This window comes from Bufo bufo, chromosome 9 (assembly GCF_905171765.1).
Source record: "Bufo bufo chromosome 9, aBufBuf1.1, whole genome shotgun sequence".
Taxonomy (NCBI): domain Eukaryota; kingdom Metazoa; phylum Chordata; class Amphibia; order Anura; family Bufonidae; genus Bufo; species Bufo bufo.
The window spans coordinates 199,312,656-199,601,013 of NC_053397.1; the positions used below are offsets into that span (position 1 = coordinate 199,312,656).

A 288,358-nucleotide genomic window follows, 5' to 3' on the forward strand; every position below is an offset into this window, starting at 1 on the left:
TGCCAGCCTTTCATCACGTTCGTCCATTTACTCAGCGGACCCTCCATGATAGACGCCATCTTGGGATCGCGGAAATAACAACAGACGTCTGGGCGTGCGTCCTGCGTCATCAGGACGAGGGGAGGGATCGGATGCCGGGTGGGCGTGATATCTCGAGGGGCGTGGTTACTGACGTCACCGAATGGTTCATCACTCCTGTTGCTAGGAGAAGCTTGGATGGCGACGCTGCTAAAGAAATGGCCGCAAAGGAATCGTCTATTCCACACACGTGTCATATTATATCAGTGTGTGGCAGACACGGGAGCCGCACAGGACTTCTAGGGCCGCAGCGTTTATAGATTTTAGGGGCCACAATAAAACTATATTGGAAAGGTGTAATTCTCAAATCTATATAAAACATTGCATGTAATTAAATATTTAGCAGAGCCACTGAGTTATTCAATAAAATGTATCTGTACAGCGCCACCTGCTGTGTGTTCTTTTCTCATTTCTTTGTCCTGCTCACTGAGATGGCCGCACATGCTCAGTTTCATTCTTCAACTGCCTCCTGAGCTGTGATCGGGAGAGCTGAGATACGCCTCCTGAGCTGTGATAGGCAAAACATGGACACACACCCTGAGCTGTGATAGGGAGAGCATGGACACGCCCCCTGAGCTGCAGCAGAAAGGACACTCCCATAAATCTAGCAGAGCAATGAATGGGGAGATCTCTGGATCCATGGGAGGTACAGGGCTGGTTCTGGCTTTGTTAGAAGGAGATGATCCTGTACTATATGACGTCGTCAGATTTTTATTTTTTACATTAGTCAAGGGATAAACCTTTAAATTAATGTACTGCAGGAGCATCAGGTCCCTATGCATCTGGCCATCCTCGTCAGGACACTGATACAGTTTCACAGGCTCGGACTGAGGTTCAGGGGAATCCCCCGGTGGGCCCCTGAGTGAAGTGGGCCCCTTGTCTCCCACTTCATACATACATACATGTACAGCACCTCAACCAGTCTATGTTCATATAAAAAAAACTTGTTAGATTATTTATTATATTTGAATGTATCTGTATGGTGGGCCCCTAAAATAAATTTTACCGGTGGGCCCTAGGTACCCCAGTCCGACACTGTGGCACAGATAGCAGTATTCGTCCTGCACTGGGGTTTTTGGTTCTGCAGGGGCTGTATTTTGTTCTACACTAGGGTATTGCGGTATTAAACGGGTTATCCAACCCCTATAATTCCCCCCACAATGCCCGGGCTCCTCATACAGGTGATACGCACCCTGCTTCCCAGCACCCGCGTCGTTCCTGATGCCCTCACGGCTGCCGCTGCATCTTCCCATTGTGTGGATCAAATCATGCCAGAGGCTTGTCCCTGTCGCGGCCTGCTATTGGCTAGCAACAAACTCTCTCGCCCCCCCACCCGGGTGTTCTGATCCGTGTGGCGGGATAAGTATAACCTCCATGAGGTGCCCGGGAATTGTGGAGGGGGGGGGGGTATTATACGGGTTGGATAACCCCTTTAAGTTCTCAGTCCGCTCTCCTGATACCCTTACAGGGTGCCTCCTTGCATCGGCAGATTTTCTTGCAAAAACTTTTGAAAATCAGTTCCATTCGTGTGAGCGAGGCTTGCAGAACTCCACGTGCTCGTCGCCCAAACAGCCTCATTCAGATGAATGGAACTGATTTTCAGTGGCAGAAATTTCTGCAACAAAATCTGATGCGTGTGAAGCACCTTAAGGACACCTGCATGCGTTGTGGATTACACACGTTTTTTTCCATGCAGATTCTCATGCAGAAAAACCGCAGCGTATACAGTACCAGCAAAGGGTATGAGATTAGACAAATTTCATGTACATTTTGCTTTTTCCTTCTGTGCAGAAATTGACCTGCTGTGTGGATTTTGAAATCCACAACATGGGTGAGATCTGCAGCAAATCCACATCAAATCCGCTAAGTAACACATGCGGTAGAAACACACAGAAATCTGGGAGATATTCTGTTTGTAATCCTGCACGTGTGTCATGCGGGTAGCCTAAGGCTGAGTTCACACGGGCGAGTATTCCGCGCGGGTGAAATGCGGGAGGTGAACGCATTGCACCCGCACTGAATCTGGACCCATTCATTTCTATGGGGCTGTGCACATGAGCTGTGATTTTCACGCATCACTTATGCGTTGCGTGAAAATCGCAGCATGCTCTATATTCTGCGTTTTCCACGCAACGCAGGCCCCATAGAAGTGAATGGGGCTGTGTGAAAATCGCAAGCATCCGCAAGCAAGTGTGGATGCGGTGCGATTTTCGCGCACGGTTGCTAGGAGACGATAGGGATGGAGACCCGATCATTATTATTTTCCCTTATAACATGGTTATAAGGAAAGATAATAGCATTCTGAATACAGAATACATAGTACAATAGCGCTGGAGGGGTTAAAAAATAAATAAATAATAATTTAACTCACCTTAATCCACTTGCTCGCGCAGCGCGGCATCTCTTCTTCTGTCTTCATCTTAGCTGTGTGCAGGAAAAGGACCTGTGGTGATGTCACTCCGGTCATCACATGATCCATCACCATGGTAAAAGATCATGTGATGGACCATGTGATGACCGGAGTGACATCACCACAGGTCCTTTTCCTGCACACAGCTAAGATGAAGACAGAAGAAGAGATGCCGGGCTGCGCAAGCAAGTGGATTAAGGTGAGTTAAATTATTTTATTTTTATTTTTAACCCCTCCAGCGCTATTTTACTATGCATTCTGTATTCAGAATGCTATTATTTTCCCTTATAACCATGTTATAAGGGAAAATAATACAATCTACAGAACACCGATCCCAAGCCCGAACTTCTGTGAAGAAGTTCGGGTTTGGGTACCAAACATGCACGATTTTTCTCACGCGAGTGCAAAACGCATTACAATGTTTTGCACTCGCGCGGAAAAATCGCGCGTGTTCCCGCAACGCACCCACACATTTTCCCGCAACGCCCATGTGAAAGAGGCCTAAGGATACATGCACAGCCGTGTAGTTTATGAGGATTTTCATGCGTGATAGATAGTGATAGAAACCTGAGAAATTCAAGATATCTGTATCTGTGTGGCAAACCCTGCAGAGATTAGAAGATGAGGAAAGAGAACGTCTACATCGGAGGGACTGACACAGAATGTAAGAAGTATGTGGTGCTGTATTCTCCTGTATGTTTGGTAGTGCGAAAAGGCAGTATGCTGAAGGTAGGACTGGCTTGGCACTGTTGCCTGTATATCACGTTCTCAGCTACCTGTTCCATATCTTAAAGGGGTTTTCTGGGGGTTTGTCATTGATGATATATCCTCAGGTTAGGTTATCAATATCAGGCTTCTTGCACACGACCGTATGTATTTTGCAGTCCAATAAAAAACGGATCCGCAAAAAATACGGATGGCATCCGTGTGCATTCCATATTTTGCAGAACGGAACAGCTGGCCCTCAGAACAGTACTATGCTTGTCCGTAATGCGAACAATAATAGGACATGTTCTATTATTTTGCGGAACGGAAATACGGACATACGGAAACGGAATGCACACAGAGTAACTTCAGTTTTTTTTGCGGACCCATTAAAGTGAATGGTTCCGCATACGGTCTGCAAAAAAAACCAAAACGGATACGGAAAGAAAATACGTTTGTGTGCAAGAGGCCTCAGATCGTGGGGGGTCTGACTCCCGACACCCCCACCAATCAGCTCAGGTGATCTCTGCAGCCTCTTTGCAGCTTGTACATTGTATAGCAGCTGTGCCTAGGCCATGTAACAGATATACAGTGACGTCACTGGCTTAGGTTACATGCACACGACCATGCTGTTTTTTTGCGGTCTGCAAACAGCGGATCCGCATAAAACGTAAGCCGCCCGTGTGCCTTCCGCAATTTGCGGAACGGAACGGGCGGCCCATTGTAGACATGCCTATTCTTGTCTGCAAAACGGACAAGAATAGGACATGCTATTTTTTTTTTTTGCGGGGCCTCAGAACGGAGCAACGGATGCGGACAGCACACAGAGCGCTGTCCGCATCTTTTGCGGCCCCATTGAAGTGAATGGGTCCGCACCCGAGCCGCAAAAACGGCGGCTCGGATGCGGACCAAAACAACGGTCGTGTGCATGAGGCCTTAGAAAGAGGCCCAAGCGTTCACTGAGAGCCACAGCCTCTTCATACAGCTGATCAATCGTGGTCCTGGCAGTCCAGCCCCAACCAAACTGATATTGATGACCTATCTTGAAAGAGATCAATCAATATCAAATTCTGGGATAACCCCTTTAATTTCAGAAAATTGGAGGAGGAGGACAGAATGTGGCAGCTGGCACTGTGCATCGCAGAGGGGCAACTTCTGGGGCAGTATTTTGTGCAGTACCATGGTGTTGCTGCCCCCACTTTCTGTCAATATTGACCCGCCTGCAACATGGGGCCACTTTAACCTTTTTTTTTAAAGCCATCCCAGGCCATAATCGCTTAGGGCAGTGGTCGGCAAAGTGCGGCTCGCGAGCCACAAGTGGCTCTTTAGATCCTTGAATGCGGCTCTTTGGTGCGGGCTGGCGGGTTGTTGGCTCAAGCTGCTTGCAAAATGTCCGTCATGCGCCTCCTGCCCCGTCTGTCTGCTCCTTCCACTTTATGAATGAAGGGTGCAGGAGGCGCATGACGGAGGGTGAGATGTCACGCTGCGCACAGCAGCAGAAGGGCGGGCAGCGGCGGACTTTCGGCAGAACACCGGCCATGTGAGGAGTGGTGAAGAGGCCGCTGCTCAGGAGGAGCGAAATATCTTGCAGCAGAAAGGTAGGAGCTGCCCCCGGTGTGTGCACAGTGACGGGCACTGCACCGGCCCCGCCGCAAGTGTCCCTGCCTCCTCCCTTCCCCCCACTAATACATTACTTTACTTACTGGAGGGCACTTATGGGGAATATCTGTGGATGCCGCACTTATGGGGGATATCTGTGGAGGGTACTTATAGGGGATATCTGTGGAGGGCACTTATGGGGGATATCTGTGGAGGGCACATATATAGCATCTTATGCTATATATGTGTCATCCACAGATATCCCCCATAAGTGCCCTCCACAGATATCCCCCATAAGTGCCCTCCACAGATATCCCCCATAAGTGCCCTCCACAGATATCCCCCATAAGTGCCCTCCACAGATATCCCCCATAAGTGCGTCATCCACAGATATCCCCCATAAGTGCCCTCCACAGATATCCCCCATAAGTGCGTCATCCACATATATCCCCCATAAGTGCGTCATCCACATTACATCCACATCTGCAGACAAGTTTAATAAAAGTAAAAAATGATAAAGATAAAATGAAATAATAATCAAGATCCAAATAAAAGAAAGTATGCAGCGTACTCAAGTTAGGTGTAGAAATGTTCCTGGGTGTTGTAGTGCAATAGACACTAACCTGAGACGGCTGACTCTCTGCAAGGGCAGGTGATGATGAGAAATGTTCGTGACGCCAGTGCCAATTAAACGGTGGCACGCCGTTTGCTGATAGCAGGAATAACTGAGGAACCACGTGATGTTAAAACAGAATTCAAACTTTAGTAGTCATCATATAGGGACATTGACGGAAGCGCAGTTCCTTTGAAGACAGTTGATTTTCAATACAGTTGATGCAGGCAATATACACTGCTCAAAAAAATAAAGGGAACACTTAAACAACACAATGTAACTCCAAGTCAATCACACTTCTGTGAAATCAAACTGTCCACTTAGGAAGCAACACTGAGTGACAATCAATATCACATGCTGTTGTGCAAATGGGATAGACAACAGGTGGAAATTATAGGCAATTAGCAAGACACCCCCAATAAAGGAGTGGTTCTGCAGGTGGTCACCACAGACCACTTCTCAGTTCCTATGCTTTCTGGCTGATGTTTTGGTCACTTTTGAATGCTGGCGGTGCTTTCACTCTAGTGGTAGCATGAGACGGAGTCTACAACCCACACAAGTGGCTCAGGTAGTGCAGCTTATCCAGGATGGCACATCAATGCGAGCTGTGGCAAGAAGGTTTGCTGTGTCTGTCAGCGTAGTGTCCAGAGCATGGAGGCGCTACCAGGAGACAGGCCAGTACATCAGGAGACGTGGAGGAGGCCGTAGGAGGGCAACAACCCAGCAGCAGGACCGCTACCTCCGCCTTTGTGCAAGGAGGAACAGGAGGAGCACTGCCAGAGCCCTGCAAAATGACCTCCAGCAGGCCACAAATGAGCATGTGTCTGCTCAAACTGTCAGAAACAGACTCCATGAGGGTGATATGAGGGCCCGACGTCCACAGGTGGGGGTTGTGCTTGCAGCCCAACACCGTGCAGGACGTTTGGCATTTGCCAGAGAACACCAAGATTGGCAAATTCGCCACTGGCGCCCTGTGCTCTTCACAGATGAAAGCAGGTTTACACTGAGCACATGTGACAGACGTGACAGAGTCTGGAGACGCCGTGGAGAACGTTCTGCTGCCTGCAACATCCTCCAGCATGACCGGTTTGGCATTGGGTCAGTAATGGTGTGGGGTGGCATTTCTTTGGAGGGCCGCACAGCCCTCCATGTGCTCGCCAGAGGTAGCCTGACTGCCATTAGGTACCGAGATGAGATCCTCAGACCCCTTGTGAGACCATATGCTGTTGCGGTTGGCCCTGGGTTCCTCCTAATGCAAGACAATGCTAGACCTCATGTGGCTGGAGTGTGTCAGCAGTTCCTGCAAGACGAAGGCATTGATGCTATGGACTGGCCCGCCCGTTCCCCAGACCTGAATCCAATTGAGCACATCTGGGACATCATGTCTCGCTCTATCCACCAACGTCACATTGCACCACAGACTGTCCAGGAGTTGGCAGATGCTTTAGTCCAGGTCTGGGAGGAGATCCCTCAGGAGACCGTCCGCCACCTCATCAGGAGCATGCACAGGCGTTGTAGGGAGGTCATACAGGCACGTGGAGGCCACACACACTACTGAGCCTCATTTTGACTTGTTTTAAGGACATTACATTAAAGTTGGATCAGCCTGTAGTGTGTTTTTCCACTTTAATTTTGAGTGTGACTCCAAATCCAGACCTCCATGGGTTGAAAAATTTGATTTCCATCTTTTTATTTCTGTATGATTTTGTTGTCAGCACATTCAACTATGTAAAGAACAAAGTATTTTAGAAGAATATTTAATTAACTCAGATCTAGGATGTGTTATTTTTGTGTTCCCTTTATTTTTTTGAGCAGTGTATATATATATAGCAAGGTGACTTCAGAGTGTTAAACACAGGACTTGCAGTACAGGCAGCTTGCACTCTATTCCTGACTGATCCTGGAACATAGAAACTCTTCTCCAAGGCCCGATGCCCTAGCTCTGGCGTATATCCTTGGTTTTATAATTATCAAGTACCTCCTCTGTTGTCTTTAGTACCTCTTGCTTTTCTGGACTTGCCTCTGTCTCTCCCAGCACTGACTCTAGAAACTTCTGAACTTCCAGGCTGTTTAACAGTGGTCTTCCTGCTTCTGCATATATGAGCTCAGGAGGGGAACCTTCTCCTTGGATCTGGAACCCGGTTACAGGGACTGCAATACCCTCTCCTGGTCCGCAGGCTTCAGGCCTGGACTTGACTCTGACATTGTCTAATCTCCAACTCTAAACTCTAGACTCCCACTTTAGACTGACTTTCCTTTCCCTGACTGGGCCTTATATAAACTAGGGCTCCCTAGCTCCCTCAAGTGACTAAGAGCTGGAATGACACCCCTAGCAGGCCTGTACATGCAAGTTTCACAGTAACAGGGAAATACATAGCATTACATTTTATAAAGATGACTTATACCAACTTCCCCATAAATAAGGGGACACGACAGCACAACAAGTGACCCTTTTGTAGTGACGGGACTTACAGTCCCCGTACACTACAAGTACATATAAAAGTATGTAAAAACACACTCTGGGCTCATGCCCACGAATGTAAGGGCGCCGTGCCTGTGCTGCGGACCGCAAATAGCGGTCCGCAATGCACGGACACAGACCATGGGGCAGCTGCATGAGGATCGCGGACCCATTCACTTGAATGGGGTTCACGATCCGCATCTGACTGCCAGCACCGCAAAAAAGTAGCGCATGCTGAAGTGAATGGGTCCATGATGCGGGTTGCACACGTCCGTGTGCAGCCCGCATCATGGACCCATTCACTTCAATGGGTCCAGGATCCGGGATATGAGTGCTACAGTGTGCCTCCGTGGTGCTTCTGGCTGTGCCTCCGCACCGCAAAAAAGTAGTGCATGCGCTACTTTTTTGCGGTGCGGAGGCACAGCAAGAAGCACCACGGAAGCACTCTGTAGCACTCATATCCCGGATCCTGGACCCATTGAGGTGAATGGGTCCTTAATGCGGGCTGCACACGGCCAGTGCCCGTGTATTGCGGACCTGCCGTATGCGGCCTGCAATATGGCAACGGCGGGCACATGGTCGTGTGCATGAGCCCTAATAGTCCTCACTGGTACTGTTGACGCAATATTTAGGTTTTAAAAATGTGGCTCTCGAAAGAAGTCTCAATCGTGGTTTTGGCGATATTTGGCTCAGTTGACAAAAAAGTTTGCCCACCACTGGTTTAGGGGTTAAACGGCTGAGCTTGGAGATTCTGCTGGAAAGCGTTAATAGAACTAAGGGTACTTTCACACTTGAGGCAGAGGATTCCGTCGCCGGAACTGCCTGCCGGGTCCGTCAAAACGCATGCAAACTGATGGCATTTGTCAGACGGATCAGGATCCTGATCCGTCTGACAAATGCAGAGTGTGAAAGTGCCCTTATGTAGATTTACTATCAGGAATGCTGGGAAATATGGGTGTAGCCAGAAATTCCTGGACAGTCCAAAAAAAAAGATGTGTCCATGAATTCTTTTTTTAGGGTGGCAGTACTTCAGCAGGTCGCTTTGATTGTAAATCTCAACATTTTAGAGCTTGCAGTAAATGTATTACTTATTTATAGTTCATTATAGTTCTCAAATTTGCCTGTAAAAATTGATTGCTATTGCAGCTAAAAAGGATGAAAGATGTAATAATAACTTACACTATTACAAAACATAATAAAAGATGTAAGAGGCATCCTGCATCTTCAGGCATGTGGTCTGCTGTGATTGGCTGCCAGGGGCCCCACCCGGCCAATAGGAATGAGCCATCTGTTTGAGAAATAGTTTGAGGAGTAGAATCTATTTCCAGGAGGGTCACCTGGGTCCTGCACATCACCTGCCGGCAGCAGCCCTGGTACCTCTCTGCAAGTAAGTGCTGTCCTTATAGATTGTATGTTATCTATAATTGTATAACTGACTATATATATATATATATATATATATATATATATGGTACCTATCTGCAGGTAAATGCTGCTGTACATATATATATATATATATATACCAAATGTAAATGTATCCTCTGTACCTTTCTGCAGGTAAGTTCTGTCCTTATCAATAAATATTATCAATGTAGATTATATATGCTCTATAACTGTGTATATATATATACACACACCAGTATATACTACATGTAAACTTATCCTCTCTACCTTCTGGTACCTATCTGCAGGTAAATGCTGCTGTACATATATATATATATATATATATATATATATATGTTGTTTTTTTTAACTAAATGTAAACTTATCCTCTCTACCTTCTGCTGGTAAATGCTGTATTTATCACCAAATATTATGTATAACTGTATATATATATATATATATATATATATATATATACACATATATATACTTAGATTGTGAGCCCCATTGGGGACAGCGTGATGCTAATGTATGTAAAGCAATACAGAATAAGTCGGCGCTATATAAATGAGTAAAATCAATAAATATATTAAATATATTTAATATATTTGTATATATATATATATATATATATTGTGACACAGTGAGGGGTTGTGTCTGGCAAGACAGGTATTTTCCTCCCAGCATGTGCGGCTGGGTTGGTTTCCAGCTAGGTAAGGTCAAATACCGGACAGGAGTTTAAGTGCCGGTCTGGATTTTGGCAGCACCTGGCTGTCCTTAAATAGGCAGCTGGGCTCAGCAGAGATGTCTCTGTTTTTGGGATCTGAGGCTTTGTGCCGTGCTGAAGGGCTGAGAGCCGCATGCTGGGGAAACATGCCCCCTAAAGCCTGCTGTGGACTACCGGAGGCAGAACTGTGACTTGTGTTATATGAACTTTCCATTGTGTGTGAATTAACACCAAGACTGCAAAGTGACGTGCTGCTTTGTGCAACTGCCTCAAGTGTGAATAAACACTGACGTTTTGAGTTAAGAACTTGTATTTTGCCTCTGTACTGCGCCCGCTTACCCTATCTACCAGAGCGAAACCCCACAATATATATTTATACTACATGTAAATTTATCCTCTGCTCCATCTCTCATGTATTGTTGGTCAGTTTTCTTTTATGTCTTGCACCACCTAATACAATGGTGCATTGTGATATGCCACAAATGGGATACCACGTATACACCCCGACAACTGCACAGCGAGGCATAATGTATGTAGACTAGAATCATATCCAGTAAAAAAGAAGAAATGCAGATGTAATCTGAGACTGAACCTACAGGGAGCCAGGTGTAGTCGAGCTGAAGACTGTAGCACATCATGTGCTGCCTCCCAAAGGATGATAGGAAAGCCTAGTATTATCAGTGCAAAAAATACTTCACGTGACTGATTTCAAATACTGTGCATCTTTTTTGAGAAGATTTTGGGTGGTCAAAGAGGGTTCCCTCTCTATACATATACATACATCATCCTTCTCAAGTGTCTCTTCTTTTTGCTATACTGTTTTATCTGGTTCCTAACTCTATAGTGAGGTTTGGTGTCATAAAGATTGTATAGTTTGCTGATTTTTCATGTTACCATGAAAGGCTGGGACTACACGTTGACTAAATTTGCCCGACAAGTGACTACGTACTGCACCGTGGCTTGCAGTGGGCCACATTACATTCACATTAATATACCATATGCAATGTATGTACATACGACCAGGCTCGGACTGGCCCTCTGGGGAGGCGGCGGATTCCTCGGTAGGCCCCTAGTGTCCTGCGCCCGGAGATGAGACTGAGGAGTAATTATTTATCTTGTTTTTCAGGAGAGATAATTATTGTAGCCACTAGGTGGCAGTATCGCACAGTGATGCAGCCTCCTACTGGTGTAAATTGTACAGGAGGCCCCACAGTATCTTCTAAACTTCCCGGGCTGCTGGCAGTGAAGGAGGAGAGAACATGTCTGGCCATCCTCCTGCCCTCCCTGCTGTCACAGAACTGTGGTTGCTGGAGAGATGGACTCCTCTGTGGTGCTGGGCTGATTTCTCAGGTGTGTGACAGTAGTGAGCTGTAGGAGACTGTAAGGGGGGAAATAGGGGATTTGTTTATAGTAGACTGAGATCTGTGTATGTGTGCTGCTCTCTGCAGAGTTCAAAATGGCATTGGGGGGACTCTGCCCTAGGTCCCGTCAATGCCTCTGCTTTAGGTGTACCCCTATTAGTGCCACAGCTCCACTCTAAATGCACCGCTAATATTGCCTCTCCTCCAGTTACCCCTGCTCCAGGATCCTCACTATTACTCTGCCTCAGGTGACCCTAATGCCTCTGCTTCAGTTATGACCCTCCGTTTGTGCCCTTTGCTTCTCTAGCACCTTTGCTTGGGCTTTGTTAAAGGTTGTGACCTGCAAAGGGGGTTGGACTTATGACTGAAAAATTCTGCACAGTGCGTCACATTCTCCAGTATTGACACGTATGGTTTACATGGCGGCAGTGATGATATTCCGTATTTACAGGCATCACTGCTGCCATGTAAAGAGATACTGGGGGTGGAGTGGTGGAGGATTTAAAGGGGTTGTCCAGGTTTTCAAGTTATTCTCTCCACACCATAGGGCATAACTATATGATTAGTGGGGTCGGATTCTGCAACCCCCACTGATCCCAGTAACGGGTCCTGTTTCCCCTTTTTGATGGTGTGACAGGCCACACATACGCCCTGCTGCTCCATTTATTCTCTTTGGGACCACTGGAAATATCCAGCGCTGTACTGGGAATGCACACAGACGTCATCCATATTTGTTGTGGATCCATGTTTTTCGGACCGCAAAATACATACGGTTGTGTGCATGAGCCCTTACAGTGAAAGTCAGTATATGGAACAACCCCATGCCTCCCAAGTGTCCCTCTTTTTGGCCCATGTCCCTCTGGCCCTCTTTGATCCTTAAATGTCCCTCTTTTTGACCTGGGGAATTAATGTATAAATGTGTAGTAATAAATTTACTAAATTTCTCCTTATTAAAGTGTCTGCATGGTTTCTACCTGTATATTAGACCAGAACTTCATTATTTGGTCCAATTTGGACCCTAAAATATCTATAATCTGATTTATGTGCTAATATTTAGATATTGAAGTGCAAAAAAAATATTAAATAATTGTATCAGGGTCTCCACATGCTATAAAATAAATAAATAAAGGGACTAGCCAATCCCTAGCTGCTGCAGTCAATAATTATGCTTTGGGTGGAGTTAGAGGGTTGGCCTAGTACGAAAAAAACTGCTGTGATACTCGCCACACAAATTGACCCTCTTTGAGATTTTCAAAAGTTGGGAGGTATGCAACCCCTTGAGGCCTCTTGCACACGAACGTAAGGGCTCCGTGCCCGTGCTACAGACCGCATACGGCGGTTCCACGGATCACCAGCCGTGTGCATTCCGCATCACGGATGCGTACCCATTCACTTGAATGGGTCAGCAAATCCGGAGATGCGGTGCGGAATGGAACGGAACCCCACGGATGCACTACGGAGTGCTTCTGTGGTGTTCCATTCTGTGCTTCCGTTCTGCAAAAAGATAGAACTTTTTGCGGAACGGATGGATCGCAGACCCCATTCAAGTGCAATTTGCGGTCCGCAGCATGAGAACGGAGCCCTTACGTTTGTGTGCAAGAGGCCTGAATGAAATGGCATTATGCTGATACAGTTAAATGTGGCCCAGTTGGAGCATTTGAGTTCATGCTCTGAAGGGTCATCCCTCAGTATCTTCAGGAAACCAATACTGCCAGAGACAGAGAAAAAAAATCTTGTTCCACTTTGACACAAGGGGCCAGATTTATCATTAGCTCGTCAGAATAATGGAGTGAAAAAGTCGCGAATTTTTGCGCAATCACTAAAACTGCGCAAAAATTTGCGACTTTTTCTGCTCTGCACTATGCTCGCCAGTTTTCTGAAAGTGGCCGTGTTTTCTTATGTAAATGAAACTCTAGACAGATTTACTATTGCGACTATTTAAAAAGTCGAAAAAAAATGCGCAATTTCACTCCAGTGAGGACCATGCTTATCTTATGAGACTTTTTAATAGAACATGCGACTTTTTCGTAAAGACGTGCGACTTTTGTAAAGCTGCTTACTGACGGATAAACTGCTACCGTCAAACCACATTTATTACAGTCTTAGGCCCCTTTCACACGGGCGAGTATTCCGCGCGGATGCGTGAGTTGAATGCATTGCACCCACACTGAATCCTGACCCATTCATTTCTATGGGGCTGTTCACATGAGCGGTGATTTTCACTTGTGCGATGCGTGAAAATCGCAGCATGCTCCTCTTTGTGCGTTTTTCACGTAACGCAGGCCCCATAGAAATGAATGGGGTTGCGTAAAAATCGCAAGCATCCGCAAGCAAGTGCGGATGCGGTGCGATTTTCACGCACGGTTGCTAGGAGACGATCGGGATGGAGACCCGATCATTATTATTTTCCCTTATAACATGATTATAAGGGAAAATAATAGCATTCTGAATACAGAATGCATAGTAAAATAGCGCTGGAGGGGTTAAAAAAAAATAAAAATAATTTAACTCACCTTAGTCCACTTGATCGCGCAGCCGGCATCTCTTCTGTCTTCTTTGCTGAACAGGACCTGTGGTGAGCATTCATTGCAAGAACAGGACCTGTGGTGACGTCACTCCGGTCATCACATGGTCCATCACATGATCTTTTACCATGGTGATGGATCATGTGATGGATCATGTGATGACCGGAGTGACGTCACCACAGGTCCTGTTCCTGTAATGAATGCTCACCACAGGTCCTGTTCAGCAAAGAAGACAGAAGAGATGCCGGCTGCGCGATCAAGTGGACTAAGGTGAGTTAAATTTAATTTTTATTTTTTTTAACCCCTCCAGCGCTATTTTACTATGCATTCTGTATTCAGAATGCTATTATTTTCCCTTATAACCATGTTATAAGGGAAAATAATACAATCTACAGAACACCGATCCCAAGCCTGAACTTCTGTGAAGAAGTTCGGGTTTGGGTACCAAACATGCACGATTCTTCTCACGCGAGTGCAAAACGCATTACAATGTTTTGCACTCGCATGGAAAAATCGCGCGTGTTCCCACAACGCACCCGCACATTTTCCCGCAACGCCCGTGTGAAAGAGGCCTTAAAGGGCTGATCATAAATCTGACTTAGCTAAAACTGACTTTAGCCATATGTGAAAGTGGAGTGAGCTGTCAGAGGAATGATAAATCTGGCCCAAGATCTTTTTTTTTTTGGAAAACCAAGTAAGGACCCAAGAGGCAACACCAGCTTTTGAAGGACCAGAAATGTTTATCCTGCAGCTACAGAAACGGCCACATGGTGGCACTGTTATTTTACTGATCTTTACCTAAGGCCTCATGCACACGATCGTTGTTGTGTTCCGTTCCGCAAAATGGGGTTCCGTTGTTCCGTGATCCGTTTCCGTTTTTGTTTCCGTGTGTCTTCCTTTATTTTTAGAGGACCACCAGACATAAAGGAAAGTAAAAAAAAAGTCTAAGACAGGTTTGCCATGCAAATGATAGGAAAAAAACGGGCGCGGACGACAATCTTGTGTGCCGCCGCGTTTTTTAGCGGGCCCATTGACTTGAATGGGTCCGCGAACCGTTTTCCGCGAAAATAATAGGACAGGTTATATTTTTTTGACGGACTGGAACCACGGGTCATGGATCACGGACGGCAAACGGTGCATCAGCCGAGTTTTCAACTGACCCATTGAAAATCAATGGGTCCGCAGAAAATCACGAAAAACGGCGCAACGGACACGGAATAAAACAACGGTCGTGTGCATGAGGCCTAAATCACATGTGATTTTACTTGTCAGTCCTACAGGAACCAGTAACATAAGTAATCATTGCTAATTTTGGAATCTTAGCGGCCAGCATTTAAAGGAATACTCCTATCTCAGACAGAGGTGGCCTGGGTTACAAAAACAGCCAATCGGGTTGTGCTACCCTTTTTCCATAACTCCCATACGAGTGAGGGCGTTATATAGCCATTTGAGGACGATCCGAGCTATTCATTACGGAGACCCCACCACCCTACGGTCTATCCGACTACGGTCCCCGTTGTTGAATATCTCTGACACCCTTCAAAAAAACTCTATACACATCAGATATTGTTTTTTACTCCTTTATTTTTTTCTAATATTTTTTCTAATATATGCAAAATAAAATTATAAATTATTTATTATCATTCCACTATAGGAATCTGATTTATACCAATACGTCAGATGAATCCCTCCAAATGAGGTGTGCACAACCACTCTATATTTTATTTTCATCTGGGTGTGTCTATACCGGTTGGGGCACCCACTCCATGTGCAATAGTTAGGTGAGCCATCACAAACAACCAATATTTGTCAATATCTGTAAGTGTTGTGTGTTTCTTTTATAGTCAAGCGGAATTCCACATCTCTACATTATGAAGTGGTGCATGCTCCTAGCGGCTTGTGTCCTGGCAGCATCTGCAGAACCCATTATATATTTCCGAGAGCAATTTGAAGATGGTGGTGAGATGTCCTGTTTATTCTTCTCTGCTACTGACTCAAACCTTAAAGGGATGATCCAGGATTAGGAAAACATGACTGTTTTCTTTAGCAAACAGCGCCACATCTGTCCATGGGTTGTGTGTGGTATTACAGATTCGCTCCATTTAGGTGAATGGATCTGAGCTGCAATGCAGCCTGTGGACAGGTGCAGCGCTGTTTCCTAAAAAAAAGCGGCCATGTTTTTCTAATCTTGGATGATCCTTTTAAATCTAGAAATTATTCCAAAATACATGTAGTGGTTGTCTTATGACATTGCATTTGGCAGTAGATCTGTTCATGAGCAGTGTTCCTCACTTCAGTCCTCAGGGCCCACCTGGTCATGTTTTCAGGACTTCCTTCCTTAGTATTGAGCAGGTGATACAGTCCTGATCAAAAGTTTAAGACCACTTGAAAAATGGCAAACAATCCTATTTAGCATGGCTGGATCTTAACAAGGTTCCAAGTAGAGCTTCAACATGCAACAAGAAGAAATGGGAGTGAGACAAAACATTTTTTGAGCATTCAATTGAATGAAAACAACGAATAAACTGAAACAGGCCGTTTTTCAGCTGATCAAAAGTTTAGGACCACACCTCCAAAAAACAACTAAACTCCCCCAAAACAGAAATCCGACTTCCAAACATGAACTCAGTAATGAGTAGCTCCGCCGTTATTGTTTATCACTTCAAAAATTCGTTTCGGCATGCTTGATGCAAGCGTTTCCATGAGGTGAGTGGGAGCATTTCTCCAAGGGGTGAAGACGGCCGCACGAAGGCCATCTACTGTCTGGAACTGTTGTCCATTTTTGTAAACTTCCCTTGCCATCCATCCCCAAAGGTTCTCAATTGGATTTAGATCAGGGGAACACGCAGGATGGGCCAAAAGAGTGATGTTATTCTCCTGGAAGAAGTCCCTTGTCCTGCGGGCATTGTGTACTGTAGCGTTGTCCTGTTGAAAAACCCAGTCGTTACCACACAGACGAGGGCCCTCGGTCATGAGGAATGCTCTCTGCAACATCTGGACATAGCCAGCGGCCGTTTGACGCCCCTGCACTTCCTGAAGCTCCATTGTTCCACTGAAGGAAAAAGCGCCCCAGACCATTATGGCGCCCCCTCCACTGTGGCGCGTAGAAAACATCTCAGGTGGGATCTGCTTGTCATGCCAGTAACGTTGGAAACCATCAGGACCATCAAGGTTACACTTTTTTTCATCAGAGAATAAAACTTTCTTCCCCCTTTGAATGTCCCATGTTTGGTGCTCTCTTGCAAAGTCCAAACGAGCAGTTCTGTGGCGTTCAAGGAGACGAGGTCTTTGAAGATGTTTTTTGTTTTTGAAGCCCTTCAGTCTCAGATGCCGTCTGATGGTTATGGGGCTGCAGTCAGCACCAGTAAGGGCCTTCATTTGGGTGCGAGGATCGTCCAGTGTCTTGACGGACAGCAAATTTTTTTGGGTCTTCCACTTGACTTTTTCGTTCCATAAACCTCAAGATCATTTAAGAAATTCCAAATGCCTGTCTTACTGCGTCCCACCTCAGCAGCGATGGCGCGCTGTGAGAGACCCTGCTTATGCACTTCAACAACCCGACCACGTTCAAAAAGAGAGAGTTTTTTGCCTTTGCCATCACAACGTGTGACTACCTGACAGAAAATGACAATGAATCCACATCTTTGCAAGGATTTGGCCTTTTAAAGGCTTGTGGTCCTAAAATTTGGATCAGCTGAAAAACATCCTGTTTCAGTTTAATCGTTATTTTCATTAAATTGAATGCTCAAAAAACGTTTTGTCTCACTCCCATTTCTTCTTGTTGCATGTTGAAGCTCTACTTGGAACCTTGTTAGATCCAGCCATGCTAAATAGGATTTTTTGCCATTTTTCAAGTGGTCTTAAACTTTTGATCAGGACTGTATAATTAATGTCCATGCATCAGGACCTACAGGTATATTCTCAAATCATGACGGGTAGGTGCAGGGTGCACCACCAATGAGGCCAGGTGAGGCGATCGCCTCAGGAAGCACCAAGAGGGGGCAGCGGAGGGGCCATGGGCAATGAGCGCTTTCATTGTGGTAAAGGGGTTAGGTTAAGAAATTGGCATGGGGGAGGGCGTTTAAGTTTTTGCCTCAGGCAGCAGAAAGGCTAGGTGCACCCCTGAGGACTGCTCTTAAGGCCCCCTTGGACATCACTGCTGTACCCCTGAGGGTGCAGTTATGACTGACTGTACTCCCAAAAGTTAGCAAAAATGTATTGAAATGCTGGCCTTATTTGTGTGACTCATTTTTTTTTTTTAGGCTACATGCACACGACTGTATGTGTTTTGCGGCCCGCAAATTGCGGATCCGCAAAATAAACGGATGACATCCGTTTTTTTTTTTTTGCGGATCCATTATAACAATGCCTAAAACGGACAAGAATAGGACATGTTCTATTTTTTTGGCGGGGCTACGGAACGGACATACTGATGAGGATAGCACATGGGGTGCTGTCCGCATTCTTTGTGGACCCATTGAAATGAATAGGTCCGCATCCTATCCGCAAAAAAAACGTAATGGAAACAAACAACGTTCGTGTGCATGTAGCCTTAACCATGAAGTGTATTCACGTATGTGGTATCATTCTATACTTTGTCTTTAGATGAATGGCAGAAAAGATGGGTTGAATCCAAGAACAAATCTGACTATGGAAAATGGCAGCTGACAGCCGGAAAATTCTTTGGTGATCCAGAAAAAGATAAAGGTACAGAAGCTAAACGATGCCTTCATGTGTTCCCAAAAAAGAACCTTTATCACAATAGGTTCAGCTTTCGCCTGGAGATGGGACAACTCATTTCCCCTCACATGTCATACCTGGGATCCATCTTCTTCCTGTATAGTTAGAACAGTTCATGATGCTAAGGCACCGTGCACAGGACATGTGGGTCATGGATCCTGAATATAGCACCTCAATGCCTGTATTTTTTCCTGCAGACCCGTGTCCCCCAGACCCACATCATCTAAGCAACCAGTATCTTACTTTTCACTGACTAGGGGCAAAAACCCAGCAGGGAAATTAGTAGGACATGTGCTGCGCATGCGCCATTTGCTGAGTCTGTTGCGCATGCGTAGGATTACAGGGTCAGGCAATAGCGCAATGAGGATGCCTGACCCTGTCAGTCAAAGGAAAGGGGGCATGTCAAAGACAGGAAAGCAGAGGCGCTGAGGTGCACCAAGAGGCTGGGGCCAGTCCCTCGCTGCACTGAAGCCCAAATTACCATATTGATTAAAACTAATATAACTCAAGAATGGTGCAAAGGATTTGCAGGGGGTTTTCAAGCTTTTAATACAAATGACCCTTCCTCTGGATAGGTCATCTGTATCTAATCGGTGGGGGTCTGACACCCCGGGGCCGCCGCCGATCAACTGTTTGAGAAATCTGTGGGATATGTGAAACATAGATCTTGACTACGTCTCCTATACACATCTATGGGACATATGTGACATGGATCCCAAATATGGTGCTTATAGAAATCTGTGCACCCATACTGTACCTCTGTCTGCCTTTAGATGGAGGCACACCAAGATTATTTTTCTCATAGATCCTGCGTTATTGGTGGATGGTTTAGGAAAGCTGTGACGTATAAACAGACCGTCAGCCCCTGAAATTTGACAGATATGCCATCATTTTTGTTTGCATACATTACACAACCTAATTCTTGCCTCTGTTACTTTAGGTATACAGACCACTCAAGACTGGAAGTATTACGCACTGTCTGCACGGTTTGAGCCAATCAGCAATGAGAACCAGACGTTAGTAATACAATTCACTGTTAAACATGAGCAAGCGATTGACTGTGGAGGAGGCTATGTGAAGTTATATCCGGCAGACATAAACCAAGAGCAGATACATTCAGATTCCGTTTATTGCATCATGTTTGGTAAGCCTTTTACAGAATAGATTACAGAAAATATCAACGTTAAAGAAGCACTCCGCCCCAAATGCCTTTATAGTGTAAGCATAGGCTATTATTGAAGAATAATGTAGATGCTCTTGTGTATACCTCAAATAAAAAATGTGGGTGATTGAGTCAGCACAACCTGTATGTAGGTGCACATCACTATAGCGAAATACATATACAAACGCAAAATACAAATGTGGTAGCACTCTGCAACCAGCATTCTGCCCTGCCTCCATGCTGGATGAGGCATTGGTGTACATTTTGGCCAAAGCGTAATAAGCCACTCACCACGTCACGGTCGCCTCTATGGAGTGGTCCCTAACACTAGTTCCTACCTGTTTATGGGCCATGACAGCCACACAAAGTCCAGGGAATGCAGGTCAGCGTGCACGCCAAGCACAAGTGTGCTTGGCGTGCATGCTGACCTGCATTTCCTGGACTTTGTGTGGCTGTCATGGCCCATAAACAGGTAGGATCTTGTGTATACCTGCTTTAAGTGATGTGCCATTTGTGGGTTTCCTAACATCTTGATTCCTTCATCCCCTCAAATATGGTTTCCCTAATGCGGAGACAAAAGAGGCACAATCTCATCGCAGCAAGTGATAGATCAGCGACACACACGTCTAGCCCCTAACCCACACTACACAGACTCAATGTTTTCCTATGTGATGCAGCTTCAGTCTCTCTCCCCTGCCTCCTGCTTGTGATAGGTTTCTCCCTGTCAGCTCCTACATACAGGAGGCAGGGGAGAGCAGTGTGAAGATTATTTACTATTTTATTTATTTATTATTATTTATTATTTATGTATCATCATCTATAGCCAAAATAGCGTAGTACCATGAAAAAACTATGTGATGTTAAATACTTTTGTGCTAAAAAAGACAAACGTATTATAGCAGTGATAACTTTATGGGCTTTTGGTTAGCCAATAAAGGTATCACTGCTGTAATACATCACATAGATTTAGGTATCACATAGGAATACACTGGAGATTCTGCACACAGCACACACACATAGTACAGTCAGTTAAGGCTGTATTACACAGCCCGATGTGGCAGACAATTGTCTGGAGGAAAGCATTCCCTCCCGGCAATCGCTTGCTTACTAGCAGAGGAGACCGCTGCTACTACATGCAGCCATCTACTCCGCAGCATGTGTAGGAGCGATCGCTATGCCATCGCTCGTCCCCATGCTGTACAGTGGTTTGCCGGCTGCAGATCGTTATGAGACACAACAATTTGCTGCCTGCAAACGATCATTTTTTAACATGTCAAAAGATTTGGATTACTCATTCATCGGGCAATTAGTGGCAGTATTACACTGCCAGACGATCGCTAACGAGCGTTCATGTGAGCACTCGCTAGCGATTATCTGCTGAAAAATCAGGTAGTGTAATACAGGCCTTAGTGTGAGTCAGGGATGTTTTATAACTGCAGCTAAGCACTGCACTACATCACTGCTCTCCTGGACTCTTAAAGGGGTTGTCTCACTTCAGCAAATGGCATTTATCATGTAGAGAAAGTTAATACAAGACACTTACTAATGTATTGTGATTGTCCATATTGCTTCCTTTGCTGGCTGGATTCATTTTTCCATCACATTATACACGGCTCGTTTCCATGGTTACAGACCACCCTGCAATCCATCATTGGTGGTTGTGCTTGCACACTATAGAAAAAAGCACAGGCCTCTCTGGTGGCCGTGACCATGGGAGCGCACACAGGCTGTTGTTTTTTGCTTGCGGATGCAATGCGATTTTCACACAGCCCCATTCACTTCAACGTGAGAAGACGCAGAATATAGAACATGCTGCGATGAAAGCATTGCACCCGCACTGAATCCTGACCCGTTCATTTCAATGGGGCTGTGTACATGAGCATCACTTGTGCGTTGCGTGAAAAACATCGCTCATGTACACAGCGCCATTGAAATGAATGGGTCAGGATTCAGTGCGGGTGCAATGCGTTCACGTCACACATTGCACCCGCGCGGAAAACTCGCCCCCCGTGTGAAAGGGGCCTTACAGATGCAGCCGAGCTAAACTTGATGGTTAACGTGTAGCTGATCTCTTGGCTATGACTATCTCCAGGAGTCCCATTGAGATGATTAGAGCAGTGCTGCTCATCTTTGACCTTTGCTCCGTCCAAAGGCAGCACACAGGTGGTCAGTGAGGTCCTAGTGGTCGGATTCCCACCAATCTGACAATTATCCTCTGTCCAACGGATTGGGGACAACCCAATAGGTTGTCCCCTCTTAGGTGTAGCCTACTTGAGGGGCAGAGTCTAATGCACCATACAATCTATGCATCCAGTACTGAACTTAATGCACTTATGTCAAAAGTGCCATATATCTGGGATTTACCTGTTTAAAGGGCCCTTTACACAGGCTGACAATTAAATAGGTCATCGCTAACCGGTGTTACTAGTAACGCTGGTTAGCGATGATCTGGCGGTGTAAATGTGCCACAGATTTCCCAATGAACGAGCAAAACGCCTGTTCATCGGGTAAGGCCTCTTTCACACGGGCATTGCGGGAAAAGGTGCGGGTGCATTGCGGGAACATGCACGATTTTTCAGCGCGAGTGCAAAACATTGAAATGCGTTTTGCACGCGCGTGATTAAAATCGGCATGTTTGGTACCCAAACCCGAACTTCTTCACAGAAGTTTGGGCTTGGGATCGGTGTTCTGTAGATTGTATTATTTTCCCTTTTAACATGGTTTTAAGGGAAAATAATAGCATTCTGAATACAGAATGCATAGTACAATAGCACTGGAGGGGTTAAAAATAAATTAAAATAATTTAACTCACCTTAATCCACTTGATCGTGCAGCCCGGCTTCTCTTCTGTCTTCTTCTTTGCTGTGTGCAGGAACAGGACCTGTGGTGACGTCACTCCGCTCATCACATGGTCCGTCACATGATCTTTTACCACGGTGATGGATCATGTGATGACCGGAGTGATGTCACCACAGGTCCTGTTCCTGCACACAGCAAAGAAGAAGACAGAAGAGATGCCGGCTGCGCGATCAAGTGGATTAAGGTGAGTTAAATTTATATATATTTTTTTAACCCCTCCATCCCTATTGTACTATGCATTCTGAATTAAGAATGCTATTATTTTCCCTTATAACTATGTTTGTTATAAGGGAAAATAATAATGATCGGGTCTCCATCCCGATCGTCTCCTAGCAACCGTGCGTGAAAATCGCACCGCATCCGCACTTGCTTGCGGATGCTTGCGATTTTCACGCAACCCCATTCACTTTTATGGGGCATGCGTTGCGGGAAAAACGCAGAATATAGAGCATGCTGCGATTTTCACGCAACGCACAAGTGATGCGTGAAAATCACCGCTCATGTGCACAGCCCCATAGAAATGAATGGGTCGGTATTCAGTGCGGGTGCAATGCGTTCACCTCACGCATCGCATCCGCGCGGAATACTCGCCCGTGTGAAAGGGGCCTAATTGTATCTTTTGTGCAGCATTGTTTCCCAGTGGCGGATCATGACCTCTAAAGAGACCTCTTTAGATAATGTTATGCTACCCACATGATACAGTACTTCTTTCATTACAGTAATACTTGTCATTAGACAATAAAAAAATCCGGATATCATGTCAATATCTGAACATTGTTCACTTACAGTTAGTGTAAGTGGATGCTTATACTGCTGCATATTGGAAATGCTCAGTCAATGTTTCACAATGCAGGAATTCGACGTTCCGTATGTCTGAAAGAAATGTCCAAAGGAAAAAGCAGAGCAGTCACTGGCAATGTTGTAATTGGGGGTCCATGAACCAAGAAGGGCAGCATGGGGGTCAGCGCTGGTGCCCTGCAGCGCTGCTGTCCTAGGTTCATATCACACCAAGGACAACATCTGCATGGAGTTTGTATGTTCTCCCCGTGTTTGCGCGGGTTTTCTCCAGGTTCTCCGGTTTTCTCCCGCGCTCCCTAGACATACTGATAGGGAACTTAGATTATGAGCTCTACCGGAAACAGAAAACAATGATAATCTCTGTGAAGCGCTGTGGAATATGTCAGAGCTATAGAAGTGAGTAAAATTAATAAATACGAACCCAGCAATCAGCAGAACCAAGGAGCTTCTATGTACTGTGACTTTTCGCCTTTCATCAGCTTTCACTCTTGGCGTTTCCGTAGGAGAAACAGACGAGCATTGCAGTCCATTTAGATTTCTCCTGCAATGCCGTCAGTCTCACTCACAGTGAGATATGTATCGGTGTTTCCTGTTTGTGACTCTTCATTTAGATGTATTGGGGCTTTTTCAAACTTTTTATAGTAGTACAGGGACACACTGGGAATTTAAAGTGGTTCTGGAAAAAAAAAAAAAAGTGGCCACATGTTGTAGGTGGGTCCAAACGGACAGAAGGCAGGGCCAACACAGTGTAGCACACAATACCGCCTTAGCAAAACTAAATACCACAGTGCAGCACAATATACGGCTCCAGCAGCACCAAACAGGGGCGCAACTACCATGCGACTGCTATGGGGCCCAGGGCAGGAGGGGGCCCAGTCTTAGTTGGGATTATCTCCTCTTCTACTGGAGGTTAAAACTTGGTCAAGACTCTACCCTCTAAAGGAACAACTTTTAGCAGATGAGGCAGCGGAAAAGAATGGCCCAAGGGTAATTGAAAAGGGTTTAGGCATAAACCCTTCTGTCCTGTATAGGGGGCCCGGTTTGATCCCTGCTATGTGGCCCTATTTTTTCTATTTACTCCACTGGCACCAAATATCACAGTGAAGCACAATATACGGCTCTAGCAGCGCAAAATATCACAGTGAAGCACAATATACGGCTCTAGCAGCGCAAAATACTGGACTGCAGCCCAATATTCTGCCCCGGAGACTGTCCGTCTGTGGGGGCCATCAATAGCTGCCACTGTTCTGTCCTGCTCCTTCTCCAACTGTCTCTGGTTAAAATATGGAGCGGGGCAGAAGGGGCTTAGGAGGTGGGATGCGGTGCGCAGCATCAAGCCCACCCCTACCTTCAGCATGCTGCCTGAACTTCCCCTATTAATGACCGCTATATTGTCACCCCAGAAGTATGCTCCTCAAGTTGCCAAGTGTCTCTGCGCCATTTCTACATTGCCTCATATAGTGGCCTATGGCCCACATGGGTGAACAGCAGGGCAGGGAGCTATGGGCTCCCATGCTCCGCCAGCGGCAGTGAGGAGGGCCTGTTGAGTGGCCCCCAAGGCATCGACCCACCGAGAAGTTTCCGCAAAGGGTCTATGGCCAGTCCGCTCCCGTCGTATTGTATTCACCATGATGACTGCATAGATTTTCTAACAGGCTATTTAAAGGGGTTGTCCCACCACAATTGTATCTAACTCAGAATTTGCTCTGCCTAACAGAAGAAAGGCACTGACCTATTCATGGCTGCTGTGTTACACCGCCGAGTGTCCTGTGGACCAGAAGTGTGACGTCATGTGCACTGCCGCAGTTATTCACTGGCCTCAGCAGTCACATGCCTTTTGGGGGAGACGTCACTGCTGAGGCCGTGATGATGGAATGGGCGTTACAGTTCCACAGGGACAGAACTCTCAGCCCTGGAACGACGGTGAATAGATAAATGCAGATTCAGGACTATCACTACAATTGCGGTGGGGGTTGGATAACTCCTTTAATCATAATTTTTTTTGTGTTTTGAAAAAAAAAACAATAATCCTTCACTCATTTTTTTTTTTAGGGCCTGATATATGTGGGACGATCCATGAGAAAGTCCATGTTATACTGAGTTATAAGGAGAAATATCATTTGATAACCAAGAACATAACATGTAAGGTAATGTGACTGACACCTAGTCGGGGAATTTATCAAAGGGTGTATGTCAGAAATCCATACAAAAATCTTCAAATTTTGGACAAGTGGCATTTTGAGTTTTTTTTTTCCAATTTTACACTGCTCTTAAAGCGGACCTTTCAACTCTCCTGACATGTCTGTTTTATGGAATCATTGTATTCCACATGAAATGACTATTCTGGAGCATTTATTCTTCTGACTCTGTTTTGCCGTATTTTCTCTATTCTTGCTAGAAGTTTATGGATAAAGGTACAAATGGGAGATACCAGTTTGGGAGGGGGGGGGGGGTGTCCCTGCACAGTCCGGCATTGTCCACTCAGTGCTGCCAGTGACAGACTGTGCAGGGACACCCCCATAACTGGTACCGCCTGTCTGTACCTTTATCCATTAACTTCTAGCAGGAATAAGAGAAGAATGGCACAATATACAATCATAAGAATAGAGGCTCCAGAATTGTTATTACACGGGGGATGCAGAACGTGGCCTCCTGTGGTACGACAGTCTTACCATACTCATACACCAGCTCATAGCTGGTTTAGATTTGATTTTCTGACATACAGGACTGCCAGAAGAGTCCCCAAATTTATGAAGGGGCCCGCACCTCTTAAAAGCGTTGCCGCAGATTACTCCACCGCACTTCTTAAGACAGGCGCAGGCATGAAACACCAGTAGATTCCTGTAGAAACTGGTGACTCAAAGGGCTTTTCAGAGGCTTTCATACCGATGACCTATCCTCTGCACAGGTCATCAGTATCTGATTGGCATCGGTCCGACCGTCGACGAGCAGCTGTTTGAGAAGGCTCCGGGCGGCGATCGCAGTAGCACAGCTCACCAATCACAGCGCCCTACATTGTATAGTGGCTGTGCGTGGTATTGCACCTTAGCCCCATTCACTTCAATGGGCTTAACTGTGCCTAGGCCACGTGACCGATGAACGTGACGTCACGTGGCCTAAGCTAAGCTGAGAGAAGGCCGTTGTGTTACTGTGAGCGTCGGGGCCTTCTCGGACAGCTGATCAGATACTAATGACCTATCCAAAGGATAGGTCATCAGTACAAGGGCTCTTTCACAGGAGCAGATCCCATGCGGGTAATCCGCTGTGTGAAGGAGAGCCAAGCCCCGCACCGGACAGCAGAGACAAGGAGCATAACATGATTGATAATGCTCTCTGCCTCTCTGTGACCTTTTTACTACAAAATCACGGTGACAACTTTATCTCACTGTGATGTTGTAGTTAAAAGATCACAGAGAGGCGGAGAGCATTATCAATCATGTTATGCTCCTTGTCTCTGCTGTCCGGAGTGGGGCTTGGCTCTCTTTCATGCAGCGGATTACCCGCACTCTGCATTGCCCTACCCTAAAGGGAAGCCTGACAGGCCTGAATAAATTAAGGTGGCTGCCTGATTTAGAAAACCCCACATAGTTACCCAGTTACGGCAATTTTTGGTAACAAAAGGGGGTACCCCTATAAAAGGACCTCTTACAGAGCCAGAGTGCGGGTCCACTGCAAGAGCGTCCTTTCCGCTGGAGGACCTGCTGCATCCATTGGAATGCCTATGTCCCTACTGCAATGAAAGAGAATTGAGCTCTGAATGATAACCGCTCATCACATGCGAACGTTAGGGGAAAAAAGGGGTTGTCTGAAAAATTCCCTAATAATTCTTATTGCTTGTGTTGTGTCTATGGGAGGGGTGTCGGAGGAAAGATTTAGGAGGCAATTCTCATCGCCAAAGCGGTATAAGGGAATCTTAGAACATCTTGGTGAGAATTTATTCTTGTATCTTTACAGCACGATGAGCTCACACACTTGTACACCCTGATTATCCGACCTAACAACACATACGCAGTGAAGATTGACAACGAAGTGGTGGCAAACGGGACCCTGGAGGAAGACTGGGACTTCTTACTACCTCGCAAAATCAAAGATGAAAACGCCACAAAGCCAGCAGACTGGGACGAGAGACTTAAAATTGAAGACCCCAATGAGCCAAAGCCAGACGTAAGAAAAGAGAGGAAACTTCTAAAGCCCACTGTTAGCTGAAGTAACTTATTTCAGTGCCATAAGGTTAACATGGGATGTGGTGACGGCAATACGAGCGTCATTTCACCGGGGCCGCATTATATACATGATGAGCAAAGAATAAAACAGAAATGTCTTTTTTTTTTTTTGCTATTTTAATATATATTAATTTATCTATCACGCTTTTTCCTATCCATTTAACGTATACAAAAAACGTATACGTTAAACAGATGTCTCAGGCTGATGCCATACAGTTGCATCCTTTCACCATAGAGTTCCATTATAAAAAAAATGTATATTTTTTTTACCATTGTGCAGGATACAAGAACGGGGTGTGCTGCGTTTTTTTTGTATCCTTTTTTTCCAACGTATATGTCAAACGGAGGCATAAAACATGATATGAACCAAAAATTAAAGGCATCAGAAAATCCTGTTAAAGGGATTGGCCCCGACATTATGCCCTTTTTTTATTTTTTATTTTGACAAACAATGGTTCGTAATTTTCTCACAAAATGGCCTCATGCACACGGCTGTTGTTTTGGTCGGCATTCGAGCCGCAGTATTGGCGGCTCGGATGCGGACCCATTTACTTCAATGGGGCCGCAAAAGATGCGGACAGCACACGGAGTGTGCTCCGTTCCGTGGTCCGCAAAAAAAAATATAACATGACCTGTTCTTGTCCGCGCATTGCAGACAAGAATAGGCAGTTATATTGAAGGCTGTTAGATGCCACGTTAGATGTAACTTAATAGGAAATGATTAATCATTCTAGTGCAATTCACTTGCGGTGCATTTTTTGGGGCCCATAGCATTTTTTTCCCCAAAATGCAGCTTGCTCTGGATATGGCTTTTTTTTCCAAATATTTTCCCATAAACTTCCCTGTAGGGAAAAAATGAATGCCAAAAATGTGTGACCAAAAAAACCCACCAAAAAAGTTTGTAATAAATGCATCAGTTTCATGGCTTGGTGTGAAGGAAGCATAAGGGTGGTCATACTCCACCCTTGTTCAGATGACACCATCTCTCCCGACTCCCCCATACACACACATTCAGTTTGGCCACTCATGTCTTGTCAGTGTAACTCCTGGAAGAACAAAAAGGTTGAGGAACAAAAATCTTTTTGCCTTATCCTTCTCTGTAGGTTTGGCCAACAATGCACTTAAATATTACTTTATTATAAATATATTCTTAAATACCTTTTATTAGTTATAATGGATCATTTTGCCTGGGGAGCAATCATCAGGAGAAATAAAATGGCCGCCATCCTATTAGTACAAAAAAAAACATGTCCTAATCACATAGGAGGGGAAGTTACTCCACAACACTGAGCTAAAGAGCTGCATCATCCTCCTCTCTGCTCTGCTTGTTAGGGATTATGATCCTGAATACAGATGATAAGATCTTCAGCTGAATCTCTGTAGGAATGGAGTTCAAGAGAAGGCAAGAAGTACAGAGAGGAGGGTGGAGGTGTCGTAATGAGCAGCAGCACTTGTATGTAGTCTCCATTACCACAGTCTGTCCTCTCTGTACTTCTTGTCTCCTCATGAACTCCATTCCCACAGAGATTCATCTGAAGATCTTATCGTCTGTATTCAGGGTCATAATCCCTGACAAGTAGGAGAGGAGGGTGAGGCAGCTCTTTAGCACAGTATTGTGAAGTAACTTGTCCTCCTGTGTGATTAGGACAGGTTTTGTGTGTTCTAATAGGACGGTGGCCATTTTATTTCTCCTAATGATTGCTCCCTATACAAAATGAGCCATTATAACTAATGAAAAGTATTTGGGAATATATTTATAATAAAGTAATATTTAAGTATTTTCATTTTCGGAATTCCCGGAGAACCCCTCTAAGCCCAGGGTGACACAGGGCAGTCATTTTTTTTTTATTTTTATAATAGTAGACAATCTAAACTTAAGTAGTGTAAGTCCTCCAGTTGGAGCCTCAGACCCCTTATTGATGCTCTAAAGCCAGGCACATAAGTAGAAATCATTTGTTCTCCTGCGGCAAATGCATGCAGTCCTCTCCATAAAAGAGAATGACATAAACTTCACATATCTCCCATAGATTCAGCTGGTCCAGCGCTCTCCATAGACTCTGACTAGTCTCCTCTTTCTTCTACCTGGTGCTTTGGCGCAGCAACAATAGGCACAGGACCCTTTTTCTGCTGATTGTGGGGGTTTCAGGAAACAAACCTCTACAGATCAGACATTCACGGCATATGTTAAAACTATTCCATTAATGTTTTTGCGGATGGAATTTCCCTTTAATGCCTGGCGAAGACACGGGGGTGTGTACTGTATCTACATTTTTGGTTTATTGGATTTGTTTTCTCTAAACACAGATGGTGTACGGTATCACATATCATAAATTACGTTGGCTGTAGTTGATTCACATTTGTATGACTCCCAGAAGAAAAATAAATCAGACAAAGCAAATATTCCTGTGCATATTTTATAGGACTGGGATGAGAGAGAGTTAATTCCAGAACCAGAGTCAAAGCAGCCTCGTGACTGGGACTCCAGTATGGACGGGCAGTGGGAACCTCCGATGATTCCAAATCCAAATTACAAGGTAAGGGTATGATAAATTCAACTCATAACATGATTAACACATTAGATAATGTGATGATCAATATGAGGATTTGCTAGAATGTCTCAGTCTAGGCAACTGTTTCCCAACCGCGAAACATGGGCGTCCCCTGAACACAGCAACAAGGCCTGTTAGGCTTCATGCACACAACCGTGTCTGTATTACGGTCCGATCCACAAAATATGGATACCTTCCGTGTGCACTCCACTTTTTTCTCACTCCCATCACGAGAAATGACTATCCTCGTTCACAATGCAGACAAGAATAGGACATGTTTTATAATTTGCAGACTGGACATATGGATGCAGAGAGCACACGAATCACATCCATGTGCTGTCCGTTTTTTTGCGGACCCATAGACATTAATGGGTCTGTGTTCTATCCGCCAAAAAAAATCAGCTAGCACACAGATGGAAAATACAGTCATGTGTATGAGGCCCCACTTTTACAATAGAGAAGGTAAATAGATTTCGGCCTGCAGATTTGTCCCTATGACAATGGCTGACCTGTTACATGTGCGCTGGGAAGCTGAAGGTATCTGTGTTGGTCCCATGTCTATATGTGCCCGCATTGCTGAGAAAAATGAAGTTTTAATATATGCAAATGAGCCTCTAGGAGCAACAGGGGCGTTACTATTACACCTAGAGGCTCTGCTCTCTCTGCAACTGCCACACCTTCTCCACTTTGATTGACAGGGCAATGCATTATGATGTTTTTACTGCCTGTCCCTGTCAATTAAAGTGGAGAAGGTGCAGCAGTTGCAGAGAGAGCTGAGCCTCTAGGTGTAATGGCAACACCCCTAGAGGCCCATTTCCATACATTAAAACATAATTTTTCTCAGCAATGCGGGCACATATGAACATGGGACCAACACAGACGCCTTCAGCTGCCAAGTGCACATGTAACAGGTCAGCCAGTTTCATAAGTACAAAACTGCTGACAGATGCCCTTTACAGATGCTCTGTAAAGCAGTAAATGTACCTGAGCCAAATTATAGCATTTGACAATAACTAGTATTAGCTTCATCTGTCCGTATATATCAAGCTTGAGACATGAATGTCATTATGAAGTGCAAATAATGTTCAGGGGTTCCCTCTGTGGGTTTATATATATCATCCGCACACATTTCTTTCCAGTCCTGATTGTTCTCTGCAATGTATCACTGCAGGGAAAATGAGGCTGGTTAGATCACAGAGGATTGTCTAGACTGGATAGAATTTGGCGCACGTGTTACTTGAGAACAGGACTAGTCATGTACAGGTTTTCAGCCTCAGAATATCAAAAAGAAGGTATTATCTATTAGTCAGCGGTTCATGCCAGTTTTTAGTGCAAACTTACCAAAAAGTTGCAAATAATGACCTGCAACATAACAGCACTAACATTTGCAATGTGGCAAGAAAAGTGGATGTGGTCTCCGAGAAGATGTAGCTTTAGTATAATTTATTAAAGGAGTTTTCCGAGATTCTGATATTGCTGGCCTATCCTCAGGATTGGCGGGGGTCTGCCTCCCTGCACTCCCACCAATCAGCTGTTTTAAAAGGTTGTTGAGCTCACCGTAGCTCCATGGCCTTTTCCTAGGCCGGCGACGTCACGTGGCCTAGACACAGTTCAGTCTCATTTAAATGAATGGCGCTGGGCTGCAATAGCACAGCCGCTAGACGATGGATGGCGCTGTGCTTGGTAAGCTGAGAGGAGGCCTCCTCAAACAGCAGATTGGCGGGGGGGCCAGGTGTCTGACCCCCACCGATCTGATATTGATGGCCTATCTTGAGGATAGGTCATCAATATCAGAATCGCAGAAAAACCCTTTAAGCGGAAAACCGTAAAATGGGACAAATTTGGTAGAAATCTGTGTCTGCTCATAGCACACATAGATTTGATTTTCTGTTAGTTCAAAATGCAGGTTTGTAGGTTTTTACTACTTTCCGTTTGGTCAAAATGACTCCAACCATCTTCTGTCTTAGGGCTCCTGCACCTGAGCATATTTTGCGTCTGTGTCCGATCCACATACTGGATTGGGTTCATGGGTTCACAAAAAGAGCGGACAGCGCACGGATGTCACCCATGTGCTGTCTGCATCCATATGTCAGTTCCTGAAATGATAGAACATGTCCTATTCTCGTCTGTATTGTGGTCAAGCATAGTCCTCTCTAGTGATAGGAGGGAGAAAATGCGGATTGCACACAGAAGGTATCTGTATTTTGCGGATCCGTGACTTGCGGACTTCAATGTGGACATTATTTTGTGCATGAGACCGTAGACTACTGTAAGATGCGACGGTCATAGTAAATGTGGGGCAAAAAAAAAATTCTGGAAGCTTTCATTTTACAATGAATAAAACTGGAAACCCGCTGCTATATTCATGTCACTTTTGATTTCGTTCAACAGGGAATTTGGAAACCAAAAATAATAGACAATCCGAACTATCAGGGCGAGTGGGTCCAGCCTGATATTGATAATCCTGATTATGTACCAGACGACACTTTATATAGATATGACGAGCTTGGGGTTATTGGACTGGATCTCTGGCAGGTGGGTCATTTATATTACATTGAGCTCATCATAATATGGCTGCATTGTTATCATTGATAATCCATCCATAAAATAAACGCGTTGAAAAAAAACACATGTGGCTTGACCACTGTGTTACCCGGTGTAATTATCTATGTAGGTGGTGATAGTGGTTTCATCTGGATTAGGCATGAGACAGATGCGGCCAATCACTTACTTCAGCTGTAGACCGCTGATTGGCTGCAGCAGTCACCCGTTGTATTGGGGCGCGTCTCCATGGCTGTTTGCAAACAGACAGCAGCAGGGGAATCGGATCAGCGCCACAGAGAACGGCACTTGAAAAAACTGTGAATGTATCATAAATAAATAAAAAAAATAATGGCTGCACACACATATAAGCAGTAAAGCTGAGAAATGGGGATCATTCTAAATTCAAGTGATAGGGACCCGTCTGCGGAAGCCACCTTGACGCCTGGTGGATGGGCCCGACACAAGTTTGATCAAAATGTGCGCTAAGAGCTTCCATTGATCCAAATTGTAGGTATAGTACCACTTGAATTTAGAATGATCCCCATTTCTCAGCTTTACTGCTTATATGTGTGTGCAGCCATTATTTATTATGTTTGCCTTATGGATGTGCACCCATGACTATGATTATGAATAAGAATATGCCAGTCTAAATTTTCTTGTGAATGTATCATGTCATGATGACCAGCCTCCCCAGCTTGGCGGGTGACGCTAGGGAGGCTGGTCACCGTCACGCCCTGCTATTGGCAGCGGTGGCCGTGCAGGGATCCGAATGGACGCGGGACTGGCTAAGTATCGTCTAGGCCTAGGCATTGGTGGGAGGTGGTATTTCTACTATTGGACAACCCCTTTAAGCAATAGTAGGGGTCCTCCGAGAGTTTTAATCGTCTCGGACAACCCCTTTAAGGTTCTATAGTGGGTGATAACTCTATGGGGGCTGACCTTACTTTCATGGTGCCTTTAATATTGATGTCGACTTTGGGAGGTTGTCGGGGAGAGGGTGGCCCTGCCCATAATTTCTCAAGCCACGGTGAATGTTTGGTGCAGCAGGATAAATTATAAAGAGGTATGTATTGAAATCAAGGATTATAGGAGAAACAAGTAATACAGAAAACGCTTATTGTTTTATTTCATTGTGTTTTAGGTGAAATCTGGCACAATTTTCGATAACTTCTTGATTACCAATGATGAAGAGTTAGCTGAGACAATTGGAAATGAAACATGGGGGGAAACCAGGGTAAGAAGCTAAAGGCTGCACCTAAACTGTCCCATAAATTAGAACCAATCCGATGTTACATGGGGTCTTTCTCGTATACTGAGTGATAGCATTTGTGTCATCACTATGTGATCGGTAGTAGTCCTAAAACACTGGGACTCCAAAATGGGCAACTCACACCTCGGCCATAGCCTTCACTATCAGCGCATGCACAGTGCATCTGCCTTTTCTTACCCAGCAGTGCAGACGACTACTGCTCATGTGCCAATGATATCCTCCTCCTCCTGGAAAATGTAATGCTTTGCCTTGTACGGGTGGAAGAAGATGTCATCAGCGCATGCACAGTAGTCATCTGCGTTTCTGGAGATGCAGAGGCAGATTCACCGTGCATGCACCGATACTGTAGACTACAGCGCAGGTGTGACATTACCTTGCCAGATGGGTTACCTGGTCCTGGCAATCAAGGAGACTGGGGGGAGACTCTAAGTGCAGAGTGGTAGGAGCGCTGGTGCTCGGAGGGGCTCAGTACACTGAAGACTTTATTTACTTATAAAAAAAAGTTTTTTTTCTCAGGAATGGCAACATAAATGAGGTATCAGTTTCTCGGCAGAATCAACCCTATTGGGCATTATGTCTAATTTAATAGGATTGATCCTGTTGATAGATGATTTTAATGAGTTGTCTGCTTTGATCAGAAAGCAGATGCATTTTCACAAAGCCCCCGCAGAAACTCTGATTGCATGATGAAACTCTGGTGGGACCCCAAGCGGTCAGCTATAATTTAAGAAATCCAGGAGTTTTACATACAGGGGAAGTAAATCATTATACAGTTTCCATTGCAGGGATTGGGCTGACGGCGTGATGCAAAAATGTGCTGTGTGTCCTCCAGAGTATTGGTTTTAAAATCCAGCTCTCACTAGGGTGACTGGCCTTACACCCTACAGGGAAATTTACTGATGCCCGAGCCCTCCTCACAGCTGCTGACCGGGTACATAAAGATCTGATGCTCCCAGCATTAATTATGGCTTCGGAGCTTCAGGTACTGGCCAGCAGCTGCAGGTGCTCTCCTGAACTCAACTGTATCATCGTCCTCAGAATGGTGATAGGGCAGTATTTTGTGCTGCACTGTGGTATTTGGTTCTGCTGGAGCGATATTTTGTGCTGCAGAACTGTATTGCTGGACCTGCCTACTTGTGGCTTGTGTTGCCCCACCTCCTGTCAATTTGGACAGTCCTACAACATGTGGCCACTTTTAGGATTTTTTTTCCAGGGCCACTTTAGAAGGGGTTCTCCAGGAATTAAGAAAATTAAAATACTTCAGTAATACTTTATTATAAATACATTCCCAAATACCTTTCTTTAGATATAATGCCTTGTTTTGTATAGGGAGCAATCATTAGGAGAAATAAAATGGCCGCTGTCCTATTAGCACACACAAAACCTGTCCTAATCACACTGGAGGACGAGTTACTTCACAACACTGAGCTAAAGAGGAGACAGCTGAAGTACTGAGAGGACGGACAGGACAGACTGTGGTAATGTGGGGCTGTGGTGATAAAGACTGCATACAAGTGCTGCTGCTCATCAGCCAAATCCCCACCTCCTCTGTACTTCATGTCTCCTCATGAACTCCATTCCTACAGAGATTCAGCTGAAGATCTTATCAGCTGTATTCCCGATCATAATCCCTGACAAGCAGAGAGGAGGATGAGGCAGTTCTTTAGCTCAGTGCTGTGAAGTAACTTGTCCTGCTGTGTGATTAGGACAGGTTTTGTGTGTACTAATAGGACGGCGGCCATTTTTTTTTCTCTTGATGATTTCTCCCTAGACAAAATGAGCCATTATAACTCATGAAAGGTATTTGGGAATATATTTATAATGAAGTAATATTTAAGTATTTTCATTTTCTTAATTCCTGGAGAACCCCTTTAAGTTCCCAGTCCGCTCCTGGCTCTCGTGTATCATTAACAGGCTTAGGTCTTCCTTCAAGATTTCCTTAGTATTGCTTATGTAACAAGTTATTTTAAAATATGTATTGTAAACCAGAAAACCCCTTTAAAAACTCAGAACTGACTATCCATTTCCTGTTGCAACTTATTCTGGTGTGCTGTACAGAGATTGTCATCACCCCATGTACCCAGTGGGGTTAAATTCCATATCTGATTCACAAAAACAACAAGCAAATTAACCGGTGAGCATTTTTGGGGTGTGGTAGGAAACCCACGGAGAACATACAAACTCCAATCTATTCTCCTACTCACCATAACATCTGACATTTTTTTGTGATCTGATTTATCTTAGGAACCAGAGTTGAAAATTAAGACGATACAAGACGAGGAAAGGGATGCAAAAGATGAAAAGAAGCAAAGATGGAAAAAGTTAGAGGAAGACTTTACAAGACTGGATGAGCTGGAGAGGCAAGAAAAAGAAAGGAAGTCAAAGCTACGGAAAACATTACGAAAGCAATACGGATTAGACTCCTCAACTCCGGAACAGACACAGTTACCTCAACCTCCACCTCCACCACCTAAAGACGAGCTGTGAACAGAGCTGTATCCCAGCCACGGCCAACTTGTCTATAATCATCTGTGAGGGCAAACATGGATCTTGTGACACCATAGGAAACTGTTCCATCTGAGCAACCAGAGAATGTTTGGGACATAATTAGTGAATTACATGGCTATATAGTTAGATCAGAGCACAACATTTCTATGCTTAGTTCTCCCTCTGAGTACTATCGTGCAACTTTATCAGCAAATATGGTGAATGAAGCCATATACCCGTCACTGCGCCATATTTCAATCGACATTCATTACAGATATGTCCACCCAGGGGCAGACTGGCCATAGACCCACAGAAATCTTTTCCAGTAGACTGATGCCCAGGGGGACATCCGAGCCCTCCTCATGGCCGTCACACGGGGTAAATAGCGATCTGAGGCTCTCAACCTAGGAGCATTAGGTACTTATGCACCTGACCAGTGTCCCCAGATGCCCTCTTGAATTCAACTGCATCTCCATCCTCAGGATGGTGATACAGTTGAATACTGTGGTGAGGGCGGTAGTATATTGTGATGCACTGTGATATTTGATTCTGCTGAGGCAGCATTGTCTGCTGCCCTGTGGTATTTGGTTCTGCAGGGGCGGTATCTTGTGCTGCACTATGGTATTGCTGCCCCCCCTACTTCTGTTATCCCTGCCTACTTGGGTTGGCCTCCAGAGGATAGGTCATAAGTATATAAGTCTAGAAAAACCTATTTAACGCAGTTTGAAGCAGAGATAATAGAACTCTGGTCGTGCAAATTACATTTTAATGTATCCCCCCTATAGTGGTTAACATAGGATAATTCAGTTTGAGAATTTATATGCATACATTTTTTGTATTTTTACTCTGTAGATTTGTCAGTCAGAAACATTTTGTAATTGACATAGGTAAAAAGGATCGAAAGCCGAACTTCCTGACTCAATCCGAACTACCTACCCTCTCTCCTGACCAGCTCCATTCATTGAATGTCCCTCTCACGTCCATAGAATTCCAAAAGCTAATAGCAACCCTCCCATCAGGCAAATCCCCAGGCCCGGACTGCTTGTCTAATGAGTACTATAAACATTTCCTTCCCGTATTGTCCCCCTATATCCTCGATATTTTTAACCGCGCCCTTGAAGGAACCCCATTCCCGCCCGAGATGCTTACAGCCCTTATAGTTACTCTACCAAAACCTGGGAAACCCCCAGATGTTCCTCAAAATTTTAGGCCAATTTCGCTACTGAATTCGGACATCAAAATTTTCGCCAAGTTAATAGCCAATAGATTGTCAGCTATACTTCCTTCCTTGATCAAGGATGACCAAACAGGGTTTGTTAAGGGCCATATATCATCAGACAACACTAGAAGGTTGATCAACTTGTTCGACCATGCTGAGCAAAACAGCCTCCCTATGTTGGCAGTGACCCTGGATGCTGAGAAGGCGTTCGACCGTCTACACTGGTCGTTCGCATTCTCAGTCCTTAGTAGGATGGGCTTTCAAGGTAGCATATTGAACGCCTTTTACAGCTTATATACCTCCCCCACGGCTAAGGTATGGGTTAACGGGGTACTATCTGCTCCTTTCCAGATTACCAATGGTTCGCGCCAAGGGTGCCCTTTGTCACCCCTCCTGTTCATCCTGGCTCTGGAACCTTTGGCTCAACACATTAGTAAAGCTCCCCTCATTCAAGGTGTAAATATTGGTGGGAGGGATCATAGAATATCGCTATATGCTGACGATATTATCCTCACCCTATCAAGTCCCCTTCAGTCATTAAGCTCGGCTTTTGACATAATAACACATTTTGGCACACTTCCATATTATAAAATTAATAATTCCAAGCCCTATTACTTAATATCCCTCAGGATGATGTTGGGGTGTTAAAGTCCCGATTTCCCCTAGACTGGCAGGAATTGGAACTTCCATACTTGGGAATTAAGCTGACGTACTCTTGCTCTCACCTGTATAAACGGAACTATGAACCCCTCCTCGAAACTATGTCGTCCGATTTCTCTCATTATTCCATGAAGGAGATATCATGGGTTGGTAGGGTGGCAGCGTTTCAGATGATGACATTGCCTAAATTGATTTATATATTTAGAGCTCTCCCTATTCCAGTCCCTGATATATTTTTTCGAAAGGCGCAGACAATACTGTCCAAATACGTTTGGAAATCGTCTAAACCCAGGATTGCCCAAAAACAGCTTTTCTTACGGAAGAGAGCAGGAGGGTTGGGACTACCTTGCATTAGTGATTACCATAGAGCCATTAGTCTGTCACTTGCTAGGGAATGGTGGGACAAAGATTGTAATAAAGCTTGGCACCAAATTGAATCCCACTCAATTAAGGAGGGCTCCTTAAGGGACTTGTTGATTGGCATATTATGGAGCTGGAAGGTTCCTGATGTTTCCCTGCGGACCGTGAAGCATGTAGGGAAGCTCTGGTTACAGTTTCACAACGCATACGCAGACTCTACTGACGCCCTATTCTCCCACTTAGACACTCGCTCTCTGGAATGGATTTTGAGGGACATCAGTCTTCGAAGTTGACGTGATCAGGGGATCGAGAGGGTCTCTCAACTCATTTGTTCTGAGGGAGTCCTCCCGTTCACCACCGCCCAACAGATGTTCCAGCTTTCAGCTAGTGAAATATTCAACTATCTCAGGGTTAAACACCTACTGGCATCTATCATTACTAGGCCCCCTTATACACATGCAGGGATCCTTCAACTTTACTGCTCCCGGAGCTTGTTGAAAAAGGGGGCGACAGGGCGTATATACGAGTACATGGGTGATAAATCTAAATTTGCCAAATCCAAACCAATCCAGAAGTGGGAACGGGAGCTGGGCAGTACATTTTCTGAGGTTGAGTGGTCCTCCGCAATAGGGTTTTTAGCCTCTAATTTTAAATGTGTCACACATTATGAGGCTGGTGTTAAGACGCTTTTAAACTGGTACTTTACGCCCAAAAAGCTACACATCATCTACCCTACATCTTCTCTCCTGTGTTGGAGGGGCTGTGGAAACATAGGCTCTTTGCTCCATGTTTTGTGGGCATGCCCAGTTGTCACTAGTTTCTGGAGGCAGGTGTTTGCATTGCTGCGTGAACTATCTGGTCATGACATCCACCCATCTCCAGAAATTGCTCTTTTATTTCTAGGCATTGAGCGCTTACACACGTCATATAGACCCATAGCTGGACACGTCTTACTTGGCGCTAAACTAGTTATAACCCGCCACTGGAAAAAAGCGACTCCTCCAGATTTTTCGGAGGTGGTAGCTGAGCTAAATAACACATGTCGTTATGAGAGGATGATTCCGCCCTCAATGCTCTCCCCTGTGAAATATAGATGTACCTGGAACCCCTGGATGGTTCACCCGAAGTTCTCCCAGTAAACGATCCTCAAAATTCTGGCCCCTTATGAGAGGTAGTGGTCGGATATATCCTTTTGAGACCCCTTCCTATAGGTCCCTCCTGTAGCTAAGCCTCCTGATTAGACAGACCCGTGTTCAATACTTGTTGCCTATGGTTTTTGTGTTCAATTGAAGATTCTTAATACCTAATAAATGCTAAAATTTTTTACTCTGACCATACCTGGTGATGCCGTGAGTACCTTGGGCAGTGTACGGATTAATGAAGATAGTAAATCCGACGCGCATTTGGCCAAATTGTATGGATAATACGTTGCCAATGTTACCAGTTTTGGTCCTGATTTGCGATGTACTCATGTCACTGTTAAGCCATGTCTTCCATAGTAATGGAAATTTTTGTTAATGGAATAATACCTGTCTTCGGTGGCTGCGTCCACCTCAAATTGTTTATGTATTGTCATGCTCTGCTGATCTTTAAACGAAAAATTTTCAATAAAAATGTTGAACTCTAAAAAGGATTGAAAGCCCTAAACTGTAATTATCTGCATTTGCTATTCTTTGGTCCGGGTGCGTTTAGTGAAACTCGCACCATTTTGCAAGCGATTGCGATCAGTTTTTTCCACGCGGGTGCAATGCGTTTTGATGTGTTTTTCACGCGCGTGATAAAAAAACCGAAGGTTTACAAACAACATCTCTTAGCAACCATCAGTGAAAAACGCATTGCATCCGCACCAGCATGCGGATGCAATGCGTTTTTCACGCAGCCCCATTCACTTCTATGGGGCCAGGGCTGCGTGAAGAACGCTGAATATAAAACATGCAGCAATTTTCACGCAACGCAGAAGTGATGCGTGAAAAACAACGCTCATGCACACAGACCCATTGAAATGAATGGGTCAGGATTCAGTGCAGGTGCAATGCGTTCACGTCATGCATTGAACCCGCACGGAAAACTCGCTCGTGTGAAAGGGGCCTTATTGTACCTGATCAGTCCTTTCAGCCTAGAGAAGGCCAGACCGTGCGATCCTTCATTGCGATAACTGGCAGAAGTCCAGAATGTTGTCTGGCCCTATGATCGCTATCTTATTTCATATATGTGTGATATCAGTAGCTCGTTTAGCTCTCATCAGATCAACCTGTTCTATATGCCCTATTACAGCTTATAAGATAAGATGCCTTTATTGTCACTGTACAATACAATGTAATACAATGTACAATACAATGAAATGTTGTTTGGAGCAATCCTAGATGCCATGGACAGAGGAACAAGACCTGACATTTAAACTAAAGCATTACACTGGAAAAAAACAAAACATTGCACTAGAAAGCATTAATATTCACAGTTTACAGCATATATATATATATATAGCAAGAGCAAAGTAGGAAGTGCTTATGAGTATATATACAAATCACTGAAGAAAATGCACCAAAAGGATATGTCACTGACTAAACTAGCTGGTCATGCATGCAGATATTAAAAGCTGAGACTTTCGCCAATATGTTCCTGTCAGGAAGATATCGGAGCCCATCATTGCACCACGTCACGGTCACTCAGCATGACAAAGGGTCCTACCACTACGCTAACTGTGGTGTGAACACGGTCTGAAGGTGATGTGATCCAGCTCACAGCCCAGCCTGCACACAAATGCCTAGCAGGACAGCCAGTGCAATGTGAACAAAGCAAGGCTGTGAGCCCCACCCATATCAGACCATGTGATGAAGGATTCCAGGTGCAAAGGAATGTTCAATTGCCAGATGAAGGCACATTCAAGACATATAGAACAAAATCACTGTAGAATTGCAGTGGCCAATATGGCGGAACTGCTCAGACCCCAAACACTGTAGCGTGTTTCTCATTGGGCGAGCAGTCCCATCGCATGTGAACCACAGAAATATCGTGGCAGATATGGAGGAGCTGCTCAAACCCCAAACACTGTAGCGTGTTTCTCATTGGGGGAGCAGTCCCACCGCATGTGGACCGCAGCAAACGACCATCCCGAGCAATTAATGCGTACAAAGGAGGACGCCAGCGCGGTCCACATGCACCACAAAAGCATCCTGCACAGGCAGAGCATTGTGCGGATGAAAATACAATTATATAAATCACTGAAGAAAATGCACCAAAACCAAAAGGATATGTCACTGACTAAACTAGCTGGTCATGCATGCAGATATTAAAAGCTGAGACTTTCGCCAATATGTTCCTGTCAGGAAGATATCGGAGCCCATCATTGCACCACGTCACGGTCACTCAGCATGGCAAAGGGTCCTACCACTACTTCTTCAGTGATTTATATAATTGTATTTTCATCCGCACAATGCTCTGCCTGTGCAGGATGCTTTTGTGGTGCATGTGGACCGCGCTGGCGTCCTCCTTTGTACGCATTAATTGCTCGGGATGGTCGTTTGCTGCGGTCCACATGCGGTGGGACTGCTCCCCCAATGAGAAACACGCTACAGTGTTTGGGGTTTGAGCAGCTCCTCCATATCTGCCACGATATTTCTGTGGTTCACATGCGATGGGACTGCTCGCCCAATGAGAAACACGCTACAGTGTTTGGGGTCTGAGCAGTTCCGCCATATTGGCCACTGCAATTCTACAGTGATTTTGAGTATATATACACCCTGATCAGACACCACTGCAGACAAGAGATCATCATGGGGTCATGAATGCAGCAGTCACTTTCAGTCTGTGGTAGTTTCTATCCTAGGAAGGGGCAATAGTCTCTGAGCATTTAGGAGACTGATTGCTTTGGGGTAAAAGCTGTTCTTCAGCCTAGTGGTGCGGGCATGTAGGGCTCTAAGACGCCTACCAAAGGGTAGGGGAATGAAAAGGCTGTGGCCGGGGTGAGTTGGATCCCCGCAGATAATCTTTGCCCTGTTGCTGTAGCGAGCAGTGAAGATGTCCTCCAGTGATGGTAGCTGAGGACCAGCGATTCTGCCAGCCATTCTGATGATGCGCTTGAGGGTCTTCTTGTCTTTAGAAGAGCAGCTGGAGGACCCCACTGTAATGCAGTATGTGATAACAGATTCTATGGTGCATCTGTAAAAATTGACTAGCAGCTGTTTTGGGAGTTGTGCTTTCTTCAGACTCCTCAGAAAATAAAGCCTCTGAAGGCCTTTTTTGGTAATTTCTGTTGAGTTTTTTTTTATCCATGACAGGTCCTGACTAATATGAACTCCCAAGAATCTGAAACTTTGAACTATCTCCACGTTTCCACCATTAATGCTAATGGGATGGTGTCTATTTTGTTTCTTCTTCCTAAAATCCAGAATCAGCTCCTTTGTTTTCTTGGTATTGAGTAGGAGGTCGTTGTTCTTACTCCATCTCTCCAGGTTCTCAACCTCTTTCCTATAGGCTGTTTCATCATTGTTGGAGATCAGGCCTATCACCGTTGTGTCATCTGCAAATTTTATAATGGTGTTGGTATTGTGAATAGGTTTACAGTCATTTGTGAAGAGGGAGTAAAGGAGAGGGCTCAACACACAGCCTTGCGGTACCCCAGTGTTTAGTGTTAAGGATGAAGAGAAGGGCTTGCCCAGGCGTACGACTTGTGGTCTTTTTGTAAGAAAATACAGTATCCAGTTGCACAGGTGTGAGCTGAGACCCAAGTTGTTCAGTTTCGTTGCCAACTTGTTGGCCGAGCTGTAATCAATGAACAGCATCCGCACATAGCTGTCTCTCTGCTCCAGTGTGACAGCGCAGTGTGAAGGGTAAGTGACACAGCATCCTCAGCCGACCTATGTGCTCTGTAAGCAAACTGGTATTGGTCCATGGAGGTCCATGTGCCTGAGGGCAAGTTGTTCAAAGCACTTCATAGCAATAGGAGTGAGAGCCACCGGGCGATAATCACTTAAGGTCTTCACCCCTGCAATTGGGACAATTGTGGAGGACTTCAGGCAAGTGGGGGCAATGGCCTGCTCTAGTGAGCTGTTAAACATACTAGTAAACACTGTTTTCAGCTGTTTAGCACAGTTTTTTAGGACTTTTCCAGGAACTTCATCAGGGCCAGCTGCTTTGTGGGGAATAATGTGTTTTAAGGCGGGGGTCCCACACTCTGAACCCCCTGTCCTCGTGCAAGAGTCGAGAGCCGCTAACAAGCAGCAGAACTGACTCCGGCCATTCATCTGTAAAACCAATCAATGTCAGGCCTCATGTAGGTGACCCGCGTCCGTATTGCGGCCTGCTATTAATTAGCATACCAGTAAAAACTGGTAAAGGTCCTCTTTAAGGAAGAGAACCATCTTGCTAGCGTCATCTTGTAGAAGTGGCTTTCTATGAGTCAAAATCCAAATTTTTAACAAGCCTTGGGATTTGACAAGAGAATATAGGATTCTGAGTCATAGGGAACCACTTCCACAAGGTGGCGCTGGCAAGATGCTTCTCTTCCTGGGGATATACCTCTCTGCATATTTGTTTCTCATGGAGCATTGCCAATAAGTCTCCACACAGGGCATGTCTCTTTGGCCTCTTGCACTCGACCGTATGGCTTTTTCAGTATTTTGCGGTCCGCAAAAAACGGATCTGCAAAAAATACGGATGACGTCCGTGTGCATTCCGTTTTTTGAGGAACTGAACAGCTGGCCCCTGATAGAACAGTACTATCCTTGTCCGTTATGCGGACAATAATAGGACATGTTCTATCTTTGAAAGGAACTTAAAAATGGAAATACGGAAACGAAAGGCATACGGAGTACCTTCCGTTTTTTTTGGAGATCAATTGAAATGAATGGTTCCGTATACGGAACGCAAAAAACGGAACGGAAACGGAAAAAAAAAATGTTCGTGTGCAAGAGGCCTTAAGGAGATCCAGCAGCCTGCCTAAGGCTACTTTCACACTAGCGTCATAGGGTCTCAATACCGGAAAAAAACGCTTCCGTTTGTCAAAGGGGACCAAACGTAGCTGAACAGAACTGAATGCTCTAAAATGCATTCCGTTCCGTTTTCATACCGGAAAGCAAACCGCAGCATGTTGTAGTTTGCTTTCCGTCCTGGGATGCGGAGCAAGACGGATCCATCATGACCCACAATGCCAAGTCAATGGGGGACGGATCAGTTTTCTCGGACACAATAGAAAATGGATCCGTCCTCCATTGACTTTCCATTGGATCCGTCCTCCATTGTTTTTGCTGAAACCTGCCGGATCCAGCGACATCGCTAGTGTGAAAGTAGCCTAAGCTGTGTGTTGGCTCACAATTACTTATGAAACATAGTGACCAAAATACTGCTGTGTGAAAGTCGTTTTTTCTACGACCACTGGATTTCAGGATGCTCGTAACCATGGATACAAGCAGTGTATAATGCGATAGAAACATGAATCCAGCCAGCAAAGGAGGCAATATGGACAATGACAATACATTTATTAAGTGCCTTGTATGAACTTTCTCTACATCAGGGATGCTCAACCTGCAGCCCTCCAGCTGTTGTAAAACTACAACTCCCAGCATGCCCTCCTGTAGGCTGTCCGGGCATGCTGGGAGTTGTAGTTTTGCAACAGCTGGAGGGCCGCAGGTTGGGCATCCCTGCTCTACATTATAAATGCTGAAGTGAGTCAACCCCTTTAAGTTAAAGGAAACCTGAAGGGGTCCCTTTAAGGCCGTGCTCAGATATGGCAGATTTGCATTGGGTTACAGCACAATACATGCGAAAGGAGATTTCGAGTCCATTCCATTGTATTCAGCACATGCTGTTGATTTTCAGCTCCATGGCATGCTGGTTAGGGTTCATGCACACGGCCACGTTTTTTTAGCGGATTGGATGTGGACCCATTCCACTGCCCTGCAAAAAAATAGAACATGGCCTATTCTTGTCTGTTGTGTGGATAAGCATAGGACATTTCTATAGGAGTAAAAAAAAAAAAATATGGCGGCATGCAGTCAACCGGTATTATTATTTAGCCGATCTGCGATTCGCAGACCGCAAAACACAGCCGTGTGCAGGAGCCCTTATGTGGCAGAAGTGCCCTGCAGTTTTGGTCAAATCTGTGGCCATATAAGCATGTACTAAATGCAGATTTTGCTGAGGATGTACAATAAAATCCAAAGAGAAAAAAATTCCATACATAACTTCCCGAGCGATCCATTTCTACAACTAAACCTACGTACGAACTGTCACAGTGTTTGGTTTTCTCGTAACAACAAATCTTGCATGGCTGGGGTCCCCACGCTGGTGGTCTTCGACGCAGTCCACATTTGCGCTGTGGTTCCCGCCATAATTTAAAACCGTACTGCGGAACCATTGCATAGCGGACACCAGCGGTGACATAATGCAGACATCCCAACCTGCAAAAACTCATTTCAGGGAGGTGCACTTCTCATTTCAGGGAGGTTTTCTTTTTTTTTCTTTCACAAACTTTTTATTACATTTTCCAGACATATGCAGTATCTGCACACTGTGCTCTATGGTGTGGAGGACCGGGCTCATTACCGTGCCCCAAATTATCATATTTATGTATATGATTAAAGGGATTCTGTCACCACCTACAGGGAGTGCAGAATTATTAGGCAAGTTGTATTTTTGAGGATTAATTTTATTATTGAACAACAACCATGTTCTCAATGAACCCAAAAAACTCATTAATATCAAAGCTGAATATTTTTGGAAGTAGTTTGTAGTTTGTTTTTAGTTTTAGCTATTTTAGGGGGATATCTGTGTGTGCAGGTGACTATTACTGTGCATAATTATTAGGCAACTTAACAAAAAACAAATATATACCCATTTCAATTATTTATTTTTACCAGTGAAACCAATATAACATCTCAACATTCACAAATATACATTTCTGACATTCAAAAACAAAACAAAAACAAATCAGTGACCAATATAGCCACCTTTCTTTGCAAGGACACTCAAAAGCCTGCCATCCATGGATTCTGTCAGTGTTTTGATCTGTTCACCATCAACATTGCGTGCAGCAGCAACCACAGCCTCCCAGACACTGTTCAGAGAGGTGTACTGTTTTCCCTCCTTGTAAATCTCACATTTGATGATGGACCACAGGTTCTCAATGGGGTTCAGATCAGGTGAACAAGGAGGCCATGTCATTAGATTTTCTTCTTTTATACCCTTTCTTGCCAGCCACGCTGTGGAGTACTTGGACGCGTGTGATGGAGCATTGTCCTGCATGAAAATCATGTTTTTCTTGAAGGATGCAGACTTCTTCCTGTACCACTGCTTGAAGAAGGTGTCTTCCAGAAACTGGCAGTAGGACTGGGAGTTGAGCTTGACTCCATCCTCAACCCGAAAAGGCCCCACAAGCTCATCTTTGATGATACCAGCCCAAACCAGTACTCCACCTCCACCTTGCTGGCGTCTGAGTCGGACTGGAGCTCTCTGCCCTTTACCAATCCAGCCACAGGCCCATCCATCTGGCCCATCAAGACTCACTCTCATTTCATCAGTCCATAAAACCTTAGAAAAATCAGTCTTGAGATATTTCTTGGCCCAGTCTTGACGTTTCAGCTTGTGTGTCTTGTTCAGTGGTGGTCGTCTTTCAGCCTTTCTTACCTTGGCCATGTCTCTGAGTATTGCACACCTTGTGCTTTTGGGCACTCCAGTGATGTTGCAGCTCTGAAATATGGCCAAACTGGTGGCAAGTGGCATCTTGGCAGCTGCACGCTTGACTTTTCTCAGTTCATGGGCAGTTATTTTGCGCCTTGGTTTTTCCACACGCTTCTTGCGACCCTGTTGACTATTTTGAATGAAACGCTTGATTGTTCGATGATCACGCTTCAGAAGCTTTGCAATTTTAAGAGTGCTGCATCCCTCTGCAAGATATCTCACTATTTTTGACTTTTCTGAGCCTGTCAAGTCCTTCTTTTGACCCATTTTGCCAAAGGAAAGGAAGTTGCCTAATAATTATGCACACCTAATATAGGGTGTTGATGTCATTAGACCACACCCCTTCTCATTACAGAGATGCACATCACCTAATATGCCTAATTGGTAGTAGGCTTTCGAGCCTATACAGCTTGGAGTAAGACAACATGCATAAAGAGGATGATGTGGTCAAAATACTCATTTGCCTAATAATTCTGCACACAGTGTATAAGCCCTGTGAGCTAAACATCTGCTCATGTCCAAGGCAGCATTCTGATTTCTAAGGTGGCCTTATAAAAGCTATTTGTGGCTTTATTCTGCGGAAAAACTGGTTTTACTAACCTGTCAATCATTGAATTAAGGTGCCCAAGCAGGGGAGGTCTGAATGCATGGTGCCCGGCCGCTCGTGCCCAGCGCCGCCTTCTACTCCTCAGTGCCGCCTCTCCCTCCCTCCCCCTTTGAGATCCCGCGCGTGCGCACAGGCTCAGCCTGATGCGCCGTTGCGGACTGCTGGCATCGGCTTCTTCTTGCACTGTGCGCACGTGCCAAGAAGGGGACACTGCTACAGGTTGCCGGAAAGGTTTACTGCGAGTAAACTAGAGATGGGAAGTTCGGATCTTTCACATGAATCGGTTCATTCGCTGAGCTGACAAGAAGCAAGTGAACCGAAGCTTAGGTTGCGCAATGCACATGCGCGGAAGCTTCCATTCACTTACTGACTCCCTGAGTCGGCTCTTGGTCTGAGTCAGGAAGTTTATTCTTTAAAACCCTGTATGTAATTATCTACCCCACTGTAGGAAAAAACAAGCATCATGGGGGGGGGGGTGAATTTAACACTGGGGTAAATAATATAATTAAAATGGAGGGTTAAATGTGTAAATGTATTTAAAAAAAATACATCTCTCTTAATAGTTCTATAGCTACTGAATGAGACAGAAGAAGGGATGCCTTTAACATATACATCTCCTTGAGAAGCCAATTTGACCCTAAAGGGTTAATTCAACCCAGGGCTGGGACAAGGCCATTTGGTGCCCAGGGCGAAGATGGCAAACTGCGCCCCCCCCCCCCCCCCGTTTTTAAGAAAGAATCAATGTTGTTTCAAAACAAGAATATACTTAAAGCAATAGAACAAAGGACTGTGGGACTTTGAAAGTATTCATTTTAAAACACGTGTGTAAACACGAATATGAACTTTGCCCCACGATAGCTCTTTTGTAGAACCCCCATAAAAACTTACAGTTACTTGACTTGGCCCTTGGGGATCTCGGACGCCACTTCAACACTTGGCCGGGGGCTCGGCGGAGCTGATGTTGTGCTTTATCCTAATGAGAAAGATTTCATAATAAGGATTTGGAGAAGGGGCAGAGGAATAGCAGAGCAGGGAGAGGCTGGTGCTGCTACTAGGGGGTCATACCATGGGGGAGTAATAAAGCCCACCATAATGCCCCCCCCAGTAGTAATAATTCTCCTTATAATATGCAAAACATACCCCTTTGTAATGCCCCCAGTTGAGCTAATGTTCCCATAATGTGCCAACATAAAATACCCCTTCTCAGTGCCCCCGTAGATGACCCCCATAGTGCTCCCCCCTTCCCCATAGTACCCACCATAATGTGTCCCAGTATAAAATGCCCCTATACAGAGCCCCCCATATAAAATATCTTCTTTTTAGCCTCAGTAGATGCCCCTAAATAATCTGCAGTAAGATGTGCCCCCATAGATGCCCCCATATCATGTGCCAGTAGCCAGAGCCCCCCCCCATATCATGTGCCAGTAGCCAGAGTGCCCCCATATCATGTGCCAGTAGCCAGAGTGCCCCCATATCATGTGCCAGTAGCCAGAGCCCCCCCCCATATCATGTGCCAGTAGCCAGAGTGCCCCCATATCATGTGCCAGTAGCCAGAGTGCCCCCATATCATGTGCCAGTAGCCAGAGTGCCCCCATATCATGTGCCAGTAGCCAGAGCCCCCCCCCCATATCATGTGCCAGTAGCCAGAGTGCCCCCATATCATGTGCCAGTAGCCAGAGCCCCCCCCCATATCATGTGCCAGTAGCCAGAGTGCCCCCATATCATGTGCCAGTAGCCAGAGTGCCCCCATATCATGTGCCAGTAGCCCCCCATATCATGTGCCAGTAGCCCCCCTTATTGCCAATAGCCCCCTTATGGGCCAGTAGCCCCCCTTATGTGCCAATAGCCCCCCTTATGTGCCAGTAGCCCCCTTATGGGCCAGTAGCCCCCCTTATCATGTGCCAGTAGCCCCCCTTATGTGCCAGTAGCCCCCCTTATCATGTGCCAGTAGCCCCCCTTATCATGTGCCAGTAGCCCCCCTTATCATGTGCCAGCCCAGTAGTCCCCCCTTATCATGTGCCAGCCCAGTAGCCCCCCTTATGTGCCAGCCCAGCCCAGCCCAGTAGTCCCCCCTTATCATGTGCCAGCCCAGTAGCCCCCCTTATCATGTGCCAGCCCAGCCCAGTAGTCCCCCCTTATCATGTGCCAGCCCAGTATTCCCCCCTTATGTGCCAGCCCAGCCCAGTATTGTACCTATATAAATAAAAAAAATAATAAAAAAAACTTATACTTACCTCCAGCAATGTGATGCGATGCAGGCCGCCTCTTCCGTCTGTGTCCCTCGCTATACGGCAGTCAGGCGACGCGATGACGTCATCGCGCCGCCTGCACCGGCCTCTGATAGGCTGCCAGCACTAGGCCGGCAGCCTATCAGAGGAACAGGAGGGGACACACCTCTCCCTCCTCTGCCGCAGCGCAGGCATCTGTATTGCCGTCCTGAGGACGGCAATACAGATGACTATGGAGATGAGCGCTTCCGCAATGGAAGCGCTCATCTCCTGCTCTGCCCTGCCGCCGGCCGCGGCCGCCCCCACTTGTCACCAGGGCCGCGGCCTTGCGGCACTCAGGCTTGCCGGCCCACCGGGAAATTTCCCGGTATCCCGGCAGGCCAGTCCGGCCCTGCTGCGCCCCCCTCCTTGTAGCGCCCAGGGCACCCGCTCCTTCGGCCCCTGCCTTGTACCGGCCCTGAACCTGTAATCTAAACTCTGTCCTGTCGCTTCTCTTCTCTCTCTGCTCTGCTATCAGTAAACCTTTCCGGGATATATTGTTTCACATGTGGGTGTCAGGGAGCCGCTATATAATAGCGGGAGACTTCCTGAACCTCCGGGAGACTTGAGATCCCTGCATAATGAGAGTCTTTTGGGGCGTCTGCCATTTTGATGGGAAAAGTAGTTCTATACTTGTCTCCAGGTCAAAAACGATGGAAGGTGCTTTATTTTTACGCCTCAGTTCATCTACACCAATGTTCCCCAACCTGTCATTCTGTCGATGTTGCAAAACTACCACTCCCATCATGCCCTGGCAGCCTGCAGCTATCAGGGTGAGATGGGAGTTTCAGTTTTGCAACAGCTGGTGAGCCGCAAGGTGGAGATCACTGGTCTAAACCAATGGGCTGCTATCTTTGGGTGGCCTTTCATGTAACATTCATGATCTACTATGCCCCAAACTTCTGATGAATTTATGTTTTAGTTTTTTTTATTAAATGGACAAAATTTCAATTTAAAAATTTGTAATAAAAGTCACCCTTGGCTCAACCACTTTAACCCGACTTCTATATCAGTACAGTGTAACTGGTTCTTCACGGCACATTCTGACCACCATATTTCTCGATGTATTACCGCAGATACTGGCATAAATACACTGATACCCGTATTTTTGCCCTATAAGACGCACCTAGGTTTTAGAGGAGGAAAATAATAAAAATAAATATTTTTCATCAGACCTCAATCAGATACCCAAAGTTAATAAGACCCCCAATCAGATCTCAGATCAGACCCTCCAATGTTAATAAGACCCCCAATGTTAATAGATCCCCCAATTAGACCCCCAGATCAGAACCCCAATGTGCGTGATGAGTACGGTGAGTACAGAGCCCTCACTGGGAGAGTTGCATTCACTGCTCCCCGATCCTCCTGTACTAATGAACGCTTCCATAATGGAAGCCCTCATTAGTATTCACCCCATAAGACGCAGTGACATTCCCCCACACACTTTGGGGGGGAAAAAAAGTGCATCTTATAGGGAAAGATTGGTTAAATCTTCTGCTTCACATCTATTGCAAATTTGCGTGTTGGCTGCATGAAAATGTACTTTTTTTTTACATCGGAAAAAGGATTTCAGCGCTGGGACCCCTGTAGCAGTCGTGTGTCTGTCTTTTTGGAAAGTACACCAATGGCTGTGAGCCGGGACAGGTTTAAGTTATAATTTATGTCAGCATCTCGTGAAAATTATTGGAAATTTGCTGAGCTATGGAGGCCACCGCCACTCAGCTCCATCCATCCCGTACCCACTTTTCAGAAAAGTGGTGAGTGATGTGTAAAAGTGCAAAAAGTTGCTAATTTTCGTGCAAAAATTGGCTTTTTACACTAAAAAACAGGAGTAGCGGCTAATATATCTCCCCCTTAGTCTCTCCAGTTGACACTACAACTCCCATGATTCCCTAACAAGCCCAGAGTAAGAGCCAAAAACGGCAAAACATTTTGGTGAGACTATATGGACTATTTGACATTTTTTTAAATACTGTTTTGATGGTCAAAATTCAATATTTTTTGCTAAGCACAGCGTGGATTTCCTATTAAAAAGTGGCTTGGGAAGGAATTCTGCATGGATTTTGGTGTGAATATTTGGTGACTTATCCAGTGTGTTACCATCGTCACCAAGGCATCCATTGTTTTGACGAGAAAAATAGCGTTGCGAGCGACACTAACATTTCCCTCCAAATAGGACAGAATCCGCCACAGAGGCTCCGAACAGAGATGTAGGCAGGTGTGAAGTAATAAACCGCCATAGATGGAGTCAGTATGACCTCTCGATCTTCTAAGGCTGGGGCTATGCAGTGATTTTGGGTGTGACATAGCCAAGCGCTCAGACATTCAACTGAAGGGGATTGGAACCTGACGTGCAAGTTGCCAGCCCTGCCCATAATTACTATGGGGAAAGATTCATCAAAGCTGCCTCAAAGGAAAACTGACTTTGTTACCCATAGCAACCAATCAGATTCCACCTTTCATTTCCCAAAGATGCTCTGAAAAATGAAAGGTGGAATCTGATTGGTTGCTATGGGCAGCTAAGCCAGATTTCCATTGCACCAGGTTTCGTGTTTTTTTTTATTATAAAAAACTTTATTGGATTTTTCAATAAAATTTACAAACACTGAGGACTCATATAATCCTTATTCAAATGACAATTATAAAAGAAAATATAACAGAAAACAACACAATTTGCACCAGTTTTGATAACCCTTCCCCTGTTTACGTAGCCTGCCCCCTACTACAACGGCTCGGACAACTACGCGAAATCAAGTTCACCTCAGGTTTCCCTCTCCCGCCCATCCTCACACATTCCCATGGCCCCGCCCACATTTCCAGTCCGAGTCCCAGTTTGCCTCTCCCACACTCCAACTTGACTTTGCCTGTGGCCCCTCCCTTCCCTCCCGCTAAGCCCAACCCTTTTGCCGTGATTGACAGCTCGCCCCGCCCGTCGCTTGCTCCGTCTCTGGGTTGATCGCATGATGGGCGGATCGGGCCGGAAGCAGCATGGCGGCCTCACTGCCCAGGACACAGGTAAACCTCGGAGTGGGGGGGCTGGGTATGAGTTATGTGCGGGGTGACCCACTGACCCCGCACCGAGCCGGTGGCTGAGTGACCTCGGAGTGTTGTCAGTCCGCTTGTGTCAGGGACTTCTTCACACTCCCCTGGATATGGATGTTATTACACACTTTAGCAGTAGATTATGTGTCTGTTGGCTGTATATATGGTATTTTTGTGTGTGCACATGCTGGGAGTTGTAGTTTTTGCATTAATAGGTAATAAGTTACTAATATGTGATATTGGATAGTGATGCTCTTGGGGCTTGTTCGCACACGGTACGGTTTGCCCCAGATTCGCCATTTTTACGCAGCAGATCAGCAGCGTCGTACGGTAAACTGGGCATTTGAAATCGGCATCGGGTCAATTTATTCTCTGGATCTCCGGATTTTTCTCTTTGCGACGCAGAGCGGCATAAACCGCACGTAATTCTTCTGGATTTTTCCGTTGTATTTTTGCATCCCCTTAAAGTAAAATTCTGTAGGGTATTATGGAAAATCCCTTTAATGGTAAAACACATCCGTCAGTAACCGATTTTTCTGGATTCCCTATCGCAGAAGGTTTCGCTAATTGATGCGGTAAGTTCGGGGTCGCTGCTTAGTAACGGGAGATGTGGCGGTTTTGCTCTACGGAGAATAATATACGATATACATCCAGAACGAATTAATTTACCCTGATTTAGTTTAGTTTTTTTTAAATTAAAATAATCTGTCAAGTTAACGTTAAAGGGGTTTTACTGATGACCGATCTTCTGAAATAAAAAAAGTAAAAAATAAAATCCTGGAAAACCCTTTTTGTTTTTTTCATTTTTACTCTGGAGAGAATGGCGCTGGTCGGTGTGCCTGCTTCAGAGAAAGGCCTCTTGCACGCGTTCCGTATACGGACCATACACGGAATCATTCATTTCAATGGATCCGCAAAAAAACCCCTGAAGGTACTCCGTATGCCTTCCGTTGCCGTTTTTCCGTTCAAAGATAGAACACATCCTACTGTCTGCATAACGGACAGGGCCAGCTGTTCCGTTCTGCAAAAAAACGGAATGCACGCGGACGTCGTCCGTATTTTTTGCGGACCGCAAAATACTGAAAAAGCCACACTGTCGTGTGCAAGAGGCCATATACAGGTGATGTCCGTTTTTCCACTGTCGTGTGCATGTAGCCTTAAGGGTATGCTCACATAGCGTAAATGAGGTGGATTCTTCAAAGAGGAATTGCATATGGAAAATCCGTCCGTACGTACGTTTACAGTTGCAGCAAAGTGGATGAGACTTAAAAACTTTCCTAAGCCGCTCGTAACCTGACGTACGGTGAAGATTTTAAATCCGCAGCTCGTCAATTTAATGTTTGTGGATATCAGCCCCACATTTCTCTCTTGGCAATGCAGAGGGTGAAATCTGCAGCAAGTCTCCACTTCAGTCCACACGGTTTGATGTGGACTTTACCGATACGGTTTTCTGCCGTGCCCTTATAGTCCTCGTGACTGGTACTGGCGCTGTATTCTGCCATATGTCCCGTACGCACAGCGCTCTTCTCCCCTAGAAGTAACCATTGAGGCCACTCAGAATCAAGGTCTATCGCCTATCCCATTCACACAACGGTGTCCTTTTTGTGGACCGCAAACCGTGGATCTGCAAAACACGGACACCGGGCGCGTGCAACCTGCATCGCAGAGCAGACCCATTCTCTTCAACGGGGTCCTGCAAGATGTCGCCAAAGATAGGACATGCTCCAGTTTTTGCTGCTCGGCCGCACGGACCTGGAAGCACACGGAAGGGAAGTCGATATTGGGTGCACGTGGCCGATGCCAGTGTTTTGTCAGTTTGTGTGAACGAGGCCTTGGTAAAAAAAAAAACAATTCTGATCATTGCAGGCCCCACCACCGGAACCCCCACTCATCCCGAGAATGTGAGTCCTTTTGCTTCGCCGCAGTGAGTTGAATGCTGCGGCGGTCGAGCACGCGCCCTGCTCGCCCATTTAAATCTATGGGACTGACCAGGATAGCTGTGTGCCACGTTTTGCATTATGGCTGCTCCATAAATCCATTATAGTCAGTAGATATTAAAGTGGGTGCCTGAAGGAAGCTGAGTGCGGAGGGTGGCTCGATGGGTTCTTCCAGTGGTTGGACCCTCTCTGATTGACCATTGATGTCATATCCTCGCCATATGGTGTCGGTCCCTGGACAATCCCTCTATAAACCTATCACCTGTGTATTGATATGCAGTGTGTACACAACACGCACCCGGCTTGTGTAACGACACGACTTGAGTCACGGCAGGTTTTGTTTGAGGCGTCAGGTGACGGTATGTTGTTCCCATTCTTTATTGATACCCTATACAGTACAGGGCCGCGTTATCCGCCTGCGCTGTGTCTCCTACTTGCTGGCTAATAGCGGTGTGTGATATGTTATTGAATGTTGGGTGTGTACGCGTGGGTGGTGAGTGGTGATTTGCGGTGTGTGGACGCTTTAGCTGTTGAGACACTTATCATCATTGTGCAGGGTTGTATTAATACAGGGAGTTAAAGGGGTTGTCTCATGGTGACAAACCACTGTCCCATCTGCCTCACTAGGGCACAGGGACATCGTAGACGGGGCGCAAAGGGCTCCTGTTCTAGCGGATTTAAAATGTTCTGGTCAGAGGTCGCCGTGTAGTACTACATTTCCCCTGCAGAGGCCACTGTGGGGGATATGCCTGGCTGGCTGTCAGGGCTGGACCCGATGATCGATGTCTGGCACGTACTAAGGGCTCATGTAGACGGCCGTATGCTGTCCGCAAAAATGCGGATCCGTTTTTTTTGTGGACAGTTCAGCATGTCCACAAAAAAAACAAAACTGATTGTATTCTGTGTTTTTGCAGACCCTAGACTTCAATGGGGCCACGTCCTGATTTTCACTAAGGGCTGTTTCACACGAGCGAGTCCATTGCGGGAATCGCGCTCCGTGTGCGAGTGCGATCCTCCGCTCTGGACTTGCAGGAGCGCACGGCATTGTCATGATTTATAATGCTGTGTGTCTCTGCATGGTCTATTTTTTTGCTGAACAGCCATGCGGACACAAAATGCACATGGAGTGATTTCCGTTTTTTTGTGGCCCCATTGAAGTAAAATGGTTCTGCATATGGTCCGCAAAATTAAATAAATGGAACGGTCGCGGAAAGAAAAAAAAATAATGTGAAAATCGGTTCCATACGTGTGAATGGGATTGTTTTTGCAGCATGTGCGCAGGATATGCCTCAGTCAGATAGGTGCGGCTCTCGCCTTTTGAGACTTGCTCCTATCTCCAGAAGTGAAGAAAAACGCACCACGCCTGCCTCCATTCATTGCTATAGGACTTCCGCAGATGGCTGGACGGTCACACTGTTTCCGAGAGTCCCATAGCGGTGAAAGGAGAGCGCATTCTCTATGGGACTGCCGGAAATAGCCGCGCTGGTGCTCAGATTTTCGGAACTCCCATAGCAGTAAATAAAGGGTGGCCACGTTTGAGGTGTGCGCTTTCCTTCACTTTGGGTGCCTCATTCTGGAGATAGGTGCGGGTTTCACCTCTGGGACCCGCACCTATCTGACATCAGTGTGACAGAGATGAGACAACCCCTTTAAGACCCATTTCCGGGCTTTTTCATATTGATGGCCTATCCTCGGGATAGGTCGTCAATATCAGATCAGCGGGGTCCCGACACCCCCTCCAATCAGCTGTACGGGGAGACGGCGCGCACTAAGCAGCGAGCAGAAGGGGAGAAGCGAGATGGCACGTGCGCACTGCGTGCGCCTTCGCTTCATACAGCTGATCGGCGGGGGTGTCGGGTGTCGGACCCTTTCCGATCTGATGATGATGACCAATCCTGAGGATAGGTCATCAATATGAAAAAGCCCGGAGAACCCCTTTAATGGACTGTTGATGCCGCCTGGGTTGTAAACCTTCCAATCTTTACAATGTTTGGTCACAAAACAGATGATGTTTGCAAAGGGACTTGTTCTGCAGAATACAGCGGTACATGACGAATCGTCTATTGCTCAAATCGCGTCTATCCGGCTTCTGCTTTCTAATCCAGAAATGTCTGAAAGGATACAATAGCTGGGATGCATGTGCCCGGCTGACTGGTATCCACTGCCAGCCAGTATTATTCCGTGTGCACAATACCAGTGCCATTGTTTGTCGGACTGCGTGGTTCCCAGAGAATTCCCTGACATACTGAGTCATTGAGGAGGAGGAGGATTTTTATGTTGTCTCTGGTAAAAATCTATGGGAGAGGCGGGGATTAGCGCTTGGTGCCAGCGCTCGGCTAATTTCGGCGGCCCCATAGAAATGAAGGGAGTGCGGTTGCGCATGCGCAGTGCGCTCTCCTCCACTTTCAGGGCTCCGTTCTCGATATAGGTGCGGGTCCCAGCGGTGGGACCCACACCTATAAGACAATGGGGGCATATCCTAGCGACATGCCCCCATTGTCTGAGATGAGAAAACCCCTTTAAAGGGCATCTGTCAGCAGCTTTTTCTTTATGATCAATGCCTCAAAGTCTTCTGCAAAGAGTCCAGTGATGTAAATCTGTGTAGATTAAAGGGATGCGTTTGGGGGCAGATAATTTTGTTAACAAACAGGTACTAATGGGTTAAACATAATGAACGTGCTTTACTCCCCTCCACTGCCGATCCGGCGCTGCTCCAGTCCCCACTGCTCTTCACTTCCTGTGCCGGATTGACATGCCGGAAATGTCAGGAAAGGCCCCCTCAGCCAGTTTGTGGCCCCAGGCTGCTCTTTGCTGGCATTTCCAGCACATGGAGCCAGCGCAGGAGGTGAGTAAAGCATCTAAGTTATTTTTAACCCTTTCCGTGTCTTTCATTCTGAGGATCGGTGGAGGTTCCCAAGGACAGACCGCTACCAACCATTAAGTGATGGCCTATTCTAGCTCCGTCACTTTATAGGAAAACCATTGCCGACCAGTTGGATTGTTGCAGAAAAATCTGTCCCGTTCATCTGAATGTAAACCTGCCACGTGTGAATGTGCCCTAAAGGTTCATAGTGGTAGGTCATGGCTGCCGGACGCCACCTGTCTCTGCGGAGACCGATCTGTCTGGAGCCTGGCATTATAGGGACCATTAATCCGATAGCAGTCTATAGAGACAGGGCGCCTGCAGCCTGGCATCGCCTTCTGCCCGATGTTTGAGTTTGCAGCGTTGCTTTAAATAAATATTTGCTAGAAATCGGATGAAGAATGGCTCGGCCCCGTCCTGCACGTCTCTCTGAGTCCAGGGATTCATTGGAGTATTCCCTGCCCACACGCCTGTAGGTTGGCATGTCTAGGGTTACACTCTGGATCAGCAGCTATTGCCGATTCAGCTGATGATGTTCCAGAGAGCGGACGGACGAGAATTTCCAGCTTTTATCTAGTGCACAGGACTGCAAACGCTGGTAGCCCATGACCTGATTCAGACGCTGCCTGCACCCACAGGACACATGGACCCATTAAAGAAAATGGTGCAATTCACACTGCAGGGTTTTTAAAAAAATTTTTTTGGACAATTCCTGTAATATTGAATATACATATTATATAGTTATTTAAAAATACCTTGAAGGGGTTATCCAAGTTCTCAAACAGCCCCCCATGTGCCGGGCCCCTCACAGGTATTATACTTACCCTGCTCCCTGCGCTGCTCCTGGTCCCCGCACCGCTACCGCTGCTTCTCCCTGTACACGGATGAAAACATCCGGTGGGGGGGGGGGGGACCTCCCTAGTGTCACCCGTGATGCTAGGGAGGCTCGTCCCCGTCTGCCATTGGTGTCCCCCCCCCCCTTTGATATCAGATGTTTTCATCCATGTAAAGGTAGAAGCAGTGCGGAGACCAGGAGCAGCGCCGAGTATATTACCTGTGAGGTGCCCGGCATATTTTTATACTGGTGACCTATCCTCTGGATTGGTCATCACTATCCGATCGGTAGGCGTCTAACACCTGGGGCCCCCGCCAATCAGCTGTTTGAGAAGGCACCAGCACTTGAAGTAGCGCAGCGGGCGTCTCTCAGCTCACCGAGCACAGCGCTGCACATTGTATAGTGGCTGTGCTTGGTATTGCAGCTCAGCCTCATTTACTTCTATGAGGCTAAGATGCTCCTAGGCCGTGAAACCGACAAACGTGACATCACCTGACCTAGACTAAGCTGAGAGAAGGCAGAAGCCCTACTGCTCGGTGGGGGCCCCGGGTGTCGGATCCCCAACAGTCACTAACTTATAGTCTCCTCACCCATCCCTTTAAGGTCGGTGTCTGCTTCATGATGACTTTGGATTCACAGGTAATGCCCTCGCAGCCATTGACTGGCCGCACTGGTCTCAGTGATTGGCGGGATGGCCATCTCCTGTTTGTTGAGAGGCACCAGGAAGCAGAGAGCAGCGGGGCCCCAGTGATCTCACAAAAATCCATTAAATGTAATTCGCCATAGAGTGTCCGAGGGGCGTCTGCCGCGCCTGTGATTATTAGGTATTACATTCTTTCTACATCTCTGCCTGTTCTGTGCTCGCCTGCAGCCTCCAAGATATTGGATCACCCTGACGCTGCGGTGGGGCCGGCTTTAGAAGTCCCACAGACTTGTTCTTCAGATGCATGGAATAGTTATGCAGATGATCTCACATTCCATTCATGGTCACACCAGCAGCAGTCCGGCAAGGGCATTACTACAAGTTTAAAGGGAACCTTTCATTTTAGCACACTTCTCTCATGTTGTAGTGATCTGCTAAGAAGCCACCAGAAATGAGGGGCCAGAACTCCTTAGGCACAGACGGATCCACACCTATAATGCAAATGCTTGTATCCGTTCAGAACGGATCCGTTTGCATTATTCTTTAAAAAAAAAAAGTCCAAAGTCAAAACGGATCCGTCCTGACTTACATTGAAAGTCAATGGGGACGGATACGTTTTCAACTGCACCATATTGTATCAGTGAAAACGGATTTGTCCCCATTGACTTACATTGTAAGTCAGGACGGATCCGTAGGCTCCGCATCGCCAGGCGGACACCAAAACGCTGCAAGCAGTGTTTTGGTGTCCGCCTCCAGAGCGGAATGGAGGCGGAACTGAGCCAAACCGATGCATTCTGAACGGATCCTTTACCATTCAGAATGCATTGGGGCTGAACTGATCTGTTTTGAACCGTTTGTGAGAGCCCTGAAACGGATCTCCCAAACGGAATTCGAAACGCCAGTGTGAAAGTGGCCTTCGTTTTTTTGTTTGGCTTCTGAGAGACGAGAGAGCAGTGTCCAGATTCATAGCAAGTCTATAAACTTTCTGTTAATCTATTGTGTACAACGCTTACTCAGGGAGATCCAACTCTCAGTTTCGTAGTCTTTGCGCCAGAGCTACTTGGCAACAGCTGATCGGTGGGGGTGCTGCCAGTTGGACCCGTACCGATTGGATATTGATGCCGAATCCTAAGGCTAGCTGATCAATTTTTACATCTGGCCTATCCTCCAGATAGGCCATCATTTTCAGATCGGAGATGGTCTGACTCCACCACATATAAGCTGTTCCCAAGTAGCTCCGGAACAAAAACTACCAACCTCCGTCTACTGCGTAGTAGGTTGGTTAATGCAGAGCTGCTCCCATTGACATGAATGGGAGCCGCATTGCAGCAGCCAGATCCGTCCACTGCACAGTGAAGGGAGCTGTGGAGTTCTTGCACCCGTTTCCAATATCAGAAACAGCTGATCAGTGGGATGTTCAGTGCCCCCACCGATCAGGGTCTGTCCAGAGGATAGGCCATCAGTATAAAAAGTCTTGGAAACCTTTTTAAAGGAGTCCTTGGCTTTTCCTATATGGATGACTTGGCCTCAGGATAAGGCTTCATTCACACGTCCGCAATTCTGTTCCGCATATATCAGGGATGCTCAACCCGCGGCCCTCCAACTGTTGTAAAACTACAACTCCCACCATGCCCTTCGGTAGGCTGTCCGGGAATTATGGGAGTTATAGTTTTGCAGCAGCTGTGGAGGGCCGCAGGTTGAGCATGCCTGAGCTATATAAAGAGGACACAGCACTTTTATGAGCGACGTGTTCTCTTCTTTGTTTAGGAGGAGCTGCAATGTGTACGGCGAGCAGGTAAACAGAGAAGAGGACACGTTGCTTATACAAGTGCTACGTTCTCTTCAAACAGCTCATCGGCGAGGGTGTCGGGAGTCAGGCTCCCACCAATCTTATGTTGATGACCTATCCTGAGGAGATGTCATCAGTTTAAAAAAAAACGGACAGCCCCTTTAAGTTGGCCATAAACATCGGATGTATGTTCACTGAATCACTGATATCACGTGGACTAGCTGACCATCTAATATACATGGGGGTCTCCCCAGCCCCCCCCCCCCCAATCCCCCATGGCAAATGTCTGTGAAGATAGGTATCGGGTTATTAGAATTTTTAAAGACTCAATCCACAGGATATGCATTAACCTCTAAGATGTGACCCTCTTAATGTACTCGTTTGGACTCAGTAGTTAAAGGGGTTGTCCGAGACTTAAAGGGGTTGTCTGGGTTCAGAGCTGAACCCGGGCATACCCTTATCTTCACCCAGGCAGCCCCCCTGAGACTAGCATCGTAGCCTCTCATGCTCCGATGCGCTCCCTTGCCCTGTGCTAAATCGCGCAGGGCAAGGGCTCTTTTGTCTATCATAAACACACTGCCGGGCGGAAGCTTCCGCTCGGCAGTGTGTTCGGTGACGTCACCGGCTCTGATGGGTGGGCTTTAGCGCTGCCCTAGCAGTTTTACTGGCTAGGGCAGCGCTAAATCCCACCCACCAGTGCCGGTGACATCACCGGATCTCCAAAAAATGTCTTTGCCGCGATTTAGCGCTGGGCAAAGTCGAGCATCGGAGCATGAACTGCTCCTATGCTCAAGTCAGGGGGGCTGAATGGGTGAAAATGGAGGAATGTCTGAGTTAAGCTCTGAAGCCGGACAACCCCTTTAAATACTGATGACCCATCTTCTGGATAGGTCATGAGTATCTGATCGTGGGGGTCTGACACCCAGGACCCCTGCAGATCGGCAGTTTGAGAAGGCAGTGGTGCTCGCAGTAGTGCCGCCGCCTTCTCTAGTTTTTCCTAGGCCAATGACAACACGTTCAACAGTCACATGACCTAGGCGCAGCTCGGCTCCATAGAAGTGAATGGGAATGAGCTGTGATACCAAAGACAGCCACTATACAGTGTGCGGCGCTGTGCTTGGTGAGCTCTGAGAAGGCCGCAGCGCTACGGAGAGCATCGGTGTCTTCTTAAACAGCAGATCGGGGGGGGGGTCGGGGTCCCGGGTCAGACTCAGACCCCCACCAATCAGATACCGATGACCTTTCCGGATGATAGGACATCATTTAAATCTCGAAAAACCCTTTTAAAGTCAGTTGTACTCTAAAAAGATTGCATGTAGCCAAGGCCTAAACCAGCTCTGTTGCATTGCTGGGTCCTCTTGGCGAGTGACTAGTTCCTCTGTGCATTATAATCCCAGACAATAGAAGCTTTGTGGTGGTTACTTCTGATCTGTCATCAGCTTCTCTGTTCTGTCCATGTGCTCCTATTCACTGACTTTATTTCCTAACACTCCTTCACTCTGGGTACAAAAATGAAATACGATTTGAGATTGTGAATTTACACCTTTCCTTTGCTGCCTTTTGAAAACTGTCAACAAGCTGCTGTTTATGGATCTGTTATTCTCAGGGCTTGTTCACACAGTCCAATTTATTTTCTTTAGAAAAGGTTTACTGCCCTTGGCATCATTATGCGTGGAGTCTGCCTCCCATCATGTGGCCAGCGGTTTAAAGCATGGAAGAGCTCTGGAGTGTCGGCAGTGCCCCTACAGGAAAGGTAAGTATTTTAGTTCACTGGCGCTGCGGCTGGGCACTGATGGCTAGGAGGGGGCGTGGGGGCAGCTGATGGCATGGGGAGAAGCTAATGGCACTGGGAGGGGGAGCAACTGGTGACATGGGGAAGCTGGTGGCCCTGGGGGGAGCTGGTTGCATTGGAGGGGGGGGGGACTGGTTGCATTGGAGGGGGGGGGACTGGTTGCATTGGAGGGGGGGACTGGTTGCATTGGGGGGGGACTGGTTGCATTGGAGGGGGGAACTGGTTGCATTGGAGGGGGGAACTGGTTGCATTGGAGGGGGGGAAACTGGTTGCATTGGAGGGGGGGAAACTGGTTGCATTGGAGGGGGGAAACTGGTTGCATTGGATGGGGGGGAAACTGGTTGCATTGGATGGGGGGGAAACTGGTTGCATTGGATGGGGGGGAAACTGGTTGCATTGGATGGGGGGGGAAACTGGTTGCATTGGATGGGGGGAACTGGTTGCATTGGATGGGGGGAACTGGTTGCATTGGATGGGGGGGGAAACTGGTTGCATTGGATGGGGGGGAACTGGTTGCATTGGATGGGGGGAACTGGTTGCATTGGATGGGGGGAACTGGTTGCATTGGATGGGGGGGAACTGGTTGCATTGGATGGGGGGGAACTGGTTGCATTGGATGGGGGGGAACTGGTTGCATTGGAGGGGGGGGAACTGGTTGCATTGGATGGGGGGGAACTGGTTGCATTGGATGGGGGGGAACTGGTTGCATTGGATGGGGGGGAACTGGTTGCATTGGATGGGGGGGAACTGGTTGCATTGGATGGGGGGGAACTGGTTGCATTGGAGGGGGGGAACTGGTTGCATTGGAGGTGATGGCACTGGGGGAGGAACTGACGGCATTGGGGAGCTGATGAGTTTTTATAGAAAACGTTCTTTTAATTAGCTTTTTCTTATTAGAGTACTCGATTAATCCTTGGATTAATCGGTCGAATACTTGATTACTAAAATAATCGCTAGCTGCAGCCCCAGTCCTGTGTAAGGATAGATGCGGTTGGCTGCCGTGGCGCGTGTCCCTTTGTGGTTTAGCACCATTCAGTGGGGATTACCCCCAAGCCTGTCTGTGGCATTCAAATTGAAAAACTGCTGTCAAAACCATGGCGGTTTCTGCCTCGAATACGCGGCAAGACTTGGTGCTGGTTGGTTTGTCCGTCTATGAGGGGCACCCCTTTTCGTGTGTTGTTATAGCATGTTGGTGTCATAGAGAGGGGGGCCCCTCTCAATTACCCAGGGCCCTGTTAAAAAGGGGTTCTCAAGACTTCCGGTTCCGGCGCTAGTATGTGAGGACGCTGGAGACTGCTGCTCCGTACCGCCGCCAAATACATCTGCTAACATCGGCCAGTTTGGAGCTGTGAGAGGGCTGCTTCTGGCGGAGTGGAGCCCTGAAGGGTGTATGGAGCGTTACCTGCTAAGAAGTGGGCAGAAAACTTCTACTCAGACGCCAGCCGACGCTGATAGTGCAAGCGGAACTTTTCTAAAGATGGCGCCGCTTCCTCCCCCCTCGCCGAAACCGGCGTCTCCTGAGGAACAAGATCCCCAGATGGCTGACACTCAGCTAGATTTGTTTGAAAGCGCTGGTAAGACGATTGATGTGAAAACTCTGGCCATTGAAGTGGCGAAACAGCTAGCCCCCGATATTATAGCATCTCTATCTACTACCCTGCAAGCTGCACTGAACAAGCTTAAGGAGGAGGTGGACTTACAAGACCATAGGGTATCCGAGGTGGAACAACGGGTGGCCTGCATGGAGGAGGAGGCATCAGATACCGCACAGAGGATGTGTGATTTACATTTACTGGCGGAGAAATTATATGACCGCGTTGAGGACCTTGAAAACAGGTCCAGACGCAGCAATTTGCGTTTGGTTGGGGTGCCTGAATCGGTACCGGTGATAGAGCTCCGCCGAGTTTTTGAATTGGAATTGCCTCAGGCCTTGGGGCTTCAAGGTGGAAGAAGAAAAGTGGAAAGGGCTCACAGAGTAGGTCCATGGAAGGACCAAGGCTCATCGGCTAACACCAGGGCAGACCAAAGGCCAAGGCAGGCGATTTGCAAATACTTAGACTACTCTGACAAAGAGGACATTCTGCGGGCTTACCGAGCAAGAAGGGAGCCATTAATATTGAGAGGGTCAAAGGTGCTACTTTTTGCCGATTACTCTGCAGAAGTGGCGCGTAAACGGAGGGCTTTCGGGCCTGTTTGCTCTAGCCTCTACAAAAACGGAACCAGATTTCAACTAGCATATCCTGCTATTCTACGCATACAGTTGTCGGATGGTGGCGCTAAACAGTTCACGGATCCAGTGGAAGCGGAAGAATTTATGCGGAACCAAGTGAACCGTGGTCCGGGAGCTGCTGATATTGAGGAGGACCGTCGAGTTACTTCCATACGACAGGGAGATAATGGCTGGCACCGGGTTCATCAAATCTCCTCGTCTCTTCCTCAGAGGATGAATAAGATTTCAAAATCTTCGGGAGCAAAGTTTGCACGGCAGACGGGTGGACTGTGATGTCAATGTCAGGTTATGTTCTGAATACTAGATATTACCTTCATGGCTTTGGGGGAGGGGGAAGGGAGTTTATTTCATGTTAGCTATGACTGAAGTATTCACAGTGACTTTTACAATGCCCGTAGACTCTGATATGTGCCTGCTAAAAGGCGGTGGTGGTGAGCGTCTAATACTAGAAAAAAGGGAGTTCTACAACAAATTGTGTTTTATATATGGTTCTTCTTAGTTTACTTATATTGCTTAACCATAGTTCCTATGTGGTTAATTTTGTTTTCTTTATGTTATAGGGCAGTCTATGTGCAATCAATGTATGATGATGAATGGAGTGCTGTCGGGCTGGGAGGCAGTGCTTCTTTGAATAATATTCAAGACATAACAGCAAGGTGGGGAGGGGTTCTCTGCCGTCAGGTGGGTCTTACGTAACTATTCCATTTATGAGAATTATCTCATGGAACGTAAAGGGGTTGAAATCTCCTAATAAGCGTATGAAAATTCTGAGACACTTGCGCAGATTAAAGGCTGATATTGCCTTGTTGCAGGAGACCCACCTGGCGGCGGCGGACTTCCATAGGATGAAGAAGTTATGGGTTGGGGAGGTATATGGCTCTGCGGCGGTGGACAGAAAAGCAGGGGTTTTAGTCTTGATAAGCCGTCACTTGTCACATACTGTGCACTCAGTAACCGCGGATGATGCAGGCAGGGTGTTACGTTTGCACATTTCTGGCCTGTTTGGGGACATTAGCCTTTACAACATTTATGCACCCAATATGGGCCAGAAAGCCTTCCTTGATTCCTTGTGTACCAGACTGTTGCAAGATACACATGATGTAAAAGTACTAGGGGGTGATTTTAATGCCGTAATGAATCAGCACGAGGACAGGAGGACTACTAGTGAGAGTTGTCGTTATAATCCTCTGGGGGACTTTGCCGAGTCGTTGTCTCTCAGAGATATGTGGAGGGTCTCCAATCCCCAAGGTCGGGAGTTTACTCACTATTCTCATGTGCACAAGAGTTGGTCGAGAATTGATTATTTCTTTGTATCGGCAGCTATTGTGCATAGAGTAACCGACATTGCTATAGGGGATATGGTAATATCGGATCATTCACCTCTCCTAATGGATATCAGGGAAGTGTACAAGGGGGGAGGGGAATATATATGGAGATTTCCTAATTACTTGGTGAAGGATGCCGAATTTGTAAAATTACTGAAAGGATGGTGGATGGAATTTGTTGATGACAATGGGCAGCATGTGAATGATCCGGTATTATTTTGGGAAACGGCCAAAGCTGTATTGAGGGGAAGGTTGATGGCGTATGTGTCCTCCGTTAGGAAAATAGCCAGGAGTCAGTATGAGAAGGCAAGTACATGTTTAAGAGAAGCCTATAGCAACTTTCTCTTGGCCCAGACCCAGAATACTAAAGAACGCTGGATCTCGGCTAAGAGAGACTTTGATGAATGGGCAGAGAAAATAGAGATTTCAAAGAGGTCTTATATGGAGGCCAGGTTGCATAGATTTGGCAATAAGTCAGGGAAGCTGTTAGCTTCTTTAGCTAAAGGTAGACGTCCTCTGAATCATATCCAGGTAGTGAGGAAAGGGGATGGGACCAGGGAGCACAGACCACAACAGATCAATAAAATGTTTGAACGGTATATGGCAGCATTTTATCAAAATACCGGGGATAGGGTGGAAGAGGGGAAAGTTTTCTTGGAGCATATGTCCTTGCCAACTCTGACAGTGGAACAGTTGGAGGTTTTGAATGCCCCTTTGACAGCAGTTGAGGTTCAAGCAACTATAAAGTCATTTCCTTCCGGTAAAGCCCCAGGCCCAGACGGGTATACGGCAGACTTTTATAAAGCATTAGATGCTCAGGTAGTGCCTTATTTGACGACACTGTATTCTTCTATAGTGGAGGGGACTCCGTTGTCAGAACATATGAACACAGCGTATATAACGTTACTCCATAAAGCTGGGAAAGATCCGGAGGATTTGGCATCTTATAGGCCAATATCCCTGATCAACCATGACATCAAGATCATTTCAAAATTGCTTGCCAATAGGTTGGCATCGGTTCTTCCCTCTTTGATCTCTCCCGCACAGGTAGGGTTTATTAAAGGTAGGGCGGCTGTCACTAATTTGAGAAAAGTATTGTTGGCCCTCTCTGTGACTGGCAGGGCGGAATATCGGGGGCGAGACCCAGCCATCCTCACTCTAGATACGGAAAAGGCTTTCGATAGCATCAATTGGAGATGGCTGGGTCTAGCTTTGGATTCAGCGGGTATTACGGGATTATTCCGCACTCTATTAGATGGGTTATATCTAGGTCCAAAGGCAAGGGTTTGTACAGGGGGATGTATATCTGACTCTTTTCGGTTAGAAAGGGGAACTAGGCAGGGATGCCCCTTGTCTCCTCTCCTGTTTGACTTGGCTATAGAGCCTTTGTCCAGATGGCTTGATTCAGGAGAATTCTTTGAGGGTTTAGAGGTGGGCAAGAAACAACTGCGTACGGCGTTGTTTGCTGATGATATCTTGCTTTTCCTATCTGACCCTCAAAGGGATATTGGGAGGATTATGGATGCACTAGAGGAGTTCGGTCTTCTTTCAGGGTTAAAGATTAATAAATCAAAAAGCGAGATACTATTTCTAAAGAGTGGAGGGCAGAGGGTGTCAGGTGATGAAATGGGGGGTATACCTATTGCGAGATCTTACATAACTTACTTAGGGATTAAAGTGGGGATTACTCCCGAGTCTTTATATAGACTTAACTATGACCCATTAGTTACTAAAATAATTCAAGAATTGCATAGGTGGCATGATCTGCCGCTGTCATTGTTGGGGCGTAATCATCTTATTAAGATGATGTCAGTTTCTAAACTGCTTTATCCCATGCAGACGATTCCTATTTTGTTAAAACATAAAGATGTCTCCAAACTGGTCAAAGCATTCATCAAAAAATTTTTATGGCATGGCAAGAGACCTAGGATATTAATGCGTTCCTTGACGAAGGGAATTGAGCAAGGAGGGATAGCATTTCCTGATATTAGAAACTACAATCTGGCGTGTATGGCTAGGCATATTTGTGACTGGATTAATGATTCTAGTTTTTACTCAGCTTTAACGTTGGAAAAGGAATTCTGTGCTCCCTGGTCTCCGGTGGCGTTGCTGCATTCGAGGTTGCAGGTGATTCCTGTTTGGATCAAACAGTCTTTATTGGTTAAGGACACAATAGCTGCATGGAGGATTCTTAGGAAAAAGTACTGGTTGTCGTACAGGGTCTCCAAGCATCTTCCATTGTGGAACAATCCTGAATTCCCACAGGGTAACAGAAACAAGCTGTTCGAGGAGTGGAGGAGGAAGGGGATTTTAGGCGTGAAACAGTTATTACATGATTCGGACCCTAGGTGGCTCACAGGAGAGGAAGTGATTGAAAAGTTTTCGTTGTCGTCATTTCAGACTATTCAGTGGGCTCAAGTGAAGGAGGCAGTGGTGAACCAATTAGTGTTGGTGCAGAAGGAAATACGAAAGAACACTCTGGATAAGATCTTGGACCTGGGGGGAGGGAGGGTCTCGATTTCTACGATATACGCAGATATGCGGAAGGAAGAAGGTATTAGGGATGGGAGTAAATGTTTTGGAAAATGGGCGGAGCAATTGGATGATGACGACATTGAAACAAAGATAGTGAAAGGGTGGGAAGTAGTAAGGAGACATATAATTAATGAGTCATGGAGGGACACCCAGGTTAGACTAATGCACAGAGCTATTTATGGGTTTAATATCCCCCCTCATCCAGCTAAACCAGACAGGATTACAAGTTGCCCGAAATGTGGGATAGGGTTCCCTGATCTATTCCATGGGATATGGACGTGCCCAAAGAGTAAAAGGTTATGGGAGGAAGTGGGAAACTTGGTTAAAGGGATTTGGGGAAGAGAGCTTCCATTATCAGCCACTTTGTACCTGTTTCACTATGAGGAGGGAGAGGTAGGGCAAGGTGGGATTCCCCGCTTGTTCCATACGATATGTATGGTAGCGAAGCGTAGCCTCCTGCGACAATGGCTTCAAGATGATACCCCAAGTTTACAGGTTATAATTGAACAGCTAAAGCATGTCTTTCATATAGAAAGGTTAAATTCTCTTGCAGAAAAGGAAAAACAAGCAAAAGGGTTGTTTCAAAAATGGAAACCGTTTATTGAGTATTGTATGTCAAATACGGAGATACAGTTGATTATGAAACCATTTACACTCACGGAATGGTACATAATGGGACAATTGAAAGGGACACTTGGTCGTCTGATACTTAGTCTAGCCAACTCTTCTTGATTTAATGCAAGTGTATTGATTGTTTATACTTCCTTACATTGATTGTAAACTATGGCTGCTTTGTACTGCGGAAAATATACTGCTCTATATTTATGATTGTACTGTCTGGGGCACATGAAGTGCCTTACTTTGTTTTGTTGTTTGTATTTTAAAAAAGAAAATAATAAAGATTTATTAAAAAAAAAAAAAAAGGGGTTCTCGGGGGACCCTCTTCTTGGTGTTAGGGGTCTCAGCAATCATCATGTATGGATAGGGGATGATACGTGTAGTTAGTGGGACGGGTCTGACTTGGGTTTTATGAATTTTTCCTCTTCTTGTATTTGTCAGATATAATTAGTTCTCATGTTCCCTTTAGTTTTCTTGGCTGGAAGAACAAGGTCTTCAAAGATGAAACATAAATTCCATCTTTTTTTTTCTCCTAGACTTTAATTTTGAAACAATTAAATGTTTCCCTGTTGAGTTTAAGAGCTGGAGTCCATTTTTATGATGCTGCCGATGGTGGAGGTCCTGGGGTACGGCCACACGCTCAGGTTTCCTGATGCAGTTTTTAAAGGGAACCTGTCACCTGGATTTTGGGTATAGAGCTGAGGACATGGGTTGCTAGATGGCCGCTAGCACATCCACAATACCCAGTCCCCATAGCTCTGTGTGCTTTTATTGTGTAAAAAAACAACTATTTGATACATATGCAAATTAACCTGAGAGGAGTCCTGTATGTGAGATGAGTCAGGGACAGAACTCATCTCAGGTTAATTTGCATATGTATCAAATAGTTTTTTTTTTTACACAATAAAAGCACACCGAGCTATGGGGACTGGGTATTGCGGATGTGCTAGTGGCCATCTAGCAACCCATGTCCTCAGCTCTATACACAAAATACAGGTGACAGGTTCCCTTTAAAGCCAAAATCAGGAGAGGATCATAAAAGGGGAGAAAGTATTGAGGACGGATGCCACTTCTCTTGGCAGTCGGACCCCCGCTGATCTGACATTGATGACCTATCCTGAGGATAGGCCATCAATAAAAATAACTTGGATGTGGGAGTTACAGAAAGTAGTCGAGCACTCCCTTTAAGAGATTGCTCATGATGTTTAAAGGGGTTTTCCAGAAACTAAATATTGATGATCTATCCTCGAGCGAGGTCGTCGCTGTTTGATATGTGGGGGTCGGGCTACCAGCAGCCCCTCAGATCATACACTACCAAGCACAGCGCGTACGTTGTATAGTGGCTGTGCTCGGTATTGCAGCTCAATCCCATTCACAAGTACACAAGTGAAATTGGAAAGTGCAGGTCTCTTCTGGGATTTTACAATTCTGTGCGTGAACTATTTTATAGGAACTTTCCCAGCTGTATTTCTGAATGTCAGGGGGTTCTTCATGTATTGGATTATTATATTAGTCCCTTGTACAGGCCGCCAGAACGTGACCATAAAAATAAGACTATTGTTCTGTTGTTCCACTATAAACAGGAACTTTTGTGTGAACTACTTGTCATGTGACTTAAAGGGGATATCCATGATTTCATTATTGTTTCGCAAAGTCATAATTATGTTTATTATGTAAAACCAGGACAATGCCTAATGGGGTACAGGTATGTGTGTATATATATATATATATATATCTCCTTACAGAGTGGCTGGACCTGCCGTGGTGATCATACTTACCTGGTCCCCGCTGATGGGCTCCAGATCCATCGCTCCCCTGCTGCTCCTGTCTCTCGGCATTTAAATACTGTTGATGGGGAGCACGTGCGGCAGCCAATCACTGGGTGCAACTTTGAACTGTCACCCATGCGGCAGTCATTACAGAGGTCATGTGCCACACGGATGTCAAGTCACCACTGCAGCCAGTGGTTAAGCTACAGAAGTCACGTGCCCCCCCATCAACAGGAGATAGATGACGGGAGCCGCGGAGCCATCATTGGAGCAATGAAGCCAGAACCCACAGACGGGACCAGGTAAGTACGATCACTACCACAGGTCCGGCCCCTCTGTGAGGTATGAAAAAAAACTACATGGTCATATAGTACATGACAACCTCTTTCCATCAAAGCTAGAACCAGCCCTGCACCATTCATGGATCCAGATATCTCCATATTCTTTGCTCCAATTGCCCTGCTAGATTTATTTATTTTTGGCAGCTCGGGGGGTGGGGTGTCCTTTCTCCGGGAATGATGTTATAATATATGCAAATGAGCCTCTAGGAGCAACGGGGGCGTTACTGTTACACCTAGAGGCTCTGCTCTCTCTGCAACTGCTGCACCCTCCGCACTTTGACGGACAAGGCTGGGTGTGGTGATGTTCACACTGCCTGGTCCCACCACTATTTTGGGATGTCCCTCAGAATGACCAGATATTGTAGGATTCTCTGGGATGGACACAGTTAAACTGCACTGTCCGTGTTGTTGGCCGGGGAAATTGCACGATCTATGCCTCCCCAAAGCCTACTTCTAGATAGTGTCTGTAGTCATAACAGTCAATGTAAGTTTATCCAGAGCTAGCACCAAGCTGTAGAGAACCTGAGGAGCTAGATAAGCCGGTGGGGTGGTTCTTATCTGCTGCACTCAAGATGCTCGGTGTATGTTGGTGGGAATGTCTGGATGAGGCGGTTGTGTGACTCGACGTCCAGATTCTGTAATGCAGACCTACAACCTCTCACTGACTTGTTGTCTGTGTCCGATATTTCTTAAATTACGCCCACATTTCGGGTGTGTCTTCCCAGAACATTGGCAGCTATGAAAACTGAAAGTAGATTCACATCTGCGTGTGTGAAGTTAGAATTCACTCCTTCTGAAGTACAGAAACAAGTCCGAGCTTCCCCCGGGGAATGTTGCGAAAACGATCCCGAGAAATGTTTTATAGCTGCGTTTCTCTGGTGATTATGTAGTTTACAGAGCCACAGGCACAGCCTTTGTTTCCGTATGGAGGTTTTCCGAGCTGAGAAAATGATAGAAAAGTCCCTAAATCTATCTGACTGCTCACCAGATGATGCCACCGTATCGCAGAATTATTATTTTCATGATCTTGTACGACTCTGTGATGCGCCTTTGTTTTGATGCTACCAGGGGTTTGCTGTGTAAAGGACTTCAGTTCCCACGATTTGATGTCCCCTCTTGCAGGTATTGCCTCATGCCTACATGCTCCTCTATTACAAGATGTAAGATAATCTTTACAAGCAATACAGGTCTGATAGAGCTCTGCTGTTTCCCTGCTCACTGGATGGTGCCGTATCTGCTGCCCAGCATGAGAAACACAATCCCTCCAGACATCTTGTACTACAGAGAGAAAGTGTATGGAGTGTCACACACAAGGCAGGAGATAGACACAAGGCGCATGGTAATGTGACTGCAATCAAGATTGCCTTACAGAGGCCTTTCAGCAGACTTGTCTTACTGCCTGCCTGCAGCCACCACTAGAGGGAGCTTACCTTATACTGGTATACATTGAACCTGAAAAAATATACGTGACTTTTTGAAAATGTGAAGAGAAGATTTTTATTTTGTATGTGTTGTTCCCCCCCCAAAAAACCTCCAGCACTCTAGCTGTTCTCAAACTTACAACTCCCACAATCCTTCCTTCACTTTTCTGGGAGTTACAAGGACAGCAAAGTATGTGTGCATGCTGGGAGTTGTAGTTTCACAGCAGCTGGAGTGACAAAGGTTGCTGATCCCTGGACTAGCGGGATATTTTAAAAAAAATACTAGGCAGAATAAAAGAAGCATTACTCGCCTCAATGATTCCCCACTGCTACAACATTTACTGGATTCCTGCTTTTAGATCTGGGCTTGAGATGGAGGAGATGACTGCTCAGCCAACATACCAGCCTGCCCTTTTTGTAAAAAAAGATATTCGCTCACCTTTTAAAGGGGTCGTCTCACTTCAGCAAATGGCATTTATCATGTAGAGAAAGTTAATACAAGGCACTTACTAATGTATTGTGATTGTCCATATTGCCTCCTTTCCTGGCTTGATTCATTTTTCCATCACATTATACACTGCTTGTTTCCATGGTTACGGCCATCCTGCAATCCAGCAGCGGTGGTCGTTCTTGCACACTATAGCAAAAAGTAGTGGCCTCTCTGGTGGCCGGGACTGTGTAGGCACGTGTGCGCAGCAGCAGCATCCAATCCCAACCACCTCATCTGCGCTGCAGCGGTGGTTGTAACTCCTGGAAACGAGCAATGTATAGTGTGATGGAAAAATGAATCCAGCCAGCAAAGGAGGCAATATGGACAATCGCAATACATTAGTAAGAGCCTTTTAGCAACTTTCTCTACATGATAAATGCCATTTGCTGAAGTGAGACGACCCCTTTAAGTCAAATGAACACAGAATTTACTGTACATTAGGCTACTGTACGCTGTCCGTACTGTACTGCAGTCTTTATAGGACTATGTTCACATGTTGTCAGAGTTTTTGACAGGACATACAGTGCTGCAAAGAAGCGGAAGAAAGCGGGGGTGGGGGTAACTTATCATGCCATTTGCGCCAAAACTGTGGTGGAAAAAAGTCATAAATTATGTTGCATGGCATTTTTGCACAAAAATTTGTGACTTTTTGTGACATCTGCTTCTTTCTCGCCAACCAAAAGTGGACCTGGTTAACTGCAGTATGTTACAGGACCGTGTAAAAACCGAAGTAACATTTCTAGACAAATATTTTATATTTAAAGTTGCGTCCATTTTATCCTACAAATTACACAGACTCCAGAAAAACTGACTTCCTAAATTCCCGGGTAGTGTTTGCTGTTGGAGCACGGCCCGCGCTTCCCTCCTGTCCTGAGTCAGCAGACCCCTCTCTATCTTTTCCTCCATCTTTCCTTCCCAGGTTTCCTGGTGGCAGTGTTTTCCTCCGGCTTTTTGCAGGAAATCTGCCTGCAGATAACGTCTCCCTCCGGCCTCCTCGTTCCTGTTGCCGCAGGCTGCTCTGCTGTTTGTTACAGATGTAAATCATGTGCTCCAAGTTTAACGAAAAGTGTCCTTCTTGAAATCCCTGGTACTCGTCTGCCCTCCGAGCATCCAGGAAACGCGTATACCAGGCGCCAGCTGGCGACTCCAACCAGCAGTCTCTTAAAGGGGGTGGCTTTTTGTTTTAGTATTCTGGCCAAACCTAATCATTAGAAAATGTATTAATTAAAAAATAAGTTCTCTAAAACTGTTCAACGAGGTACTGAAAGGCCAAGCACACCCAGACAAGGAAAATGTCTCGTATATCAAATTCCCCAAACCGGGGAAAGACCCTTTATTACCGGGATCTTATAGGCCTATTTAGATTATTATCAAAAATTTTAGCTGAACGTTTGGCGAAAATTTTTAACATCCCTGATAGCCCCAGAACAAGTAGGGTTTGTCCAGGGACGTTCGGCTGTGACGAACATTAGAACGTTTTTGACAGTCCTGGATAGAGTACAGCATCAACCGAGAAAAGGCGAGACCCCAGCCATGCTCACGTTAGTCGCAGAGAAAGCCTTTGATAATGCCGGGTGGGCATGGCTGGGGGCTGTCCTGGATAAAATGGGGTTTACAGGATCATTTAGAGCAGTGGTGCCCAACCATTTTTCATCTGAGGTCCGCACTAGACATAGTATAAATTTTGCGGGACAGAACCAGGTAGCTTTGCCAGAAAGAAATGCAAACACTGTGATGGGGCAAATATCTGGGCATTTTTTCTGTGAAGGGGCACATATGGGCATTTTTACTGTAAAGGGAGTGAATGTGAGCATTACTACTGTGAAGATGACACATCTCTGGACATAGCAAGACTAAGGCTCCATTCACACATCCGCAATGTGTTTTGCGGAGACACGGATCCGCAAAACACGGAAAGCGGCAATGTGCGTTCCGCATTTTGCGGACCGCACATTGCCAACACTAATAGAATATGCCTGTTCTTGTCCACAATTGCGGACAAGAATAGGACATGTTCTATTTTTTTGCGGAAACGGAAGCACGGATGCGGAAGTGCGGATCCGCAAATGTGGATGCGGACAGCACATTCTGTCCCCATAGAGAATGAATGGGTCCGCACCCTTTTCCGCAAAATTGCGGAAAGGAATGCGGACCCATTTTGCGGACGTGTGAATGGAGCCTAAGGAGTGGAATGCAGGAAACTCTAGAAATGCCTTGTGGTGCAATATTTAGTCCTCTCTCCCTCATTAATATTGCTAAGCGTGTCCTGAGGAGCAACCCAGGCGACCCACATGGGCACCAGACATAGTGATCACATATTAAGAAATAGGCTCAGGTCCAATCACTTCCACCATTACCACACCTCGCCAGTCACATCCTTCATAGACCTCTTGCCCCATCTGACTCACCTTCTCCTTCGACGTGCTCTGATGCCTGGCTGAGAGTCCAGAGGGGGTCTGTACGGGCGGGTGGGTTCATTTTTTGCCCCCTCTGTGTGTGTGTGTGTGTGTATATATGTATATATGTATATATATATATATATATATATATTTATACACATTTTTCCCCCTCTGTATATATATATCCATTTTGCCTATATATATATATATATATATATATATATGAGTCTACATTTCACCTAGGTTCCTGTCCTATACGTTCTAAAAAGCAGCCAGGGAATTTACAGCAAGGAAAACTAGGTTTTCTCTTTGCAAGGGTTTTGTTAAAAAAAAAACCTGGTTAGAAGGGCCTGGCTGCTCGGAGCAGGGAGAGTTGGGTGGGCCCCTGCTCCAATTAGCCACTCCAGGTATTCAGGGTAACTGTGGCTAATCACCTTGGAACCTGAATGTGCTATAAAAGGGCAAACAGCTCACTAGCTGATCTCTCTGCTCCTGGGAAGAACCTGCTGGGTGAGTGAAAAAAAACAACAGTGTGTTTTGTTGATGGAGCTGGGCACAAGGCTCAGTTTCATGTAGTTAGGGACTACTGCCTGTCTAGAAGTAGTGGCCAGACGGCCAGGTATTTCATTTGTTTTGAACTGTTTTGTTTAATTCTTTTTTCTGCAAAAGTCATTAAAACTGGCTGAGGCCAGTTGCACCATACTTGCTTGGACTGGACTGTGTTTTATGTGCCTATAGCGCCCGTTTATATAATATATATATATATTCCATTTGTCCCCTGTGTATATATTTCATTTTTTGCGTTTTGCCCCTATATATTTAATGATTTTGCCCCCGGGGCCAGGCACCTATGAAGGATTTGCTGCCAGTGCCGTGCCACTGTGCTTCACTGCTAGGTGCCCCCTGTGAGTATAAAGCCGGCAGTGTGTGCACATTTACACATTAAAAAAAACAAAGAAAAACAAAAACTTACCTACTGTGCTCCGCTCCCGCCGTCTTGTTCTCGCACAATACCATCATCCAGCGTGCACCGCAGGCCCGCGTCATCCTACGAGACCCGGCACTGAGGTCACAGGTCTGGATCATCAAAGCAAGAATAGGCCAGCGCCGGATGGGTGAGGGTGGGGGGATCCACTTACCTTCCCTGTTTGCGAGTGAAGAACTGTAGTAGGAGTCTTGTTAGAGATCTATCTCAGGATTGGTTGCCTAACGACTGACTCTTTTCTCAACAGCAAGAATAGCCACCACTAGAGGGAGCTTACCTTATACTGGTATACATTGAACCTGAAAAAATATACGTGACTTTTTGAAAATGTGAAGAGAAGATTTTTATTTTGTATGTGTTGTTCCCCCCCCCCCCCCCCCCCCCCCCAAAAAAACCTCCAGCACTCTAGCTGTTCTCAAACTTACAACTCCCACAATCCTTCCTTCACTTTTCTGGGAGTTACAAGGACAGCAAAGTATGTGTGCATGCTGGGAGTTGTAGTTTCACAGCAGCTGGAGTGACAAAGGTTGCTGATCCCTGGACTAGCGGGATATTTTTTAAAAAAATACTAGGCAGAATAAAAGAAGCATTACTGTAGTAGGAGTCTTGTTAGAGATCTATCTCAGGATTGGTTGCCTAACGACTGACTCTTTTCTCAACAGCAAGAATAGGCCATCTATAGCTTCCCTTTATCAGATATTGAGAGACAGAGGGAGGACTAGAGACCCCAAAGGGATATTCAAAAATTGGGAAAAGTTATTGAGGATAGAGGAGGTCACAACACTTGCTCGTAAAGGACCAGACAACAAACGAGCAATGGAGGGAAACCCACGTTAAAATATTGCAATATTGGATCTCCCTAAGACACCAGGGAAACCAGAGAGATTTACAGCATGTCCCAAATGCAGACTTGCATCACGGATTATGGAGCTGCCCGAAACTCGAGGGATTCTGACCGCAAGTGGGACAAATATTGCATAAGATTAGTGGGTATCAAAAGAGATATCACCCCGTCTCTGGTTATTCTGCATATAGACAGAGATCAGGATGGGGACGCGGGTGCAAGGATCCTTCCTCCAGTGGGTCACAAGTTGCTGATGGTCGCAAAGAGATGTCTCCTGACACTCTGGCTTAAATCTGATGTTCCAACCAAGGATATGGTAATCGATCAACTCAGACATATCTTTCACCTAGAATGGCTTGAATCACTCAAACATAAAGAAATATTGGGTAAAACGCTGTACCGCACTTGGAAGCAGTTTATGATAGAATACATACCGCCACAGTCGGAATACTCGAGGGTGATAAGACATTTTAAACTAGCGGCTTAGTACCTGCTGGAGGATCTGAAGGATATCTTGGGGAGATTAAAAGTTTGTAGTTCATAATGTAGTGGGCTTGCATGACAAATCAAAAAATACCATTCAGAATAAACTGGAAGGGCTACTTATAAGAGATCGTGACGCAAGGAGAGGTAGAGCTGAAAATAAGTTTTAGGATGTAAGTGGCGGGAGGGTAGGTTGTTTTTCGGGGAATTCCTTTATTTGATGTACTCAAAAGTTTACATTTCTTTTTTGAATGATAGAAGGACAATATCAATATGTAAAAAGAGCGTTTATTTGAAAATGAAAAAAAAAGACAATAAAGAAATGTTTAAAAAAATAAATAAATGAGTTCTCAGCCGATGCTCGGCAGTGCAGATGACGAGCCGGTTATCTGTCCTCTCACCACCTCCGCACCTTATGTCAGCAGGATGTAAACCGTGAGATTGCCAGTAGTCGTTTGGGTGCGGTGCAGCGCTGTAGAGGCTGAGCATAGTCCGAAGTCAGGAGTGGATTGGGATTGTGTGTCTCAAGACATAAGAGCTCAGAGCCCAGGCCATGCCACCCATGAACGGGATGTAATTATGCAGTGATTTGTGGTGGTCAGTACTTTGAAGGTGCAAGCACATGTGGCCTGATGTTGCACAGTACGGCATAGGGTTTTCTAAAAAGTGCACCTTTTTGTGGTGGTTTGTTTTTTTCTGTCGAGGTTTTCTCTATTTTGATGGAAAAGCCATAAATACAAGGTAACTTCTTGTTTTTCATGGAAACTATTTTAAGAACTTCATTAGACTATTCTTTAAAGGGGTTAAGCACCTTCGGGGTGGGGGGGGGGGAGGTCTGGCTTTCGGCTTCCCAGCTTTCCACTGATGTCTTCTGGCTCCTTTTAGTCCCCCACGGCTGTGCTCAGATTCTCGCTTGTATATGTCCTATTTTAGGGGGGGAGGGGGGGTGTCACGTGGCCGCTGCAGACTGGTAGACAAAACCCGTCGGAAGCGGCGGCGTGGTACCTACCAGTAATATAATGATTTTTGTTATTTTATGACATTTCCACGCAATGACCCCCATTATTATTCTAGATTACAATTATGATAGAGTTTACAGTTGTGGATGGCACAGCCAATGTTAGTTCAAGATGGATATTTTTGGTTTAATTTTCTACTTTTAATTCTCTTCCAGATCCCGAGTAACAATGCTGTGTACGAGAAATACTTCCTCCAGGTTAGTTCCTTATAATTTTATTTTATATATATATATTTTTTAATTTATAAAATCATGATGAATTGTCTTTTAATGTGGGAAATGAAAATTCCCAGTCTCATTACCTACATTTTAAGGGGTACATTGATGAAATCTGTGGATCTAAAAGGACAGTTAGTATTTGGCGCTCCTGGTAAATCGCCATGGTTGGGTGACCAGAAGGCAGCTCTGCTGTCAGTCAGGGGTACATGGGTGCAGAGTAGAGGAGCATTTTAACCTAACCAGAAGTGGCACAGAAGGTGCTGTTCACATGGTCTTAAGGGGGTATTGCGGTTTGTATAAGATATCCCCAATCCACTGAATGGGGGACAGTAGTTAGATAGGAGGAGATCCATCTGCTGCGTTAATACTGGGGACACGGGTCCTCCATGCTCATGATCGGCCGGGTTCCCAGCAGACAGGAGCCCCTCTGATCTAACAGGTATCCCCTATCCAATATATAGTCATACATTTTTTTGAAACCGGAATATCCCTGTAGGGCTCATACACACAAACGTGTGCCTGCCGTGCATTGGGGACTGCAAATTTAATGCCTGGGCACTGCCTATGTGGCCGGCGCTGATGGATGCAGACCTATTCAACTTGAATGTGTATGCGATCTGTCCTCACTGTAAAAAAAAAAAATAGAGCATGTTCTATTTTTTATTTTTTTTTTTGTGGTGCGGAGGCACGGATGGAAATGCCATGGAAGCACTTTGTAGTGGTTACATGGCCTTCTGCTCCGTATCTTCCAGATTGCGGACCCATTCAAGTGAACGGGTCCGCATCCATTATACGGTGCGCATGCGTCCGGACGTGTGCCAGCCGTGCCCGTATTGTGGTCTGCAAACAATATACAGGCACGGCCAGCAAACTGACATTTATGGCAAATGCACTGCTCTGGTGGGAACGGGGACCAAGTGCCTCTGTTTTTAAGGTTGGTGCGATCCCAGCATTCAGACTCTCTTTGTCCAGAGTTTTGTGGAATGTTAAGTGCATATCCTTGATAGGTTGGAGCAATTCAGAAAGGGAGACATTCCCTCGTTGTCTCCTTCCAGCCCGTCATTTGGCCACATATAGAATACAGGCCATCAGAAACGTAGCATCTCCACTCCTATCAGGTGGCCCATACTTGGGAATGCCGTGGCCATTCTGACAACAGTTATATGTTTGGCATGTACATAAGCCACAATGCCTTCGTATATGTAGGTTAGCCGGAATAAACTCATCTCTGTATCCCTCGAGGTCATTTGTCTTCGTCAGCTGTTAGGTCTTTACCTGGTATTTGAGAAATGATGCAGATACGTTTTTTTGGCGATGATGTAAATGGGACGCTCCTTGTGATAGACGATCAGTTATCTGAATAACCTAAATGCATTGAACCACTGTTGCATCCATCTGAGGATGGGCGTTGTGGTGATAAAGGAGTAGTTTAACCTCTTTCTCTCTGCATCTATTCAGGTGGAATCCAAAAACTCTGGGAAAGTCTTGGCTGGAGATGCGGCTCTTTTCCTGAAGAAGTCGGGGCTACCAGATTTGGTACTGGGCAAGGCAAGTAAAGCTCAATAGCTTGCTGTATGAAAATCCACGAAAGTTGTAACCTAGGGTTCGCCCAGTAGTGTTCTAGTGTAGGTGGGCAGTGTAGTATAAAAACCCGTCTTCTTTCACTACCATGAATTGCTCTGAATGTCCCAGAATCTTAAAGGGAATGTGTCTCCACATACCTCTCAATTAAACCAGCCGTCGTGGGAGATGTGCACTTGTCAGCTGATTTAAATGCTGTTGGTCCCATCTCAATCGGTGGCCTCATTGTGGAGAAATCAGTGTTTTATAATATGCAAATAAGCCCCTTGGTGCAACGAGGGCAGTGCCATTGCACCTAGAGGCCCCGCTCACTTCTAGTCCATACCCCAATGCTTTGACCAGCGTTCTTTCAGTGAAGACGTAATTATGCCAGGCTCCAAAGTCTGACGCCTGCACTTTCAACTATGTGATAGGCGCACTACAGTACAGAAGATCGTCAGATCATGGGTTCTGTACTGCGCATGCGCCGGTGATCTTCTGTACTGTACTGTGCTGTGCCTGCACCAATCTCAAAGCCGCATTCTCAGAGCCGAGACTTCTGGGCTTGGCAAGATTACGTCTCTTTACTGCTTGGCCCTGTCAGTCAACGTGGTGGGGGTGCGGACTAAAAACGAGTGAGCGGAGCCCCTAGATGCAATTGCAACACCCATGTTGCACCAAGGGGCTAATTTGCATATTATAAAATAGCGATTCAGCTAACAAGCGCGCATGTCCCATGTCAGCTGATTTGATTGAGAGGTATGTGGTAACCTACCATGTTAAGCCATGTCAGTGCAGCACAATACTGTATGACCTCAAGGACAGCACGTCAACCCATTCAGCACAGTTCAAAGACTGTGTTTCATACGTTAAAGGGGTTTTCCAGACTTTTAATATTGATGACCTATCCTCCGGATAGGTCATCCATATCAGATCGGCAGGGGTTCAACACCCCTGCCGATCAGCTGTAAGAGATGATGGCGCTCGCAGTGTGCACGTGCCATCTCCCTCCTCTCTTCCTGCTTACCGCTGCTGTCTAGGGCAAAGCAGCGAGCAGGAAGAGAGATGGGTGATGGCACATGTACACTGCGAGCGCCGTCTCCTCATACAGCTGATCGGCAGGAGAGCCGGGTGTCGGACCCCCGCTGATCTGATATTGATGACCTATCCTGAGGATAGGTCATCAATATTAAAAGCCCAGACAACCCCTTTAATGGGATGACCTGCCGCACCAGGTATGGCCAAGCTGTTTGGATAGTGGCTTGACCAGTTAATTGTGCTGATAAGTGGGGATCCCAGTGAAGCTCTATTTAAAGGGGTTGTCCCAAGACATACACCCGTGTCCCCTATCCACATAATATGGAGTATGTGTCTCATTGGTGGGCATTCTAATGCTGGGACCCCCACCAATCATGAGAACAGTGGTCCTGTATCCAGTAACTCATATTACTCTGACCGCTGCAGTAAAGCGGTCTTACTTATTTGCCGTCTGTGTAGTCCATTTACCCACGGCAATATGTAGTTTGCATGCACTTAACATTTTTCTGAAATTTTATGGAAACTGTTATTGTACCATTAGTGGTGATGAATCATATTTCATGCTGACATAGAAGGAAATGTATGTGCTTCTTTGCTGTATCCGTGTCTTCCTGAGAGTCATTTCTCCTAGTGCTGACATCATGCGCTTTCTCTCTGCACAGATTTGGGATTTGGCAGACACAGAAGGCAAAGGATATTTAAACAAGCAGGTAACGCAGTTAAATTTTATATATTTCCGATGCCTTGTGATCAACCAGGAGGACACGCAGTGCATGGTCTAGGATATGCGAGAATATCCCGCGCTCTCTCTCTCTAAGCGTAAATTCGTATGCGGTAGATTGTGTAGCATGTGTTTGAATTTCTGCAACAAATCTGCCAGGTGTGAACTTGCGTTAACCAATGCATCTATTTTGTTAGGCCACCTGCACACGTTGCAGAATCCGCAAGGATTCCCGTGCAGAAAAACTGCATTGTAGTACAGTACAGGCAAAGCATATGAGAGTGAACAAATCTAATGTACGCTTTGTCCACATCCGTATGTCCGTTCCGAAGCCCCGCAAAAAAGATAGAACATGTCCTATTCTTGTCCGTTTTGCGGGCAAGGATAGGCATTGTTACAATGGATCCGCGAAAAAATAAAATAGGATGCCATAAAGACGTCATTTGTTTTTTTGGCGGATCCGCAATTTGCGGACCACAAAACATATCTGGTCATGTGCATGTAACCTTAGATAGCAAACAGCTATTTATTCCAACCCCCATAAACATGCACACTCAACTCACTCCTTTCAGGGTGAATGAGTTCTCAGTAGATGGCTTATCTCCCTTGAGAACAAAGGATCGGGCATGTTGAAATCCAGCAGCATGATCCTTTGCTGACTGGTACAATATTGGCAAGTGCGTTCTAGCAAAGTGCATATAAAAGCAAGTCTAGGACCTTTATCCCAGTAATGATTTGGGCACCCGTCTGATGCTTTCTGGGAAGACTAGAATACCCGTACTGGTGCGGACATCCCTTCTTTCTTGCGGTCACTTATGTTTCAGGCCAGCAGACAGGAATTCCTGTGTCGACATACGTGGTGCGTTCAGCTCAGCCGGATCGAGATGAATTCCTCTTTGCAGCGTCTTTTGTTTGACTGCGCTCATGACACATACATGCCGAAGTCTCCATGCGATAAATATTTGAATTGCATTGTCTTGTCTATAATACTATTTTGCTTTATTTTCCCCAGGAATTTTTTGCCGCGTTGCAGCTGGTGGCTTGTGCTCAGAATGGAATGGAGGTGTCACTCGGCAGCCTCAAGAAGGTGGTGCCCCCGCCGAGATTTGTAAGAATCTGAAATGTATAGTGCTTATTGCAGATCCCTACAAAAAGGACAAGTTATAATGATGATTACATAAATCCTTCCAGTCATACATTGCAGAGGCTGATCTGTGTCATATCGTAGCACACGTAGGGGCAGTTTACACGGCGTATGCATCAGTCTTATCTGTAGACCTCGATTCACCTTGCGGAGGCCAAAAGAGCCTCCTTTCTGGCCAAAAGACCTGTCAGCGCTGTTCTTGGCCATCTCCGACGGTCCCATAGAAATAAATGGAGGTTCCAATCATTTCAGGGGGCCTCTGTTCTAGTGATTTGACGGAGGTCCCAGCTGTAGTGTCCCCACCAATCTAATAGTTATCCCCCATCCTGTAGATGGGGAATAACTTGAAATTACTGGTATATCCCTTTAAATTTCCTCTGCAGTGGCAGCTGTAATGTGCAAAGCCGTCATTTGAATGAATGATAGTCCATGGAGACACTTTCAGACCCCCTAAATGGGGCTCTAGGGGGTTATATGTAGGAAATATTTAGGGGGGAATTGCACATTTATAACCATATGCATGAATTTGCCATGGCGGCAAATGGAGTTCCCATGGCTCTTTAATAAATAGTACTGTGATTTCTACCAGATGAGGTTTTTTTTCTGTGTGGCGCGGCTTTTTTCTACTAGAAGCAATGCCCTGTAAGGCTGCTCTCTGCCCAAATTCAGCCAGTGGAGATAAAATATGTAAAAAATGTACAACGTGAAACATGTATTTAACCTGGGTGCCTATGAGCGACATATGCTACTACGTTCCTATTTACTGGTATATAGTGGAAAATCATTTCAGCGTATACCCAGTATAGCAATGTTTTTGCTGTTTTGTTACGAATTTGGGGAAAACAGCTTTGTATTACCTCATTATGGGCCTGTAGATTTCTGTGGGTGCCTTACGACTGACCCATGCATCAGATATTTCAAAAACACATGAACAACGTTTAAAGGGAGTTTACCACAAATCACTTTTAGGCTTCCTTCACATGAAGGGATTCTTGTGACAGTTTTTTTTTTAAAGGATTTCTTGAGTCTTGGTTTTTTTTTCCCAGCAAAACACGGACACCGGCCATTTGCGTTCCGCATTTTGCGGACCACACATGGCCGGCACTATGATAGAAACGCCTATCCTTGTCCGTGGCTGCGGACAAGAATAGGACATTCTCTATCTTTTTGCCAGGCCGCGGAAATGAACGGGTCCACAAAATTGCGGAACAGATGCGGACACGTTCATGCGGACATGTGAATGGACCCTTATACTGGGCTTCATAATTTCCTTTTTTTACTTCCTGTTAATGTCTGAAGAAAGACCCGGTGCATTCGATGGAAAAGTCCGATCTAGGAGGGCGCCATGTCCTAGTTTCCTGGTAGATTAGTCATCAGTCTTCATTAAAGTCTGTGAGAGTGGCAGACAGACAGGCATGCATGCTCACTCAGCTATTTCTATATTTCCCATAGGTGGGTCTATATAGTGACTGCACATGCTCAGCTAATTCTCCTCCAAGAAGATGGCTTGCCATCTTGTTTTTGAGAACAGTTCATGTAATATGTAGATCCGTGGGGAAAGGTTGAATCCCAGTGCTTCCCTCGCTGATGACTTGTATATTGCTGCTGTGTTAGTTACAGTCTACTACTCACTGATCTTTATGTTCTTGTTCAGCATGATATGGCAAGCCCCCCCCTGCTAGCTGCTCCGGTTCCTGTGGATTCGCCGTGGCCTGTCAAGGTGAGCCCTTTTGGCACGACCACGTATAACATCATCATGTTCTGCACATTGTCACATGGCTCACATTGTACCTAGACGCTCTATACTTTGTATGCACCTTGTAGGTAATCATTCTCTTTTATTGTGCTGTTTATTTACTGAAATGCTCTCATAAAGCCATAAACGCGGCTGTCTCTGTCCTGGTGTCTCATCCTGTGTATTTGTACCGGCTGTAGAAACTAGATTTCAGTATTTCACTGCAGGAAGAATATCTGGTTGGCTGCAGCGTCCCCTGGGGATCATGGGGGGGGTCACCTGGCTGGCTTTCCTTTTAAAAGAGGATGTCCTTCATGAAACAACCTTTAGTCTTCTGTATCTGTAAATGAAACTAAACTTGAAAGGGTTTTCCGAGATTTATTTACTGATTACCTATCCTCTCGATAGGTAATCAGTATCTTATCGTTTTGGGTCTGACACCCGGGACCCCCGCTGATCAGCTGTTTGAGGAGGCACGGTGTGAGTGAGCACCGTGGCTTTCTCTCGGCTCACCAAGCACAGCGCAGTGCATTGTATAGCGTTTGTGCTCGGTATCACAGCTCGGACCCATTCACTTCAGTGGGGCTGAGCTGCTCTTAGGTCATGTGTCACATGAACGTGTTATCACTCGGCCTTGGAAAAGCAGAGAGAAGGCCGTGGTGGTCACAGGAGCGCCGCTGCCTTCTAAAACAGCTGATCGGCGGGGGTCCCGGGTGTCAGACCCCCACTGATCAAAAAAACAAAAAAAAAACTTTTTTCTTTATAAAGGCAATTGCATCATTGGAATGTGATTTTCCCGCTCGTAGGCCTCATGCACACAACCGTGTGTTTTTTGTGGTGTACAAAACGCAGATGCCGACCGTGTAGGATTGTTTCGGGTATCGAATTTTCGATACACAATCGATACTTTTGCCTGGTATCGACCTCGATACCAGGATTTGCCTTTTTTCGAAACTAGGCTTCGCTATTGCGCAGGGAGAGTGTGATGTCCTATTTACCTTAATAGAGCTCTGTCGGGGTGAATAGGACAAGGGATTAAAAGATCCCAGGTTCTGGCCCCTAAGGGGGAAAATAGTTATTAAGTAAAAAAAAATAAAAATCTAAATATTACGTATAAATCACCCCCTTTCCCAATTTTACATATAAAATATATAAACAATAAATAAACCTATCACATATCGCCACATCTGAAAAGTCCAAACTATTAAAATATGAAAAAAAAAGTCCTATGCGGTGAGCGCCATAACAGAAAAAAAATGAAAATAAAATGCGCAATTCGCCATTTTTTTTTGGGCACCGTGTCCCCCCAAAAAATAGGATCGGACTGTTCTATTATGGGCCGGACATCCCATAAAATGCGGAATGCACCCAGCTTTTTTTTGGTGTTTTTTATTTTTTCTGCGTGGTATCGAATGGTATCGAGTATCGCAATATTTTTTTATGGTATCGGAACCGAATCAAAATTTTGGTATCGAAAAAACCCTACGACCGTGTGCATGTCACCATTTTTTTTTCTTCCTTCTGTAGAAATGTCCTGTCCTTGTCTACAAAACAGAGAAGTATAGGACATGCTCAATTAATTTTTTTTTTTAAGGGACTGCAGCAGGGACATATGGATCCGAACAGCACATGGCCTAGGCTAGGCTGCAAGAAGGCCGCAGCACTACTGCGAGTGCCGCCCGCTTCTCAAACAGCTGATCAGTGGGGGTCTCTGGTGTTAGACCTAAGACCCCCACCGATCAGATACTGATGACCTATCCAGTAGTAAAGTCTCAGAAAACAGTGTTGTGCCGTACAAAGCAATGTGAATGATGATGAGGCCTCAGCGCAGCTCCTTCACAGTCGATCTAATACTGATGACGAAACATGGACGTTTTGTCATAAGTGCCCTCGCCACACGGTGTCGCTGTCACGGCCTGCAGAAATATTAATTAATAATATTGTGCTTTACATTGCAGCCAGAAGAAAAAGCCAAATATGATGCAATATTCGACAGTCTGAGCCCTGTGAATGGATTCCTGTCTGGGGACAAAGTGAAACCTGTGCTGCTCAACTCCAAGCTACCTGTGGAAGTCCTGGGTCGGGTGAGTGTGTTTTTTTTCTCTTCTTCTTTATTGTGGTGCTATGTTTTAGCAATTTTTGTGTAATGTTCTTGTGTGTTTTTTTTTCTTTTTTTTTCTTCCAGGTCTGGGAGTTGAGTGATATCGATCATGATGGATTACTGGATCGGGATGAGTTTGCTGTTGTGAGTAATGGAGTCTTCATTTGTCCATATAGCCCCTTAATAGTGATGTGCATGACAAAACTAAAATGCAACACCCTCCCCTTCTCACAGGATATATTTCCATGGCGGGGAAGAGAATAGAAAAAGGCAACTGTACTGAAAAAGAACAATCTTTTGCTCATAAAATACTATAAGCTTTATATAGTGATATTTTTTTCTTGGCTCTACAGTTGCCCTTTCAGAACAGATAATAGAACATGCCTCATGTTTAAAGGGAATGTGCACCTTTTGGGGGGGATTTTGGCAACCCCCTTCTTGGGTAGACCTGCGAAGGGTAGCATACTTACCTGCTTCCTGGGATTGGCCTCTCTCCTTGGCCTCGGCTGCTCTGCTTCACACTCAGGATATAAACTTCTACCTTGACACTGTTGCACCAAATTGCTGGCTGCAGTGGTGACCTACCTTCCTTGCATCACGTGATCATTTGTCATGACTCTAGAGGAGCAGGTCACCGTTGTGGCCAGCGATTGACTGCTGCAGCATCAGAATGGAAGTTGACATCTTGGGAGCGCAGCGGAGCAGCAGAGGCTGGGGAGAGAAGGAGCCTGTAGCCTGGGAAGTAAGCAGGTCTGCTCAAGGTTTTCCAAACCCCTCCTGAAAGTTGCGCAACCCTTTTAATATGAAATTCTTGTAACTTTTGGGCTTGGATTCTCCACTTATCAAAAAGACTTGTAATCTCTTGCTGAGATTTTAAATTATTAGCACCTCTGAAGGGGAAACTTATCTGATAAATTATAAGGATGCAGTCTACTAATATCCATGCTCATGTGACTGACACCATCCTTAAGATGGCCATACAAATTAGAATAATGTCGGCCGAACACGTCCATTGTAACGCAACTGGCTAACCATCACTACATTAGAGCAGTAGGGTAGTTGGATTTAAACATGCCCAGACCGCTATTCTCAAGGGAGATACGTTCCTTCCAGAGGTGCATGACTGCTGCTTATTCCCATCTCTGTATTGAAAACACTTCCGCCATCAGCCAAGCGGAGCATGCATGCATATTGGGGGTTGTCTGAAAGGGTAGCTGTCTGCCAAATGATCATTTGTCCAATGGCTAGCTGGTCTTATTCAGTTAGCCCATGGATGCACTACACAGGACACATCACGGTCTCCAATAGTGTTGAGTGAACTTGTGTTTTAAGTTCGGCGTCTAAAGTTCGGGTTCGGGTTATCGAAGAATTGCATTATGGATTCCGCTACCACGGACAATAACGGAATTTAGAATCCATAACGCGATTCTTCGATAACCCGAACTTTAGACGCCGAACTTAAAACACAGGTTTGCTCAGCACTAGTCTCCAACTCTGGATGTTCAGCTTTTGTGCAATGATTGCTCCCTGCATGCCCTGACAGACCCAGGTTATACCATGGTGCAATGATTTAATGGTCTCCTGTACTTGTATAGGAGAGTTATTTGAGCAGCTCATATATATTAGAAAATAGTATTTCTCGCTTGTATCATTGGGGGACACAGGACCGTGGGTATAGCTGCTTGCTGCCACTAGGAGGCGACACTAGGCTGAAAATTGATAACTCCTCCCCTGCAGGCTATACCCCCTCCAGCCTGGAGAGAGCATATCAGTTTTTAGCTTAGTGTCGTAGGAGGCAGACCTCCCTGGTTTTGCTTCCCGCCAGCAAGAGGGCCACCTACTCTCCAGCCCTTCTCTGCCAGGACCCCTGACGCCTGGTGCCAGCGGTCGTGGGGTGGCCCTGCTGGTACAAGACTAAGGGCGAAGACCACAGATGAAGACAGGCGAGTATTACTGTACCTCCCTGTCCCCCTCACACCATGGCCATTTCTTATGGAGGCTGCGAGTCCTCCACCAGTCGCCGCATATCACCTCATAAATCAGGTAATGAAGGGGTTAATCCTGAACCCGGCGGCGGCATTTTAGATTCTTCCTCCCACACCCCCCTCCGATCTACCATATCAGGCAGGGGACATTCAGAAACTGGCGCCGCTGCGTTCCATTCCGTGCCCCCCTTTTCTCAGACCGACCGGGCGGGCGGGCGGGCTCCCCGGTCGGCCAAGCACCGCGCCTTTTTAGGCAGGTATAATCTTGGGCGCCTGCTAGTGCCGTTCGGGGTACCTCCGTTTCCTGGTGGTGGAGCGCAGATCCCAGACGGCCGGGCACCACAAAATCTAGGCCCTGGCTTCATTCGGGCCTTCCGATTTCTTCGATTTCTTCGATCCAGGTACCGCTGTGTTCGGCTGGCGTTGAGTCCCGCATGAAACTTTAGTTCCCGGCTCACCTCAGGTATGGAGGGGCGGGTCCATATTCTGGCGCGAATTCTCCCCGGGAGCTAGCTGGCTCCGCCCCGGTCCTTGGACATTAACCCTTCCTACCCAGCCACATCTTTGAATCCGGTGACCAGATTACCCTTACCCTGGGTCTCTATCTGCAGGCACATTGTGCCTTAATATTGCAGTATGCAGCCTTTCCTGCCCCTTGTCCATTTGAGGTTAGGTTCTCACCCGAATAAATAAAAAATTTAAAAATGATTATTCATTTTTTCTTTCTTTTTAAATAATAAAGTGCGCCCATACAGGTCCTGCCCTCCTCACAGACCGAGCTCTCTATGCCCAGGACCTGTACCCAATCCCGGACAGTGGAGAATTTTTCACAGTTCCCAACCCACCCTCCGGGGCCAGTGATAATGCTCCAACTGTGCAAAATCCAGTGGAGTACATCTGAAGGATTCCCAATCCACCTTACGGGCAGTTTGGTTGATAGTGCTCCACTCGGGCAAAGCCAGTGGAGTACATATGAAGGGTTCCCAATCCGCCCTCCGGGGCTGTTTGGTTGATAATGCTCCACCTGCAAAAATTCTGTGGAGTATATCTGAAGGTTTCCCAATCCGCCCTCTGAGTCCGTTTGATTGATAGGGCTCCACCTGCGCAAAGCCGGTGCAGGACAACAGAAATTTTCAAGACCTCTGGAAATTCCCATTCCACCCTCCTGGGTCGTTTGGTTGATAAATCTCCGTCTGTGCAATCCAGTAAGTGGACCTTTAGGAGTTCCATTCCACCCCCGGGGTAGTTTGGTTGTTTTATCAATACCGGCGCGGCCTGCAACAGCCATGGGCTAGAGGCTGAGAGGTGGACCTGCGCACGAGCGGGCCAGAGCAGGTCATATTTCCTCCTGGCTCACCTTCTCACTCCCACCCTTCCTCCCTAGGATCACCTAAACCCCCAGACTCTGACATGAATCCTGTTCAATCTTCCAAGATTACAGTACTGGTGTATACATTACCTCCTTCCATAGGCGGTATTTGCACTACTACTGGTTACAGTACTTACCTTTATTTCCTTCCTTAGGTGGACTGACCGCACTAGCACTGGTCTCAGTGCCAGCCATAGGCGTCCCCAGCTCCGTAGGTGGCGGAATTGCAGTTCCACTGGGCACAGTACTGTCTGTATTATGGCATTCTCACTGCCGTTGCAGTGTTTATGTATACATTGTCTCCTTACTTGGGTGAAGTAATGGACACTTCCCGTCGGGTACTGAACTCGTTCCTGCGGTATGCGTTACCCCCTTCGATAGGTGAGGTACTTTCACTACCTCGGGTTACAGTACTTGCTGAATACGTTACTCCCTGTCGTAGGTTGAGTGATTGCTCTGCCACTGAGTGCAGTGCTTACCGTAGTCATCTCCCCCCCCCCCCCCCCTCCATAGGTGGGGTAATTATACTTCTGCGGATTGTGTTTCTGACTATCGTGCTACCCCCTTCCTTAACCAGAGGATCGCACTACCACTGGATGCTATTCCATCAGTCATTTGCCAACACATGCTTTCTATGGCATTACCCTCTACAAATGTTCCTTTACGGGGGAATCACTAGCATTTTTTGCGTGCTATAATTTAACTAACTATGCCACGACACTAGATGCCTGGCTTCCTTCAAAGTGGTCCGTGACAACAGTCGGTACCGCTTGTACCTGGTACTCTCCATCTAGTGGCAAATGGATACGGCCACGGGATTCTATGGCTACTTCCAGATTGTATCCTTCTGTTCTTCCAGCACGGGTTGGGGGCACGAAAATGTCGACCTTTGTGCTCTCAGGGGGGTTACCCAGCAACACTTATGGGTCCTAGAGACCCGCCATCCCCATGGGCATCCACCGTTCAGGTCAGTCACATTATCCAGAATGCTGTGATTCCGATCCAGCAAGCAGAGTATTCCACTGACTCTGGATTCTAGTTCACCACTCTTCCTTATCTAGGTGAGGGTGTTATGCTAGCACTCTGCAGTGACCACTACGAGGGGCCTTTCCTTCCCATGGAAAGTCTTCACGCTAGAGGTAGATGATCGTAATCGCTGTAGTGGGGCAGCCCCTTCAGGTAGGGGTTCTACCCTACCACTGCTTCGGCGGTTGCTCTTGTTCAGCGCCCTTTTCATTTTACGCTGGTGGAGCATGTGGTAGCTCCTACTGCACAAAGGGTGTTTGCGTCACCATTATATGCTAGGTTTCCTGCTGCACAGCTTTTTCGTCAGGTGACGGATTCGTCTGACACTGGAATCGGTAACCTCTACGGTGGGGCCTCCTCCTCTGCTGGAGTATGGCGTTAGCATTACTCTTGTGGCTTCCCTTGGGTTGCCTCATCTTCAGCCAGAGTATTGCATTACCCATAGATTCTGTAGAGCGTCAGTCTCCGAGGCAATGGACTTTAGCTCTGGCCTCTTTCTGGTTTACACCACCTATGAGTGCCTGTTGCTCTGGCAACTGTTGTCCTTCTGTCGTCAGCTCAGGCGTGGCGATGGAGTGATTGCCATTGCTGATCAGCACCTACCTTCGAGTGCGTTCTACTGGGTAGCTTAGTCCCTGTGGTACTAGTCAACCACTAGGTTGCCGTTATAAGCGGGACTTGGATTTTTAATGGTTGATGCCGTGACACCATCGGTGCTACCTCTCTTCTGATATGAATAATGTCTACGTCACCTCAAGCCAACGATGGTCATTCTTTCACTACTCATTCCAGTGGTGGACTGAGAGTCTCCCACGACGGCTAGAGCGTGTGTCTGTCACGCCCTTTCACCGCTGGTAAGGGTTTCGTCCCTGGTAGGGAACACACTTTTCCTTCCCTGTCCCTCCCCGAGTTGGATAACTGTTCGCCTTCTCCTCTGTCTAGCTGACCAGTAGCCATGGGTCGTACGACTCTGGAAGCCCATCTCCATTTTTCTCCACGCCCCAGGGTTCCTCGGGTACGGCGGAGGTGTTGGATGTCGTATTCGCACTCCACCCGGCAAGAGTATTTCTCTCATCTTTGTTCCACTCATCCGCCCTTCCAGGTAGGGTTGTCACATGGTGAACTTAGGATTACGGACGGGGCTTCCCATCACCGATGATGCTCTCATTGGCTTTACCTTTCTCCGAGGTATTGGTTCTTTGGCCTGCATTGGGACACTCCTGGCTCAGGCGCTTTTTTCTCGGTGGTTTTTCAAGCATCTTCTCTCGCTAGAAATCTCACCACAAGCCCCTACAGCTTTAAGGGCACTGGTCTACCAATATTCCGCTTCCTAGGGAGCGTTCTCTTGGCCAGAGGAAGATCCGGCGGACCTGGATTTTAGTTCTACTCCCACAGTTGCGGCCAGGAGCCAGCGTTTTGGTGGCATTTTTCAGAGTTAATATGCATTTTTTTTTCTTTTTTTTTCTTTTAGCAGGGACATAAGGCAGTGCTCCGCCCAGTATCCTCTTTCTTTGCAGGAGGTAGTCACTCTTCCACGTCCTCACAGACATGGATTTCTCTTCTTTCTCCCTCGCATTCTACAGACCGAGCTCTCTTTCAGCCATGTGATTTTGCCTCCGAGGTTTGCGTGTCCGTGACTAGCGCTTCCGCTGTACGGACTTTTACCAATTTTTTCCTGGAGGTCCTTGTTAAAGCTGACGGCCTCCAAGGGCTGTTTTCCAGGTATATCCGCTTAACAGCTGCTCGGGCGTTCAGCTCCCGGGGTAAGGCATCGCTCGCTGAGTCTTGGCCCACCCGACCTGCGTTTCTCGGGTTCATCTCCGTCATGCAGCAGCTTTCCAGTTGTAGAAGGCGGAGTCTTGGTCTTCCGGGCACTCGTTCACCAAGTTTTGGCAGGTGTCTTTCTACGGGCGGCTGCTGCTCCAGGCAGCAAGGTCTTGCAGGCGGCAGTGGGTTACGCGTCCTCTAGGTCGTTTTTTCCTCTATGGGCGTGTGGTTTGTTTCCCTCCCCGTGGACTGCTTTAGGACGCCCCACGGTCCTGTGTCCCCCCATGATACAAGCGAGAAAACGAGATTTTTGTGAAACTCACCTGTAAAATCTCTTTCTCGCTTAGTTCATTGGGGGACACAGCTCCCACCCAGTAATTTCTGTTTGCCGTAAATGCTGGCGTTGTGGAGCTGGTATGCCCTCAGTTCTGGTTCGATCCGACTGGCATTGGTCAGTTTTTGGTTGTTTACCGTATGGTTTTTTTCTCCTACTCCTATTGCTTGGGCACAAACTGATGTGCTCTCTCCAGGCTGGAGGGGGTATAGCCGACAGGGGAGGAGTTATCACTTTTCAGCCTAGTGTCGCCTCCTAGTGGCAGCAAGCAGCTATACCCACGGTCCTGTGTCCCCCAATGAACTAAGCGAGAAAGAGATTTTACAGGTGAGTTTCACAAAAATCTCGCTGTTTCCCCATTCCATTAATCAAATAGTTGAGAAATAACTGGTATACCATTTTTTCCCCAATCAACACACATTGTTCACTTTTCTCAACTCTATTCTGCTGCATTAAGAGTTCTTCATACAGTACTGTGATAAGTAGTCGATCGTGACTTTGACATAACACGTTTTACTTTCCAGGCTATGTTCCTGGTGTATTCTGCATTAGAAAAAGAACCTGTCCCCATGGTATTACCTCCTGCACTAGTGCCACCATCCAAAAGGAAAACCTCAGGAGCTCCATCATCATTGCCAATCATCCCACCTCTGCCTATGCCTCCTTCTAAAGAGCCACGACACTCATTGCCACCTGTAGGAATTCTGCCCACAAAAGCACCCGCCACACAGGTAAGACTGAAATGGCACATAAATGTTTGTAGCAATTAAAGAATATTTAGTTAAATGGGCTTTGGCAAGTATTAAAGTTACCCTCTATCCACAGGATAGGGGATATCTAACGGGTCAAACTGCTGGGGCCCCCAACGATTTGAGAATGAGGGGGTCCCGTGTCTCGTCCTGATGGAGCCGCAGGTCAATCATGTATTCGTCTATTTCCGGCAGAGTGGCAAAGCGCATGTTTAGCGTGCTGCTCCATCATGATGAGGACATGGGACCCCTGTTGTCGGGATCTGTGTGGGTCCCAGCAGTCAGACCCCCCCCCCAGTGATGATCAGTTTGTTATCCTCTATACTGTGGACAGGAGATAACTTTCATACTTGCCATAACCCCTTTAACTGTAAAGGTTCACTTTTTAATTTGCTTTTGTAGATGTGAATGTTTAAGGGGTCCTACTCAGATGTCCATGTAACCAGATGCGTATACTAAGCCCATTCCTCTCTCCCCCATTTTGTCCTCTAGTGGGTTGTATCACATGTCGAGAAAGCAAAATATGATGAGATCTTCGTAAAACTTGATAAGGATCAAGATGGCTTGCTGTCAGGGCTGGAAGTCAAAGAGATCTTCCTGAAAACAGGATTACCTCCAGCGCTGCTTGCCCATATCTGGTAAATACGGTTAACAATTGCCATATATCTGGTTGTATGATCACACCCAACAGACACAGGTAAAGAGCTTTCCTTTAATGAACCGTGTCCATTCACTGACAACAAGCAAAATCACAAAACAAAGTTGTTGTTTTTTTTTTGTTTGTTTGTTTTTGAAAGAACACCCTTATTTAAAGGGGTTATCACATGATTAATGTAAAAAAATAAAAAACCAGAGATCGCATAGTACATGGCAATCTCTTTCTAACAAAGCTAGAACCAGCCCTGTACCTCACATGGATCCAGAGATCTCCACATTCATTGCTCTGCTAGATTTATATCAAGCTGACAGCTCAAGGGGAGTGTCTTTCCTGCTGCAGCTCAGGGGGCGTGTCTCAGCTCTCCCTATCACAGCTCAGGGGGAGTGTCTCATGGGGCGTGTCTTTCCTGCTGCAGCTCAGGAGGCGTGTCCATGCTCTCCCGATCACAGCTCAGGAGGCAATTGAAGGATGAAACTGAGCATGTGCAGCCATCTCAGTGAGCAGGACAAAGAAATAAGGAAAACAAACAGCAGGTGGCGCTATACAGATACATGTTATTGAATAACTCACAATTTTTAATTACTTGCAATTACAAAAGTATTCAGATCCAGGTCCTGGTTTGAAAACTGTTGAATATTTCTTGTGGGACAATGCCTTTAACTCTCCTTTCAATTAGTCCCAAATGTATAACCCCTTTCAGCAAAACATCTTAACTGTATGTCAAGATTTTGAGTGACTTCACCCACCGTTAAAATGCAGGAAAGACACAGGAGCTGCGCTCGCCCCACCTGCAGCAAGTCCCAGCTGTTACATACCGCTGACACCCTCCTTCAATTACTTGGATAGGAGCGAACGCCAGTTTGGGCTGTTTAACTCCTTAGATACTGTGGTCCATAGTGACCACAGCCACCAAGAAGTTTAACCAAGGTATTTTACAGTGTTACCTTATTGGTGCAGGATGCTGATGAGTTGTCTTTGCAGCCTCTGGCCTAAAAAAAAAAAGGATATTTCAATTTTCCAATTAAAAAAAGGGAAAGCTAAAAATGTATACATCTATTTTTTAATACGTGTATAATCAATTGAGTACAGATCTATAGCACATAAGGCACGCACGGCGCATGTTTCCAGGGGACCACTAGTAACATGAGCTTATATGAAGAATGAGGCGTAGAGCTGTGATATATTATATGGCAGACTTGTTTTATTGACTGCATTACATCTGAGAGGCGTAGGTTTTGTAAAACTTGTTTTAATGGTGCCTTTGCAGGTCCCTGTGTGACACAAAGGACTGTGGGAAACTATCCAAAGAACAATTTGCTCTGTCTTTTCATCTCATCAATCAAAAGCTTTTAAAGGGCACTGATCCCCCCCAGTCCCTCACTCCAGAAATGTTACCTCCATCCGAAAGATCATCCACACCCATGGTAGGTTGTCCTGGAATGAGCCTATACGATTGCAGTCACAGCTGTGATGTAGTTACTACAACTCCCAGGATTTCTGCTACTCGTTGTATTGTTTCAACTTATTTTTCATCCCTTAACGGGGGTTTATCTGTAATATTCATTTTTAAACCAGTGCCCACAGCCTGCCCACTGAAATAGAAGATTTATACTTACCTGCTGCACGCTGCTCCGGTCTTCACCCCAGCCTCCACTGTCTCCATCTTCCGATCTCCGCACTGTTTACATCCCGCAGTGCATGGGCATGGGCACGATCAGCGCTTCAGTGGTGACATGCAGCTTGTGGCCACATTACTGCTAAAGCCAGGCATTGGCTGGAAAGGTGCATAGGAGGGCAGATTGCGGACACTGGCATAAAAATCTGTATTATCAGGAAAACTCCTTTAAATGGGTTGTTACTTCAGCAAGTGGCATTCATCATGTAGAGAAAAATAATACAAGGCACTTACTAATTATTGTGATTGTCCATATTGCCTCCTATGCTGGCTTTATTAATTTTGCCATCACATTATACACTGCTTGTTTCCATGGTTACGACCACCCTGCAATCCAGCAGTGGTGGTCGTGATTGCACACTATAGGAAAAAGCACTGGCCTCTTTGGTGGCCACGACTGTGGGAGCTCACATAGGCGAGTGCCTTTTCCTATAGTGTAAAAGCATGGCCACCACTGCTGGATTGCAGGGTGGTCCTAACTATGGAAACGAGCAGTGTATGATGTGAACATAGGATAGAAGGTGTAGCAGCACTAAAGGGTATACTGGCCTTAATGTGGTGGTGCACGCGGTGTTGAACGCCAGTCCGTAGCGTCCCTCCAAGCAGGCAGCCAAAAATAGTAAAACCGCAGCACTCTCTTGTCTCATTAATTTCTTTATTCCATCAAATCCATGCGACGTTTCGACCTGGACCGTCTTTTTCAAGCAACTGACAATACAACATTCCCAGGCTTAAATACCCTCCTTCTAGGAGGAGCTAACACACATGTCAAAAAAAATTATAATAAATCAAGAACACTCTTAAAACAGTGAGGCAAGGCATCTTTCCAAGATTTGCAAATACATAAATCAGCACTTACTTTGGTACACCTGGTGGAGTACTGGTGGGGGTATATAATAGGAATATGTATATCATATACTCGGCGGCATGTCTGTGTCGCCTTCGTTCCTATGCGATTGCGCAGGCGTGCAGAGGCAGGACGCGCGCCAAAACACTTTGAAGTCTCCTGGTTCCCAGTGCGCCTGCGCGTCCGAACGGGGCTCGCGATGCTGCAGTGTATAATGTGATGGGAAAAATGAATCCAGCCAGCAAAGGAGGGAATATGGACAATCACAGTACATTAGTAAGTGACTTGTATTAACTTCCTCTGTGTAATTAATGCTGTTTGCTGAAGTGACACAACCCCTTGTCTGTCTACATTAATTTGTCTGTCTACATTGATTGGTAAGGGTGGATTACATGTATATATTCTGTGTGTCTGATAGAAACCAGTGTATATGTATGAAGTTTTTTTTTATTCTTTCTGTTTGTATACTTCACATTGTAATAGAGGCCTGGTCCTTATCCGATGTGGAATGTACCTTGTTCCTATATCCCGGGACCAGTATGTGTAAGTGAATGGGATGCGTGAAGTAACAAACTCGCTGAACTTTTTGTGTATTAAAGGGGTTCTCCGGGAATTAAGAAAATGAAAATACTTAAATATTACTTTGTTGTAAATACATTCCCAAATACCTTTCATTAGTTATAATGGCTTGTTTTGTCTGGGGAGCAATCATCAGGGGAAATAAAATGGCCGCCATCCTATTGGTACACACAAAACCTGTCCTAATCACACAGCAGGACAAGTTACTTTACAACACAGCTGTCTCATCCTCCTCTCTACTCTACTTGTCAGGGAGTATGGTCCTGAATACAAATGATAAGATTAATCTCTGTAGGAATAGAGTTCATGAGGAGACATGAAGTACAGAAAGGACGGACAGGACAGACTGTGGTAATGTGGAGCTGTGGTAATGGAGACTGCATACAAGAGCTGCTGCTCATCAGGCACCCCCCACCTCTTCTCTGTACTTTATGTCTCCTCATGAACTTCATTCCTACAGAGATTCAGCTGAAGATCATATTAAACTGTATGCAGGATCATAATCCCTGGCCAGCAGAGAGGAGGATGAGGCAGCTCTTTAGCTCGGTTCTGTGTGATTAGGACAGGTTTTGTGTGGACTAATAGTACGGCGGACATTTTATTTCACCTAATGATTGCTCCCTAGACAAAATGAGCCATTATAGCTAATGAAAGGTATTTGGCAATATATTTATAATAAAGTAATATTTAAGTATTTTCATTTTCTTAATACCCGGAGAACCCCTTTAAGTATTAACAGGAATTGGCGTGTCTATAACTCTGATATTGGCCGCTTTCAGATGAGCGTATATATACATAGTCCGGATTTTATGTCCCGGAATCCGCTGCTAATGTTAATTAATAGAGCTATTCACATGGGCCTATACGGTAATTTCTGTCAGAATTAGAAATCCGCAGCATGTCCGAGTTTTGTGCAGATTTGTTTCCAAATACGCACATTACAGTCTGTGCAGTGCATAAATAGTGAAGGAAGGAATACGCATGTAAATCCTGATGAAATCCTGAAGCAATATTGATGACTATACTGATGGTATATTTTTATCATCAGAAATCCTGAGCCAGAATACTGACGGATCTCAGTATGCTCGTGTGAAAGCGGCCATTGTGTTCGTCAGTTTGCTTAAAAATATACCAACCTTATCCCAGATAACTCTGTTGTTCAATATAGATCCAATATATTGTTCATCACCATCCGTGACATTGAATATAGCATTCCTGGACACACACATGCACAGGTAAGGCTACTTTCACACTGGCGTTTTGAATTCCATTTCTGAGATCCGGTTTCAGGGATCTCACAAACGGTTCAAAACAGATCAGTTCAGTCCCAATGCATTCTGAATGGATAATTCAGAATGCATCAGTTTGGCTCCGTACCGCCTCCATTCCGCTCTGGAGGCGGACACCAAAACGCCTGGCGATGCGGAGCCAAACGGATCCGTCCTGACAATATGGTGCAATTGAAAACTGATCCGTCCCCATTGACTTTCACTGTAAGTCAGGACGGATCCGTTTTGACTTTGTTCTTCATAATGCAAACGGATACCAGACGGATCCACACCTAACGCAGGTGTGAAAGTAGCCTAAATAAGAGGCAGGGCTCTGATACACTCTCAAAACAAGGGATTTGGTTGCACACTCTTTTTGGATGGATTCTTATATATGGGTGCCTGTTCTTGGTGGGTTGACATCTTTTTCACTGACCGCATCAGAGAACTAAAAGAGAGAGCCATCACTTCAATATAAAGGTACTTTCTCGCCCAGTTTCCTTGGGGGACACAGAAGACCTTGGGTATAGCTCATCTCCCTAGGAGGCGTGACACTAAGTGAAGACTGTTAAGCCCCTCCTCCACAGCTATACCCTCAGCCTGGAGAGAGAGACTGCCAGTTTTTTGCTTAGTGTCCAAGGAGGCAAGACACTCCCTGCTCTGCAGGGCTGGTTTCTCCTTGTTTCAATTTTAGATTTTTACTTTTTTCTTTTTGTTCCAGATCATCAGGGATAACAGAGTCGCACTAGACCTCTCTGTTCTCCCGGGGTTGAGCTGCGCCAGTGCCGGTCACCCGCACTGCTGCCTCCCCCACAGAAGGCAAGGTGGATCAGGGCAGCCCAGCTCCCCTACATCCCGCCAGCGCAAGGGTCGCCCGCACGCCAAGTCCCTCTCCCAGCGTCCTGCCACTACGGTGCCAGTAGCTGAAGGGGCGACCCTGCTGGAATGGACCGAGGGTGAAGACGGCTGTGGTAAGAGAGAGGCTTCTCCAGCCCTACGTCCCACACCCCCCCACCCTGGTCTCCTGCGTGCCTGACCCCCATACTGGGCCTCTAGTCCCCTGCTGGATCTATGCTGGCCCCTGGGGTGCCGCAGAGCGGCAATCTCCTTCTGCTCCCTGCCTGGCCCCCATAGACATGCAGCCAGTGGCTGTCCCCACAGCCAGCTACAGAAGCGGCGACATAGTTTATTTCTCTGGGTCCCCCCCCCCATCTCCTACCGGAGTGTTGCTCAAAGCCTGAGGCTCCTGACGGCTGTAGAGTAAGGCCTCACCTCCGGCCGACATTGGTATCCTGGTGCGGCCGGGCGCCGCAAAAATCTTAGCCCAGGCTTCGCGGCCTGCTAGGCCGCCATTCCGGGTCCCTGACTCTTCCGGCCGCGGGGTGGGCTCCCGCGGCCGGCAAGCCGCCATTCGAGCCCCTGACTCTTCCGGCCGGCGGGGTGGGCTCCCGCGGCCGGCAAGCCGCCATTCGAGCCCCTGACTCTTCCGGCCGGCGGGGTGGGCTCCCGCGGCCGGCTTTGGGCTTGACTTCTATGCAGCAGGCCCCGGCCGACCGTTGGTGCCGGTCGGTGGGGCTCCGCAAATTTTGGCCCAGGCTTCGCGGCCTGCTGGGCCGCAATTCCGACCGGCCCGCGGGGTGGGCACCCGCGGCCGGTTTTGATGCGTCACTCCCCTCAGGTCCCGGCGGTACATACCGGGCGCCGCAAATTTAGACCCCGGCTTCACGGCCTACTAGGCCGCAAAATTCCGGCCTCTGGTGGAGGGGGCGGGAACTTCTCCAGGCGCGAATTCTTCCCGCCGGGAGGTTCCTCCGCCCCCAGGGGATCGCAGTGCCGCCCTCCAGGCCGGATCCATGTTAACCCTTTGGGTACAGGCCGGCTCCCAATGGGCCTGTATGGCTGGCCCCACTTTTCCTGACTATCTGTGCCCCTATAGGTGGCCCCCCTTTAGCCTCAGAGAAGCTGTGTTTTTAATAAAAAAAAAAAAAAAAAAAAAAAAAAAAGAGAAATAATAATAACAGATTTCTATTGGACTGCGCAGGACGCTGCAGCCTCATCAGTAGTGCTGCATGTCTGCATGCCCTCTTTCCACAGGTGGCATAGTGTTGCGCTCCCAACCTGCGTCGGTGCTAGGGCATTTCCCCTTTTAGGTGGTTTTCCTGCCCTCTTCCAGGATATGGCGCTGGCCAAGTGCATGCGGCCCTTCCGTAGGCAGCATTCATCATCTCTCCAGTTATGGTGCCTGCCATGTGCATCCCCCCCCCTCCTAGGCGGGATACTGCACTCTCCCTGGCTGCCGGCTGGCCATGTGCATGACCCCCTTTTAGGCGGAATACTGCACCTTCACCGGATACGGTGCTGGCCATGTGCATGACCCCCTTCCATAGGCGGAACGCTGCACTCTCACTGGATTCACTGCCGGCCATGTGCGTGACCCCCTTCCATGGGCGGAACGCAGCGTTCTCACTGGATTCGCTGTCGGCCATGTGCGTGACCCCCTTCTCTAGGCGGAACGCTGCACTCTCACTGGTTTCACTGCCGGCCATGTGCGTGACCCCCTTCCATGGGCGGAACGCAGCGCTCTCACTGGATTCGCTCTCGGCCATGTGCGTGACCCCCTTCTTAGGCGGAACGCTACACTCTCACTGGATCTGTTGCCGATCATGTGCATGACCCCCCTTTTTAGGCGGAATACTGCACTCTCACCGGATACGGTACTGGCTATGTGCACGACCCCCTTCCATAGGCGGAACGCTGCACTCTCTCTGATGTGCTATGATGTACTTATGTACTATGTTGCTATGCTGCACTCTCACTGGTTTCGCTGCCGGCCATAGGCAGCATACATACATACATCCCTCCGTCTGTGGTTGTTTTCTCGCAGGTACGTTGCTGGCCATGTGCATGTACCCCATACATGGCGGGGTGCTTGCACTCTCGCTGGATCCGCTGTCGGCCATATGCATGACCCCTCTTCCGTGGGCTGTGTACGCACTCTCGCTGGATTCGCTGCCTGCCATGGGCATGCCTTCCTTCCTCAGGTGACATACACACATTCTCACTGACTGTGTTTGTCTCTCACCAGTACGATGCTGGCCATGTGTATGACTCCCATACATGGCGGGGTGCTCGCACTCTCCCTGGATGAGATGCTGGCCATGTGCATTACCCCCCTTTTTTTCTGGGCGGCATGCTACACTCTCACCGGATACCTTGCTGGCCATGAGCATTGCCCTCTAACATGGGTGGAACGCTTGCACTCCCATTGGATACGGTGCTGGCCTTGGGCGTGGCCACCCCTCATTCCATGGGCAGAATTTGGCACGCTCATGAGATTCACAGCTGTCCTTGATGGCTGTGCTGGACTTGTACATATCCCCCTTCATTGGCAGAGTAGTTGCACTCTCGCTGAGTTCAGTGTTGGGTGTATTATTGCACACTCACTGAATGCTAGGATAACCCTGTGCATGTTCCCCTTTCACTAGGTGGACCTCCTGCGTTCCTGCTGGATTATAGGGTATGTCCTGCTTCTCTGAAGTAGGTACGGCTTTAAGCATCACTCCCCTTTGGGACCGGCCTTTGCACTCTTGCCGACTGCAGTTTGCCTGATACAATTCCCCCCTTTCGGGGCGGACTGCTTGCGTTCCATCGCATGCTATACTAGGCTTGTGCATAACTCCCTTTCAGGTTGCACTTTGCAATTCCGTACATGCTGTGGCACTCTGTGGCGAGCCCCCTTTTTCGCTGAATTAACCTTTTTGCAGTGAGCGGACGTTCTTGTGCGTTGTTTGGGCCGTGTATGCCTTCTCCTCCTGTAGGTGGGTTGGCCTTCTCACTGCTTACGGGCTGCTCGTACGTATGCCTCATCTACTTCCTGCGGCATACTTTTGTTTTCTTGGGAAACGATGCTTGCCGCAAACCTTGCACTCGTCTCTAAGGAGTTCATTCTGTCCACCTGACCCGGACGGGCTCTACTTGCTCTCTGCTGCACGGAGCTGTGTGGTACTCATTCATTTAGTTGGCCCTTCATCCCAGGGAGTGTTCATGGGTCCTAGATGCGTGCCCATTCGTCCTTCCGCGGTATTGCTTCCCTGCGCTAGTGGTCACATGGTCGAGAGTGCGGTTGTCTGGAGCGCCCCTCGGATTCTTCGTTGGCTCTGGCAGGACTGCGGTTCCCTTGCCTGCTGCAATTTCCTCCTCTTCGGATGTAGTGTGGTATGAGTCCTTCCTCTTGGCGCCTCTACGCTTCAGTCTGATCTGCTACCAGGTGCGGGCCGCTTTCTCGGGAAGGTCACCCAAATTCTCTTGGGTGCTCGATTACCCAGGTCCGGAGGACCTCCGCCTTGGGTTCTTCAGGGTATTCGCCTTTTGCGAGGCGGTGAACCGGGCATCTCACAGTGTAGCAGGGTTCTGCTTTTGAGCTGTCCTATGGCTTCCCTGTTGCCACTCCTCCGTTCGGTTGGAGGGTGTTACGCCGGCCTCTGTCTCGACTACCTTATCTCGCCGGCTCTGTTTGGCTCCCGCTCGGTACAGATCACTCCGATGTGGCTTCTGTCCCGCCAGACTTCAGAGGTTGTTCCTTCACTGTCCTCCCCTCTGGGGAGAGCATGGTTGTTCATGTGGATGGTTCCGGTGTTCCTTTTGGCCTCGTACTGTCTCCCTTGTTCACACTGACTGTATTAGCTGTGCCTATTTACCGAGTCTACCGCGTTCTGTCTTCCCGCTGAGTGCAGATTGCGTGGTCCATTCTAAGACAATGGTCCTGCTGTAGACTTACCTTCTCGGTAACTTGGGGAGGACTACCTTTCGGTCCAGATTGTCCTTTGATCTCCTACACCGGGACTGTAGAACATGGCTACATCAGCATGAACTTTAGCCTGTCTTGTCCTGGCATCTGGCGGATGCTGGGCGGACCCTTTGGTTCCTTTCCGTCTGTCCTTCTGCTCCCCCACTTGGGTGGATACGGGACAACGTTGCTCGGGGGCCGACGGGACCAGTTTTGTCGACTTCTGCCCGTGTTACTGGTCTGCGCCTGATCACATTTGGTTTTTAGCCCGCTTGCCAGGCGACTCCAGCGGGTTCGCTACTGTCCGCTCCTGGCTGTATTTCGGCCAGGATCTGTCGTAAGACTTATGATTTTTTTATCTGGGGTTCTGTGGGAAGCTGTGCATTCCCCACTCTGACTTTTTCTCTCCCCATGGTTCTGTCTTTTTTCCAGTCCGGCCTGGACCTGGGACTGGGATTCCTTTACTTGAGGTATCAAGTGTCAGCGCCGTTCTTCCTCTTCCAGCGTTCCCCGGCCCTCTGGGCCTGTCAAGACCTTCTTACTCGAAATGGCTCTTTGGTTCCTCTGTACTGTCCTTCGGTACCGCCCTGGGAACTACATACTGAGTTCTCGGCGCTCCAATCTTGTCCTTTGGAGCCGTTACAGAAGTTCTCTCTACCCCGCCTGTCCTGTACGGTTGTGTTTCCGTATCAGTCGTGTCTCTGACGGGTGCCTGAATGGCCCCTTTTTGTTCTGAGCCTTCTGTCTTTTCCCAGGACAGGGCTGTTCTACATCCCGTTCCTTCCTTCTGAAGGTGGTGTTTGCCTTTCGCTTCAACACTTCACCGATTTGGACGTTGTTTGGGCCTTGCAGTTTTTACTTGGAGATCTCCGACTCTTGTCGACGTTCGGTCTCTTGGGTTTCCTGGAGGTCCGCGCTTAGAGTTGACGGACTCCAGGGTGGTTTTCCTCCGCTTTATCAGATTGGCTATTGCTGAGGTTACCGCACCGTGGGCAGGATTCTGCCTTTGCTGTCACCGTTCATTTCACCAGAGCGGTCGGTGCCTCCTGGGCCGGAGGCATTGGGCTTCGGCCATGCATTTGAGCAAGGCGGCCACAGGTCTTCCTTGCACGCTTTACAGAGTTCTACAGGGTGCATACTCTGGCTTCGGCGTATGCTGCCTTGGTCCGCCTGGGTCTGCAGGCGGCGGTTCCTTGATGCCTTCGGGTGCTTCGCCTTGGAGCTGTGGTCCCTCCCCTTTTGGACTGCTTTTGAACGTCCCAAGGTCTTCTGTGTCCCCCAAGGAAACTGGGCGAGAAAACGAGATTTTTGTATAACTTACCAGTAAAATCTCTTTCTCGCTCTTTCCTTGGGGGACACAGCACCCACCCATTCGTTGTTTTTCTCTACACGGTTTCCGAGTTTGTGTTACCCGTTGGGTAGTTGGCTTGTTGGTTCCTTGTTGGACTTTGCCTTTTCTCACTGCTTGGACACGCAACTGGCAGTCTCTCTCTCCAGGCTGAGGGTATAGCTGTGGAGGAGGGGCTTAACAGTCTTCACTTAGTGTCACGCCTCCTAGGGAGATGAGCTATACCCAAGGTCTTCTGTGTCCCCCAAGGAAAGAGCGAGAAAGAGATTTTACTGGTAAGTTATACAAAAATCTCGTTTTTACACTGTCGACGCTGGGGGCTGGAGCGGTTTGTTAGGCCTCTTTCACACTTGCGTTGTTGGGATCCGGCATGCACTTCCGTTGCCGGAGGTGCCCGCCGGATCCGGAAAAACGCAAGTGTACTGAAAGCATTTGAAGACGGAACCGTCTTCCAAATGCGTTCAGTGTTACTATGGCCCCCAGGACGCTATTAAAGTCCTGGCTGCCATAGTAGGAGCGGGGAGCGGTATACTTACAGTCCGTGCGGCTCCCGGGGCGCTCCAGAATGACGTCAGAGCGCCCCATGCGCATGGATGACGTGATCCATGCGATCATGTGATCCATGCGCTTGGGGCGCCCTGACGTCACTCTGGAGCGCCCGGGGAGCCGCACGGACGGTAAGTATACCGCTCCCCCGCTCCCCACTGCACTTTACCATGGCTGCCAGGACTTTAGTGTCCCGGCAGCCATGGTAACCATTCAGAAAAAGCTAAACGTCGGCTCCGGCAATGCGCCGAAACGACGTTTAGCTTAAGGCCGGATCCGGATCAATGCCTTCCAATGGGCATTAATTCCGGATCCGGCCTTGCGGCAAGTGTTCCGGATTTTTGGCCGGAGCAAAAAGCGCAGCATGCTGCGGTATTTTCTCCGGCCAAAAAACGTTCCGTTCCGGAACTGAAGACATCCTGATGCATCCTGAACGGATTTCTCTCCATTCAGAATGCATTAGGATAATCCTGATCAGGATTCTTCCGGCATAGAGCCCCGACGACAGAACTCTATGCCGGAAGAAAAGAACGCAAGTGTGAAAGAGCCCTAACACAGCACGCTGGTGAGTCCTCATATTGACGGGCTCCCGGCTCATATTCCCCCCCTTCCCACCATTGAATTACTTCTTTTTTTTAATATGACGGCAGGAAGGGCCGGGATCTGGGAGCTCCCTGGCTTCAATATGAGTTTCCTTCCATGTATATCTGCAGTGGCAGTTTGTGGTCGGGATAAGCTAAAGGGATGGGGCAGTCTTATTAGACCTCTAATGCAGATCTGTCAGTGGAGGTAGGTTTTTGCTGAGACATGGCAGCACAAACCCCAGCCCCGTGACTGTAGTACGGACACTGAGACAAAATGGAAGTCTCTAAATAAACTTTTTATCCACTTAACATGAAGCAATAATAGAAGTAATCTTGATTACATCCATGGACTGAATACACACCCCGAATGTGTCGTGCTTCAGCCTCGTTCACATCTTTGTCAAGCAAATCCGGATTTCGCTGAATGTAGCATTGCCAGATTCTTGAATTCACCGCCGGATCCCCATTGACTATCATGAGGCCCGGGGGTGATCCAGCACAAATGTCAGGTTTTAGCTGGATAAAAACCATCGCTCACAATGTTTTTTTGTCCATCCAACAGCCAGTATTTGTGCGTTATCAGGCAGCCGGATCTGTCTGACGGAGATGTGAACGAGGCCTTGCATAGGTGAACGCGAGTCTCTTTTAACAAGCAGTGCTCATGTGTCAGTTGTGCATGTTCAGGATATAAACCATTAATGTTCTCATTCACAGACAGCAAGCAGAGATCTTGAAAGTAGTGAGGAATCGAAACACAACATATATTCAAAAGCTCCATAACTAGCTTTACACTACGACAACTCAACCCCATAGTGGGTAACCGCTCAGTTCTAGTTGCATTTTGTTAGATTTCCATAGCTCTAAAATTGTTGGGCCGGGATAAGAGAATGGATGTGGTTTCCGTAGATTTGGTTTGCTTGATACATAGGCCTTAAAGGGACCCTGTTGTCTTTGTTACCCCTGCCTTCTCTGAGGACAGCATAAAGTAGTGACAGACGCGCCAAATCCGTGTCAATCTGCTGTAGTTTGGGAGAATGTACATCTTATTCCTTGCAGCGATCTTCCAGTACATACTATGCAGGCTCCTCCTGCCACTGATTGAAAAATTTCTCTCTATTAGGGCACATTCACACGACCGTAATGTTTTGCGGATCCGCAAAACACTGATACCAGCCCGTGTGTGTTCCGCAATTTGCGGAAGGCACATGGCCGCAACTATAATGGAAAATGCCTATTCTTGTCCACAAAACATTACGGTCGTGGGAATGCTCCTTAGGGGTCCATTCACACGTCCGCGGAATGGGTACGGACCCATTTATTTTCAATGGGGCCACAAAAGATGCAGACAGCACACGGTTCCGGTCCGCGGCCCTGCAAAAAAAAAAAAAATAGAGCATGTCCTATTCTTGTCCGCAGCCACGGACAAGAATAGGCATTTCTAATATAGTGCCGGCCATGTGTGGTCTGCAAAATGCGGAACGCACATGGCCAGTGTCCGTGTTTTTCGGATCCGCAATTTGCGGACCGCAAAACAGTTGCGGACGTGTGAATTAGGGCTGAAACGATTACTCGATTGAATCAAGTAATTCGACACTAAAAAAAATCCTTCGCAAATTTTTTGCATCGAGGATTCGTTTGTGTCATGTAACCACGGAGCGGGAGTGAAGCGTTTGCTATTACTCACTGCTCCGTGGTCACCTGCCGGCCCGCGCTGCACTTTCCTTCTGACACATCGTCAGGTCATAGTGCATGTAAGCGAAGAGAAGAGGAAGGAGCGAGCTGTGGAGCGGCGCCCCTACAGGAGAGGTAAGTATTTTATTTCACTGGTGCTGGGGAGATGGTAGCACTGTGTGGCAAGCTGGTGGCACTGGGGGGGCAAGTTGGTGGTGGGCAGCTGGTGGCACTGAGGGGGCGGCTGGTGGCACTGAGGGGGCGGCTGGTGGCACTGAGGGGGCGGCTGATGGCACTGAGGGGGCGGCTGATGGCACTGGGGGGGGGCGGCTGATGGCACTGGGGGGGGCGGCTGATGGCACTGGGGGGGCGGCGGCTGATGGCACTGGGGGGGGCGGCGGCTGATGGCACTGGGGGGGCGGCGGCTGGTGGCACTGGGGGGGGGGGGGCGGCGGCTAGTGGCACTGGGGGGTTGGCTGGTGGCACTGAGGGGGAACCTGATGGCACGGGAGGGGGCTGATGAGTTTTTATAAAGAAAAACGTTCTTTTAATTTGTTTTTTATCAGATTACTAGATTAATCGTTTGATTAATCGATAGAATACTCTATTGCAAAAATAGTCGATATCTGCAACCTTAGTGTAAATGGACCCTAATAGAGAGGAATTTTTCAATTAGTGTCAGGAGAAGTCTGCATAGGACATGCTCTATCTTTTTGCGAACTGAAGCACGGCCCCATTGAAATGAATGGGTCTGCACCTGTTCCGCAAAATTGCGGAACGGACGCGGACTCATTCATAAGGCCCGTCCGAATGAGCCCTTAGTGTGTGTATAGGGAGAAATCTGTCAGTCAGTGGCTGGAGGGTCGGGGGAGGGGACTATGCATATCATGAATACATTGAACTTCTCACTGGCCGCACTGCAAGGATTAGCATGCAAGTACTCAAAAACGACAGCACATTAAGTTAACAAACTGTATCCCCTATCCGCAGTATCTGATCAGTGAGGGTCTTTCTGCTGAGCCCCATTCCCGCGAAAGAATGGAAGAGCAGGTGGAGCATGTGCACTGCTGCTCCATTCACTCTCTATGGGACTGCCGGAGATAGAGTGCTTGCCTATTTCTCGCCGTCCCATAGAGAGTGAATGGAGCGGCGGCTCCGTCGACTATTGGGACCCCCCACCGTGAATAGGGGATACGTTTATTTTGTGAAGGACAGACCACTGACACCAGCGTCGGAGAGAGCAGCATGATGGAGACGACATGTTCCCTTTAACCAGCTTTACCCCATTAGCTGCAGATGAGGAGTGTAAGTTACTAACCCAATGGCGGTGCACAGGCTGGGACGGGGCCGTTCTCTGCCTGCACTAATCCACTATCCTGGTTTGCTTTCTTTTGCTCTATTCTAGCTTGCTGGACTGTTTTATTTCCATCTGCCTCCACCTGCTTTCAGCCTTGCTCTAATATTCCTAACTCTCGCCTTTCCTGGCTGTGCAAGGTTAGACTCTTTACTACAATCTCCTCTTTCATTTCTGGTTATTACCTGTACGCCTGGGTGGCAGCAGTTGGTTTATTCTAAGTGTTCTTGTTACCTGTGCACAATGGAAGCTGCCATTTTATGGGCTGAATTATTGTTCATTCCCATGCCGTTTGTCATTTAGGAGCTTGTGACATCACTGAACGGCTATTTAATGGCGGCTATTACTGTGTTAAGGTCACAACTCTAGTAACTATTGGGCTGCTGCATGTGAAAATCTCCCAGCCAGGATTTCTGCTGTTTTCTGTTCCTATTATTTCATCTTTAGTGCTTTTTACTAAGAATTTATTTTTGCTACAATAAAGGTGAATCGGTCATTTCCCCTGTGCTTCTCTGTGGGCAGCATACGATAGAGGGTGAGATGCCGAGCTTGGAGATATATTTATAGTTTTCTCTGATTTTCCCTCCCCCGCACATAGAGGAAGCCTGTGAGTCCTGCTTCCCTCCCCTGCACATAGAGGAAGCCTGTGAGTCCTGCTTCCCTCCCCCGCACATGGAGCAAGCCTGTGAGTCCTGCTTTACCCCACCCACACATAGAGGAAGCCTGTGAGTCCTGCTTCCCTCCCCCGCACATAGAGGAAGCCTGTGAGTCCTGCTTCCCTCCCCTGCACATAGAGGAAGCCTGTGAGTCCTGCTTCCCTCCCCTGCACATAGAGGAAGCCTGTGAGTCCTGCTTCCCTCCCCTGCACATAGAGGAAGCCTGTGAGTCCTGCTTCCCTCCCCCGCACATAGAGGAAGCCTGTGAGTCCTGCTTCCCTCCCCCCGCACATGGAGCAAGCCTGTGAGTCCTGCTTTACCCCACCCACACATAGAGGAAGCCTGTGAGTCCTGCTTCCCTCCCCCGCACATAGAGGAAGCCTGTGAGTCCTGCTTCCCTCCCCCGCACATAGAGGAAGCCTGTGAGTCCTGCTTCCCTCCCCCCGCACATGGAGCAAGCCTGTGAGTCCTGCTTTACCCCACCCACACATAGAGGAAGCCTGTGAGTCCTGCTTTACCCCACCCACACATAGAGGAAGCCTGCGAGTCCTGCTTTATCCCACCCACACATGGAGGAAACCTGTGAGTCCTGCTTTACCCCACCCACACATAGAGGAAGCCTGTGAGTCCTGCTTTACCCCACCCACACATGGAGGAAGCCTGTGAGTCCTGCTTTACCCCACCCACACATGGAGGAAGCCTGTGAGTCCTGCTTTAGCCCACCCACACATGGAGGAAGCCTGTGAGTCCTGCTTTAGCCCACCCACACATGGAGGAAGCCTGTGAGTCCTGCTTTAGCCCACCCACACATGGAGGAAGCCTGTGAGTCCTGCTTTAGCCCACCCACACATGGAGGAAGCCTGTGAGTCCTGCTTTAGCCCACCCACACATGGAGGAAGCCTGTGAGTCCTGCTTTAGCCCACCCACACATAGAGGAAGCCTGTGAGTCCTGCTTCCCTCGCTCGCACATAGAGGAAGCCTGTGAGTCCTGCTTTACCCCACCCACACGTGGAGGAAGCCTGTGAGTCCTGCTTCCCTCGCTCGCACATGGAGGAAGCCTGTGAGTCCTGCTTTACCCCACCCACACATAGAGAGGAGACTGTGAGTACTGCGTCTCCTGCTCACACATAGAGGAAGCCTGTGAGTCCTGTGTCTCCTGCTCACACATGGAGGAAGCCTGTGAGTCCTGTTTCCCCTACTCACACATACAGAAAGTCTGAGAGTCTCACTTCTCAAATTCCCCCACACATAGAGAGAGCCTGTGAGTCGTGCTTTTCTTTTACGGCCTCATGCGCATGACCGTGTCGACATTTTGGTCTGCAAAGCATGGATCTGACAAATACGGATACTTTCCTGTGCCCTCCTCATTTTTCTCACTTCAATCAATAGAAATGATGATCCTGTTCTGCAGTGCCACAGAAATTTGCAGAACAGCCACACGGTTCCACAAAAAGTACAAATGTGTTCATGACCCCATAGAAATGATTGGGTCACTCTGCTATACACAAAAAAGTGCAGATAGCGCACGGATGAAAAATACGGTATGTGCCGACGCATGAGGCCTGAAGGTTTATGTATAGCATCAGCATCTTCCCCTCTATACAGTGCTGCCCTCAGACAGGCCGGAATAGCAGGTCCCCCATTGCTGTATGCCCATGCAGGTAAGTTATACTTCCTCAGTACGGTCAGCTTGCTTTGCCTATATGAAGTTGGCCATCATTATAATGTAGTAGTATAGTATTAATATGGGCTGGCTTTTGTATTTGAAGTTTGGAGATTTTTTGCTGTAAATGTGGTTTTATCTTTTTACACTTTTTTTTTAAAATAATTTGAAATACGTAGCTTTAACATGGTGGTCAATGCCGGGGCCAATTTACTAGTGTGGCGTTCTGCCAAGAAGACTGCCCTATTTTTTTTGCAGATCATAAATGGAATTGATTTTAAATGGTGAATCTTGCAATTTATAGGTCCCCTCGGCCCCCAGTCCTGTTTCTGATTTCTCAGCCATTAAGGAGCTGGACACGCTGAGTAATGAGATTGTGGATTTACAGAGGTAAGCGCAAATACACTATTTTTGTTTTACTATAAGGTCCGCTGTATTATTAGTCAGGCACAAAGATGGGAACAATTTCTGTACTAATCAGTGAATAGCCTGTCCGATATATAAGAGGAGGGGTTAAAATGAAAAATTTAGAAAGTTATACTGAATCCCTGTAACATGCGGCCTACAGATCAGACTGCATTTACGATGTGACGAGTTCCCCTTTTAAGAAGGCTATTAAAGGGGCTGTCCATTGCAGGATATTGTTTATAGCTGAACCCGGACATATCCCCTTCTTCCCCCACTTAGCCTCTCTGACATGAACATTTCATGCTCTGATGCTCTCCCTTGGCCTCGCACACTGCTAGGTGGAGGCTACAGTCCGCCCATCAGTCCCGGTGCTGTCACCGGGCTCATTGCTAGGCAGAAGCCTCCGCCTAGCTTACCCATGGAGAGGCCGGTACGTCGCCAGATCTCCAGAAAAAGCCCTTGCCCTGTGCGATATAATGCAGTGTAAACGTGATCATGCCTGGCCTTGGCAGAGCCTCTAGGTGTAACGGCAACGCCCCCGTTGCTCCTAGAGCCTCATTTGCATATATTAAAACATCATTTTTCTCAGCAATGTGGGCGCATATGAACATGGGACCAACACAGATACCTTCACCTGCAACAGGTCGGCCAGTGTCATAGGTACAAAACTGCTGACAGATGCTTTTTAATAAGCAAAATTCTGTAGATAAACTAAATGAATAATGCAGACACATGCATCTGAAAGAAGGCGTTGACTGCATGGAAAATACAAAAACCCAGAGGGTTCACTGCCTAAAAAAAAGGAGAGATAATTCCTTGCATACAAAATCCGCCTTTCATTTCTTTAGTTCGTTACTTATTCCGGGTTTGCTGTAGGTAGATGGTTTGTCTTCTTCTATTGTATTGGTTCCCATAGAGCCCACCATATTACTTTAAGGCATTCCTTTATTTTGGACGGTTGCTCTTTGGCATGGAAGCTGTTAGGGAATCGTTCTGTGCCTGGCGACAGTCTGAAAGGCTGGACTCCCTGGTTACTGGGTCTCGAAGGGACTACTCGTCCTCTCTCTAACAAACACACAGTGAGGCCTCTAGAAAGTGCAAGCTTTCTCATTTGTCGCTTTCTTTTTTTTTATCACCGCTCACAAGGTACATCGTGTCCCGATTCAGCCTGCACCCGCCTGCCCTTCGTCCTGCGGCCTGCCAAAGGGATATTTTTGTTGCAAAAAAGAGTTTTTTCAGAATGCCCTGCGTACCTGCAGTTCTTATTAATGGGCTGTCCAGCCAGCTTCATGACAGTGGTCGTAACTGTTCTTTTTGATTCCTAGAAATCGTCACCAGCACAAATCGCCCATAATAAATGGGTCAGGATTCAGTCCGGATACTATGCGTTCACTACACTCATTGCACGCAGACGAAAAACTCGCTCATGTGAAAGAGGCCTAAAAGTACTTTTTCTCCAGAATGCAGCAACTAGTGTTGAGCGAATCGAGCTTCGGATCCATCGATTCATTTCATGTAAAACAGTTTGAATGCTTTACGGAGATTCGTCTCTATACAGCATTCAAATGTATGAGCTCCGACGAGGGAATTTCGTTATCACCAAAGGTGGATAGTTTTGGATTTTGATTTTTAAACTTGTATCCGAAGCCGACTTCAGATCCAAGTTTTACATTGATTTTTAAGTTTTAAAATTGACGGCCGAAGTTATTCTTCGGTGCTAACGGATTTCACCTCGTCGGAGGCCATACAATTTAATGCTGTATGGAGACAGACTTCGTACAGCATTCAAACGAAGTTTCGAACAAATCGACTTCAACTTCGGATCTTGGATCAGAAACTCGATTCGCTCAACACTAGAAGCAACGGATCGCTAAGTGAAAGGTATCATTACATTCAGCTGAGCTAGTCCTGCCAGGCATTGTGTCTGGCTCATCAGTGAATTTCCTGCTGACAGACTCCCTTTAATATAGTGCACGCTTCCATTTTTATTCTGCCTGCATTCTGATTGTGGTGTAGCCGACACAGACTGACAAAAAACAGCTTTGTATCTGCAAACCGCTTCAGATTTCTTGGATAAAAATGGGCAAGGTCAGGTAGTAAATGACGCTTTGTGTGCGCCCTGTGGAGCTTATGTAAGTCTGACTATTGCTATGGGCTCTGCTGCTGTTTATATTGTAAGTCTCTTGGGTGTGAGCTAACAACCGGTGTGGATCTGTGATGGTGTATTCACTCTCGCCCTCGATGTCCTCCAAGGAACCCAGAAGATGGACTCATAACGCCCACACCTCTGCGTGCCCAGGACTCATTAACCCGTTCATCTTTGATTAATCCACGTCATTTTTGTTTTTTAGTTTTTTCTTGCATATTTCTAGCTTTATTTTTCCTCCTCCAAGTCTCTGAAGGATTATGTGTCTTGGAAGCAGCCGCAGGTGTACCTTTCGTTTTCTGCTCGCAACCAGCGCTACTTTCATCTCATCTTCATCCTTTTATTGTTTAATTATGTTTCTGACTCAGACGGGCACTGACCAATTATAATGCTGCGTGCGCTTAGCGATTGTTTAAAGGCACCCTGCCCTTATCCTGCAGATAACCAAGGGTGAGTGTGTAAAGCATAGTGGATATGCACTGGCTTTTAAAGGGTTGGTTTACGATTTGCCTATGTTAAGCGAGCCTCAGATGCAAAATTACAGCATGGCCGATTATGTCTGGGATGAGAAGGTGGAAGGTCACAGCTTTGTTGAAGTTGAATAGATGTTGGCGCCATTGTATTGTTTTCATCTTGCTATTTCTCAGCCCCCAGCACTTCATAGATCTCCATAAATCTAATCGATTTCAGTAGAGAACGGAATGCACTTATGGGGCAACACTCCTGTGCCCTTCTGCATACCATGTGTTAGAATAATGGTGTCCTCTTATGGAGTGGTGGAGCTATTGAGTCCCCCAGGCTAAGTGTGACTACATCCTCTGCACCCCTATTGTTAAAGGCTATGTACACCTTTGTGGTCATTTTTTTTTTTTTTATGATTGCATTTTGCTTATTTTGGGCTTAAAATCATTTTTTCAATTGGTCTTCATTGAAAATATTCAGCAGCTTTGTCATCAAGGGTTAACTTCTGCCTAGCTGTGAGAATCGTGCTTTTACTTTGTGCCGGTCATCTAATAACCCTTATCTTTAAATTGCTAATAGCTAAATACACTTTCGCGTTCTTATCAGTAAGATGAGAATTGAGCTATAATGAGTGTTTCTAAGGTCAGAGATCAGGAGCCATCAGCTGAGCTGCCTGACGGAACACTGTGAAAACACAGAGCTTGCTAATAGAGAATCTGAAGGGTGTACAGAGAAAGGGGCTCAACATTTTTAATAAAGACCAACTGCAAAAAAAATATTTTCAGCTCAAAATGAGTACAATGCAGTAATAAAATAAATGCCCCCAATGGTGTCCAGCCCCTTTAAAGGAATTGTTCCTGAATGACAACTTCTCCAGAGCATAAGTGCAAAGAGCTATCTCCCAAGGCTATGTTCACTTCTCAAATCTCAAGGCTTGTTGGAATGTCAGATTTTGACTCGTAGGAGGCCACTTCCAAGAGGTGGCGCTGGCACTCAGTTGTTTCTAGCAGTTTCATAGAGCTTGAATAGAGCAGCAGTGCACGTGTTTGACCGCAGGTCCATTCAAACGGAAGACATGGGACCCCAGTTTTCGTGATTTGTGGGGATCCCAGTGGTCGGACCCCACCACTCAGAGTTTTCACTGGGACAACATCCTAGTTGGACTACTCGGTCTTGAAGCCGGCTGCCAGACCACCACCAGTTTGACACTCATGGCATATATGTGTTCAGTTGTAAGGAAACGCTTATTGCTATAAAGTCAGGAAGTTTTACGCAGCTTATCCTGTTCATAAACTCTGTTGGGGCTTGCGCCACTTTTGATGGTAAGATGTTAGCGGTATTCTTATGTCAATATTACCGAAATGTTGGTGGACACATTATTTAATGGGGTCTGACACAGTTTGTATCCGTTGTATGACTAATCCAGCGCAGAGTCATGGCTGCCGTTTGTGAAGGGACGCCATGACATTGAAGGGGTTATCTGGGAAATGCTAGTGATGACCTATCCTCAGGATAAGGGCTCATTCAGATGGCCGTATGCTGTCTGCAAAAATGCGGATCCGTTTTTTGGGCGGATTAGATGCTGTCCCATTCACTTCTATGGGGCCCTTTTCTTTAAAAAAAAAAGGAAACATGTCCTATACTTGTCAGTGAAAATCAGGACATGGCCCTATTGAAGTCTATGGATCAGCCAAAATTCAATCCGTTTTTTTGCGGACATGCTGAACTGTCCGCAAAAAAACAGATCTGCATTTTTGTGGACAGTATACGGCCGTCTGAATGAGCCCTAAGTAATCATTATCGCATCGGTGGGGGTTAGAGTCCCGTCACCCGTGCCGATCAGCTGTTTCAGGGAGCCGTGACACTCGCTGGAGCTCCCGGCAGCTTTCCAAGCACAGCGCCGTACATTGTATGGTGGCTGTTCTTGGTATTGCAGCTCAGTCCCATTGGCTTGTATGGGGCTGAGCTACAACAAGGCCATGTGACCGATGTACGGGGGATCTGGGAGTCGGTCCCCCGACGATATGATATTGATTACCTATCCAGCCACAAATTTAAGTCTGCTGCAACTCCGCCCCAGAATATATGTCACTTGCGGCTTGTGCTACAGATTCACCACTGATTTCACTCCGTAACATAAAGATCCGCAGTGATATTCTGCAGCATCCCTATTTTTCCTCTACATGTAGATAGGGTTTTCCAAACCCCATCTGCATGTTATTATACAGGATGAGTTTATATGGATTTTTTCAGGTTTTTAATTCTGGCACGGGGATCAAATTAATTCTATGGAGTGCTGGATGTTCTGTTCAGAGGCAGACACGGGCACGTGGCAGCGCTTCACCGTCTGTTCACGAACATGCCCTATCAAACTGTGACAGACATTTTCCTAATCGGTTATTGCCTGTACAAAAACCTGGAATGCAGTACCGGAACCTAAAATTTGGATCGTGCTGTTCTGTTAATTGGCATTGTATCTAACTTCACTGGTAAAGGGGGCGTAAAAGTGAGCATTGGATCGGGTGGAGGGTGCATTCACACTGCGTATGGCTTATGAGCTGGGAAAGCTTATACCAGTACATTGCACGTATACCACAACTGTATTTTATAGGTCCTTCTTCACCACTGTCCTTTTGGCCTTCGCTAGGTTTGTATACATTTGCCTTTTTTTGCTTTTATAGTATAGCATCGTCGTCTATGCTGTGGCTCTTCTGTACAGAGGCATCCAGTAAAAAGTATATCTGCTTTTTAAAAAAAAGTTTTTTAACCTGAAAGCTTTCCCGACATTCCTTTGATGTGCACTGTACTTGTGTATTGAGAATGCATCCTGAAGCCTCTACGGCGCCTCCATGTGTACACATTACATGTAGCCTGACCCTAAGTTGTGGTCGTTCCTTTCTCTCTGCGCCCTCTTCTAGGTTATCAAGAAGAGGGGCAGATGGAAGAGATCGAGATCAGGACGTAGGTCACCCTGCTGGACTCGTCTTGCACCTGCGCAGTCAGTACCCTGCACTGTGCATGTACAGTGGACCTGATGACGCCGGTGCACACAGAGGAGTACTTTGTATAAAGAAATGGATCCAGCTTCCAATAAAAGCAATGGCTTTTATTCTTCCAAGCAGTAAAATCCAAATATAACACAGTGCATAAAACGTCCTGCGCGTTTTGGATCATGGATTTGAGACCCTTACTCATGAAGGCAGAGGAGTACTGACTGCGCAAGCGCTCCACAAGTCCAGCGGGACGCCCACTGATGAAGAGAGCTGAAGGAGGTGGAGGGAAGACGTCAAGTGAAAGAGCAGGGTTTATACAGATGGGAGTTCCTGGGGCTGCCCCTTGGGCTCTTTTTAACTAATTTGCATATGACTGAAATTAGATTTTTCTAAGGTTTTGAAAAAGAATAGAGGGACCAGAAGGCGTGGTTTTTGATATTGTGTGTCACCCGCAGGGCACAGAAGCTGCGTGAAAATATGGGGACAGACTCCCATTAAGCAACATTATATTTACGTATTGTCGCTGTCCTACTTTGTGTATCACTTTTATTTTTATTTTTTTTCGACACCCCCTATTCCTTAGTTTGGAGTCCGGATAATTCTGTCCTCGATTACCTGAATCCGGGTGACTACCGGGAGCCTTCACTTAAAGGGAAGAGGTACTCTTCCCTCCGATACTGTCTAATCGCCCTGGACAGCATCAGCGTGTTTAGAATTTTTTTGGGGGGGGGGAGTTTTTTTGGGGGTTGATCTGTATTAGTCACACAACGATTTACTTGTGCTTTTATGCTTTAGTGAAGTCTATGTGAAAACACCGGTAAAGAAAAACCTTCCTGGGCATGGGTGGATTGAAAAACGCAGCGTTGTAATTTCATGTAATTGCGGCTCAATATGTAACATCTGGTCCCAGCATTTTTTATTTTAATCTCCCCCTTTGTTTTTGTTTTTTTAATCAAAACTGGAGATTTTCTATGACGATCTTGATATACCCTGCCCCACCGGGGGATGCTCTTAGTTTACAGCTGGGTGCATGCATTGTCATTAAATAAGCGCATCCTCCGTCCATGTGGATAGAAAGTAGGTGTAAATGACGATAGATCTGTGGGGGCCCAATGACCATGTCCAAACCAGAAAGCAAAGGCAAGGGTGGCGTAGAAGCGGCACTTGGGCAAACATTTTTGCACAAGTGGCAATTGAAAAGTCGTTAGCCTAGTGTAAGCGCTGGAAGGTAGCACATCCGTTATTTCTTTTGCCTAATACTGTGACTTGCCAAAAGGCCCCCCTGATGGGCTTGCACGTTCCTCTAAAGCGGGGTTATTAAAAGCACCCAACCTGTTAATCAGGGACGTTGTCAGCAGCTCTTTTGTCAGTATTGTCAATGAATACTTGTCAAGCGTTACCCAAATTTGCAGAGACATTTAATTGCTGCGACGGACGCGGCCGGCAGTGTGTACAGGGTCTCAGCGGGTCAATTAAGCTGCTACGGTGTGAAATAAATCACCTCCGCGAGTCAATAGCTGTCAGCAAATGTGATCTTTTCATATTCCGTAATGCACGGTTCCCGATGGATGGAGACGCATCCTCCTGGCACCGTGCAGCTGGTGACGCTATGATCCTTTTTGGCATCTGTAATTTTGCTTGCCGCTGGACGGCGGAGGGTTAAACGCTCGGCGTGCCCGTCTGTTGCTTCCCCCTCCCTCCTGAACCCTCAGCATTTCGCCTTTTGCTGCTTTCTCCTTAGCAACAGTGAGCTCATCCCAGACTATTTCATTCATTCCTCTCCTCCTATAGCTTTTCCCATTCTCCCCGGGCGCTCCTCCACAATGAGGCGTTGGTTTTAGTGCTCCCTAGGCCTGAACCGTTCCAGTGCGGAGCTCCCCCATAAACATGTACCTGAAGTGGGACTCCGGTTTAGGGGGCTGGATTAGCATGCCCGCTGTCTTGAGATATTCCTGTATGGTTTGCTGGTCTTCTAGGGAGAAGACGAACGTGGAGCAGGAACTGAAGGAGAAGGAAGACACGGTGAAGAGGAGGACTAGTGAGGTTCAGGTAAGTGAGGCCATGATTGATGTATGAGATCCAGCAGTGCCCAGCGCCGCCACGCCATCATTAGCTTGGCATGGCAGTACATAGGAATGAATGGGCATACGTACAGAACCATAGGAATGAATGGGTATACGTACAGAACCATAGGAATGAATGGGCATACGTACAGAACCATAGGAATGAATGGGCATACGTACAGAACCATAGGAATGAATGGGTATACGTACAGAACCATAGGAATGAATGGGCATACGTACAGAACCATAGGAATGAATGGGCATACGTCCAGAACCATAGGAATGAATGGGCATACGTCCAGAACCATAGGAATGAATGGGCATACGTCCAGAACCATAGGAATGAATGGGCATACGTCCAGAACCATAGGAATGAATGGGCATACGTACAGAACCATAGGAATGCCTTCATAGTCAACATATACAACTTGCGGCATACCTATCGGTTTCCGAACTGCAAGTCCCAGCATGACCTGGGTTGTAGCATGGGAAATATTTGTATCCTCAAGTAACCCGGGAAATATCGATGAACTTTCCTTGTATATTTTCCAGCTCCTTCACCCCAGAGCTGCTTGGCTTGTACTTATCCACAGACTGCTCCATATTAATTAGGAATAGACTGGTCCCCCCAGGAATTGTAGAAGAGTCTACCGCCCGCTGAGTAAACCTGGTCACATGACTCTGCTTCATGACCCCAACGTCAAGTGTTGGTGTTCTATTCAGATGTAGCAGGGTTGAGTTTGTCATTAACAATCTTGTTTAATAATACAGTGCAATAGGTTTACCTATGTAAAAATATGAGCTGTTTAACAAACTCAGCTCTGCTACATCTTTAAGCTTTGATTGCTTGATCAGGCGGTGGCAGTCAGATAGGCCAGTGCATGCATCGTTAGGCTCATGGGTATATATTTCTATGCAATTTTGACTTTCTCATTTTTTTGGTAGCAAAATGACACCCCCCTCCCTCTAAAAAATCCTCAAAAAACACTTTGACCATTGTTGTTTTTTTTTTATAACCGGCCCTGTATGGCCTTCAGTACTGCTTAACCTTCATCTGACCTATATGTGAAATCTAATACACAGAGCCCATCACTAAGTAACTGCAGTCTCCTTAGAGTATAGCAGTGCCTTATCAGCCATTATTCTCTGCCCCGACCAATTGTAAGTAGAATCGAAATGTAGCAGAGCCGTGTTTGCCATTCGGCACCACTTTATTTTACAATAGATTTGCATAGGACTGCAGGCCATGTATGTTTTCAGGGCGTTTTCATAGATAATGCAGCCCCAGAGAGGCTTTTACAGTGCAGACTTTTTACATAGGACTGCAGGATATAAAGGTGCACTGTGAATAGTTAGGCTTAGGGATCCGTTATATTTTCCCATGACATTAGAACAGCCTTGGTGCAACTAATCTTGGCTTGGCTGCATTTTCTTCAAGTGCAGGACATGCATGGAATATTTATCTTGATTTTAGAAATGGTGTATGTCAGTACTGGGCAGAATAGGAGCACCACAGGGGGGCGCCATGCTGGAGAAAAAGGGGAGCAGGCGGGATCAGCCATGTTAGTTTGCTTCTTTATAGGTTTGGTGACTATAGACAGGTCTCCACAAGCTTCATAATGTCTGAACTTGGTTGTCATTTTCTGCCCCAGTTGCAATGAGAAGGGCAACTCAAGAACACAGACTTCTGTGTGAATAGGGGTATAGCCAGGATATGGGTGGTGGGTGGTAGGGGTGATGTGCTGAATGCCATAGAAGGACACCAAGGAGCCTCTCTGCCTTAGGCACGGTCCTTACATACAGCGCTAGGGCAGCAAACTGAATTTGCCTCAGGTTAAAGGGCTATACCCTCATTATTTTGAGGGAGAGGACCTTTTATAAATGTTTTCCATAGAAAGTCCATAGATCTCAATATAAGTTATTTCAGCAGTTAAATGAGCATTCACTAACCGATATTAAAGAAGCACTCCCACAAATGTTTTTATTCTCTGACCTGTTAGAAAGCTACATGATGTAAACTGCAGCGAAGGTAATTTTCTTACCAGTGACTATATTTGTAAGTTATAACCTCTCTTCTGATCCTCAGCTGTGTCATGTGACTTTCCAAATAACACAGCATCTTATGTATGGACAGGAAGCCAGTTTCTCTGTGTTCCTATGGGAGCCTCAATGTCGGTCTCATAGGTATGAATAGAGAAGTAACTGACTTCCTGTCCTGTGTCATCAGAGTGCTGGTCACATGACACAGCTGAGCTGCAGAAGAGAGGTTATAACTCACAAATACAGTCACTGGTAGGAAGATTACTGCTCTACATATTACATCATGCACCTTTCTAACAGGTCAGAGAATAAAAAGTTTTGTGGGAGTGCTACTAAAAGGGTGTAGCCGTCTTTACTTAGAGGCCTTCTGCTCTGCCCTTTTGGAAGGGAACGTTCCATGACATTCGTAGGTCCTAATAGGGGTTATCCTCATGCAGTAACACTATGCTCTTGGTCTGGTGATCTGGGATAGGATCTTAGCACCTCTAGTCCCTGCCATTCCCTACTCCAGCTGAACGGAGACTGGGCTGCGGTTACAGGGGTTTTCTCATATCATAAAGTGATAGCATATCACTAACATATCCCATCACTTTCTGATTGGATAGTGTCCAACCTCTAGGACCCCCATCAATCCTGAGAGTGAAGGGGCCCCAGGTTTACTCCTGCACCGTGAGTGGCTGGGAGCTACATGGTGAAGAGAACGCGCTTCCTTCATGGATGGGTGTGGGTCCCTGCAACTGGGATTGGGTTATTTTATCACTCTAATGTGGACAGTCCACTGCCTCAAATCATGTTTCATTAAAGGTTATGGACACCCTTGATGTGATTTTTGCATATGTTAGCAGTCACCTTGAATAAAATGCTTGCTCTAAGTCTCAGACTGCAATATTCATTCCTTCATTTTCAGACCTCCAGTTTACAACCTGCTCCTAGTTTCAGTCTTTCCTCCCAGTAGCACATGCTGGATCTGTGTGCCGCGGATGCTGCCGTCTTCCCCCTGGAGTCTTTGTGTCTGCTTTTCTTCCTGTCTGCAGCCTTTATGAGCTGCTCTTCTTACATTCTCTATTCCTCTAGACCAGGGATGGCTAACCTGATGCTCTCCAGCTGTTGCAAAACTACAACTCCCAGCACGCCCAGACAGCCTACAGCAGAGCATGGTGGGAATTGTAGTTTCACAACAGCTGGAGAGCCGCAGGTTGGCCAGGCCTGCTCTAGACCATGTGCATCTCTTCCCCCTCCCTGCTGCTCTTTCAAACCCTGAGAGAAGGAAGGGGGAGAGCAGAGAGAGCCATCAGAAACAGCATCAGCTCTCTGATAGATTTACGTCCGGTTCAGCAGCAGCACCACCGGCTAGGTGAAGGACACTCTCTGCAGAAACAAAATGATAGGAAATTATTAAAGGAGACTGTTTAAAAAAGTCACTTAAAGGGAACCTGTCATCAGCTTTATGCTGACCTCACTGAGGGCAGTATAAAGTAGTGACAGAAATGCTGATGTCAGCGATGTGTCACTCATCAGCTAAAAGTAGGTGGTTGCCAAGAACCGGCATCATAATCATTGCAGCCCAGGCCTTGAAAGAGAGTCCAGTCTACCCGAGAAGAGTCCTGGTTATTCCTAATCTCCTGCTCTCTCCCCCATCTGCTGATGATTGGCAGTTCTCTCCTAGAGAGAAAGGGAGAAAACTCTGTAATAGACGGTCAGTCATCAGCAGGAGAGCAGGAAGTCATGAATAACCAGGACTCTTCTCAGGTGGCCGTGACTCTTTTCCAGGCCCAGTCTGCAATGCTTGTGATGTTGGTTCTCGGCAACCACTTACTTTTAAATGACAGACCGCTGAAATCAACTCACCTGTGTCTGCTTTATTCTGCTGTTAGTCTGGGCAGCATAAAGGTGATGACAGGTTCCCTTTAAAAGTTTTTTTCTGAGAATTTTCTACTGATGGCTTAACCTCTGGATAGGTCATCGGTATCTGATCGGTGGGGATCCGACACCTGGGACGGGGGGATCAGCTGTTTGAGAAGGCACTGTCATTCGAAATAGTGCCGCGGCCTTCTCCCTGCTCACCAAGCACAGCGTCCATTTGATAGTGGCTGTGCTTGGTATCGTAGCTCAGCCCTATTCACTTCAATGAGGATGAGCATGCAGCTCATCCTCATTGAAGTTAATAGGGCTGAGCTACGATGAACATGTCCTGAAATGGCTTAGACTAAACGGAGAGAAGGCTGCAATGCTGGTGCCTTCTCAAACAGCTGATCGGCGGGGGTCCTGGATGCCAGACCCCCACTGATCAGAGATACTGATGACCTATCCAGAGGACAGGTCATCAGTAGTAAAGTAAAATAAAAAAATTATTTAGGAAGCAAATAAACAATAAAAAGATTTGGCGCAATGGTGTCCATAGCCTTTAGGGCTAGTGGTTGTAGTTTTGCCAGAAACCTATATACCCCAGAAACCACTCAAAGGGGTTTTCCAGAACTTAGATATTCATGACCCATCTTCAGGATAGGTCATCAATATCAGATCGATGGAGTTTGACTCCCGGCTTCTCTACCAATCAGCTCTTTTGGGCATGTGCCCGCGCCACAAACTATACAGTGGACGGAGCTGAAAACGGAATGCACTGTCCACTCTGTAGTGACCATGTCGGCGTGCTGCAGATCGTATTCTGGCACCTGAAACTATACAGTAGATGGAGCCTTCCTTCCACCTTATAGTTTCCAGCACCAGTGGCGGACCCCCACTGATCTTATATTGATGACCTATCCTGAGGATAGGTAGTGGGATGCCCCTTTTAATAGCATTTGTTTAGTAGATAATGGGTTGTCTTACTTGCAAAAGGCATTTATCATGTAGGCAAAGTTAATACAAGGCACTGTAGACCGTAGATCATAATTAGCAGGCGAACTTTCAGGTATCACTGGGATCATGCTTTGATTATTCCAATTAAAGGGGTTTTCCCACTTCCACAGATAGCATTTATCATGAAGAGAAAGTTATTACCAAGCACTTACTAATGTATTGTGATTGTCCATATTGCCTCCTTTGCCGGCTTGATTCATTTTTCCATCACATTATACACTGCTTGTTTCCATGGTTACGGCCACCGCTGCAGCGCAGATATGAGGTGGTCGGGGTGGGAGCTGCTGCGCAGGCGTGCCTATGGACGCTCTCACAGTTCCTGCTGCTACAGAGGCTGGAGCTTTTTCCTGCGGTGTGCAAACACGTCCACCACTGCTGGATTGCAGGGTGGTCGTAATCCCTGGAAACGAGCAGTGTGTAATGTCATGGAAACATGAATCAAACCGGCAAAGGAGGCAATATCACAATACATTAGTAAGTGCCTTGTATTAACTTCCTCTACATGATAAATGGCATTTGCTGTAAACTCCGAACACTGGTATTATGTGTAGTCTACACTCTAAAGAAAATTATTTTATTTGTAGGCTTATTATAATTTAAAATTTTTCATTAATGTCATCTTCTGAAAGTTCACAGTTTCCTTATTATCTTCATTTTGCAGTCATTGTACTTAATTGGCCTTAATATATTTAATGTTAAATAATGGAAAGGTTATGCAGGGGAAGTACAATGTTAATTAAATCCTCGCGGGTCACAAAGCTGATTAAAGCTTAATCTGGAACCTTTGTGAGAAGGTTATGAATTTTTCATCAGGACAAAATGGGTAGACTACATTGTATAGTGTACGGTTTATTCAGGCTTTTTCATATTGGTCTGTCTATGGAAATCTCAATAAAACCCTGGATGCTGGGGAGAAGGATATTACAAATTAGTGTCCAGAGGGAGCCCAAAATAAGGGTGAGACTGACGCATTGTCCAGTCTCTGACAGCAGAACGATGCTTCTAGTGATGGGTATGGCAGGTCTGCATCACTTGTAGTCCAATGTCTACACAGCAGAATTCCCGAGAGACCCCTGGGCTCTGGGAAATGCCCACCTTATTGTCTCTTGCTCACTATTTGAGGCTTGATTCTTTAGGACCTGCAGGATGAGGTGTTGCGAGAGAACGCTAACTTGCAGAATCTTCAAGCTCAGAAGCTGGAGATAGAAGAGGTCCTGGCCGGGCTCGATGAACAAAAAGCAACACTGGAGAGTCAACTACAGGAGCTGCGGCTGCAGTGTGCAGAGGAGACCAAGCTGGTATGTTCCTTGTGAAGTCATATGATGTCTTTATTAATAAGAGTTTTCCAAGACTTCCTCTGGATAGGTCATTAATATCTGATCGGTGGGGGTCTGACACCCAGGACCTCCACTGATGAGCTGTTTAAGAAGGCAACTGCGCTTGCAGTAGCTCTGCGACCTTCTCTCAGCTTAGTCCAGGCCATGTGATGTCACATTAAAGGGGTTCTCCGGGAATTAAGAAAATGAAAATACTTAAATATTACTTCATTATAAATATATTCCCAAATATCTTACATTAGTTGTAATGGCTTGTTTTGTCTGGGGAGCAATGATTAGGAAAAACAAAATGGCTGCTGTCCTATTAGTACACACCAAACCTGTCCTAATCAGACAGGAGGACAAGTTACTTCACAACACTGAGCTAAAGGGCTGCCTCATCATCCTCTCTGCTCTACTAGTCAGGGATTATGATCCTGAATACAGTTTCATATGGTCATCAGCTGAATCTCTGTAGGAAAGGAGTTCATGAGCAGATGTGGCTGATGAGCAGCAGCACTTGTATGCAGTCTCCATTACCACAGCCCCACATCACCACAGTCTGTCCTGTCCGTCCTCTCTGTACTTCATGTCTCCTCGTGAACTCCATTCCTACAGAGATTCAGCTGAAGATATTCTCATCTGTATTCAGGATCATAATCATAAGTAGAGCAGAGAGGAGGATGAGGCAGCCCTTTAGCTCAGCGTTGTGAAGTAACTTGTCCTCCTGTCTGATTAGGACAGGTTCTGTGTGTACTAATAGGACAGCAGCCATTTTGTTTTTCCTAATCATTGCTCCCCAGACAAAACAAGCCATTACAACTAATGTAAGATATTTGGGAATATATTTATAATGAAGTAATATTTAAGTATTTTCATTTTCTTAATTCCCGGAGAACCCCTTTAATGTGACATCACATGGCCTGGACTAAGCTGAGAGAAGGCCGCAGTGCTACTGCAAGCGCAGTTGCCTTCTTAAACAGCTCATCAGTGGAGGTCCTGGGTGTCAGACCCCCACCGATCAGATATTAATGACCTATCCAGAGGAAGTGTGTACTGATAGGACAGCGGCCATTTTGTTTCTCTTAATGATTGCTCCCTAGAAAAAATGAGCCATTATAACTAATGAAAGGTATTTGGGAATATATCTATAATAAAGTAATATTTATGTATTTTTGTTTTCTTAATTTCCGGAGAACCCCTTTAACCACCTCCGGACCGCCTAACGCAGTATCGCGTTCCGGAGGTGGCAGCCCTGCGCAGAGTCACGCATATATGCGTCATCTCGCGAGACGCGAGATTTCCTGTGAACGCGCGCACACAGGCGTGCGCGCTCACAGGAACGGAAGGTAAGAGAGTTGATCTCCAGCCTGCCAGCGGCGATCGTTCGCTGGCAGGCTGGAGATGTGTTTTTTTTAACCCCTAACAGGTATATTAGACGCTGTTTTGATAACAGCGTCTAATATACCTGCTACCTGGTCCTCTGATGGTCCCCTTTGTTTGGATCGACCACCAGAGGACACAGGCAGCTCAGTAAAGTAGCACCAAGCACCACTACACTACACTACCCCCCCCCCCCCGTCACTTATTAACCCCTTATTAGCCCCTGATCACCCCATATAGACTCCCTGATCACCCCCCTGTCATTGATTACCCCCCTGTCATTGATTACCCCCCCTGTCATTGATTACCCCCCTGTCATTGATCAACCCCCTGTAAAGCTCCATTCAGACGTCCGCATGATTTTTACGGATCCACTGATAGATGGATCGGATCCGCAAAACGCATCCGGACGTCTGAATAAAGCCTTACAGGGGCATGATCAATGACTGAGGTTATCACCCCATATAGACTCCCTGATCACCCCCCTGTCATTGATTACCCCCCTGTAAAGCTCCATTCAGATGTCCGCATGATTTTTACGGATCCACTGATAGATGGATCGGATCCGCAAAACGCATCCGGACGTCTGAATAAAGCCTTACAGGGGCATGATCAATGACTGAGGTTATCACCCCATATAGACTCCCTGATCACCCCCTGTCATTGATCACCCTCCCTGTCATTGATTACCCCCCTGTAAAGCTCCATTCAGATGTCCGCATGATTTTTACGGATGCACTGATAGATGGATCGGATCCGCAAAACGCATCCGGACGTCTGAATGAAGCCTTACAGGGGCATGATCAATGACTGTGGTTATCACCCCCATATAGACTCCCTGATCACCCCCCTGTCATTGATCACCCCCCCTGTCATTGATTACCCCCCTGTAAAGCTCCATTCAGATGTCCGCATGATTTTTACGGATGCACTGATAGATGGATCGGATCCGCAAAACGCATACGGACGTCTGAATGAAGCCTTACACGGGCATGATCAATGACTGTGGTTATCACCCCATATAGACTCCCTGATCACCCCCCTGTCATTGATTACCCCCCTGTAAAGCTCCATTCAGATGTCCGCATGATTTTTACGGATGCACTGATAGATGGATCGGATCCGCAAAACGCATCCGGACGTCTGAATGAAGCCTTACAGGGGCATGATCAATGACTGTGGTTATCACCTCCCATATAGACTCCCTGATCACCCCCCTGTCATTGATTTACCCCCATGTAAAGCTCCATTCAGATGTCCGCATGATTTTTACGGATCCACTGATAGATGGATCGGATCCGCAAAACGCATCCGGACGTCTGAATAAAAGCCTACAGGGGCATGATCAATGACTGTGGTTATCACCCCCCATATAGACTCCCTGATCACCCCCTGTCATTGATCACCCCCCCTGTCATTGATTACCCCCCTGTAAAGCTCCATTCAGATGTCCGCATGATTTTTACGGATGCACTGATAGATGGATCGATCTGCAAAACGCATCCGGACGTCTGAATGAAGCCTTACAGGGGCATGATCAATGACTGTGGTGATCACCCCATATAGACTCCCTGGATTCACCCCCCTGTCATTGATTACCCCCTGTAAATCTCATTCAGATGTCCGCATGATTTTTACGGATGCACTGATAGATGGATCGGATCCGCAAAACGCATACGGACGTCTGAATGAAGCCTTACACGGGCGTGATCAATGACTGTGGTTATCACCCCATATAGACTCCCTGATCACCCCCCTGTCATTGATCCACCCCCCTGTCATTGATCACCCTCTGTAAGGCTCCATTCAGACATTTTTTTGGCCCAAGTTAGCGGAATTATTATTTTTTTTTCTTACAAAGTCTCATATTCCACTAACTTGTGTCAAAAAATAAAATCTCACATAAACTCACCATACCCCTCACGGAATCCAAGTGCGTAAAATTTTTTAGACATTTATATTCCAGACTTCTTCTCACGCTTTAGGGCCCCTAGAATGCCAGGGCAGTATAAATACCCCACATGTGACCCCATTTCGGAAAGAAGACACCCCCAGGTATTCCGTGAGGGGCATATTGAGTCCTTGAAAGATTGAAATTTTTGTCCCAAGTTAGCGGAACGGGAGACTTTGTGAGAAAAAAATTAAAAATATCAATTTCCGCTAACTTGTGCCCAAAAATTTTTTTTCTATGAACTCGCCATGCCCCTCATTGAATACCTTGGGGTGTCTTCTTTCCAAAATGGGGTCACATGTGGGGTATTTATACTGCCCTGGCATTCTAGGGGCCCCAAAGCGTGAGAAGAAGTCTGGTATCCAAATGTCTAAAAATGCCCTCCTAAAAGGAATTTGGGCACCTTTACGCATCTAGGCTGCAAAAAAGTGTCACACATCTGGTATCGCCGTACTCAGGAGAAGTTGGGGAATGTGTTTTGGGGTGTCATTTTACATATACCCATGCTGGGTGAGATAAATATCTTGGTCAAATGACAACTTTGTATAAGAAAATGGGAAAAGTTGTCTTTTGCCAAGATATTTCTCTCACCCAGCATGGGTATATGTAAAATGACACCCCAAAACACATTCCCCGACTTCTCCTGAATACGGCGATACCACATGTGTGACACTTTTTTGCAGCCTAGGTGGGCAAAGGGGCCCATATTCCAAAGAGCACCTTTAGGATTTCACAGGTCATTTACCTACTTACCACACATTAGGGCCCCTGGAAAATGCCAGGGCAGTATAACTACCCCACAAGTGACCCCATTTTGGAAAGAAGACACCCCAAGGTATTCCGTGAGGGGCATGGCGAGTTCCTAGAATTTTTTATTTTTTGTCACAAGTTAGTGGAAAATGCTTATTATTATTATTTTTTTTTTTTCATACAAAGTCTCATATTCCACTAACTTGTGACAAAAAATAAAAACTTCCATGAACTCACTATGCCCATCAGCGAATACCTTGGGGTCTCTTCTTTCCAAAATGGGGTCACTTGTGGGGTAGTTATACTGCCCTGGCATTCTAGGGGCCCAAATGTGTGGTAAGGAGTTTGAAATCAAATTCTGTAAAAAATGACCTGTGAAATCCGAAAGGTGCTCTTTGGAATATGGGCCCCTTTGCCCACCTAGGCTGCAAAAAAGTGTCACACATCTGGTATCTCCTCCGTACTCAGGAGAAGTTGGGGAATGTGTTTTGGGGTGTCATTTTACATATACCCATGCTGGGTGAGAGAAATATCTTGGCAAAAGACAACTTTTCCCATTTTTTTATACAAAGTTGGCATTTGACCAAGATATTTATCTCACCCAGCATGGGTATATGTAAAAAGACACCCCAAAACACATTCCTCAACTTCTCCTGAATACAGAGATACCAGATGTGTGACACTTTTTGCAGCCTAGGTGGGCAAAGGGGCCCATATTCCAAAGAGCACCTTTCGGATTTCACAGGTCATTTTTTACAGAATTTGATTTCAAACTCCTTACCACACATTTGGGCCCCTAGAATGCCAGGGCAGTATAACTACCCCACAAGTGACCCAATTTAGAAAGAAGAGACCCCAAGGTATTCGCTGATGGGCATAGTGAGTTCATGGAAGTTTTTATTTTTTGTCACAAGTTAGTGGAATATGAGACTTTGTATGAAAAAAATAAAAAATAAAAAAATCATCATTTTCCACTAACTTGTGACAAAAAATAAAAAATTCTAGGAACTTGCCATGCCCCTCACGGAATACTTTGGGGTGTCTTCTTTCCAAAATGGGGTCACTTGTGGGGTAGTTATACTGCCCTGGCATTCTAGGGGCCCAAATGTGTGGTAAGGAGTTTGAAATCAAATTCTGTAAAAAATGACCTGTGAAATCCGAATGGTACTCTTTGGAATATGGGCCCCTTTGCCCACCTAGGCTGCAAAAAAGTGTCACACATCTGGTATCTCCGTACTCAGGAGAAGTTGGGGAATGTGTTTTGGGGTGTCATTTTACATATACCCATGCTGGGTGAGAGAAATATCTTGGCAAAAGACAACTTTTCCCATTTTTTTTATACAAAGTTGGCATTTGACCAAGATATTTATCTCACCCAGCATGGGTATATGTAAAAAGACACCCTAAAACACATTCCTCAACTTCTCCTGAATACAGAGATACCAGATGTGTGACACTTTTTTGCAGCCTAGGTGGGCAAAGGGGCCCATATTCCAAAGAGCACCTTTCGGATTTCACTCGTCATTTTTTACAGAATTTGATTTCAAACTCCTTACCACACATTTGGGCCCCTAGAATGCCAGGGCAGTATAACTACCCCACAAGTGACCCCATTTTGGAAAGAAGAGACCCCAAGGTATTCGCTGATGAGCATAGTGAGTTCATAGAACTTTTTATTTTTTGTCACAAGTTAGTGGAATATGAGACTTTGTAAGAAAAAAATAAATAAATCAGCATTTTCCACTAACTTGTGACAAAAAATAAAAAGTTCTATGAACTCACTATGCCCATCAGCAAATACCTTAGGGTGTGTACTTTCCGAAATGGGGTCATTTGTGGGGTGTTTGTACTGTCTGGGCATTGTAGAACCTCAGGAAACATGACAGGTGCTCAGAAAGTCAGAGCTGCTTCAAAAAGCGGAAATTCACATTTTTGTACCATAGTTTGTAAACGCTATAACTTTTACCCAAACCATTTTTTTTTTTTACCCAAACATTTTTTTTTATCAAAGACATGTAGAACAATAAATTTAGAGCAAAATTTATATATGGATGTAGTTTTTTTTGCAAAATTTTACAACTGAAAGTGAAAAATGACATTTTTTTGCAAAAAAAATCGTTAAATTTCGAATAATAACAAAAAAAGTAAAATGTCAGCAGCAATAAAATACCACCAAATGAAAGCTCTATTAGTGAGAAGAAAAGGAGGTAAAATTAATTTGGGTGGTAAGTTGCATGACCGAGCAATAAACGGTGAAAGTAGTGTAGGTCAGAAGTGTAAAAAGTGGCCTGGTCTTTCAGGGTGTTTAAGCACTGGGGGCTGAAGTGGTTAATCAGTTACATTACCTAGGCGCAGCTCAGCCTCATTGAAGTGAATGTTGTGGCCTATGCAGAGGATAAATCAACAGTTTAAAAATCTCAGAAAAACCTTTTAATCTGTAATTTTGTTTGGTGCCAGGTGGATCTGTCCCAGCACTAGTTTCTGTAGTACTTCTCCCTATAGACAGGACCGTAGATCATAATTAACAGGCAAACTTTCAGGTATCACTGGGATCATGCTTTGATTATTCCATTATTAAAAGTATTGTCTCACTTCAGCAGATAGCATTTATCATGTAGAGAAAGTTATTACAAGGCTCTTACTAATGTATTGTGATTGTCCATATTGCCTCCTTTGCTGGCTGGAATAATTTTTCAATCACATTATACATTGCTCGTTTCCATGGTTATGACCATCCTGCAATCCATCAGTGGTGGTCGTGCTTGCACGCTATAGGAAAAAACACTAGCTTATGTGGGCTCCTACGGTCCTGGCCACCAGAGGCTGACACTTTTTCCTTTAGTGTGCAAGCTCGACCACCGCTGCTGGATTTCAGGGTGGTCTTAACCATAGTAACGAGCAGTGTATAATGAGATGGAAAAATGAATCCAGCCAGCAAAGGAGGCAATATGGACGATCACAATACATTAGTAAGTGTATTGTATTGACTTTGTCTACATAAAAAAATGTCTTGCTGAAGTGAGAACTTTATATATATATATATATATATATATATATATATATATATATAATTTATTTATTTTTTTAAATCTTCTTCTCACAGATAATATATTCTTCTTTTAGGCTGGTAGCACATGCAAGCTCTGTTTCTCCCAATCATGAGTAAGATCGCCTACAATGGAATAAAGCCATTTTGATTATTCTCTGAATCAGCATGTGTTGGATATCTGGGTTATCCTCAAAGCTACAATGCTAAGCATGCGGAGCCCCCTGCTACTGCTGTCCTTTTGTAGATACATCGCTAAAGCTACATGAAGAAGAAAAATCTGCCACTTGCACTGACATCTTTATGATTATAAGTTTGACATACATAACATTAGTGGCCGATATGGGACAACGTTTTAGAGAGGTGTTACCAATCCCATAACAGCCGTTCATAGATGAGATCAGCCAACCCGTCGTATGCAGTTGAAGCCTTCTAGTACAAGCCATCTCAGCATTTGAATCACTTTATTTAGGAAGGGTATGATTTAGACTAGGACCGAGGTATCCCAAGGCTGGGGGTCGCTCTTTTCAGGGCGAGTGCTCCGACACATAGCCACTAGACTCTTCCCTGACCTGAGACTAGGGTCCGAAAGAGAGACAATACAGTGTCGTAAATAAGCCGCCTGTTGTTATATTGACCCCCGCCTCAAACAAGAAAAGGAGACCTAGTGACCCAATTCATATTAAGTGACTTATTTTAATCATTGCCTTACCAATTTTAAGTGAATCTTAATAAATGTTATATTTTATTATGACACATTTTTTTGGGGGATTATGGAAACAGCCGAGCGGTCTGTGCTACGCCGTTTCTTTAACTCCCATTCACGTCTATTGGAACTACCTTTTTCAAAGGGGGTTGTCTCATCTGAGACACCAGGATATGCCACCTATGTCAGATAGGGACCTCTACCGATCTCCAGAGTGGGCCCCAGAAAGTGAAGGAGAGTGCACCGTACATGCGCGGACTGCTGTCCATTCATTTTCTCTGGGAGATCTGAAAAATAGCCGACCGAGCGCGCTCGACTATTTTCGGAAGACCCATAGAAGTGAATGGAGAGTGCATCGTGCAAACGCGTCCACCACTCCATTCACTTCTAACGATTATGCCACCAATGTCTCGGGTGAGACAACCCCTTTAACCTCTGAATAACAATCTTGTGCTGAATTTGTGTCAACGTGGATCCTCTAAAATCCAGATTTTGATTTATAACTCAACTGTGCTTTCCCATCGTCTCCACAAATTAATCCCTCGCCTATCCATCTATCCAGATCTCTTTATTGCAAACGGAGGTATCCAGCCAGGAGACGCAGATTTCCAGCTATGAAGAGGAAGTGAGCAAGGCCAAGGAGGAACTGAACAGACTGCAGGAGGAGACTGCACAGCTGGAGGAGAAGCTGGAGCAAGGGAAGGAACGTCTCACACCCCTGGAGCACCAGCTGCTCGAATGCAAGGACGAGCTACGCTTAGTAAGAGCGTTCGCAGCAGTCACGCTGTGGGAAATGGGGTCACGTCTGCAGAATTTTTGCTGCCTTGGAATTTGGACATCCTATTTTAATCTCCAATAATTTAATAATTTGATATTAGTCTAGTTTTTATGTCATATCCGTATTAATGAGCACAAGCTCTGTTCTCCTCTGCATGGCCGATGCTGCTACATTAGGGATTTTATCCAGTAGATCAGGAATCAGCAACCTTCGGCACTCCAGCTGCTGTGAAACTACAACTCCCAGCATGCACACTTTCTTGGCTGTTCTTGTAACTGTGATCCCTGCAGTAGATCATTGGCTAGTGAGACTGCGTATACAGTATGGTTGTTAGTGGGGCCTATTTGTGGTTTATCTTTTTATTGAAAATGATATTTTTATAAATTTTTACATATGTTGGCCATAGGATACCGTTGTTTTTTTTTGTTTTGTTTTTAAGCATAATGCACGGTATACATTTTGGGCAGAATGCCTGTGTTTGGAATAGCAGGTATGGCAGATGTTTCTTTGGGAAGGTTCACAGGAAGAATGACGGGGGAAATAGGTGGAGTTTTGTAGGAGATAGGGGGGTTGGTGTTTTGGAGAACATCAAACTGGCTGAGTTGGGTGGGAGTTTGGCTATTCTTTTGCTTTTTTTAACCCGTCATAAAATGTTCCCTGTATAAAATATATAGTTGTGCAATGAAACATTGAGGATATCCGTTCATGATGCGCTTTACCTTTAGCTATGAGAATCGCCAGTTTCTTATGTATTTCTTTAGAACAGTCTCTTTGTCTCATTCCAAGGCCAAACTTCAAGATGTGAAGCCTACTGAGAACCATGTAAATGATCAGTTTCAGATCAACTGGCGTCACCACTTAGACCTGCCAGTGGTCAATGGCACAGGAGATCATTCCAGTCTGAGTAACAGCAGCAGCGAGCCAGCAAATCTTCATGAAACGACAGAGTACGAAAGCTTAGCCCAGCCGGAAAATCATAGCCAAAGTTCCCCGGTTCGTGTATGATGTGCATTGCGTAATATGTGATTTCTTATGGTTATCTGTGTAATGCTGTCCCCATATAGTCCTTCTGTGTGCTGAAAATGAATCTTCACCATCTACATTGGCGTTATAGGTGAGAAGCAGTCCAGAAATCGCCCATACCTCAGGGAGTGAGGGGGAAGAAAAAGACGAGGCTCCCAGTGTGCCAGCCCCAGCCGAACAGGTATTGACTTGTTCTATAGACCATAAGTTGGCCTTTAATGGTTATAAAGCAGTGCTCTCTAGCGTGTAGCTCTCAAGCTGTTTTAAAACTACAACTCCCAGCATGCCCTGACAGGTTCAGGTGTTATGCTGGAATTTGTAGTTTTGCAAAAGCAGGACACATACAGCTTGTAGACTAGCATTACTAATAAATAAAAAAAAAAAGGTGTTGGCATCAGCAAATTTCAGCGACAGCTACACGACGACATGTCGCGCGACAAATTTTAGAATTGTAGTCTATGGTGTCGCACTGCAACATGCGACATGACAGTTGCAAAAAATCCATCCAAGATGGATCTTTCTGCAACTGTCGCAGTGTGACACCATAGACTATCATTATAAAAATTTATTGTGCGACATTGGTGTAACATCAATGTTGAGCGACACATGTAGCAGTGTAGTTGTGCCCTATGTGTCGCGTGACACATGTAGCAGTGTAGTTGTGCCCTATGTGTCGCGTGACACATGTAGCAGTGTAGTTGTGCCCTATGTGTCGTGCAACTTATTGTCGAACTGTAGCCCTAGCCTAAGACCCCCGGAATTTAAAGGGGATGTGTCACTCCAGTAAATGGCATTTATTATGTAGAGAAAGTTAATGCAAGGCACTTACTAATGTGTTGTGATTGTCCATATTGCCTTCTTTGTTGGCGGGATTCATGTTTCTGGTTGTGGCCACCACTGCAGCGCGAGGTGTCCGGGAGATAGGGCTGCCGCCCATATGCGCGTTCCCACCGTCCCAGCCACCAGAGCGGCCAGTACTTTTTTTCTTATAGTGTGCAAGCATGACCACTGAATTTTTAATGCTGTTTTTAATCCTCACAACATGTAGCGTACCCAAGGGAGAGAAACGTAAATTATTCAACTGTGTTGTCTTTATTTTAGGAAGTTACTTTCCATGTGGATCCCTTTGAAGTGCAGCAAAGTGCACCTGCCGCACAGCCTGCCCCGGAAGCAGGGCTGGACTTCTTCCAAAGTGACCCTTTTGTTGGAAGTGAGTTGTTTTTCCTCATTCTGAGGCTTATATTCTGTTAGCATCTAAATTTAGATTTTTAAACTTGCAAATGTGTTAAGAGAATATGTACAATGGGACGAGACCACAACGTGATGACCACCCACAGTATTTACTGGCTTCTTAGATGTTGTTTACGAAGATCTCTGGATAATGCCATAAAGGGTTCAAAAAACAAGGAAAATGTTTCCACGCTCGTTGTTGCAGACGGTTTGTAAGCATGGTGACATCACTGAAGAAGAGAATTACCACTAAAATAAAAGGTTACATTCCTGAGATCACCCCAGACCTCCCCACACCATCAGCTGTTGGGGGGCAGTTGGCATTGTAAGATCATGATGAGATCTTTGCTCGATCCCCCATCCTAATAGATCGATTCAGCTTTCCTGTCTATCACTAGCTGATGAACTAGCTTACATCTGTCGTGATCCTTATTTACTAATGAGGGATCTCTCCGTATTTCTCTGCAGGTGATCCCTTTAAAGATGATCCATTTGGTAAAACAGGTGAGTTGTGTTTGTGTTGTACATTATGATTACGTTGGTCACAGGAACTATAGATACAGATATAAAGCGCACCCCACAGATGTGAGCAGGATGTAAATGTTCCATTCAAAGACTCCCTGATGTTGCTATGCACGACTGACCTAGAATGTAAAATCTGTTTGACTTCTTAAGAAGTAAGCTGCAAATCCCTGCGCTCTTACGTCACGCTTAGGCCCTGCTTTCGTCATGTGTATATGTTAGAAATATTCCCCAATGTATGCCCCTGTATACACACAGAGTAACTTGCATCCTCCATTGACTTCCATTGTGAATTTAAAAAAGTAAACCGTGTCTTATACATTTATTACTGTATTCCTCTGCGTAGGAAGGCCTAGCAGATTATGTTTTCCTATTCAGTGAAACAATACATGGCAGAGATCTCTCTTTTGGCATATGCTGGGTGGATGGAGCTCTATGAATATGTTCACAACGTGCTCTAGGATTATTCCCAGTCATATATGCCGCAGTGTAGTAAAAATGAGAGTTGACCACTGCTTTAGGTGTTTTTATGTTACTGATTGCATCATAGAGAATGTCTTTCAGTCCACAGATAATGATCTTTTATCGCTTTATTTGCAGATCCATTTGGAGGAGATCCTTTCAAAGACTCTGATCCTTTTGCCTCTGACGTGTTCTTTAAACAGTCTCCAGCAGATCCGTTCTCGTCGTCAAAAGCCGATCCGTTTTCTTCTACAAGTGCAGACTCTTTACCATCTGCAAAAGCTGAAAAATCAGATCCATTCTCCTCCTCCAAAGCCGATCCCTTTTCCGAGGATCCATTTACATCTTTCAAAGCAGATCCTTTTTCTGCCCCGTTATCAGACAGCAGCTTGCCCTCGGTACGTGCTTCGAAATACCTCTCTGCTTTCATACTGCGCTTTGCAGTGTCCACTTCATTGTCCATTAGGTATATGCCAGGAAAGCATCTGGTGAAAATGTATCCATAGGCCACTATTTACCAGGGGTTGTCTGGCTTTAGAGCCGACAACCCCTTTGGTATGGGCCTGTGTCCCTAAACAAAAAAAAAAAAAAGAGACTCACCGTTCCTGCCGCTGCTCCATTCCCAGCCACTTCTATTATCCGCATGACAAGGAAGCGACTGGGTCCCGCCACCGCTGCCGCCAATCACAGAGGGTTGAACAGTGCATCAGTGCTGTGACTTCTGTGTTCACAGGTCTCGACCAAAGGGGTTGTTATCTCCAAGGCCTTTTTTATAGGTCCAGTTTAGTATATTACAATAGCTTTCCATGCAACACAGCACAGGAATAATGCACAGTCTATAGCTCAGACTTCTGGGATGATTGTAATGGTATAAGGCATTGTGCAAACTGCGGCTCTCCAGCGGTTGTAAAACTACAAATCCCATCATGCCCTGCTGTAGGCTGATTGCTGTAGGCAGACTGGGCATGATGGGATTTGTAGTTTTACAACAGCTGGAGAGCCGCAGTTTGCCCATCCCTGGTATAAGGCATTGTGCAAACTGTACTTTGCGTTTTCTCACAACTACTCTAGTGCAGAGACAGCATTATAGTTTAGGGAATTGAGAACTCCTCTTTTGCCTCTATTCCAGTTACTACTATGTGATTTCTTGGTTGTGGTAGCAGAAATAGAAGAGTCTAGCAAAATCAATGCAACACATCCTCCAATGGAAAGAGCGGGGTGGTAAATTATCCATGCTTGTGTCAGAAAGTTACTTGACTTCTCTTTGCAGTACGTAGTACAAAAAGCACCTTGTAAAGCGGACATTGACAGTGCTAAAACCATTGTAGAAAATCCCACGTCCACGCTGATGTCGTATGACTGTGGAGGGCCAATCACTACAGTGACCTTTCATCCACGGTGACATCACATGGGTGGGATTTGCCACTGTGGACATCAAGTTGTTACCTTCACCTGTAGATAGTGAAGTCTAGGGAGCAGAGGTTCCATCTGTTGGCAGCAATGAGTTTAGTCCCATAGACATAATGGTGATTATTCCTCTTCCAGTTTCTTAATTAAATGTTACGGTTATACATGTGACTAGCCTTACAGGGCATCTGTCTGCAGATTTGTACCTATGAAACTGGCAGCTGAAGGCATCCATGTTAATGATAGGCTGGTCCTGCATTGCTGAGAAAAAAAGGGCCTCTAGGAGGCCGTTACACCTAGAGGCTCTGCTCTCTTTGCAACTGCTGCGCCCCCTGCATTTTGATTGACAGGGCCAGGTAGTGTAACTGTGATCACACCTAGCCCTGACTTCTCTTAAAGTCATTGAAAGTGCAGAGGGCACAGCAGTTGCATAAAGAGCTGAGCCTCTAGGTGTAACGGCAACGCCCCCGTTGCTCTTAGAGACTCATTTGCATGTATTAAAACTTTGTTTGTCTCAGCAATGCGGGCACATATGAACACGGGACCAACACAGATGTCTTCAGCTGCCAAGCGCACATGTAACAGGTCAGACAGTGTCATAGGTACAAATCTGCTGACAGATGCCCTTTACGCTGCCCAAAGACTGTAAATGGCTGACGGCCAAATAACGTTTCCTTTTGACCCATATACACATGCATGCAATACCATATATGTTATCAATAAGGCAAGGGAGTAATGTGCTGCCAGGCACCTGTGATCTCCCATGACAACAAAAAGGTTGGTCATGGTGAAATTCAACAGCCTTGATTCTTCTTTCCCCCAACATTTGCTTTTAGGGTACTTCCACACTTGCGTTTTTCTTTTCCGGCACTGAGTTCCGTCCTAGGGGCTCTATACCGGAAAAGAACTGATTAGTTTTATCCCCATGCATTCTGAATGGAGAGTAATCTGTTCAGGATGCATCAGGATGTCTCCAGTTCAGTCTTTGACGTTTTAGGACGAAGAAAATACGGCAGCAAAAATGTGAAAAAGAAAATTGAGACTGATCCGTTTGTCCGTACGACAGATGGATCTGTTCTTGCAATGCATTTGTGAGACTGATCTGGATCCATCTACAAATGCTGTCTGTTTGCATGCAGATTGCCTGATCCGGCAGGCAGTTCCGACTACGGAACTGCTTGCCAGATCACTCTGCCGCAAGTGTGAAAGTACCCTTAGGGAAGAGCCACGACGCAAGTGTATGCAACAAATTAAAGGCTGGTCCTGGCAAAGTCGAGGTGTTCAGCCGACTTTTAACCAATGTGTATGGCCTCACTTAGCTCTGGGATACAGTCGCACTAGAGGTCATTATCATTCATGTTGTTTAGGGACTGGTCTTTCTTCTTTCCTGTAATATTGGTCCATACAGCTTGCAGTTTCTTTCTGCTAACATGTATTGTTTTGTTGTAGAATAAAGATTTGAAGGCCAGTGACCCCTTCGCTCCTGGTGGTGGTACTTTTGTCCCAGCAACCAGTGAAACTGGTAAGCAATTATAGAAGACAGTGTATTAGTGGTTACTCTTTCCCTGCATTCAGTCTACACCAGAACTAGAGAAATCCCAGTAGCCAGGTTGTCAACAACCCTAGAAATATTTTGCATCTAAGGCCTATTTCAGACAAGCGTGTCCTGTGCAGAAATCACGCTCCATGTAAGAGCATGATTTCCCGTTATGGGTAGTGCTCGTTTCGCAGGAGCACACAGCATTATAATGATTTATAATGCTGTGTGCCTCTGCATGACCTTACTTCTACAGAATTATAATTCTCTTCTATCAGTATAATTCTACAGATTTAGGGTCCAGAATTAGGGTCCACTATTGCGGACAAGAATAGGACATGTTCTATTTTTTTCAGGATCGGAATTGCGGACCCGGAAGTGCGGGTCCGCAATTCCGGATCGGGGCCGCACGTCGTGCAGCTCCATAGAAATGAATGGGTCCGCGATTCCATTCTGCAAAATGCGGAATGGAATTGCGGATGTGTGAATGGAGCCTAATAATTCGATTATATCAGTATAACTAGATTTTTGTACTTGCCGTAAAATCTGTTTCTCTTCCGTTCATTGGGGGACACAGGCTTGACCATGGGAACTCCCGATAGAAGAAAAGAAAAAAGGAAAGAAAAAAACAGCAGACCTGCAACGCAGGGAGGTCTGCCTCCTACAGACACTAAACTCAAACTGATCTAGCTTAGTCCCTGTAGGAAGGGTATAGCTGAAGGGAGGAGCTCAGACCTTTGTGCTTAGTGTCGCCTCCTAGTGGCAACAGCTATACCCATGGTCAATCCTGTGTCCCCCAATGATACGGATGAGAAAATTCTTTAGACGTAAGGTCATGCAGAGACGCACAGCATTATAAATCAGTATAATGCTGTGCGCTCCTGCAAAACAAGTACTGTCCATAGCGGGGGAATCATGTTCGCACACGGAGAGCGATTTCTGCACAGGACACCGTCAGCCGAAACTAGCCTAATATAGTAGTTTGTTTTTTACTGTTCAAGGTCTTGTTGCCTGTATGCTAAATAAAAATTTTACTGGCCCCTGGTGTGGTCCTGATTTCTAAGACCAATTAATACAGCTAGAATCAAACAAGACCAATGTCCAATTTTTTAACTAACCATATTGCTTAATGTGACTTAGTATTTGCAATATATAATAGTAGTAGTAGTTTATGTGATATTTAGTATTATACAAATTATGTATTAACAGGACATGATGACCCTTTTGCTTCAGTCTTTGGAAACGAGTCATTTGGTAGCGGTTTCGCTGACTTCAGTGCCCTTTCAAAGGTATTCTGATACCAAATGTGTTTTTGATGTGTAGTTACTTTGGTTTGTTTTTTGATCCGGTTTTACCTTATTAAGACAACCTCTGTCTATTTTCTAAATCGCCATCATGGGGGGTCCCTAGCTTTGCATCCCCTTCTTTGAGCCAGAATGGAGAACTGTTGTGTAAGAGCAGCTCTTTATTCTTGTATTACAGCAGCCATTGTCTGATACGGCAAAGGTGTGTCCAGAAGTTTTTTTGAGACAACCTATATTTTCCTAAATTGATCGACTTGTACAATCATTGACAAAAAAAACATAATGCACCCAAATAGAAATGTCATTGCCATGGCAGGACTTCCAATTGATATTTTTCACCAGATAGGTCAGCAATCAAGCATTTATTAGATCAGCCAGCTTCGGCAACCTAGGAGTGTGCAGAATTTACAGGCTCAACTGCAACGTCTGTGAGCAAATGTGCTGCAGGATACCATATGGAACCTGTGTGCCTCCATGTCCAACCGTATGTCATCTTGTATCTACGCAAGACTCCTTGAGTCTCCTTTCAATTGTACAGTTTTGCCCAATAAACGTATCCTTATGCCCTGATATTGTAATCACTTACATATATCATCATTACATTCACACAGAAAGTTTCATGCCATTCCAGTTACTCCTCCTTGGTGCCGTTACATGGTGCATCATTTTTTCGTCACTGAGTGTGTTTTGTTTTTACCTTTCAGCCTCCAAACAATAACTGTTTTCTCATCCTCCTCTTTTCCCATTATACCTGCACATTTATTTAGGTCATGGAGGAGAGGAGGGTGAAATGCAGATCCCATGTCTGTGAAATTGCAAATTGCTCTTCTCTTGTGTTGTTAGCTCATTTTATTTTATTTTTGTAACACATCAGAACAGCAGCGCGGACTCATTTGAAGGCACACTGCCCCTAAACGAAAAAGAGACACTAAGCATCATTAACACATTTGAAGCAGAGTCTTCTCAGACAGACACTCCACCTGCATTACCTCCGAAAACTGGAACTCCCACCCGACCATGTCCGCCCCCGCCAGGTTGGTATCCAAACCAAATTGTATGATCTAGGTCAGGGATCTGTAACTTCCGGGACTCCAGCTGCTGTGAAACTACCACTCCCAGCATGCACACTTTCTTGGCTGCTCTTGTAACTCCCATAAAATTGAAAGGATTTTGGGAGTTGTAGTTTCAAAACAGCTGGAGGTTGCTGATCCCTGGTCTAGGTATTCTGTAAGTTTGCAAAGGACCATAGTAAACTGACACCTCAAATCTGCTTTGGAGTCCCCGACATCCCCTACGTACATTCACTCTTCTGCTTGATTGTGTCATATCTCTCAGGGAAATAATTCCATAGTTAAAGGGAAATGTTGTCATGTGGGGCCTGAAGATAACTTTCAGTGGGGCTTCATAAGCTGGAACCCCTAATTATTTTCCGAATGAAGGCGCCATAGCAGTTTTCGCATTGGCCACTGAGCCTCATAATAGGCTGTCACATCCCAGCAGTAATCTGATTATTATCGCAGGCTGCATTACAGTGCCACCTCTGTGTAGATAGCACAGGATCCCACATTCAAAGTAAGTGATGGTCACATCTTATCTACCCCCCCTCCTTGCACAGTGGCCTGAGCCTTCAGGGAGTTCTCTCCAGCATGCTGGTTCCTATGCCCATTAGGCTGTTGTAAAATGCATCTCTAAATCTCAGCAGCTCATGCAATAGTAGCCAACCCCATCATGTACAGAAAATAGAACTGAAAAACAAAAACTACAATCAGAAACCAAAAACAGGTTAGAAAACAAACAATTCTCATGTGAAGGTAATGAAGAAATAGTTTGTCATTGTCCTCTTCTGTGTAGACCAATAAAAATACAAAGCAAACACATCCGTATGTTTGAAGCCACAGCGATTGCCCCATCCAGAGCTTCCTCAGGCGTATACCCTATGCAGTGCCGCCTGCAGCACCCGTGGTAGTTACGTAGATCTCCATCCAAAGTGGTTAAATATTTCCTGCAGGGAATCTTCTATATAATCAAAAGGGTTGATTACATGGCGCAGACAGATGCACTTTACTACTCTATTGGGAGTGTTTTCACATATAAAAATTCTGCAATGTTGCTGCCAGCGAGGGGGTGCGACATGTTTTATGAATTGCAAATCTCCAAAAATTTACAGTACTGATAGGAATGTCCTATACTGCTATTTCCATTTAGGCCAGAGGCCCTACTCTAAGCCAGAGGACTTGTTCAAGCAAGGAGACCCATTCCAGGCATTCAATCTCAGCTTCCCCAGTGAAGTGGAGTCTGACAACTTCATAGCCTTCAAAGGGACAGGCGAGGCCGAGAGTCGTAGTAGCTTTAACACTGTAAGTACAAACTGAGCCCAGAAGCGGTCAAGACTGTAATCCTTCATCTCAAAGCGACTGTGTGTATATCCAGGGAGTGGGTGCAAGCATTGCGTGGTTCCTCTGTATTATATGAAACGTTCTGTATTTTATTGTTACTTACCTCTTGTATTGTTCTTTTACCAATTTGAAGTAAAAAAAATAATAATATTCCAATCCTGTCTTTTTTGTTGTTGATTCTTTTGCTTTTTAAATTATTTTGCTTGCTAGCACGCGCAGTTTGAGCTTGCATTGTGCAGCCAAGACGTCAGGATCTCTGCAAGGTGCTAGCTTTCAGCTTTGTGAGCAGTTAACTGAGCGGTGTACAGTACAGCAATGGAGAAAACAAGGCAGGAACAGTAGAACCCCTGGGGACGGTCTATGATTAATGGTCTGTTAATTCACTCCCCTGAATTATTTCTTTATCTCCCTTCAAACACCAGGATTTTTATATTGATGACCTATCCTCAAAATAGGCAATCAATATCTGATCGACATGGGTCTGGCACCCCACCCATAAGGTGGATTTACATGGCCCCAGTATCGAACAGATTATCAGGAACAAATGTTCCTCAGAACACTCATTCCCGACAGTCCGACCGTGTAAAGGTGCTGCCGATCACCCGATGAGCGAGCAAATCCTGTCGTTCGTGCAGGCACATCAATTATCGTTTGTGGGCAGCAGATTGTGCGGTCTAAACAGCGTTCTGCTGCCCAGAAACAATGCAGCTGTATGGGGACGAGCGATCGCAATAGCCATTCCTCATACTGTGAAGGAGATCGCTGCATGTAAATGCAGCACTCTCCTTCACTGAATGAACAGCTGACTGCTAGGAAGGAACGCTTCCTTTCCGACAATTGTCTGTACCTTGCATCGTGTAGACCTCCCTTTAGAGCATGCATGCTCAACCTGCGGCCCTCCAGCTGTTGTAAAACTACAACTCCCACAATGCCCTGCTATAGGCTGATAGCTGTAGGCTGTTCAGGCATGCTGGGAGTTGTAGTTTTGCAACAGCTGGAGGGCTGCAGGTTGAGCATGCATGCTTCAGAGGCTGGAAATATGCGCCAGAACTACAGAGCTCTGTCCACTGTGTAGTGGACATAACTGGTGACTGTAGCGCTGCTCCCATTCCCAAAATTTTGTGTTGATTACATTTATAATGTGTCCTTGTAGTAGAGGGAGGAAGTACTGTATCTGTTACAAAGCACCAAATCCCCTGATTGCTTTCACACAGCCGTACGTTTGCAATAAATGCCAATCTCTCCGTTTTCTGCCACCTCTAGGGTGGGTTTAGGAGCTTACTGTTCTTAGTAAAGGGGCTATCCCACAAATCATTTTCATACAAAGTTCTGACCTGCTGGTTATAGCTGTGTGTAAGTAATCTGCAGTGCTTCCAACTTTTTTTTAAAAAAAATAAAATTTTTATCATTTTTTGGTACCACGTGGTGCAGCTTATCTTTACATTTTGGACTCGGAGGCAAAATGATGTTGAAAGCTGCACTTTTAATTTACAGATGATTTCACAGAAATTATTAAAAAATCACCAGTAAATAGAACTTTTTGAGTCCGCCTTTCCTGTCTATTTCTTAACCCTTCCATTCTACCATTCAGTCTCTAGAAGAGCAGGGTGACTCCATAGAGCAGGGATGCCCAACCTACGGCCCTCCAGCTGTTGCAAAACTACAACTCCCAACATGCCCTTATATCTGTAGGCTGTCCGGGCATGCTGGGAGTTGTAGTTTTGCAACAGCTGGAGGACCGCAGGTTGAGCATCAGTGCCATAGAGCAACCATGCTAGCTCCTGCAAGCACAGTCCTCCCGCTTTCCCAGATTGCTGCACTGCGGATCCTTCAACAGTTGTGCATCACAGAGCAGCGGTATTATGAGTCAGAGTTACCATTCAGGAGTCCAGGAAAGGTAATTCCGCCCCCGGCGCAGCTGTAACGCTACCATAATGTGTTGCGCTCGCTCAAAAATTGCTAGTAAATGACCAAGTATGTTATAATAGAACATTCATTATGTTGGTTAAATTTGTTGCTGCACAGTCGAGACTCATTTATAGTTGTCAGAGACGCACAGGATTTTGCATGGTTGCCGAGGCAACCAGACCACCCGCTTTCCTAACTTACACATTTCTGGTGGCCTCTCTCATAACTGGATAGTCGCTTCATTTTTATTTAGAACCACATAGGTTTGAAAGTATTTTAGTAATCAGATTGCCATGATATAAGATGTAAATGCTTGTATTCCTCATGAAATAATTCACCATTGTGCCGTTCCTCTGTTATCCCACCTAGAAATGTGGTGTTACCAGTTGGGGGTGCATCCCTATACAACCTGTCACTATCCAATCAGTGCAACTTCTACTAGGACTGTGTTGGGACACGCTACAAAGGGAATGGTAGCACCCCATTTTTAATTGACTTGCAAAGAGAATATTCTCCAGAATTTTAAGGGGAATTCACACATTTACTAAGATAGACGTGTCAGGAGAGGTGACAGGTCTTCTTTTAAATCAATGCAAGTAACCAACCACTGCCCTAATACTCGTCTGTACATTCTGTGGCAGTAGCCTCCAAGGGCTAAATCTATGCTTGGGACCCTCACTACAAAGTTTCTAGTATACCAGCAATTGGACCCCCACTGATCTCAAGACACAGGAGGGTCCTGTACCCTTATCCTTACGGAGTGGTAATACCGATCTCCTAATATTGGCCTGTGCGACTGCAGGCTCTGCGCCTTCTGTGGTTACACCCATGTCAATTGGCGTAGCAGTTCATCACGTCTCTATCCCACCTACATGTGGTCCATTGCCTCTCTAGTTGTGATGGTTTCCTATGCAACCCCTTTTCCACTGTCGGCGACTTGTACGTTTAGTTCCTTATATTGTGGCGTTAAGGAATGGTGAAAAATATATAGCACAAGTCATAACTTCTTACGACAGATCAGATATAGATTGCTCTGATAAGGCGGCCTCCAGAATATGAAGAGGATGCATGAAGCTGTAGACCGTTCATACCCACAATGTATATTTGATTATGCAGAACTTTTTTAAAGGAGTTTTCCGGGAGTATAGTATTGATGACCTACCCTTAGGATAGGTTATCAGTTTCTGCTCTGTGGGGGCGTGACTCCCGGTAACCCGCTGATCAGCTGTGGTGAGTACTGCAACCTCCTCACAGCATACCAAGCAAACGGCCATGCATTGTATAGCTGCTGGTATTGCAGCCCAGGCCCATTCAATTGAGTGGTACTGAGCTGCGATTAGGCCACGTGAACGATGAAAATGACATCATTGGCCTAGGAAGAGTCCACGCTACTCACCGTAGAGCCACAACCTCTGATGAGCATAGATGGCGGGAGTCAGACCCCCAATGAGGATAGCCCATCGATATTAAAGGGGTAATCCCATCTCAGACAATGGGGGCATATCGCTAGAGGTGGGACCCCGCACCTACATCGAGAACAGATCCCTGAAAGTTGTAGAGGGTGCACTGCGCATGCGCAGCCGCCCTCCATTCATTTCTATGCGGCTTCCGAAAATAGCCAAGCGCTATTTCCTTCGGGCGCATGGAAATTAATGGGAGCAGCGTGCTTCCATTCACTTCTGTGGGGAGAGAGCTTGGCGGTGGCCAGACCCCGGAAAACCCGGGGTCCTCCAGCCACCACTTTCCCCGCTCCGTTCTGGGTGTAGGCGCGAGTCCCAGAGGTGGGACCCGCACCTATCCGACAATGGAGGCATATGCTAGCGATATGCCCGAGATGGGAATACCCTTTTAAACTCCTGGAAAACCCCTTTAAGGATAACTTCATAGCAAAACCTTGGAGTTTTACCACGACTTCAAAGTTTCCCTGGGGGTAAAATATATTGCAAGTAACTTTGCGAGGTCGCTGGCAACTTTCTCTCCCATTGGAAAAGCCTGACAGATGACGGAGCCCTTATAGTCAGTTCTCAAGCTTAGCCAATTGGACGTCCCTTACATTGCATCGGCCAATTGGGAAGAATAGTGCAGAATGCAGACACCACAGAGGGATCCCAACGGACGGGCACCATTAGTGTCCTTTTGCGTGGTCTGGCATTGTGTCATGATTTGTGTTTTAAAGGGAGCCTCTATGTTGCCCTACTGTATATTTTCCAGACATTGTGATTTACATATAATGTTCAAGCCGACAGCCTGCCATTTACATCAAGTAATAATCTTACGTCGTGATTCTTATGTCTGTCTTTATGTGAATGCAATGTCTTCCTTCACTTCTTCACCAATGTCTGTCCTGTGATTGCAACCCTGTTGTGCACCCGCACCCACTAGATTGCCCGAGTGAGCGCGGCGAACCCATATGTACATCCGCTTTTGTCTGCTCTGTGAATAAATCCTCAGTTCTTCACAATTTTTTTTTTTGTGCTAAGACTCGCCACTTAGCCAGTGAATGTCTCTCTTGAAATCTGCAGTACCAGTCTGAAGACGATATGATCGAATGGGCGAAGAGGGAGAGCGAGCGAGAGGAGGAGGAGAGACTACAGAGGCTAAAGCAACAGGAACAGGAGGACCTAGAGCTTGCAATAGCTCTCAGCAAGTCCGAGATCTCCGAAGCATGAAACATCCGGGCCATCGGGTGTGATAGTAATAAAACTGTGTAGTTTCTAGAAATATTTATATAGTTTGCGACCTCTACCTATGAAGTATTTAAACGTCTCTACAATCCTTGCTTGGCTAGAGAAGTCTCTGGCGTTGAAAAGGTAACGTCATCTGCTTGTGTGTTAAACATGGCTGAGGAGTGATACTGTGTATTTCTGTATGCTGTTGTCCGACCTGTGCTCCATAAAGGAGCTCTCCGCTCAGAAATAATACCCTGTGATGCTTAGTACATAGCCCGAGGGGGTGGAGCAGGACACTAGGATTTAAGGAGTCCCTGTATCATGCACCACCGTCTCGGGCCCTGCCCCAGGTGGGTCGCAGTGTATCGGTTTTGCCTGGAATGCTCCTGCAATAAAACTGTGCAGTGTTACTAGTTGCACCACGCTACAAACAGCTCCGTACAGCATGTGATATATCCCAGAAATTGGGGGGTTTCTCCAAATAAAGCCTTTTGACGGTAATTGTAAATCCTTGATTTTCTCCTTTTTCATATTGTTAAAAATGATAGTTTGCTTATTTTGGCAAAGCTGGCTGACAACCCATATGATTGCCATGACGGAATGGGTCACCAGACTCCCAAATTGCAGATCTACTAGGTTTTGCCATGATTGCTCCTTGGGAGTCTGGAAAACGGTGATAACCCAAGTAGGGGCTGTAATGACTTCCATATTTGTTGCCATCAAGCAATACTGAATAGAATTTGCATATGGAAAAGGACAGGTCAAGGATTTGCATACAATGTTAGGGTGCATTGACGGCACCATATGTATTTTGCATTCCACAAATGCGGATGCGCAAAAAATACAGAGGACGCCTGTGTTGCATCTGTTTTGTTTGCAGACCCATTGTAACGATGCCTATTCTTGTCTGCAAAATGGACAAAAATAGGACATGTTCTGTTTTACTTGTGGGGCTGCCCCGTGGAAATTAATGTAGTGCCCCATAACTTGTAAAAATCGCAGGTATCTTTTGCCACCACTAGAGGGAACCATTCTGCATGCATCTGTATACATCCCCTGTTAATGACCTGAATTGCAGCTGCATACAGATTTTCCCATTTGTGGCAACAGACAACCACGATGTGTGTGGAGGAACAGTACTGTGTATGAATATGGTTCACCATAGCCATATCAAGTATTTTAGAAAAACTCGCTATCATTTATGCAGCCATAATAGACTGGTAGATTCTCTTAAAGGGGTTGTCTGTGCTTGGTATTGCAGCTCAGGCCCACTCACCTGAATGGGACTGAGCTGCGTTCAGGCCATGTGACCAATGAACTTGACGTCACTGGCCTAGGAAGAGGCCATAGCGCTCACCAGAGGCTGCCGGGAGTCGGACCCATAACCAAGCAGACAGTGATGATCTATCCTGAGGATAGGCCATCAATATCAAAATCCCGGACAATCCCTTTTAACTCACTAGGTATACCTTTTGGATGACCAGCTAAAATAATACGTGTCTTGGGGTTAAGTTAAAGGCGTTTTCTGAGACTTTAATACTGGGTAGGTCATCAGTATCTGATCGGTGGGGGGCTGACACCAGGGACAGGTTCACTGGTCACGGGGCCAAGGCGCAACTCAGCCCCATTAAAGTGAATGGGCTGAGCTTCGATACCAAGCACGGCCACGAACTATGTACATGGCTGTGCCTGGTGAGCAGGGAGAAGGCTGGGGCGCTCGCAGAAGCACTGGTGCCTTTTCAAACAACTGATCATGGGGGTCCCACGTGTTGGACCCACACCGATCGAATACTGATGACCTATCCAGTATTAAAGTCTCGAAAAACCCCTTTAAAGCGTACTTTGCACCTATAGATTACAGAGTTTAACCACAGTGCCTAATGGTGTTCAGAAAGGTCAACTGGCAGATGTTCTACCCCTATTTTTTGCCTTGTGTAACAGTTTTGCAGCACTTTGATGGCGTTGGTTGTTTTTAATGCTGATGTTTATCTTTATTCTGCACTATTGTGATATAAAAACTAAACATAAATTAAAGGGGTTGTGCACCGGTGGGGAATAATGGAAACACCCCCCTTTGCAGGTCCCCCCTCCCCCCCCAAAAAAGTTACACGACCCCTTTTTAATTTATTTGTTTAGTTACTTCATCAATTGCGAACAGGTGCTTTAATGTGCAAAATACTTTAATTACTGATGGCAGTGTACAGCCGGAGCAATGTGGGAAGTAGACCTGCCTTCGTCAGTTTAGTGCCAATTTCCACCTCACAGTACCTATGGGGCATCGTGTATTGCTTCATTACGTGTATGCTTTTTAACTCTAATCTCGAACCTGTGACCTTCCAGCTGTCATAGCAAGGCTTTCCTTCTCCGAGGGCAAAGAATCAGTTAGCTTCTCTAGTCCTGTAGCTAGGTTCCCTGGCCAAAGCAAAGTGACTTGTCATTGGCCTCCATAGCACCCAGCAACAAGGACACAGGCGCCCACTACAGCCAGGTAGCTATACACCCATTGGGGAAAATATGAAGATAATTGTATTCCACCTTTCCAAGTACAGACCCTCCAATCCACAACAGCATAGTCAACAAGCCATTTCAGCGTATAGACTGCCATCAATGTTAGAGGATTGTTATTGAAGCAGTTTACTGTCCATCTAGCTACCATAACACCAGATGCGGAGGTACAGTTTAAAGGGTCACTGGGCTTTCTTAAGACTTTTAATCATAGTCATAGCGACATATCAAAGGTTTTGATTGTTGGGTGTCTGAGTGCTGAGACCCCAACGATCTCTATAACAAGGATAGAGGAGCACTTGCATAGCGCAGTCTCTCTCTTCGCAGCAGGAGAAGGAAGCATAATGGGCCCGTAGACCTTCTATAGAGTCCATCTCGCTTCAGTCTCCTGCAAGGCGCGCTATGTGAGTGCTTTCTTGTTCTATCGATCGGTGTGGGTGTCAGCGCTCAGACCCCACCGATCAAAACCTTTACCATTTCTAAACTATAAGTTTGACGAAAGCTCAACAAGTTTTAATCCCCCCTATACTTTCTAGTGCATCTTTTGTAAAATTAAAATCAGCTTGGATACTAACTTAATAGACCAGTGGTTTCCAACCTTTGCCTTTCCAGCCATTGCAAAACTACAACTCCCAGCATGCCTTGACTTGCTGACTATTTTTAAACCACTCCCCCCATGTCCAGCCCCAAAACTTTTTAGCAGGTGTCATCCAATACCCAGGGAATGGTGCACATGCAGAACTGAATGGGAGCGTGTGTCACAATATCATGTCACAACTTGTGTCAAATATTTTGGCCATTAGTAATGCTCGTTGGATACTTACTGATCCTTTATAATATGCAAACGTGGCATTCGGAGGCAAGAATAGTGAACATGTCTTACACTATAAACAGCTGCTCTGTACTTAGTATGTCTGGATTTAGCCATGAATAGCAGAAACCAAAAAACTGCAGTAAATTTTTGGTAATCTGGTGCCGTGAAATGAACAGAAAGCTCATTCATGCACTTTTCAGACCCAAAATCGGCCATTCCCATATGCCATAGTTCATTTTCCCCAGCACTCTTCTCCTCCACATTTTTGCAGTACTTTTTGGAAATTTTAGATTTTTTTTAAGTGTTTTTTCCCCCCCCTTTAATGTGGATGTCCCAGAATGAAAAACAAATCGCCTATCCATAGGGTAGGTGATAAGTGTTTGATCAGTGGGGGTTTGATGGATTGGACCCACCACCAATGACGAAAAAAGGGGGTCTTATGTCTCCCCTTTGAGTTTTAGCGGTGGTCGAGCATCGAGATGACCCAGTGCTCACCTACCTTTGGTCGTCTCAAAGAGTTTAAAACGAGTGACATTGTGCATGCTTGACCACCACTCCATTCAAACGGGGGGACGCGGGATCACTGTCCTCATGATCAGTGGGGGTCCCAGCAATTGGACCCCCCGACCGATCAGAGTCTTACCACTTATCTTATGGATTGGATAGCACTTTAAGGGGTTGTTGAACGTGCAAAAAACATTGACAGTCCTCCAGAAACAGCACTGCACCTGTCCATGGCTTATTTCCACTATTGCCATTGAGCCACAGTCACTTGAAAGCTGCAATACCCCACCCAACCTGTGGATTAGAGTGGCGCAGTTTCTGTTAGAGAACAGCTATGTTTTTCTAATTTCATAAACCCCTTTGTCAATCGGGTCCAGCGACTGGGACTACCTTTATAAAAGCCTGTTGTTGGGCCACCCGTCTGTTTTGTACAATGCTGTAGTAAAGGTGTTCATGTGGGTGAGTGTTCCCAAATACAAGGTACATATTCTCAATGTGTAAAACCTGTATTGTACAAAATGTAATGACAAAAAGTAGTTGTTTTTTTTGTAATATATATATATATATACACACACACACACACACACTCACACACACTAACTATATATATATCACACACAATATACACATACACACAGTGTGTATACAGTAATATATATACACACATTGGTGTGTGTGTATATGTGTATATATATATATATATATATATATATATATATAATATATTACACACCCATTACGTGTCATTATACAATGAAGCATGTTCATATTCATGTGTGGATGAGAACCCCTCCCCCATGCTATTTTACACGTACACTAATGTTTTACAGAAATATAGAATCTATTTGTTATAATGAATACTATGTGGACCAATATTATTATTATTGTTATTAAATATGTATATATAATTCATATATTATATGCTCATCCTACTGACGTACAGCTGTCCCCTGCTGGAATTCTAACCATAACCACTATGGGGGGAAAAAAATAGCAAAGTGTCTGCTCCCTGTGTCTTGCAAGGATTTAATCACATTGCACGAGTCCTGGGATAGACACATGCTTTTCTTTTAAATGACTCCTTTTGTGTTTTTTTTTTTATATATATATATTTTATTGCAGCTCGATGTTGTAATTATGGATATAAAATGTAAGTACTTAATAAAGTGTAAATTCCTCGAGGCTGTTTGATTATTGTGCTAAATAGAAGCAGGAAAACAGTCCCGGAACACATTTTACCCCCACGCAGCAAACATAGAAGTAAAATGAGACAAGTAACTGTAGTTGGTGGAGGAAGGATCACACTATGGGGTGTTCTTCAGGGGTCGGCCTAGGCCCCTTAGTTCCAGTGAAGTGAAATCTTAAGGGTCCATTCACACGTCAGCAAAATGGGTCTGCATCTGTTATACAATTTGGGGAACAGGTGCGGACCCATTCATTTACAATGTGGCCGGAATGTGCTGTCCGCATCTACATTTGTGGATCTGCACTTCCGTTCTGCAAAAAAATAGAACATGTCCTATTCTTGTCCACTATTGCGGACAAGAAAAGGCATTTTCTATGAGAGTGCCGGCTTTGTGCAGTCCGCAAAATGCTGAACGCACATTGCCGTTGTCCGTGTTTTGCGGATCCGCAAAACACATACGAACGTGTGAATGGACCCTAATTCTTCAGCTGACCAAGACATGTTGGACAATTGTAAAGTTATAATTTTGTGAGAACAGTTTGGGGAAGGCCCTTTTCTGTTGCACCAGTGCACAAAGGCATGGTTGGGTAGTTTCATGTAGAATAACTTTGCACAGAGCCCTGACCTCAACCCCATCCGATACCTTTGGGATGAACTGTAATGGAGATTGCGAGCCATGCCCTCTCATCCAACATCAGTGTCCCCTCTTCAGGGTGAAAGGCTAAACACATACTGGCTCATTTATCTCAAAATGTCTGATTTTATACAGAGGGACATACAGATTTTTTATTTTTCCAGATTCATGTGGACTCCATGGGAAAGAATAATCCCACACATGCTGTGTTATGGAGGTATGTATTCTCTTTGTGTCGATCCAGCTGGCCTTTCTTAAAAAAAAAAATATTGAGCCATTCTGTCACAAAGGGTTAACTGTTTCTCTAACTGTGAGACTGGTACTTTCACTTTGTGCCGATCATCTAACAAGCCTTATATCTAAACTACTAAGAGGTCATAAAAACACTTATTTAAGCTACACTCTTATCAGTAACATAAGTACTGAGCTATAATGAGTGTTTATAATGTCAGAGAGCAGAGATAAGGAGTCCGTCAGCTCCTGGTCTGATGGAAAAGAGAGAAAATCCAGAGGCTGCTACGAAAAAAGGGTTCCATAATATTAAAAAAGTCCTCACAAACAGGAGAACATCCCTCGGCGCAAGGAACCAGCCAGAGGATCCAGGTTGATGCAAGTTATTGATTATTTATTGAGTCAAGGGGCGGGGGGGGGGGGGTGATATTAGAATAATATCAATATAGAAAATGCTGTGGAGAGTCACATGATCACTGCCGAGATCATGTGACGTCTGGTTGTCTGAGTGCACATACTCATCCAGACGGATAAAATGTACCGTTGGATATGAGGACCTAGGAGGAGGAGTGCTGCGATCATGTGACCGCTAAGGCGGTCACGTGAGGGGCACGTTGCTAGGTATTCAGACACCGATGCCCGAGGCAATATCTCGGGTTGATCATAGAGAAATGTCAGAGGATGCTGTGGTTCTGGTTGTGACATGTGGTCCCTTAGATGGGAGAAACATGGATGGTCGTTATTAGTAAAAATGAATGAATGGCAATGAATAAAACAATGATTGGTCCTTACGATTTAGCCCAAGTGAAAGGGAGGGGAAGAAGGATCACAAATATGTGACTGGATAGTTACATAATTTGATGTGGTAAAAGTTATTACTAAGTAGGAAGGAGGGTGACAATCAAGGGATTAGTATAATATAAGACTGGAAAAAATGCTGCTGGTAGTAAAAATATGATGTATAAACCATGAATATGACAAAAAAATCTAGATATAAATATATATGTATACAAACACAGATGCATACACATACCCACATATACACATGAACTTTGTCCGCTGCACAAATTACTATATCGGTGTTATTTTTTAGCCGTTGGACCGCTGACTTCTCTCGGTTGGTGAGATTGTGGTTGGAGACCGGTTTTTGGTGAATGGTCCGGAAGTCCTCCATTACAAGATTATAGAATGTGTCAACAAAATTGCCCTTGTGATGGATGGGGTAAAAGCTGGAGGAGGTCTCAAATTTGTGGTCACATAATGGGGTGTTTCAGAAATTACCGAAATAGGGAGGATGGACTCTTTGGTGGAGTTTTCCAGAATGCTAAAATGTCTTTTAAGGGTAAGTTTCTTAATGAAATGATGTAAGTCCAAAAAAAAGGTTGAACCTATTTGTACCAGAGGTGAGGCAGAAGGAGAGGCCTTTAGATAATGCAGAGATTTCTTCCGAACTGAGTGTGTGTGTAGAAAGATTTCTTGGTTGGGAGATCTGCTCTGTATTAGGTTTTGCGTTTTATCGAACGTTATCACCCTATGGTGCGCCTCTTTCTTCTGTTTACTAACAGACGACGCCTGTACTACTAATCTCTTTTTCCGGTCAATCCAGATACTAAGGCAGCACATAAGGGGAACAACTGACCATCCGAAACTATTGATTACGTCAAAATCGGCTCGAACAGCGAGAATGCCTCATCACACAATGCGTACAAGCGCAGAACCTGCCTAATTCCGATACTCCATCAAAACCGGACACTGTAGGTATTGATGAGAAAACACTATCTTCACTATTTCACGAACTAGAGAAACATATGAACAGTGAAATACAGCACCAATTAGATGGCAAGATTCTTGAGATATACCAAACGAAAGGTTTGGTCCCTAGGGGCCTTCGTCTACGTCTCAAACACACCTTTGGAGACCACAGTGATTTTTGAAGGGACTGGGATGATTACCTCTTAGATTGTGCCAGGGGCCTCATGACTAGACCACCAAAAAGAAATCCCTGGCATCTGACCTAGGCCCCAAAATCACCGACTGTCATAATATTATCCTCGGCCACAAAGACCACCCCTCTTACTTAAAATTTGATCGCATCATCACCTCTCGAGTGATTGCACTCGGAAAAAGACACCCTCAACAAGAAAGCAGGGAAATTAGCCAGAGACAGGTCTGATTTCAGTACTGACAATATCAAGTTTTGGATGAAAAATCCTTCACCATATGAAAACAATATTGCCACGGACATAGCTTCAGGGTCCCCATCCCCTGTGTCCATTATGACACAACACCACAAGAATACACATCACAACCAGCGACCCAGAACCACTAGAGAAAAGAAGACCGTTACATTCAGTTTTTACGGCCTCCCAAACCCCTCACACATCTTACCACTCCGGATCATAGCTGCCAACCACTTACCACCATTACACCCATCATCCACCAGTCTCCTGCCACACCCAAGGCCATTTTTCATACCCAATCAGCTACCATCTAGTTTCCCAGTTCCTCCACCCACTGTTCTCCCAAGACTAAAAGTGCAAACTCATCTGGGACATCCACCCTTGAATTGTTCATCCCAGATGTTCTCTCGCACTGCGCTCCCCTCAACCTTCCACCCAGTGGCGTTGCTAGGGCTGGTGTCACCTGGTGCGCTAGTAAATTTTTGTTCCCCCCCCCCCCCCCCCTCCCCCAAAGCAATATTTTTTTAGTCATATATGGGGGTGCTACTGCCATAGAGGGGCATTTGTTAGCTCAGCAGACCCCCCCCCCCAGATCGCGAGGGGGGGGGGGCTGGGTGATAGCAGTCGGATCGCTTACCGGGCAGTGGCGGATCCAGAGCCTGGTCTCGGGAAGGGCACTTCCAGATTATTTTCTGTCCGCCGCCACAAAACAATGGTGGAACAGACTACACAGTGTAGAGCAATTCGGCGAGAGAAAAAGGAGAAGGGAGAGGCGCTCATAGGGTGGTGGGTAGCAGTTATGTGGTTGAAGTGTGCTCACCTTTTGGTGTTGTGCGGGTTGGAGCACAACGTCCGTGAAGGCAGGTACACGTGGAGAAAAAAGGGGGTGGTTTTGGATGGTCAGTGCTGCCATTACCCGTTCGGTCCCTTAGGGTGCAGTTGCCAAGGACTCCTAGGGACTGTGAAGGAAGAAGTTGCTGGTTTGTGTGGGGTATTTGTTTGGCGCACAAAAGACGACCTCAGTCAGCGGACTTTTGATGAAATAGCTGTTTTTATTGTTCAGTAGACAACGCGTTTCAGAGTTTATAACTCCTTTATCAAGTCTTATGGGGCGTCAGCAAAAAGACTGGCCAGATGGCTGGAGCGTCTGGTTTAGCTGGGAGCGCCGCAGTGTAGAGGTATACTGTATATTGTGTGGCACAGTGTATGCTATATGTGTATAACATAAACATATTTCACATGAAAACTTACAACTACTTGGCTTGGCCCAATTACTAGTATAAAATACCCCTATATAGTGCCCCCAGTAAATGCCCCCATAGTGCTCCTCTCCCCCCTTCCTCCTAGTGCCCCCCATAATGTACCAGTATAAAATGCCCCATATATAGTGCCTCAGTAGATGTCCTCAGTGTCCCCTATAATTTGCAAGTATAAAATACCCCTTCTTAGTGCCCCCCGTAGATGACCCCATAGTACTCCTCTCCCCCCTTCCCCATAGTACCCACCATAATGTGTCCCAGTATAAAATGCTACTGTACAGAGCCCCCCATATAAAATACCCCTTCTTTGTGGCCTCAGTAGATGCCCCTATAGTGCCCACCAATAATGTGCCAGAAAAAAGTGCCCCAATAATGTGCCAGTAATAAGTGTCCCCAATAATGTGCCAGAAATAAGTGTCCCCATAGATGCCCCCCAATCATGTGCCAGTAACAAGAGCCCCCCCCCCCAATCATGTGCCAGTAACAAGAGCCCCCCCCCCAATCATGTGCCAGTAACAAGAGCCCCCCCAATCATGTGCCAGTAACAAGAGCCCCCCAAATCATGTGCCAGTAACAAGAGCACCCCCAATCATGTGCCAGTAAAAAGAGCTCCCCCAATCATTTGCCAGTAACAAGAGCCCCCCCAATCATGTGCCAGTAACAAAATCCCCTTCAATCATGTGCCTGTAACAAGAGCCCCCCCATCATGTGCCTGTAACAAGAGCCCCCCATCATGTGCCTGTAACAAGAGCCCCCCCATCATGTGCCTGTAACAAGAGCCCCCCCATCATGTGCCAGTAACAAGAGCCCCCCCCATCATGTGCCTGTAACAAGAGCCCCCCCATCATGTGCCAGTAACAAGATCCCCCCCCATCATGTGCCAGTAACAAGATCCCCCCCCCCCCATTATGTACCAGTAACAAGAGCCCCCCTCATGTGCCAGTACAACTTTAAAGTATTGTACATATAAAAAAAAAGCCTATGTGGAATTGGACTCACTCATTACCCTTCATGATGGTTCTCCCCCACCCATTGTATCCGATCATCTTCCCAATATGGACAATGATATGGTTCCTTTAGACCTATCTAACTCTACCCTGTGTCCAAACCAGGGCCCAACATCTTTTTTTATCCTTACCCCCTCTGCTCAACCCCATCGCAGCATATCCCATACTCAAAAGCCCCAATACAGTCACAATCACCAATTATTTTCACCCGCTAAGTACTAGACTGGGCAAAAGAAAAAATGCAGGGGGGGATGCAGAGGGGGCCATAGCAAAATGCAAAACCTAATACACAGCAGATCTCCTAACCAAGAAATCAAAATTTTCAATCTTTCTACATACACACTCAGTTCAAAAGAAATATCTGTATTATCTAAAGGCCTCTCCTTCTGCCTCACCTCTGGTACAAATGGGTTCGAACTTTTTTTGGTCTTACCCTTAAGACATTTTAGCATTCTGGAAAACTCCACCAAAGAGCCCACCCTCCCTATTTCGGTAGCTGCCTCTACTTCTGAAACACCCCATTATGTGGCCACAAATTTGAGACCTACCTCCAGCTTTTACCCCATCCATCACAAGGGCAAGTCTATAATATTGTAATGGAGGACTTTCGGACCATTCACCAAAAACCGGTCTCCAACCACAATAATCTCGCCAACCGAGAGAAGTCAACGGTCCAACGGCTAAACAATAACACTGATATAGTCATTCGTGCAGCGGACAAAGGAGGTGGAATAGTCATCCAGAATAGAGGAGAATACATCAGAGAGGCACTTCGCATTCTATTCTACACCGGGTACTATTTACACAAAACTCAGCAACAGAGCATTATTTAGCCTTCAAATCTCTTATCAGTTCACCATCCCACATACTCAGCAAAAAAGAACAGGAGTACATTCTAGTCATAGACCCTGTTGCAGCCACCTTTTACCGTCTACCCAAAATTCACAAGAAAAGCACTAAAACACCAGGCCGCCCCATCATTTCGGGGAGATCATCTCTCACATGCAATCTATCCCATTATGTTGATGTTCTCTTACAAAAATACGTTGTAGACTTACCCTCCTATCTTAGAGACTCCTCTGCCCTTATTAAGGCCCTACAAGATAACAGATGGAGAGACTCCTACCATTGGTTAACCTTGGATGTCACGGCCTTATATTCCAATATTCAGCACGATCTAAGCATCCAATGTACGGATGTAGTAGAGTTAACACACATGCTTTATAAGACGTGTTATCTAAACTAAATGCGTTAAGCAAATACTTTCAATTGCTTTTCAATGAGTTAAGAAATTTGAGTTAAGAGTTTGTGTGTTAACCCTGCTACATCTGTATCAAACTATTTCTGGACAATGACCTGCTACTACCAGAAGAACAGAGAACATTCATTGTAGATTGCATCAGATACATCACCTCAATTGACAACTTCATTTACCACCTGAATGCTACCACTTGGGGTATCACTTTATCGGGGACACATGACCCTACAAAAATTCTGGACTTGGAATTAAGCACCAGTACAGATAAAATAGTGACCCGCACTTTCTTTAAGAAAGTTGACTGTAATAGTTATTTAGACTACTACAGTTCCCACCTTAAAAAGTGGAAGACAAACATCCCTTTTAGTCAATTCAGACGGTTGAGACGTCATTTCTCTAGAGATGAGGATTTCACCATTCAGAGTGAAGCCATTCGCAAAAGATTCCTCCAAAAAGGATACCCGCCCAAAATATACGGGGCCAACAGCGGACGAACAGGGGATTCATTAATGAGGCGACTCGGTTATACTAGGCGGAGACTTGTATTTTCCCTGGGAGTGGTTATCTTCTCCCTGGCTGTGAGCACATCCAATCAGAGCGTCCTGCTCTTAGCCATGGAGAATCGCGAGAACTTGAGCGTGTAGACATCCTTGAGCTCATTCTCCCTGGCTAAGAGCGGGGCGCTCTGATTGGATGCGCTCACAGCCAGGGAGAAGATAACCACTCCCAGGGAAAATACAAGTCTCCGCCTAGTATAACCGAGTCGCCTTATTATAACATAAGGCGCCAAAATATACGGGGCAAACAGCGGACAAACGGGGGGTTCTTTAGAAAAAGTGCCATGGCATCAGTGGGGGCCGCCCTATATGTAGGATAATAATTAGATTAGAGCTAGCCTGGTGAAAGGTCCTCTTTAAATAAGGCTTTTGAAATTAATCTGTAAACTGTGGTCTCTATTCCTGAACATTGTGTCATTATCTCTCATTTTTGCTTATCCATTATATTTACTTATTTTAATATGGTTATTTATCATTTTTTAATCATTTTATTAATCATTTATATTTATATTACATTATATATATTTTATATTACCATCTGCAATTTTCCCAGCCTTGCCCATTATTAAGTTCATGTGTATATGTAGGTATGTGTATGCATCTGTGTTTGTATACATATGTATATACTGTATATTTATATCTATATTTTTTGTCATATTCATGGTTTATACATCATTTTTTTACTACCAGCAGCATTTTTTCCAGTCTTATATTATACTAATCCCTTGATTGTCACCCTCCTTCCTACTTAGTAATAACTTATATCACATCAAATTATGTAACTATCCAATCACATATTTGTGATCCTTCTTCCCCTCCCTTTCACTTGGGCTAAATCGTAAGGACCAATCATTGTTTTATTCATTGCCATTCATTCATTTTTACTAATAACGACCATCCATGTTTCTCCCATCTAAGGGACCACATGTCACAACCAGAACCACAGCGTCCTCTGACATTTCTCTATGATCAACCCGAGATACTGCCTCAGGCATCGGTGTCTGAATACCTAGCAACGTGCCCCTCACGTGACCGCCTTAGCGGTCACATGATCGCAGCACTCCGCTCCCTGGCATCTCCTCCTCCTAGGTCCTCATATCTGACGGTACATTTTATCCGTCTGGATGAGTATGTGCACTCAGACAACCAGACGTCACATGATCTTCTCTGCAGTCACATGATCTCGGCAGTGATCATGTGACTCTCCACAGCATTTTCTATATTGATATTATTCTAATATGCTTTAATAATTTCTGTGGTTAACCACTTGTACCACCAATGTCTATTTGGATTTTATCTACCCGCATGTCTGTTTTATCATGGGGGAATGTCCTTGGGGGAATGTCCTTTACCCCCCTGGACCCCCCTTGACCTTTGACCCCTTCTTTTTGGCAGTTTTTTTTTCATGTGTTACTATGTGTATATATATATATATCTGTTTCAATTACCAATAGGTTATATGCAGTTTTTACCTGATGAAAGGGAGATAACTCCCCGAAACGCGTTGTTTTATTCTGCACAATAAATCATCAATAACCTGGATCCTCTGTCTGGTTCCTTGCGCCGAGGGATGTTCTCCTGTTTGTGAGCACTTCCGAATCTTCTTGGAGAATCAGGCATCCCTGTTAAGAAGAACGACATCCGTGGCAGCGTGGCTGCATACCACCTTTCCTGGGATCCACCCTACACTATTGAGACAAGCTTCTTCTAGAGTTGTGCATAAGGTTTGCAAAACCCCTCAATGTGGGCCTCCCATTTTGGAGCACAATACTTACCTTTATAGAACGTTATCGCCCTATGGCGCGCCTCTTTCTTCTGTTTACTAACAGGCGACGCCTGTACTACTAATCTCTTTTAAAAAGACCAATTGAAAAAATGACTTTTAGCTCAAAATGAGTACAATGCAATCATTTAAAAAAATTTCCCCCAAAGGTGTAGATAGCCTTTAAGGGCAATGCTTCTTGGGAAAATAATAGCTCTGCTTCCAGAAGGAAAAATTGTCACTAGTGCCACCTATAGGTAACTTCCATGTAAATCAGTGATAATTACCTATAGGTGGCATGTAGAAATCCAACACTTCTTTCCTCTACCGTATCTTGCTGAGGGACAGTCGAGATGGCCCCCATACACATTAGATGGCCAGCAACTCCGGCCAAAATTGGCAGGTTCAGACCACAGCCATTTAATATGCGCTTGCGTTTACAGTCAAACTCTTCCTGTCCGATATGATAGGGAATACATTTTAATAAACTGCACTGGACTTACAGCCATGATCTGGTTTTGGTTTAGCGTACCTTAAAATGGTTGTCTCCTGATGGACACCCTTTTCCATAGACCTTATTACAGTGTTTGTACATCACAGAGGGGGTCCCTACTCCCTAGCTCAGGACCCTCCACCATGAACCAGAGTTGTGAGCAAACAGTGGTAGATATTTGGATGGCCACATGTAATACTTCATTTCCCCCTGTAGTGGCCGCTGCAGACTATAAGAGAAGCTGATGGAAACACCCTGCAACAAAGCCGGTGTTGGTGTCTTTTTCTTAATCTTTTCTGTTTGATGTAAAGTACATGACAATAAAAAAAAAAAAGCTAGAACCAGCCCTGTACATCACATGGGTTCAGAGATCTCCACATTCACTGCTGCAATTGCTCTGCTAGATTATCTTCAGCCTGGCAACTCAGTGGGTGTGTCCTTTCTGCTGCAGCTCTCTCCCTGTAACTGCCACAACTTCTAACAGAACATATGGCTGGTGGCAGTTGAAGATTTAAAGTGTAACTGTCATATTTTTATTTTTTATTTGCTAGTTTATTAGAGCTAGGCATGTATTCCTGAGTTAGGCTACTTTCACACTTGCGTTCGGGGTTCCGCTTGTGAGCTCCGTTTGAAGGCTCTCACAAGCGGCCCCGAACGGATCCATACGGCCCCAATGCATTCTGAGTGGATGCGGATCTGCTCAGAATGCATCAGTTTGGCACCGTTTGACCTCCGTTCCGCTCAGCAGGCGGACACCCGAACGCAGCTTGCAGCGTTTTCGTGTCCGCCTGGCCGTGCGGAGCCAAACGGATCCGTCCAGACTTACAATGCAAGTCAATGGGGACGGATCCGTTTGACGTTGACACAATATGGTGCAATTGCAAACGGATCCGTCCCCCATTGACTTTCAATGTAAAGTCAGGAGTCCCCTATTAATATACCATCAGAGTTTTCTCCAATCCAATGGTATATTTTAACTTGAAGCGTCCCCATCACCATGGGAACGCCTCTATGTTAGAATATACCATTGGATTTGAGTTAGATCGTGAAACTCAGATCCAACAGTATATTCTAACAAAGAGGCGTTCCCATGGTGATGGGGACCTTTAAGTTAGAATATACTAAAAGAACTGTGTACATGACTGCCCCCTGCTGGGGGTCAGACCCCCTCCCCCCCCTGTATTTAACTCATTGGTGGTCAGTGCGGCCCCCCTCCCTCCCTCCCTCCCCTGTATTTAACTCATTGGTGGCCAGTGCGGCCCCCCCCTCCCTCCCCTGTTTTTAACTCATTGGTGGGCAGTGCGGCCGGCCCCCCCTCCCGCCCCCTGTTTTTAATTCATTGGTGGCCAGTGCGGCCGGCCCCCCTTTCCCCTCTAATTAAAATGACCGACCCCCCATCATTGGTGGCAGCGGAGAGTTCCGATCGGAGTCCCAGTTTAATCGCTGGGACTCTGATCGGTAACCATGGCAACCAGGACGCTACTGCATTTCTGGCTGCCATGGTTACTTAGCAATTTTAGAAGCATTATACTTACCTGCGATGTCTGTGACCGGCCCGGCGCTCCTCCTACTGGTAAGTGAAAGGTCTGTGCGGCGCATTGCCTATAGCACAGACCTTTCACTTACCAGTGGGAGGAGCACCCAGCCGGTCACAGACATCGCAGGTAAGTATAATGCTTCTAAAATTGCTAAGTAACCATGGCAGCCAGGAATGCAGTAGCGTCCTGGTTGCCATGGTTACCGATCGGAGTCCCAGCGATTAAACTGGGACTCCGATCGGAACTCTCCGCTGCCACCAATGATGGGGGGTCGGTCATTTTAATTAGAGGGGAAAGGGGGGCCGGCCGCACTGGCCACCAATGAGTTAAAAACGGGGGGGGGGGACCGGCCGCACTGGCCACCAATGAGTTAAAAACAGGGGAGGGAGGGGGGCCCGCACTGGCCACCAATGAGTTAAAAACAGGGGGGGAGGGGGGCCAGCCGCACTGGCCACCAATGAGTTAAAAACAGGGGAGGGAGGGGGGCCCGCACTGGCCACCAATGAGTTAAAAACAGGGGGGGAGGGGGGGCCAGCCGCACTGGCCACCAATGAGTTAAAAACAGGGGGGAGGGAGGGGGGGCCGGCCGCACTGGCCACCAATGAGTTAAAAACAGGGGGGGGAGGGGGGGCCGGCTGCACTGGCCACCAATGAGTTAAAAACAGGAGAGGGAGGGGGGCCCGCACTGGCCACCAATGAGTTAAAAACAGGGGGGGGAGGGGGGGCCAGTCGCACTGGCCACCAATGAGTTAAAAACGGGGGAGGGAGGGCCGGCCGCACTGGCCACCAATGAGTTAAAAACAGGGGAGGGAGGGGGGGCCGGCCGCACTGGCCACCAATGAGTTAAAAACAGGGGGGGGGGAGGGGGGGCCGGCCGCACTGGCCACCAATGAGTTAAATATAAGGGGGGGGGGTGTCTGCCCCCTGCTGCCTGGCAGCACCTGCCAGGCAGCAGGGGGCAGTCATGTACACAGTTCTTTTAGTATATTCTAACTTGAAGCGTCCACATCACCATGGGAACGCCTCTGTGTTAGAATATACTGTCGGATCTGAGTTTTCACGAAGTGAAAAATCAGATCTGGTTATGCAGTTGGATCCGTTCTGAACGGATGCAAGCGTTTGCATTATAGGAGCGGATCCGTCTGTACAGACACCAGACGGATCCGCTCCTAACGCAAGTGTGAAAGTAGCCTAAGTCTGTCAATTGTCAAAAGATCTGTAATTACCTTATAATAACAGCTTTCATTAATGTCCTCTGTCCCTTTCCACTGGTCTCTTAAAAGACAGTTGGCTATGGCTTGTCTGTCTCTGGCTAAGAAGACAGGAAGACGGAGGGGCGGTCCTCCACACTGCATGCCTGCATTAGGCTTCAGAGTGAGGAGGCGTGTCTCTCAGTAATCCAATCTGATTGGCTGGCAGGGAGCTGCTGGCTACAGCATGTGTGTATGGGGAGTGAGGGAAAGCAGTTTTGGCCTCAGAGAACTGGCAGAGGAGCCATCTTGAGAAGGTCCTCATCAGGGGCGTTGCTAGATTAAAACATTCGGGGCCTGGGCCCCTGATGTTTTGTCCCAGGCCCCGAATGTCCTGCCTGCCTGCTAGATACAACTGTATTGCCATCCACAAGACGGCAATACAATTGAATCTAATGCAGTGGAAGAGCTGAAGGACCTGTGGTGACATCACAGGTCATGTGACCAGTAAAACAGTCAGTGGTTGAAAAGGACCTGCGATGATGTCACCATCATGTGACCAGTGCAGGAGAGGCCGGCAGTGAAGAGGGGAAGAAGCTGAGGTGATGTCTGCTACATCAGGAGAGGTAAGTGAAGGGAGAGGCAGAGCAATGCTGGGAGTTGTAGTATTTAACTGGGACTGTATGTTAGGGCTGAAGGGAGGGATGTTATTTACATGGAACTGTGTGTTGGAGGTGGCTGGGGAGGAGTCGTGTTATTTACATGGGATTGTATGTTGATAGTGGCTCTAGGAGGGAGTGGTGTTATTTACATAGGACTGTATGTTGGAGGGGGCTGGGGCAGGGTGTTGTTATTTACATGGGACTGTATGTTGAAGGCGGCTGTGGTAGGGGATTATGTTATTTACATGGGACTGTATGTTGGAGAGAGCTGGTGCAGGGGGGTGTTATTTACATGGGACTGTATGTTGGAGGTGGCTGGGGAGGAGTCGTGTTATTTACATGGGATTGTATGTTGATAGTGGCTGTAGGAGGGAGTGGTGTTATTTACATAGGACTGTATGTTGGAGGGGGCTGGGGCAGGGTGTTGTTATTTACATGGGACTGTATGTTGAAGGCAGCTGTGGTAGGGGATTATGTTATTTACATGGGACTGTATGTTGGAGAGAGCTGGTGCAGGGGGGTGTTATTTACATGGGACTGTATGTTGGAGGCGGCTGTGGGAGGGAGTGATGTTATTTACATGGGACTGTATGTCGGAGGGGGCTGGGAGTGGCAGTGATGTTATTTACCTGGGACTGTATGTTGATGGCGGCTGTGGGAGGGAGTGATGTTATCTACATGGGACTGAATGTTCAGGGGGTGATGTTATTTACATGGGACTGAATGTTCAGGGGGTGATGTTTACATGGGAATGCATGTTGGAGGCGTCTGGGGAGGGGGTGATCTTTACTTGGGACTGTATGTTGAAGGCGGCTGGGGAGGAGGTGATGTTATTTACTTGGGACTGTATATTGGAGGGGACTGGAGAGATGGTGTGATGTTATTTACATGGGACTGTATGGCGGAGCGAGGGAAATAGTGTTATTTACATGGGACTGTATGTTGGAGGGGGTGAAGAGAGGTGAGTGATGTTATTTACATAGGACTGTATTTTGGAGGGGCAGGAGAGATGGTGTGATGTTATTTACAAGGGACTGTATGGTAGAGGCGGGAATATAACAACAGGGAGCACTGCAATCCAGGGGACATTATAAGCGTTCTTATTACTACTGGGGGCTCTATAGGAGGGATATGCCTTATTTCTACTAAGAGCACTATGGGGGGCCTTATTACTACTGAGGGGTCTGTAGAGAGCTTTATTACCATTGGGGGAACAAAAGGGGCCCTTTTTCTACTGGGGGCTCTGTAAGGGTATTATAAATACTGGAGGGCTCTTCTACTAATGAGGGCACTCTTGGGGAGCATTATTACGGTTGGGGGCACTGTAGGGGGCAGTATTACTATGGGGGCACTCATTTTCCTCCAGGATATTATCTGGGGGTATTGGGGGGCGCAGCGAGCAGCAGGATAACACTGTGGGGACTCCAGGTTGGGGGATGATGATAGAAATGTGAAGAAGCTAAGATGTCTGTGTGTCACACTCTGCAGAGACGAGGCGGCTTAGAGAAGTTGTACGGACCAAATGGAGAAGATGATGACAGAGAAGATCTACATCCGAGGAGACGTCACCTGGAGCCACTGGATGTGAGAGGTATGTGCTGCTGTAAATGCGGTGTGTGAGGGGAGGGGGGACGACTTAGAGAACTGGGCCATATTCATTGGGGCTTGGGCCCTGTATCTTTTCAGACCCTAGCAACGCCCCTGGTCCTAATATTGTAAATGTTTAAACAACCGTAACTAAGGGAAAAACTGAAGGAAAACAGTGGTAAGTGAAGAAACTAAAGATTGCTTTGTGCATAATGCTGCTGCAGCAGTAACATGTGCTAAAATTCATTTTTTTGATGAAAACATGACGGTTACACTTTAAACTGAGCATGTTCGACCAGCTCAGTGAGATGGACTGAAAATAAGGAAAATAATAAACAGCAGGTGGCGCTATACATATTTTATTGACTAGTTTAGTGGCTATACTAAATTTTTAATTATATGCAATTATAAAAGTATTCAGATCCAGGTGCCGGTTTGAAAAATGTAGAATATGTTTCATGACACAACCCCTTTAATTCTCAGTTGATGTGAAGAGGTTAAATGTGAGAGGTCTTGCAAAATGTACTATGTTATACTGAAAAGAACTATTAATCTCTCAAGGAGATCTACTACGCATTTCGACCTTGTACTAAAATTTCCAAGGGCTTTTGACACATAGCACTAGAGTTTTGGGTTGGGTTCATAATTGTGCAATCAGTGATGACATGGAATTTTCTGGGTCATTGGAAGGAACGCTCTATACCTTCTGAGTGGAGATACTGGATAATCAAAAGTGATGGGACCCGCCCCTATCCATATGCAATAAGTGTCACAGATGGGAATAGCCCTCTTACATCTAAAATATCAGTAATGCGCCATTTTAATAAATATGGCACACGTCACCTGTGGGGCCTTCATATGCCAGGATCGAAATTTTTGATAAATCAGCCGTTTTACTCTTCTGAAGAGCGGTCCGAGCAACGCACAAAAAACAAGGCTCTCTTTTGATCTTCTTCTTAGCTTTACCCTGTGCTATTTGTCCTGCATATTCTGGAAATTCAAATATTTGGTTTAAATTTACATTATTTTTTTTTACTCTTTTTCCAACAGAACCTGTCATCTCTCAATTGCTTTTGCAAACACAACCTGAATTTTCCTAACATCCACCTGTTTTTCAGGCCACATTGTGATGGTTTTATGTCCTGCACCCTACGTTCCAGGATGTTGATGCGCTAACAATGTCCTTTACTCTTCTGAAACCTTACAGCTGCTGAGAAACTACAACCTCCAGCAGATTGATGCCCCGGCTGCTGCTGGTTGCGGGAAGGGGGTGGTAGTTGCAAAAAAATAAATAAAAAATTACTGCAGATTGTAACAAAAGAAGGTGAAAATTGGTGCAGATTGCAACAAAAGAAAATGAAAACTGCTGCAGATTGCAACAAAAAAAAAAAAGCGCTGCAGATTGCAAAAAAAAATGAAAACTGCTGCAGATTGCAACAAAATAAAATGAAAAGCGCTGCAGATTGCAACAAAATAAAATGAAAAAGACTGCAGATTGCAGTCGAGTTATCTTCCTGACACAATGCCAACGCCTATAAACTAGGACACTGCAGCTCATAAAGCCATGTAACCTTCAAAAACATAGGACGTAAGGATTGCTTGTAACCAGAAAGGGCCTCATCCTTTTATTTGTTCCCACACTCATTATAGAAATGGCTCCATACATTATTTTCTAAGCTCTCTCCTGTCTTTGAACTGAGCGCTATTAGAGGGGATGTGATGAAAGCACTGCTACTACCTGCTCCTGGAAAAATGAATGTCAATTTTATATCTCTTTCTCAATGAAAGTGGTGCTCTGCGTCACCGGCAGTGATTGTACATGGTTCCATAAGTCTACACAAGGAGACCATGCTGTCATTGTGATTGTTGCTCGTGGAAATCCAATTATGGGAAATAATCCCTTAATGTATACCTTGCTTTAAATCAGTGCTCTGCAACCGGTGGCTTTCGGAACTCTAAAGCGATCGTTGGGCCGACAGCTATCTCTCCCGACTCCCTCGCAGTTTCCCCATACTCAGCTGAACATGTATGTGTATTCTATGGGGAGAGTGGAGAAAACCATTGCCAGGCACTTGAGCCGGCGGCTTATCTCCCGGGAGAACAAAAGGATCGGAGGAAAATATTAATTTCGCCTGATCCTTGTCTCCCCTGACATCGTCTGCCGGGGTAGAGTTGAGAGCTCCCAACACACATTAGTATGTCAGCCAAACCCAACGTTCTCAGCAGGTTTGGCCAACAAAAGACTAATGTGTATGGCTTAATCGTTGGCTGTCCAAGCATACTGTTAGGGTCCATTCACACGTCTGCAATTTCATTCCGCATTTTGCGGAACGGGATTGCGGACCCATTCATTTCTATGCGGACCCATTCATTTCTATGGGGCAGCACGATGTGCTGCCCGGATCTGCAATTCCGTTCCTAAAAAAAAATAGAACATGTCTTATTCCTGTCCGCAATTGCGGACAAGAATAGGTATATTCTAAGTGCCGGCAATGTGCGGTCCGCAAAATGCGGAACGCACATTGCCGCTGTCCGTGTTTTGCAGATGTGTGAAGGGACTCTTAGTTGTAGTTTTTCAATAGCTAGAGAGCTGCAGGTCCACTTTGGGCATTCTCACAACCATTCTTAGGGTGCATACACACGTTGCGTATCTTCCGCACAAATTTTTTCGAGGAAAATCCACAACATAAGGGCTCATGCACACGAACGTATTTTCTTTCCGTGTCTGTCCCGTTTTTTTGGCGGACCGTATACAGAACCATTCTTTTTCAATGGGTCCGCAAAAAGAAATGGAAGTGTGCATTTCGTTTCCGTATGTCTGTTCCGCCAAAAAATAGAACATGTCCTATTATTATGGAAGTGAATGAGGCTGAGCTGCAATACCAAGCACATCCACTATACGATGGACAGCGCTGTGCTTGCTTTGCTGCTGGGATCTATCTGCGCTCACCAGAGCTGGGGTGAGAGCGGCGGCTCCCTGAAACAGTTGATCGGCAGGGTGTCGGGACTCGGACCCCCGCCGAAGCGATCATGAGGACCTATCCTGAGGATTGGTCATCATCCATTTCTGGATAACCCCTTTAAGGAGTCTCCCATTGCAGAGAACTCCAGTGATCAGCTATAATCTTTATGGTAATCTGGCACACTGCAGGAGAAATGAAGGATTACAGAGTCTTGTTTGCACCATTTATTGAAACAGCTGGCCACCCCCTATCCCTTTAAGAGTCCAGTGCATGCATGGGATAGGCATAAGGCCATCCTTCATATAAGATAGGGCCAGGGGCTATCCATAGTATTCAGTATATTGGGCAGACTAGATGGGCCAAATGGTTCTTATCTGCCGACACATTCTATGTTTCTATGAGAAGCCATGGTTGATGGATCTGATGCTTGCCCTTCTTTTCCTTGTTTTGCCTCCTGGGACTTTGAGTTTAGAAGAGCAAACTGCTGACTTTGTGAAAAATACTGTAATGTTAGTTTGGAATAGACAGTCTAGTTTATGCCTGCAGCTAAAATCTATTTTCTCTTTTTTCTATGGCCAAATGTAGTTAAATTCACATTTTCATTCCGAGATAGAGGTTGTTACAAGACCTTATCCTTGATTGCAAGCAGCGAGAGCCGTCCTGATTCTTACATGTCATTTCTAGACCCAACATTTTATGCTGATTGATGCCTTGCTCTATATTCATAGCAGTCAGAGATTTTCTTTCTTATCATAATCATATACATAAGTGATACAATTCTGTCTGCCTCCATCCACCACTAGGGGGAGCTCACTGTTTCAAAATTGAATGAAATAAAATGCAATAAAAAAGCAGCCAGTACCTGGTAGGTTTCTAAGCTCCCTCTAGTGGCGGCTGCAGGAAGCTAGAATTGTTTAATATACCCCTTTAAAGATATGTTATTAGGGCAAGGGTCAGCAATCGTCGGCACTCCAGCTGTGGTGAAGCTATGACTCCCAGCATGCACACTTGCTTGGCTGTCCCAAAGAAGTGAATGGAGCATGCTGGGCCTGGGAGTAGTAGTTTTGCAACAGCTAGAGTGCCAGAGGTTGCTGATCCCTGTGTTAGGATATGAATCAGCACAAATAGCTGGATGTATTGAGATCTCAAAAATGGTGCTCAAAGATCCATATTAAGTATGTGTCCATGGAAATAGCCTTTGATCAGGAATGCTGAACCTGCAGCCCTCCAGCTGTTGCAAAACTACAACTCCCATCATGGTCTGCTGTAGGCTGGAGGTCCTCAGTTGGGCATCCCTGCCTTAGATCATTAAAATGTAAAACAAGTATAATTTGCACTATTGATGGATAAAATGCAGAATATTTTAATTTATGAACAATATGTCTGGAAAATATATTATAGTAATTGTTAAAGGGGTTGTCTCACTTCAGTAAGTTGCATTTATCATGTAAAGAAAGTTAATATAAACCACTTACTAATGTATTGGTATTATCCATTTTGTTTCCTTTGCTGGCTGGATTCATTTTTCCATCACAATATATACTGCTAGTTTCCATGGTTACAGACCACCCTGCAATCCATCAGTGGTGGTCGTGCTTGCACACTATAGGAAAAAGCATCAGCCTCTCTGGTGGCCGGCACAATGGGAGCGGACATAGGCTGGTGCCTTTTCCTAAATTGTGCAAGCACGACCACCACCGATGGATTGCAGGGTGTTCTGTAACCATGGAAACGAGCAGTGTATAATGTGATGGAAAAATGAATCCAGCCAACAAAGGAAGCAATATGGATAATAACAATACATTAGTAAGTGCCTGGTATTATTAACTTTCTCTACATGATAAATGCCACTTACTGAAGTGAGACAACCCCTTTAATGTAACTGTTGCGACTGCCACATTTTACATGATGTTCCTTGAAGTCTTTGCATAGATCTGTTAATAGTCTAAACTGTTTTTGGACCATGGAACAAAATCAGAATGAGCTGCAAACCTAAGTCCAGAGAGAACACACAGGGGCAGATTTATTATTAGCTCAGGTCAGAATAATGGAGTGAAAAAGTCCCAAAAAAGTCCCAAACGCTAAAACTGCGCACAAATTTGCGACTTTTTTCTGCTCTGCACTATGCTCGCCAGTTTTCTGAAAGTGGGCGTGTTTTCTTATGTAAATGAATCTCTAGACAGATTTACTATTGGGACTATTTAAAAAAGTCGCAAAAAAGTCGCAAAAAAGTCCCAATTTCACTCCAGTGAGGACCATGCTTATCTTATGAGACTTTTTAATAGAACATGCGACTTTTTCATAAAAACGTGCAACTTTTTCGTAAAGATGTGCGACTTTTGTAAAGCTGCTTACTGACGGATAAACTGCTACCGTCAAACCACATTTATTACAGTCTTAAAGGGCCGATCATAAATCTGACTTGGCTAAAACTGACTTTAGCCATATGTGAAAGTGGAGTGAGCTGTCAGAGCAGTGATAAATCTGGCCCATAGAGTCTAGAGGGTCCACAGTGCACTGCTATTAGTGAGGATTTTACCCCTGCACAGTGTGGAGATCTGGAGTGTGAGAGAAGCAGACACAATAGATAGAGCCATGCTGTAATGTGAATGATGACTGTGCACGTTCATTAAGAAGGGGAGATATCATTTCCTTCACTCTACCTTTACAAGTCCTGACAGCAGGGGGCTTGCAGCTTTTTTTTATTTATTTATTTCTAAATTACAATAATTATATTTTCCATTGCATCGTTACTTTGGACAGGACACACCTAAGGATCCTTTACTGCAAAACCCAAAAGGTAAATGCGAGATTTGATGCAGGAATATTACTGCATTACTGCTGTGCCCAAAGACTATGTACACCTTTGGTATTATTGCAATGTACTCATTTTGAGCTAAAAATATATATTTTAATTGGTCTTTATTAAAAATATGGCGTCCTTTTTTCTGTACAAGCTGAGATGCTCTTGTAGCACCCTTTGGATTTTCTGTCTTTTCCGTCAGACCAGGAGCAGACGGACTCCTTATCTCTGCTCTCTAACCTCCGAAACACTCATTATAGTTCAGTTCTTATCTGACTGATAAGAATGTGGGTTACATAAGTGTTTATGACCTCTCAGTAGTTTAGAGATAAGGTTTTTTTAGTTAAAAGGCGCAAAGTGAAAGTACCAGTCACCAGTGGCGTACTAAGGGGGGGGGGGGGGGGGGGGCATGGGGGCGGTCCGCCCCGGGTGCCGGCTCTCAGATGCCAGAAGCAATGAGTGCTGGTGCGCTGGGAGCTGCGGTCCTGTCCCTCACCACTCTGCTCTCCGCGCTCCTCCCCTCCTTAAGGATGGCGGCACACAGAATGGTGAAGCAGGAAGACTTCTCTCTGCTCCACCATTCAGCCTGCAGACACAGATCACTCTGCCGTCCTGTGTGGGCAAAGCCTTCACCCGAAACTCGTCATAAGCTCCGCCCACACAGTGCTGCAGAGTGATCTGTGCCTGCAGGGGAGAGAGGTATGTGAGCTTCAGGAACGGGACAAGGTGAGTAGTTAGTGTTTTTTTTTTAATACAGAGGGCGGGGTCACAGAGGACTTTATTACTATGGAGGGGTCACAGAGGACTTTATTACGATGGAGGGGTCACAGAGGACTTTATTACGATGGAGGGGTCACAGAGGACTTTATTACTATGGAGGGGGCACAGACAGAGGACTTTATTACTATGGAGGGGGCACTGAGGACTTTATTACTATGGAGGGGTCACAGTAGTTATTATTACTGTGAAGGGGGCACAATGGGGATTTCTACTATGGAGGGGGCACAGAGGTAATTACTAGCACAGTGGGCATTACTACTATTAAGGGGGCACAATGTGCATTATTACTGCGAAGGGACACAATGGGCATTATTACTATGAAGTGGGCACAGTGGGCATTATTACTATAAAGGGGGCAGAATGGGGGATTATTACTATGAAGGGGGCACAATGGGGATTATTACTGTGAATGGGGCACAAAGAGGGCATTACAACTGTGAAAGGGGCACCGAGAGGGCATAACTACTGTGAGAGGGCACAATGTGAGCATAACTACTATGAGAGGGCACAATGTGGGCATAACTACTGTGAGGGGGCACACATCTGTAAAAAACTACTGTGAAGGAGGGGGTACAATTTTTTTTTAAGTATTGGGGTGGGGGTCACACAGCTAGAAAAACTGTTAACCCTTTGTGACAGAACCTTAATATTTTTAATAAAGGCTAATTGAAAAAAAGATTTTTTGCCAAAAATGAGTAAATGCAATCATAAAAAAATTGCCTCCGAAGGTGTACACAGCCTCTAACTATACCCTTGACCTTCAGTCAGACAGCTGTAATGCAGGTCCATGTGCAGCTCCAGCTTATAATCAATGTGGGATCTGACTGAGGGGAGGGGATGTTTCCAATTAAAATGTATACATTTGTGTTAATTTGTTTCAAACAAACTTTTCATCAAGTTGGGTTTAAAGGGATTCTCTGGAGTCTGATTCAAGGGAATAGAACTGAGCTGTAATACCAGGCACAGCCACCACTAAAAGAAGCTGTGCCTGGTAATCAATGAAGAGGTCAGTCAGTAAATCGTAAACTAGATATACAGGCTGATAGGGTTAATCCTCCTGACAAAATCGATACTTGCCTTGTGAAAATCAGTTGAGGTGTTCCTGAGAAAAATGACTTTTATTCTTAATGTAAATGAGGACTTCAGTAAACCAAGGGGCGGGGCCTAGACCAACAGTGCACCACAGCTCCTCTGCTTTCCAGTTCTGGCCCCGCCCCTCTGTGCACTGAATCCCTTATAATGAAAAGTGTTTTTTCTCAGGAATGGCACAACCAATTTTCACAAGACAGGTATTGTTTTAATCAGCTGGATCAACCCTACCAGGAAGTAGGCTTGGTTTAAAAGGATGTATCCTGATGACGGGTGTTCCTTAAAGGAAATTTGTCACCAAAAATTTTATCTGTCAGTTAAAATCAGATAGTAAGAAATCTCCTTTTTTTCTAATCTGTTTTTACTTTCTCATTGTAGATTTTTTTTTATTTGATTTCCTGAACATTATTATGGGGCGGCCATCTTGCCTGAGCTGTTCTTAACAGCACTTACAAAGCATTAAAAAATTGCTTTATGGCAGTCTCATGAGCCATAGACATCATGGTCAGGAGGGGACACTTTGGACTTCTAGGCATGCTCTGTGACAAGAGATGATTGTACAAGGACAGAATAGAAAAGCTCTGACAATCACCTATTGTGAATGGAGGATCCTGTCTTATCTATACACATAGGTGATATCATTACAGGCAGGATTAGAATGACAGATAAGCAGATAACTGCAGTAAAGTCATCTGTACAGACCAAGAAGTGGCGCCTATTATTAGACATAGTGGCCAGTGCGAAAACTGCAGGGTTTTTGGTTTTAGTTTGAATATAAAAAGTGACATGGAAAATTAAAAATAATCAAATTTAAAAAAAAAATATGTTAAACATAAAAAAGTGATTTAAACAGCAGGTCATTTTCTGATGACACATTCCCTTTAAGATCATGTGAAATATTTTTTTCAGTCAGCTATGGCCAACAATATGTTATACAGTATCTCAGACTATGATATCTAGGGGGTGATCATATCTTACAAGGTAGATGACACCAGCACTGGTCATACAGGGGGAGATGCTGCTCTGCAAATCTCAGAGCGTTCTTCCCTTTACATCAGTTTACAGATGAGGTCGGCTTCATTCAGCTTGGGACAAACAGGAAATTGGTGTCACACTCTCCTCTGTAATTGTGTAAAGGGTCGGAGAATCACATGAACAGATCACATTCGCCGGCAGAATGTCATGAATAATGACATGCAAAAGACTTCTAGGATTCTGCTGATGTCACCCATTTTATAGTTCCCTAAAATTAACTTTTTTTGTGCAGAATTTTTTAAATCAAAATTCAAAAAAAATAAAACATTCCCCAATGTACACAACTTCTGTGTTGGATAAAGTGGAACAGGTGCTTCATAAATGTGTTGCTAAGTCACAACCAGGAATTACACCAGACAACCAACATAACTACATTGATAAAGCTCTCTATACAGTCCTCTGTTTGTGACCTCCCTCAGTGTATCATAAAACTGTTTGCCTAAAGCCACCACTAGGGGGAGCTCAGTGCATTGGAATGTATACAGTTACAATTGACTGCAATGAAACATGTACAAATCTCTTTGCACTGAGCTCCCCTTAGTGGCGGCTGCGTGAAAATGTGTTTTCATGTTGAGAATGGACAAAGCAGTTCTCTATCGCAGTGTTTCCCAACCAATGTGCCTCCAGCTGTTGCAAAACTACAACTCCCAGCATGCCCGGACAGCCTTTGGCTGTGCAGGCATGCTGGGAGTTGTAGTTTTGCAATAGCTGGAGGCACACTGGTTGGGAAACACTGCTCTATCGGAATGCCCCAGGCCCCACAGCAGTCATATGGTTTGCCTCCATGTAAGGTACACTACTGCCAAACAGCATATGGATCCATTGAAAGGATATACACCAGGCATGCTCAACCTGCGGCCCTCCAGCTGTTGTAAAACTACAACTCCCACCATGCCCTGCTGTAGGCTGATAGCTGTAGGTTGTTCGGGCATGCTGGGAGTTGTAGTTTTGCAACAGCTGGAGGGCCGCAGGTCGAGCATGCCTGTTATACACCAATACACTGCATGCTCGCCTCTCTAACCCCAGCCAAAGGGAAACAGTTTTCAGGTGAGTGCTTCTTCCCCTTCATTTCCGTCTCCCACGGATCAAAAGTTCTGACGCATCACAAAATCAATAAAATCTAGTCTATTCTGACATTTCCCCTAAAACAATATATAAATCTGCTCAGCTCCTCCTGCACTATAACTGGGCAGGTTCCCTTTAACCTCCCCTACAAAGAGAAGACGCCATTGATCTCTTAAGACTAACAGATGACTGTAGAGGTATCTTCATCCCCATAATCAGCTAATTAATGGAAACCACATCTAAAGCTTGTATCACACCAGGCGATTGTCGGGCCAATCATCACTAACAAGCGTTGGTATGGCTTGTTAGCGATGATCTGGCAGTGTAATACTGCCGTCAATTACCCAATGAACGAGCATCATGCAATCCAGATCTTTTGACAGGTTTAAAAATTATCGTTTGCTGGCGGCAGATTGTGATGTCTAATCATGATCTGCTGTCGGAAAACACCCGGAAAATATGGGGATGAACGACGGTATAATAATCGCTCCTCCCTATACTGAGGAGGAGATCGCCGCATGTAATAGCAGCGGTCTCCTCCGCTAGTGAGCAGACGATTACCGGTAAGGAATGCTTCCTTCCCGAAAATCGCCGGCAGAATCTGGCTGTCTAATACAGCCCATAACAAAAGATGTTTGTCCAGATCGTACAATCCCTTTAAACCCATTTATATCGTTAGGATTCCCTTGTTCCCACTTGGCAGTACAGGAGTAGAAATGGTTAAACCAAAAGAAATCTGGAAGGAAAATCCAACCGCAATAAAACCACAGAATCGCGCTGTAAATGCAAAGATTACAAGAAGCGAAGAAATAAAGCAGATATGTGAAAATCAATTAGAGGGAGAGCCTGGGGTGAGGATCGGTAATGAAGTTCTTCCCACTTCAGCCTATCCCTACATTACGTCCTGCGGCAGACATTCCAGCCGCGGTGAATGGAAGGAGAAATGACTCTGAATTATCACGCAGGCCTGATAAGAGACGAAGATCAATACCATAGAAGCAAATACAATTTTATGGATCTCATCTGTGAACTTCCGCATACAAGGTTACAGATTAGAAAGACCGGAATGGTCACGTACCCAGTATATACAGGGTGCTGGGGTATTTGGGCTGCAATACTGTACCGGCAACGAAATTCTGTGCAAAACATTGTGTGAATGAACATTAATTAAAAAATTACTTTATGTGGGACTTAGATGGCATATTGCTAGGATAGGTCATCAGATAAATTTAGGTCCCACCTCTGAGACCCACTTCTATCTCCAGAACTGGGCCCAGAAAGTGAAAGCGCTCTCCATTCATTTCTAGGGGTGTTACGAAAATAGCTGAGCCAGCGCGCTCAGCTATTTTCAGCAGTCCCATGGAAATGAATGGAGGGCGGCTGCTCTCTGCCACTTCGGGGGTCCCGTTATGGAGATAGATGCCACCAATGTCTCAGATAAGGCAACACCTTTACGTTGACCAAAAATGTTTTTCTATATTCCTGAAGTCCAGAGAAGGTGGTCCAACTATAAACCCTCCATAAATGCCTACATACTGTATATATATCAAGCACTGATCCCCTGGCAGCACACAAAGGGTTACGTTTGGATCCCACCTTGTTGGACAGAAGACAGAATTAATGCATAATAACCAATGGGTTACAATAAAGACATATGACCCAACTCTTGTTGGGATCATGGTTGGGATCGTTTACCTTTAAGGAGTATACAAGTGCAGCTCCATCCACTTTGGAGGCTGATGTCATCATTGCATCTGTTATGGTGACATCATTACAGAAACTCCCACCTCTGTTTCCAGCATAAGTCCTGGACATTGTCTCTCTAGTTCACCAAGACAATGTTTTCTTGCCAAACTCAGCCAAACTGTGAACCCCAGCTTATAAAGCTATACTTATGCTGGCTGTTTATGCCACTGCTGCGTTTTTGGCCTTACTATTGCTCCTTTGTCTTAGATGTCCTACCAAGCCTCTGAGGGAAACCAACAAGGAGATCTTGCCTTGCTCTTCCACCACTGTCACTAGGCTGAATGGCATATTCTCTATGTGTCCATGCAAAGCATTCGCTTTGAACTCTGAGGGCAATTTTTTTTTCCGGCTTCAAGGTTCATTTACCAGAAACAATGTAAGAGGTGGCATTCAGAGGAAAACAGATATGAGCCAATCTTCTGGTTCCTCATCGGTGGCCCCTGTTCAGGTGTCAGAAGGGAAGATTATTTCAGATAGTTCATTCTCAGATTCTGTTGATTATTATCTTATAAACGTATATGTAAATTAGACCCCGAGATCACCTCGGCCTTGGGACCTCCACCCAAAGTTACTGTACATTACTGTAGGCAAGCAGACTACTAGATCTTTCTTTCCGTCAGAGTATTCGTTCACGTTACAATATTCTTTGGGCTGTAAGACAGATGCCTGTGGCTAGAATGCTGAGAATCTGGCTCAGCTCTCCCATGATCTTCAAGAAGGTGTTCCAAAGGACTCTAAGGCTGGGTTCAGACCTGAGCGTATTTGATATGCGCGTTTAATGCGCGTTTTTGTCGCGCTTTATTATGCGCGTTTTTTGCAATAGTAAACGCGCGTTTGACGCGCGTTTGTGTGATTGACTGCAGTGTCCTATGGCCACAAACGCGCGTCAAAACGCCCCAAAGAAGCTCAAGAACTTGTTTGAGCGTAATGCTCAAGTGAGAACCAGGGCCATAGGGAAGCATTGGTTTTCATGTGTTGAGCGTTTTACAGCGCGTTTGAACGCGCTGTAAAACGCTCAAGTGTGAACCCAGCCTAATTTAGACTATTTACCCACTCTCAATTTAGCTCTGGGATGTGCCTATAGACATTGTTTGGTGTTCTTCAAAAAAATAAAATCTTAGTAGCTTCAAATTCTGAGAAATGTATATTAAGCAGTGGTCTGGACAAGTGCCGGTCAAAAATATTATTCTTGTGTACCAGAATTTGATTAGCTTTGAGTCAATAAATAAAAACGGGTACATCATTTTTAATTCAAGAAAGACCTTTTTTGGAATTTTCATTACAGGAGGTCATCAAAGACAAGGAAGAACTTCAAGACTGAGAAGCAAAGGAGATCTAAGTCAAGAGCAGACCTTTAGGCTCCATTCACACGTCCGCAAAATGGGTCCGCATCCTTTCTGCAATTTTGCGGAAAGTGTGCGGACCCATTCATTCTCTATGGGGACGGAATGGATGCGGACAGCACACAGTGTGCTGTCTGCAGCCGCAATTGCGGAGCGCGCCCCCGATTTTGGGTCCGCAGCTCCGCAAAAAGATAGAGCATGTCCTATTCTTGTCCGCAGCTTGCGGACAAGAATAGGCATTTCAATGGGGGTGACGGGCTGGTGTGTTGCGGACCCGCAATTTGCGGGTCCGCAACACATCACGGACGTGTGAATAGAGCCTTAGTCAGTCCTCATCTTTCAAAAAGAAGCCCTTCTAGTCAGGCTAAAAATGAAGTCTTGTGATGCCGTGTCCTCCCCTTTGTAAATGAGTAGAAGGTTAAAGAGGACCTTTCACCGATCCTGACATTGTGAACTAAGTATCATGACATATACAGCGGCGCCCAGGGATCTCACTGCACTTACTATTATCCCTGGGCGCCGCTCCGTTCTCCCGTTATGTCCTACGGTATGTTCGGTGACTTGGTTATAGTAGGCGGAGTCTGCCCTTGTTCTGCTGAGCGTCTCCTTCTCCTAGGCTGTAGCGCTGGCCAATCGCATCGCAGAGCTCACAGCCTGGGAGAAAAAAACCTCCGAGGCTGTGAGCTCTGCGCTGCGATTGGCCAGCGCTACAGCCTAGGAGAAGGAGACGCTCAGCAGAACAAGGGCAGACTCCGCCTACTATAACCAAGTCACCGAACATACCGTAGGACATAACGGGAGAACGGAGCAGCGCCCAGGGATAATAGTAAGTGCAGTGAGATCCCCGGGTGCCGCTCTATATGTCATGATACTTAGTTCACAATGTCAGGATCGGTGAAAGACCAATGCATTATTCTTTGAAGTTCAAAACACATCCACCGCACTGAGACTCTATTTTATCTTTTACTGTAAATATGTATTCTGTGTTATGCATGCAAAATTCAGTTTATTGGCATCTGCCATAAACCCAAGAGGTGACGACGGTCACTGTAGACCAGCGGTGGGGAACCATTTTGCTGCCAAGGGCCATTTGGATATTTGTAACATCATTCGGGGGCCATACAAAATTCTCAATAAAAATTTTTTACTGCTGTATTTGGTCAAACATATAATTGACTTAGGGATAAGTTACAGAAATTGCACTTCAATTAAAATAATCTAGAGGGCTGTATTTTTGCAGCACAAAATAGCGCCTGCACTATATATATACAGTATATTACATACAATACAGGCGCCATATTGACCACACATAGCAGTCTAATTTTTAAGTTCAGAATGTTACTTATTTGACATTAATGGCAGGAAGCTAAACCCAGGGGGTCCAGAGAGGGGTTCACCCAGCTTTCACTCTCCCTGCCTCTTTCTTCGCAACTGTCCCTGCCTTTGTCCCTTTCTCAGCAAAATATCTGCCCCCACCTCCATCAGCCTGAAATCAGCCTCCTATCAGACCCCCCAGGCCTACATCAGCCTCAGATCAGACTCCCATCAGACCTCTAAGCCTCAGATTAGACCCCAATCAGACCCTTCCTAGCTTCAGATCAGACTCCCATCAGACCCCCAGCCTCAGACCAGACCCGGATCAGACGCCCAGCCTCAGATCAGCCCCCATCAGACCCCCCAGGGTCAGATCAGCCCCTATAAGACCCCCCAGCCTCAGATCAGACCTTCATAATACCCTCCCTAGCCTCAGATCAGCCCCCATCAGACCCTCCCCAGCCTCAGATCAGCCCCCATCAGCCCCCCTAGTCTCAGATCAGACCCCTATCAAACCCCAGCCTCAGATCAGACACCCCCAGCCTCAGATCAGACCCTCCCAAGCCTCAGATCAGACCCCCATCAGACCCTCCCCACCCTCCTTTAGCCTCAGATCAGCCCCAATCAGACATCAGATCAGATACTGTATTTAAGATAAACAAATAAACTTACCTCTCCAGCTCCGTACGGCGCTGCCTCTTGGCAGATTCACTTACCCTCCCTGTTCTTCTTCCTGCCGCACTATATTGTCACCTCACACCGCACAGCGTCAGGTCATAGTGCACGTCTACGTGCACTGCGTCCTGGCGCTGGATGTGTCAGGACACAGTGTGGGGCTGAAAGAAGACCAGGGAAGGTGAGGACAGCCAGTGCAGTGCTGTTCTCACCTTCCTGTGCCTCCCGTATGCTAATGACCGCTTCCATAATGGAAGGGGTCATAAGCATTTTCACATTATGTTCTGGCAGGGGGCCGGGGGCCACATGAAATGATACCGTGGGCCGCATACGGCCCTCGGGCCGGAGGTTCCCCACCCCTGCTGTAGACGGTCAGACCAACTGGAGGTTGTTATATAATAGCGAGGAAATCTGTGGAGGAAAAAGTTACCTTAATCTCTTGGGTTTACATAAGAATAGTCATTGTGCAGCAAGCCCTGGAGGAGCTTGTGCAGAGGATGGGAGTGGTAGTGGCCCTGATGAAGTGTTGTGTCACAGTGTACTCCCTCGGGACGTTGCTCCCTGGGGATCGGTGCAGTGGAAACATAGTGTTGAAAAATGAGTCCGGAAGTAAATGTAGAACAGTCTTTTTTACTAAGTGCAAAGTGTAACTTCAGGTACATTCAATAGCAGCAATTTCCAAGTGCAATCTTCTAGCACCAGTAAGGATTATGGAGGCAGGTTGGATGGCTGCAATTTAGGACTTGTATGGTACTGGCTAGAGATGAGCTAATCGAATCCCACGAAGTGGAATTCGATCCGAATTTCAGGAATGATTCGATTCGCCTAGAAGCCGAATTTCCTCGTGCTTCGTGTTAGCAAATCAATTAATCCTGAAATTCAAACTTACCGCCTCCATTACCAGCCTCCATCTTGCTTGAAGATCTCTGCCAAAATCCCGTGCGGCGTGCGATTACGTCACCACGCCGGCCAGCGTGATGACGTAATATCGTGCCGCACGTGATTTCGGCCAAGATCTTCAAGCAAGATCGCGGCGGCCATCCCGTCATGCGCAAATGGAAGCGGTAAGTTTGATGTAATGGTTTTTTTTATGTTAATTTCACACTGTTTGTACACTCAGATGCCGCGATCATGTATGAACGCGGCATCTGAAGGGTACAATGACGGGGGCGGTGCTACTATCGCAGCTCCCTGTCATTGCACCCGCTGCTTCGTGGCGAAGTAATTTGTCACAAAGCACATTTTTTGTGACATTCGGCGAATCAACCGAATCGAATTTTCAAGAAATTCGCTCATCTCTAGTACTGGCCTAGTAATAGTCTGGGTGACACAGCAGTGTCTTTTAATGCTGGTCTGAACTGGTCACTTTTCAGGAGCAGGAGCTCTGCAGTGTGCTTCTTCTCTCTCAGGTTACACAGGAACTCTGCAGTGTGCTTCTTCTCTCTCAGGTTCCACAGGAGCTCTGCAGTGTGCTTCTTCTCTCTCAGGTTCCACAGGAGCTCTGCAGTGTGCTTCTTCTCTCTCAGGTTCCACAGGAGCTCTGCAGTGTGCTTCTTCTCTCTCAGGTTCCACAGGAGCTCTGCAGTGTGCTTCTTCTCTCTCAGGTTCCACAGGAGCTCTGCAGTGTGCTTCTTCTCTCTCAGGTTACACAGGAGCTCTGCAGTGTGATTCTTCTCTCTCAGGTTACACAGGAGCTCTGCAGTGTGCTTCTTCTCTCTCAGGTTACACAGGAGCTCTGCAGTGTGCTTCTTCTCTCTCAGGTTACACAGGAGCTCTGCAGTGTGCTTCTTCTCTCTCAGGTTACACAGGAGCTCTGCAGTGTGCTTCTTCTCTCTCAGGTTACACAGGAGCTCTGCAGTGTGCTTCTTCTCTCTCAGGTTACACAGGAGCTCTGCAGTGTGCTTCTTCTCTCTCAGGTTACACAGGAGCTCTGCAGTGTGCTTCTTCTCTCTCAGGTTTCACAGGAGCTCCCACTCCTACCAAGAGGGGAGGAACAGGGTGGTTAGCTCTATTCTTCTCCAACCGTAACATCCGCTCCTTACTGGAAGTAACAGCCAAAAACATATAATATACATAACAATATAATACACACCTATTTACAATAATTGCAGATGCCCCCAGGTCTGGGGTACTGCAACTGGAGTTGTAAAGTTTAACAATCCGGCAAAAATATATGACACATCTTTCTGTGCAATATATTCATATATGAGGACCTGGTTCAAAGTAGCAACGATACATTGTAACACATAATAACCAATCAGTAATAAGCATTATTTGTCAGGAAGAGGCTTGTACAAAATGCACATTTAGGCCCCTTTCACACGGCCGAGTTTTCTGTGCGGGTGCAATGCGTGAGGTGAACGCATTGCACCGAATCCGGACCCATTCATTTCGATGGGGCTGTGTACATGAGCGGTGATTTTCACGCATCCCTTGTGCGTTGCGTGAAAATCGCAGCATGTTCTATATTCTGCGTTTTTCACGCAACGCAGGCCCCATAGAAGTGAATGGGGCTGCGTGAAAATCGCATTGCATCCGCAAGCAAGCGCGGATGCAATTCGATTTTCACGGATGGTTGCTAAGGAGACGATAATAAATAGGGATGAGGTCCATTCACTTTATTATTTTCCATTATAACATGGTTATAAGGGAAAATAATAGCATTCTTTAATACAGAATGCTTAGTAAAATGTCCCTTAAGGGTTAAAAAAATAATAAAAAAATTACCGTACTCACCTCATCCACTTGATCACGCAGCCGTTATCCTTCTATCTTCATTCAGCAGGACCTGCGCTGACGTCACCATGCTCACCACGTGGTCAGCGCGATGACGTCAGCGCAGGTCCTGCAAGAAGAAGAAAGAAGACGATAACGGCTACGCGATCAAGTGGCTGAGGTGAGTCATTTTTTAAATTATTTTTTAACCCTCAAGGGACATTTTACTAAGCATTCTGTATTAAAGAATGCTATTATTCTCCCGTATTACCATGTTATAATGGAAAATAATAAAATCTACAGAACACCGATCCCAAACCCGAACTTCAGTGAAGAATGCATTAAAACGCTGAACAAACGCAAAACTGAACAACGCAATCGCAGACAAAACTGACTGAAATTGCGTGCGCACTCGCGCTGGTTTCCCGCAACGCATCCGGACATAATCCGTGACTCCCGTGTGCAAGGGGCCTTAGGGTTAACCCAGCGGGCCCTTTATACAGGTTCTTTTAGCATATTGTGATAAAGTTCATTATTTTCTGTAATGTACTGATAAACATTAGACTTTCATATATTTTAGATTCATTACACACAACTGAAGTAGTTCAAGCCTTTTCTTGTTTTAATATTGATGATTTTGGCATACAGCTCATTAAAAAAAAAAAAAATTCCTATCTCAAAAAATTAGCATATCATGAAAAGGTTCTCTAAACGAGCTATTAACCTAATCATCTGAATCAACTAATTAACTCTAAACACCTGCAAAAGATTCCTGAGGCTTTTAAAAACTCCCAGCCTGGTTCATTACTCAAAACCGCAATCATGGGTAAGACTGCCGACCTGACTGCTGTCCGGAAGGCCATCATTGACACCCTCAAGCAAGAGGGTAAGACACAGAAAGAAATTTCTGAACGAATAGGCTGTTCCCAGAGTGCTGTATCAAGGCACCTCAGTGGGAAGTCTGTGGGAAGGAAAAAGTGTGGCAGAAAACGCTGCACAACGAGAAGAGGTGACCGGACCCTGAGGAAGATTGTGGAGAAGGACCGATTCCAGACCTTAGGGGACCTGCGGAAGCAGTGGACTGAGTCTGGAGTAGAAACATCCAGAGCCACCGTGTACAGGCGTGTGCAGGAAATGGGCTACAGGTGCCGCATTCCCCAGGTCAAGCCACTTTTGAACCTGACCTGGGCTACAGAGAAGCAGCACTGGACTGTTGCTCAGTGGTCCAAAGTACTTTTTTCGGATGAAAGCAAATTTTGCATGTCATTCGGAAATCAAGGTGCCAGAGTCTGGAGGAAGACTGGGGAGAGGGAAATGCCAAAATGCCTGAAGTCCAGTGTCAAGTACCCACAGTCAGTGATGGTCTGGGGTGCCATGTCAGCTGCTGGTGTTGGTCCACTGTGTTTTATCAAGGGCAGGGTCAATGCAGCTAGCTATCAGGAGATTTTGGAGCACTTCATGCTTCCATCTGCTGAAAAGCTTTATGGAGATGAAGATTTAATTTTTCAGCACGACCTCAGCACCCATTGAGTTAACCCTTTGTGAGCGCCACCACCTTATCATGACTGATGCAATCTGCATAACCTAAGTGAAATGAAAAAAAATTCTCGTGTTATTTTATTATAGTCTTCAAATCCATTTTATTATTTATCAAGGACATCGACCCTGGACAATGAAGGCAAAAATGATAAATTAGTTTGTGCAGATAAGAAACAAGGAAATTGGACTGGGGCGGCTTTCACGGAGTCAGTGTTTCATTAGTGGTTTCCGTCAGTCACTGGGATCCCAGGTGCGGGTCAGAAATCTTTCCATTATACCTTATCTCTGTGCAGCCTTCATTCCTGGTTTTGACCCACAATCAGTGACCAAACACTGAGGTCGCTTTGCGGTCTACACAACACGGATGCAGCTTGTGTGCATTCCGCAATTTGCTGAACGGAACGCGCCACCCATAATAGAAATGCCTTTTCTTGTCCGCAAAACGGACAAAAATAGGACATGTTCTATTTATTTATTTTTTTGTGGCCCCACGGAACGGAGCAACGGATGTGGACAGCACACGGAGTGCTGTCCGCATCCTTTGCGGCCTAATTAATGTAAATGTGTCCGCATCTGAGTCGCGAGAAATGCAGCTCAGATACGGAACCAAACAGCGTTCGTGTGCATGAGCCCTGACTGTGTGAAAGCGGTCTTAGGCCTCATGCACACGACCGTATGTATTTTGTGGTCCACAAAAAACGGAGCCGCAAAAAATACGGATGACGTCCGTGTGCATTCCGTATTTTGCGGAACAAAGCAGCTGGCCCCTGATAGAACAGTCCTATCCTTGTCCGTAATGCGGACAATAATAGGACGTGTTCTATTTTTTTGTGGAATGGAAATGCGGAAACGGAATGCACACTGAGTACCTTTTGGTTTTTTTTTGCAGACCCATTGAAATGAATGGTTCTGTATGCGGTCTGCAAAAAAAAATAAACGTAACAGACACGGAAAGAAAATACGTTCGAGTGCATGAGCCCTTAGTCCCTGAATATAAGGGATACTTAGCAATTGCATTTAAGGACTGCTTCATCTGTTATCACTGAGGACTAACTCCCCGTTTGACTCCACGGCCACCATTCAGGGTCCTGTTAGGCTACTTTCACATTTGCGTTAGCAGGGTCCGGCAGGCTGTTCCCCTGCTGGATCCCTACTAAAGCTAGGCCACGTGTGCCGCCCATGCTGCAGTTTTTGTCCGGCCGCCTCTCGACATGTTTGCCATTATAGTGTCGGAGCAGACTTCCGTCAGCACACGTGGGCTAGCGTTCGTATGGATCCGGCAGGCTGTTCCCCTGCCGGACCCTGCTAATGTGAAGGTTTTAAGGACTGTCAGCTGTTCCTCAGTCTGGCACTGAGCCTGTCTATACCACCGCTGTAGCTTCTGCGCTACCCCAGCTATCACCTGCTGGACGGTGACTCATTCTATACAGCTAATGTTTAATATGGGCGGCCAAGGCCGGCTTACCCGCTAATACAGGCAGTGAATGTGTCTCTATCCAGGGCAAAGTGGATTGTGAGCTGTTACTCCACCCAAATCCCTTCCCTAAGGTATGTGTCTCCAATACACCAACACAACAGCAAGGCATTACGTAGGGTGATAAAACAAGCCCTTTATTTTAAAGGTATGAGGCTAGTGCCTTTAGAACTAGAAAGCTCAGCACGCCTTGGTAATTAAAGGGTTACATGGCCAATAATGTCAGCTATGTATTAGAAAAATGGAAGTAGTGTCCCCCAACCCCCCAAGTAGGTACCGTGATTGTGTAACTTCAAGAAAAAAAAATTCTGTTTGTCCTCAAAAAGACATGCGACTACCGGGGGACACCCACATAGGAAACCGCAACATGTTCAGGATTCTTGATGCAAGTTTTAAAGACAAAAGGCAGAGTCGTATCTGTCCTTAAAGGAGTTGTCCGAGGCTGGAAATGCCCCCCCCCCCCCCCCATACGCGATGCTAGGGAGGCTCCCCCCCCCGAAACCACCTGCCATTGGCTGCTCCCCCCGACACCGCACGGGGAGAAGCACCAGCAGGGGACCTGGAGCGACGCCGGGGATAACCCCTTTCAGCCTCGGATAACCCCTTTAATACTTTCTCTTCTTTTATGATCCATTCCTGATTTTCGCTTCAAAAGCTGCAGCAAAAAAACTGAAAGTGTGGCTTTGTCCTAATTAGTTAATAGGCCAGTCTCGTTCCCCTCAAGTTGAACAGGGGCTGTGCACACTGGGTCACTCTCAACTGGAATAACGCTATTATAGTGCACATAACATTGCCATACAGTTCACAGGTAATACTGATATACTCAAATACTGGAAAATGTACCAGCGTGGTGCAATATATATATATATAATTCCACCATACAGTGCTCAAATAATACCGCTACACAATGAACAGATGCAAGTGGTTTACAGTGCCTAAATTATATCAAAATACAGTGAACACAATGATGGGCCAAATGGTTCTTATCTGCCGACACATTCTATGTTTCTATACTGATGTATGTGAAGGCCTAGCAGTGCCATATAGTGCCCAAATAATACCACTATATAGTAGATATAACAGGTTTATACAGTTACTGCTGTACAATGAACAGATATAAGTGCCATATAGTGCCCAAATAATACCACTAAACACTAAAAATAGAACAATGTCATACAGTGCTCATTCAATACCACTACAATGAACAGATAGCTGTGATCTTTAGCGCCCAAACAATACCAATGTGCAGTGAAAATATAACAGCATCATACTGTGCTCGAATAATACTGTTATATAATAAACAGATAGCAGCGCCATACAGCGCCCAAATAACACAGCTATGCAAAGAAGACATAGCACTGCCCCACTGCACAATATTACTGTCATGTGATATCACATTTGGTTGACATTGAGGTTTTTTTAGGCTGCACAAGTAATACTTTATCATCTTCTTTGCAGAATGTTCCAGTATTACAAAAGATGTTATATACCGTATACACCTGACTATAAAATAAAAACCACAACTGAATAATTTCCAAACGGGACCTTTTGCTGCTGCAAATACAGTATTTTTTGCATTAAGATCACAGAGAAAACAGGCGCTAGAGGCTTGATTCGCCGAAATGCACGTAAAATAATAATCAGTGCACACGGATAAGGGAAGTTCTCCATCTCCCCCCATTTATCTGGTCAGTGAGTACAGATTACAGCCGCTTAATGGCTTTCCATTAAAATATTCCCTCAGGTTTGTAATTAGCTTTGCACACAAGCCTGTGTCATGTGTCACAAATTAGGATCCTCTCTCGCTTCCTCTTCATGTATGAGTCGGACGTTGCAGTATATCTATAGTCACTACGGGGTCAGATGCTTTCCAGCAATAGCAATAGTTCTGAAGCCTCCGCGCGTCCACGTGAAAAGAAAGAAAAGCGGGCAGGTTTTCAGAGTTAGGCCTCATTTACATGGCCGTGGCCCATATGGCAGCCCCCAAACAGCGGGTCCGCAATATACGGGCACCGGCCATGTGCTCACCGCATCACGGATGCACTTGAATGGGCCCCCAATCCAGAACGGAGGCACGGAACCCCACAGAAGCAGTACGGAGCACTTCCGTGGCGGTTTTCTCCGTGCCTCTGCACTGCAAAAAAAATAAATAGAACTTGTTCTATTTTTTTTGCGGTGCAGGTGGATCACGGACCCATTCAAGTTGAATGTCTCTGGATCTGTCGCTGCGGCCGTACAGATAGTGCCCGTGCATTGGGGACCGCAAATCGCAGCCCCCAATGCCCAGAACGGCCATGTGCAAGAGGCCTTAAAGTATCGTCGCACATGGCAGATTTAAAGGGATATCCCTGCACATGCAGGGGTGGTTTCAAGTAAATGGGGCTGAGCTGCAATACCAAGCATAACCACTATCCAATGTACGGCGATGTGCTTGCTAAACTGTGAAGAGGTCACAGCCCTCACCGAAACGCTGCAGCCTCTTCGAACAGCTGATCGCCATAGGTGCTGGAAGATGGACCTCCGCCTATCTGATATTGATGACCCATCCTGAGGATAGACCATCAATATCATGTTTCTAATTATCCCCTTTAATAACAGTAGTAGTATGATCATTACGTGTTACCGCAATTTAGTAGCATTGCCTATAAATGAATTAAAGGGGTATTCCGGTTAGATTAAGTTATCCTCTATCCACAGGATAGAGGATAACTATTAGATCGGTGAGGGTCCTACCGCTGGGATTACCGCCGATCACGAGAACGGGGCCCCTGTACCCTCTGCAGACCCCCTGAAATGAATGGAGCGACCGGTTGCACAGCACATGGCTGCTCCATCCATTTCTATGGGCGCTCCACAGATAGCCGAGCGCTGCATCCATAGAAATAAATGGAGCGGATGCACGCATGCATTTCGGGGGGGGGGGGGGGGGGGGGGCTGCAGGGGATACAGAGCCCCGGTTCTTGAGGCCTACCGCTTTGACCGCCCCACTGATCTAATAGTTATCCCCTATCCCTGTGATGGCTAACCTCCGGCACTCCAGCTGTGGTAAAACTACGACTCCCAAGATGCCTCCCCTTGCTTTGCTCTTCTCAGAACTCCATAGAAATGAATGGAGCATGGTGGGAGTTGTAGTTTCACAACAGCTGGAGTGCCGGAGGTTAGCCATCACTGCACGGCCTACACGGTGGATTGGGGATAAAGTAATCTCACCGGAATACCCCTTTAAAAACTTTACAATGAAGTTTATTTTGTAATAGATGCACCGACTGCTGCGGAACCTCTTGCCGATACTTCCTCTATGAACCCTTTCTCGTCTTATGAAGAGCCGCTTTGTTAATGGGGTTCTGCAGACTCTTTGCCTTGCCAAGATTATTTTATTCACATGCTCTTTTTTTTTTTTAACTGGTGTGGGAAGTTCCTCCAGTTCTTCCAGTTTCTCCTGTACGGACGGACGGCGGGCTGGATCAGCTTTGATAAGAGCCACTGCACCAGCAGCATGCTGTCACCAAGGAGCTAGCAATCTAGCATATTATGTGAAGGATGTAAGTGGCACCCGGCTGACGTCTAGAAGGCTGGCTGCAGACCGTATGTGAAGGTAGCTCCCAATCAGAGAGCTGTGAGAGGGCAGAGCCAGCCCTGCCCAAGCCCTGTGTGTGTGTGTGACAGTCACTCAGTCCTTGCTGCCGTGTGTCTATCCTCTGCACTCCTAGAGGAGACTGTGCCCAGTGCCAGGCCAGCAGCATGTCCAGAGATACAGGTGGAGGGTGAGTACAGAGACCATACCTACTGACTGCACATCCAGCCTCCTCTGTGCCCACTCCTGGGGGCATGGGAGGCACAGCTGTTCCCCCAGCAGCAGCAGCACCAGGCAACCCTGATGAATTCTTCATTAATGTTATGCTGGTTCTTTATTTATCGCGTTACATAACGATGGCGGCGTTATATATCCCAAAGCGAGTTTATACCACCCTGTCATATATAAACTCTTACAGGAGGAAGAACAGGCTGGAAATGAAACTAATCAGAAATGTAGCAATGCAGAAAACATATATATAGGTTGTCACAAATCCACAGGTTTTATATAGGCAAACTATGTGGTCTAGATAGAAGACCGCCATATAGACGCCCATCATGTTTTTGGTAGCACATGACTTAAAAAAAAAAAATCACTGCTTTTACTATATTGAAAAATGAAAGCCAACCCCAGATGTTCTGCTGATGTGTACAATAGGAAAGATAGTGTTTGCGCCGATAATCTGCACCATCATCAGTCTGAGCAGTTATCAGGCACTCGATAATATCGCCAAATAATCTGCGCCCATAATCTGCGCCCCCCACTGAGTGGTCAAAGTTGTCAGATCTTGGCTCCGGGGCAGGCCAAAACTCATTGAAGATTGTTACATTTTGGGCAATGCAGATATTCCATTGTTTTGACTTTTTATAAGGGTCGATACAATGTTGCAAGATTTAACCCCTTATGGACCTGGCCAGATTTTTATTTTTTTTTTTGCTCCTCCCCACCTTCCAGAAGCCATAACCTTTTAAAGTTTTCGTTTCACACTATAGCTTGTATTGAAAAACGGGTAAAATAAATAAATAAATAATCTTTGTGGGGTGAAATTGAAAAAATAAATAAATGCAATTCGCCCATGGTTTTTGGGGTTTTGTATTGGCGATGTTCACTGTGCGGCAAAAATGACATGACTACCTTATTTTGCAGGTCAGTACGGTTACGGCGGTACCAAATTTATATAGTTTCTATTATGTTTTACTACTAAAGAAAAAAGTTTTTTGACATGACATACGGGGGACATGTCACTGCTGCAGACAGCCAGTCATTGGGGGATCAGCGCACGCACAGTCGAGGCCTGCTACTTGCTGGGCAGAAGGCTTCTGGGCAGCGCATGCACCGATCCCTAAGGATGAATGGGCAGGAGCGATAGTTCAGGGCCAGGTGTGATAGGGGTTATCCTATGAACAATGCAAAAAATGAAAATCATTCATAATCTACTACTTTGCAACATCTTTCTAACAAAGAACCAGTCCTGTACCTCACATGGATCCAGAGATCTCCCCATTCATTGCTCCAATTGTTCTGCCAGATTTATTTCAAATTAATTGTCAGCTCAGGGGCGTGTCCTTTCTGCTGCAGCCGGTGGCAGTTGAAGGATGGAACTGAGCATGTGCTTCTGTCTCAGTGAGCAGGACAGAGGAATTAGAAAAAGAGCAACCAGCAGGTGGCGCTGTGCAGATAGACTCTGTTGAATAACTCACTGTCTATCCTAAATTTTACATGGATGCATAGCCTGGTTGAGATGCTGTTTGCCGTCCGTCTGTATGTAGTGCAGCCAGTCTACTGTGCCACTTGTGCAGGGTATGGGGGACTGCGGACCCACCCTCCCTCAGTGGCACACCAGTGGATTTACCCATTCCCCTGTGGGCCACTCCGAGCCTGGTACCCTCGGCAGTAAGCCGATCACAGGGTGTCCTGCTGCAGGGAGCTCCAGCGATGAACTGGGTAGCCACCAGCAGGTCTTCGATTTCCCTGCAGCACCACCACAGGCGAAATGAAGTATTACATAGTTCTCATTTAACTCAATGGACCTGCCGGGTCCTCCAGAGTGAGAGAAGGGTCCTGAATAGCATTGAGCAAATCGAAGTCCACAAACTCAGGAAAAATTCTCAAATTTCCTCGTGCTTCGTGGTAGAGGATCGATTTTCCCTGAATGACGGTAAAAAAAAAAAAATCATACTTACCTCATCCATTTGCTTGTGATGGGCCGGCCGCCGCCATCTCGATTGAATATCTCTGACGAAATCCCATGCGCGGTGACGTATGATGTCACCACGCCGGCCGACATGATGATGTCATCACGAGCCGCGCCAGATTTTGCGCCAGATCTTCAATCAAGATGGCGAAGGCCTGTCTGTTGCAAGCAAATGTTTGTGGGAAGTATGATTTAATAAAAAAATTTAAAAAAATTTACTATCAGATGCCGCAATCAGCTATGAACGCGGCATCTGAGGGGTACAAAGACGGGGGTGGCGCAATCGTTGCACCCACTAATTACAGAGAAATGCGCTTCTTGACAAAGTAATTCGTCACAAGCAAATTTTTTTGTACAATTCAGAGAAGCAGCCGAATCGAATTTTTGAATACTTCGCTCATCCTCTAGTCCTGAACATAGGACCTCCGACTGAGAGCTATATTAGATGATATGACACATTTTTTAACTCCTTTAGGTTTCTGGTGCCTTCACCCAGTCATTTGGTGTGAACTCCTCCTTAAATATGTATTTTCGGCATTGCATGAAAGACGATTATCCTTCTCCAGTTCCTATTTTTGGCTGGGACTGAGTGCACTGCAAGGGATAATGTCCTTTATCTTGGTCTCATTAATATCACGCGCTTGTCGCTGTCCTGGTAACAGCTCCCGTCCCCGAGCTGCGCGGTTGTGGTGGGAGTATGTGGGCGCACGCTCAGGAGTAATAAGGTGTACGAGTACAGATAATGAAGGAAGGCACCGTAGGGTCATCTGGCTGTGCTGGAGAGAGCTCGCAGGGACTATAACAAGAACTGTACTGCAAGCTAAACCACAGAACTGAAATCACGTTTTAAGGCCTCATGTGCGGCCGTTCCGTGCATTGGGGACTGCAATTGCGGTTCCCAATGCACGGGCAACATCCGTGCAGCGGGCCGGACCCATTCAACTTGAATGGGTCCATGGTCTGTCTGCACCGGAAAAAAATATGACATGTCATATTTATTTGCGGTGCGGAACAACGGAAAGAAACACCACGGAAGCACTCCGTAGTGCTTCCGGTGTTCCGTTCCGTGACTCCGTTCCGCATCTCTGGAATTGCGGACCCATTCAATTGAATGCGTGGTGCACATGGCTGGCGGCCGTGGATTGCCGACCGGCCGTGTGCATGAGGCCTAAGAATTAGAATTTTTTCATTTTGGGGATTTATTTTTACAAACGAAACATTAGATTAAATAGAATGTTGGTTGTAACGGATCTCCTGGCACCCCGACCAGGTACCTCCGTCGATGGATGCTCCTAGTGCTTCCCGAGGACTCCAAGCACTCCACTTGACACCGTAAGCGCTGCAGACCCCACGAACCGCCGAAGCTTGGTTGAGGTCTCGCCGTCTCCTACCCACCCTGGACCTACGACAAGGCTCCAGGCTCCAGTTGGTGAACCTCTCCTAAATCCAGAGAGCAGGAACAGCTCTTACAAGAGCTAGGAGTTATAGCCAGGGGAGTATACAGCGTATAGCAATCACCATACACATGAGACGAGGCTCTATGTTGAATGTAAAACAGGAACTCTTTATTGAACACACAAGCATTGACTTATACACATTTTCCAACAAGGTTACCACCCCCGTGGACCTGGTTGGGAACTGAGGACATGACCTAGCAGCCAATCCTTTATAGCTTTAAACACTCCCATACAAAATCCTCCCCTCTACCTGTGATACAATTACCTTACACAATGGGTTGATGTAATTATCACAGGCAGGAGAATACATAGTTTTAAACAATGTCTTCTATCCTGGAGACAACCGAGGAGTAATTCAATTATCTCTCAGGACAAATGGAAATCGCCAATACACACGTGGGGACAATAGGACAGACATCACTATTCAAATATACAATGTCCCAACCATCACAGTAAACATAGACATTTAACATATCCCTAGATGGCTTGGATCTGAGCGCTCAATATATCCGAACAGCACTCAGATGCCACAAACACAGTCAAATCGCCATGGGGTTTAAGTTTAGCATGGGCTGATAGCATGGGCCCATAATCCTGGGGCAAGAGGCTGGCAACCAGGCTTCTCCAGCACCCAGTGGCGAGGTTGGTTTCGTCACATTGGTATTTTAAGAAAACACCCAATTATATTCATAGATTTACAGTACAAACGGCTTCTGGGGAAAATATATTTTAGACAGGGGTTGTCCCATGAAAAATATTCTACATTTTTCAAACCAGAACCTGGACCTGAATACTTCTGCAACTAAAAATGTAGTATGGCCACTGATTTATTCACTGAAATCTTTCTGTATAGCGCCACCTGCTGTTTGCCCTTTTGGAAAATCCTTTGTCCAGCTCACTGAGATGGAAGCACATGTTCAGTTCCATCCTTCAACTGGCACAAGCTGCAGCAGACAGGACACACCCCCTAACAAAGGAAACGCCCCCTTAGCTGTCGCCTTTATATAAATCTAGCAGAGCAATTGGAGGGGAAGATCTCTGGATCCATGTGAGGTACAGGGCTGGTTCTAAGTTTGGTAGAGATTATTATGTACTACATGTCTGATTTACATTTTTTACATTATTCATGGTATACATGTATAATAGAATCAAGAGTTACAAGTAACCATTAGCCCAATATCAAAATTTGGAATGGCCCCCTTTCTTTGGTTTTACTTATGCACAGAAATGATCTTTTAATAATAGTGGAATCATGCACACAGTGATGTCACAGTACAAGAAACATGCAAACAGGTGATGTCACAGCACAGTCATTATCTGCACCGTGCAGGAATTGTGTAATGATGTCACAGTACAGGGATAATGCACATAGTGATGTCACAATAGTGAGGTAATGAACACAGTGATGTCATACTACAGCGATAATGCACACAGTGATGCCAGAATAGTGGGATAGTGCAAACAGTGATGTCACAGTACAGGGATAATGCACAAAGTGATGTCACAATAATGGGATAGTGCACACAGTGATGTCACAGTTCAGGGATAATGCACACAGTGAGGTCACAGTGGCATAGTGCACACAGTGATGTCATAGTACAGGGATAATGCACACAGTGAGGTCACAGTGGCATAGTGCACACAGTGATGTCATAGTACAGGGATAATGCACACAGTGGGATAGTGCACACAGTGATGTCACAGTACAGGGATAATGCACATAGTGGTGTCACAATAGTTAGATAATGAACACAATTATGTCATACTACAGGGATAACGCACATAGTGATGCCACAATAGTGGGAGAGTGCACACAGTGATGTCACAGGGATAGTATACACCATGATATAATACCACAGACTACACACACACAGAGGTCCCCATGCACAGTGTGACACTGTGGATAATGCAGTGATGTTACAGCACAGGAATACAGCATGCAAACCATAACACCCCCGTCCCTCATCCATAGTCATCACTACCTACACCTTAGGTCTGATTGGAGATGGGTCCCCTTTGTTGTTGGGGTCCATACCTGCTATGCTGGCTACTCTGGTAGTAACTCCCATGAAGGGAATAAAATCAGATACTATTAAATATTCTTTTTTTCTATTTTATTGTTATTTTCTGATTGGTTTATTTTATTCTAAGGATGGAAGCCATCTTGCCTGAGCTGCTCCTAATAGCATTCAGGGATATGTTTTACAGTAGCCCCATGGACCCTAGGAACCTATAGTCTGGAGATGACTGACTTCTACAGGAGAGTGTTGTGGTCATGCTTCGTGACCTGTGCAGAGGTCATTGTGCAGGGAGGGGGATGAGGTGAGCTGCTACCATCACCTATTGTGAATGGTGTGATCCTCTATATAGAGGTGTTACCTGTCATTGTAATCTTGTCTGTGATGATAGCTGAGATGACTACTGAGAAAGGTATCTCTACACAAAACAGAGTGAAAACTGCAGGATTTCAGGATATAATTTTTCAATGTAAATAGTAACTGGAAAAAACACCAAAAATCTCGAAAAATCTTATTACATAGAAAATTGGACATTAGGTAATTGTCTGATGGCATATTCTCATTAAAAAGCTTGCCCTCTTTATGTTAGAGCAGGGAACAACAACCGCTGGCATTCCAGCTGTTCTGAAACTACAACTCCCAGAATCCTCCTTTGACTTCTATGGGAGTTACAAGAACAGCCAAGTAAGTGTGCATGCTGGGAGTTGTAGTTTCACAGCAGCTAGAGTGGTGAAGATGGCTGATCCCTGTGTCAGAGGGTTTCACTAATGATGTTACACACCGCTAGCAATCAGCTGTCATCTGTGGGTAACCTGGCAGCAAGTACTAAATTCCCCTGCAGCGCCCCCACAGGGTTAATGAGGTATTACAGCAGCGGGTGTCCTAGCTGATTGGGATGGTTTTGTATACATCTGCTACTCTATCAAGCAGGACACAGACATAGACAGGTCCTATGTGCACTTCGGGGATATTGAGACATTGGCCAGTGTCTTAAGATGGAAAACTCTCCAGAATCTCGTCTTATTAGTAGACATAATGCTGAGAAGGTGTTCGAGAAGTCTTGCTGTAGACATGTAATAATCTGATCAATAGTGGTCATTGCTGGATGTGCTGGTGGATGCATTGAGGATGTCCGGCAGGTTGTGTCATCCTCAGCCCCTGTGCACTAATCAGAAACTGGAACCTGTGGCTAGTACTAGTCTACTCCTATGGGACAGGGGGGCAGACTCCAGGGCACCACCGTAATCTCTGCACCCACAGAATAGTTCTGCCCCATCTCAGGAGAGGGGCCTCTGATCCGGATGTCTGGCCCCTTGTATGACCGGATGTGGTAGCCTGACATTTACATTGTGCAGCACATTCATCTTTCCTGCCTTCACACATCTACTCAGAAGACGCTCACCTTCCAAATGCGAGAAATAATGGAAGCAAATAATTAATCTCATCCAGCCATGTCTCGGTTATTCCCACTATGTCATAGTCCTCCTCAGACATCACTAATTCCAGTTCCCCAGTTTTATTAGTCAGGCTTCTGGCATTAGTATACATACATTTGAGAGGTTTATGTATATTTTTTACCCTACACCTTTCCTTCTGAACTGTTCTAGTCCCTCCTTCCATTCCTCCCCCAGTCCCACTACCTTGTCCCCGGTCTCTATCTACACTATCTTCCCCTCCTATAACGTAATTACCCTCCCCCCCAGTCCCTAGTTTAAACACTCCTCCAACCTTCTAGCCATCTTCTCCCCAACACAGCTGCCCCTTCCCCATTGAGGTGCAGCCCATCCCTACGATAGAGCCTGTAGCCGATAGAGAAGTCGGCCCAGTTCTCCAGGAACCCAAACCCCTCCTTCCTACACCAGTTCTGGAGCCACTTGTTAATCTCCCATTGCCTTTCTTGTGTGGCAAGAGATAACCCAACCTCCTACAGTCACATCATCTAGTAGTAGCCTCCAGCCATGCTAATCTATCCGTCCATCTATCTGTCTATCTATCTATCCATCTGTCCATCTATCCGTCCATCTATCTATCTATCTATCTATCTATCCCCTATCTATCTATCTATCTATCTATCTATCTATCTATCTATCTATCTATCTATCTAATATCTATCTATCTATCTAATATCTATCTATCTTATATCTATCTATCTATCTATCCGTCTATCTATCTATCTATCTTATATCTATCCCCTATCTATCTATCTTATATCTATCCCCTATCTATCTATCTTATATCTATCTATCTATCTATCTATCTTATATCTATCTATCTATCTATCTATCTTATATCTATCTATCTATCTATCTATCTATCCGTCCATCTATCTATCTGTCTATCTGTTATCTATCTATCTATCCCCTATCTATCTAATATCTATCTATCTATCCGTCCATCTATCTCTATATCTATCTATCTATCTATCTATCTATCTATCTGTCCATCCATCTATCTATCTATCTATCTATCTATCTATGTATCTAACTGAAGAAATTCCACGGCACATCCAAGAAGTAAAATTGAATATAATGGCTTTATTCACCAGACATGCAACGTTTTGATCCGCTTCCTGGGATCTTTCTCAAGCAATGACTATCTATCTATCCATCTACTGTATCTATCCGTCCATCCCATATCTATCCATCTGTCTCTATATCCATCTACCTCTCTATCTATCTATGTCTCTTTCTTAACTTCTTTCTTTCTCTTTGTCCTTCTATCTTTATTTCATAGTAGTTTCCTCATTTCATGGGGGAGATATATCACAGTGACTTCACACCATGTCTTACTAGCTCGGGCTCACACGGTGCTTGTAAAAAGAGTTCAGATCATTTGACTTTTTCATCTTTTATTGTGTAACAAACACGAATCACTGCTCTAATAAGGAAAGAAAAGACTATTACATGTGAAAACTCTGCAGAGTGATCAACCTTCGCCTCCTAAGGTTAGGTTTACACTTGCTTTAAATGGTTCCGGCAAAGAACAGCCTGCCAGAGTTCACCGGATCCGGCCTAGCCAAATACTGCCGTTCACCCCTGGACCCCATTGACTATAATGGGATCCGGGAGAATGGCTTTTGTCCGACACTGGAAAGCTGCCAGATCCCCCCCCCAGATCCAATTATAGTCAATGGGGTCCGGTCGTGAACATCAGTAGATCCAGTGAACTTGGGAAGGCTTTTCTCTTCCAGATCAGCCTGCTGAGGGAAGTATACTGTCAACTGTTTCCAGTGTAGAGCAACAATATGCGAAATATCACAGTGTAAATACATTTTAGGAATATCAGATCCGTCAACATCTGCTTGGTGACAGTTTTTTTAGGGGCAAAACTAATTTATTTTCTACACCTCATAGATAGAAATGTACTGGCTATAAGTAAAAAGAGCAACAAAAAAAAGTAATGAAGATCTATCAGATATTCGACATGGCAGAATACCTCGATGCAATGTAACAGATCTCTGTATGTTGAATCCATATGGAATTAGAGGCACATGGAGATACATATGGGGCAATGAAGCTGAAGGATCTGCCCCTCAGCACTTACATCTGGCATTAGTTCATATCTTTGTGATAAGTCCATATTATCTTTCTTACATATTTGCACATTCGATGCCACCACAGAGATAATACATTTCTGGCTGGATTTCATTAGTACTGCCAATATGCTAAGGCCAAGCCAATCCCAGGCGGCAGTGTGCTGACATAAGTGACGAGCAGAGGCTCTCAAGCTATTTCTGATCTACATGGAATGGACACTTTATTACAGGCTCCTATCTAGTAGAAATGTTGGACCTCCATTGGCCTTCAGAACTGCAGCACATCATTGTGGCATCGAAATCATTCTGCAGGATTATTGACCCATGCAGACAGGATAGCCCATTCTACGTCATTCCAGAGATGCTCTATAGGATCTTCCAAGACTGGGAACCTTTTTTCAGGGAGGGTACAAGAGTCACCGGTGCTCTGGTTCCAGACCAGAATTATGATGTGCCATCTATATGCATGTGTTGGTGGCAGGAGGAGAAAGGAGCTTAACGCTGTAACCAGGGGGCCAATGACGGGTGAGACTTTTTTCTTTAACTCCTGCACCCTGCCCGGCCTAACAAAAAGTGGTACTCGGACTCTTAGAAACCCTTGAAGATCCTGGGAATATGAAGGAAGCAAGGAGAACTTGCTGTCATGATCCTGGAACCAATTCATGACTATATGAGCCTTGTGGCATGGTGCACTGTCCTTCTGAAAATGTCCTTCTGCCACCGGGTAAACAGTTGGCATGAAGGGATGAACTTGGTTGCCACAATGCTTAGGTATGCCCTACTGTCCAAAGGTCCATCCCCAGGTATCGGAGGTCCCAGGGTGTGCCAAGAAACCATTCCTCAAGCCATTGCTCCAGTTCCACCAGCCGGACAAGAAGGGTTCATCAATTCATACTGATTATGCCAACATCTGACCCTTCCATCAGCGTAGTGCTACAATAATCGGAATTTTTTAGGTGATGTTTTTCCACTGCTCAGTGACCCAATTTTTCCGCATTTTTGCACACTGGAGTCTTGTCTTTCTGTTTCCATTAGACAGCAATGGCACTGGATTTGGTCACATGCGTTCTGAGGAACGGCGAGTTGTCCGGACACGTTCGTTGGAGCACCAGCGTTGTATTTCTCTGCAGTTTACTTGGCTGTGCCTCATCTGTTCATCAGAAGGATTTTTGACCACCCTTTGATCTCCCTTTCCACAAAGACTTGTTTACATTCACAGGATCCCCTTTCGTTGGATGGTCTTCCTCAATCACATCGTTCTTTGGTACTCTCAACACCGTTGCAAGACAAAACCCCCAGAAGCATGCCAGCATCTAAAATGCTGGTCCGGACTTCTCCACCGATGATCAAGCCTTGGTCAAAGTCGTTAGATTGTTCAATTACTAATGCGGATTCACACTGATTCATGGAAAACTTGGTCACTTGATTCTATGGGACATTCCGGGGTCACAAGTATAATTTCCATACGAGGAAGCTCCAGTGACGAGAGGGCAGGTGACTCTAATAAAGCGACCATTGACTGTAGATAGTGACCTAAAGGGACACAGTGTGACAACTCAGCATGAGACACACACCTAAAATAAAATATGAAATAGCTCAAAGTTTTATTTAAAAATATTTTACCGTTTTGTGTATACAGCTCCTATGCAGACTTGTGTGTCTCCATCGTTACAAACTAGAAACAAACCCTGTATAGTCTTATCCTGGCTGCACTCCTGCCTTCTTCTGTTTTAGGCAGGACAGTGGCCGGATGATCTGCGGGGAGGGGGATTTGCGGCACTTCCAGGGCAGACTCTAGCAGTAGCAGTCGGCACGTGTTTATTTCCGCCTCCTTGTAGCGTCTCCGCGCTGTGTACCTCTTGTGCCTATACAGCAGACCAGACCTTGGTGTGTGCTTTTCTAGTAATTCATTATATAATGTAGCAGTTCCTGTCGTTTGCCTAATGTAAATAGCCAACAAGCTGCTGTTGACAGATCCGTGATTCTTATCATTGATTGTTTCTATAGTAGATTCAGTAAATAATGGCACTGTTGGGTATTTGTATGTTCACATGATCACAAAAAAACACCAACAGGGACCTTCACCTTCCATGTATTATGAGTCTTCCTATATGGCAGATGGACTCAAGTCAACCCTCCAGGCACCACGGACCAAGTGTGACTGCTTCCTCGGCGCCACCTTATAGCTATGGCCATGACAGCTACTGCAGTTGCCTTGCAGGGCAGTGGAAAGTGGAGTCTCCAGCTCCCATCCACATGGGCAGGGTGCCCCTAATTTCACAGGCATCACAACATCAGCAAACAAGAGAAAACAGGCCTAAGCACCACGACACCCAACTATCCAACAAAGGGTGAAAGACCAATGCACCCAGGGGCGTAGCTGAAGGCTCATGGGCCCTGGTGCAAGAGTTCAGCTTGGGCCCCCCTTCCCTCAGTGATTTGTGGCCGGGGGAAGGGAAGCGCATAGCCTTGGTGCTACCTGAGGCAAAAATTGAAACTGCCCCTAGCCGCCCCCCCCCCCCCCCACCTTCCCCCCATCCCAAATTTCTGACCTGACCCCTTCCCTCCAGCCAGAGGTGTAATTTGACCATCATGCACTTTCTATAATACCGTTGTCTTCTTATGTGGCCCAAGGGTCTTTGGGCCCCTCAGGCTCCTGGGCCCGGTAGTGACTGCTACCTCATAGAGTTTCATGCCAAACAATACAAGTTGGTTTTAGTTTGCTTCAGAAGTCCCCATCCTTGTGAGCCCCTCAGGAAATGGAGACTCTATGCCATTGCCTAGTTTCCCTAAGAGTCGTGCTCCAACATGTGCAGGACTTTATAGACTGTCCTCAGATTGGATTATATAAGGGAGCCGGTCCCGAGGAAATTCACTGTTAGACCAGGCACAGGGCCTTGTAGGGCTAGCTCTGCTCAATGTAATGATACCTTTCCTTTGGCGATCCGCTGCTTCATTTCTGAGAAAAAGGGAATTTTAATATACAGTACAGACCAAAAGTTTGGACACACCTTCTCATTCAAAGAGTTTTCTTTATTTTCATGACTATGAAGGCATCAAAACTATGAATTAACACATGTGGAATTATATACATAACAAACAAGTGTGAAACAACTGAAAATATGTCATATTCTAGGTTCTTCAAAGTAGCCACCTTTTGCTTTGATTACTGCTTTGCACACTCTTGGCATTCTCTTGATGAGCTTCAAGAGGTAGTCCCCTGAAATGGTCTTCCAACAGTCTTGAAGGAGTTCTCAGAGATGCTTAGCACTTGTTGGCCCTTTTGCCTTCACTCTGCGGTTCAGCTCACCCCAAACCATCTCGATTGGGTTCAGGTCCGGTGACTGTGGAGGCCAGGTCATCTGGCGCAGCACCCCATCACTCTCCTTCATGGTCAAATAGCCCTTACTTTCAAAGTTTTCCCAATTTTTCGGCTGACTGACTGACCTTCATTTCTTAAAGTAATGATGGCCACTCGTTTTTCTTTACTTAGCTGCTTTTTTCTTGCCATAATACAAATTCTAACAGTCTATTCAGTAGGACTATCAGCTGTGTATCCACCTGACTTCTCCTCAATGCAACTGATGGTCCCAACCCCATTTATAAGGCAAGAAATCCCACTTATTAAACCTGACAGGGCACACCTGTGAAGTGAAAACCATTTCAGGGGACTACCTCTTGAAGCTCATCAAGAGAATGCCAAGAGTGTGCAAAGCAGTAATCAAAGCAAAAGGTGGCTACTTTCACACTTGTTTGTTATGTATATAATTCCACATGTGTTAATTCATAGTTTTGATGCCTTCAGTGTGAATCTACAATTTTCATAGTCACCCTGTGCACCCTCGCTCCTCCTGCTTCCTCTGCCAGCCCCTTCCTCTCTTTCTTGACAGGACCAAGTTCCTGCATAGTCATCTCACCCTGTCAATCAGAAAGGAGAAGGAGGGGCTGGCAGAGGAAGTAGGAGGAGCGTAGGTGCACTTGGTCCCGCCCTCAGTGCACTTAGATGCTCATTTCCATATGGATTAAGCAACGGATCTCTAAGTGAACGGTATCATTACATTTGGCTCAGCTAGCTCTATAATGCATGGTGCCTGGATAACCGGTGAATTTCCTGGTGACAGGCTCCTTTTAAACAGAACAAAGTGTCGGCAAGTGTAACAGGAACTGGTCTGATTGCATCAGCGTAATATGTGGACGTCAGGGCCATCAGTGATCCGAGGACGCAGCTAACATGTACTGACCTTTGTTTACCAAGGGCTGGAATACTCAGAAATACCAAGTGACTGTTATACAGCCACATTACCCTGATCTCCGCAGTATGCCGCGCACAGTCTATGGTAACTGGGCAAACTGGTTTTACAAGTGGATTTATTTTTGGGCAAAAGAGCAGAACAAGAATGAGCGGTATCACACACGCCTATATCCTCCGTCTGCAGAGGGCCAGTAAAATTCACAGTTGCTATATAACACCTAGCACAATGGCTGCCAAGGAGGAGGCGTAGGAGGCACCAGTTCAGGTGACACTGCCGCGTTCTCCTATCTGGTATGACACATTGCAGCTGCCTCAGTTCACACACACCCTCCATTGAGCACCACCTCGGTGACGTAAGACGAAAACAGGTAGACCGTGCAAGGCACAGGTGAAGCAGCGAGGCGGCCCAGCTGTGATTACTGCTATGTCAATGTTTACAGTAGACATTCCCTTGGGACTTCAGTCCATGGAAGACTTCAGTCCATGGAGTACTGATAGTGGAGATTGGAGAAACGGGGTGCACGGTATTGTCCTCTTTCTAGCGGAGACAATCCTACCATCTATTTCTGGATGTAAGTGGTAAATCAGTCTTGGCGGCTCAGGAGGCTAAGGCTACCTGGAGACAGCTGCCGCGCGATGGATGTGGCCAGGGCCGGACTGGGGTTCCTTAGGCCCACCAGGGGATATCATTCTCAGGGAAGACTAATTGGTTTCAAACCAAAGAAACAGACCCTAGTGCAAGAATTTTGTTTCAGATGCAGCTCCAAATGGGTTTTTCTCCTGGAGCTTTGGGGCCCACTTTGAGGTCAGCGGCAGGGCCCACAGGAGGCTCCTCTGGTACTCTGCTGGGTCAGTCCTGGATCTGGCTTGCGACGTTGTGTGAAGTTGCTCTCAGAAACTGGGACTGAGTTCAGGCTTCCATTAGTCGGCAGAGTGTAGTTTGGTGGAGAGTCAGTCATTTGAGGAGCAATTTTCTATTTTTGTTTTGCACTTAAAGGGGTCATCCCAAAAAGTTAAGAAAACAAAACCTTGAGTCATGCACGCCATGGGCGTAACCACCAGGTTAGCAAGCACAGCAGCAGCTAAGGGGCCCCAGTACCTAAGGGGCCCATCTCCAATTAGACATATTATTTTTAAAAAGACCAAGGCAAGGAGCGTGCTTTCATCACCCGTGCAACAAAATTGTGCAGCGTGCCACACAAAAACGAGGTCCATCTCAGGTCCTCTCTGTAAGAGAAGGGCCCCCTATAAACCTTTCCAAGTCCCTGCAAGGGACTGAGACAAAAAGGCAATCCCCAGCCAAAGCCAAGGGTACGCCCGTCTGTGTTCTGGGTTCCACCCAGGCTGCCACCTCAGGTGTTGGCACGGAGCTCAACAATACTAGGTCTGGAGCCCAAGGGGTTTTGCAGGGGGGTGAGGAACCTGATGTACACCCCCTTCCCCCCCAGACCTCAGGGGGTAGCCTGTAAGAGAGCTGCAAACCTAAAGAATCCTAGTGACAAATAAACGTGGAAAAGTGAACACACATATGTATCACTTGGAACAGAGCATTACTTTTTGCAATATTTCTGTGAAGTGACATTTCTGCACATAGTATCATACCCGTGTGACATCACTGTGAGCTTTATTACAGTACGGTGACATTACTGTGCACATTATTCCTGGGCACATTATCCCAGCAACGTGACATCACTGTGTGCGTTATCCCTGTGGATTAAGAAAAACAAACATAATGATAAGCTTTTCATGTTCCTGTCTTGGTGGTGTTGGGCCCCTTGGGTGATTGTTACACCCCTGCTTTTTACTATATCACTTACAGAGTATTTTTGACAGAATCTGTGACGGAGGACCCAGTGCAGATATGGACATAGCCTTAATAGCAGAGACGGATAGATTTAGGATGCTTTATTTTATTTAAGTTTAAAGGGACCCCAATGGATTTTTTTTTGCGGTTTTATATGTGCTGCCCTCTAGTGGCCATATGGCCTATGATGCAGATAGATCCAAAACAGCAGTTTACTTCACAGCCCGCAGCGATAATGAATATTATCACCTTATTTTCATGAATACATAGGCAAACGGTTAATGACGTAATGGCAGGTCTATCGTATGGCCTTAAAGGGGTCGACTCACTTCAGCAAATGGCATTTATCATGTAGAGAAAGTTAATACAAGGCTCTTACTAATGTATTGTGATTGTCTTTATATTGCTTCCTTTGCTGGTTGGATTCATTTTCCATCACGTTCTACGCAGCTCGTATCCAGGGGTCGCAGCTACCCTGCAATCCTGCATCGGTGGTCGTGCTTGCACATTACAGGAAAAAAGAGCCGACTGTGGGAGCGTGCACAGACACGCATGCGCAGCAGCTCCCGTTCCGGCCACCTTGTATCTGCTCTGCAGTGTTGGACGTAAACTATGGAAACGAGCAGCGTATAATGTGATAGAAAAAATGAATCCAGCCAGCAAAGGAGGCAATATGGACAATCACAATACATTTATAAGTGCCTTCTATTAACTTTCTCTACATGATACCGTAAATGCCATTTGCTGAAGTGCGGCAACCGCTTCTTGCACAATATAAACATTGGTTGGAATGCAGACGATCAGTCGCCCATTAAATCTGACCATCACCATGCCAGGCTAAACTGGCAGATCACAGAGGAACTTAACAGTAACCTAAACCAACAGAGTGGGCTGGAACAAAATGTCAAATGATCATCTGCCCCATACATTCCAAAATCGATTAAAAATCTGGTCGTTTGCGATATACATTGGCTGAAATTAGAGATTTTTTGTTTTGTTTCCCCCCAGCGCCTCTTTCCTGTACTCACTATGTCCGGTATTGCAGCTCATGCCCATTCAGGCGGTATTATTTCAGCCCCATCAGGCCCTGCACATGGCATACACAGTGTGGACGGAATAGTCCAATAGAACAGTGAAACTTTTATATTATAGAGTAAATCAATAATTGACCTTTTTTATTAGTTCAGCTGCTTAATAGCATTTTGCTGTACTTGGTATAGACAGGCGGGTATTGCAGACATGTTTTCCTGCCAGGATGCAGCAATTTGCAAAGAAAACTTGTTATATCTCAAATTAGTTTATGGAGTAGAACTCTCAGCATTTAAATTAATGATTATTTACGAGCATTTTCAGCAAGGCCCCTTTCACACGGGCGAGTATTCCACGCGGATGCGATGCGTGAGGTGAACGCATTGCACCCGCGCTGAATCCTGACCCATTCATTTCTATGGGGCTGTGCACACGAGCGGTGATTTTCACACATCACTTGTGCGTTGCGTGAAAATCGCAGCATGCTCCTCTTTGTGCGTTTTTCACGTAACGCAGGCCCCATAGAAATTAATGGGGTTGCGTGAAAATCGCAAGCATCCGCAAGCAAGTGCGGATGCGGTGCGATTTTCAGGCACGGTTGCTAGGAGACGATTGGTATGGAGACCCGATCATTATTATTTCCCCTTATAACATGGTTATAAGGGAAAATAATAGCATTCTGAATACAGAATGCATAGTAAAATAGCGCTGGAGGGGTTAAAAAAAAAAAATAATAATAATTTAACTCACCTTAATCCACTTGTTCGCACAGCCCGGCTTCTCTTGTGTCTTTATCTGTGAGCAATAGGACCTTTGATGACGTCACTACGCTCATCACATGATCCATCACCATGGTGATGGATCATGTGATGGACCATGTGATGAACGCAGTGATGTCATTAAAGGTCCTATTGCTCACAGATGAAGACAGAAGAGAAGTCGGGCTGCGCGAACAAGTGGATTAAGGTGAGTTAAATATTATTATTTTTTAACCCCTCCAGCCCTATTGTACTATGCATTTTGTATTCAGAATGCTATTATTTTCCCTTATAACCATGTTATAAGGGGAAATAATAATGATCAGGTCCCCATCCCAATCGTCTCCTAGCAACCGTGCGTGAAAATACAATCTACACTACAACTAACCCAAACCTGAACTTCTGTAAAGAAGTTCGGGTCTGGGTACCACAGTCGGTTTTTTATCACGCGTGTGCAATACACATTGCACCCGCGCAATAAAAACTGAACATCGGAACACAATCGCAGTCAAAACTGACTGCAATTGCGTTCCTACTCGCGCGGGTTTGCCACAATGCACCGGGACGCATCCGGACCTAATCCGGACACGCTTGTGTGAAAGAGGCCTTATAGCTATAGTTGTACCCCTGATTATTACTACTAGCAGAATGTATACGTATGTAATACACATTTAGGGCTCATGCACGCAAACGTATTTTTCTTCTGTATCCATTCCGTTTTTTTACAGGTCCGTATACGGAACCATTCATTTCAATGGGGCTTGAAATAAAACGGAAATGACTAAGTGGGCATTCCCTGCCCGTATTTTCGCATCTTCGTTCCGCAAAAACAAAATAGAACATGTCCTTATTCTTGCCCGTTTTGCAGACAAGCACAGCATTGTTACTAGGGATGAGCGAATCGACTTTGGATGAAACATCAGAAGTCGATTCACATAAAACTTTGTTCTAATACTGTACGGAGCAGGAGCTCCGTACAGTATTAGAATGTATTGGCTCCGATGAGCCGAAGTTATTGCTTCGCAAAGTCTCACGAGACTTTGCGCAATAACTTCGTAATATAAGTTATACTGTAAAAAAACATTTCCTGAACTCGGATTCGGTTCCAAGTTTTTACAGTACAAATTCATTCATGAAGTTATTGCGCAAAGTCTAATTGTTACAATGGATCTGCAAAAAAAAATTGATGCAATACGGAAGTCACACGGATGTCTGTAAAAATAATAGATGGCGGAGGTGCAGTAGACATCGCTTATCTAGACTTTAGTAAGGCTTTTGATACTGTCCCACACAGAAGGCTTATCAATAAAGTGCAGTCTTTGGGCTTGGACTCCCATATTGTTGAATGGATTAGGCAGTGGCTGAGGGACAGGCAACAGAGGGTTGTAGTCAATGGAGTATATTCAGACCAAGGTCTTGTTACCAGTGCGGTACCTCAGGGATCTGTTCTGGGACCCATATTGTTTAATATCTTTATCAGCGAAATTGCAGAAGGCCTCAATGGTAAGGTGTGTCTTTTTGCTGATGACACAAAGATTTGTAACAGGGTTGATGTTCCTGGAGGGATACACCAAATGGAAAAGGATTTAGGAAAACTAGAGGAATGGTCAAATATCTGGCAACTAAAATTTAATGTTGATAAGTGCAAGATAATGCACCTGGGACGTAAAAAGCCAAGAGCAGAATATAAAATCAGTGATACAGTCCTAACCTCAGTATCTGAGGGATTTAGGGGTCATTATTTTAGAAGACTTAAAGGTAGGCAGACAATGTCATAGAGCAGCAGGAGATGCTAGCAGAATGCTTGGGTGTATAGGGAGAGGCATTACCAGTAGACAGAGGGAGGCGCTCATGCCGCTCTACAGAGCACTAGTGAGACCTCATCTGGAGTATTGTGCTCAGTACTGGAGACCATATCTCCAGAAGGATATTGATACTCTAGAGAGAGTTCAGAGAAGAGCTACTAAACTAGTGCATGGATTGCAGGATAAAACTTACCAGGAAGGATTAAAGGACCTTAACATGTATAGCTTGGAAGAAAGACGAGACAGAGGGGATATGATAGAAACTGCTAAATACATAAAGGGAATCAACAAGGTAAAAGAGGAGAGAATATTTAAAAGAAGAAAAACTGCTACAAGAGGACATAGTTTTGAATTAGAGGGGCAAAGGTTTAAAAGTAATATCAGGAAGTATTACTTTACTGAGAGAGTAGTGGATGCATGGAATAGCCTTCCTGCAGAAGTGGTAGCTGCAAATACAGTGAAGGAGTTTAAGCATGCATGGGATAGGCATAAGGCCATCCTTCATATATGATAGGGCCAGCGGCTATTCATAGTATTCAGTATATTGGGCAGACTAGATGGGCCGAATGGTTCTTATCTGCCGACACATTCTATGTTTCTATGTCATCATTTTTTTTTTGCAGATCCGTGTTTTGCGGACTGCAAAATACATACAGTCGTGTGAATGATCCCTTATACATGAGCTGACCTTGTCTCGTCTTTGACCCCCCAGGCCGCCAGACTCAGACTTGAAGATTTCGCTGTCTGAATGTATGAACGCGTTGGATATGTTCTTGAACAACAACTTCCAGGAGGCTCTCACCTACCTCCAAGCCAAGTAAGTATTACAGCCTTGGGCTCAGGAGCTCACTCACGTTTCTGACTTCACGCATTGTCTTGTAGGGATAGATAATTGGGGTTTGCCATGTATTTGGCGCTCTGTTTCGGATTGTGTGAGATGGGCCAACTCCTTAAAAATTATTGCCCCAATGCGTGAGACTGCACTACTTACAAATTTTGCTTCCTGCCTGGTGCTTTTTTCTCATGGAGACTCGGTGTGGATCCAATTCATAAAATGCAATTGTAATTACTTTTTACCTGGCTTCAGTAACAGCATTTATCTGTCTGTATATGTGAAGGACATCGCTCTATTTGAAGATTTAATCTGATAAAACTGTATGACACGAGGCCTACCTGGATCGTTGATATCACAAATGGAGGTCAAAGTCTCTGCTGTGAAATCCATGGGCAGTGGCTGACGTAACTAGAAACCAGCCTGTAGTTGCAAAACCAGGAGACAGAATTTAAGCAAAAGGTCAGGGCTGGCAGTGTTCATGAAATACCATAATTCAAGCAGACAAGGTCAGACTTCAGAAGTTCAAAGTCAGGGTCAATCCAACCAGGGCCGGCCTTAGGTGTTCAGGCGCCCTGTGCGAGCTAACCTTGTGGCGCGCCCCCCCCCCCCAAAAAAAACAAAAAAACACTGCTTGTTGCTGGCATCATGGCATAGGCTGGCTGACTATCCAACCAAGTAGTTACCAGCCCGCACACCCCAAAGGCCGGTGTAATGTTATACTTCCCTACTTCGTGAGATTTCCCTACCTTCGTCACTTCCGGTCGCACCGGACATGACGTGAGGAGGTGTGCAGCGCCGCGCAGGCGCACAACGACAGGTTAGGGAAGTTTCACAGCAGAGTGCGCATGCGCCAGGAGCCTCGCCGGCGGTTAGGGTAGGGAAAAACTATGGGCCAGTGCGCAGGCGCAGTGATCGGATGGATGTTCTCAGCTGGACACCGGCCGACACTGCGCATGCACCGGGAGCCTCACCAGCGGTTAGGGAAGGGAAAAATTACATACGGGCCAGTGCTTTTTCCCTACCCTAACCGCTGGTGAGGCTCCCAGCGCATGCGCAGTGTCGGCCGGTGTCCAGCTGAGAACATCCATCCGATCACCGCACCTGTGCACTGGCCCATAATTTTTCCCTACCCTAACCTCCGGCGAGGCTCCCAGCGCATGCGCACTCTGCTGTGAAATTTCCCTAACCCGTCGTTGTGCGCAGTGTGCCCCCCCCAATATAATAAACATTGGTGCAGTGCGCCCCCCCAATATAATAAACATTGGTGGCGCAGTGCGCCCCCCCCAACACCCCAGTATAATAAACATTGGTGGCGCAGTGCGCCCCCCCCCAACACCCCCGTATAATAAACATTGGTGGCGCAGTGGGCCCCCCAATATAATAAACATTGGTGGTGCAGTGCGTCCCCCCAATATAATAAACATTGGCACAGTGCGCCCCCCCAATATAATAAACATTGGTGGTGCAGTGCGCCCCCCCAACACCCCAGTATAATAAACATTGGTGGCGCAGTGCGCCCCCCCTCAATATAATAAACATTGGTGGCGCAGTGGGCAGTGCCAATGAGGGTTAAAAAATAATTTAAAAAAATTAACTCACCTCCTCCAATTGATCGTCTCCTGTTCTTTCTTCATGACCTGTCAAAGGACCTGTGGTGACATCACTGTGCTCATCACATGATACATCACATGATCCATTACCATGGTAATGGACCATGTGATGAGCTCAGTGACGTCACCACAGGTCCTGAAGAAAGAACAGGAGACCGGCAGCTACGCGATCAACTGGAGGAGGTGAGTTAATTTTTTTAATTATTTTTTAACCCTCATTGGCACTTCCCACTGAGCCACCAATGTTTCTTATACTGGGGTGTTGGGGGGGGGGGGGGGCGCACTGTGCCACCAACGTTTCCTATACAAATACAGGAGGCGGGTGCCGGAATCAAATAGCCGGCACCCGACCTTTGTGACAGGGAGCTGTGATCAGCGGCAGTTAACCCCTCAGGTACCGCACCTGAAGGGTTAACTCAACTGCAGCTGATCGCAGCTCCCTGTCACAAAGGTCGGGTGCTGGCTATTTGATTCCGGCACCCGCCTCCTGTATTTGTATTTCAGGTCAGTTATCTTCATTGGTGGCGCAGTGGCCACAGCCCCTCCCCTCCTCCTCCTGTCTCTCTTCTTATTGGCAGCGGCGGGGGCAGCAGGCAGGTCAGACACAGGGAAGGAGGAATCAGGTCAGACAGGGGAGGAGGAATCAGGTCAGACAGGGGAGGGGGAGATGGAGGGGGCGCCCCGAGGGAGAACACAAGTGCAGCCTCGCCTGCCGCATATTACATTGCGAGCTGTCGGCCGCCCAGCGCCCCTGTTGCTATGGCGCCCTGTGCGGCCGCACAGCCCGCACACCCCAAAGGCCAGCCCTGAATCCAACTCAACCCTGCCTTAAGCTTGGGGGGTCTGTAACTTAAACAGAATAGCGTACCTAAAACATTAAGGTCACAGAGAGAGTAGCGTCTGTAACTTCAAGTAATAGAGGATTAGTCTGGCCTGGACGATACGCGTTCACGATCAAATGTTCGCGAACCGCGCGTTCGCGGCAGGCCTCATTCACTTTTATGGCAGGCGAACCTGAAAAACCTTCAGGTCATATTTGCAGCCAGCAAACACTTACTAGAAGTACACAAATAGTCCCACAACATGGACAGTGATATACCAGAGGGGGATCATTGGCCAAAATTCCCCCCAAAATATGTATTTTAATCAGGGGCCATTTATTTTTATGCGTCTTAAAGGGAAACTCTCAAAAATGTGCCCTGCTGGAGCCTAGAAAAATGTTATTTTAGGCCACAGGAGTACGGGCCCCAAAAGTTAGGCATTCACCTGACAGAAAAGAACTTGTGATTATGTGGCTGGAGGTACATTAGGTGGTCACTGGCTAAAAATTTTACTGTCGGCCAGTACAGGCCTAAAAAATTAGGCATTCACCTGACACCAAAGAACTTGTGATTATGTGGCTGGATGTACATTAGGCGGTCACTGGATAAAAATTTTACTGTAGGCCACTGGAGTACAGGCCCCAAAAATTTGGCATTCACCGGACAGAAATTAACTTTGACTGATGTGGCTGGAGGTACATTAGGCGGTCACTGGATAAAAATGTTACTGTAGGCCACTGGAGTACGGGCCCTAAAAATTTTGCATTTATCTGACACAAAAGAAATTGTGATTTTGTGGTTGGAGGTACATTAGGCGGTCACTGGATAAAAATTTTGCTGTAGGCCACTGGAGTACAGGCCCCAAAAATTTGGAATCACCGGACAGAAAATAACTTTGGCTGATGTGGCTGGAGGTAAATTAGGCGGTCACTGGATAAAAATAGAACTGTAGAACTTGATCAATGACACGATGCAGTGCACGCTCCAGAAAGAAGGCGTAAGGTACGATGTCACTGATGGCGCCCTAGCTGCGACTGACCAGTTTGGTGATCTCATCAAATGGCCGCAGAAGTCTGCATACGTCGCGCATAAGCAGCCACTGGCGCGGTGAAAAGAAACCAAGCTCCCCAGAACCTGTCCTGCTGCAGAGTTCATACAGGTAGTCGTTAATGGCACGTTGCTGCTGGAGCAGCCTATCAAGCATATACAAGGTGGAGTTCCAGACTGTCACAAACCAGACGTCTGACGGGCAAGTGGTGTCGCCGCTGAACATCAGCAAGGCGAGCCATGGCCGTGTAAGATCTTCTAAAATGGCCTGAGATTTTCCTGGCCTGCCGCAAGACATTCTGAACCCCGGGGTATTTGGCAACGAATCGCTGCACGACTAAGTTCAGGACGTGTGCCATGCACGGCACGTGTGTCGTTTTGCCCTGTTTCAGCACGCTCAGCAGATTGGCACCGTTGTCGCACACCACTTTACCAACTGTCAAATTGAGCGGGGTTAGCCACTGATCGGCCTGTGACTGCAGAGCTGAAATCAGTGCAGGACCGGTGTGGCTCTTGGCTTCCAGGCACAACAGCCCCAGCACAGCATGGCAACGTCTCACCTGGCACATTGAATAGGTTCTGGGGAGCTTGGGGGGCGCAGCGGAAGAGGCGGTAGCAGTGGAAAATAAAGTGTCAGCCGAGGAGGAGACGGAGGATGGAGTAGGAGGAGGAGAAGAAGAGGCAGGCTTGCATGCAATCTATGGCAGTAACACCAAATCCACACGGGAGCCACAGGTTACATGCTTGACGGCCGTCAGAAGGTTGACCCAGTGGGCAGTAAAAGTTATGTACCTTCCCTGCCCGTGTTTGTGGTCAGATGTATCTTGGCACCGACACTGTGTGCCAGAGATATATTCACTTGCCGCTGAACGTGGCCTTATATCTCTGGGATGCCCTTCTGGGAGAAATATTTCCTCCGAGTCCACCAGTTTATATGGCAGTAGTTGGCGGGCTAGCAGTTCCGACAAGCCAGCGGTCAGCCGTTGGGCAAGAGGGTTATTTGGCATCATCATCTTTTTGAGCTGGAACATTTTGGCCACGGAAGCCTGCCTTATGCCAGAGGAACGCGACGATGGCACGGTGGAAGGTGGAGTGGAGGACAAATGGAAGGAGAGAGGAGAAGGAGAAGAGGCAGGACGTGGAGGGCCGGGTATGTGGCTTTGTGGGTTTTGACGGCATTGCTCCCACTGGACTCGGTGATGGGAGGCCAGGTGCCTTCTTAAGGCGGTCGTCCCTAGGTGAGTTTTGGGCTTACCGTGACTTATGAGTTCATAGCACAGGCTGCAGATGGCAACACTATTGTCAGCAGTTGAGCCATGTGCCGGCGTCCTGGGAGCACAAGATGTGACCGTGCATGGTGGATGGCTCGCTCCAGATACATTTGCAGTCTGCTTTTTGCCTGCTATGCCCTGCGAGCTGTGCCTGCTTCTCCTCCTTCTCCTCCCTCTCTGCTGCTCCGTCTCTCCCTCTGAACTCCCCTCCTCTTCCTCTCTTGTGGGCACCCACGTGACGTCCATCGATACGTCATAATCCTTACCTTCACCACCACTGACATTTGAGATCTCGGAGTAAGCAGTAACAGCGGGGACCTCCCTCCTTGGGCTGATCTGGGTGGTGTCGTCAGACCGCTGGGTGGCGGCCGTTGCTACCTCCTGTTCCTAATCCGATGTCAAGAATGGCTGCGCATCGGTAAGGTCTGGGAATGGATGGGAAAATAATTCCTCTGACTCGAGTGGAGGGGCTATGGTGGTGGTGTTGGTGGTGTCTTTGGGGGTGCACACAGCAAAGAGTGAGGAAGGTGCAGATACAGAAGATGAGGAGGGTGCAGAAGCGGAAGGCTGAGTGAGCCATTCAACCAACTCTGGTGCTTCCTTTGAAGTAATCGCACGCGCCTTCTCCAACTATCCACTTAGGCTCCAGCCTGGTGCACCTGCCCGACCCCTACCACCCCTGCGGAACGGAATGCCTCTTCCTTTGCCTGTCATTTTCAAAATGACCCTGTGACAAAGTCCCTAGAGAAGAGCAGTATTTGTGGAAGCAGGTATATTGCAGGCCTCAATCAGTATTTGGTGGAAGCCGGTATATCAAACCCCTTAATCAGTCTTTTGTGGAAGCAGGTATAACACACCCCTCAATCAGTTCTTTTGGGGCAACTGGTATATCACACCCGTTGCAATTAGTTGTTCCAATAGCGTTTGTCCCTTTATATAGCTGCAGTATCGCAGCAGAACCGCACACAAGTGCTGCACAGTTCAAATGCACTATGTAGAAAGTATCAATTGCCTGTCCTGTCCCACCTGATGGATGTGTCATGGGTCAAAGTTTGGCACAATGCAAAATAAATTGTCGCGCGCGAACATCGCCATATGTTTGCATGTTCGGCGGATCGCGAACGCGCAAAGTTCGCCGCGAACTGACTGCCGGGGCGAACCGCATGGCCATTACTATAGAGAATATTGAAAAACGGTTTTCACATATTCATTGCATACTTACACACAAAAATGTAGTGCCCAACAGGATTCCATTGGTTGCATAGCTATGGTTCACAATGCTTGCTTTATATAACCTGAAATGGTAAATGACTAGAAATATCAGGGTATCTCCAGATTTGTGAGCTTGGTTGAGTAATCAGTTCTCAGATGGTTATCATGAACATCTCCTTGCTCCATAAACCAGTGCTCCATGGGACAGTCTAGTATAGTTTTGTTTGATATCGATATTTTCTACAGTCATTGCCCCTTTCCTCCGCAGCAGAGTGAATCAATCCACAATAGTAGAAATTGTAATACAGTTGCAAGAAAAAGTATGTGAACCCTTTGGAATGATATGGATTTCTGCACAAATTGGTCATAAAATGTGATCTGATCTTCATCTAAGTCACAACAATAGACAATCACAGTCTGCTTAAACTAATAACACACAAAGAATTAAATGTTACCATGTTTTTATTGAACACACCATGTAAACATTCACAGCGCTGGTGGAAAAAGTATGTGAACCCTTGGATTTAATAACTGGTTGAACCTTGCAGCAATAACTTCAACCAAACGTTTCCTGTAGTTGCAGATCAGACGTGCACAACGGTCAGGAGTAATTCTTGACCATTCCTCTTTACAGAACTGTTTCAGTTCAGCAATATTCTTGGGATGTCTGGTGTGAATCGCTTTCTTGAGGTCATGCCACAGCATCTCAATCGGGTTGAGGTCAGGACTCTGACTGGGCCACTCCAGAAGGCGTATTCAGCTGGTGGACAGATGGCCTTAAGTTCTCCTGCAAAATGTCTTGATAAACTTGGGAATTAATTTTTTCTTCGATGATAGCAATCCGTCCAGGCCCTGACGCAGTAAAGCAGCCCCAAACCATGATGCCCCCACCACCATACTTCACAGTTGGGAAGAGGTTTTGATGTTGGTGTGCTGTGCCTCTTTTTCTCCACACAGTGTTGTGTGTTTCTTCTAAACAACTCAACTTTGGTTTCATCTGTCCACAGAATATTTTGCCAGTACTGCTGTGGAACATCCAGGTGCTCTTGTACAAACTGTAAACGTGCAGCAATCTTTTTTTTGGACAGCAGTGGCTTCCTCTGTGGTATCCTCCCATGAAATTCATTCTTGTTTAGTGTTTTACATATCGTAGATTCGCTAACAGGGATGTTAGCATATGCCAGAGACTTTTGTAAGTCTTTAGCTGACACTCTAGGATTCTTCTTCACCTCATTGAGCAGTCTGCGCTGTGCTCTTGCAGTCATCTTTACAGGACGGCCACTCCTAGGGAGAGTAGCAGCAGTGCTGAACTTTCTCCATTTATAGACAATTTGTCTTACCGTGGACTGATGAACAGCAAGGCTTTTGGAGATATTTTTATAACCCTTTCCAGCTTAATGCAAGTCATCAATTCTTAATAGTAGGTCTTCTGAGAGCTCTTTTGTGCGAGGCATCATTCATATTAGGCAAAGCTTCTTGTGAAAAGCAAACCCAGAACTGGTGTGTGTTTTTTATAGGGCAGGGCAGCTGTAACCAACACCTCCAATCTCATCTCATTGATTGGACTCCAGTTGGCTGACACCTCACTCCAATTAGCTCTTGGAGATGTCATTAGTCTAGGGGTTCACATACTTTTTCCACCTACACTGTGAATGTTTACATGGTGTGTTCAATAAACAGATGGTAACATTTAATTCTTTGTGCATTATTAGTTTAAGCAGACTGTGATTGTGTATTGTTGTGACTTAGATGAAGATCAGATCACATTTTATGACCAATTTGTGCAGAAATCCATATCATTCCAAAGGGTTCACATACTTTTTCTTGCAACTGTATACACTGAACAAAAATATAAACGCAACACTTTCGGCTTTGCTCCCATTTTGCATGAGCTGAACTCAAAGATCTGAAACATTTTCTACATACACAAAAGACCCATTACTCTTAAATATTGTTCACAAATCTGTCTAAATCTGTGTCAGTGAGCACTTCTCCTTTGCCGAGATAATCCATCCCACCTCACAGGTGTGGCGTATCAAGGTGCTGATTAGACAGCATGAATATTGCACAGGTGTGCCTTAGACTTCCCACAATAAAAGTCCACTCTGAAATGTGCACAGTTTTGCCTTACTGGGGGGGCAGAAAACCAGTCAGTATCTGGTGTGGCCACCATTTGCCTCACGTAGTGCAACACTTCTCTGTCGCATAGAGTTGATCAGGTTGTTGATTGTGGCCTGTGGAATGTTGGTCCACTCCTCTTCAATCGCTGTGCGAAGTTGCAGAATATTGGCAGGAACTGGAACACGCTGTCGTATACGCCGATCCAGAGCATCCCAAACATGCTCAATGGGTGACATGTCCGGTGAGTATGCTGGCCATGCAAGAACTGGGATGTTTTCAGCTTCCAGGAATTGTGTACAGATCCTTGCAATATGGGGCCGTGCACTATCATGCTGCAACATAAGGTGATGGTTGTATATGAATGGCACAACAATGGGCCTCAGGATCTCGTCACGGTATCTCTGTGCATTCAAAATGCCATCAATAAAATGCACCTGTGTTCGTTCTCCATAACATATGCCTGCCCATACCATAACCCCACCGCCACCATGGGCCACTCGATCCACAACGTTGACGTCAGCAAACCGCTCACCCACGCTGTCTGCCATCTGCCCTGAACAGTGAAAACCGTGGCTCATCCGTGAACAGAATGCCTCTCCAACGTGCCAAACACCATCGAATGTGAGCATTTGCCCACTCAAGTCGGTTACGACGACGAACCGCAGTCAGGTCCAGACCCCGATGAGGACGACGAGCATGCAGATGAGCTTCCCTGAGACGGTTTCTGACAGATTGTGCAGAAATTCTTTGGTTATGCAAACCGATTGTTGCTGCAGCTGTCCGGGTGGCTGGTCTCAGACGATCATGGAGGTGAACATGCTGGATGTGGAGGTCCTGGGCTGGTATGGTTACACGTGGTCTGCGGTTGTGAGGCCGGTTGGATGTACTGCCAAATTCTCTGAAATGCCTTTGGAGACGGCTTATGCTAGAGAAATGAACATTTATTGCACGGGCAACAGCTCTGGTAGACATTCCTGCAGTCAGCATGCCAATTGCACACTCCCTCAAACGGAATTGTGCTGTGTGATCAAACTGCACATTTCAGAGTGGCCTTTTATTGTCTAAGAAGAAGTCTAAGGCACACCTGTGCAATATTCATGCTGTATAATCAGCACCTTGATATGCCACACCTGTGAGGTGGGATAGATTATCTCGGCAAAGGAGAAGTGCTCACTGACACAGATTTAGACAGTTTTGTGAACAATATTTGAGAGTAATGGGTCTTTTGTGCATGTAGAAAATGTTTCAGATCTTTGAGTTTAGCTCATGCAAAATGGGAGCAAAACCAAAAGTGTTGCGTTTATATTTTTGTTCAGTATATAAAACCAGGCAGGAACATATAATACAATTAAATGGCCTCTTTACCAATTTTAGCATCACTCATAATTGATATTAGAATTTCACATTATAGTCACCTGTTCCCATATAACAATATGGTAAATTGCAACCTTAGGAACAACTATACATTGTGAATACGGACATCTTGTACATGCAGATCAGCTTCTATGTCCTCATGACTCACTCACCAACAATGTTACCACCCAAAATTGGGTGGCAACGCACATATGGCCCACCTAGCACCTCCCTAACTTGGTATGTGGTAATCTTGAGGTCCAGTTCATGCTACAGGTTACTGAATATAAATTCTCGGATGGTTGCAATGCTTTGATTGCAGAATTGCAGAAAAGAGGGAACATGAGTGATCTGGAGGTTCTTTTATAAGGTTGCTTTATACGTATTATAATGTAACTCATGCTGGACGCTTGATATGACTAAATGCGTAACGTAGACCAAAACCATTTTGGTACCAAATTATCATTTATCAGCGGCAAGTTTGAACGAAAGGTGGGGAGGTCAGAAGAAGATCTGTAGAAATTCCAATGCCCTCAATTACCATTGATGGTCAGTACGCTTGGCCATACACTTTAGACAGCTATTCCTTCTGAACCCCCTATACACATGCACGCTTAGCTTGGCCAGGTGTTCATGTGTTCTCAAAGGGGACAGGGGAGGAAGGGTCCTTTTATATGGGCCGAAGAACGGAGTGAAAAACTATCATTCCCAGTCATTGCCCCATGTAAACAAACAAACGGAATGGGGGATGAATGATCGTAGTAACGATCCTTCTTTCCCATTCAGTAAACTTCATGTCGTGTAAAATCAAGCGCTCATCAACCTATATATCAGGGGTAGGCAACCTCCGGCACTCCAGCTGTTGTGAAACTACAACTCCCAGCATGCATACCTCCTCTGCTTTTCTCAGAAATAAATGGAGCATGCTGGGAATTGTAGTTTCACAACAGCTGGAGTGCCGAAGGTCGCTGATCCCTGCTATATATTGTCGATTGGCGCTCATTTGGGACCAAAATTCCCTATGTAAATGGAAATTGATATAAGATTCTTTCACCAACATCGGCCATCAGGGGGCAAAGTTAGGACATCCCCATTTACTCTAGATGGAAGGTCCACCTCACCGAAATTTTTAGGTTCCACCAATATTAATCTAATGTGTCTGGTCAACTTAAAAGGGTTGTCCATTGTATCTTTACACCCCCACATGTGCTCTGGGGAAGCACATCTGAACAGGTGAACCATGTTTACCCCATGTTTATTTCAATCTTTCCTACTGCCAGAACGATCCTATGGTTCCAAAATGGCCACTGATGGAGGGTCGTGTCACCAGACCTGTCCATCATCATAATAATAATCATAATAATCTTTTATTTATATAACGCCAGCATATTCCACAGCACTGTACAATCAGAGGATACATGTACAAACAAGATCAGACACTACACAGTAAAAAAAACGAATCAACAATTGCAACAATAGAAGTAAGGGCCCTGCCCGCCAGAGCTTACAATCTACGGCAAGTAGGAGTGACCCAGACTGTAGAAGTCCTATTTTTGTACAATGGTCTAGCCCTGTTTATTACATAGAACATGTCAAGGTGCATGAACCAGACACCAGCCATGATGTGGGTATGTCTAGATATGTAGTGTATACGAGAGCATGGCGTGTGGGGGATACTGTTGGATGATGACTGGAGGGGATGGGTGAACGGAAAGTAGTTAGATTAGAGAACGTGATAGGCCACCTTAATATGATGTGTTTTAAGGGTGTGCCTAAAAACTGTGATTGTTGGGAACTAACCTAATTGTCTGGGGTAGGGCATGCCAGAGAACTGGTGCAGCGCAAGAGAAGGCTTGGAGACTGGAGTGAGAGGTTTGGATTATGGTGAACGTTGAGCATGGGTAGGGTGGTAGAATGAGATGGGGCAGGGGATATAGGGGTGCGGCACTGCGGGGAGCTTTGTGGGTGATAGTCATAAGTATAAATTGTATTCTATGGGAAACCAGTGCAGTGACTGGCACATGGCGATTTAGTGGTGGGAGTTGAACCTGGCTGCCGCGTTCAGATTGGATTGGAGAGGGGAGACTTTAGTGAAGTGTAGACTGATTAGTAATGAGTTACAGTAATCAAGACGGGAATGGATCAGGGCAACTGTGAGAGTTTTTGCTGTTTCCATAGGTGCTTAGCGTAATTAGCTAAGTCTGGTCTTCAATTCTTTTCATGTTTTTTTGGGTAAGCTCTTTGGATATTTTTCAGCATTTTAATGGCAGATAAATATGGTGAAGAAATATGATGGTATCATGAGTTATAATTATTTCTTCATAGTCCCATGCACCCTAAATGATGACTGTAGGGGTGAAATGATAAAAGGTATCTGTGCCCATTTATTCTGTATACATACACATACGGCAGGAGAGAGTCATAGGGGGCGCTACCGTACCCATAGCCCATTTCTTACACTTTATTTTGTGAGATGATGTCTATTCCCTGGGGCTTGTACACGCAGGTTGCTGTATTATAATAATGGATGATAAATCTGTTTTAAATACACAGGTCCAAGGAGAGCATGTACCATGTCCTTACCTATGCCACCATACTGGAAATGCAAGCCATGATGACATTTGACCCTCAGGACATAATGAACGCTGGGAACACCATGAAAGAGGCTCAGGCAGTGTGTCAGAGGTTGGTATAAAAATTTTACTATGTGTGACATATTACACAGGACTGAGAACCAATATCAGGCTCTGAACTCCATCTGAAGAACATACATATCCAGGGAGGATCTGTAGACTCTACCGATCTGCCCTCTGCAATCTACTTTAATGATGTTCGGATTGTAAATCTACTGATCGTAGCCCAATGAGGTCATTCTCCATAGGGATCTGAATTAAAAAATGGTTCCCCTGAAGGATACCTTGTGTATTATAAAAGCCCTGAAACCTCTTTGAGAAGACCACCCAAAATTGCATTGAAAAGTGATCTTCTATGGAAGTGGTCTTCTTAAAGGGCTTGTCCTATTAAGTCAACTTATCCCTTCTCCTGTAGTTGGGGATGTGTCTGATTGGTGGGGGTCTGACTGCTGGGGACCCTGTTGACCACAAGAACAAGGGACAGGTCAACTCTATGGGACTGCCAGAAATAGCTGACTACAATTTCTCGGCTATCTCAAGCAGCCCCATAGAGCTGAATAGAGTGGCTTTGCCACTCCGTTCAAACTGGGAGCATGGGGCCCTGCTTTTATGATTGGCAGTTGCCCCATAGGTCGGGCCCCTGATGTTTGGATACTTATCCCCTGTCCTGTGGATAGGGGATACGTTGTGTAGGGATCTGCCCCAATGGTAGTCTTCAGATAATAACACAGCAGCCTTTTAGCGGTGAAAGCAAAGCATTGATTGTCTTTTATTCTTGACAAAACATTAAGGCAGAAAATGGCTTGCTCCAGCCGGCCTCAAAGAAACAATGAAGTCCTGTATCTATAGCACAACACAGGTATGGTTTTGCACAGTGCAGTATCCACAGGGGGTGTACGTGGACTTCGCTTTGTCTTGAGTCTTTCAGGCACTGCAACTCCAGCTCAGACTCTGATCCCATAAAGCCCTCCACAGAGCTCCACAGTCAGAGAGGTAATCACCACCACCTGACACTGCTGGCTGTTTTGTAGGCCAGACAAGACCCGGCCTGGAACGTGGGGAGTAGTCACCCACACAGCAATATGGCTACTCCCAGTAAGAGCCGTCTCAGATCAGCTATTCGCAGCTATACTAAATAACAAAGTGTCAACCAGCTACTGCCGTAGACACATGAAATACTGGCTCTTACTTCACCGAGGCCAGGAACCTCGGTGACACATATCTACGATGGTCATTTGTGCCTTCCAACAGTTTTCTTAATGGGACAACCCCTTAAAAGAAGATGGCCAGGAAGTATAATATATGGTGTAATTGAAAATCTGTCATAGGACCTCTGTTGTAGATAAGGAGGTGGTCTTTTGGAGAGGTTTCACTGTTTATGGTGTAAGTCTCATATATAAATAATGTAAAATACGTATTACACATCAACATTGGAATAAGTCAAATGACATAACATAAATGTCAGATTCTGGGAAAAAGAAAGGTCAAGATAAATCTGCAATTCAAGTAGGCTATCTACTTAAAGGGATTATCCAGATATGTTTTCAAAGTCCTACAAACAAGTTTTCCCAACACGTTAACCAAGATAAGAACTGTGAAGGACAAAACCATTTGTCCCCGGCCATTGGTTTCATACCAGTTCCTCTCATAGTGGTGATAAGCACTGTTGACCACAAGAACAGGGGACCGCTCAATGACACATCAGTGTGTCCACCTCTCCAATCATCTCTATAGGACTGCTGGAAATAGCTGACAACTATTTCTCGGCTATCTCAAGCAGTCCCACAGAGCTAAATAGAGTGGCTTTGCCACTCCATTGAAACTGGGAGCATGGGGCCCTACTTTTCATGATTGGTAGGGGTCACACAGGTCAGGCCCCTGCCGATCAGATACCTTTCTCCTGTCCTGTGCATAGGGGATAAGTTGTCTTACTAGGACAACCCTTTAAAAGAAGATGGCCAGGAAGTATAATGTATGGCGGAATTAAAAATCGGTCATGGGACCTCTGGCATAGATAAGGGGGTGATCTTTTGGAGAGGTATCACTGTATATGGTGTAAGCCTCATACATAAATAATGTAATATATGTATTACACGTCAACATTGGAATAACTCAAATGACATAGCATAAATGTCAGATTCTGAGAAGAAGAAAAGGTCAAGATGAATCTGCAATTCGAGTAGGCCATCTACTTAAATGGATTATCCAGATATGTTTTCAAAGTCCTACAACCAGGTTTTCCCAACACGTTAACCAAGATAAGAAAGCTGAAGGACAAAACCATCTGTCCCCGCCCATTGGTTTCATACCGGTTCCTCTCATAGTTGTGATAAGCACTCATGTATGCATTTCCCATGATCCTCCTTTTATATGGTTCCCTCGGCAGCCATACTGTACAGTCTGCTGATCTCTGTAGCACACACTGAAATTAGCAAGGGAAACACAATAGATGAGTATATATAGAGTCTAGTAGGGGATTTTAACCCTAAGATGAAAAATCCAATTTTATTAATAATGTTTTACTTTATACATAACACTTAAAAGCAAAATGTTTGACTTGATTCCTGGAAGAACAATTTTCAGGATCCAAAACAGATGGACATATATTATTTGTAGTTGGAGCTAGGATTCTTACTGGGGCTAAGAATCTGGAGCTTCTTGGGTGGACCTAAGTTGCTCTTGGGTGGAGCTAAGATGGTAAGGTCATACCCGTATATGGAGGAGTCAGGACATATCTGAGGCATGGCCTATTTTCACTAAAAAGGTTATTAGGGAGGCGTGTACATAAGTGTTGTATAGGTCTTCAGTCCCATTCACGCATTCTTGTGTTATTTTAGCACCACAGCTGGTTGGGGATTTTTTTTTGCCTAAACAGCAAAGTTGGACAACCCCTTTAATGGCGTTTTATAATAAATAATAATAATGGGTCCACAGTGCAAGTGATTAAATGCTGCAGCGAATATTTCAGTGAAGGGTATCTACCTCGGCGATTACAGAAAAATTAACCTCCTGATTATCCAGTGACTCAATGCAGTTATGTCATTCACTTTGCTTCCACTGATGACGCTGCGCTTTGTTTACTCTCATCTCTCATTATGATAAATGGATCCAGTTACTTACCATATATAATTGCATCTCAGTGCATGAGTCAGTGATACGATCACAGGCTGTATGGCAGATACATAATACGCAGCCCATGGCCTGCCATAGGCCCGGCCGTACCTCTGTGTCCCTCTGATATTATATGGAAAAACAGAGATTTGTTTTCTTTAACTTATGGATTCTTCAAGAATGAAATGACAGCATGCTGCGTCACATGCCATATGATTGTCCCCTAGAAGCAGGTCTGTTTGTAGTCTGTCACCTTGGAAGCACATAGGTCTGCATGGGAGCTGTGTACACTAAACGGGTGGATTTTCTTGTCTATTTTTTATTGTTGATTATTGGAACGTTAAAATAATGGTTACAGAGTGATACAAAAAGCTCTGACTTTACAAAACTGAATGATAAAACAAATAATAATCAGCATCATAATATAAATTAATAATAAAAGAGGTTGTGTGCTTTCAACAAACACTTTTTACGAGAGGGTGCCCTGTCATTAAGGCCTCATTCAGACGGCCGGATGCTGTCCGCAAAAATGCGGATCCTTTTTTTTTGCCGACAGTTCAGCATGTCCGTGAAAAAACGGATAGCATTCAGTATTTTTGCGGACCCATAGACTTTAATGGGGCCGTGTCCTGATTTTGACGGACAAGTATAGGACATGTTTCATTTGTTTTGCTTAACCGTGGAATAGAAAAGAGCCCCATAGAAGTGAATGGGGCAGCATCTAATCCGCAAAAAAACGGATCCACATTTTTGCGGCTAGCATACGGCCGTCTGAATGAGCCCTAAAGGGGTTTTCTGACTTTTTTATACTGATGATGACCTATCGTCTGGATAAATCATTAGTTTCTGATCGGTGGGGCTCCGACAACCGGGACTTCTGCCGATCTGCTGTTTGAGAAGGCACTAGCGCTCCTGTGAGTGCCATGGCCTCCTCGCAGCTTACCGTAGGCCAGTGGCGTCACGTTCATCAGTGATGTGGCCTAGGAGCAGCTCAGCCTACTAGAAGTGAATGGGGCCAAGCTGCGATACCAAGCACAGCCACTATACAATGCATGGCGCTGTGCTTGATAAGCTGTGAGGAGGCAGCTGTGCTCACCGGAGTGCCATGGGTGTCAGACCCCCTCTGATCAGATCCTCATGACTTATCCTAAGGATAGGTCATCATCGGTATAAAATAGTTGGAAATCCTCATTAAAGTGGCACTGTTTGCACTTCTGATATTTTCATAGTGACATATCAAAAGTTTTGATTGGTGCGGACCCCTGCCGATTGCTAGAACAAGGAGAGAGAAGCGCTCACATAGCGTGCGCTCTCTCCTCACTGCAGGAGATGGACTCAATAGAATGGGCACGTCTCAAGTCCATCTCCTGCAGCAAAGAGAGAGAGCGTGGTATGTGATGCTTCTCTCTCCCCGTTCTTGCGATCACTGGGGGTCTCGGCACTCAGACCCCAACTGATCAAATCTTTTAATATGTCTATGACAGCTGTGATCTGTGGATAAACCTGGCAGTATTTGTTCTGTCACGAACCAGCGGGTATGAACCCACTGTGCCATGTGTCCTACCTCCTCCAAGGGCGTTGTCTAAGTGAACCCCTGGATCTTCACAGTACCTCTGATGGTGAGGATAGACTTTCCTGAGGGGAACACCAGGTCGCTACCTCTTGAGGAGGATAGGCACACGAGACAGCTGGTCTAGGAGGTACCTGAGAAAGGTACCAGAGGTGCAGGACCGAAGGATGAGGCAGAGGCGTAGTCAGACAGGCAAAAGGTCAGGGCAGGCGGCACAGGTACAGGTCAGGCAATCCGGGTCGGCAACAGGAAAGTCAAGTCAAACAGGCAGGGATCTAACAGGTAGCAGAGTCCAGGAATACAGGTATGAGTCAGGAACACAAGCTGAAACCAGGAACCTTAGCAGGACACAAGGACCTTGACACTGAGGGATCTGGGAAGGGGCTGAGCCACTTATATATGCGCAGGAGGGCTAGGATTGGTCAGCGAGGTCACATGACCTAACCCATAAAGCCCAGGAAGTGACGCGCGCCGGCCCTTAAGGAAGTGCTGCAGGAAACGAAGTAGCAAGCATGCTGTGGCCGGGGCTGAGAGGAAACTGTGGAGCGGATCCCAAAACAACAGCACCTACACAGACAGAGCCCAGGACTGCAGCGGTGAATGAGAAGCACCGGCCGCAGATCACCGCTGAACACGGCGCCTGGGACTGCGGCGGTAAGCAGGGGAACAGCGTCACACAGCAGCCGCTGTTACATGTTCCATTTCCCTGCAGCGCCTCCACAGGGCTAACTAAGTATTACAACATTTCTGTTAAAAATAGGCTGTTTGTATAATTCATGGTCATTTTTGGTCCTCGTTCGGGCTGCTAGATGAGGGTCCTACATTGGAAGTTTTTGAGTGTTGAGCACATTATACAGTACATAGTAAAATATATGAGTCCATTATTGGTAGTATCTGTCTGATCTTGTGGAGATTTGATAAACGGAGATAGCATCTAGACATTTTGAAACCTTTTTTTCTTTCTTTTAATGTTAAAGGAAAAAGTTGACCCCCCCGCCCCAGCCGCCCCTCCTCCCTTTCACAGTCTTGTCCTGGTCAGAATCCTGTTTGCCTTTCTCTGCACTTGTGTCTTCTCCTGTTTGTGGAAACTTTGCTGTGTACATTTCACGTGTCAGTGACAACCTTGTGTTTCATCTTCACCAGGTTCAGGAAGAAATCTACTGTTGCGAACTCCTTTAACAATTTAGTCCACGGCCAAAGTCTGGATCAGTTCACAGAAGGTACAGCATTTTACGTGGCAAATATCACTCGTCAGTCATCTCTCCCGGCCACAGACAGGTTTTCATTTACAATTAATGGGGTGTTCCTCAACTACCAATTGAACGGCCTGTTCTCAGGCTGGACCAGCAATACCAGATCAGTGGGTGTCTGACTGCCTGCACCCTGCCAATTAGGTGACTGAAGGGGGTCATGACGGTCTACAGAGTGCTGCATCCCCTTTATCATGTACCAAGCACAGAGCCATACTTTTGGTAGAGGCTGTGCCTGGTAATGCAGATCACCTCTACTCAGTCCTATTTGAGTACATGAGACTGAGATGCAGTACCAGGTACAGCCACTACCAGCACTGTGGAGCTGTGGAACCTTCAGTCAGCTGATTGGTGAAAGGGCAGGAGTTGGACCCCACAGGTCTGATATGGATGTTCTATCCTAAGGATAAGCCATTAAAGGGGTTGTCTCACTTCATAAAATGGCATTTCTCATGTAGAGAAAGTTCATACAAGGCACTTACTAATGTATTGTGATTGTCCATATTGCTTCCTTTGCTTGATTCTTTTTTCCATCATGTTTCCAGGAATTACGACTACCCTGCAATCCAGCAGCAGTGAACGTGCGTGCACACTATGGGAAAAGGCCAGTGTTTTTTTTCTATAGTCTGCAAGCACGGCCACCGTTGCTGGATTGCAGGGTGGTCATAATTCCTGGAAACATGATAGAAAAGTAATTCAAGCCACCAAAGCAGGCAATATGGACAATCACAATGCATTAATAAGTGCCTTGTATTAACTTCATCTACATGATAAATGCCATTTGCTGAAGTGACACAACCCCTTTAATTCTGTAAACTGAACCGCTCCTTATGATGAAACGGTCCCTGTTTATAACGTATTATAATAAAACTTGTGTGTTGCAGAGGAGATCCACGCGGAGGTGTGTTACGCTGAATGTCTTCTTCTGAGAGCGGCCCTCACGTTCCTGCAGGTCTGACATGTCAGTGTTATATATTAGTTATTGCAGATAATAAACCTATGTCTATGACTGCTGAGATCATCAGTGTATTGCATATGTGACCTAATTCACATGGAGCTATTCTCCCCCTTGGTGAAATTCCTGATCTGCACCATGATCTCCACCCTTTGGTGAAATTCATGACCTGCACCATGATCTCTACCCTTTGGTGAAAGTCATGACCTGCACCATGATCTCTACCCTTTGGTGAAAGTCATGACCTGCACCATGATCTCTACCCTTTGGTGAAAATCATGACCTGCACCATGATCTCTACCCTTTGGTGAAAGTCATGACCTGCACCATGATCTCCGCTCTTTGGTGAAATTCATGATCTGCTCATTAGTGTTGGTGGAAAACTGAATTATGGATCACTCTACTCACCTGGTGATGTCCACCACCTCTTACCAAAGAGGAACAGTGTCCGAATACTTTGTATAAATCAGAAGGCCACCCTAAAAGTGCGCCCGATTGATCATCCAGCATCAGCCTCTAGGATACATCTGGCACATTTTTAGATGGTCTAGTCTAAGTTTGCACTTATTAGACTATTAAATCTGCCCCAATGTGTTCATAATTGTATTACTGCATGACCCTGTAAGGATGTGGGGCAAGGGACCTTAATTGTATTACTCTGCGTGTGTAAATTGTATAATTACTGCAATGTCTCACTTTGGTCAGTAGATGGCTGCAAAGGATACCATGCTAAAAGTCTACATGGAGCTGCCTATAAGAGTAATACTAATAACCTGTTTTGTTTGCAAAGTTGGTAATTAGCTAAATTATGGGCTGTTTTGACTTCTAGAAGTGTGATAGCAGGCTGTATATGCAGGTTTGACACTGCACTTAGTAAATGACTTATTGCATCACATTCTCCCTGTGAAGGGGAGGAGGGTCCTGGAGGGGCAGGAAGTGAGGAGACAGAGGTTGTGCTTGGTGCTGCTACAGACCAGAAGAGATTGTCCCTGCAGATTCTGGAAGGGAATGGACCGTCTCACAGTGGAGACTGGTGACAGCACGAAGGGGAGGTTTGCAGCAACAACCCCAGGAGTGTCGTGTCTGTAGGATCCAGTTCTGGAGTGGACCAGAAAATAAGATAAAGCACCAAGAACCTGCTCAAGGATTTGCAAGTGCGGCTGAGCCGTGTCACATTTAATCAAAATGGTAAAGTGGCATTTGGACAGATAATAACTCTCCAAGTACAGTTGCATTGCGGTGTATGGGCTGCAAGGTAATGCAAAGCCCTAAGGGACTCATACGCTGACACCTTCCTATCTCACTGGCTGCTCATAGGGTGTTATATACTGGAAACTTGAGTAAGGATTATAGTTTCTGTTTTATATATTCTCAGCTTCTTGTTCACTATATTGTTCAGTAAACTCAACTGCTGGGAAAGAACCATTGTCTGTGTCTGCATGGCATTGTGTACCCTCTGTACCTGTGGGCCAAGCCCTCGGTCTTCTTTCATTTGGTGCTGTGAGCAGGGTGCATTGATCGCCATGCAGAACCCAACCGGTTCCGAAGCGGTTCCGGCTGTGGCCCTATCACCCCCCCCTACCGATCATGTGTTTGGCCACAGGGGCAATATTGAATCAGCTAGTGTGGTTTGATGGCCACAATATGCTGCTAACAGACTGGGCTGCACACCTTAAGAGCACCCTCAGGTTGTACAACTTGGCTTCGGATTTACAATCAGATGTGGCGCTAAACACCTTGGAAGGGGATGCTAGACGCACTGTCATGCTACGTCCAGAAGAGGAAAGGAAAACACTGGATGCTATATTCTCGATTATCGAGTTTGTCTACAGAGAAATGACCAGTACCGGCAGCCTTAGGTCCAGTTTCTTCACTCGCTTCCAGTGTGAAGATGAGACTATTCCCCAATTTGCCAACGCCCTCCAGGAGATCTGGTCACATGTAGAGGGGAGAGAGAGGCCAACGGTGCTAACATTCTTGGAAATGGAGATCAAATCCTCCGGGACTATTTCGTACTTGGATTGCGTAGCCCTCCTCTCCGCCAGGCTCTTAGGGAACATATCCTGGTGGATGCCACGTTGCAGTTTCAGAAGATACAAGCTGAGGTTGTGGCCCGAGACAAGGAACAGGCGTATGGGGCTTACACCGTAAGGATGCAAGCTGCAGGAAGTCAAAGAACTCCCTCTGATGAAGAGGATCTGCGAGAGGCAGTAAAGGCACTGAGTGTATCCCTGGGAGAAATTCAGAGACAATTGGCACAGTTACAGGCTCCATCTATGGCCCCAGTTCAGTCCGATTACTGAAAAGGCGTGCTGCCCCATGGGTCCCCCTCTATATCGAGCAATTCCAGAGGCTGGAATGAGAGACTTTCCTAAGCACTGGGCTGGTCCGTCACCACCTACAGATGCACAGACGTTTGGTCCTTCAATAGACCGGAAGGCAAGGGGGCCGCAGTGTTGGATTTGCCGAGAAAGAGGACATATCTCCCGTCAATGCCCACAAAAGGCCCTGAATCCAGAACAGCCACCGTTAAACGTGAAGGCCAGTTGCCAGGTTACCCCTAACGACCTCTGGGACCTGGTGACCAAAAGCCCCTACCTACAGGTGCAGATTGAAGAACAGATGATGGAATATCTTTTAGACACAGGGTCGGAAGTAACCACGATGCCAGTGAAGTTCTTTGAGAGATACTTCGGCCACCTCACGAAGCCTGACAAGGCCATCGTGATCAAGCTGACGGCGGTAAATAAGACTGCTATACCTGTGTTCGGGGTGGCTTGGATGGGAATGAAGCTATGCGGACAAGATGTCGGCAAGAAGTGAGTGGTGTTGTAGAGAAACCGGTTCGGGGCGGAGATCCTGTTGTATTGGGAATGAACGTTCTGCAGGAATTGGATCAGCTCATGTTTACAAATGAGGGCCCGACTTATTTGAGGAAGACGACTTCACACAAGCCTACCCAGAGAGCATTCCAGAGGTTGATCTGGACATGCGGTATCTGCAAAAGCACTCCTGAGGGTAAGCCGGTTGGAGCAGTGTATGCCCCATACGGAAGAGCCTGCACCGTACCTCCGGGACAGGAGAAGATGATGCGAATGCCTGTCGGAAGCCGGCGGAAACTGAATGCGATAGATAGGCTGATAGAACCCCTGGGCATGTCGGAAGCCAGCCGGAGCCCAGTGGTCGCCAGGACCATTGTGACAGTCATGGAGGGGCATGTGTTAGTTTGGTGTGTCAACGTACACGATCATGAAGTTACCTTCCATACTTGAGAAAAAGTGGCTGAGTTGTATGTGTTGCAAGGAGAACCACTCACAGGTGGTCAGTTCGCCCTACAGGCTGTTGAAAATGATGCCTGGGCTTTGGCAGTGGACCAGAACACTGTGGGGGAACCCACGCCTATGTGGAATGGCCGGCGGATCTTAGAACAAATGGAGATGGATATGAACCAGTTCACCGCCGATCAGATGGAGAAGATTGAAGCAGTGCTATGGGAGTTTCAATCCGCCTTATCCTGATGGGAGGAGGACTTTGGGTGCACAACATCTATCGAACACAAAATACCGACTGGGGATACTCCCCCGATTCGAGAAAGGTACCGGCAGATTCCGCCCACTCTCTACCAAGAAGTGAAAATGATGCTGTCACAGATGTTAGATAGTAGAGCCAAAGCCCGTAGGCCACACCAGTGGTCTTGGTGCAGAAGAAGGATGGGTCCTTGAGGTTCTGTGTGGACTATTGAAAGTTAAACGCTGCCACAGTAAAGGACGCTTTTCCTCTGCCTAGGATTGAAGAGTCATTAACGGCACTACAAGTATTTCTCAACTCTGGGCTTGGCGAGCGGCTACTGGCAACTGTGGCAGAGAAGGGTAGACAGACAGCCTTTATCCTACCCATGGGGCTGTATGAGATCAACAGAATACCCTTCGGACTGAAGAACTCCGCGCTCAAGGCCTTAAGATCAAACCAAGGAAGTGCCATCTCTTCGAAACTAGCCTAGAGTATGTGAGACACATCATATCAGTGGAGGGAGTTCGCCCTGCAGAGAGTAAAGTGGAGGCAGTGAGTAAGTGGCCGCAACCTAAGATGCTTTGAGAAGTGAAAGCATTCCTAGGATTGGCTGGTTACTATCGAAGATTTATAAAGGGCTTTGCGAAGATCGCCGGTCCGCTACACGAACTCTTGAGAGGGACTGCCCAGAGTCTGAAGACACGGCCCATATCATGGGGGCTGCCACAGCAGCAAGCATTTGACGAGTTGAAAAAAGCCCTGATTAGTGCCCCCATCCTGGCATATGCTCAGTATGACAGATCATTCACACTCTACACTGACAGAAGTTTGCATGGACTGGGAGCAGTACTAGCCCAAGAACAAGCCGGGCAGGAACAAGTCATTGCATATGCTAGTCGGTCTCTAAGGGACTCTGAGTGCAATCCGGAAAATTATAGCTCCTTTAAACTCGAGTTGTTGGCGTTAGTCTGGGCAATGAATGAAAGTTTCTCAGGGTATCTTGCCGGGGCACAGATCCTAGAAAGAACAGACATTAACCTATTGGCCCACCTGCAGAATGCGAAGCTGGGTGCCTTGAAGCAGAGATGGATAGCTAGACTGGCGAAGTTTGACTATATCATCAAATACCGTGCCGGTGAAGACAACGCGAATGCGGATGCACTGTCTAAAGTCACCTGGGATGTCCCAGTAGGTGAGGTTGCCAAAGAGGATGAAGAGACTGAGATACCCGATCTTGGTCTAGTGCCTCGACAGTCGCCCATGGCCAGCTCGAGTGGGGTGGCTACTGGGAGCACTGTGTTGCTGGGGAAGACTGAGGAAGAATGGGCTCAAGTGCAAGATGATGACCCTGACTTAAAGAAGATCAAACACTGGGTAAAGATTGGGATATGGCCCAAGATTGAAGAGCGAAGTTGCTTGTCCTCAGACTGATGGAAGCTGTTGCAGCAGTGGGATCGGCAGCAAATCCGAAATGGAATCATGTACCGGAAGGTGTTTCTGCCTGCCGATCTTGAAGAGGGTGTTATATACTGGGAGCTGGAGTAAGGATTACAGCTGCAATCAAAGGGACAGACTTCATTTACCTGTGGATTACAAATAGGGAAGTCTGATTTAAAGAGACAGACATTTCCCTGTGGATCACAAATAGTATTGTGCAATACTTAGGGTGCACCCCAAAGAGGAACTCGTCCAGGAACATACAAGTGCAGCTAGGCTGCTTAATGGACTTTGGGGAAAACATCACATTTACTGGATTATTGTTAGGCTGTGTTAAATTCACTGTTGGTTTATTCTCTGTGTACCAATCTGTTTTATATATTCTCAGCTTCTTGTTCACTATATTGTTCAGTAAACTCAACTGCTGGGAACGAACCGTTGTCTGTGTCTGCGTGGCATCGTGTACTCTCTGTACCTGTGGGCCCAGCCCTCGGGCTTCTTTCAACCCCATAGAGTCGCTATAGATCCCATATCTCTAGCCTTGGAGATATTAAAATGTGACACCTTGCTGCTAGTGATCCTGGTCCACAGGGACCCCGGACCCAGAGTCCACAGCTCACAGTCCACGGCTCATATGTACTAATATCTTTCACACATATAAACAGTTCGTGGTAAATGCAAACTTTCCATTTAGTGCTCCTAAGATATTTAAAGGGATGTCCGTGACTGTGTACATTTATCCCTGCTCTGTAAAGCTAGTTCCCTATCAAAAAAATTGTACATATTGCAACATTCTCATTTTTATATTTGGCTCCATTCCTGTGGAGTCCTGCCTCACCTCCCTTTGCAGCAATTGCTGCTGCAAACACACAATGTGGTTTTCCTATGGATGGTGAGGACCTACAGAGTATGGGGAACCTCCGTCACTTATAATATCATGGTGTATGACAAGGGCCACAGTAACAGGACTGGCTGGAGGATTTCCACCTCGCCAAAAACCGTCAAATAATTGTTCTTTTAATTACTGCAGGATGAAAACATGGTCAGCTTCATCAAAGGTGGAATCAAGGTCAGAAACAGTTATCAGACGTACAAGTGAGTATAATATAGACGCTCACTACACAGTCTTCTATGGGGAAATTCCATTAATATCTATTATCTAATCTATCTGTCTATCTATCTAATAAACAAAAAAATAGCAGCAGCAGCACAGTCAGTAGTGTTGTTGAGTGCAATCCCTCTAGGAGGGTAGAAAAAAAATCCACTGGTAGATCCAAAAGTGAATGATGAGGCAGCACTCCAAGTCCAGTGAAAGGGCGTTAGACCCGTAAACTGGAGAAATAAATGGGTCTAACGCCCTTTCACTGGAATTGGAGTGCTGCCTCATCATTTATTGTTGGATCTATCTATCTATCTATCTATCTATAAATCATGACCGTCGAATTGGGTGCATCCCATACAAGCGATAGCAAACACAATACTTATTAGACTTTATGGATTTTACTAAAGCTGTGGCGCAACCAAGAGAACAAGCGGACACTCCGTGTGGGATTTAAACTGGCCACAGCTTTATTGAATAATAACACATAACTCCGAAATCACGATACGCCTGCCGCAGCGATCCGCTGCGGGCACGATATTATAACCCAACTTCCAAGAGTCTCCAACCGAGAGATGAACCCGTGCATTACCAACTTCCCAAATTTCATAAGTTCTGGCCTCACAACCCCGCCAAAATAAAGCAGTGACAAAGCAGTACAATATAGAAATAGTATCCGTATATTTATTTTTTGCATTTGTAATTATTTATTCATTAAATTTTTACTTATTTTTATTTATTTATGTTTCAAATGCTTTATTAAAAAGTAAAGTATTATCAGGTATAAGCATTTTGATGAAGCGATGTAGTATACATTTTAAATATACATAACATGTAAAAAGAAAAAAAATTAAAGTAGTAAGTACAATATTAATCGTCAAATGGAGATCTTGTAGTGTGAAAGCGATTGACATACATACACATACGTCCAAAATATTTAGAATATCCTTATACAATATTGCCATCATTATAACGATAAACTTTGCTGTATATTAGCGGAGTGGGAGGATGTAACCCAGGGTTCCCAAAGTTTTTCGAATGCTTCGAAAGTATCCATCCGAATGGCTGAAAGTTTTTCATATAACAGAATCCTATTAATTCTATCTATGACTGCTTGATAGCTTAATAAACTAGTCTTCCATTTGTACGCTATGTGGATTCTAGCGGCCATTAAGATATAATGAGACAGCCTAAACTTGGCGAATGTTAACCAAGGGGGTTTATCTCCTAATAGGCAATAAATGGGGTTTGGCTGATAGTTACAATTAAGAACTAATGACAGCAATCTACATACTTTAGACCATAATAACTGGACATGAGGGCACGTCCACCAGATATGATAAACTGTTCCGTTCTCATCACAACCCCTAAAGCAGAGTGGTGATACCTTTGGATAAATGTGGTGTAACCTATAAGGAACTAGATGAGTTCTATGAAGAACTTTCACAGAGGTTTCTGCCAGTGTGGTTTGCCACGAACTTTTGGTTATAGTTTGGGAACGAAGGAACCAATCTGAAAGAGGGTATTCTACCTGTGTATCCTTCTCCCACTCCACCATATACGGGAGGCGGACCCCATCTGGTGATGGGTCTAGCATTCCGTATAGTCTAGACAACAGACCTCGTCTATACAAAGAAAAATTAACATAACGTTCAAAAGGGGTGAAGTCTAGATTCACATTGCTGAGCCTTAAAGAGTGAAAGAACGAGAATATCTGATTGGCCCTGTATGATTCACTCCTAGGGAGTTCACATTTATCTTTAAAATCACTCAGGGTAATGAGTTTCCCTCTGACTAAGAATCTGTGTAGAGTCACATAATTGTTATCAATCCACCAACTAAAATCAGATGCTTTCATTCCTGGGGGAAATGCGGGATTGCCTATAAGGTGAAGTAGGGGATTTTTATTTATTTATATATATAACTTTTTTTATAACAAAATGAGATTTTGAAAACATAAAACAATGGATAAAACCATGGGGGGGGGGGGCTTGTCACCTTGATAGACTGAAGCTGCAATGCACTTTGTGCTGAAGAACTAACACTGAAGGTAGAAGTTAACCCCTCCTTCCCAAGGGGGGATGACCAATAAGGAGAGGGAAATCAAAATAAAGCTTTGACTGGAATATGTGACCCAGACATGACCCCTGCCCTGCTGGATGCTAGGGCTAGTCATGACCTCCGTGTCCTCCATACAGGGGCCCCGAAAGTCACTTGTTATGTGTTTATGAAATTGATGAACTTTTTATGTAGTATTTATATACTAAGTAACAATTTATTAATCGGCCTCTTCCCTTCTGCTTTTTCAGGGAGCTCGATACTCTGCAGAAATGCGCCAGTTACATGAAAGGAGAAAGTCACTGTCACTTTGAAGGGGGAGTGAAGTTGGGAGTTGGAGCATTTAATCTGGTACACAATTCCAAACATAAAATAGATACTAATAGGGCATTCATTCCTGCTCACCGCTCGTGGTCAGGCTTTACTTTCACGCCATGTTCAGGAATTTGTCCTAAAAACTTCTTTAACTTTTAAAGTTAAAAGTAGAAGAAGTTTTAAGGATGAGCTCCTGGTATACAAGTTTTTCTTTTTTACATACAGTGGGATGCGAAAGTTTGGGCAACCTTGTTAATCGTCATGATTTTCCTGTATAAATCGTTGGTTGTTACGATCAAAAATGTCAGTTAAATATATCATATAGGAGACACACACAGTGATATCTGAGAAGTGAAATGAAGTTTATTGGATTTACAGAAAGTGTGCTATAATTGTTTAAACAAAATTAGGCAGGTGCATAAATTTGGGCACCACAAAAAAGAAATGAAATAAATATTTAGTAGATCCTCCTTTTGCAGAAATTACAGCCTCTAAACGCTTCCTGTAGGTTCCAATGAGAGTCTGGATTCTGGTTGAAGGTATTTTGGACCATTCCTCTTTACAAAACATCTTTAGTTCATTCAGGTTTGATGGCTTCCGAGCATGGACAGCTCTCTCTAAGTCACACCACAGATTTTCAATTATATTCAGGTCTGGGGACTGAGATGGCCATTCCAGAACGTTGTACTTGTTCCTCTGCATAAATGCCTTAGTGGATTTTGAGCAGTGTTTAGGGTCGTTGTCTTGTTGAAGGATCCAGCCCCGGCGCAGCTTCAGCTTTGTCACTGATTCCTGGACATTGGTCTCCAGAATCTGCTGATACTGAGTGGAATCCATGCGTCCCTCAACTTTGACAAGATTCCCAGTCCCTGCACTGGCCCCACAGCCCCACAGCATGATGGAACCACCACCATATTTTACTGTAGGCAGCAGGTGTTTTTCTTGGAATGCTGTGTTCTTTTTCCTCCATGCAGAACGCCCCTTGTTATGGCCAAATAACTCAATTTTAGTTTCATCAGTCCACAGCACCTTATTCCAAAATGAAGCTGGCTTGTCCAAATGTGCTTTAGCCCACCTCAAGCGGCACTTTTTGTGCTGTGGTTGGAGAAAAGGCTTCCTCTGCTTCACTCTCGCATACAGCATCTCCTTGTGTAAAGTGCGCCGAATGGTTGAACGATGCACAGTGACTCCATCTGCAGCAAGATGATGTTGTAGGTCTTTGGTGCTGGTCTGTGGGTTGACTCTGACTGTTCTCACCATTCGTCGCTTCTGTCTATCCGAGATTTTTCTTGGTCTGCCACTTCGAGCCTTAACTTGAACTGAGCCTGTGGTCTTCCATTTCCTCAATATGTTCCTAACTGTGGAAACAGACAGCTGAAATCTCTGAGACAGCTTTCTGTATCCTTCCCCTAAACCATGATGGTGAAAAATCTTTGTCTTCAGGTCATTTGAGAGTTGTTTTGAGACCCCCATGTTGCCACTCTTCAGAGGAAATTAAAAGAGGAGGGAAACTTACAATTGACCCCCTTAAATACTCTTTCTCATAATTGGATTCACCTGTGTATGTAGGTCAGGGGTCACTGAGCTTACCAAGACAATTTGAGTTCCAATAATTAGTTCTAAAGGTTTTGGAATCAATAAAATGACAACAGTGCCCAAATTTATGCACCTGCCTAATTGTGTTTAAACAATTACAGTATAGCACACTTTCTGTAAATCCAATAAACTTCATTTCACTTCTCAAATATCCCTGTGTGTGTCTCCTATATGATAGATTTAACTGACATTTTTTATGGTAACAACCAACAATTTATACAGGAAAATAATGACGATTAACAAGGTTGCCCAAACTTTCGCATCCCACTGTATTTCCATGCACCTCATATTGGATGCAATCGTGGTCTCTGGTTCAAGACGCTATCTATCGAAATATGATAAAGACCATTATTAGAGACGAGCGAATCGAATCCAGCGAAGAGGAATTCGATCCGAATTTCAGGATAAATTCGATTCGCCTCAAAGCCAAATTTCCTCGTGCTTCATGGTAGCGAATCGATTTAAGCTGAAATTGTGTAAAAAAAAAACTAATAAATCATACTTACCTCCTCCATTTGCTCTCGACGGGCCGGCTGCCGCCATATTGATTGAAGAACTCGACTGAAATCCTGTGCGCGGTGATGTATGACGTCATCTCGCGCCACATCTTCAAGCAAATCGGCGGCATCCGGCCCGTCGCGAGCAAATGGAGGCGGTAAGTTTGATGTCATTTTTTTAAATGTTAATTTTACACTGTTTTTACACTCAGATACCGCGATCATGTATGAACGCGGCATCTGAGGGGTACAATGACGGCGGGCGGCGCTATCGCAGCTCCCTGTCATTGCACCCGCTACTTACAAAAAAACGCACTTTGTGATGAAGTAATTCATCACAAAGAAATTTTTTTTGTAAAATTCGGCGAAACAGCCAAATAGAATTTTTTTTAAACCTTCGCTCATCTCTAACTATTACAATGTACACAAGATGGATTCACAACAATGTATCTGGTGACAGATTCCCTTTAAGTTATGAATAAATTACTAGCAGTTTGCATTGAAGGTTCAGCCGGGTGTTACCAGTTGGGGGCGTGTCCCTGCACAGTCTGATATTATCCAATCACTACTGCCAGTGATTTGCAGGGACACGCCCCCAACTGGTAACACCCGGCTGAACCTTCAATGCAAACTGCTAGCAATTAATTCATAACTTCTAGCAGGAATAAAAAAGGAATCACACTTCATAGAGCCATAAGAGTAGATGCTCCAGAATTGTTATTACAAGGGGAATGCAAGCAGTTACTAAACCAGACATGTCAGGAGAGGGGGCAGCACATTCTTGATTTCCTTATGGGGCCCTTTCTGTGTACGCCCCTGAATATAATGCATAGTGCATACTACAGGCAGCCTCTTCTGTTACCTGAGACGAGAGGACGGCTCCTGCCCGCCGCTATCATTACAACATATTAGTAGTATATGTACCTCGTTAATCAACTGCTATGAGCCCTAAGTGTGCACAAGGTTCTTCTCAGACGTGTAAAGCGCTGAGTATACTGTGATGTCACCGCCACATACTGTGTACACAGATCAGAAGCTGTTGGTTTTTGCAGAACTTTAAACACGGGATAACAGAGGGAAGAGAGATCTGGCGGTAAATATTTACCGAGCTGGATAATGGCCGGGTCCTGAGGCTCCAGGCGTCTCTGAACTTTGACCTGCTGTAGGTGTCTGCTTAGTTTTAGGCATATTTTACTCTTGTGTTAGAGACTCCAATATCATTATATAGCGCGTTATTCAATCCGCCATCAGGTGTGTTATGTGCAAAACTAAACGACAAAAAACTCGATAATATAATTACTATCGGGTGCAGCATGTACCGGATGCAGTTTATTTTTTCACCTTTGCACTCTATGGGGTATGGGACTAATGTACAAATGTACCGTGTGAACACAGCCTTAGGGCTCATGCCCACGAATGGATTTTTTTTCCGTGTCCGTTCCATTTTTTTGCGGCCCGTAGGCGGAACTATTCACTTCAATGGGTCCGCAAAAAAACAAAAAACGGAAATGACTGACTCCGTGTGCATTCCGCTTCCATATGTCCGTTCTGCAAAAAAGATACAACATGTCCTATTCTTGTCCTTTTTGCGGACAAGGATAAGCATTATCACAATGGATCCGTGGTTTGCGGTCGTGTGCACGAGCACTTATTCACCACATAAAACCATTAGTAAAGGATTAGTACCACGTCCATATGGCTGCAATATGGATCTGTGTTGTATGGAACTGTAATACAACGCCTATAGGCTGCCAGGGGTTATGAGCTCACGCACACGACTGTTGTTGTATTGCGGTCCGCAAAACACGGATCCAGGAAACAAAATGGATGACATCCGTGTGACATCCGTTTTTTTTTGCGGATCCATTGAAACAATGCCTGTCCTTGTCGGACAAGAATAGGACATGTTCTATTTTGTTGCAGAAATGGACTTGCGGACATACGGATACGGAATGCACACAGAGTGATTTCCGTTTTTTTGCGGTCCCTTTGAAATGAATTGGTCCACATACGAGCCACAAAAAAAAAAAAAACAGAACAGACATGGACAAAAATACGTTTGTGTGCATGAGCCCTTAATACTGTGCCACGATGTGTCTCCAGTCTTAGGCCTCTTGCACACGAACGTATTTTCTTTCCGTGTCCGTTTTTTTTCCGGCCCGTATACTGAACCATTCATTTTAATGGATCCGCAAAAAAAACTGAAGTTACTCTGTGTGCATTCAGTTTCCGTATGTCCGTATTTGCGTTCTGCAAAAATGCATTACGGACAAGGATAGGACTGTTCTATTAGGGGCCAGCTGTTCCGTTCCGCAAAATACGGAATGCACGTGGACGTCATCCGAATTTTTTGTGCATCCGTTTTTTGCGGACCGCAAAATACATACGGTCGTGTGCATGAGCCCTTATGAAGAGGAACACAGAAGTATTTTTATTACATATCCCGTAAGAATCCATAAGTACAAACACTGCTGCATGCTGTATTACGGAGCTATTTTCCCGCCACCAAAAGATATAGGAAGGCACCCTCAGGGTGTGTAGAAAATCTGATCCAAAACCACACCAAAAAACGGACATAAATCTGCACTATTTTGGTGTTTTTTTTGTCCGTTTTTTGGTGCAGATTTGATGCAGTTTTGCTGCTTTCATTGAAAAGGCTGAAATCCACACAAAACAAACGCAGCAGCAGATTTCAAAACCCGCAGGTCAATGTCCTCACCTAAGTAAAAAAAAGCGTATATGAGATTTGTCTGGTCTCATACACTTTGCTGGTAACTGTATTACGCTGCGTTTTTTCCGCACGAAACCCACACGTAATCCGCAACGTGTACAGGCGTCCTTAGGGTAGACATAGGTGTGAAGATTTCTCCATTATCAGATGGGCTATAATCATGGTCAAGAACAGAATAGGAAATCCATATGATCTCTAAAAACATTGATCCCCAATTGTGAGGCCTCCAAGATTTTAGATTTTATTTTAACATTTAGATGGCAACATGGAAAAAAAATAAACAAGCCTTTATGTAAGCGTATGCCGATACGTTAGTAGTAAGCGCTTCTCTGTTTATCGTTATCTCACATCTACACTTTCTCCTCTTAGACGTTATCAATGTTACCCACCAGGATATTGCGGCTTCTAGAATTTGTCGGATTCTCTGGTAGCAAGGTGAGAGCGACGTCAGTCCGATATGACAATCCACCTGTATATTTATGTCTGGGTGAAGCAAGATTTATTATTTGCCCCTAGTTTGTCACACCTGTGGCTGATTTGACTTGAAAAGTGACAACTATATTTCGGAGTCAGAAGTATGCTTTGTCACCTCCCTTCCCCCACTCTTCTTGGCAGGCTGTGCTTTTGCGCAGGAGGGTGTCATCATGAACTTGAGAGCGCAGTGTGGCGTATATTCAGTGGTAAAGACTTGTACAGTGACCCCTCAAGTTACAATATTAATTGGTTCCAGGACGACCAGTGCAAACTTCCCAACTTTTCAGACGGTCAAAGAGGGACACTAATGGTTCATAGTGTGAAAGTCCATTTTCCCTGCATATTTATTCCCCTTAAGGCCCCTTTCACACGGGCGAGTATTCCGCGCGGATGCGATGCGTGAGTTGAACGCATTGCACCCGCACTGAATCCCGACCCATTCATTTCTATGGGGCTGTTCACATGAGCGGTGATTTTCACGCATCACTTGTGCGTTGCGTGAAAATCGCAGCATGCTCTATATTCACGCAACGCAGGCCCCATAGAAGTGAATGGGGTTGCGTGAAAATTGCAAGGATCCGCAAGCAAGTGCGGATGCGGTGCGATTTTCACGCACGGTTGCTAGGAGACGATCGGGATGGAGAACCGATCATTATTATTTTCCCTTATAACATGGTTATAAGGGAAAATAATAGCATTCTGAATACAGACAGCATAGTAAAATAGCGCTGGAGGGGGTAAAAAAAAAAAAAAACTATTTTTTACTCACCTTAATCCACTTGATCGCGCAGCCGGCGTCTCCTTCTGTCTTCTTCTTAGCTGTGTGTAGGAACAGGACCTGTGGGGACGTCATTCCGGTCATCACATGGTCCGTCACATGATCCATCACCATGGTAAAAGATCATGTGATGGTTCATGTGATGACCGGAGTGACATCACCACAGGTCCTTTTCCTGCAATCAGCAAAGAAAGAAGGAATAAAATAAATATAGTCTCTGTCAAAAATACTTGTTCTCTCAGGTGCTGCAAATCCAAAAGACAATGTGGGAGAAGTCCGTTATATGAGTAAAAGTATAAAAGGATTGCGCTGCAGGAAAAAAATCTTTTCTGTGAATAAAAGTTCCCTTTTTTTGGTCTTCAAATAATGGGATCACATGCCAACCTCACAATCCAACACTGGTATGGAAACCTGTAATGTGAAGAAAAACGCACTATGCACTAGTGCGTTTTTCTTCACATTACAGGTTTCCATACCAGTGTTGGATTGTGAGGTTGGTATGTGATCCCATTATTTGAAGACCAAAAAAAGGGAACTTTTATTCACAGAAAAGATTTTTTTCCTGCAGCGCAATACTTTTACAGCAAAGAAAGAAGACAGAAGAGATGCCGGGCTGCGCGATCAAGTGGATTAAGGTGAGTTAAATTATTAAAAAAAAATTTAACCCCTCCAGCGCTGTTTTACTATGCATTCTGTATTCAGAATGCTAGTATTTTCCCTTATAACCATGCTATAAGGGAAAATAATACAATCTACAGAACACCGATCCCAAACCCGAACTTCTGTGAAGAAGTTTGGGTTTGGGTACCAAACATGCGTGATTTTTCTCACGCGAGTGCAAAACGCATTACAATGTTTTGCACTTGCGCAGAAAAATTGCGTATGTTCCCGCAACGCACCCGCACATTTTCCCACAACGCCCATGTGAAAGAGGCCTAATAGTTTTCTTAGTGCAAAAATGATCTGAATATAGAAATTTCAAAAATCGAAATTGCATCAAATAATGGAATAATATACAAGGTGGGGTCTGATATACAGAGAGGAACCAGACAAACACATTCTGGATCAATATTGTAAATGTAACAATGCAAATCTATACCTCAGATCATTTAAGTAGAAAAGAAGGACAAAGGGACTTGGGTCCAAAATAGGGACTGTCCCTTTAAGTCTACTTTCACACTAGGGTTTTGGCTTTCCGTTTGTGAGATCCGTTCAGGGCTCTCACACGCGGTCCAAAACGGATCAGTTTCCATTCTAATGCATTCTGAATGGAGAAGGATCCGCTCAGAATGCATCAGTTCAGTCTCCATTCTGCTTTGGAGAGGGACCGCGTTTTGGTGTCCGTCTGATGAAACTGAGCCAAACAGATCTGTCCTGACACACAATGTAAGTCAATGGGGAAGGATCCGTTTTTACTGACACAATAAAACGGATCCGTCCTTCATTGACTTTCAATGGTGTTCAAGACGTCCTGGCTATGTTAAAGATAATATAAACGGATCCATTCTGAACAGATGCAGACGGTTGTATTATCTGAACGGATCCGTCCATGACACAAAACGCGAGTGTGAAAGTAGCCTAAGGCACCCGCACTGAATCCGGACCCATTCACTTCAATATGGCTGTGCACATGAGCGGTGATTTTCACGGATCACTTGTGCATTGCGTGAAAATCGCAACATGCTCTATATTGTGCGTTTTTTCACGCAACGCAGGCCCCATAGAAGTGAATAGGGCTGCGTGAAAATCACATGGTTGCTAGGTGACGATCGGGATGGAGACCCGATCTTTATTATTTTCCCTTATAACATGGTTATAAGGGAAAATAATAGCATTCTGAATACAGACTGCATAGTAAAATAGGGCTGGAGGGGTTAAAAATTTTTTTTAACTCACTCTTTCTTCTTCTTTGAGGACCTGGGAGGAAAAAGACCTTTGGTGACGTCACTGCGCTCATCACATGGATCATCACCATGGTGATGGACCATGTGATGAGGGCAGTGACGTCACCAAAGATCTTTTTCCTCCCAGGTCCTCAAAGAAAAAGAATGAAGACGAGACGGGTGAGTTTAATTATTATTATTTTTTTTTTTACCCCTCCATCCCTCCATTTTTACACAACACCTAACCCAAACCTGAACTTCTGTGAAGAAGTCCGGGTTCGGGCCTGGGTACCAAACATGCCGATTTTTCTCACGCGCGTGAAAAAACGCATCAAAACGCTTTGCACTTGCGCAGAAAAATCTGGCATTTTCCCACAACGCACTCGCATCTTTTCCCGCAACGCCCGTGTGACCCCAGCCCAAGACAGATAAAACCAGTCCTTACATATAACAGTCGGGAATAGCTACTAACTAGCAACTAATCCAGCTAGTTTACCAGAGAAGTGGCCTTGATTGGTTGGATCTGAGTCTGAGACATTGTATGTTGAGTCTGGTTTCAACTTACGATGGGTCAGAAAAGACAATTGTCTGCTGAAAATATTGTATCCTGAGGCCATTGTATCTTCTTGAGGGACCAGGGTAATTTCTTCTCCTTTCCCGTTGATTGTTCCCAGGACTATGGACTGATGCAGCTCCAGGAGGGGGCGGCCGACCACAGTTTCCGAGCCTTGCTCTGCACCCTGCTCCTCCTGTGCTACCACACCTTCCTGAGCTTTGTGCTGGGTAAGCGGATTTCTTCAATACTGGAATTACATTATAACTTTATGAACCAGTATCCTTTTTCATGAGCACATAAAATCCTACTGGTTCACACACTGTAATTGTACTTTAAACTAGATGATCCTTTCATGATCTAGGCACGGGCAAAGGAAACATTGAAGAAGCAGAAAAATTGCTGGAACCATATTTAAAAAGCTACCCCAAGGTACGGTCCGGTACACTGTTCTCTTTATTGTTCCAATTTAATTTGTATTTTAATTTATTCTGCTTTGGACAATGGACCTAAAGCCATTGTCTGTAATCTGGGATTTATGCACCGCAGTACCGCCACAGGTCAAAATACACCTCGAGTCCCATTATTATGACCACCAGCTAATATCCAGGGTATCCACCGTGTGCAGTATGGCGGGCAGCTAGACGGGCCGGGAGTGACTCAGTAAGGTCCTGGTAGGTTGTCCCGGGTATCTGGAGCCATACTGACTGCAGTGCGTCCCGCAGCTGCTGGAGGGGGCGTGGGGGGATTCATAGAGCGAATACGATGATCGAGGTGGTCCTACAGCTCAATTGTGTTCAAGTCTGGGGAATTAGGAGGCCAGAGTAGTACTTGGTGGTGAGCTGCTCCACTGTAGCGTGTCGGTCCACCCGCGCACAGGTGACATAGGATGAATAAAAAATACATCCTCAATGGAACTTACACTCCATCTAACGTCATATAGATCTAACATATGTATAAGTAGTATGTAAGCTCCCCCTAGTGGTGACTGTAGGTAGCCAGAATTATATCATTTAAAGGGGTTTTCCAGACTCCTGATATTGATGACCTATCTTCAAGATAAGTCATCAATATCCGATCAGTGGTCTGACACCCCACACCCCTACCAATCAGCTGTCCCCTGCAGCCAAGGGCACTGAAACCAGCACTTTTAACAGAACCTAAAGCTCTGTTTAAAGTATGGCGGCCATGCTCAGCTCCCATTCATCTGAATGGTACTCCAGCACTTTGAACATAGCTGTGCTTCTCTCTCTCTGCCCAAAGCGCTAGTTCCAGCGCCGGGAGCCGCAGATAGGCAAGGGCAAGTGGTGTCGGACCCCCACTAATTGGATATTGATGAACTATCCTGAGGATAAGTCATCAATATCAGGAACCCGGGAAAAAAAAAAAACCCTCTTTGCAGGGGATATGGAGCTGCATGGAGCGAGAAGATCATTAGATATTGGTCCTCGTATTTGGTTTTGTTGTCACATTGATGATTATTTTACCGTGCTGAGAATGTCATTGCTTTTATCATCAGGATTAAACCCCCTCCATGTTTTCCTCTTCAGGGGGCCATATTCCTATTTTTCGCTGGAAGAATTGAAGAAATTAAAGGCAATGTTGACGCGGTAAATGAGCAGCCTCCTATTAGGATGAATGTGCAGTATAAGTATATAGCTATAGTGAATGAACAGCGGCGTTCCCCTAGAGAAGCATCGAAACTACTCTCCCAATTCATTGTGTTTATCTGTATCTAGATCTGTATGGGAGATTTATCAAAACGGGTGCTTTCTGCACCGATCTGCGCCGGAGGATGCGCCTAATTTAGGGCTCATGCACACGACTGTATGTATTTTGCAGTCTTCAAAACATGGATCCGCAAAAAAAAACAGGGACAAAAAATACGTTCCTGTGCATGAGCCCTTATGATGAGGCACAGGCTTCGTCATAAATTAGGTGCATCCTGCTGCCGTCGGTGCACTTAAACAGAAATCTGCGAAAGCTCAGAGCTGCCGTAGATTTCTGGCTTCATTCGCACCAGAAAACTGGTGTAAATGAAGATAAATTTGTCACGCCCCTTTCCTGCCCCCTTCGGAAAAGTGGCGTAAAAAGAGGGTTTTTTTTTCTTTAAAAAGTCGCGCGCACAGCCCGCGTCTTTTTAAAGCTTCTTTTCTGTTGCAAGGGAAATTATACATCTCCCGCTATATTACAATGTATATTCTGTGGACTAAAGCGAGTCAAATTTATTACCTTAAATAAACCCTTTAAAAGTGTGTTCCTGGAGTTTAATATTCATAGGTCATCAGCATCAGATCAGTGGGGTTGACGGGAGCTATTGGAAGAGTCGGTGGCACTCTGATGAGCCTTGAAGCCTCTCCCTAGGCCAGTGACGATGACGTCATGGGCATCGATCGGTCACATGCCAGGGTGCAGCTCAGGTACATTCAAGTGAATGGGCCTGGGCAGCAATACCAAGATCAGCCACTATACAACGCACGGCGCTCTGTTATAGGATGTGAGGGGGCTGCGGCGCCCACTGGAACACCACGGCCTCTTCAAGCAGAGGATCGATGGGACTGCCAGGTGTCAAACCCTCACCGATCAAACATCGATTATCTATCCTGAGGATAGCCCATCAATATGAAATCCTAGAGAATTAACCAGAAGCTTACACGCTATAGGAGCCCTGTAGGTAAGGGGGGTTACTGCCACCTTAAAATGTATTTTATTATATATAGTAGATACATGTCAGCTGAACCCCCCAATTTCAGCAGATCAGCAGGCTAACTGATGTGTATGGGGGTCTCCTTAATCTCCTCTGATGGTAGAGATAGGGGAAAAGATCCGGCATATTGGAGTTTCAACACGTCCGATCCTTCGTTCCTGCAGAATACAAACCAAAGTATTGTTCTCCTAAAAGAGCAGTGGGTTGTACACTGTCCTGAACCAAGGATCTTCACTTGTCTTTGTCCTCTCAGGATCTTCACTTGTCTTTGTCCTCTCAGGATCTTCACTTGTCTTTGTCCTCTCAGGATCTTCACTTGTCTTTGTCCTCTCAGGATCTTCACTTGTCTTTGTCCTCTCAGGATCTTCACTTGTCTTTGTCCTCTCAGGATCTTCACTTTTAAGGGTGCCATTCTATCATCTTGTTCTTCTAGGCTATCGCGAGGTTTGAGGAATGCTGTGAAGCTCAACAGAACTGGAAGCAGTTCCATCATATGTGTTACTGGCAGCTAATGTGGTGCTTCTCCTACAAGCAGCAGTGGAAGATGGCGTATTTCTATGCTGATCTCCTTAGCAAGGAGAGCTCCTGGTCAAAGGTACGGGATACACCAGAATGGAGAAATTAGCCGGTAGCTGTAGTCCTGGTCCATCAAAGGATCCACCAGCAGGTCCAGACTCTAAAACCATAGTGGGCGGCCTCGAAGGTTCAGCAGAGGGCACCCACCCAATCGCTACGGTTTATATCAGTGAGGAGCGAATCAATTTCACGCGAATCCGATCCATTCATACAGACGGTTCCTCAATCTACCCGCAGATTAATATCGACGCATGCGTCGTTACGGAGAGTATGGACGCATGCTCAAATTATTTGCCTACAAAAATGAATCAGCGATTGTGCATGCGGCGCTAAAATTTGTTGATACGGACTCATAGTCGTGCAGGCACCAATACCTGAGATTATCAAGGCCGCACGAGATGTATGGCCACATTGTCTGCCAGAAGAGGGAGCGCTTGAAGCGACGGGGATGCTTCATCACAAGCGTAAATTAATTTAGCTGAACGAAACGATTTATATGAATCGATTCACAAATAACCTATAAGACCTTACTGATGATGTCCTGTGCAGGGGCGCATCACCCATGAGGCCAGGTGAGGCGATGGCCTCAGGCAGCACCACGTAGAGGCAGCAGAAGGGCCATGGGCTGAAGGGAAGGGGTTAGGTGAAGAAATTGGCCTTGGTGGAGGGACGGACGCCATTTCAGTTTTCTCCTAGGGCAGCAGAAAGGCTACAAAAACACGAACTTCTAAAAACTTTTTAAAAAAAATTCCAGGATTTGGACCCCAAGGGGTTGTCCCCACAAGACACACTCTGTCCATAAGCTCTATAACAACATTGAGGGCCTAGAGTCGGGAAGGAAGAAGTTTCCCAGTCTGACAGACCAAGTCTGGTCAGGCATTTCCTTGTCGCTTATTCACATGTGGCCGAGCAGCACCCTTACTACGAGGGTCGTCATGATGTACGTCCATGATCTCATGAATGGGTGTCAGGTGATCGCATATTATTGGCTGAACCAGGAATAAAGTAAAGGAGGAGGTATGCATGTTGGGTGGAACTGACCTCAAATACGGTATATGGTCTCATGCACGCCGTTTGTGGACCCATCCGCGATCCGCAAGATACGGTCTATTTTTTCGCGGTGTGGAGGGACAGACCGAAATTCGTGCCTCCGCTCCACACCGCATCATTGAAGTCAATGGGTCCGCATCCGTGATATGGGGTGAACACAGCCGGTGTCTGTATATTGCAGACCTGCTGTATGCGGGCTACAATACAGACCCTAAGTTGACTGCTTATAACATATGGCGTGTACGCGTGTATGATTTTTTTCTAATAAACCCGTCTTACCTAGTATGGTAACATTTTATTTTTGCCCCTCTGACTACGCAGGCTACATACATATACATGAAAGCTGCTTACCTCAGCATGTTCGAAGAAGAAGCCACAAAGCCTTTCGGAGAGGACGAAGTTAAGCTTTTTAGGTTGGTTCCAAAATAAATGTCTCCTTTTGGATGTTTTTCAGGGATCAGAAATGATGGGCGTGATACTCTCTCAGATGTCAGATTACATTGTGTTTACCCGCACATGAGATCCCCCTTTGCATTACATTAGATGTTTATTCCCCCTGGGCACCCTTCGCTTTGCCGGAGGGAGCAATGGGGGTTAGAATTGGTGATCAGATAATGGAAGTTATGGGGGTTAACTTAAAGGGGTTATCCTATGACTAATGTAAAAGATGAAAATCAGACATCATATAATACATGACAACCTCTTCCTAACAAAGCTAGAACCAGCCCTGTACCTCATATGGATCCAGAGATCTCCCCATTCTTTGCTCTGCTAGATTTATATCAAGCTGACAGCTCAAGGGGAGTGTCCTTTCTGCTGCAGCTCAGGGGGCGTGTCTCAGCTCTCCCTATCACAGCTCAGGGGGCGTGTCTCAGCTCTCCCTATCACAGCTCAGGAGGCAGTGGAAGGATGAAACTGAGCATGTGCGGCCTTCTCAGTGAGAAGGACAAAGAAATAAGAAAAAAACAGCAGGTGGCGCTATACAGATACATTTTATAGAATAACTCAGTGGCTGTGCTAAATGTTTAATGACATACAATTACAAAATTATTCAGATCCAGGCGCTGGTTTGAAAACTGTAGAATATTTTTGATTGGACAACCCCTTTAAGGCTATGGACATATTTTGGGGCATTTTTTATGATTGCATTTTACTCATTTGAGGCTAAATTCGTTTTTTAATTGGTCTTTATTAATATTAGCTGTCACAGTCTATTTTCTTTGGATCTCATCATCTGACGGCTCATGTGTTGCTTTTATCTCTGATGTCCTGCCCTTGTAAACAGTTGTTTAAGCCATGGTCTTATCAGTTTGATAACAATTGAGCTATAATAAGTGTTTATGAGGTCAAGAGATCAGAGATAAGAGTGTTCAGGTGACAGGATTCAAAGAAGACAGAAACTGACGGCCTGATTTTTAACCCTTATATCTCAGAAATGACAGAACTTTTTTAATAGACCTATTGAAAAAAAGATTTTTTAGCCCAAAATGACTAAAATGCAATCATGAAAAAATTGCCCCAAAGGTGTTCATAGCCTTAAAATATCCCAAAAATTATGGTAATGGGAATAATAGGTGGAGTGACCATACTCTTAATTACAGCACTCCTTCAAGAATCCCTGTCAGCAGGATCAACCCTATTGGCTGTTTGAGTGATCTTGCTGATTAAAACCATAACTTTATCAACTAAATCCATTGTGTCTTTAGTTTAGATATGCAAATTAGGGCTTACGTGCACCGGGGGGAGTGCCATGACTGGTTAAGCAGGGACATTAAAGGCACTGTGTGCACAGAAGCCCCAATTAGCATATCAATTAAAACTAACAAACTCTGCAAAGGTGTTACGGATTTTGGTGATACGTGTATCATTTTAAACCCTGCCATACAGTATGCTTGGTTGAATAGGGTTGATCCTGCTAACAGGTCTTCTTTAAAGGGATTTTTAAGGATATTATATTAATGGTCTACCATTAGGAGAGGCTATCAATGTATGATTGTTTGAGGTACCCCCTACGGCAGTGTTCCCCAACTCCATACTCAGGGCCACCTGCCGGTCATGATTTTAGAATATCTGCGGTAAGTCCTGATGCATTGACACTAATTATATCACCTGCGGAATACTAAGGAAGTCCTGAAATCATGGCCGGCAGGTGAACCCTGAGGACTGACCTACGGGACCCACATATCAACAGAATCAAGTGGCAGTGGCTCTTTTTGGAATACCATGGCCCCCTTCACTGTAGTCACCTGCACAGCAATTGTAGACAATGTGGTACTTTGCCCGGTACTGCAGCATCACCCACTGAAGTGACTGGCACAGAGCATGGTTCAGCAGCAGTACCCGACACAGACACACAGGTATAAGGAGGACATCTCTTTGTCGGGTACAGGGGCGCACCACCAATGAGGCCAGGTGAGGCGATCGCCTCGGGCAGCAACAGGTAGGGGCAAGAGGGGGCAGCGGAAGGGCCGTGGGCAATGAGCGCTTTCATTGTGGCAAAGGGGTTAGGTTAAGAAATTGGCATTCGGGGGGGGGGGGGGGGGGGTGTTTCAGTTTTCGCCGCAGGCAGCAGAAAGGCTAGGTGCACCCCTGGCCGGGTACCATGGTGCTCCATACAATAACCCCATTAAAGTGCAAGCAATACGAAAAAAAAGGAAATGTAAGTGATATGTGCGCCTTAAACTGCTGTGGCTCAGGTTTTCAGGACTTGGATATTTTCGTAAAACCAAATAACTGAGCATGAAATCCTGTTGCGTTTAATGGAGCGAGGTCTGTACCGATTCTGACGGCCAGACACAGGGGACATCAAACTTTTCTTCCGTAAAAAGCTGGAGCCGCAGCAGAATAGCTGAGGATTAGTGTACATGTCGGGCAGACATGCGACCTGATGCCTCGCCCTGGATTTTTGCCTGATTTCTATTAGTAACAGACCATATGCTTCTCTTTCCATTGCAGGCAGGTGCCAAGCCTAAAAGTGAAAATAGCCGGGAAATCGCTTCCAACTGAAAAATTTGCTATAAGAAAATCTCGGAGATATCAAGCTCAGAATCCTGTGCCTTTACCCGTCCCCCCTTTGGTATGAGCCCGATCTGCTATGTTATATGTACATTTCCTCCTTCTCGTCCTGCCGCTATGTATTGGCATGTGGTTCTCAAGTGCTGGAGGCCACGCTGACTGACTGTTCTCTAGAATACCATGGAAGGTCTTTAAAGACAGTCTGCCAGCAGTTTTGTGGATGCAAAACTGCTGACAGACATAGGTAGGAGTAGGGGACAGAAGGTAATACTCACCGTAGCTCTGACCCTGGAGTGCTGTAGAAAGGAACTTTGAATGCTGGGGGTGTCATACCCAGGCTCGGACTGGCCCACAGGGGTACAAGGGTATCCCCCAGTGGGCCCCTGAGCAAGGTGGGCCCCTAGTCTCCCACCCCCTGCACAAGTGGCACATAACACATTAGATTTACTGCACTACACACATATATTCAATGTACAGCACCTCAACCAGTCTATGTTCATATAAAAAACTTAAATTATTTATTATATTCAAATATATCCGTACAGTGGGCCCCCAAAATAAATTTCACTGGTGGGCCCCCAAAATAAATTTCACTGGTGGGCCCCAGGTACCCCAGTCCGACACTGGTCATACCCACAAGTGCACCGGGTGCGGTGCTTCAGGCCCAGTGTATGAGCTGCTCCACCGCCCCTTCACTTTGCTGTGAGTGATGGCTATAGCGCTCTCCTGGTTTGGAGTCCCAAGAAAAGTCTAATTTTTGCACCATGATTTGCAAATTTTTAACCCAAGAAAACAGGTGCAAAGCTATTGATAAATTCCCGCTAGGACTTATATTCTTCTCTCTTCCAGGAAATGATGTACATCTGGAACGGCTATGCGATTATTGGAAAGCAGAAGAACCTCACAGAAGACATGTTACTCACACTGAGCAAAGCAGAGGAGAGTCTGAAGAAACTGGAAGGAACTACAGGTAGCAAGTGCTGTAGTGTAAGGCAAGCGCTTAGTTCTAGGGCATGTTTGCCTTTTATGATGCCTGCCTAAGGGCTCATTCAGACAGCCGTATTTCTGATCCGCGGACCCATTCACTTCTATGGGGCCCTTTTCTTCTGTTCTGCGGCTCCGCAAAACAAATAAAACATGTCCAATACTTGTCAGTGAAAATCAGGACGTGGCCCCATTAAAGTCTATGGGTCCGCAAAAAAGCGGAATGCAATCAGTTTTTTTGTGGAAATGCTGAACTGTCCGCAAAAAAAACAGATCCGCATTTTTGCGGACAGCAAAAAACATACGGCCGTCTGCATGAGCCCTAAGTCTTACAGGCCCCATTCACCACCTGTATCATAATGTCATTAAAGGCTATGTACACCTTCGGGTAATTTTTTTTCATCATTGCATTTTACTCATTTTGGGCTAAAAATCATTTTATTTCAATTGGTCTTTGTTAAAACTTCTCAGTCGTTTTTGAGATACAGGGGTTAAAATCTGTCTGTCTGCAGAGTATCACTACTCAGGTGACAGCTCATGTTAAGCCTTATCTCTGACCTTCTCACCTTAAAAATACTTATTACAACTTATAAGAATATGGCTTAAATGAGTGTTTACGAGGTCAGGAGATCAGAGATAAGAGCTAAATGTGAACCGTCAGCTGGCCGGACTAAGAAGTGATACTCTGACTGATTTTTAACCCATGTATCTCAAAAACAGCAGAATTTTTTTTTTTTAATATGTACCATTTGAAAAAATTTTTTTTTTGCGTGAGGCCTAAATGAATAGTCTGATATAAGGGAAAAAAAGCTCTGTTTTTCTCCACAAACAGCGCCACTCGTGTTCATGGGCAGCAGTGATGGCCAGTTCGCAGCGTTCGCCAGCGAACACATTAGGGCTGCCATCTTGACTCACCCGTCCGGCGATGCACAGGTAAGCCCTTACCTGTGGCGGGAGTCTGTCTGAAATGAAATGCGGTCACTGGGAGCAGGCAGTTCTGGGAACAGCCGCCGGGGGCCTTCATCGGGCTGTTCTCGGAACTGCCTGCTCCCGGGTGACCGCATTTGATTTCAGACCGGCTCCCGGCACAAGCACAGGTAAGTGCTTACCTGTGCATCGCCGGACGGGTGAGTCAAGATGGCAGCCCGCATGTGTTCGCTGGCGAACTCTGCGAACTGACCATCACTGATGGGCAGTGTCTAGTATTGCAGCATGAGCTGAGCTGCAGTACCAGATGCATCCTATGGAAAGGGGTGGTGCTGTTCCTGGACAGTAAAAAGCAGACCCTTTTTTTTTCATTATATCAGGCAACACATTTAATACCCTCAGCCATGGTTTCATTTTTATGGTTTTCCTCCCTGTCTACGGTCTCTACCCCATTGTCTTGGGAAATGATGAGGCCACAGTCCGGGACAATCTGAAATTTATGACTGAGCAGTATGGATATTGTGACATTGTTTTTTTTAACTACAAAACATTCTGTGCTTTTAGTAAAAAAAAATCCAGTATGGCGGACATATCCTACTTACATTGCTCAGTGCCACAGTAATTTTCTTCTATTGAGCCTCCATGGAAGCGTCTGGCAGGTTCCTCGGACCTCGTCGTCTAATAGCTTTCTGAGTGCAGGGTTCGGCCATCCGTGTTTACTGAGGAAGGCTGCATTATTGAATGTCTGTATCGGGTCATTCGGAAACATAATGGAAATAAATGTGTTTTGTGCTCTTTGTCAGACACTGATTTTCTGATGGACGATCAATGTCTGGTGAAACTGCTAAAAGGTCTGTGCTGGAAGTATCTGGACAGAATGGGCGATGCCGAGGAGTGCTTCAAATACATCCAGAAAAAGTGAGTAAGAAGGAAGGATAATACTGAAACTGCAGGTGAACCGGCCGGCAGCGGTGTATGCCAGTCTATTGTGGGCACCCGGAAGTAGGTTGGGTGGTGACACAGGAGAAAGAACGGAAGAAAGTGGGGGCGGTGTTATTGAAGAAGTTTGGAAGTAGAGCATTCTGTGCTGAACCAGAAGAGGGCTGTTACGTTGGATGGTGGAATATACCGTACAGCAGTGATGGCGAAACTTTTACAGAGGGAGTGCCCAAACTGCAACCCTGGAACCCAGGGGCGTAACTACCATAGCGGCAGACCATGCGACTGCTATGGGGCCCACGGCAAGAGGGGGCCCAGTCTTAGTTGGGATTATTTCCTCTTCTACTGGAGGTGAAAACTTGGTCAGGACTCTACCCTCTAAGGCCTAGTTCACACAATCGTTTTTTTGCGTTCCGTATACGGAACCATTCATTTCAATAGTTCCGCATTAAAAACTGAATGTGTTTCGTAAGCTTTCCGTTTCCGTATTTCCGTTCCGTTTAAAGATAGAACATGTCCTATTATTGCCCGCAAATGACGTTCCGTGGCTCCATTCAAGTCAATGGGTCCGCAAAAAAACGGAACACATACGGAAATGCATCCGTATGTCTTCCGTATCCGTTTTGTTTTTGCGGAACCATCTATTGAAAATGTTATGTCCAGCCCAATTTTTTCTATGTCATTACTGTATATGCCATACTGAAAAACGGAACAGAAAAACAGAACGGAAACACAACGGAACTCAAAAAGGGAACAACGGATCCATGAAAAACGGACCGCAAAAAACTATAAAAGCCATACGTTCGTGTGAACTAGGCCTAAGGCCGAGTTTTCCACGCAGGTGCAATGCGTGACGTGAACGCACAGCACCCGCACTGAATCCTGACCCATTCATTTCAATAGGTCTGTGTACATCAGTTCTGCGTTGCGTGAAAAACGCAGCATGTTCTATATTCTGCGTTTTTCACGCAGCCCTGGCCCCATATTAGTGAATTGGGCTTCGTTGAAAAACGCATTGCATCTGGAAGCAAGTGTGGATGAAATGCGTTTTTCACTGATGATTGCTAAGAGATGTAGTTTGTAAACCTTCAGTTTTTTATCACGCGCGTGAAAAATGCTTCAAAACGGATTGCACCGCGTGAAAAAAAAACCTGAACAACTGAACGCAATCGCAGACAAAACTGACTGAACTTGCTTGCAAAATGGTTTCACTGGAAGCATCCTGAACGCATCCGGACCTAATCCGTCACGCTCGTGTGAAAGAGGCCTAAAGGCGGAAACCCTTCTGTCCTGTGTGGGGGGCCCGGTTTAATCCTTGCTATGGGGCCCCTACTTCTCTATGTACGCCATTGATGGAACCCTCTTATTTATCGCAAAGTGCCGACACAGCAAAAAATATCTTCCATGTACTTTATCATTCGTTCAATGCGCTGCCTGAGCCGTTCATAGCGCGCCCTGCGCTGATAAATGGCGGGAAAAGTCTAATGCTTATTGGTACGCCTTAGGCTACTTTCACATCTGGGTTTTTGTTGGATCCGGCAGGGAGCAGCAAAAACGCTTCCGTCGTGATAATACAACCGTCTGCATCCTTTATGAACGGATCCGGCTTTATTATCTCTAAGATAGCCATGACGGATCCGTCTCTGAAACCATTGCAAGTCAATGGGGGACAGATCCGTTTTCTTTTGTGTCGGAGAAAACGGATTTGTCACCATTGACTTACATTGTGGGTCATGACGGATCCGTCTTGCTCGCATCCCAGGACGCACTCGAAAACGCTGCTTGCATGGCTTTTGTGTGCGTCGTGGGAATGCAATGAAACGGAACAGAATGCATTCCGTTCCCTTCAGTTCAGTTTTCCCCCGCCATTGAGATCCTAGGATGGATCTCAATAGCGGAAGATGTGAAAGTAGCCTAGACTTTTTCCAGGGTGCAGGTGCCCACAAAGAGAGGGTTCTGAGGGCCCCATCTGGAACCCGTGCTATAGGTTTGCCACCACTGCCCTACAGTATAGTTGGTCCGAAAGTGCAGTCGATCTCAGGAGCACCCTAACTTTAAGATATCTCCTAAGCGGGGGCGGGACAAGTTCGATTGGTGGCTAAAGTTTTACAACAAGCTCCCTGTTTTTGTTTGTGGCTCCTCGGTGTCCACCCTGAAGAAGTAATGGGATCAGATATGAAGATACAAGGTGGTTGCTGTCATTTTACATAACGGATACATTCCCTTTGCAGTGAAAAGAAGATTAAATATGATGAATACCTGGTACCCAATGCACTGCTGGAGCTGGCTCTATTGTATCTTCAGCAAGACAGGAGGGAAGAAGCCATTAAGCTACTTGAAAATGCAAAGTAAGGAGAAATGGATAATATGCAAACCTTATATGTGACAGTATACGAGTGCCGCTAATACAGAGGACTAATCTGGTACAAGTAGTGCATCTGCAGTGATTGCAGCCTTTAACATACACTGATCTCCCAGAACATTAAAGGGGTCGTCTCGCTTCAGCAAATTACAATTATCATGTAGAGAAAGTCAATACTAATGTATTGTGATTGTCCATATTGCCTCCTGTGCTGGCTGGATTCATTTTTACACCACATTATACACTGCTCGCATCTGGGGGTTGGGGTTACGACCACCCAGTAATCCATCAGCGGTGGTCGTGCTTGCACACTATAGGAAAAAGCACCGGCCTATGCGTGCTCCCACAGTCCCGGCCGTTTGTAGTCTGTTGCTATGGAGACCCATAGTTCTGCATTGCAGCTGTAGACAAGAAGTGGTAGGATATTTCTAACCAAGGCTATTTGCAAAGTTGTTCATTTAAAAATCAAAAAAATCAAATGATAGGTTGCAAAAGTATACACGCCCTCTTTTAAAAGCTTATATGTTTGATGCTTGAATTTTCTTCCGCCAGACAAAATTACAAGAATTATTCCATGGAGTCTCGAACGCATTTCAGAATTCAGGACGCTCTACTACAAGCCAAATCTGTTCCGAACGGCTGCTGACAAATGTCCCCCCCGGGGATGAACTTCCTAGTATTTATTTTACGAGAACTGCTATTTCCCACAAAGATGGGGTAAAGTGAAAGGACAATGGTGGGTTGTATGCTGGATTCTCTAAATTATTTGTCCAAAGGTGATTTCCACAGGGTATCTTTTGTAGCCTTGATCCTAAATCTGGCTGCTTCTCCCTGTTACGATCCTTATGTTTTACTGAAAATTCTTGACTGAGTTGTAATGATCATCAATCAGGGTTTTGAGAATTTATTTATACTCTTTCCACATTAGCTATAAAATGTTTGTTATGTTGCAGTCTGTGAAAAATTAAGTCAACCTGTCCAACAAGACAAAGGGCTCACAAGTCAGGTTCAATTTGGAGTTCTACCACTAGATGGTGCTAGATCAAACTTGGGTTTCGGGCAGCAGTGGGACATTTTTCCTTTGTTATCATGGCTGAAGCGGTCTGACACTTGTATGATGTTCTTAAAGGGATGTTTTCACTATAGTCGCGGGCTGCCCGGACCCCCCACTGATCCTCCGACTGACGGAGAAGCAGTGCTGATTCAGCACTAATGCTCCTTCACAGGATTGACCTACACAGCAGCACCGTCAGCCTCCTGCTATGTGAGAAATTACAACACGCTTAGTTCTCAAGAGCGGCAGGGGTCCCAGAGGTCGGACCCCCACCAATCATAATGTTATGACATGTCTTAATAATTGTGTATTCCTGTATCAAGGTGATGAAATTCAATTCCCTTCTGCTGCCATCACTCCCAACATGTCCATTTTAGTAAATAGAAGAAGTTCATTCTCGCTCATTGTCCCCTTATTAGCAACGATTGCTGCCTTAATAGGCAGGGGCGAACCGGCCGTAGACCCTACAGGGAAATTTCCCGGTGGGCTAATGCCCAGGGGTCGCCCAAGCCTTCCTCACGGCCGCTGGCTGGGTAGAAAACGAACTGATGCTCTAAGCATTAATTAATACTAGGAGCATCAGGTACTTATGTACCTGGCCAATGGCCGCAGGTGCTCTCCTGAATTCACCTGTATTGCCTTCTTCAGGACAGTGATACAGTTGAATATTGTGGTATAGGCAGCACTATTTTGTGCTGCACTGTGGTATTTGGTTCTGCAGGGGCGGTATTTTGTGCTACACTACAGTAGTGCAGGCCCCGCCTACTTGTGTTGTCTCTGCCTACTTGTGTTGCCCCGCCTTTAGTCAATTTGGACCCGCCTACAACATGGGGCCCCTTTAAAGGGAACCTGTCACTAGTTTTATGGTGTCCTAACTAAGGGCAACATAAATAAGTGACTGATTCTCTTAGCACAATGCTGGGTCACTTTCTTTAATTGACCCAGTCAATCTGCCAACATCTTGTATTGAAAAGCTCCAGCTGATAATGATGAGTCCTGAATATTCATGAGCTCCTGACTCTTCCCGCCTACCTGCTGCTGATTGACAGTTATTTTCCATATGAATCAGCAGCAGGTGGGCAGGGGAGTGGCTATAGCTCTGAATTAAATAAACGCTGGACTCAATGACACCACGCTGGACTCAAATCAGCTCATTAGCATGCGGCATCTTTGTGTGTATATTATGAGGTAACCATCTGTCACACCAGTAAGTGAATACATCTAAGGTACTTTTTATTAGTTAATGATTGTATCTAATTAGTTAGATTAAAATCAAATATCCACATGACAGGTTCCCTTTAAGTTCCCAGTCCGCCCATGCTTATGGGGACGAATGATCGCAACTACGATCATTCATCCTAAGTTCTATTGTTCTTCAGCAGCACATCGAATCAGTTTTTTTCTAATCCTGGACAACCCCTTTAATCCTACGTTGTGCCATTACTCTGTTACTGCTCATTGACAACTAGGTGGCACTACCGCCTGTGTCTCTACAAAGTCTGGCACGGTCAGCTCCGATTGGACAGTGTCAGACTGTGTATGGACATATCCTCTACTGGAAACACCTAGTTGTCAATGTATTCATATATTTCTAGCAGGAATAACAGAAGAACGATACAAAGCAGAATTCTAATTATGCATATTTACTAAAACAGACATGTCGGGAGAACTGAAAGATCCTGAAAATTAGATTTTTGGTTTATGAAACATTTGTGAAGATTTATCTCTTGTGATGCGAGCCGAGCTCAGGACAAGAGGATCCTCCAATGGGCCCATGTTTTAAAAGGCCTTATCCAAAAGCCCATTATGTCTGTCACAGGGCAGACTACTGTGGAGCTGAGGATCACTTACCTGCTGCTGGGGTTATTACATTGTTGGGTTATTTTACCTATTCTCATTGATGCAAAATTATATCTATCAGTGGGGAAGGGGGATGAATTTATAAATTCCTCTAGAGGCCCCAAAATACTGCACTCCAACACCAGCTATCCCTCTGTGGATAATGCTTAATCCTATGGAGGATCGGTCAGCACCAATGCTATATCAGCTCCCCTGCTGTGCTCCTGATGGTGGTCACAGGGCCCTTTCTATATTTGCCGTTTGGGCAGGCAGCGATCAGAACTGAGAAAGTTCACCTACGATCATTGTTCCCTCATTAGCAATGATGGCTGTCTTATGGGGACGAATGATCGCAACTATGATCATTCATCCTAAGTTCCATTGTTTCTCCGCTGCACATCCCCATTTACACAAGTCAATGTGCTGTCGACAAGGGAGGCTTGTCTACCAATTATTGGGAACGAATGCCCATAGGAACGTTACCCTACCTACTATTTCCAGAATACTACACACAGGAGCGTAACTTACCATAGCGGCAGCCCATGCGACTGCTATAGGGCCCGGGGCCCAGTTGGGATCATCCCCTCTTTTACTGGGGATGAAAAGTTGGTCAGGAGGACTCTACCCTCTAAAAAAGAGATACCCAACTTTTGGCTCTCCAGCTGTTGTAAAACTACAACTCCCACCATGCCCTGCTGTAGGCTCTCCGGGCATTCTGGGAGTTGTAGTTTTGCAACAGCTGGAAGGCCGCAGGTTGAGCATCCCTGCTCTAAAGGAACAACTTTTTGCAAACGAGGCAGTGGAAAAAATAGCCCAAGGGTGAGTGAAAGGGGTTTAGGCGGAAACCCTTCTGTCCTGTGTGGGGGGCCCGGTTTGATCCTTGCTATGGGGCCCTTACTTCTCTATGTACGCCACTGACTACATATGTCCAATATTGGGTCCAATGCTGGAGTAATGTTCGGACCTGATATCGGGGCCAGTCTTTTATTCGGGACCTGCTCCTTTTCCTCCTTGGATTAGGAAAGATGTTGCCAAAAATATTCCGGAAACTTTTACATGTTTTTATAAAAGTTTATACTGAATCTGATGTTTCCTAATGAGAAAGCATTCTGTATTTTTCTATTATTTGTGCAGAATAAATGGTCCTTTGGTCCACTGATGTGTGTCATTACCCACAGCAGAGAGTGTATTATCCCTCTCCCTCCCCCGCTTCTGACATACCCCTCTACGTATGCTAGATTATACTTCTAAGAAGCTGTCCATATCATACACCTAGAAAAGACGCACAAAAACAGCAACCATTTTGCTTGTGAATGTTCACTTCAGGCACCTGTCACGTTGAGCTGCAGGTTATAGAGCAGGAGGAGCTGAGCAGAGAGATATATGGTTTTATGGGAAAAGATTCAGTAAAACTTGTGTTTTATTCCTTTAATTTCCTGCTCATTCTGAGCTTTGAAGTCCAGGAGGCGGAGCTACCAGTGATTGACAGCTGTGTATACACAGTCATAGAGGGCAGGCTGTCAGTCACTGATAGCTCCGCCTCCTGGACCTCACAGACTAGAACGAGCAGGAATATAAATGAATGAAACACAAGTTTTACTGAATCCTTTCCCATAAAACTATACATCAATCTGTTCAGCTCCTCCTGCTCTATAACAGGCTGCCTGCAGATAAGATCACATTTTTATGCTGACAGTTTCTCTTTAATCTTTTCACAAAACATTTAACTTATGACGACTTACATCACATATCCAAAGATAAGTCCGTAAGTTGCAAAAAGTCCATAAAGTGCTTTCAAATCCCTACAAAAGCAAGTATATTGTATCCACACATCAGATTGTTTAAGCCTGAAAGGCCTTAATGAATGTTGCAATGTTAATGTATTTTTATGGCTAAGTGGGGTTTGTATTTGTGTAAGGCCTTATGCACACGACCGTATGTATTTTGCAGCCCACAAAAAATAGGGATGACGTCCGTGTGCATTCCATATTTTGCGGAACGGAACATCTGGCCCCTAATAGAACAGTCCTATCCTTGTCCGTAATGCGGGCAATAATAGGACGTGTTCTATTTCTTTTGCAGAGCGGACATACGGAAACAGAATGCACGCGGAGCGACTTCTGTTTTTTTTTTTGTGGACCCATTGAAAATGAATGGTTCCGTATATATGGTCTGCAAAAAAAATGGAATGGACACGGAAAGAATATATGTTTGTGTGCATAAGCCCGAAGATATATGGGAAGATTTATGTTCATAGAGCCTAAAGGGTTAAAGATTGCCACTACTTAAAGAGGACCTTTCACCGATTCTTACCCTATGAACTAACTATACAGACATGTGGAGCGGCGCCCGGGGATCTCTCTGCACTTACTATTATCCCCGGGCGCCGCTCCGTTCTCCCGCTATGTCCTCCGGTATCTCCGCTCACTAAGTTATAGTAGGCGGAGATTCCAGTCCCTAAGTTATGGTAGGCGGAGTCTGCCCTTGTTCTGCTCTAGCGCTGGCCAATCACAGCGCAGAGCTCACAGCCTGGGAGGTTATTTTCTCCCAGGCTGTGAGCTCTGCAATGCGATTGGCCAGAGCTACAGAAGAACAAGGGCAGACTCCGCCTACCGTAACTAAGTGAATGGAGATACCGGAGGGCATAGCGGGAGAACGGCGCGGCGCCCAGGGATAATAGTAAGTGCAGTGAGATCCCCGGGCGCCGCTCTACACGTCTGTATAGTTAGTTCATAGGGTAATAACAGGTGAAAGGTCCTCTTTAAGGTACATGCTTGAGAAAGGGGTCGGGGTACCCCCCCCCCCTCAAAACGTAGCTTCATGAGCGCTGCTGCGTGCTAATCTCCCCTAGACGCGGTGTCTCCGAGTGTTACCATTTGGGATTTGAAAGCACTTTATGGACTTATCTTGGGATATGTGATGTAAGTCGTCTTCATCTGTTAAAAGTTTTGTAAGAAGATTAAAGTGAACACTCGAAGGTAAAATGGTTGTGGTTTTGGCGATTCTTTTCTAGATGTATTATACGGACTGCCTTTTTTGGGTGAGAGAACCCATGCTGGATGCAAAAAAGTGCTTCTTTATACGTGCTACTAAGAAGCAGGCCACCGGACTGACCACCAGAGGGCACTAGAGAGGGGCAGACCTGCGCACCAGCCCTGATGACTCTGCAAGCCATGCAGGACAATGCAGGACATTGCAAAAGAAGTACAAGTTCATCATTCCTGTGCTCAATAGCAGCTGTTAGTACTTCAGCTAAAAATGTCAAATAGACATATTCCCGCCAGACCAGTAAGTTACTATGATCGGCTTTCACCGCACCCGTCTGTCTTCACCCCTTGCTGCGATGGATTATGATGTTTGGATTCCACAGGATTATGTTTAAAGTGAACAGCTGATGGTGAAGGTCCAGAAAACCAATACCCTCCAGAGCCCTCCGCACTCCTCTCGTCATAATATCCACATAAACCGTATATTCTGGACATTGGGGGTCATTTATTAAGCTGAAATACACCTATAATAGGCATATTTCTGGCGCAAATAATGTGACTTTGCTTATGCCAGGTCTAATTAATCATCTACCATTTTCTACGCCTTTTTCACCGTTCCTTTTTTTTTTTGCACCGTCTTCACTTCAATGGGTCCGCAAAAACAACGGAAGGTACTGTACTCCGTGTGCATTCCGTTTCTGTATTTCCATTCCGCAAAAAAGTAATGCATGCACTATTATTGTCCGCAAATCACGGTCCGAGGCCCCATTTAAGTCAATGGGTCCACAAAAAATAAGAAACGCACACGGAACACATCTGTATTTTGAGAATCCATACTGTAAAAAAATGCTATGCCCAGCCCATATTGCTCATGTGTTTGGTGATTAATAAGTTACGGTTTCCGTTTCCGATCCGCAAAAAAACGGATCAAATACGGAAACCATACGGATATGTTTTGTGCAATAACGGAACAGAAGAGGACTTAAATCGGAGGGGAAAAAAACAACTCAGATACGGAACGGATCCGTGAGAAACTAACCGCAAAACAACAACGGTCGTGTGCATGAGCCCTAAGTGTAAGAAAGCTCGGACGCTGTCTTACAATGAGAACTGGTGGAGGATCCTCCAAGGTTATGAAGAGGCTGGCGCCTCCTGATAACTGCTGCGGATCCACCGCCAGGGCAGGGGCTTATTAAGACTTATTAATAAATGTGCCCCATTAGTTCTCCCATATTGTATTCCTCTTAGCTGTTTTCATTAGAGATGAGCAAATTTTATATTTCGAAATTCGTTCACACTTCGTTTGGTGGTAAAAGCAGAATTGCGTTATGGATTCCGTTACCACGGACCATAACGCAATTCTATGACGGAATGCACAACACAATGCCTTTAGAGGCATTCCGTCATAATAGAAGTCTATGGGCTGCAAAACGGATCAATCACGTTTCCGGGACGGATCCGTTTTGCAGCCCATAGACTTCTATTATGATGGAATGAATAACGGAATGCCTCTAAAGAAATTCGCTCATCTCTAGTTTTCATCAATGGGTCCCACTAACAAATGTATTTATGGTGGTCTGCGACTAATCTCCACCAAGGAAAAAAGGATCGGGCGTGTTGAAGTCCAACACCCTGCTGCTTATCGTCCAAGGCACCTAGCATCAGGTGAAGGTCCTACACGTTACCTGGTTATCTAGTTCCACCAAAAGCTATCGCGGAAATTAAAGGGAACCTGTCATCAGGATGCGCCTATGGAGCTAAATAAACATTCGTACTGTGCATCCTGCGATGCGGATGCACAGCGAGCCAAGAAGTCCGGATCGTGGGCCGCACAATGGAGACTTCTGTGGCGGCACAAGATTTCCATCGGCTTTGTACATTAATACAATACTTTAGAGATTAGACAAAGAGTTTAGGAATCAATGGAGGAGGCACAGTCTGAATGTTTATTTAGCTCCATAGGTGCATCCTGATGACAGGTTCCCTTCAAAGTGGTTTTCTGGGATAATTATGATTTTAAACAGATCTGCTCATGCAGTTAATATCTCATGGATACCTTCCCCAAGCTTTGTCTTTTTCAATTTGGACCCTCTTGACCCGTTTTCACCATGTAAACCGATCCCTCAGGTTTCTTTCCATCCTGTAGGTAGCACTTCCTGTTGCTGCATCCAACCAAACCCATGATGCACTTCTCCTTCCTCTGCCACAGCTCCAGCACCGCCCCTAACAACGCCCAGCTAGTTTATAGCTCCTCCCACCCAGCTAGTTACATAAACACTCCCCTGACAACACCCAGCTAGTTTATAGCTCCTCCCACCCAGCTACTTATATAGACACTCCCCTATCACTGCCCCGCCCATGGATATAAAAGGACAGGAAATAAGAAGCTGAAGGACATGGTCATGTGACCACAGCCCAGAACAGATATAGGAGCAATAAAGGTAAAAGAAATACAGCTCCCTCCATAAATGATTATTTTAAAGAATGTGGAGGCAAACTGGAAAAACCCCTTTAATCTGACGAGTATGGCCACTTGTTGCTCTGGGTTAACAGGCAAGACATGGATTATAATGCGTTTAGAACTTTTGCCCAGCAGTTATATTATGTACACAGCATGTACTGTAGCTATATACATTAGGACGATATGGAGTGATGCCATGTTGATTAGATATTCCATCAATGACTGACCATCGGAGGTCCCGGTCAGTGTCAGACTGGGGAACTTAGGGCCCACCAGTGTAACGGATTCTGGGGGCCAACCTTAGGGCTCCTGCACACTAACTTATTTTTTTTTTACATGTACGTACCATTCACTTCACTTCAATGGGACCGCAAAAAATAAAAAAAAATAAACGACTCCGTGTCTGTATGTCCTCATGGCCGTTCTACAAAATGATAGAACAGAGAAGAATAGGACTGTTCTATTAGAGGCCGGCTGTTCTGTTCCACATAATGTGGAATGCACACACCCAGTATCCATATTTTGCGGATCCGCAATTTGCAGACTGCAAAACATCCAATGGTCGGGTTTATGAGCCCTTACAGTGATAACAGAAATATTACAGATGAAGTATGATGGCAGACAGTCACAGCAACATGCACAAACATGTAGGTGGCAGAATTTACACATATATGGATATCCTGCACTTAAAGGGGTATTCCCATCATAATGATCACTGTTAAATCGGGTAATGATTTGACAGTGATCATTTTTGTAAATATATTTGATTAACAAATTCCCACCGTTTAGGATAAAATTCATCCTCACTTACCACTTTGTTGTCATTCGGTCTCCCCTGGTTATGGCCGCGCTTGCGCAGAAGACTCCTTTTCTCCCGGCTGTGCTGCCGCACATGCGCGATGGCGAACGCGCATGCCAGCTCTGTACTATACTGGCCAGGAATAAGTCACCTTGGAGCATGCGCGGCGGCGGCGTGCGCGTTCAGTCCAGCGCGCGGCCTGGCCGGGAGAAGACTTTAATCAAGATGAAGCCCGCCCCCAGCCCGCCAGAATCCAGGAATTGAACGGTGCGCTGGCAGCAGGTAAGTATGAAAAGGTCCCTTTAAGTCAGTCAGAAACAAGACACATGCAGCGCACACCAATCACTCATTGGACAGATGTGGCACACAAGACACTTATACGTGGCTCACATGCCACTGATGTATATGTCCCATACACCACATACATAGAACATGTATAGCACACACCAATCACACATAGGAAACACACAATGCACACACCAAGACATTTATGCCTAACCCTATTAAGTGTAGCACACCTAAAGGGGTTGTCTCACTTCAGCAATTGGCATTTATCATGTAGAGAAAGTTAATACGAGGCACTTAGTAATGTATTGTGATTGTCCATATTGCCTCCTTTCCATCACATTATACACAGCACGTATCCGTGGTTTTGACCACTCTGTAATCCAGCAGCGGTGGCCGTGCTTGCACACTATAGGTAAAGGTGTTGGCCTATGCGCACTTCCAGCCTTTCACTACAGTGTGTAAGCACGGCCACCACTGCTGGATTACACGGTGGTAATAACCACGGATACGTGCTGTGTATAATGTGATGGAAAGGAGGCAATATGGACAGTCACAATACATTAGTAAGTGCCTTGTATTAACTGCATTTACTGAAGTTAGACAAACCTTTTAAGCATAAATGTCTGGCATTAAATTTACCAAATCTTAACCTCCTCATATTGTACATAATTTACATTATAATTGATAAGCGCTTTTTACAGGCGTTTTTGTATTTTGGAAACGAGCGTAGCACGCGAGTTTGTGGGATTAATCCAATGAAAAACTGCCACAATACGCGCGACAATACGCCCCAATTAAGTTCCTGTACTTCTTGGGGCGTAGGGCGTTTTACAGCGCGTTCATATGCTCAGGTGAGAACCATGCCCATAGGGAAACATTGGTTTTTGCCTGTTGAGCATTTTACAGCGCGTAGAAACACGCTGTAAAACGCTCAGGTGTGAACCCAGCCTTAAGACCACGTTCCCTTGATCATGGGGGACCCAGCAGTCAGACCCGCATCAATCAGACACTTATCACCTGTCGTGTCATAGCTGTTGGACCTTTTCACATTCCCTATCCTTAAAGGTTTTCTTTGGGTGTAAACATTTTTTTATAAAAAATCTGGCCCAAATATGTGTCAAACTAAAATAGAAGTTAAAGGGCCTGTGTCCACTTTTCTAGTTATCCTCTATCCACAGGATCGGGGATAACTAAGTGATCCGTGGGGGTCTGAACCCTGGAGCCCCCACTGATCCCCCTTCTTGATTGAGTGGCAGGTCGAGCATATGCACTGCCTCTCCATCCATTCTCTATGGGGTCGCTGGAGATGGCAGAGTACAGTGCTGGATATTTCCAGTGGTCCCAAAGAGAATAAATGGAGCAGCAGGGCATATGTGTGGCCTACCAGACCATCAAAAAGGGGGAACAGGACCCGTTCCTGGGATCAGTGGGGGTTGCAGAATTGGACCCCACTAATCATATAGTTATGCCCTATGGTGTGGAGAGGATAACTTGAAAACCTGGACAACCCCTTTAAATCCTCCGCCAGTCCACCACCAGTAGCTCTTTACATGGCAGCAGTGATGCCTGTAAATACGGAATATCATCACTGCCGCCATGTAAACCATACGTGTCAAGACTGGAGGATGTGACGCACTGTGCAGAATTTTTCAGACAAAAGTCCAACCCCCTTTGCAGGTCATAACCTTTAACAAAGCCCAAGCAAAGGTGCTAGAGGAGCAAAGGGCACAAACGGAGGGTCATAACTGAAGCAGAGACATTAGGGTCACCTGAGGCAGAGTAATAGTGAGGATCCTGAAGCAGGGGTAACTGGAGGAGGGGCAATATTAGCGGTGCATTTAGAGTGGGGGCATCTGGAGCTGTGGCACTAATAGGGGTGCACCTAAAGCAGAGGCATTGGGGGGACCTAGGGCAGAGTCCCCCCAATGCCACTCTGAACTCTGCAGAGAGCAGCACACATACACAGATCTCAGTCTACTATAAACAAATCCCCTATTCCCCCCCTTACAGTCTCCTACAGCTCACTACTGTCACACACCTGAGAAATCAGCCCAGCACCACAGAGGAGTCCATCTCTCCAGCAACCACAGTTTTGTGACAGCAGGGAGGGCAGGAGGATGGCCAGACATGTTCTCTCCTCCTTCACTGCCAGCAGCCTGGGAAGTTTAGAAGATACTGCGGGGCCTCCTGTACAATGTACACCAGTAGTAGGCTGCATCACTGCGATACTGCCACCTAGTGGCTACAATAATTATCTCTCCTGAGAAACAAGAGAAATAATTACTCTTCAGTCTTCTCTCCGGGCGCAGGAGACTGGGGGCCTACCGAGGAATCCCCCGCCTCCCCGATGGGCCAGTCTGAGCCTGGTCCCGGTTGTTGGACCCACCACCAACACCTAGAACAAAAGGGTTGAACTGGATGTGTCAGTTCTGTATATCAGTGAGATACAATACAAAGACACGTAGTATCAGATAGGATACGCAAAGGGAAGACAAAAAGTGACTGCCAACTTTTCTTGGAACTCCAGTGGTGTGTGGTTCCTCTGTTATTCTTCCTGGAAATAAATGAATACGTTGACAACTGGGAGTCACCGTTGCCCTTATCCCTACCTAGTCCAATCGGTGCTGATATTGCCCGACTATGTAAGGACAAGCCCAACTGACGATGGAACGGTAGCACTCCGTTAATTTCCAGGAGGAGAGGAATGGCACGTTGCAGGCTGACAGGTTCTCTATAATACAAAGCTGTTACCATTGAGCAGAAGACGGTCTTAAAATAAGGGATCCCGTTATAGAATGTGATTATACGGCTGCCTGGCCAGTCCCTGAATTCTAACATAGGAAACAGTAAAACGATGAACACCATTCAATAACATGCAGGAGGGAGAGCGCTGTGGTTTTCCGGAATGTCTGAAAAACCGAAGTAGAAGAAAACCTTTGTGTTGCAATGGATCCAAGAACATCCCCCCGAGGAGATGAAGTAACAGGCGTACCTGCAATAATTGCTTCCTGCAACCAAACACCCACAGCCCTCACTGTGCACTGATCATCACCGAGGGAAACCCCAAATGTGTCTTAGGGCTCCTGCACAGGGTCGTAGTTTCAGTCCACATTTGATCCACGGTTTTTGCAGCTCGGATGTGGACCCGCAAAAAATAGAACATGTCCTATTCTTGTCTGTTTTGCGGACAAAGATAGCTCATTCATGCAGGATTTAAAAAAAAAAAAAAAAAACGGTGGCATGCACTCATCCAGCATCTGTTTTTTTTGCAGATTCTGCGATTTGCAGGCCGCAAAACACTTACGGCCCTAAGGCGGGATGAAGTGGCGATGTCCGCTATTCAGCTGTTAGAAGAGGCCTCGAGTTCCGCAGCCTCTTCCTAGGCCAGTGACATCACTGTACATCAGTCATGTGGCCTAGTTGCAGCTCAGCCCCATTCAAGTCAATGGGGCTGAGCTGCAATACCAAGCAGTGCCACAAAAAGATGTATGGCGCTAACCGTGGAAAGTTGCCGGGAGCCTGCATCGCTCACCGGAGGCTCCCTGAAACAGCTGATCGGCGGGGATGCCAGGACTTGGACCCTCGCTGATGTGATACAAATGACCTATCCTGAGGATAAGGCATTGTTCTCTTTTCCAGGGAGGAACGGTCAGATTGTGAATCCCAAGCAATGCTGTGCTCCAGATGACGGTCATAGGGACCTTCTGCACTTGCCGTTGGAGCAGGAAGCGCTCAGGATTGAGGAAGTTCATTCCCAATAATTGTCCCCTTATTAGTTATGATCTCTGCATTACGGGGAAGACCTTACGCTAAGGCGTCATTTACACAACCGTATGTGTTTTGCGGTCGTCAAAATGCGGATACCGGACACGTGCACTCTCCACTTCCTGTGAGCCCCATTGTCTAAATGTTCATTCTTGTCCACGAAACGTACAAGAATAGGACGCGTCCTATAATTTGAAAAACGGCCACAAGGACGCGGAAAGCGCACAGTGCAGTCTGCATTTTTTTTGCAGCCCCATGGAAATGAATGCGTCCATGTGCAATCCACCAAAAACGTGAATTGGACGCAGACCAAAAAGTGTCCATGAGTCTGAGAAATGAAACCATAGGCAGGGAAATCTAAGACCAGTCTTTCACATGTAGACATTTACACAAGATGTGAGCACATAACCAGCATGCAGGTGCAGGAAGAAGTTCTGAGACTCCAGATATTACCTAAAGGTCAGAGCGGCTGCAGGTTCTTGTGTTACCTTTGCAGATTCCCTCTTCACAGAGTTGTGGTCACTGCCCTTACCCCCCACATAAAGCCTCATTCACACGTCCCTGGAACACGGTCCGTGAGATACCGGACTGGCATCCTGCTTAGTGCAGGAGCGCACGGCATCATTGGTTGCCATGACGTTGTGCGCTTTGTGCCGCAGTACAGTAATACACTCGTATAGGTCATACATTACTGTACTGCAGCACAAAGCGCACGGCGTCATAGTGCAGGAGCGCACAGCGTCATTGGTTGCCATGACGTTGTGCGCTTTGTGCTGCAGTACAGTAATACACTCATATAGGTCATACATTACTGTACTGCAGCAGCGGCACAAAGTGCACGGCGTCATAGCAACCAATGACGCCGTGCGCTCCTGCACTAAGCAGGATGCCAGTCCGGGATCTCACAGATGAGTCTTAACAAAGAGAAAGATGGATGATCTACAACAAATTGTGGGATTTGAGACTCATTTAAAGGGGTTGTCCACTCCTTTACAAGTGTACAATATCTGATTGATGGGTTCTGACACTCCGCACCAATCTGATCTAATTTAGCTCCGGAACCACATCGCTGTGTCCGTTGTGCAGTGCCCTGGGCTGGCTACCGCAGCATCCATTATCAACGGCAGGAGCCATGTACTTCCAGCACTGATCTGCAGGGGTGCAGGGTGTCAGACCTGCCAATCAAATAGTTATGGCCTAAGGAGGACAGACGTGGAACCCCATTTAAGGCTACTTTCACACTAGCGTTCTTGCTGGATACGGCAGGGTTCAGCAAAAAAAAAACCCGCTTCCGTTACTGATAATACAACCATCTGCATCCGTTATGAATGGATCCGGTTGAATTATCTTAAACATGGCCAAGACGGATCAGTCATGAACTCCATTGAAAGTCAATGGAGGACGGATCAGTTTTTCTATTGTGTCAGAGAAAAGAGATCCGTCCCCATTGACTTGCATTGTGGGTCATGACGGATCCGTCTTGCTCCGCATCCCATGACAGAAAGCAAACCACAGCATGCTGCGGCTTGCTCTCCGGTATGAGAACGCAACCAAACGGAACGCATTTTCGAGCACTCCGTTCTATTACGTTTTGCCTAAGGCTAGTTTCACACAGCTTTTTCTGGTGTTCTTGCCAAAAATATGTTTTTTCCCACCAATATGCCACCTCCAGATGTTAGCTAGAAGTCTGAGAATTTTGAAACAAGCTTTTTCTTTTTGTCTGTTTTTTTTCTTCACTTGCGATGCATTTCTTGGGTCCATGCCATTTTTTATTTTTTTAATCACAGTAGGCTCTGGCTATGGCATTTTTTTTCTAAAAGCAAGAAAAATACTTTTCAAACCAAATTTGTTGTGTGTGAAGGAAGCCTAATGGTGTTTTTTGGTGTCAATTTAATAAGGAACATCCCTGTCGTTCATAACACTGTATTGGTTATTACGTTCAGAAACCGGATGGTGACCCGCAGACACCGCTGTACGGCTCGTTACCTGTGAGCTCTAAGGAGGTGTTCATATATTCTGGAATTTTTTATTTTCCCATTAAGACCATCAATAAAACCCACAAAAAAAAAAAATGACCCACGTGATGTTAATATTATATAATATTATTGGGCCAAAAGAGACAGATTAGGAACACGGTTCTCACCTGCGCCTTCTCTGCTATGAGCACAGAAGATAGACCGCACTTGGTGTGGATAACTTGAGGTCCAAACCAGAAAACGAACATCAAGCTCAATATCGCAAAGGTTCAAACTGTGCTTTTATTGATGCGGTTAAAAATGTACATCCAGTGCAACCAGTCTCAGTCTACGCGTTTTGGGCTTACTCATGTCATGAGTAAGGGCTTACACACCTGATAGCCCGAAACGCGTAGACAGACTGGTTGCACATTTTTAACCGCATCAATAAAGTACCGTTGGAACCTTTGCGATATTGAGCTGGATGTTCGTTTTCTGGTTTGGACCTTTATAATATCATTGTAATATCATAAAGAGCTTGTCTGGGATTTCAAGATCGATGACCTATTCTTAGGAAAGGCTATCAACACTAGATCGTGGCGACCCCACCGCTCCACTGATCGGTGATGGCGGTGGTCTCTTCTTGATTACAGTGCTCCATACATCTAGTAGTGGCCGTTCTGGGTACTGCAGCACCATCCAAGTCACCTGAACAGAGCAACTCTGCACAGCCGATACGGTTATGTATGGCAGCAGTCACCAGCGAGCGAAACCACTGAGGCTAGTTTTACACTTTTGTTACTCTCTTCTGGCAGTGGAACAGCCTGTCGAAGTTAAAGGGGTTGTCCGGGCTTTTTAATATTGATGACCTAAATATCAGATGGGCGGGGATGCACACCACCGCCAATCAGCTGTACGGGGGAGATGGCGCGCGCGCAGTGCACACGTGCCGCCTCCCTTCTGACTTCCTGTCCGCAGCTGTACGTCTATGAGACAACAGCAGTGGGCAGGAATAGAAAAGAAAGATGGCATGTGCGCACAGCGTCTCCCCGTACAGCTGATCGGCAGGGGTGCCGGGTGCTGGACTCCCGCCAATCTGATATTGATGACCTAGCCTCAATATTAAAAAGCCCAGACAACCTCTGTAATTGTTTCTGGCATACTCAGATACTGTTTTTCCCCGCCAGAGACCTCTGACTATTATGGGATCTGGCGGGGCAAAAGCCGCTGCCCAGCCGAATCTAGACACTAATGCCAGAAACGGGATGGATCCCATTATAGTCAACGGGGCCTGGCAGTTATCTGTGGGCGCCTCAAATAAGATCCCCGTTGATCTCCATTCAATAGCATAACCTAAGGATAAGTCTTCCATATTAAAATCCACTTTAAAGATGTTTCATCATTTAGGGGGGGGGCATCAATGTATGATCGGCGGGGGTCTGATTACTGAGGAACCTCAACTATCCACCACTAGTGTGAGTGGACTTTAATCAACGGGGGACCCCAGTCACATAAATAGGTCATCAGCTGGAAATCCCAGAAACCCCCTTTGACAAGCTGGTTTTAGCCTTGGCTAACTTCTTCATCCAGCCAACGTTCCCATTGATTTCCAAGATGTCTGTACAGCGGGTATAGCAAACATCGATAGCAGGTAAGGGCCAATAATCAGAAAAAAAATGTAAAATGCAAAATGGCAGCCATCATCACCCGTTAGATACACTCTGGAAGACCCTTGCTACACACGTGCAGTTTATAGGTTTTATTCTCCTATATGGAACAAAGAGCCATCAGTCCTACGGGTGATATATCATTACTAGTGATCCAGCCACGGTTTATAGTTCTGACAGCTGCGGAGCCCACCAGGCAGCAAGATGACCTCAGCTCACTGTAAAAATGTCACATCGAAACAAGGCATCTTATTGACCGGACAGGACTGGACTGTAACAGACGCATCAGCACGAGTTGCAGATTTTGAGAGCCGAAATGCTGAGAACAGGGACTATTCAGTGCTGGGTATTAGGCGTTTTTTGAAGCAGAGCCAAGTCCGGGTTTTTAAACCTTTTTCGTTATACACAGCTTTAATCTGATGCTGAGCTAGCAACACCACTGTGAAAGGCTGATGAAAAGACAGCTTGATTTTAGACAAAAAAAAAAAAAGAAAAAAAACATATACCGTAGTGATTACAGGAACATAAACGTAACACAAATGAAGGTCAGTCCCTCCAGAGTCAGCGGCTGCCCAAGTCTGCGCGCGGCTGGGGTCCCCTCTGACAGGGAAAGGGTTAATAAAAATAAACCGTACGAATATGCGACGGGTGTCCTACATGGATTGACAAAAAAATAAAAAAAGAATAATAAAAATCAGTCGATGTCTAGTTAATGGATCGAGCGACGCACGACTGTAGGTACGCGCCGGTGAGGAGCCTGTCCTGCAAAAACAAAAACTTCACTTTATAGAGACCCAAGGCCATGGAATTCCATTTCCAATGGAAAGAAATATAATAATTATAATAATAATATAATAATAAAAGGTGCAAATATTTCCTCCGTTCTAGGAGGATCCAGAAGTTCGGCATGGACAACTCTGGGGGGGGACGACAAAGGGTTTTAAAACTAGTTTAGTGCCAGTTCTTTCTCCTCCAGACCTATTTGGCATGGAGGTGCCCTAAGCCCTACCCCCCCGATGGCCGCAGTTTGTCTGCATGAGGTTTTATTCCCACCCTGACCCACCGCTATGTGTGGAGAAGATGTATCTACCATGGGTTAAACGCCCCCTATTGGTTGGAAAAAAAAGATGTTCAGATGAAACTGGGTGGATGAGCAGCTCCTCTTCTGAACGTCCAAGTTGGAAAAACGAGAAGACATCAGTTCTGGGTGGGCGACGCCTTTCCGGGCCTGATGTCCAGAACAAGGTTGCACTCCATACACTGATAGACAAAAACCTCCACAAATTCACTGGGGACAATAGAACAGGCTTATACAGGAGGAGGGGAGCAGAAGATGCCGAGGATTTGTTGAAAGTCAAAGGCAGGAAAGAAAACCATGATCAGCATCCACGGCTCTGGTCCGGCCTTGTGTCCAGCGACGGGAACATTTAGGGCATCGTTTCTTGTGCATGGGATCCAAGAGGAAGCGATCATTTATCTGTACGGCCAAAGCTGCTGCTTCAATCTGACGGTGAAGTCTGAGGGAAATAGAGGATTCGCTCCAAGGTATATATTCTGTGTAGGCCAGCAGATATGTGGCTTCTAGAATGTGTGTGCATTCTCCTAATCCCTATGGTGTGGATCTTGGGGGGGGGGGCTTAAACAGGCTGAACCCCCAGCAGCCGTGTCTTGTCTGCGATGTCCAGGGGAGGCTCAGTTAGTCTCATAAGAGGAAAGCAGTGCTGCATCGACCGGCTCCATGCAGGAAGGGCAAGTGAAGGAACGCATTAACCAGTCGTCTATACAGTCCATGTGGTAAATGTGCATGCAGGGCAGGAATCGTATGGGGTCGCCATACACAAAGTCCATCATACAGATCACGCACCTGCAAACGAGATAAGAGTTAGCCCTCAAAGAAGAAATTAGAGATCTGTGTACTTCATTATATAAAAGTCCTTAGCGCCGCAATCTGCGACTTCTCCCTGCTTACGCCAGGTCTAAATAAGTGGCTGTGGCGTAGGCGGGGACATGGCGGTAGGCCCGTCTCATTTACCATTTTGGGGTTGTCCGGGTTCAGAGCTGGCAGTGCGTTATTGAAAACAAAAGAGACCTTGCCCTGTGCGATCTAGCGCAGGGCAAGGGAGCGCATCAAAGCATGAGATGCTTCGATGCTAGACTCAGGGGGGGTTGCCTGGATGAAAATAATGGTATGTCGGGTTCAGCTCTGAACCTGGACAACCCCTTTAAGGTCTACACACAATCCAAATAACAGTCCAGGCAAAACTGTACACACAGTGTTACACCTTGTGCAAGGGCCTGGCTTCACATGAGAAAAACCCGTATGTCATGCTCCAACCCCTCAGGCTCTGCACTGTATCAAATTTGCCCGGAGTGCTTCTTTAGGTTGTCATACTCTTATACTGCCAGATATCTGGATACAGCAGGGCACATGAACAATTGCAAATGCAACAGAATCCTGGTGCACATGCCTTGCTCCACATTTATTAAGGGTATTAGTCATTTTTGCCCACCGTCAAGGGGCGTGGCTTGGTGGAAAGTGGGTTTGGCTTGGCGGGAAAAGGGGCACGGCTTAAAGGGGCTGTCCAGGATCTTACTCTTGATGGCCTATCCATTAATTTCTGATCGGCATAGGTCCAACACCCCACACGGTTGGCTGTCTCAGAGTGGCTAAGTCTACGCTTGCACTGTCTAAAAGAAGTTTTAGTAAATCTACCGAAATATTCCAGTCCTTCAGGTCTATATTCTTCTGCATAGGGTCAGTAATTAGTCCTGGTGTAAAGATATTCAACTCTTAAAAGTTTGTCAAGTCAGTGACTAAATAGGCTTGAAATCTGACAACCCTTCTAAATAAATTCTAAGTAGTGGTCACTTCCCATCATCTACTCTTGAAACTGGTGGCCTCCTGAGTAAACCGCTCAGTCTCCCACTCTGATTAGTGCATTCTGGAGAAACTCTTGTTTTTCAGATATGCAAACTAAGTGCTCGTTGCAATAAGGGCATCACCATTGCACCTTGTTGCACCAAGAGCCCAGCTCCCTGTTGCTGCCCGCACTGCCTCTCTAGTTTTGAGCCATAAGGCCAGGCATGTGATCTCACGCCTGCGCATTCGCCGTGCGTGCATTACAGACGCTTTCTGCTTAGCAAGCATCCCCGAGGCAGACACGCAGGCGTGAGAGCACAAGGCCAGGAGAGATTATGTGGTCACTGACTGGGCCAGTCACTCAAAGCTGGGGAAGCAATAAGGAGCAGGACTTTGCGCAAAGGGGTGCAACGGTGATGCCTCTGTTTGATACGCAGGTATGTGGCAACAGATTTTGAAGTACTGCTGTTATTTCAGTGGCAATCTCAGCACTGCTACATCTGTAAATGACAATGCACAAACAAGGTATTGCCATCAGGACTATTCCCTGCAGATATTCTGTTGCAATGCGCTTCTCTCAGGAGACACCTGGCTATGTGATCTCATCCAGTTTTTGTGCCTGGGGCTTTTCTACCGGCTGACGTTCATTTATATAAAGGTGGCTGTACACATTAGTGTAAAGTTCATCACAACAGACAATTCCGACCACATTGACGTTTCATCGCCCAGTTTAATTGAACGTGTATGGGCAGTCTGAACAGCTGTAACGGCCAAGATGGACTAAAATGTGTAAGGCCGCGTCTGTGAAACGAACGTTCACCAGATGTTTGTTCAACCAACTTCTACCTAATGGGTAAAGTTGCCCAGAGCCATTAATGTTTTCCAACTGGAAGGCTCTGATGTTCCTATGTGTATAGGGGTCGTCAGACCCCCTCCAATGTTAGATCTTACAAGGTGTGCATTGGAGGAGTTACAGACACTTGACACCTGCAGAGTCTTGAGGGATTTGGATTGACGCCACATTGGATTACTTTTGAGGAAAGGTCAATTTGGCCATAATTGGTCATGGAAATTGACCAAGGTCCCTTTCACATGGGCTGAGGACTCAACCAGTTATTGGGAACGAATGTTCATATGAAAATGTGTTCTCGATAACTGGTCTGTGTTATAGGTGCCACCAATTATGCGACAACCACCATTTGTCAGCAGCACGTCGCCCTGTGTAAGCAGGGGATGTGCTGCCGACAAAATGCAAAGTGAAGTGGGGATGAATGATCGGAATGATCATTCGTCCACCTTTCACTTTTGCATCAGGCCGTATGAAAGACACTTTAAACAAGCACTGATTGACTTCTATATGGTCGACCGCTGAAAAGCATCGACACAGGTAAGATGACCTTGGCAACTGATCCACGATATAAACAGAGCCTATGGAAGATCAAAGCAGTTTCTAGAGGTCGTGTTGTATGTGTGCAGAACTTACTCTCTTATCTTCTTCTCTGATCCATCTCTCCCTGGATCATACACTCCCTTAGGTAGGTGCTGAATGAGACCTATTCGTTGCGCTATTCTGATCTGCTCCTCTTCTGTCAGTTGAGTAGCGAGACGAGTCTGGCTTGGCGTTGGGTGATATACGGGTACCGGAGCCTGCTCCTAAAAAAAGACATAAGAAAATAAAATAAAAATACTAAAAAAACAAGAGCAAATCAATGCAGGAGAAAGCCCAAACCCCAAAGCAGACAATGACTTCTGGTATTTCATGCCGCAAGTTTAAGAAGTAAAAGTGGCTGCTGCTGTAAACTGCTTGTTCTGCACTAACAAAACTAATTCTCCAGATCTGGAAGTCCAGCACAATCCCAGGCGGATCGCTCTGCTTGGAGCTTTTGCCAGAAACCCTTTGTGAACCTGAACCCAGATCAGTTACATTGACGATTGTGCTCGGAGCAGGTAGAGACGAAAGGATTCACAATGAAGATCTGCCAAAATATATTTTTTTTATTAATTCTAATTACCATGAGTCTTCACATCTGCAAAAAGATTTACAATTTTCCATAGATCCAGCATATAGGATGCATAAGACGTCATGCATGCAGCACAACCATGTGCAAGAGGCTGGACACCGTCAATTTTGGGTCTGATTACAGAGCTATGGTGGTTGTGTGCGGCCATAAATTTTGGACACCCGTCTCCATTAGAACCAATGCATCTAGTGGAGAAATCCTTCATTATATAATGTACAATGGCATATGGAGTACAGTAAGGGCCACCTCCCTCCAGGAAAGGCCTATTAGAGGGTATTAAACAGTGAGATGAGCAGTCTTGAGATCTTAGGGGGTCAGATATTGCCTGGCCGGGGCACCAATCGATGATATCAGCGCATGTTACATATATCTCAATTATTGTTAGTATGGGATGAATGATCGGTAATACGATCAATCATCCCCATACAATTCTCATCTGTAGGCAGCACATATGGTTTACACAGGGCGAAGTGCTGCCAACAAAAAGAGCATAACAAATATGTGGTGTTTAAACTGTATATGTACACATTAAGCTACTGGGTGGTCGCACATGCTCAGTTTCATCTTTCAACTGCCGCATCTACTGAGAGCTGCAGCTGAAAGGACACAAACCCTGAGCGGCGATAGGATACGAGCTGCAGCAGAAAGGACACACCATAGAGCTGTCAGCTTGATATAAATCTAGCACAGCAATGAATGGGGAGCTCTCTGGATCCACGTGAGGTACAGGGCTGGTTCTAGCTTTTTTTAAGGCTAGTATTACACCTGCGGTAATGCTATCAGGCAGCCTGTTACAGCAACGAAACAGCCTGCTGGTGTTCACTGTATCCGGCCTTGTGGGACACTGCCACGAACCGCCAGACCCCATTATCTATAATGGGAGGGAGCTGGACGGTTTCCGGCATGATTGATCCAATTCGGCTGGACAAAAACCGGTGTGCGCACAAGTTTTTGTCCGACCGAAATCAGTTGTTCATGCCGGAAACCTCTGAATCCCATTATAGTTAATGGGGTCTAGTATTACATGGCAGTATCAGGCAAGCCGTTCCTCTTCCATGACAGCCTGCCGGATAGCATTACTGCAGGTGTGAAGCTAGCCTTAGAAAGAGGTCATCATGTACTATACGATGTTGGATTTTCATTTTTTACATCAATCTCGGCATAACCTTTTAAGATGGCCAAACAGACATATGTCGGTCGAACCCCATAGTTGACCATGTAAACTGCATGAGGCTTTCCCCATATGGCAGGGATTGGGTTCCAACATGCTCGATCCTTTGTTCTCAGATAAAACAATGGCTTTCTCCTCTCTTCCTGTTGAGAAGACATGTATACTCGGCAATGAGGGGTGTCGGGAGTAATAGTGGGTGGCACACCGCTATCTCAGAAAAAAGGCCAACTTCAGAAAAAAATAACTAATAATAAAGTGTTCAACCATAGGGGTCAACATAGCGCCCTGTGGAGTTCTTCCAAAGTTAGGCACGACGGAGGTGTCCTTCCCTGCGTCAGGCTTGGTCTGTGTGTCATTTGTCAGGCTGCCCAGTTGCAAGAAGCAATAATCTTAATTCAATATGCACTGGCTCAGGCTTTGCACTTTCTTATAGACCACAAAGGGCTTTGCCATGCTGCTGAACACGGTGCACGGTGTGTCCCGGCCAAGTACAGTCATAGCATCTACCAAAGGCTCACCACCCAACATACCGTCTCGCCTCACAAAGCCGTAGCTGGTGGGCCAGCCAAAGTAATTGTTGGGGCAAAGTTACGCATTTTCACACTGTCCCTTATTAGTTTCGTTCACTGGAATCGATTGTTTTTGCCCATCTTCACGTCAGGTCTTCAGCTGATGCTGGGATTGAGAGATCTGACACATCCAATTATCGCAGGAGTCTGCCCAGCCGGGCAGCAAGGGCTTAAGATGTAATGTGCCAGACAGCAGTGTCTCCTCCCAGGCCAGCTGTCTCCCGAGGCCATGCCAGTTGCTGCCGTCTTACACCATTAAATCACCAGACTGCTGACACATGTGCAATAAAAAGAGGCTTCTGCGTCCATATCCCTCCCAGCACTCAGTGCTCTCCAGAAATGCAAGCTCATTTGACTGTAAAACAGTTGTGTAATTGTCAAGCCCTTAGGAATAACTTAAGAATACTTGAAAGGATCTCTTCTTCTGGTAAAAGTACAAACGCAATCATCCCCGCCCAAAGGGAAGAGGAGCGACAAGAAAAAGCTGCTAATGGTCTGCACTCAAGATGTTGTCAAATTATACACCCAACACTCAATGACCAGGGGCCTGTGGACCTCCTGAGGCCAGGACACAGATGATGTGACCTACTACCTTCACGGCCTTTACCCTCTGCTGACCGCCTCTGGTCTGTGAAGCCCATCGGCATCAACTTTGTGATGGATTACAAGCAGAAAGAAGGAAGCCTAATGGCGTGGCCACACGGCCAGGTAGTGTGCCACGTGGCAAATCCATTTGAGGTTAATGTAATGTGGCAATAACAGGCAACGTAACGTTGCGCCAAGGTCCACTAGACAATACATACGGTCCATGGATAGACACTTCTCTAACTTTGTACCACCCACTGGTCAGCCTATATTGCGACAGAATTGTGGAAAAAAATGTGGTGCGCTTTGGTTTAAAATGGTGCCCCATTGGTAAGCTAGGTGCAGGGGAGCTTTCTAAAGCTAGATATGCCGAATTTTGTTGCATTTATACTTTTTACTTCTTGAATGTGGGATATTGTCTGAAATGCATCTCGCAGTAAAACACAAGCCCTACTAGAACACCCCCCTACTAGACCCCACAGGTTTTAATGGAATCCAACAGGTGTGTTAGTCTTTGTTAGATTGAGCAGAACAGCTTATGTTCAGGTTCTGGTACACGGTATGGCCGTGGGGTGGAAGTGCGTCCAAGAACCAAATGTACCGTACTTCACCTAATACCCCACTGCAAGGGAAACGTATTGGCTTAGGAAGTTTCCAGAAGCCGACCCTGGGCATCTTTCTTTCTTCACAAGACAACATTTAAAAAGTTATTCTAGGTCTATAAAATGGATTCCTTATCCTTAGGGTAAGCCAGCGACGTTTGGTAATTAGGGGTCTGATTTTTGGGACCCTGATGATCTGCAGAATAAAGGTCTGGTCCATATGAGGTTGTGCACGTGTAAAAGCATAGAAAAGCCGCAGTACCTGCCAGAGGATCATAAACCCTTCATTCTGTTGAACTATAATGGTCCTGTGGGTTAGACTCCGATGATCGAACATTGATGGAAAACCACTTTAATAGAGCAAGCAGAAGAGCAACCAATACTAAGCCCTCTTAGTGTCCTGTGCGGAAACCACGCTTCGTGTGCGAGCGCGATTTCCCCGTTATGGACACTGCTCGCAAGGAATTACACTGATTTATAACGTTGTGTGTCGCTGCGTGACCTGTATCTACTGAATTATACTGACAGCATTACATCAGTATAATTCTATAGAAGCAAGCTTGGGCAGAGACACACAGAATTATAGATCATTATAATGCCATGCGCTCCTGCAAAACAAGCAGTGTCCATAACGTGGAACCACTCTCACACATTGAGCACGATTTCCGCACAGGACACGCTCATCTGAAAGAGGCCTAAAGGACACAACAGGATGCGTGCTACAACAAAGTCTACACGGTGCAGAATACATTCGATAAGGATCCATTTTAGGCTGCGGACTGGCTGACTAAGATTCTTCACTGGCAAACCAGGCGGGAAACCCAGATAAACATTGGGTCTACATAGACTACAAGGATATCAAATTAGCGTCCATGAAAACTAATTTTTTTTGCATAGTGCAATGACCTCTGCTAACTCTTTCCAGAAGCTGCAGTGCCACCAGGTTATGCAACTGGGGGGGGGGGGGGGGGGGGGGGGGAAACGAAGACGAAAAAAAGCACTAGGTCATGTTCACTGTGGACCAGAGACCAACAAGCTCCACCCGTATCCACAAAAACTACTCCCTATAAAGTATGTTGAGGTCAACAGTTCAGAACTGCCCTGCCAAGAACCCTCAACATCCCAGCAAGGGCGTCCTGCAGTAAAAATTACTCGAATTTAAGGTTTCTGCACGTTCTTGTGGTCTACAAGGACACATGCGACCATAAACTGGAGAGGTGCGATCAGACCCAAGACACGAGTTGTTTTCAGATAGATATTTATGGCGTGTGCTCAGCACAGGAATGTGTCTGCTTGGGCTTCTGTACAAGTCGGAGAAGATTCCAGTGAAAAACTGGTTTCAGGGTTAAATGTTTCACCCTTCTGTCCCATCTACATGCTGGGGGTTGTGGTTTTACAAGAGCTAGAGGTTAGACACTACCAGCCTAAGGGGTCTGAGAACAGAAAATCTAATGTGTGTGGCTCTGCAAATAGTCCAGATAATTGCTGGTGCGCCCTATCTCCTCTCCCTATTCACACTGGATTTACAGAGCATATGGCTAACGTGCCAATCTATAGCGTCCCAGTCACCCAATGATTGCCAAGCATGCTCTTTTGGCATTGTCAGGCTGAATTATGTTGGTATAGTTTATGCTATTCTATACAGAGGCATTAAATTAAGAAAAAAATAAATAATGCATATTATATAGAACATTTTTTTTTCTTTAAAACAAGGGACCCGATGGGCAATGGATGAGA

At 45.8% G+C, this 288,358-nt stretch overlaps 5 protein-coding genes and 1 long non-coding RNA gene across 9 annotated transcripts in view; 3 read left to right on the plus strand and 3 right to left on the minus strand.

Moving 5' to 3' along the window:
- The window catches only part of OSBPL9 (oxysterol binding protein like 9), a 128,191-nt gene extending 128,093 nt beyond the window's left edge, over positions 1-98 (minus strand). For all 4 annotated transcript variants that reach the window (XM_040408520.1, XM_040408518.1, XM_040408519.1 and 1 more), the window contains exon 1: positions 1-98. This exon is cut by the window's left edge and continues 52 nt beyond it. In XM_040408520.1, coding sequence (XP_040264454.1) covers positions 1-59 — 59 coding nt within the window. In that variant the 5' untranslated portion in view covers positions 60-98.
- Positions 99-15,733: 15,635 nt separating this feature from the next.
- Positions 15,734-36,494, plus strand: LOC120979853 (calreticulin-like). Its single transcript, XM_040408811.1, has 9 exons — positions 15,734-15,821; positions 18,468-18,569; positions 19,543-19,746; positions 25,474-25,568; positions 27,376-27,585; positions 30,065-30,178; positions 32,585-32,728; positions 33,879-33,971; positions 36,252-36,494. Exons 1-9 carry the CDS (start codon positions 15,734-15,736, stop codon positions 36,492-36,494), a joined length of 1,293 nt encoding a protein of 430 aa, XP_040264745.1.
- Positions 36,495-53,183: 16,689 nt separating this feature from the next.
- On the plus strand, positions 53,184-151,626 carry EPS15 (epidermal growth factor receptor pathway substrate 15). The gene is made up of 25 exons (XM_040408431.1): positions 53,184-53,298; positions 79,799-79,840; positions 81,320-81,409; positions 83,122-83,169; positions 84,193-84,288; positions 85,979-86,044; positions 88,018-88,143; positions 88,245-88,304; positions 95,166-95,372; positions 95,883-96,028; positions 97,316-97,472; positions 113,330-113,415; positions 121,011-121,083; positions 127,133-127,294; positions 135,711-135,908; positions 136,713-136,919; positions 137,041-137,130; positions 138,051-138,159; positions 138,648-138,683; positions 139,302-139,561; positions 142,020-142,092; positions 143,317-143,396; positions 144,286-144,445; positions 145,617-145,768; positions 150,238-151,626. Exons 1-25 carry the CDS (start codon positions 53,272-53,274, stop codon positions 150,382-150,384), a joined length of 2,898 nt encoding a protein of 965 aa, XP_040264365.1. The 5' UTR covers positions 53,184-53,271; the 3' UTR covers positions 150,385-151,626.
- A 997-nt stretch (positions 151,627-152,623) lies between these two features.
- On the minus strand, positions 152,624-179,308 carry LOC120979586. Its single transcript, XR_005774326.1, has 3 exons — positions 179,260-179,308; positions 171,690-171,695; positions 152,624-153,250 (listed from the first exon to the last, which is right to left on the minus strand). It is a non-coding gene; the product is annotated as an uncharacterized LOC120979586 (long non-coding RNA).
- Positions 179,309-193,766: 14,458 nt separating this feature from the next.
- TTC39A (tetratricopeptide repeat domain 39A) lies at positions 193,767-263,805 on the plus strand. The gene is made up of 18 exons (XM_040407415.1): positions 193,767-194,056; positions 213,431-213,535; positions 225,542-225,673; positions 231,446-231,522; positions 232,437-232,504; positions 238,485-238,549; positions 240,863-240,962; positions 246,120-246,185; positions 249,560-249,668; positions 249,803-249,870; positions 250,989-251,048; positions 252,579-252,740; positions 254,093-254,184; positions 256,727-256,847; positions 257,636-257,756; positions 259,501-259,615; positions 261,868-261,984; positions 262,551-263,805. Exons 1-18 carry the CDS (start codon positions 194,034-194,036, stop codon positions 262,642-262,644), a joined length of 1,695 nt encoding a protein of 564 aa, XP_040263349.1. The 5' UTR covers positions 193,767-194,033; the 3' UTR covers positions 262,645-263,805.
- A 14,488-nt stretch (positions 263,806-278,293) lies between these two features.
- Positions 278,294-288,358, minus strand: part of RNF11 (ring finger protein 11) — a 45,701-nt gene continuing 35,636 nt past the window's right edge. Inside the window, exons 2-3 of the mRNA XM_040407438.1 lie at positions 283,157-283,326; positions 278,294-280,677 (exon numbers count right to left, since the gene is read on the minus strand). Coding sequence (XP_040263372.1) covers positions 280,506-280,677; positions 283,157-283,326 — 342 coding nt within the window. The 3' untranslated portion in view covers positions 278,294-280,505. The remainder of the gene's footprint in view (positions 280,678-283,156; positions 283,327-288,358) is intronic.

Excerpts from the sequence above, each read along its gene's own strand:
- TTC39A (XM_040407415.1), top strand. The coding sequence starts at position 194,034 with ATGTCCAGAGATACAGGTGGAGG. Across the intron at positions 213,536-225,541 it reads CTCACCTACCTCCAAGCCAA|GTCCAAGGAGAGCATGTACC; the intron begins GTAAGTATTACA and ends TTAAATACACAG. Across the intron at positions 259,616-261,867 it reads TTCAAATACATCCAGAAAAA|TGAAAAGAAGATTAAATATG; the intron begins GTGAGTAAGAAG and ends TTCCCTTTGCAG.
- LOC120979853 (XM_040408811.1), top strand. The coding sequence starts at position 15,734 with ATGAAGTGGTGCATGCTCCTAGCGGCTTGTGTCCTGGCAGCATCTGCA. Across the intron at positions 19,747-25,473 it reads CGTTTATTGCATCATGTTTG|GGCCTGATATATGTGGGACG; the intron begins GTAAGCCTTTTA and ends TTTTTTTTTTAG. Across the intron at positions 33,972-36,251 it reads AAACATGGGGGGAAACCAGG|GAACCAGAGTTGAAAATTAA; the intron begins GTAAGAAGCTAA and ends GATTTATCTTAG.
- EPS15 (XM_040408431.1), top strand. The coding sequence starts at position 53,272 with ATGGCGGCCTCACTGCCCAGGACACAG. Across the intron at positions 83,170-84,192 it reads AAGGATATTTAAACAAGCAG|GAATTTTTTGCCGCGTTGCA; the intron begins GTAACGCAGTTA and ends TATTTTCCCCAG. Across the intron at positions 137,131-138,050 it reads TGCCAGCCCCAGCCGAACAG|GAAGTTACTTTCCATGTGGA; the intron begins GTATTGACTTGT and ends TCTTTATTTTAG.